This window comes from Anoplolepis gracilipes, chromosome 13, assembly GCF_047496725.1.
Source record: "Anoplolepis gracilipes chromosome 13, ASM4749672v1, whole genome shotgun sequence".
Taxonomy (NCBI): Eukaryota; Metazoa; Arthropoda; class Insecta; order Hymenoptera; family Formicidae; genus Anoplolepis; species Anoplolepis gracilipes.
This window is the reverse complement of record NC_132982.1, coordinates 2413262-2701619: the sequence shown is the minus strand read 5'-3', so window position 1 is coordinate 2701619 and position 288358 is coordinate 2413262. Positions and strand designations below refer to the sequence as shown.

At 34.9% G+C, this 288358-nt stretch overlaps 13 protein-coding genes and 1 pseudogene across 36 annotated transcripts; 8 read left to right on the top strand and 6 right to left on the bottom strand.

Moving 5' to 3' along the window:
* The first annotated feature begins 6834 nt into the window (after window positions 1–6834).
* LOC140672596 (runt-related transcription factor 1) lies at window positions 6835–10655 on the top strand. Its single transcript, XM_072904879.1, has 4 exons — window positions 6835–7534; window positions 7627–7740; window positions 9042–9155; window positions 9540–10655. Exons 1-4 carry the CDS (start codon window positions 7213–7215, stop codon window positions 10007–10009), a joined length of 1020 nt encoding a protein of 339 aa, XP_072760980.1. The 5' UTR covers window positions 6835–7212; the 3' UTR covers window positions 10010–10655.
* A 52222-nt stretch (window positions 10656–62877) lies between these two features.
* LOC140672837 (uncharacterized) lies at window positions 62878–101103 on the top strand. Its single transcript, XM_072905282.1, has 6 exons — window positions 62878–63930; window positions 64124–64354; window positions 68945–69058; window positions 77103–77414; window positions 99405–99575; window positions 100097–101103. Exons 1-6 carry the CDS (start codon window positions 63675–63677, stop codon window positions 100570–100572), a joined length of 1560 nt encoding a protein of 519 aa, XP_072761383.1. The 5' UTR covers window positions 62878–63674; the 3' UTR covers window positions 100573–101103.
* Window positions 101104–103080: 1977 nt separating this feature from the next.
* LOC140672835 (brefeldin A-inhibited guanine nucleotide-exchange protein 3) lies at window positions 103081–121490 on the bottom strand. 5 transcript variants are annotated; one of them, XM_072905277.1, is made up of 22 exons: window positions 121352–121490; window positions 120806–120939; window positions 120169–120303; window positions 119783–120020; window positions 119434–119563; window positions 119074–119358; window positions 118718–118951; window positions 118379–118606; window positions 117439–117815; window positions 117147–117331; window positions 116918–117080; window positions 116476–116784; window positions 116172–116394; window positions 115717–115890; window positions 115207–115615; window positions 114479–114691; window positions 113533–114415; window positions 113321–113453; window positions 111868–112096; window positions 108000–108229; window positions 105159–106734; window positions 103081–104258 (listed from the first exon to the last, which is right to left on the bottom strand). In XM_072905277.1, exons 1-22 carry the CDS (start codon window positions 121434–121436, stop codon window positions 104115–104117), a joined length of 6717 nt encoding a protein of 2238 aa, XP_072761378.1. In that variant the 5' UTR covers window positions 121437–121490; the 3' UTR covers window positions 103081–104114. The 5 variants fall into 5 exon arrangements, with proteins under 5 accessions (XP_072761378.1, XP_072761379.1, XP_072761380.1 ...); XM_072905278.1 differs by having other exon boundaries at window positions 117147–117319; XM_072905279.1 differs by having other exon boundaries at window positions 119074–119343.
* Window positions 121491–122073: 583 nt separating this feature from the next.
* On the top strand, window positions 122074–126121 carry LOC140672256 (C-mannosyltransferase dpy-19). 3 transcript variants are annotated; one of them, XM_072904223.1, is made up of 9 exons: window positions 122074–122208; window positions 122312–122424; window positions 123012–123149; window positions 123399–123467; window positions 123542–123901; window positions 124010–124829; window positions 124906–125068; window positions 125203–125331; window positions 125401–126121. In XM_072904223.1, exons 1-9 carry the CDS (start codon window positions 122118–122120, stop codon window positions 125618–125620), a joined length of 2103 nt encoding a protein of 700 aa, XP_072760324.1. In that variant the 5' UTR covers window positions 122074–122117; the 3' UTR covers window positions 125621–126121. The 3 variants fall into 3 exon arrangements, with proteins under 3 accessions (XP_072760324.1, XP_072760326.1, XP_072760325.1); XM_072904225.1 differs by having other exon boundaries at window positions 122118–122432; window positions 123546–123901; XM_072904224.1 differs by having other exon boundaries at window positions 122118–122432.
* A 654-nt stretch (window positions 126122–126775) lies between these two features.
* On the top strand, window positions 126776–154542 carry LOC140672255 (uncharacterized). The gene is made up of 8 exons (XM_072904222.1): window positions 126776–127370; window positions 138635–138859; window positions 140724–141304; window positions 148539–148719; window positions 149751–149885; window positions 150257–150737; window positions 151398–151665; window positions 152191–154542. Exons 2-8 carry the CDS (start codon window positions 138637–138639, stop codon window positions 152560–152562), a joined length of 2241 nt encoding a protein of 746 aa, XP_072760323.1. The 5' UTR covers window positions 126776–127370; window positions 138635–138636; the 3' UTR covers window positions 152563–154542.
* Window positions 154543–154644: 102 nt separating this feature from the next.
* LOC140672257 (uncharacterized) lies at window positions 154645–159584 on the bottom strand. The gene is made up of 2 exons (XM_072904226.1): window positions 158791–159584; window positions 154645–157798 (listed from the first exon to the last, which is right to left on the bottom strand). The coding sequence occupies exon 2, from the start codon at window positions 157796–157798 to the stop codon at window positions 157562–157564; it is 237 nt and encodes a 78-aa protein (XP_072760327.1). The 5' UTR covers window positions 158791–159584; the 3' UTR covers window positions 154645–157561.
* A 6506-nt stretch (window positions 159585–166090) lies between these two features.
* LOC140672280 (uncharacterized) lies at window positions 166091–186452 on the bottom strand. The gene is made up of 3 exons (XM_072904282.1): window positions 185777–186452; window positions 176067–176160; window positions 166091–170230 (listed from the first exon to the last, which is right to left on the bottom strand). The coding sequence occupies exons 1-3, from the start codon at window positions 185816–185818 to the stop codon at window positions 169479–169481; spliced, it is 888 nt and encodes a 295-aa protein (XP_072760383.1). The 5' UTR covers window positions 185819–186452; the 3' UTR covers window positions 166091–169478.
* Window positions 186453–189079: 2627 nt separating this feature from the next.
* On the bottom strand, window positions 189080–200345 carry LOC140672200 (apyrase). 3 transcript variants are annotated; one of them, XM_072904115.1, is made up of 12 exons: window positions 200218–200345; window positions 193355–193498; window positions 191900–192125; window positions 191567–191683; window positions 191424–191504; window positions 191073–191274; window positions 190665–190770; window positions 190351–190445; window positions 190136–190290; window positions 189878–190057; window positions 189525–189619; window positions 189080–189376 (listed from the first exon to the last, which is right to left on the bottom strand). In XM_072904115.1, the coding sequence occupies exons 2-12, from the start codon at window positions 193489–193491 to the stop codon at window positions 189145–189147; spliced, it is 1626 nt and encodes a 541-aa protein (XP_072760216.1). In that variant the 5' UTR covers window positions 193492–193498; window positions 200218–200345; the 3' UTR covers window positions 189080–189144. The 3 variants fall into 3 exon arrangements, with proteins under 3 accessions (XP_072760216.1, XP_072760215.1, XP_072760214.1); XM_072904114.1 differs by having other exon boundaries at window positions 200222–200345; XM_072904113.1 differs by lacking the exon at window positions 200218–200345 and adding an exon at window positions 197398–197491.
* On the top strand, window positions 197168–208808 carry LOC140672199 (protein 5NUC). 7 transcript variants are annotated; one of them, XM_072904111.1, is made up of 9 exons: window positions 197168–197386; window positions 201973–202304; window positions 203048–203279; window positions 204717–205316; window positions 206923–207087; window positions 207165–207269; window positions 207344–207514; window positions 208249–208438; window positions 208541–208808. In XM_072904111.1, the coding sequence occupies exons 2-9, from the start codon at window positions 202168–202170 to the stop codon at window positions 208717–208719; spliced, it is 1779 nt and encodes a 592-aa protein (XP_072760212.1). In that variant the 5' UTR covers window positions 197168–197386; window positions 201973–202167; the 3' UTR covers window positions 208720–208808. The 7 variants fall into 7 exon arrangements, with proteins under 7 accessions (XP_072760212.1, XP_072760213.1, XP_072760206.1 ...); XM_072904112.1 differs by lacking the exon at window positions 197168–197386 and adding an exon at window positions 197435–197568; XM_072904105.1 differs by lacking the exon at window positions 197168–197386 and adding an exon at window positions 199567–199957.
* A 351-nt stretch (window positions 208809–209159) lies between these two features.
* Window positions 209160–212858, bottom strand: LOC140672197 (SET and MYND domain-containing protein 4). Of its 4 annotated transcripts, XM_072904104.1 has the most exons (7): window positions 212135–212468; window positions 211513–211760; window positions 210625–211362; window positions 210267–210547; window positions 209946–210104; window positions 209719–209862; window positions 209160–209628 (listed from the first exon to the last, which is right to left on the bottom strand). In XM_072904104.1, the coding sequence occupies exons 2-7, from the start codon at window positions 211712–211714 to the stop codon at window positions 209365–209367; spliced, it is 1788 nt and encodes a 595-aa protein (XP_072760205.1). In that variant the 5' UTR covers window positions 211715–211760; window positions 212135–212468; the 3' UTR covers window positions 209160–209364. The 4 variants fall into 4 exon arrangements, with proteins under 4 accessions (XP_072760205.1, XP_072760204.1, XP_072760203.1 ...); XM_072904103.1 differs by lacking the exon at window positions 212135–212468 and adding an exon at window positions 212731–212858 and having other exon boundaries at window positions 210625–211760; XM_072904102.1 differs by having other exon boundaries at window positions 210625–211760; window positions 212252–212466.
* A 24-nt stretch (window positions 212859–212882) lies between these two features.
* Window positions 212883–218764, top strand: Aux (cyclin-G-associated kinase). 2 transcript variants are annotated; one of them, XM_072904099.1, is made up of 7 exons: window positions 212883–213014; window positions 213679–213740; window positions 213823–214408; window positions 215168–215976; window positions 216036–216761; window positions 216878–218017; window positions 218220–218764. In XM_072904099.1, exons 1-7 carry the CDS (start codon window positions 212888–212890, stop codon window positions 218325–218327), a joined length of 3558 nt encoding a protein of 1185 aa, XP_072760200.1. In that variant the 5' UTR covers window positions 212883–212887; the 3' UTR covers window positions 218328–218764. The 2 variants fall into 2 exon arrangements, with proteins under 2 accessions (XP_072760200.1, XP_072760201.1); XM_072904100.1 differs by lacking the exon at window positions 212883–213014 and adding an exon at window positions 213028–213191.
* Window positions 218765–219245: 481 nt separating this feature from the next.
* LOC140672220 (uncharacterized) lies at window positions 219246–234480 on the top strand. Of its 3 annotated transcripts, none has more exons than XM_072904162.1 (8): window positions 219246–220026; window positions 220614–220848; window positions 221761–222800; window positions 222883–223750; window positions 224007–224356; window positions 225963–226335; window positions 227131–227201; window positions 227323–234480. In XM_072904162.1, the coding sequence occupies exons 2-8, from the start codon at window positions 220708–220710 to the stop codon at window positions 228329–228331; spliced, it is 3852 nt and encodes a 1283-aa protein (XP_072760263.1). In that variant the 5' UTR covers window positions 219246–220026; window positions 220614–220707; the 3' UTR covers window positions 228332–234480. The 3 variants fall into 3 exon arrangements, with proteins under 3 accessions (XP_072760263.1, XP_072760261.1, XP_072760262.1); XM_072904160.1 differs by having other exon boundaries at window positions 219248–220026; window positions 220614–221160; XM_072904161.1 differs by having other exon boundaries at window positions 219248–220260; window positions 220614–221160.
* A 570-nt stretch (window positions 234481–235050) lies between these two features.
* Mahj (LisH and WD40 domain-containing protein mahjong) lies at window positions 235051–243693 on the bottom strand. 4 transcript variants are annotated; one of them, XM_072904156.1, is made up of 16 exons: window positions 243484–243693; window positions 242324–242591; window positions 240642–242012; window positions 240239–240448; window positions 239741–239907; window positions 239366–239606; window positions 239164–239286; window positions 238758–239057; window positions 238394–238591; window positions 237944–238185; window positions 237619–237864; window positions 237295–237484; window positions 236908–237201; window positions 236379–236790; window positions 236033–236272; window positions 235051–235270 (listed from the first exon to the last, which is right to left on the bottom strand). In XM_072904156.1, the coding sequence occupies exons 2-16, from the start codon at window positions 242582–242584 to the stop codon at window positions 235056–235058; spliced, it is 4710 nt and encodes a 1569-aa protein (XP_072760257.1). In that variant the 5' UTR covers window positions 242585–242591; window positions 243484–243693; the 3' UTR covers window positions 235051–235055. The 4 variants fall into 4 exon arrangements, with proteins under 4 accessions (XP_072760257.1, XP_072760260.1, XP_072760259.1 ...); XM_072904159.1 differs by having other exon boundaries at window positions 235051–235252; window positions 243484–243692; XM_072904158.1 differs by having other exon boundaries at window positions 235051–235267; window positions 243484–243690.
* A 15048-nt stretch (window positions 243694–258741) lies between these two features.
* On the top strand, window positions 258742–269922 carry LOC140672320 (uncharacterized; annotated as a pseudogene).
* The last annotated feature ends 18436 nt before the right edge of the window (window positions 269923–288358 follow it).

Sequence of the window (288358 nt, the reverse complement as noted above, 5' to 3'; positions counted from 1 at the left end):
TGTTTGCGTTTTTTTTCGGACGGAGAGCGGAGAAACTTCCATCAGAGCCCGGGCGCACACAGTCCGGTAAATCTACGGAAAAAAAAAAAAAAAAAAAATGAAAAAAAAAATGCGTAACACTGTAGGGAAACGTGAAATTTCGAAAATTTCGACGACCTAGAACGTAATACAAAGTGTCGCGAGAAAAAAAGAAGAAAGAAAGCCCGCGAATCTATTAACCAGATCTACCCCCTGCAATGTCACGCGAGCTCGCGAGTTTTTTCCCCTGATTCTGCGAAATAAAGAGCGACAGAGAACGAGAGAAAGCGTGTGCGTGCGTGCGCGCGCGCGCGCGTGTGTGTGTGTGTGTGTGTGGTCCTGTAAGATCATACCATAACTCCTCTTTGTCGAGAGGAGGACTCTCGCGAAAGAGAGCCACACACCTCCGTACTAAAACAAAAGGGCGTCGCGTAGTGACGGCGTAGAGGGGGCGTAGGCGGGGGAAGGGGGGAGGGGGGACGAGAATGAGTGCAGGGGCAGAAAATGATCGGGGCTAACGAAAACGGAAACAAAAGCGATACGCAGTATGGCGACGCTTCCGGCTCGCTCACCGCACACAATGCACTGTCTCGTGTTAACTTGTGTGTCCCTCCCCCCCCCCCTCATCCCCTCGCCCCGGCCTTTCTCACGTTTATGTATCTCTCACCTATCCTCTCTCGGAGTTACGGGTCCATCTCCTCTCCAACCGCGCGAAAAAACTCCGACGTGCGACTCTCTCTTCAACGTGTTAATATAAATTGCCGTTCAAAATCAAAGAACCATACGTCAGATTTTTGAGGAGAACGAGGGTGGATCAAACGTCAAAAATTCATAAATCTAATACATTTCGAGACTCGTGACATTTGATATCGCGCCAAGTATTTTCAGTCTTTTAGAATATATAAAATTAATAATTAATTTGTAAGTTCAAATTGGTCTTATATATATACCTATATATAATTTAATCTGAAAAACATTTGTATCGCAAAAATTTTATAGTACAAACTGTACAAAAAATTTATAAAAATTAAAATTTTAGGCAAATTGTTATTTCAACAGATGTGATAAATTAATTATTAATTTTATACAAAGGCTAAAATTTATTTCCTGCTTGAGAAGCGAGTTTTATCACTTTATTTATATATATAAAAAAAAAAAAATAGACTCGACATTAGACATACGTAATTAAATACTTTTATTTGTAATTAAATTGGTCAAAGATAATTGACGCTAATAATCTCGGTGTTAACGAGCCTCTGTTAGCATTGAACATTTCTCGTTAATGCGAGTTCTCTTTATAGCCTCTTTGACAACCCAGCAGGCACTAGACAATATTAAAACCAGGCCGACGGCGGCTCTTTTGCTGGGCACTGGCAAGGAAACGGAAACGGCTAACGTGCCGAGATGTTTTAAGAAATTAGTCGTCATTGTTGCGTGCGAGTCGCAAAAACGATATTGTCTTATGACTTTGTTCCCCGATCCTGTCGGCGAACGAGTAGCGCTATTATAATTTACTCGTCACAGTCGGTTCTCCATTTGCGCAACAATACCGAGTTAACGCTCAAAGCTTTCGTCTTTTCGCGACCCGTCAGGCGCTATTAGTTGCGGAAATATGCCAGCTGTATGTGTCGAAATGTGTAATAATAAATAAAAAAATGTAATAAAACAAATTAAAACACCATAACAATAAATAACGAAATGATATAAATAATAATAATAATAAGTTAAATAATATATAATAATATGTAATAATAAATAAAAATGCAATAAAATAAATTAAAATTACGAGAAAGAATTTAAATATTGATACGAATTTAGCTTATAATTGCACAACGCGGATGAAATAAAACCGAAAGTTGTGTAATCGTCATTTTTCAAAATTGAATGTAAAAAGTTTTACAAAGCAAAATTCATTGACAGTGCTTTCTGTCGCGTGCGTTTCTGTATTTTCCCAAGTAATTTTCAAACGTGAAAAAACGACCATGAATAATTCTTGTAAGTGTCAAAGACTAAATGGGTTTAATCCGACATTTGTTCCTGAACTATAAAGAAAAACGCCGCGAGTTTTATGACTTGTTCAAGGACAATTTTGTATACGATAACATGAAAAGTGAAAGTGGTAGAATGATGGCAAATACAGAAAGGCTTTCACCCGAAACTCTTTTACGTTATTACCGAACGATCGTTATGAGAACCATTGAAAGGACATACAACCGGTTATATAGTTTAACCCTGTAAAAGTTTATGGCATCCGCCACAAAGCTACTATGACAGCGGCCGAGTAGATATGTAGGTATAAAAGCGGAAAAAGAATGAGCAATTTGGTATCCCGGAACAATCGTGTAAAGCGCATAAAGCAAACATTTTCGCACACGTACAAAAACTCAACGCGCATAAAACACACTGTTCATTTATTATCTCTCGCAAAATATATCCATTTTAATGGACTACAAATTAGCGCGTCTGCATTATACGCGTTATCTCCGATATACGCGCGCGCGCACACACACACGCACACACACATTTAAACCGTTATCACACCTAAAGCAGATATTTATTAAAGTCAAGTTACAAAAGTAGAACAACGTGACATTGGAACTTTGTACTGGAAATTGAAGTCGGTATTATAGTATAATTTTCTGATATAAGAAAAAAGTACGTCTTGCGCCTACGTTATTGTAAATAGATACAAAAATCCTTTTAGCAGAATAACTACCGGAATATTTTCTACATCTTAATGTTTGTCAAACTTGTAATGTTGAAAAGATTATATAAAATTATCTTAAATTACTTTCCAAGAATTTATACACGCGCATAAATAATATATAAATTCTTAAAAAATTTTATCACACAAAAATTGAATAATATATTATATAACAAAAAATATATTCAACATACGTGTTATTTTTTGTAATGAAAAAGAAAACCGAATAAATTTGAAGGTAAAAAAAAAATACATACAATACACATGAATTGCATATTATTAATATATAGATAACATAGAAGACAAATTAATTGTGGTTTAAAAATTTGTTGGAAAGGTAAATTGTAATTTGAAAGATTTTAGAAATGTAATGTTTTTGAAAATAATCTTTGTTCAGGCAGACAAAAGTAGAACAACGTGACATTGAAACTTTGTACTGGAAATTGAAGTCGGTATTATAGTATAATTTTCTGATATAAGAAAAAAGTACGTCTTGCGCCTACGTTATTGTAAATAGATACAAAAATCCTTTTAGCAGAATAACTACCGGAATATTTTCTACATCTTAATGTTTGTCAAACTTGTAATGTTGAAAAGATTATATAAAATTATCTTAAATTACTTTCCAAGAATTTATACACGCGCATAAATAATATATAAATTCTTAAAAAATTTTATCACACAAAAATTGAATAATATATTATATAACAAAAAATATATTCAACATATGTGTTATTTTTTGTAATGAAAAAGAGAACCGAATAAATTTGAAGGTAAAAAAAAAATACATACAATACACATGAATTGCATATTATTAATATATAGATAACATAGAAGACAAATTAATTGTGGTTTAAAAATTTGTTGGAAAGGTAAATTGTAATTTGAAAGATTTTAGAAATGTAATGTTTTTGAAAATAATCTTTGTTCAGGCAGACAAAAGTAGAACAACGTGACATATTGAAACTTTGTACTGGAAATTGAAGTCGGTATTATAGTATAATTTTCTGATATAAGAAAAAAAGTACGTTTTGCGCCTACGTTATTGTAAATAGATACAAAAATCCTTTTAGCAGAATAACTACCGGAATATTTTCTACATCTTAATGTTTGTCAAACTTGTAATGTTGAAAAGATTATATAAAATTATCTTAAATTACTTTCCAAGAATTTATACACGCGCATAAATAATATATAAATTCTTAAAAAATTTTATCACACAAAAATTGAATAATATATTATATAACAAAAAATATATTCAACATACGTGTTATTTTTTGTAATGAAAAAGAGAACCGAATAAATTTGAAGGTAAAAAAAAAATACATACAATACACATGAATTGCATATTATTAATATATAGATAACATAGAAGACAAATTAATTGTGGTTTAAAAATTTGTTGGAAAGGTAAATTGTAATTTGAAAGATTTTAGAAATGTAATGTTTTTGAAAATAATCTTTGTTCAGGTAGACAAAATAAATTATCAATTTTATTTTTAAATTATATTTAAAAAAATATCGCGTTACAACAGTTCAAGAAAATTAACTAAAAATTTAATTTGACACATTCGATATGTGATACTGATGAGTACATAATTTTGTACTGGTGAGGAAGAAAGACGATAAATTTTCTTTTTTTTTTATTTTTTAACAGACTGTTTACAGTATACAATAATCAGAATAATAAGGTTTAGCGAGGAATAATTTTCACTTGGCTTTAAAACAATCCTGCGTTTGACTATGGATTAATTCTCGAAGAATGTGATATTTGGACAGGAATTGCTAAATCCGTCCATGGAAAGTAATTTGATTTTACGTATAAACGTGATAGTATATTCAATCTATTTGTACAAAAGATCTTTTTGTCACATTATCTCTAATTATACGCACATCTCTTTTTCTTTGTCACATTATCTTCAACATTTATTCTTTTATTTATCTTTTATATATATATATATATATATATATATATATATATATATATATATCGGCAAAGAATCGTAGGCATTAATTTCAAATTTTGTAATACGTAGAATTAAAATTCAAAGATTGACGCAAATATAAAAATATGTACAAAATGTATAGGTATATTGTACACAAATATATATTACAACATGATAAAATAAGAATACACGTTTAGAGAATAACCCTTGATATCCAAACATAGGATATATACAAACTTGTTTTCTATACACTCATCTCTCTTTGACAATCGCAATGTAGAAATTATAAATAAGCACATAAATATGAATAGATTTTAATGACGGAAAGATTTATTGCACTTTATTGTTAATAAATGATCGTTAAAAAATCAATTTATAAAAATCTTGAAAATACTGCAAATCGAAATGAAAAACTTCGAAATAAACCATTAAATTAGACACACAAGATGCGGAGTTATAAGGGAGTCTAATATTTAGGCAGACATTCCGGTCAAGATTCCTTGTAGCATCGAGTGAGCCTTTTAACATCCGTAAAATGGATGGCACAAGAGATAGCCACAGCAGATTTATGGACAGGACCCCCAGTCGCTCTTTTCACCGACTTTTGCATAAAGACGATGCCCTAGTTTTACTCAGTCTTCATTCAACTCTTCTCATGTGGATTTGAAAAAGAGGGTAAATGTAATATTTTGTTAATTTTAAAGGCTAAATCTCCTCAGATTTTTTAGGTCAACACGTATTTACTACAAAATTTATGATGCAAGTGACAACTAGGGCTTTGCTTTCTAACAAAATTATTTTCTTTGCATTGTGAATCTTATGCGAATCTTTGACGAAGAGTAGGATGTCAATTAAATTTATCGTGCATATGCAGAAATCAATTCAGCCAAAGTTTGTTTCATCAGTCACGATCAGTCATTTGATATTTAGTCGTTTGTCAATTATTTATATTTATAGTAATATTAAAAACGTGAAAATCTGGGCAAATCTCGATCAAAGCGATATATAGCAAAATATATAAAATATAACATGAGGTAATTTTGTTAATTTCGATCTATATTACAGACGCGTGAATTTAAAATCGTCTCTAAAAACATTTTTTTGCAAAATAACTTTATATATCACCTTTATTTTCTCTATGCTAAAATCTCTAAATCTTTATTTTAAGAAACATTATTTATAATATAAAATGAAATGAAATGAAATAATGAGATAAATCGATTTGCAGAATTTAGCCGCTAATAATTTTTTACGAGATGGTTGAAAATCTCGATTGAGATATGAAGATAGAAATATATTAATTTTTAGTTTCGCATCTAAGTAATATATTCTTGTATAAAGAATATCCAAATCAGTCAATTAAATGTTTTTTATTATTTTCTCAATTTTCGCATTGAATATAAACCAAATAAAAATTTGCAAACCTACATTCACGAAGAGGATGTGATGATTTGTTTCTGAGACTTGCACAAACAAAATATAAACGCACTTTTCGGTGTTTTTAAATTAATATACATAATCTTGAAATATGACATGTCAGGAACGTAGAATTGCCTATAGTGTGAAAATTACAGAAAATACACCACGCACAGCTCTGTCGGTTCACCACTCGGCAAGACGCATTAGCCTTGGAGGTCAAGAAACGCGTGCAGCTGTCGGAGTCGGGTCGTGGAGATCGCTCGCAAGTGGTGGGGTGATTCGAACACGTGCGCGTGAGAATTTACGTCGTCACGTAAGCGTGGCGTAGGTGGCTCGGTAGGTGGAAAGGTAGCGACGAGGAGAGCAGAGAACGCGAGAAGGCAGAGACCGAAGAAGGGAGATAGGTGAAACGGAGTAAAAGGCGAGACGACGGAGACGCAAGGCAAGCGAGCAGGAGCGAGAGAATGGATAGAGAGGTAGAGAGGAAGGGAGAAAGAGAGAGGCCGAGTGGATATGTTAAGGAAGAGCGGAGGCGCCAAGCCACCCTTGGCAGGCCAGGCAGCAGGCAGGCAGCCCCTTTCGCAAAGCACCCCCTAAGCCTGGTTAGGGGCGAAGGCGGCGAGCCGCGGAGGCCACAACACGACCGCCGTCCTCATTGGTCGACGCGCTTGTCCTGGGTGGGGCTCCGGAAAAATTGGAGGGGAGAAAAATCCCCCCTAAATAGCTGCGGCTACGGCCACGAAAAACTAGAATCCGCTCAGCCGGCATCGAGTGCGCGTCAGTCCGATTTATTTTACAAGTCCGTGGTACATGAAGGTACAATCGGAACACCAACTCGAATCTGGAGCACGAAACAACTTTCTTCGCTCAGAGACAAAGACAGAAAAATAGAGAGAGAGAGAGAGAGAGAGAGAGAGAGAAAGTGGAGGGGACACGAAGAGATAGCTCGTGTTTACTATTTATTGTGCTTGGTTTTTTTTTTTCCGTGACAGCAGTGAATTATGAAAAGACCAGTGAGATCGAGCGTGTTAGTCGCATCAGTGTTTGCGCGTACAAGTTCAAATCTGTGAAAGTATAATTCAAACTCTTTCCTCTCCTGGACTTTCCGCTAAAATTGGCGAAAGAATGCATTTGCCGGATGGTCCGTTGGCGATGGAAACCTACAAGGCAATCTACGAGGCCCTCAGAAGCTGTCACGGGGATTTGGTGCAGACAGGAAGTCCCACCATCTTGTGCTCCACGCTACCGTGCCACTGGAGATCAAACAAGTCTCTTCCGGTAGCGTTCAAGGTCATAGCACTCGACGAAGTCAGCGACGGCACCCTGGTCACCATCAGGGCGGGCAACGACGAGAACTGTTTCGGCGAACTGAGAAATTGCACGGCCGTGATGAAGAATCAAGTCGCCAAGTTCAACGATCTTAGATTCGTCGGTCGCAGCGGAAGAGGTGAGAGAGTCCGAGAGCTCGCACAGTCACGTGCAAGTTTCCCCACTTATCCGCTTAAACTTTAAGGGATCAGATTTCGTTTTCGTTTACAGGAAAATCATTTTCACTGACAATTCAAATTAGCTCGATGCCCCACCAAATAGCTACCTATTCCAAAGCCATCAAGGTCACAGTAGACGGGCCACGCGAACCAAGATCTAAAGCGAGTAAGTCGATGCACACATAACATATACATATATATTATTCCATCTTGTCACAACTACCTCGGTCTACCGATATACCTACGAGACAAAAACAAAATCTTATATACACAACAGCGCGACGTACAAATATCTCCGACTTTATATTCCAAGGAGATCAATCAATTTTCAAATCTCAATCTCTCCTTCGTCCTTATAAGAATAAATATCGCGAGACCCAATACGTTACATCCAATACATTCGTTAATCGCGAAACGAGGAGGGCTAGAAGAAGAAACGGACGGACGGTCGGAGTGGGGGGGGGGGGGGCGGGAGGGGTCAGGTCAGGCGTGTTTTCGGGTCGGGAGCCGAAAAGTCGTCGGAAGCTCCGTGACCACGGTGCGGAATCCGCAAACGGGGGCCTCGCGGGCGTTTAATAATCCGGCGTATATCTGGCGGACCTCAAACCGCGAGGTGGTGGCGGTCGGTTGGCGTTGGAACGGTTGCTGCCCGAGCCCTCTCGGTCGCCCGTCGAGCGTCGGCCGCTCTCGCACGTGTATACGAATGAGCGCGCGCGCGCGCACATGCACATGGACACCGCGCATATGCATATATATGCGCGTGTATAAGACACACGAGGGAGAAAAGAGGACGGCAAGAGACGAGACGAGACGAGACGAGACTCTCCTTGGCATCGTGTCAGATCCTACCACGTCGGCGTCGCATTTCTTTAAGCGTCTACATTCGCGTTTATTTTCCCCGAAACCGGCCGCGTCGGTTGGGCGCATTAAAAGTCCGAATTGTTTATTAGCACCGGCACTGGGGAAAAGACGGGGCCAGAGACGGAGACGGAGACGGAGACGGAGACGGGGTGGTAGAGGAGAGGACAGACGTCTGCGAAAGAGAAGCCGCGTTTGTTTATCGCACCGCATATGGCGGTAGCATGTGCCGCCACACGTCGTAATAATGGATTTTATGCCACGCTCGTATAAACAGAAGATGCACCCTAGCCGCCCCCGATCCTCCGGATCGCGCCGTTAATCTTTGCTTTTATAGGCCTCGAGTTCCTTCTTTCTGGTGTTTGTCGGTTCGTTTAGTCCGCGTCAACCGAGACCTCTCTATCTCCGAAGGCGGCGAAGAGATCGTGTAACCGTTTCACAAGTCGGTCTTTGAGTTTTATTTTCTTTTTCTTTTTTTTTTTTTCGCAAATTTATATAACGTATATATTAGCCACCCCCGACCTGCAACTGTCTAGATAGAATTTATTTATATCGAAAATAATGCAATCAATTCTCAATTAATTCATCTCTTTTTGATTCATTTTACAGATTGTCAATATATCCCCGGATTTCCCGGACTGAACGGCTTACTCAATCCCTGGCTGGACACGGCGTATCTCGGACATCCCTGGCATTTGCCGCATCCCGCGGCTCTAATTAAAGGTAAAGTCGCGCGATTAAAAGGGGGAAAGAAAAAAAAATAATAATAATTAAACGCGGGAAAAATGTATCGCGAGTCGCGAGAAGAAAAGAAGTCTCTCAAAAGCGAGAGAGAGCCCGCGCGCGCTTACGGGAGAATATCCACGTGCGTTATCGATTTCGTCGAGTCCGCGACGCCTGCCGATGATTCATACCCCGTGAGCTGGACCGAGGGGTGAGTCTGAGTTCTCTTTTCCCACAGCGAACCCCTCTACTAACGCTGCCCCTCGCCCCGCGCTCTCCGCGTCGTTGAAACAACAATGCGACTTACACTACGTTCGCCCCCGCGAATGGTCGGTCGAGATTAACCGATTCAATCTTCCTTTCTCTCTCTCTCTCCCCATCCAGGAGCGATGCCGATGCCACCACCCGCGGACCTATTTAATCCGGTCTTCCCGCCGGTCTTCTCGTCCTACACGTTCGATCACACAAAGTATACCGAATACGCGGCGCTGACAGCTTGCACGACGACGATGACAACCGCCTCGACGACAGCAGCAACGGCCGGCATCCTGTCAAGTAGCCCGACGCCATCCAGATCAACGCCACCCAGCGGCAACACGTCCTGCAACGGCTCTCCGACCGACGAGATCCGCAGTGCCTTCGTGCCCCTTCGAATCAACAACCTGCCGCCGAGCACGTCGTCCTCGACGACGTCGCCGTCGGACAAGAGCGCGAGGAAGCCAACCGAAGGCGTGAAGAACCCGCTGAAGGCGCCCACTGCTCTCATCTCCCAAAGGCTATCGCAATCGGAGAGGAGTCCATCGCCGACGAAACCGTCTACGAAGCCAGTCTGGAGGCCGTACTCGAAGCCGTAGGCCGATCCGAGCGGGAGGATTCAAGTGCGACCATGACAATTGAAAAAGTCCTGAAAGGCTAGTGAGAGATAATTTCGTCGCCTCTGATGTAACAACATCAGAGTTTATAACGCGGAAAAAAAAAAGAAATTGACAAAATGTCTTTGTGTATCTCGTTTTTCCGAGTGTTCGCTCGTTGGTCTTCTTCGGTTTTACGAAGATGGAAGGAACCTAGGGGGAAAAAGGAGTCATTTCGTCGATTTAAACCTAAAGACTATTGTTCGTAATTTATAAATATGCGTTATTTAAAAATAATTTTATTGAAATTGAATTTATCAAATTCACGATGAATTCTATAAATTGGAACAAATGTACACATACACATGTGAAAAACGGATTGTATATATATCGTGTATATAGTTCGTGGACAATAAAGTAGTTATAAAGAAAAGATTTATCTACATTCGCGTGTTCATGAAAGTGCATAAGTATAAATGAGTGAGAATGAGTGACGAAAGAGAGACAGAGAGACCAAAAGACAGAGATATCGATATTATTTATATTATAAGAAAGATATTTATCAGAAAAAAAGATTTAATGTAAACACAGAGATGGTATAAAATAGATATGCAAAACGCAAGAGGAATAAAGTCCACATCTACACGTGAAATTACCTAAACAGTCTGTCATTTCTCACCTCAATCTCACCTCTCTGTTTTCAGCACCTTTTTAAACCTAAATTTAACCATCCATCACTATTATGTATCATAAAAATGATCGATATCGTCGAGCGCGCGCGCGCGCCAGATCTATTCTCAAAAGTGTCAAAAAAGTGTCGTCGAATAGTCCAAGCGTTCGCAGCGGAAAGGAAGAATATGAAAGAGAACGAAACGTACTCCGTGCTAGGCTGCAAGGGGGATCCACCATATATATATATATATATTTTTTTTTTCAGTCGCGATTTAAATCTGAATGGCCGCGCGATCGCTCCGTCTCTTTCCTACGTGCGTACAGGATCCCATACGGCGAACACAAGGGTGGAGAATGGTTTATATCGAGGGGAGTGCGTGAGATCTGTATTAGTACCTATAGAGAAGCTCGGGACATCAGCGGTTCTCAAACATTGTCGAGAAATAAATCCAAGACGCGAAGTCAGTGGTTCTTCCACCGCAAGATGGCAATTTTTTTTTTTTCTTTTTTTACAGATACACTTAATCATATACGTTTAAATTGAGGAAGAAACGCGAGATCGCGCGGCTTTGCTTGATTCAACGAGACGTCGCGTGTTGTGAAACGTCCGTCGGGATTGTATCCCTGCCATCACGCTGAAACATGACCTGGGGTAAGGGATAGGTTTTTTTCTGAATTGTTCCGGTCGTGTTTGTCAACTGGCGCACCGAGAGCACGAGTGCAGTTAATCTCGGTGACGTCGAATAACTCAATTTTCGCATTCCGGTTGCAGGTGCAACGTATATGCGCGCGCGCGCGCGCTGTCACCGATATATGTATATACGTGTATACATGTATAAATATATATATATATATATATATATATATATATATATATATTCTCCGGGATCGAGAAAACGCCCCGCGGCAAAAATTCGATACGCGACACGTAACGTGTTGGCGCGATGTAAAATCTTGATCAGATTGCCTTGATTAAAAATCGCGATCGAATCGCTCGCGCGCGTCCTGAAACGTTTGAAACCGGTCAGCGACCGACCGGTCGCACGCTTTGCACGGGCCGGCTTAATAGGATTAGCCCCAGCGAGAAAATGAGAACCGCGTTGACACCCTGGTGCAGCCCCGGTGGTGGGGCCGCGTTCGTTGACGAGTAGACAACGGAACCAAGCAACCATGAAGGGTCACCGCACGAACCGAGGCGAGGCGAGACGAGCCGATCCAAGCCAATCCGACATTAGCGCGAGCCCGACTGGCGCTAACTAATGTTTGCCCAAAGAATCGTCGTGTATAATTGAGTCAGCCCGCCGATGCGATGGCACGGGATGGAAAAATCAACGGCGGCCGGACGTGCGGATATCCGGCACTGGAATAATCGACTTTCGGTCTATACGCATCTCCGCGATTTCAGAGAACCAATCGCTCTCTTATTATACATATATATATATATATATATATATATATATATATATATATATATATACTTCTGACATTTCACGTGCCACGATGTCAAACGACTCACCTCCTCTATTCTCTCGCGATTAAGTTTACAGTTTTCGAGATAATATACATTATATGCGTAGGCTCGCTGCGTAATTGTGTAAAATATCTTCATTTCTTGCAAACACGGAGACGGACAAAAAGGCAACATGACAACCTCAGGTTAAGCAATCAAAGTATAATGCGACGCGGAAGGAGCGGTTGATTCGTGCGCGCGCGAGCGCGCTTCGCTGACACGTTGACAGAGAGGAGGAGGACGTCGATCCTCTTCGCTAGTCTAGAATCGTGAGGACCATGGTTGGAGGGTCCTAGAGTTTAGGCAATCAGCGTTGATGAGGGGGTCAGGTCGAGGGGCAAAGGGCTCGGACAATTAGTAACTTCCCCGCTCGTCGTCCTCTCCTGCGTGTCCGCTCTCTCGTCCCGGTTCACCTGTCCAACAACGCGCGCCGACCGCAGGCGTTACGCATGCGAAAGAGGAGGCCGTCGTGGATGTGCGGAGTCGGGACGCCGCGTTTACGTTACGCGTGAATCGCGTTGTACGCAGAGGATTACGAGCGCTCGTAAAGGTCTCTCTCTCTCTCTCTCTCTCTCTCTCTCTCTCTCTCTCTCTCTCTCTACGTGATTGCGGAGGCAGTGTCAAGCAGCGATCGCTCACTTCGCGTAAATTCACGCCGAGAATAAATGACTAGCCCCCCCCCCCTCGCCGCCACCCCTTCCACCCCGCGAAAAAGGCAAGATGATTCACTCTTGGCTACAGAAATGAAAAATACGCATTTATACTGTATAGGTTTGTATTATTAACTCTTTGAGTCACAGCGGGTCACCCAGAGACTCTTTTTTCGTAGTTTTTTTTTATTGTTTTAACTACTTTTTTTATCAACAAATACCGGATTTTTTGTTTCTACAGAGTCTCTAGAACATCAATAAGTGTAAAAAAAATATGAACAGTCATTAATTGTTAATTGCAAAAATACCATATATAAACAAACAGTCAAAATTAGTTACTTTTTTACGAAAAAAATGCATTTTCTGCTAATCTATTATGACAATAAATAAGGCAATTTTTTTATAATCTTAGTACATTCTAAAGTATTTTTCAGAATTTTTTTAGAATTTTCCACCGTGTTATTTTTGTTAAATCCTCCTTTTTTGATACAAAATATATTAAAAAACAATATTTTCTGTTCTAAATTGAAAGTAACAATTGTATTCTTTTTTAAATTTTTTCTCTGAAAGTTTTTTTAGATCGCAAAATCTGAATCTAAAGGAAAAAAAATTAATATAGAGATCCAATTTGGCGGAAGTAAAATTTCGTCTGTCTTGAATTTTGAAAATCTGACGACGGATTCGTAATCAGCGACCCCAAAAACCTTTATATACCAAATTTTATAAAATACTGTCAATTAGAAAAATTCGTGACTCAAAGGGTTAATACTACTGAAATAATGAAATTTTTGAAAAATCTATTAATATTTTTTTTTTCAACGTAAAGTCAAAGATAGTTTAAGACTTTAAAGAGTCAAAAAGATTGATTCAAATTTTATTGAAAAATTTACACAATTGACAAAAGTTATAATACTTTAAGTAGGATGAGTTTTTAAATGCCTGCAAAGCTTAAACACCTTTTTCTGACAAAAAAAATGTTTTCAAAATTAACGTGACGGACATTTTTAAAAGTAACGAATCGAATAACTTGAATGTTTTTTTAAATAAAAGAGAACTTTTTTTTAGAATATTATTAAACCTAAACAAAATTTAACAAATTGATAATTAATAATTTTTCTGTGCGCGCGAGACCTTGAGCAGATAAATAAATTTCAGCAAAATACAATATAATGTTATAATATATATTTTAAAATGACACTATTTCATCATTTTCAATTTTTCCTAATAAAATTGAGTTCAATATCCCATAAATATCCCACGGAATGAAACCAGATCGAGTTTACTCATTTCAAGCAATTACACGAGGATCAGCATGTCACACCGTCAAACTATGCATTTTCAAACACGCTACGCGCAGGGGCTCATATTAACCAGAAAAAAAGCGAAATGTTCAAGATTTAAAAATATTGACGTACTATTTAAACATCAGTAAACAGATATGTAAAACGTCAAAAAGATCAATTTTTCATACTCTTTAAAACAATTTCTAAAAATTATTAATTTTTCATACTACTAGAATAGACTCCTAAGTCTGTCAATTTTTTTTTTTTTTTTTGTACACAGTGGTTGGTTTTCTACTTTGGTATAATAAAACCAAAGAAATCAACAAAAGAAGCGCCCGCAGCGCGCCACTCAAAGGCTCTTAATCGTCCCTGCGACTCCTTCGCAAGCTAATCTATAAAAGAATCGTCCCCCACAGACGGAGAGGTACACTAATTGTTCTTACGATGAAACGTGTCGAGGATTACACGGCGGCGTCTCGCAGGAATCCGAAAGGAGACGAGAGGGAGGACCGCGGAAATAATAAGCCTCTTTTCGAGAGGCGACGGCAACCAAGACGATTCCCATTCCCTCCCTCAGCGAGACAACGCATTTAAACGTCTTTTACTCGCGACTGTTCGGGGAGAGGGACAGAGGGCAAAGACGGCCGCGACCTTAGAAGAAAAAAAAAAAAAAAAAAAAAAAAACACGCTTAACAAGCTGTTTTACATCGCAATGCCTCGACCTCGTTATCGGTTATCGACCCGACCCATTCGCGGCCGCCGTCGCGGGATTAAAGAGCGTAACCCGACTGTCAGAGCAGTCACGTGTACGCCGCGTCACCGTACAGCGCGTTCACGCGCGTTTGTTTCCCCTCCCCCCCCTCCCCTCCTCTCCGAAGCTCGGTCGTTTTTGACCCCGTGTCGATTGGCGGGCACACAAGAGTCGTTGAAAAGGCGAAATCGTTTTCGGCGGAAACCGCCGATTTTTCAGGCCGCGTTCCACACGCAAGCTAAATCGACGGCCGCGCCGTCGGATCGATCTTTTCCGCATTTGTTTCCGAGAGGAAACTTGTTTTTCGCTCGTGAAACGAGGGGGGGGAGCGGAGGGGGGGCGGAAGGAGAAAGGGGGTCGACCCGACCTCGCTCTTTTGTTCCTTTGCGTGTTGGTAATTTTTATTTTATTTTATTTTATTTTTTTTTGTTCGCTCGCTTCGACCACCTACGCGCGTTTCTTTTTTATTCCGCTACCTTTTTTTTCATTAACAATACTTTCTCGAAAGTATACGGTACAGAGGGAAAAAAAACCTTAGATCGAACTTACAGACGCGCCATCAAAGACAACACAACTTTGTCGAACAGTACATTTCTCAAACGATTTTGCATAGAAAGCATATATCATTGTCAGTATTTAACATGTTTACACAGTATTATACTTGGCAGGCCACAAATTGTACCGTTATGGTCATAAAACACTCAACTAAAATAGCTTTGTTGGCAAGAGAAATAGGGTAAGGTGAAAGATTATTTACAGAGAAGAAAAAAAAAATGTAATGAATGGTCGAAACTTTAAAGTCGTAATATTTTATGAGAACAATTCGATTTTCCCTCAAATGAAAAATCTTTATTTCAGAATGAAATTTATAGCCTTTGGATTGTTTGAAAAAAATATATATGATTTAAAAAAATTCGGAAAAACACACGTGTGAGCCAAAAATCAATCGTTTTTCGCGCGCAAACCGACGTTGATAAAAATACAATTCGAACGATAGAAAATTAATTAAAATAAAAGTTTCAAGATCAAGACACGTCGATCCTTTTAAATTTTCTTCCGCAACAAGCGCACGTGATTTTCTCCGATTTACAATTTGTCGTGACCTTTTTGTGCAAGTTATGCGACTCGAATATGAATCTCACGATTTAACCACGTTGACCCGAAAATCCCGGTTTGCCGATCAAGCTCCTAGCTAAGTTCGAAGCGTTTGGGCCGGACCCCCGGTTTCTTTTTGCGAGACTCCACCCAGCTTCCATCCAACGACAGAACGGAACTCATCAGTCCGGGAGGAAGTGGACACGTCGGAACAATTTCCTTACACGGTCCTCGCACCACCCGACACCACCCCCTCTTGAACCGGCAGCCTCGTTTCTACCTCGTCATCGCAGCCGCTACTGAAATTCTGACCCCTCAGCGATTGACCAATTTGCCAAATCGATTCACGTCGAAATGAACCTACGTAATATCTCCAGTTGGCTACTCCCTCTATCTCTCTCTCTCTCTTTCTCACACGCGCTCCTTTACATAACCCAGAAGCTTCGTTGCAATGTGAAAATCATCGAGGGTCAAATGCATTGTGACGTTTGAATGCAAAACTGCATCTCGAAGTTTCTAACAGTTGCATAAAATCGTGTAGCTGAGAAATCAGTATTCAATATGAAAATATTTAAAAAATTACCCAATAATTTTCTCGCACATTTTGGTTAAAGAAAAATCGATTTTCAAGGATTTATTAATATATATCTAATTTGTCAAAATATTTTTGATAGACATAAACAGAGTTGAAGATAATAAACTTTTACGAAAAGTAATTATTGATATCTTTTTTTGCGAAAAACTTATCAAAATTGTTGGACATATGTGTATTGGTAAAGATATATTTACGGTCTTATATTGGCTATCAAGGGAAAGAGAATGAAGGATGCACAAGAGGGTTAGATTGGGGTCTAGACGTACATGGCAAAAGCACCCCGGCATTTTTAATGCCGGAGCAAGTAGGTACTTAGTACCTATCCTCTCGGAAGCAGAGGGAAAGAGAGAGAACCTCGTGTACCCACCCTCCAGATATTACCCTTTGGAATAGCTGCAAAAATTATGGACAGCCGATAGGCCAGCAGCCGCTGCAGGGGTGCGTCTCATCCATTTAGGTCCATCACACATGACTGGATAGGGTGAGACTTATCCCGCAGAGGTTCTCACATAGATTACAAGCTTCTCGCCCTCCTCGGTGACACTGGCTGCAGGATAACAGGAAATGCTATTCGTTCTCAGTTTTAAACTCGCTTGTTCGCAACTCTTCTCTTATAAAAGACGATTTCAACAAGGCATCATTGAATAATCTCAATGCTTTCAATCATTTGCTTTCAATTATTTTAATCAAACTGTTTGAACAAATATAAATTCGATATTGACGTGAACCAAGTGCCAGATCTTTTATAAGCAGCATCTGTGTTGTATAATCCTTTGTAAAAAAAAAAGAATCTTGAAAATATTGTGGAGCGAAATCCTGCTTGCGAACATCGTTCATATTTCAAAGGCGACACCGCGGCACACTTTTTCGAGAAGCAAGCGTGTCGTTACTGATCCTAAAGATTGCTTGGACGTATAGTGCAGACTACGGGGAGGGATGAGCTCGCCCTTCCAGAGCAGATTTATCGATTATTCTTGGTCCAGTGGTCCCCTTTCATCGAAAGCGGCGTGCCTTATTCGGTAGCGTACGTGTATAGTGCGTGAGGTTTACGAAGGCAAACATTCTAAACATTTGCGACGTTATTGTAAAACAATAGGGAGTTTGCATGATTTTGAAAAACAATTGCATTTTATAATTTATATATAGTTTTAAATGTAATTATTTTTTTCGTAATTTTTTAATGCAAATTAAGCGAGAAAATCAATAATAAAAATTACATTATTTGGAATTGTCAAATACGATTCGGAAACGACCGAGTCCTCCCGAATGCGATGTGACGTCACAGTGCAATATCTGCATTCGGGGAGACGCTAATAGCGCTAAATAGCGTGAAATAGCGCCTCCTCAAACCTAACCAATATATACAGTGACAACACACTATTTTTATTTATTAAAATATCCAGTTGTTGTGAAAATGGGCAAAAGTAACACGTACAAAATCTGTTTTGTACCTCTATGTAAAAGTACAACAATTAAAACACCCAATAAAACAAATTGTTTTTCTTTGTACTTCGAGATCAAGAATGACCGAATATCGCAATACAGAATACAGAAAACAAACGTTTGAAAACTATTGCCCTGTGACGTCACGCACTTCAACCAATCAAAATCGTTTTCTTACAATTTAAATTTTATTAAATTTTAATTTAATTTTTTAATACTTTTCTATTGATTGAAATTAAAAATTTTCTTATAAATAAATTTATAATAATATATATTTATTACATATATAAAAAAATGTATTTTTTTTTTAATGCAAACTCCCTATTAAAGCTGATCTGTCAACTTTAACATCCAAGTAGTAAACAAGTATAATTAATCGTAATTAATTTCGTAATTAATTACCTGATAAATATAATAAATCTAATGCCCGTTATATATTCGACAAATCTATTTAATTAAAAATTGTACAGTTAAAATAAGAAGGATAAAATTGCTTCTTCATTTTTCTTAATTTTTCTTTAATTCCTTTCTTCACCTTTTTCCCCCGCATCTACCATTGATGTCGTCAACTGTACACGCAACACGCGGCTACCCATGTACATAACACCGCATTCTAACGCGTGTGCACGCACACACGCTCGCGCACACTCGCTGCACTCTCACCCTTCGTACAGCGTATTACGGTCGTCGGGGGTAAACCACCCTGGCCTCTAGGAGCCAAGAGCGGGAGCCCGCAGGGGTACGCCGCGACAACCCCCGTAGCAACCCCTCAAAATCAACCAAACTCCCCTCCCCCTTTCGCCTTTCAACTGCACCTCCGTCTTATACTCCCTTTCGAAACCTCCTGATCCATTCTATAGACGTTAATATCTCGTGGGTATCCAGTCGTGTCGGATTTCTTACTCGAAAGTATCTTAGATATCGATATTGCACGCGACATCTGATAATCGCTGATAGAGAAAATAATGGTATATAAAAAGATATTTTTTACTTTAATTAATATAAACTATACTGTATAATTATTATAGTTTGAAAAACGAAATTAATATGATAATAAAGTCCTTTTTCGTTCAAATTAATATGCGAAATAATATGTAAACTAATAATATGTGAATTAAATATGTGACATTGTTAAAATAAAAACTTTGAAAATAAATATTACCAAATTTTATATATTATATTTTAATTTAACGAGAAAAATGTAACACAATTAAACATTATTTTTACTAACAAATCTGATTTATTATATTCAATATTATATTATACAAAAAAATTAATTTATTTTTCGATTCCTAATCTACTATATATTATAAATTTTATTTTGGGTAAAAAACTTAAATTAGAAAACATTCTCAATAACTGACGAATGATAAAAAGATTTTCTATTTATTTTAACATTTTTAATAGAAAAGATCAATTTTTACTGATTTGTCCGAGAAATAATAATAAAACAGTTTTTATCCACCGACATGGACTTTATCCAAAAGAAAGGTGAAATTTTGCCAACCATGAAAATAAGAAATCTTATTATTTTGTATATAATTTTATTACAATAACATTTTTTATAAATTATAAAATAATGCATGTGTGTTTTACACAAAACAATTTTTATGAAAAATATAAAAATTTATAATGTTATTATGAATAACAAATTGTTTATGTCTTAATATGCATTAAAATAGATGTATATCGAAAACAAATTTTAAAGAAAAACGTAAACAATTGTTGACATTGTAAATAGAATCCCTGCTATTGATGAGACACGCATGCAACAATGAAACCAGTGACAATATACGCGTTCTGCTTGTGTGCATGTTGCGTTACCCAGGGTTCTTTGTACCGAGGCTACCACTAGAAATAGGGTGGCTGAATATATTGGGGAGAGCTAACACCATTATCTAATACTCCTCAACGGCCATATGTGGTGTCCCAGCATCGTGCCATTCTCCAAAAATTTTGCCACGGTTGTCTCAAAACTGCAAAGTTTTCCTTTTGTAAAAAGTTGAAATCTTTTTTGACGTAAAAAACTTTATTATAATAATAATCTACTTGAACATTGTTTCTTATATAAAACAAACCAAACCGATTAATAACAAGTGTCACAAATATACCGCCGTCGCATCGTATTTATCTAGGCAAAATTCCATATTTTTTTATAAAATCCATGTCAATAAAAATTGACATTTTCCGGAAAAAACCGGCAAAAACCTTTTCTATTTTTCTATTAAAAATATTAAAATAAATAAAACAATTTTCTTATATCGATATTTTCGTCAATCGAAAGAATGTTTTCTAATTTAAGTTTTATCCGGAATAAAATCTTTAATAGATTAAAAATGGACGTAGCAAATAAATTAGTTTTTTGTTAGATGTTGAAAGATAGATGCGCAAACCAGAGTTAATTAATTTTATATAAATTTGAAATAAAAAAGTGAAAATTAAAGAAAGATCATGTATCAAATTTGAAATACCATAATATAATTGATGTCGGTTTTTAGGCATGAGTTTAAACTAGATTTATATGGCACGCGAACCTATTAGTTAGGCTAATAAAAGTCTACTTCGTGTTACACGGTATGCATATCATTATTCTTTCTATTCAACCTTTATAGATTTTTTTTTCAAATTTGCTCTAGACAATTTTTCAAATGTGCAATACAATAGACTTTGAATATATATAACCATAACTAAACTTTAGTTAAATTTGAAATCGTTTGTTCGTTTGTCTTTCTATCAACAAATGACCGAAAAAAATCTTTTGTACTAAAAATCGTTCTGCAACAGAAATGTCGGCCACGTGCGTCGAATTTTATAGATTGGAGAGAGGTCTCCGGTCCTAAATATCTAGAACAATCAACCGACATTTACGCAAGAACACAAAATTATGACATTGTAATGTTGTAGTAATCTTATAAAATACATTTTAAATAATTTTATGTACATCCTCGGAAAAAAGTAAGTGTCAAATAAAAATTTAGGTAGGTACTCATGAACGCGTCCATTGTTTCATATGTATAATTTATAATCTTTTTAAAAGAATTTGAAAATCTTAAAGTTCAACAATATTATAGTAATTTTAATACCATAATTGTCATTTCAAGAATGCAATAATTATTTTGATTCTAAGAAAATTATAATTTTCCATTTGTATTATTTTATATCCAACGTTTTTCTCTCTCCATTCAAGAAAATTATTCTTAAATAAGAAGAATATATTTTTTCTTGGTTGAACTATTTTTTAAGAATGTCTTTATTCAGGTAAATTTTCTTTGCTTAACGCGATGTAATCTCACTTGAAGATTTCCATTTTGAAACTAAAGATATTTTTCAAATAACAATATTCTTTTTTTTCTGTGCGCGCAGAAAAAATAGTCGCACCTAATTTTTTTGTTAAAATATTTATAATGAAGAATCAAAAATTTTTTAAATGCAATGTATTTTGTTAGTACATTATATCTAATCTTTATTATATAGAAAATAATGAAATATACATAATACTTACAAAAATTAGACATATGTATGTATTCAATGAAAATAAATGAAAGAAAAAAAAACACAATTGTTTAATAATTAATATAAGTTTCTTTTTACTATATCTAAAAATATAAAGTTTAAATTTGAAGTTAAAAATACAAAGTTTAAAATTATTTTAATTTGTTTTTAAGATACAGTAAAACACATTTATTATTAATTATTAAGCGATAATTATGCTTTTCCTTTCTTACGTATTTTCATTGAATATATCTATCCAATTTTTGTGGATATTATATTGTATTTTTCATTATTTTCATTATTTTATTTTGTATTTTTATTATTTAATATAATAAAGATTAGATATACAATATATTAGTAAAATACGTTGCGTTTTTTGTGCAATTCACTATTTCAGATATTTCAACAAAAAATTACGTACGATTTACTTTCTGCGCGAGATTGATTTTGCATATGTTATTGCAAAATTTAGAAAATATATTCAGGCGAATATATTTTGCCTGAAAATTTTTATATTAATTCGCACAAACATAAAACGTCACGAAACAATCGACAACAGATTGCAGACAAGGTACTTTATTAGTAACTCAGGCGGATGTCTTACAAGATCCCTTTAATCTAGCCACCGCCAGTGCGGAAATCCCAAATCGCATTTCTCTCTTTCTGCAAGATTGAGGCAACCCTCGGGCGACGCTATCGAGACGGGAGCAAGAGGGTGGTCGAAAAGAATCGTGATCCGCGTCGCTCCCCTCGCTTATGGGCTCCCTACATCGACGAGTAAAAAAAAGGGAACGAAAGAAGAAAAAAAGAAAAGAGGTAAATGCATAGATCCTCTGTTCATCAAAAACGAGAACTTTAGGTCAGTAGGTCTCTACTGTGGGATAACATTGTGACGAATGAGGAGAATATTTATATGTTTGAACGGTCATTTGTAAACCTCCATTGCAATCCGTGCTTCCCGTAAACATTGTCACACTCGAAAGAAAGAGAGAGAGAGAGAGAGAGAGAAAGGAAGAGAGGTTTCTTTGACTGTCATAAAGGAGGGTAGCAAACAACGCGAGATCAGAGACTGAAGGACAGAAGCACGCAAAAGACAAGAGTGGCTGCTCTGGTTTTTCTTGAAAATAATGACTTCTTTTTTCGAAGCACTTAATGACATTTTTCTTGAAAAAAACTTAATGACTTGCATCCGTTTCACGCATACCGTGACGAATCCTTCTCTCTTCTCTTCTCGAATTCGATGTGTTTCAAGTTTGCGCGAGCAAATTTATTAGGAGTCGTACGCTCGGCGCCGTTAGGAAGCTTCCTGTAAACTTTTACGGTACAAGCGAACCGTTTATTTCTACTCGGAAAATTATACGGCGCGTGGCTCTGTGTCAATAGTGGGGAAACAAACGAAAGAGAGAAATTTTTTTGTGCCAACACGAATAAGATAATTTACAAAAGAATATCGTTAAATCACAGAACCAGTGGGTCGTCTCACGTGAAAGTTTCAATGCTCGAATGACCTTGACCATAATACGGTGATATAACGCTTTATAACGCTGCTGGAAGTGCGAAAGACTTTATTTCTCTCAGATAGGGAACTTTTATTCGCATTTTTTCTCGAAAGCATTTCTTTCAGTGAATGGGAAACAGAGGAGGGCATTTTTGCACTCTACTTCTGCGTGTAAAAATTTTAAAATTCAACGAAATTTTACAAGGATGATTTTGACTTGCGAGAGAATCGCAGGCATTCGAGCAAATTCTGCCATCTTGTAGGATGATTATTCGATCTGTCACCACGAATGTGCTCGCATTTTTAGACGCATACAATTTCCATCCATCGGCGCGATTCGAACGATCTCCCACATAATTGAATCAGGTAAAAGTAGGTGAGATCAGGTAATTGAGACATCTCTATCCCCGAGCGAGAGATGTCGTCGAAGATGCTAAGGTACAATCATCTGAAATCTTATACGATCTTCCCGCGGACAATACGATTCAACGATATAATACCGAGTATCCTGGCGCGGCCCGAAAGGACGTCTCTTCCGGGACATTCATCGACGAGTAAAATGTAGGATCATCTCACGGGGATGCGTGGGTGCCGTTAACCGAAAGATTCATGGCTCATATTTCCAGGAGCAGAAGAAAAATCAGTCCGGAGAATTGCATTAATAAGTAATTTTTTAAAGATCCAAACCTAATTACTTTTATAATTAAAAAAAAGCAAACATTAAGCACTTAATAGAAAAAAATGTATTAATATAGCTAAATAAATTGATTAATAAATATCTACAGTTTTAGCAGAGTGAAAAAGCAGACTGTACGTACACACATATATATATAAAATATAGCTGAAAAAGTGAATTAGTGAAAAAAAACACCGACTTGATTGACAGTTTATCTCGCATATTTTCAGAAGCAGCAGAAAAATCAATCAAGAAAATTGCATTAATAAATATATTTTTGAAGATTCAGACAAAATTACTTTTATAAGTTTCTAAAAAAAGCAAACGTACGAAAATTATTTAATAATAAATAAAAGCATTAATATGACAAAATAAATTAATTAATAATTTCAGGAGCAGAAGAAAATTTGTTTAGTCAAGAAAATTGCATTAATAAATATATTTTTTGAAGATCCAGACAAAATTATTTTTATAATTTTTTAAATACGCATTATTACGACAAAATAAGTTGATTAATAATTCCAAGAAATAAATTAATCAAAAATTGCATTAATAAGTATATTTTTTTAAGATCTAGACAAAATTACTTTTAAAATTTTTTTAAATAAGCAAACGTATAAAAGCATTGTTTAGTACAAAATATGCATTAATATGACAAAATAAATTGATTAATAAATTCCAGGAGCAGAAGAAAAATTAGCCAAGAAAATTGCATTAATAAATATATTTTTGAAGATGCAGAAAAAATTTTATAATTTTTTTAAAAAAGCAAACGTATGAAAATAATAAGCATTATTTAGTAGAAAATACATATTAATATGACAAAATAAATTTAATAATAATTTCAAGAGAAAAATTAGTCAAGAAAATTGCAACTAATAAGCATATTTTTTGAAGATTCAGAGAAAATTACTTTTATAATTAAAAAAAAAGCAAATGAATAAAAATAATAAGCATTATTTAGCAAAAAATACGTATTAATATGACAAAATAAATTGATTAATAATTCCAAGAGAAAAATTAGTCAAGAAAATTGTATTAATAAATATATATTTGACAATTTAAATAAAATTATGTTTATTATTACTTGATAACTTTTATAATATTTTTAAAAAGCAAACAAAAATAATAAACGTATTTAGTAAAAATATGTATTACTATGATAAAATAAATTGATTAATAATTCCAAGAGAAAAATTACTCAAGAAAAATTGCATTAATAAATATATTTCTTGAAGATTCAAACAAAATTACCTTTATAATTTTCTTGTCAAAACAAATATATGAAAATAATAAGCATTATTTAGCAAAAATATGCATTAATACGATAAAATAAATTAATAAATATCTAGAGTTTTGACAGATTCGTAGAAAAATCTCACCGACTTGAAATATAATAGTTTATCGAGTCCAACACACGCGCACACGTACGTGCAGAAATACATTCGGCAGTCGGGGAAGCTACGTTCGTGGGCCGAATGTTCTCAGTTTCATCGAGAGACGCGTCTCCCCCCAACCTTGGCTAGACATGAATGAAATCGGTCCGGGCATGAAAACCGCGCGGATGAATGGAAAAACGGCGGCTGAAGGCGTTTTCACGGCGATGTTTGGTGACTCGACGGTAAATCACTGAAAATCTGCTTTATGCTCGCGGGCGCAAACAGCGGCGGCACCGCCTCCCCGCATATCGGGGGCTTCATCGACAATGGCAATCCGAGCGAGCGCGTAACTTCGAGGCGGATCGCATAATAAACACGTTTCTCGTCAGCACTCTCGATGCGCAACGTCCTGGAAAACGCGAGTCGCCTGTAAATAAAGAACGTATTCTGGCACTCGACAAAACGCGAGATAAATGGACACTGCCCGGCACACGGATCGCCCCCACCCCCCTCCGGGGGAGGACATCCCCGCGCATCCTCCCTCCGCCCCTGTCGTTGCTCGCTCCCCCGGAGGGACTGCACCTCTCTCTCTCTCTCTCTCTCTCTCTCTCACGATGCAAACTAAGCGATTCCGCGTACTTTCATTCTAAGAGTATAAAACATTCAACACTAGATACTCGCTGCCTTTGGCTATAACATTTTTTTCACGATTTCTCGTATTTTTTTCGAGTAAACCTCTGCTAAAGGAAATCAAATTGATAAAAAAATTTACTTGTAGAGAAAATTTATCGTAATTATGACTATGATATTAACAATACATATTTTATACAGTGTGTTTATAGTTTAAGTATATATGTATATTGATTGTAAGTTTTTTCCAAAATAATAGAATTATGAAAAAATGTCTGAAATAAAAATCATTTTGTTTAAGATTTATAATGACAAATAAAAATTTTTAATTTTTTTAAAAATATTTTTTTCACGATTTCTCGTATTTTTTTTCGAGTAAACCTCTGCTAAAGAAAATCAAATTGATAAAAAAATTTACTTGTAGAGAAAATTTATCGTAATTATGAGTATGATATTAACAATACATATTTTATACAGTGTGTTTATAGTTTAAGTATATATGTATATTGATTATAAGTTTTTTTCAAAATAATAGAATTGTGAAAAAAATGTCTGGAATAAAAGTCATTTTGTTTAAGATTTATAATGACAAATAAAAATTTTTAATTCTTTAAAAAATATTTGACAGTTTTATTTTTTTTTTTTATGAAATATATCTATTTTATTATAGATTTATAAGATATTTTACGACAAATTCTTGATACTAAGCAAAATGTGATTTTCAATTGTCGTTCATAAGATATTGTCGTTTGTGAGTTATTAAAAAAAACTCAGTATATACACTTATAAAAACACACTGTACATATATTCAAGATAATATATATAAAAAGGAATATTTATAAAACAATATTCACAAAATATATTTAAAAAAAAATGTTTCAAATTATAATGATTGTATTCATTACAATTTGAAACGTGATGAATTTTTAGATCCAGCAAGATTGATGAACATCTACGGACGTAATTATTTATTCTAGGAACTGCCTGGGAAGACGAACGCCAACGAAATTGGAAGAAGGTTACGCCTTTATTCGTGTTACAAAATGCAAGAAACTATTTTAATAGCTTTACCTATGCACAGCTTCCAAAATATTATATGCTCCAAAAGTGGATCGAGACATTTCTGTCAGAGGGAAAGAAAAAAACCTGAACAAATTATTCCAAGATTTGCTCAATGAGTGCGTCCAGCCGGAGGTTGACCTGACGACTATTGTTAGATAAATTATGGTATTAGCAGGGATCAATATATAGGAAATGAATAGAAACTTACCCACTTTTCACGCAAAAATCAAAACGTGTAAACGAGAAAAATTATTGTCGAAAAGAAAAGGAAAAAGGATAATAACAAATGCAAGTAAATAAATATAAATTAATTTTACTAATATTAATTTTACTACAATATATATTTTACTAATGTGTATAGTTTAGCAATTTCGAGGTATATTTTTCTAATACCATCACAACAAAAGCTATTTTCGTGTTGACTTTACTCGCTACTAGAATGCCATACCAGAGCCGCAGGGTGATGGACTATTCTGGTTCACATATTTTTAGACGAAATTGTAATCCACGTTCGTCATCGACGCCGGCTTCTATCAGCGACAGACATAAACAACGATACTTGCACATTACACGAGATATTAACAAAATTGAATAATAATAAATTTATGAAGTAAATCCTAGAAAATACTATTTTATATTGTATTTTTGATTTCTTATATACCAAAGTACCAACTGTGTTCTAACCTAACAAAACAATATATTTACTTAATATAAAAGTTGCAATTTATATACATAAAATAAAATAGGTTTTCCCCTCTCAGAATTGCATGAAAGAATATTTGTGAACTTTTAGAAATGAGCTTAGAAGCCTAGAAAAAAGTATTCCTTTAAAAACAAATGTTGTGCTGCACAACAAAGAAATATTTTTTCCTATTTGTTCACAAATATTCTTTCATGCAATTCTGAGAGGGCAAAACCTATTTTATTTTATGTATTGTATATAAATTGCAACTTTTATATTAAGTAAATATATTGTTTTATCCCCTTAAGCAATATCTAAATATTGAGAATGCAACAAATCGATTAACATAATATCATCTCTTTATGTAATCTAACATGTCTTTCTCACCCCCCAGAAACCGCGAAACAAAAGTCAAAAAGGTTCTCATGTCAGGTTGCCTCTCAGTAAACCTCAAAAATCGTGCCACGAAACCTCTTGGTTGCCAAACGGCGAACCAAAACGCTTAAAAATACAAATTCAGCGAACAAAGAAAGATGCGTTATCGTCTCCACGGGGGGGTTCCGGTACCATCAGTCCTGGCAATCGTTCCACTGTCACGCGCGAGAGAAAGACATTGCGACACACGCGCGCGCGCGCACACACATACAGAAGAAAAGGCACTATCCATTGCGAAGAGAAAAACATTCTCGAGGAACGTCGCCTCATTATGGATACTGACCCCCCGCTGCACTGGCCTCGAAAGTTACGAAGGCGTCGTTCTGGAATCTGTCTCACCCCCTCCCCCGTTCCTTCTTCTAAACGCTTAAATATGAGTCATTCTATTTTTTTTTCTTCATCGTAATAGTCCTATAGATAAAAGTCAAGCACGAATGAAAGTAAATCCGCAAACATTTTGTCTATCAAATAATTTAGTACACCAAATAAAAAGTCGTACAATTTTTTCAATTTATGTAAAAAAAAAATATTAATACCAGACGTGATCTTACGCCTGGGTTTTCTTCCAATTATTAGTGTGTCAACGAGATATGCGACTATGAAAAGATTATTAAATATGTTATGTACTGTAATACACGTTACTGCAGTTTAAACGCAATTTAGCCATAATCTTTCGCAACAACCTTTGCGTTCTGGTGCATTCTAGACCATCGGTCATCCGCAATAGAGAGATTCCACGATGTGGTATGTAGGTTGGGTTTTGCGGGTGTTTATGGAACCAACAGCACGCCCATTCTGATCCCTCTTACCTATCGGCCAAAACCTCAATTGTATTCTCTTAGGATTTTGACTCTTATTTCGATCGTCTGCATCTGACGGAAGTGCAGCTGTCGTTGCAGTACGACAGGATTGAATCTCAGAAAGAAACACTATAAAATTTATGTTAAGTTATATTAGCGCTGAATATGACTGCAAGGTATGTCACGATCTTTGACATCAATTTTTTCCGAAAAAAATATTGTTGCTTGCAAAAATGACTATAAATTAAGTTAAATTATGAAAAATGCAAACCATATTAATTTTTCTCAGTGTAGAAAGATTATTTCAAAATAAAAGATAAATCTATATCTCTCTTTTTCTTTTTTTTTTAATTTTGATATCCCACTCTGGCACTTGTGCATCTTTTCTTTCTGATTGTAGTCGTCCGCAAATTTCGTCCATCTATCTCTGTCCGTGCGACACAATGAGAGCGAAAAAGGACCGGACGGAAAAGAAGATTACATAACCCGTGAACCGGGAGTTTTCGTAAATTTCGTAGCTAACAGAACGGATTCGTTCCGGCAGTAATGCGCTTACGACGACACGTCCGGCACACCCTTGCGAACGGCACAGAGTCGCTCAACGTGCTAAGATGATCCCTAAAGAGTCGGTTTTATGCACCACAGACCACCCCGGAGGAGAGCTGAACTCTACCACGCGCTCGCTCACCCACGTTCCGACCATGATGATAATTTAACCTCCATTCGTTGCACGTATTATCTAACTCGTCGAGTTACCTAACCCCGCAAGTTATTCCGGTGACTAGACTGTCTTCACGGACTCCTTCGCGTAAAATCAACTTAATCTTCTACCGTGATAAACAATTACAACTTTGTTGAAAATTTGTTGTTACATCCGTTGAATAATTACATTGTTTCTATTTCATTCGCGACTGTAATTCTAAAGTTGGCCGGAAAAATTCCGATTTTTACTGTCCCAGACTTTGTCCAACAGAATAAATTGGCGAAAACCATAAAAATAACTAATATATGTAACACTAAAATACTTATATTTATGTATGCAAAAAGATATTTTTGCTTTAATTAATAAATCGAACTAATCGTTATAGTTTAAACCAAAAAAAAAAAAAACGTCTTTTTTAATTCAAATTAATATGGGAAATTTTTAAAACAAAAACTTTAAGGATATTAAAGTTACTAAATTGTATACATTAATTTTTAATAAGAACAATGTAATTGCGACAGAATTATAAATTTTTTAAATCTACATCTGATTTATTGAGATCTTGTGCAAAAAACTAATTTATTTACCACGATTTCTTATCTATTATAGATTTTATTTCAGATAGAATTCAAATCAGAAAACACTCTCTAAATTGATAAATATCGATAAAAAGATTTTTTTTTATTTTAACATTTTGAATTAAAAATCCAATTTTTTTTAAATACCAATCTTCACCACTGGCATAGATTTTTCTCCAAAAATATAGAATTTTGCCAACCCTGCTGTTACTCTTTTTATTTAATTTCTCGTTTACAGTCAGCACGGATACAAGCTCGATGCAAAGTAAAAATATAAGGCAGGGCTCTCTCTCTTTCTCTCATTCTCGATCGAAAGATCCACCAGAGAATGAAGCCCGAGCCATAACCCCGTCGCGTATAACCACGGATTGCCGGGGTTCTTTATGGGCAATCTATGGTGATGGAGATGATAGGCAACGAGATATACGTAAACCTGATTCTGGAGGATCTTCCGCGACCCTACTGGAGTACGTATAGCTGGAGAGGCGCTAGGAAGAACCGCCTCGATTCCCCAATAGTTTAACTTACGGCCGGATTTACTGGCGGAGATAGGCGAACTCCCGCGCATTGGCTGATAGACCCGCGACACCTACGCTCTCACGAATCCTCAGCGATCCTCAAACTTTTCCGAATATACTTTTCCGCGCGCCACTCCAGTTACCTTCAAAATATTTGTATGCATTTCAATTATAAATAATTGTCATGAATTTAAAACGTGTTGCTTTATTTAATTAATTAGATGTGCTGTTGAATTAAACGTCTTACAAGTACGTCTCTCTCTCTCTCTCTCTCTCTCTCTCGTTCTACCTTGATATCGGTCTAATTCAGGTGCAGAGAAAAAAATTTAATACCAAGCAATAATTAAAAAAAATTGAGCTATTAATTACGCGGATGCCTTTTAAAGTATTGAATAAAAGATCTCTCGACTATGATCTCGGTAAGCGCGCGGAAAATGTCACCGGACATCATATCCGAGGCCAGTTTCTCCGGTATCGGAAAAAACGTGGACAGGAAGCTTCTCGAAGCGACGTGGAAGCACCCCTGCTTCCGTGGCAGCCAGCGGCAAAAGAGAGCGGCGAGCAAAGCGTTCAAGAGAGCGTGCGCGAGTGAAAGGGAAAAAGAACAGGCACACAGAGAGAAAGAGGGAGGCCGGAAGGGAAGCGCGGAGAGAGAGACAGGTCGCGGGAGGATGGGAGCAAAGAGCGGAGGGATGAAGCTTGGTCTCATCTTGCCTCCACAAAGCGGCGCCGCATCAGATAGCATTTGTTTTAAATATATGGATCGGGGGGTATGGGGCCCAGGGCGCGATGGCTCCGGGTAGGGGGATGCCACGGAGAAAAAGAGAAAGGGAGAAGCGGATACAATACCCCATATCCTACGCAGGGATACCACCACCCTCCGCCCGTCGCGAACGTACGATGAGAGAGAGAGAGAGAGAGAGAGAGAGAGAGAGAGAGAGAGAGAGAGAGAGAGAGAGAGATAGAAAGAGAGAGAGAGGGAGAGACAAAGGGAGGAAGAATGGATGAAGCAGAGGGCAAAAGCAAGACGGGAAGAGAAAGCTTCACGGTATACGACACACAACTCGTTTCCTCCGGTATTCCCCAGTTTCGGGAGCCAATACTCCAACTCCAACCCTCACCTCCCCGGCCCCTTCAAATCTACCGAACGAGTCTGCTCTCCGTCTCTCTCTCTCTCTCTCTCTCTCTCTCTCTCTCTCTCTCCTCTATCCTCCCTGCGGCCAGATATCGGCTTCCCAATAACCTAACCGACTGCTCCGCGCACCGGCTACCAGAGCGTGGTATCCGTGTCCTGGTTTCCTTCCAAAACCTCTCTGAATATCCTGCGATCCTTACTCTGGTTGAAAGGAGAGAAGGGGAGAGGAACGATCAGATTTGTCGAGATTTGCTCGCGTTTAAACCTGTATGAATGCTAATATCTAGCTAATGTAATAAAAAGAGAGAAAGCAAGATTACAGAAAAATGGTCAGTAAATTGAAGAATGATCGGTAAAGAAATACAATCGAGAAAATCCAGCTGAAATGACACTTGTCATTGATATATTGCTGTATGTGGGCCTGTCTCGCGTGCGAATGTGGGAAACAAATTGCGAATCATTTTTCTTCTTTCTCGGGACCATTTCTAACTTTCCTCGGAAACTTAACAATTCCGAAATGGTTTCGAAAACTACTTATGGGCTCACAATGGGGCCAACAATGCTGTTTCAAGGCGATGTCCGGCCTCCCGCGCGCACGCCACGGGCTTCCGGCCGTGGTCATAAATGAATCATGACCAGCACGAGTGACCGCGGAACTTCTCGAAAAAAAAAAAAAAAAAAAAAAAAAAAACCGAGACTCGTCCGCGTGTCTTAAACGAAGAAACCTCGAAAGGATGTAATCGACGCAGTCGACGACTAAAGGAACCAGGAACCTCGCGTTTGTAGGAATGTTTTGTCATCACAATAGGTTCCTCAGAAAGAAAGAAGAAAGAAAAAAACATGTGTAAAAAAAACCTATACAGATTTCTATTGCCATAGAAAAGGGCAGGAAGGGGTAGGTGTATTGTTTACATCAAGTTAGGACATCTTAATAATAATTTGTACATCGTGACAATTAATTTGATCGACGCAAACAGCTGATGTACATACGTGACATTCAATTCTTAATTAGTTATCGTACAGGGATTGCATTTCTTTCTTTCTTTTTTTTTTTTTCTTCCTTCACAGTATTTCGAGAAAATCGCGTACGCGGAATGTCCGCGACGCACAACTGCATCACCAATACGAGACAAACGAGAACGTTCGGTCCGACCTGGCATTCCTTCGTTCCGATCGGATCACGGTAGCCGAAGCACCCCGAGTGCACGCGCGAGCGAGAGATGCGAGAAACGCGCCACCGCCGGAAGGGTGGGCGGAAGGGACGAAAGAGGCGGCCAGGCACTTTGTCCAGGGTTCAGAGGTCACTCGGATTTCACACGTGGATTAACTCTCCGGCGAGTGGAGTGCGCTTAACTTCCTTCCTTCCTCTTCGTCCTCCGGGCTCTCTCCCTCTCGTTCCTTCCTCGTTCGCGCGCTTTCATCCAACCGTCCACCGCCCCCTCCCCCTCCTGCCCAACCCCCTTCCTCTCTTCGCGAAAAGCCTTGCTCTGCGCGAATTCCGAGATCCACCACCCTGTGCAGCCGCTAATGAACGCCCGCGCAAGCTGCGACAACCACCATCCCCCTCCCCCACTCTTCTCTCTCTCACTCACCCCTTCGGCAATATATAGTAACACGGGAGTAGTGCATGACAACGAGAGAACACCTGGCCGATAAAGTCGAGGGATGACGCTCTCCTCTCTTTCTCTCTCTCTCTCTCTCTTCCTCTCGTGGTGGGGGATCGGTCGGGGTGTGATATTCGCGCGCGGTGATCGTATTAAATCTCCTTCGAGCCGTGCTTTTCACCTTGCCCACTCACGCCCGCTCCGGCTGCGTCGTCCATCGGGGTCTCGTAATTTAACCTGACTTCAAATAAAACCATCGGGGCCGGGGTATTCGCAACCAACCTCTCCCCCTCCCTCCCTCCCACCCTCTCGGACACATCCGCTCCAATTTAGAAGTAGTCGGAGGAACGATGATCGCGCGGGTCTTTCACGAAATATCGAAGTTACACCACCACTAATCTGATGAAAATTTTTCGCAATGTCAGTATAAACTCATTTTGCGACCGGGGCATTTGAAGACTTTGTGTGATGCGATACTTGACATAATTTATTAGCTTGAGAATATTTGCACTCGGTTCCACTAATATTAATCGATTTTAATAATTTGCCGGAATAATTTTTTCACAAATAAAAAAAAATTCTTTTTAAAGGATTCTTTCATAAATAACGTTAAACTCGAGATATACATTGTGAAATAAATGTTATGCGAAGTGCAAAATGATAGCTTTAATACGTATTTAAAAAAGAAATTAAAGATGATTCAGAAATAAATAAAATAAAAAAGTTTAGTTTCTAACCAAGTTGAATTATAAATGTCTGTCTGGTGAACTCGAAAGTGTCCAAAGAGAATGCATTAAAAGGCTGCAATAAAGTTATTCTTAATGGGTACAAAACATGCTACTTAGTAATTTATATAACAGTACAATCGGAAAAAAAAAGAAACTTCTTGAAAACTTGTATAATATACACATAAAAAGTTTTTTAGTAATGATATAAATTTATATTTATAAAATAAATATAATTTTATTTTTCTATTAGTAATAATTAGTGACAATTTTTATTAAAATAATTGAATAACTGAAAAGTTCCAATAAAATAAATCATTGCGATAAAATAGTCGTTCGTTACATGAATTCCATCCAGGATTGGAAATTTCACTTTTTTCTGGATAAAATCCATGCCAGCGATAAAAACTGATATTTTCCGAAAAAACAAACTGGCAAAAACTGGTCTTTTCTATTAGAAATGTTAAAATAGGAAACATTTTTATCGATATTCATTAATTAAGAAAGTGTTTTTTTTTTTAATTTAAGTTTTATCCAAAATAAAATCTATAATAGATTAGAACAAGCAAGTAAATTACTTTTTTGTAACAAGAATTATTGAATGATAAGTCCATTCTGATAAACATTTTTCTCATTAAACATTAAAAATTAATATAAAATTTCGTAACATTTATATCTCCCAAGTTTTAATTAAAATTTCTCATATTAATTTGAATTTGAAAAGACTTTATTATTAGATTGCGTGTGTGATTTCATTTAACTGTAGTGATTAGTATGATTTATTAATTAAAGCAAAAATATCTTTTTGCATAAAGTTAAGTATGTAAATATATTTTAGTGTCGCATATTAGTTATTTTTATATTTCTTGCCAATTTATTCCATTGGATAAAGTCCGGGACAGCAAAAGCCGGAATTTACCATGGTTTTTTCCAGTCACTTTTTCGGCCAACCCTGATTTTATCGCAATAACGCCATGCTGACGTTGCATAATTTTATGATCATTCTGCAAAATCCAAAAATTAGAGAAAGCGTGCGGAAAAAGCTCGCAATAATGGCCCTAGAATTATTATTTCGCAATTAAAAAGTGCTTGACTTAAAAGATCCTTGCGCCTAATTTTTTTTTTCAAAAACCAATCTCCATAAATTAAATTTCTTTTGCGAATTGAAACCAGTTAGATATCCGCCTGCGATAACAACAAAGCCGACAAAGTCCACTAAGAAATATTGAATAACTATTTGAATGTTTTTTTCTAAACCCCGATTTCAAAGACAATATTTTCGAAAGCTGCAATTTTTAGTTTCAACCAGAGACACTTTCCAGCGAGCCTCGTGAAAAATTATTTCTCGACGCAGAGTATCGCGTTCGAAAAACTCGCTACGCAAAAGCACTTCGAACCGAACCGAAAGCATAGGTCTGATCGGAAAATAGATTCGCGAGAAGTGCAGCAAACGATTCTGCTTGCAGTGGGCGAAAATCGCGATTCTCTCTCTATTTCTCGATGTCGAGTAAAATTTACGGTCGTCTTGAAAAAAAAAAAAAAAAAAAAAACAAAAACAAAAAGACCGCCTCTCTCGCGAAGAAAGACTTTCGGCGGAGACGCGATACCGTTAATTTTTTTTCGCTTCTCGACCTCTTTTTCCAAGAGCTGTTTTTCCATAAAATTTTACCGTTTGCGCTGGTACACCGAAATATTATTTTTTGCATGGCAACGCGTCGGCAACGTAAAAATGGCGAAGTACATTTTACGAGCGGCAACTTGTTCTCTCTCTCTCTCTCTCTCTCGCGCGCGCGCAGCCGAGATCCTTTTTATGAATTTATGCGAAGTTACTTTCTCTCGAGACTTTTTTACTATGCGGCAATCCGTGTCCTCGGTTTTATACTTTAAGGGTTATATTGCAGCGATACTAGCACGCCCCAATATCGGTCACCCCATACGATATTTACTGTCTCGTCCTTTTTATTATGTTTTTTTTTTTCGCTTTCTCCGGCGAAAGATTAACTTTATTGCAAGGATAGTGGTGCGTGTAAAAAGTAGGCTTAACCCTTTCCTTCCAATTTTCCGTTATTCAAAAGATGCAAAGGATTCAAAATATGCGAGGCGAGCTTTAACCCTTTCTGAAAATTTTATGATTTTTTTATGATTTTTTTTTTTTCAAAGAAATGACCGAGAAAGGTATCATTTTCTCTATTATATATGGGTCATATAACGGACAAAAACATCTTTTACTGTTTCCCATCCTAACTTTTGTAAGGATTAAACACAAAAGTGTAAATTTCTGCGTCACTCGTTTACGCGCGTACATTGCGATCTGATTAGAAATAAAATTAAGATATTACGATTCGAAACCTCTGCATTGTATTAATCAGACATCAATTAAAAAGAAAGCATTCGTCGATTAACCTGGGGAAAAAAGGGTGCACTTAGGAGAGATAATATCTTTGAAATGAAACACCCAAATAAAATATAAAACAATTGTTTAGTCAGGTAAAAAGGTCCGAATTTTTTATGGACTCCTTTTTTCTTTCAAAACCATTTCTTCGCATAAAAATAGTTGGAAGAAAACGATAACCTAATTTCAGTCAACACTGTGTCGAACATATTATGGTGACCTTTTTTACGGATGGACGGTGTGAACAGCAACAACAGTATCAAAAAACGATATAGTAAAAAGAAAAAAAAAAAAAGTCGGACCCCGTTTTCCATAATTCTCTAGTAAAACTTTCGTCTTGGACTATTTTTTTAACAACGGTACCATATCGTATATATATATTTTTATAGGATGCTTCGTTTTTTTTCCCGCCTCTCTATTTCGACCGCGCGGCACACAGGCTTTTTACGCGTTTATGCCTTCGGCGAGCACACCGTGTTAATTTTTAACTAAAACAGTGCAGGTTTTTAGGCCTGACCTTGCTGTGAATCTGTGAAACATTTTTTTCTAACGGCACGCAATAAAGAAATAAACCAGAGCGAGAGGCAGCACTTTGTGAGACGAGGTTTCATTTCTGTAACATTATTTTTCACAGCGAGAAATAAAAAAAAATCGAAACGCAAAGTAATTTTAGCGGTAACTGATTTAGGAATAAATTATTTCAATTTATCTGTTCGGGGCAAGAGAGCTTTCCTAGGGTACTTAATGGCCATTGTCCTCGCAAAGCACTTCATAAAATATTCCGAAAAAAAGAAAAAGAAAAGAAATCAGGAAAAGATATTCGAAACACCCTGAGAGTGGAAAATGTATTACTTTTCTCGTGTCATGATTTATCTTATCGAGTCTCAGATATATCGCATCGTCTAGATTGAAAGAGGGACTTTAAATGGAGAAATAATCTGCTCTAATACGCATTTTAAGATGCACGACGTGATGCATGTTGCTGCATCGCACCAGCAGCTGTCGGTAGTCGACGTTAACCTCCAGGCCCCCCAGCGTATCGCCGGCCAAAGTCAAACATGCCACATCAGCTCTAACGATCCCACTTAAAGCGGAGATATCATACGTAACGCGTGAATAGACCTAACGATGCGAAAGGGGCCGAAGATGCAGATCGTGTGTATTGCATAAACATGCGATTACGTCAAATTTTTATTTACCTACATCATTGTTAATGTTATTAGAAAAATTTATTCTTTCTAAACCTTAAAGAATAAAGTTTGCTTACACATGTGTAAGTACGTGTGTAATAACAATATTGCTGTAAAAGTATTTTATATATGTAATACAGAATTGGGGCTGGAATAGTTCTGTGAGTGAAAAAAGCCATGGTAAATTTTGGTTTCTACTGTTCCGGATTTTATCCAACAGAATAAGTTTGCAAAAACTATAAAAATAATAATGTAACGCTAAAATTCATTTATATTATTGTGTGTAAAAAGATATTTTCGTTTTAATTAATAAATCATACTACAAGCACTATAATAAAAAAAAAAAAAATGTAATAATAATAATAAAGTCTTTTTAATTAAAATTAATAGATGATTTTTTAAGACAAAAATTTTGGATATCAATAATTGAAAAACTATAAAACCAATAATAAAAATCATAAAAATAATCAAAATAATAATGTAACGCTAAAATTCATTTATATTATTGTGTGTAAAAAGATATTTTCGTTTTAATTAATAAATCATACTACAAGCACTATAATCAAAAAAAAATAAAATGTAATAATAATAATAAAGTCTTTTTAATTTAAATTAATAGATGATTTTTTAAGACAAAAATTTTGGATATAAATAATTGAATATAAATAATTTATTAAATTTTGTCTTAATTTATAGTTTAATAAGAAAAATGTAACAGTAATGGAATTAAAAATTTAAACCAATAGAATAAATTAGCAAAAACTATAAAAAATAATACGTTAAAATTCATTTATATAATTGTAAAAAGATATTTTTATTGTAATTGATAAATCATACTATAATCACTATAATTGAAAAAAATAAAATCAATAAAAATCTTTTTAATTAAAATTAATACATGATTCTCTTTAAGACAAAAATTTTGAATATAAATAATTGCATATAAATAATTTGATTATTAAATTTTATCTTAATTTTTAATTTAATAAGAATAAGAATGTAATAGTAACACAATTAAAAATTTAAATTTAATATACATCTTGGTTCGCATTTATCTTTTAACTTTCTCACATCTTCTAACAAAAAAACTAATTTATTTGCTACGCTTTCTAATCTATTACGGATTTTGTTTTGGATAAAGCTTAAATTAGAAAACACTTTTTCGATTAATGGCTATCCATAAAAAAGTTTTTTTTTTTTTTTACATTTTTAACTAGTAAAGATCAGCTTTTTCCAGGAAATGCTGATTTCTCATCATTGGCATGAATTTTATCCAAAAAAAAAAAAAAAAAATGTGGATATTTGCCAACCCCGATATAATGAGAAAAAAATATATAAATTTCTACAGCTGACTCTCCCGTTTCATCCATAGAATGCAGGCTTTTTAAAGAATACACGGATTTCAATTCACTATCATAAATGTTAAATGAAATTAAAAGAACACACATCGAGTAGCCGGACGCGAATTTTTCGCATCGGCATTTTCGGCTTCCGTTTTGCGAAAAATCTCGCACCTAATGCACACGCTTTAGAATACACCACGCAACGCGCGTTAACTTCTTTCCCAACCTCCTCTCTCTCTCTCTCCCTCTCTCTCTCTCTCTCTCTCTCTCTCTCTCTCTCTCGCTCTCTCATCATAGGTCTACCGCCATCCAAATTCAAACATCCCTCCTCTCTCCCCGCTCGCGCTTCCATACACACGTACAATCTTGAAGCGCGCGCGTTGTCACGAGTGTATGGGGTGTGCGTGAAAGGGCTCGTGGCTGCACAAAGAGTGTGGCCAGGCCGGTGCAGGGTGTGTTGGTGACTTAATTCGGTGTGAATATATGCAAGCCCCGCGCCGAACCAATCTCTACCCCCTACCCTCTCTATCAGTCGGGCTCGGAGCACATACACGTGAAGCACCGACCGACCGGTCGGCTAATTTCAATACCTCCCTGCCGACCCTCCCCCTCCCGATCACCGCCGTCACCCACACACCCACCGCTAGATAGGATCCGTGTACGTGGCCACGTGTGTGCGCGTTTGCACGCGACGATACGCGCGTGTGTGTGTCGCGAGCGCGACAGAGCCTGCGTGCGTGTCGGAGTGGATTGTTTCGCTCGTGACGTGCGTGTGCGCGTACAACTACATGAGTGTATTTGACGCCGAAGGATATATATGTAAAAGGGCATAAGAGAGGAGGTAAAAAAAAAGGGACGCATTTCTGCGCAACAAGAAGCACGCTGTATCCTCCTTTGATTAATACGTCTTGCTTTAATGCTCGGTTTCATTACTTCACGTTGACGAGATTTTCTTCTCGCTTTCGTACCCCGCTGATCATATCGCAAGTGATTTAATTGTCTGGCCACTTTTTCACACACCTTCTCGGATTTGTAAATAATTATTCGTTCCTAACAAAAAAAAAAAAAAAAAAAAAAAAACAAATTTAAAATGTTATATATTTTTGGAGAATCTCGAGATTAATGACACATTTTTTCGGAAAGATTATATAATACAAGAGCAAAAGATAATTTTTGAAAAAATGATTCAAAAAATTCATTTATTTCAGACATGTAAAGATGCATCTTTTTTTTCAAATAATTGTGAATACGATGACCTTGGAAAAAAGAAGTCATGAGAAAATAATACGCTAAAATCTTGTATATGGCTCATCAATATATTGTTACAACGTCAATTTTATTTATTTCGATACGCGATAACGAAATAATATAATAATATATACAAATATAATTAAATATATATAATAAATATATATATATATATATATATATATATATATATATATATATACACCTTATAATAAAATAAATATAATACCGTATAATTTAATTTTCCCAAAACGTGACACGTGTACTCTTGAGAATCTTTCGGTTACAATTGAAAAGGTATTTTTACGAGACCGCCTTATTTAAAAAGACCGCAATTTCTCCCGTTTTCATCGTCCTCTCTAAAAGAGAGGATCAAAAGGAACCGCCGGCCGCGATCGGCGACCCCTCGGTTCCGCAGGAACTGCCCGAGCAATCACGCGCAATCACGGCTCGTATTATAAAACTGTCCCCGAGGGAGACTTCCCGTCCTCGACACTGTACGACTAGGGGGGGAGGTCCAAGAGTGAAAAAACGCGGGGAGGGGGGGAGAAGGTTAGATCGAGTCCTCCGTTGGTGATTTCGCCATCTCGGAAGGGGCGGCGAGGCGGCAGGGAGGAGGGAAGGGGTGGGGGGGGGGTTGTTGCCTCCAGAATGTGCCCGGCATCGCGTATACGCGAACTATACCTATGTACGATATGGCGGAGACACGTTGTCCGAGACAATGGCACCCCATACGAGAGAGAACGAGGCAAAGGGGGTTCCATGGCGAAGGGAAGAGAAACTGGGAACGTAAACTGGACGGTACGTATCTTTACGGGCCATAAAGGCTGGCCCTCGTTTACGGAGGGACTCGTACCGCACTCGTGGCCACTAAGGCGCCGCACCACGAACCCTCTCCTTGTGTCGCCTTTAACCCCCTCTCCGCACCATTCTTTGTGTCTCTCTCTCTCTCTCTCTCTCTCTCTGGCAGTATATCTTTCTCGCTCGTTTCGGCGAGCTCTATCTTCCACGCCGATCGCCTTACGCGACCCTCTCCTATTTTCCACTTAACCCTTGATTCATCTATAGCGTTCTGAATACGCTGAAGAAATAATGTAGACTCCTTAAATAGAAGATCAATTTAAAAAAATTGAATGTCTTTTAAGATAATGCAGAAAAAGATTCCTTTACATTTTTTCATCATTCAATTTGATCCAATTAATCGCGTGCGAAAAATTGGAATAAATTTTATAAGGATATTAACCCTTTAAGTCACAGCGGGTCACCCAGAGACTCACCTTTTTTAGTTTTGTATTATTTTAACTACTTTTTTATCAACAAATACCGGATGTTTTATTTCTACAGAGTTTCTAGAACATCAATAAATGTAAAAAAAATATAAACAGTCATTAATTGTTAATTGCAAAAATACTATATATAAACAAACAGTCAAAATTAATACTTTTTTACGAAAAAATGCATTTTCTACTAATCTATTATGACAATAAATATGGCAATTTTTTTATAATCTCTTAGTACACTCTAAAGTATTTTTCAGAATTTTTTTAGAATTTTCCACCGTGTTGTTTTTGTTAAATCCCCCTTTTTTATAAAACATATATAAAAAACAATATTTTCTGTTCTAAATTGAAAGTAACAGTTGTATTCTTTTTTAAATTTTTTCTCTGAAGGTTTTTTTAGATCGCAGAATCTGAATCTAAAGGAAAAAAAAACTTAATATAGGGATCCAATTTGGCAGAAGTAAAATTTCGTCTGTCATATTGGATCTGCCATCTTGAATTTTGAAAATCTGACAAAGGATTAGTAATCAGCGACCCCAAAAACCCTAATATACCAAATTTTAAAAAATACTAACAATTTGAAAAATTTGTGACTCAAAGGGTTAAATCTTAATACAATAATACATATTTAAATTAAAATGATGCCTTTAAATCAGAGTTGGCCGGAAAAGTTCAGTGAGTGAAAAAACTTTGGGTAAATTACGGATTTTATTGTTTGAATTTTACTTTATTCAATAAAAATAATTAATATCTAATACTAAAATATATTTATTAATAAAGCAAAAAAAATATTTTTAACAATTATAGTTAAAAAAAAATAAAATCTATTTAATAATAAAGTCTTCTTTAATTCAAATTAATATGTGAAGTTTCAAAACAAAGCTGTGGAGATTAAAATTTTATATTAATTTTTAGTTTTTAATGAGAAAAATGTAATAGTAACAAAATTAAAAATTTTTATCTACTAGACTTAAATCTGGTTCGCATTTTCCTTTCAATATCTTTTGACGTAAATTAATTGATTCGTTACGTTGAAAATTAATTATAGATATTATTTTAAATAAAGCTTAAATTAGAAAACAATTGAATATCGATATAAACAAATTTCCTATTTATTTTAACATTTTTAATAAAAACTAGTTTTTGCGTTTTTTTCCGGAAAAAACCACTGACATGGATTTTATCCAAAAAATGTGGAATTTTGTCAACCCTTCAAATATTAAGAATATCTTCAAATCTTTTAATCGTTACCATTTCTCATTAAAAAAAAAAAATAATTTGCTAAAGTAATCGTTGAAATAAAAATTGATTTACTGAACGAGAAGAGTTATGAATTGAAACGTGAGTGGGGAAGGGGCCTTGTGGCCGTATCGTAATGAAAATATCTCGTCGTGGTATACAGGGTGTCTCCCGTGTCGCATGGGCCCTATTCTCGCCCGTGGCGGACCGCGGGGGTTGAACATAAATGATGTCACAATCTCAAGTATATTGTATCGCCGGCAGAATCGTTTCGAAACCCCACGTGGAATCGGCAAAGCTTCCAAAAAAAAAAAAAAAGGAACCATAGCTCTAAATAGCTCTGACGCATAATTGGGTCTCTGACCTATTGAAAGTGTGTTTCTCGTGAGGTTGCACCCCGTAACATGCCTCGAATGCTCGCGCGATCAATGGAACCGAACAAAGATGTATGTCGCAACATATTGCGCGCGAAAAATGTTCCATTTTTCTTCGACATCGAATATAAGTTGAGATTTTAATTACAGTTTGTGTCAAGTTGTGTAAAAATTTAATGCAAGATAAAAACAAGTTAATAAACAATTAACATTTATAAAGTTATTTCTTTTTTTATTAAACGCTGTAAATATTTAAATATGAGAGCAATCGTTTGTAATTAATAATCGTTGTGTTCCCTTCCCTTCAAAGTATACGCACAAAAGTCAGAGCAAAAAATTGACATTTTGTAAAATTAGCATTATCTATTTTTCAAAAGTTTTAACATAATTAATAGAATTCTGACTCTTCCTTAAAGAGTTATACAGTTATAAAATTATAAATAGAGTCCTTTGTCAATTAAATGTACAAAAATGGATGTATAAAGTTCTATTTGTGAAACATCAATGAGAGTAAAAATAACAGAAACGTGCATTCAAAAATGTAAAAGGTTAAAGGAAACCAAGACAATAATTTAATAAATAAAAATAAATTAAATGACGAGAAGGATCGAGTAAAAAAACAAATTGATACCGAATCACTTTCATGCTTCTATATTTGACGAAGCAGAGAGAGAGAAAAAAGAGCCATCCATGTCAAATTATATGCATAATTAAAACTACAAATGCGGATAAAAAACTGCTGGATAAGACAGTGGCGAAATTTTTGCTGTGATGATTATTTCCTCTGGTATAGAAGAGAAAACTTAAAAAAAGAAAAACGTTGGCAAGAAATGGGTGTGCTAGAAATAATAATAATAGTAACTCTATCAAAGTAATGTAATAAATATGTATATTAACAAAGACAACAAAAAAAAAAAATCAATGCTATTGAAAAAAATTCTAGAATATTGGGACTAATAAATGAATATGAAACTTAGAGAAGCAAAAATCTGAAATAAGTCAAACATGTTATAAAAATGGATAATGATATCAATAATAAAAACTCCAAAAGAATTACACATTTTTGAAATAATGTTTATATTTAGGATTCTAGAAAATTCATGAATATGTTCAGAATTATATAAGAACTGTTTTCGAATAAGCAGATTTAGAATAAACAGAAATTTTTTAAAATTGATCAAGGTCTCATTATCAAACAAATAAATATATTTCTCAAGCAATAAAAATGTTTTGAATCTTTATAATTTATAGTATTTGCATTCTCCATCATAAATGTATATAGAAATATTTTCGGCAATAATGATTTTTCAAAATAATGTAATATTTTTTTTTTTAATATGAGACATTATTTTTTTTTAAATTTAATAATTATTATTCGTCCCTTTTTCTCATGTCAATGCTTTAGATATTGAATAAAACATTTATCATAGACTATAATGAATTACACGAAACGTGTTTAGAGAATAATGTCTCGCGATAAACACTGGTTCGACAAACGCCGATTAAGAATGACCGAGATACGTGACTACGTAATCTAGTGGATAGTTAGAGAGTGTTAAATCAATCAGATCAAAGAAATTACTTCTTTTGTCCCGATTGGTAAATCGAATGTTTTACTTCACTTCGAATAGACTTTCAAATGCAATTTAAAAGAACCTATTATACATTTGAAACATATTTTAACACAAGGAAATGTTTTCATATTTTAAATATATCGAATTAAATACATGAAATTTTTTAAAAATGATACTGCGCTTATGAAAGGCATTTACATGATAGAGACATTGGTCAATTTTAAAGAGTACTATTTTAAAACAATTTTTTTCCTATAATGTTGAGCACATTCGTGCATTTTATAAAGAACTCAATAATTAAAAATTGTTTGAATAAATTGTTTCATCCGAAAAAGACACTTTATATAATAACAAAATATTAATTAATTTTTACGATTTATTAATATTTATTTATTTTAAAATTCTAACAAAATAATCTAAAATGGAAACTTGTAATGTTTCCGTAAATAAAGTATTTTTTTTTTCGAAAATTGAACAATGCGCTTTCAAAATTTTGAACTGCTTAAGAATTCTAATTTTTAGTCTTTTGATTCGAATTGATAAAACCAAAATTAAAAAAATTCTGACGACTTTTTTTTTATTTCTAATATTAAAATTTTTCGATCAACAATTGTTTTCTAAGTTTTAGATGACGCTACAATAATTCTATCATTCTGTAAAAAAATAATAAAAGTTAAATTTGTACTGATTGAAATAAAAAAGTTATAATTAATTTTCCTATTACGAGAACACGAAATTGACATTTCATTTTCGGATCATTATTTTTTACATTCAATTGATAGAATTCTTTCTAAAAACATATCAAGAACATTAAAATAATTTGGGGAAAATTTTATTAATTATTTCTATTAATTTCTATCAATTATTTTTATTAATTATTCTAATTATATCAAAATTGTAAAAATATGTGAATTTTACAGACCAACTCCGAGTGAACTCGTACAACGATATAATTCTGAATGACTTCAAAGACGACCCCGTGGAGTGCCAAAATATTGAGGGGCCTTATATTATAACATCTTCACATAGCTCGAGAGAAGGAACGCCGAGAAGGAGGGCGATAAATAGTAGGCTAACCTCATTTTTCATACGGCCCATAAAAATCGTCGTCCATGTATGGCCGGTCCTGAATAGGGCCCCCAAACCTTTCAGCGAGCCCCGAAGAAGAGAAAGATGTCGGTGAGGCACTGCCATTGGCAAGCGCGGAAGCGTGACATTATATTTATGTTGTCACCCCGCGTGTCAACGGCGCGCTACCGGCGCACATTCGTGAGAGCGAGAAGGGAGAAGAAAGAGCCGCGATATCTTCGAGGGGCCCGTTCGGGGCCCTGTCTGCAAACATCGTCATTGGCGCATCCCTCGATCGCTACTCATACCGCAAGAGAACGACAATACGGAATTCTATCGATACCTATGTATACAGAAGCTAGTCATGGTAAAACCATCGAATCGAATCGCGAAGAAAGCAATGGGGGGCTCTCTTCGGCTGCGTTCGTTTTGGGCGCTCGCACGCTGTAAGCGTCATTTTATCTCTGTTACTCGTTATATGTCAAAAAGGGCAGCCTTCTTCTTGAATCTTCTCTCTCTGATAAATTTGACGCGCGACGACAGAAGTCAGAGTCGGCCATAAATAAATTGATATAACTTCATCTCAATAATTTGGATCGTGTAAAAAAATTGTAGGAAATTAAAATAATTTTAATCATATAATAAAGAAAACAATTACAATTATTTAAATTAAAAATAATTTTGTAATAGGATATTTTTTACATGCGTTAGATATCTCGATCTCAAAGAGATCGTAAGCCAATATTATAATTATTTTTCGAGAAGGACGGATAATTAGGCTGTCGAGATAAATAGCAGACTCCCTTTCGACTAAAGTCGAGAGAGACGATAAAACGGAGAGATCGCAGGGGACTTTTCCGGTTCGCGTTACACGCGCGTGCCTCTGTTGTTGCAACTGTCACGGCTCCGAAACAGTTGGCCCCCACGGATACTCTCGAGAACGTCTGCGAATCGTCAACGTAAGATCTCGCGCCGACAACATCCGGCCTTTTAAGCGATATATGTCGCCGGCCACTTAAGGTAACCTACACGATCTGTCAACGGTTCCACGCAATTTATTTCAATAAGGAAAAAAATCATTTGCGGTAGTCGAAAAGAATTTTCCCCCGTAAACAAATTTATTAAAATTATTTTTAAATTATTACATTTAACAAAATTTTCATATTAATTTAATCTCATTCTTTACTCATCATTTTTCTAATAATCTCAAATTCTAACAATCTTGTTTTATAAAATATTTTTACTTTCAGATTAATTGAGATCGTTAAAAAAATGATAACCAAAGAATAAGATTAAATTAATAAGAAAATTTGTCAATTAAATGTGCGCGAAGGATTTAAAAAAAATGCTGTTATTACAATAATTCAAAAATAATTGTAACAAATCTGTTAAAAGGATGAATTTTATTCCTCAAAAAATATATCAAAAGAAGGCACTGTAAACAGAACACAGATTCTGGAACACTCTGTATACTCAATCTACCTGACATTAGACACGAGACACGTGATACGTATATCGAATAAAATCTGACGCGAGTCTCTCAGTTCGGATGTGAACATTGACATTATCCGATAACCGAAATGTACGAAAAAGAGCGTGACGAATTACTCGAAGCTGGCCGAAAAGCCCCCGGAGAACAATCAATATCCGTCGTTTGTAACTGGCATAAGTCGTACGTGCTCGCGAACGTTATATAGGCGGGTAACACACGCGTGCCAGTTTCTATCGGGAGTGACGGTAACAGCTGTTGCACGTTCATTTCGGTGCTTTCTCCGCGGAAAACTCCGCGGGAAAGGAAAAGAGAGAAAAGGATATTGGCGGCGGTGATCGCCGCGTAAACACAACCTAAAAGCAGTAGATCACCCGATTCCTCCTCCGTAACGTTTCTGAACACGCATACGGGATAACTATACGCTACCTTGAAACGCCGCTCCCGATCGATTTATGCTTGTCAGACACACGGTAAAGGAGCAAACGAGCCGGGACAGCCTCGAAGAATACACCGATCGCGCGAATGGACTTTTCATCCTGGCTTGCGTGTCTTGAGGGAATCAAAATTCGAAGGAATTTAACGCGGCCTTATTTTCTCTTCCTGATATATAAATATATATTTTATTTCAAAATAAAATCGTCTTTGCATCTATAAGAGCACATGCAAATTTTTTCTGTGAATGTATATCAAATTACTAAACAGATTTATTAAAATCATTTTCAAATTACTACAGTATTTTTTCCAAATTTTTTTGTACACATTTAATCGAAAAATTTTCATATTAATTTAATCTTATTCTTTAGTTATCATTTTTTTAACATTCTTAATTAATTTCATTGTCTTATAGAATATTTTTGTTTTATAATAAATATAAAATGTTGTTATATTTATATAAATTTACATTGAGTCATGAAAGGTAATTTTAATTATATAGGTATTTTATTTCAAAATAAAATCGTCTTTGCGTGATTGTATGCATGTATGTAGCATCTATAAGAGCATATCCAAATTTTTTCTGTAAGTGTATATCAAATTACTAAATAGATTTATTATAATCATTTTCAAATTATTACAGTATTTTTTCAAATTTTTTTGTACACATTTAATCAAAAAATTTTCATATTAATTTAATCCTATTCTTTTCTAGGATCAACTTTCTAACACTCTTAATTAATTTGATCGTCCTATAAAATATTTTTATTTTATAATAAATATAAAATGTTGTTATATTTATATAAATTTACATTACTGTGAGTCATATAAGGTAATTTTAAATTACCAATTATCGGAATTTAAAATAATGTATCAAGCAAATTACACTATACCCAAATTTAAAGTGACACAAAATTTACATAATTAATAATAATATGCCAGATAAACATAAAAAGCGTCTCAAAATTGTTTGTAATTTACATTTAAAAAAAATATATATAAGGTTGACATATATAATTTTTTAATAAAAACTAAAAGTAAAAAAATGTGGTGTGAACGAATATTATTTATACATTTTCTCCTTCCCCTCTTCTCTTTTTGACCAAAAAATAAACTTTAAAATCTTATTATATTTTATTTTATTCAATTACTATTTTTTATAACAAAAGCCGCGTATAAGTGATTAATAATATACAAAATTTAGTCCTTAAGAAACTAAAGCCCGACCTCTTTCATCTTTTTTTACTTTTTACTTTTTACAATTGAACATTATTAGAACCTGTAAGATAAAATATTTTGATCGTATTAGCTGAATTGAATTATACCAATAACGAAATATTTTAAAAATAGTACCAAGAAATCAAACTAGCAAATTATCAAAATAATAAAGCGAAAAGCTAAATTAAAACGAGAAATGGATTCTTGTAAGAGGATACGTTCGCAGATTACAACTTGGCAAAAAAAAGTGTACCCCATGCAGAACATATGCACTCGATGTGGCCGCTACAACGTTCTCCCTCTTTCAGTATCCTAAATCGCCGGATCTCGCTGCATTATCCCCTTCCTATCATCCCCCCGCTAGGCGTAAGCCACATTATACGACACCCGAGAAAATTCGAGCACATCCTGTGCACCGAATGCACCCCGGTCGACAACACAATGGGCCGGGTTTTGCGCCATTATGTTGCTGGGGGATCGCATTACTGACCGATACGATCTGCCGCGCTTTCAGCGCGAGCTCTGAGATTTTATCGCGTATACGCGCATGAATGGACCGATCTCTTTTTCCTCTTCGGCGACCGCGCGCGCGCGCGCAACCCTCGCGAAACTGCCGAATTCTCGCGACCCCACAATTACGCAGGGTAATTACGCAGTTGCGTGAATTTTTTCGCGTTACGGGTATATAAACTGACGACAAGAGTATGTGAAAGTACCGGGGAAGGCCTGAAATAATCGTTCGCTATATAATCGAAAGATTAAACACATTATTATTCTTTTACAATCATTATTTTCCCACGATTAAACAGGAAAATGATTTTTTGGATAAAATCCATGGCAGTAATAAAAATTGATATTTCCTATTAAAATAAAAAAAAAAAAAAAACTTTTTGTCGATATATTCGTCGATTAAGAGTGTTTTCTAATTTAAACTTTATCCAAAATAAAATTCGTAGTAGATTAAGAATCGACGTAACAAATAAATTAGTTTTTTATTAGACGTTGAAAGCTAAACGCGAAACAGGTCTATATTGTGGTACAAAATTTTAATTCTGTTACCATTACATTTTTCTATCAAACTAAAATTTAATATAAAATTTAGTAACATTTATATGTCTAAATTTTTTAAATTAAGAATCGACATAGCAAATAAATTAGTTTTTTATTACACGTTGAAAGTTAAACGCGAAGCAGGTCTATATTGTGGTAAAAATTTTTAATTTTCTGTTACCATTACATTTTTCTATTAAACTAAAAATTATTATAAAATTTAGTAATATTTATATTTTTAAATTTTTCGTTCAAAAAATTTCATATATTAATTTGAATTAAGGAAGACTATTATATTAATTTCATTCTTCTAACTTATATAATAACTAATATAATTTATTAATTAAAGCAAAAATATCTTCTTGCATAAAGTTACATAAATATATTATTTTTTAGTGTTACATATTAGTTATCTTTACAATTTTTGCCAGTTTATTTTCCATTAGATAAAATCCAGGACAGAGAATAAAAACTGCAATTTGCCATGATTTTTCCGATTCATTGGACTGTTTTCCGGCCAACTGTATTTTGGCGGGCTTTCACGAATAGAAGCATCCGGGAATGATACGCAAGTCTTGTGGTAAAAGAGCGATACGTAGCTAGACATCCGCTGTATTTGTCGTCATAAAAACTACATTTACGATACGATCTCGCGTTCTCTCGACAGAGAGCGGCGGATAGATTTTATCGCGCGCCGTGAATGAATGGTCCATTTTTTTACGCCCTTATCTCTCGTTCGCTTTCGCGCGATCTGCCGCAATCGCTTTTCTCCGATCGTTCGTTTTCAGGCAAATTCCTCGATGTTTACTGTAAAAATCGCGCGAGCCAAAATTAATTTATGCGAGCTACGCGCAATCGAAGGTCCGTCTTCGAAGCGTCGCGACGGACGCGCCGCAAAAACGCGCGGCGTCGAGGCAGAGTTTCATTAGGACAAACGCGGTGAAATATCTCCGCCCTGTTAGACAGTAAATTTGCGCGAATTAGAATTTCAAGCGTCGCAGGATCGACGGCGCGAAACCCTCTCGTGCCTTTCACGTGCGAAGAGAAAAAGGACGTCGACGAGGATGGCGAGCGGAGGTGGCGGCGGGATGCAAAAAAAAAAAAAAAAAAAAAAAGAAAAAGGAAGAAAAAAAACGCGGATGTAGCGCAGATATTATTTTTTAACTGGATGATATATGACCGAGCGACGATTTACAGAATTGCAGCGCCGACTGACGATTGCTTCGTTTTTACGGTTGTTGACAAAAAAAAACACAGATTCCGAAAGAGGATGTTTTTGCAACGTTCCTTTGTTCCTACCGCTCATCTTGTTACATCTTTCTTTACGTATTGACGTCTGCAAAAAAAAATCCCTTTTTATGTATTGTTTGTCAAGACTGAATTTTTATGGCTGAGGTTTGATTTTTTTTTTTGGTGTGAGAAAAAAGGAAATATCGAAGAAAAGGAAGAAAAAAAACTTTTAAGAGCCGCCGCGGTGGGAACAATGGCTTCTTGGTACGAAGAAAAAAATTCTACGTTTAATTTACACCGCGCGTGCGCGCACACACTTGTCTTTTTTTTTTTTTTTTTTAACTTAAAAATCTCATAAAAATTATAAGCAAAATTCTCGGTCGAAGCCTCGAACAAAGTAGGATTTTTCCTTTGCGGGATTTTTATGAGAATTGTAAATTCCCTGCGGCTCACCACCGGCCGAAGAGACGAGAAAAAAATAACGAAAAAAACTTTCGAGCGAGACGCAAGGGAGGGGGGGCGCAATCAGGCTCTTAATAACGGACACGTGCTTTTCGATCGAAAAACTCCCGAAAAAAACTCGCTGACAAGCGCTCCCCTGAAAAGATTCCCGCAAAAAGGCACATAACGAGCAATGATGTCGCGAACTGCGTATTTTTCTCCTATGGACTGGGTTAAGACCAATTATCGGCGGTTAACACGAATTTCAGTCCGCAAATCCGACAAAAAAGTAGGAAAAGAGTAAGAAAAAAGATTTTTTATGCACGCAGAATGAGGCTCGAACGTGTAAATACCCAAAACAAAATCAGAATGTATACCTTAAAAAATGGATATAAAAAATATCACAACCGATTTTTTGCAAAACATGCAAAGTCCCGATAAAAATATACTGGGAATGCGAAAAAAAGAGATTAATTGTATCCGATGTGATGAAAAAATAGCGGCAAATATGAGATTAGAGTCCAAAATGAAACGAAGTGAAGTTCAAATTCTATTAACGTCAAAGACTTTGAAGATACTAGCAAAGTGAAAACAGAAATGTTTGTAAAACCAACTCAACTCTAACTCATAGCAAAAAGAAAAAGTGTTTACATTTAAACACAAATGTAATCATGTACGACAGCATCCAATATTTCACAAAAGCAAACGAAAGTAAATCGTAACTCAAGATAATCATCGATCTTAATAAACAAGTCACACTAATTCAGAACTAATTATACCTGTCGTGCTAAGAATATTGATGGTGCCCATATTGGTTTTGTAATGTTTAACTGGCTGTACAAGTGTCATAAATATGAAAAGAAGCAATTCGATTAATTTCACCGACATTTGTTAAGAGAGTCTTACCTGTAAAAATTATAAATAGTGAGAATATTAATCTAACTTGAAGGGAGATCGACGCCCAAGGTGAAATGATATCACAATAACAAATCAAAGAAGGTAAAGAAAATAGAGATTGTGTGTGATTTCAGAAATCTGTTTTATCAACTACCTTTCTATCTACTGCAAATAAGAAAAAAAAATTATCGAGCCGATAAAAAGAATTTCTCGATGTATAACAATTAAATAATAACAGTTTTCTTTCTGAAATTTCTAGGATAGTATATATTTATCTTGTTAGTTATATTTAATTATATCAATACTGAAGTTTAAAATAATATCGAAGAACCTAATTATTATTACCTAAATTTGAAATAATACTACCGAAAAAATTAAAAATGTATATATATGTGCGCGTGTGTGAATGAATGCTATCGATTAAACATTCTCTCTTTCAGAGTAATTAATTAAATTTTATTCTTTAAATTTATATTTTTTACTGTAAAAGCCTTATAGGCTTAAAATAAGAAATAATATGCAAAAGTTGCAGAAACAAAAGCTTGATCTGTCTTTGTTTACTTTTTGCAATTAAATACATTATAATAAATTTGTTGATATATTTCATATTCTCCGCTTATTTATTATCAATCCTGATGCAATTTAAAATTCATAGAGAATAACAATTTTTTGTTAAATTCAAAAAAATTTCAAATTTGTTGTACAAAATACATAATGAATAATTTATATTATATTCCCTCATATTCTGAACAAACTTAGTAGTTATCTACATTTCCTACTCATCGGCCACCAGCCGATAAAATAGCAGTTATCTACGTTATCTGTTTATCGAGCCATCAGTTGCTAAAGTAGAAAAATTTGTCGATACATTATATTCTCGTTTATCCAATGTCGATTACAATGTAATTCAAGGGTAAAGAAAAATAATGTTATTAACAAAATTATTATTCTTTACGAATTTTATAAAATGAGGGAAAGTGTCAATACTGGAGGAAAGCTGATAAAAGAATATACAAAGGATGAAAAAGAAAATATAATGTTCTGAAATTATGTGATGTGATTAAAGACAAAATGTCAAAATTTTACTCATCACCGGCCGCTGCGATTACTAATGATCTATTTAATAAGTCTGAGCAAAAAGATCCTCCATCCCTTCAGCTTTCGCTCAAAAATACGCCTCACCGTGTAATCCATTTGAGAAAAAAATCACTACAAAATTCCGCGATAATATTCACTTCCGAATTTCACTTTGATTTCGAACGTCACGGCGCGGCGTAATAACAATGGCCACGCATGCGCACTCGGCGTGTACAGCTTTATTAGATCGGAATTTCAGGAGAACGAGCGATATAAATTATCACCAAGGACAATGATATACAGGGTGTCCTGTAATCGATCGAAAAACCTGCCAATGGCAGATTCTTGAGATCATTTGGAGTCGATTTTTCCTCAGCGAAAATATCGACGTCATCAGTTTTTGCAAGTTCCCAATTTTTATCATTATGTAATTAGGCTTTAAATTAAAATTCCATTACAGTAAAGTCTGAAATTAACTGAATGTAGTTTTGGTAATTTTTTAACTCCAAAAAGTTTAGGTCCTTAGCAGAATGCTTGACTTACAATCTTCAGACATGTTTTATGGTTTAAGTCTTTGTCTTGAAGTAATACTGTCACAATACTGTCATCTTATGTCTCGAGTTTTAAACTGTATACAAAGACAGTAAGAAAAGAGGGTATATGTGTAAAAAACACATGAAAATAATCATCTATTATTACTACTAATCGTAAAATGATTATTCTCATGTATTTTTTACACATACCTTTTATTTTCTTTAAATGTATGATTGTAATGAGGCTTAGCCTCTCCTGTAAAAATTTGCGCCTCCCCTAAGAACTAAAGGTGTAATTTTATCTCAGGAGTGTCTGTATGTTCTTGTGTCCGTTTGACTTTGAATAAAATATTTAAAAAATTTACAAATTATTGCAGAACATACATAGTGTACATATATGCAGAATATATATATATATATATATATATATATATATATATATATATATGTATAATTAATAAAAAAATATAGCGTGTGTTATATTATTACAATAAAATATAGGAACATTTAATTTGAGAGAAAATATCAGTTGTGAAAAGATTCCTCCAAAATAAGCAAAGGGAAAAAATCCGAATACGATAATCTTTGATGAACTGTTTCATCAAAAAAAATTGCTTTCAAAGACACGTATAATTTACTAGCCACTACTAAAGCTTTTGGTTGCAACACAGCTATATGTGAATCTACTTTCTCTGTTTTGACGAGAATAAATCATTCACAAAGACTTTCAATGCATCATCAACGAATGGTCAATTTAATATTGCTTGCATTTGAAAAAAGCCGTACGAAATGTCTCAATATAAATACACATTTAAAGAAATTTAATAAGCTAAAAAACCGACGATTGCAGCTGTTTAAACTGTTAATTTGCCTAACATTATAACAAAATCTTGTGCATTGTAAGTTATGCATTATTGATATTAAATGTTTAATATATAATAGCAACTTTTTATTGCTATTATATTTATGTTTATTGCTGTAAATTTATTTATGTTTAAAAGTTAATTATGTTTATTATTTTATTATTAAATTTATAGCAAATGTCTTGTAATTTAAAAAAAAACTGCAATTAAAAATTACTAAATAGTAGAATCTCCCTAAATTACTGTCTACTGTTTGTCTCTAGCTAAGGCTCTGCTTCGTATACAATTTAAAACTCGAGACATAAAAGTATAGCACAGTATTGTGCGTTACTTCAACACAAAGACTTAAACCATAAAACATGTCTTAAAATTGTAAGTCAGCCATTCTGCTAAGGCCCTTAGTTTGCGAAAAGCGCCTTTTGTTCAATTGCTTATAACTCGGGAATTATTGGTGCCTCGACATTTTCGCTAAGGAAAAAATCGTCTCCAAATGATCTCAAGAATCTACGATTAGCAGATTTTTCACCAATTACAGGACACTCTGTATATCATCGATCCCACTTTCGATCCCTCCCGATCACTTTTGACACGTGTATTCGTGCACGAGACACACAAAAATCCCGCGGATAACTCGCGACGCGAAATAATATGAACTACCCTGCGCAGTAGCCTGCGCAGTAGACGCATCTCCACGATACCCAAGTAGCACATGTTCGTTTTATAAACGTTTTGTAAACGTATCCAATATTTTTTAACCGTCAAGCACCAATAAGAAACGTTTCAACAGAAATATTTTTAAAATCATGGTTTAAGAAACGTATTTTTTACGTTTCTATAAATAGAACAAAAATTAATTTTTTAATTCAAAATTATATATATACATTATTAAGACTGTACTTATTAAGACGATCCCCAGATAGCACAGAAAATTAAAAGGTGACAAAAAGATGTCTCTTTTAAGTTATCTTTCTGACAAGACTAAAAGATGTCTAAAAGAATATCTTTCTACCTACAAAAAAAGTCATTTTTTAAAAGATGTCTGCTAAAAGTCATAATTAATTTTATTCGACGAAAAGATGTCTTTTTGATCATCTTTTCGACAAGATAAAAAAGATCTAAAATATTAAAGTTATGTATTTTGAGAAACATCTTGCGAAAAGATAATTTACTAATCATTTTTAAGAAAAATTAATGAAATCTTAAAAAATTCCTCTTAAAGAGATCTTCTGAAAAATATCTTACAAAAAAATAACTTATTATTATCGTTTTCAACAAAAATTAATGAATCAGTCTGCAAAAAGTTCTCTTAAAGAACTCTTCTTCTCAATAATGCTAATATATATATATACATTTAAAAAATTAAAACGAAGTATATAACCTCATCATTTAGCATACATATTTTATTTCTTTTGAAATTAATAAATTTTATACATTTATAATAAAAAAGAGTTATGTATATATATATATATTATTGAGTATATTTTTTTCAAATAAAATATTTGCTCACTGAGGTATCATCTGAATTTCTGTTCAATCATTCCCGCGCTAAAAAACACGCAGAAATTTGTATGAAATGATAAAATGACCCATCTATCAGCACTACTAACGATAATGGCGATTACAATGATATAAATTAATCCGTTCTTTTGGCACTCACAATATGTTTACACACACATGTAAACGGGTAAGTTTGCACTCTCTTCGCAACGCAAGAGTTATTAACTTTTTATTAAACGTAACATTAACGCGATTATTAATGCACGAATTAGAAGATGATTTTGTATCGACCTTCGAACTTTCTCTCTCTTTTCGATTTCTGTTTTCCTTAATCTTTATTTCTTACTCACTTCCACATTTTTCGTTTAATACCAATCATTGCAAAATCAGACATATACGTATACGTGTCAATGTCACGTTAATCGAAATTTGACACTCGAACTATTCACGGATGGCATTAATTTGACAGCTGTTTAATTAATAATAATATATATATATATTAATAATAATAATATATATATATTTATAATAATAATATATTATTATTATTATTATTATTATTATTAATTGTAATAATATTATATTAATGAAGAAGCAATTTAAGAGCATCGAAAGAACAAAAACATCAATGGAATGGATCAGCTGATCGCTATGATTAATGCGGTGACTGCTGTGGTCATCATTATATTATGGTACGATAGTCTCATCATATGTGTGAATTAAAATTTTAAATCGTATCAGTAGTGCAAACGTATAACAGTTTCGTCTGGTGAGCCTCGTGCAATAGTTATATTGTGTCAAAAGTTATTAATAAAATTAGCGAAAAATTAAGTCACCGATAATAAATATCACTTACAGATAAGCGTGTAAAATATCAAAAAGAGTGCCGAAAAAATTATCGGGTATCATATTGTGAGTAAATATCTCAGTATATCGTATCGATAGAAGTGTGATTGATGACGGGATACGAGTCGCGACTTATCGCGGTCTTTCCGGAAATTCTTAATCCCTTTCGCGTATCATTTCCGGCTTCCACGAACTTAATATACGCAGATAAAGACAAAAGAGTATATAGTATATCGTAACGAGATCGATTTTTCAAAATAATAATTAAATTTATTACACGCCCTTTTATTAAATCTGATTTCGCTGTTGTTAATTCCAATTTATAAATTGCAATATTTTTATAGGCTAGTTTTCATTTAAACGCTTCCACTTAATACTTGGGTTTTATATGCTGCAGCGCCCAAGCTAAACAAGCGACCAGGCTTGTACTTTAAAGCTCGAGCGACCAAATAGGATGAAATTCTGAGCGCGAGAGAGAGCAAATCTCACGTCTGTGTATTATCGTCCTTTTGATGTCCATCTCAAAGCCGGACCTTGTCAAGCTTACATTCCTCACTGTTGTAAGCACAGGGAGGTAGAAGCTGTAAATTTCGACAACTAAACAGACACACCGTGGATTGTTATCATTTTTCAAAGTACATCATTATATATATATTTTTTTTTAATATTTATATTACGAAATTATAAGATCTTTCTTTTCTATAAAATTATGCCAAAAAATTACCATGCAAACAGTTTGCAAAAGACAAATTTTGTTTTGAGTAAAACATGTGAAATTTTTGCAAAAAAAAAAAAATATTAGCAAAGGAAAATTATTTTTATGTATATATATAATTAAAAGTAATAAATAAAAAATAATATCTAAAATTGTATTTGTATTATAAAATATCTGATTTACTTTATTCGCATCTTTCGAGAAGCTTTAAATTATATAATAATAAAGTGTATCAAAGTATTAAATACATTTGATAACATTTATCATTCATTTATTAATCTTGTACAAATAATAAGTTATATGTTTTTGATAATTCCTGCACAAGTTTTTGAAAAATATTCAAAACAATAATTAAAGTAATTAATGACATAATAGATAGTCTCAAATGCCGCTTGCCAAAATTACGTGAAACTCAAGTGCCATCCCTGTATCGTTGGAATCTGGAGTGTACTGGACAATACAGGGAGACAGTCGCAGCGGGGCTTTATTAAGCTTATTAACGGAACATACAAGGGTGGACGTATCTACGTTGGTGGTCGGGGAAAGTATAGCTGCCGAAAGGGACGTGAGGATGGAAGGTAATGGTGGCTAGAGAGTTCTGTATTTCAACTCGTTTAATCGCGGTGCATTCGGGACCTCTATTTGTCGTATCTAATATCATCATGTGTCTCTCTTTCCATTTTTACCGCCTCTGCCAGTTATCCTTCAAACGAGGCGGTAGAATTAAATGAAAGAGAAGCATTTCCGCGGACAATTTTAATTAAGCATTTAATGTTTTACTATGAAATCGCATTTCTTTATGTTATTGATCTTGTCAAACGCGATTTTCCCTTCCGATTAATTTCCCCTTATAATTGAAGAATTAATTATTGTATTTTTAAAAGCTTGTACAATATTATATATGTCACGCGACAACGTTGTATTTTGATATGAAAATTATTACAAAGAAATAATATGTATTTTTTCTAACGATCGATATTGAATGTATTAAGTTCAAGTTGTTTTTTCAATTTCCCGCATCATTTTAGATATTTTTTTTTTTTACTTTTTGTCCCGTCCTTGTTTTATCGCGTGTTCTCCACAAAAGAATTATTAACTGCACGCTTCGTAGCTAAATTAACGAAAGACGAAATATATCGACGGAAACGGAAATGGGGGGAAATTACTCCAATACAATCACGAATAGACCACATTCTTATTTTCTTTTTGTCCTCAATAATAATACTCTCGCTAATAGCATACATATATGTATATTTATTATTTTATATATTATTGTATTATTATTATTATTATATATATATTATTCTTAAGTCTTTACGATATTATATTTTTATTAACGTAATGTCTTGATGGCATTATGATATTTAAAATTATTTTAATATGACTTGTACAACTGCACTCACAAACTTCTATTTCCAATTCTTTCTGTACTTCTGTTTAAACAGATTTTCAAAGCCTTTATGTTTGTAATAAAGTTGACCGTTGTTAATATACATATGCACGTAAGAACCAAGGGAGATGAGAGCTCAAGTACGTAAGGGCCGTGGTGGATTTGCTCGTAAGCTGACGGAACAGGAGCGATCCTCGTCTAATCGCATCCCTAGTCCTGATTTAGGACGGGATTTTAATTACGAAGGGTCAGTAAGTGCGGCTGTCCACTTGGCACAAGTATTCCTCCCTTATTTATAGTTCATTAGCTCGGCTTTCGCGTAGAAAGCAAATTAACTTACGTCTAGCGACGCTCTGCCTTTGTCCAGAGAAAACGAAAACTTCTCTTTTATCATTAAAAAAGTCTTACAGCGAAAAACGTGGTACAAAATTGTATGATTGTACGATTATTAGTATTATGATAATTTATAGCTATCAATATTACATTAAAAATTTAAACGAATAGTTTTTTTTATAAAGTAACAAAAATTGTGTGACGAAAGATTTAATTATCGATGAAATTCTTTCATTTTGACAATCGAAATTTGAATCTTTCCACGAGAACAATTTCTTTTATTTAGCAAAAAGAGAGAATTTCGTATGATTATTAAACGATATATATAAAAATATCTATCTAATATACTTTGTGTAAATTGATACTTTTTTTTTTTTTAAGAAAGATACGGCGGTCTTATGAGCTTTTCCGGTGGCGCTGGAAGTGGCTCAGAGCGATACCGTCGCGTTGATAAAAAAAAGTGTCAAAATATCCGTCTATTCAGTTTGGTCGTCCGCTGCGTTATAATTATCTCGTAGTGCCTAATGCAATGGTCAGACGTAATCTAGGCGCAGTTGATTAATGTCTTTCTTGATATGTTTCTGTGATATTTTTGTTGGACCAAATGTCGGCGAAACTGACGTAAAGGATCAATTATGGGGGAAAAAATAATTCAAGATTATATTAAATAGTACAGAGGCGGTTTTTCATAATATATTCTATGCCGAAAATGTCAAAAGTATTTGTAAATACACATATACATATATATGATTAAAATCGACGCCTTATCGTGGAATTATGCCTGATGAGAAAAAAGTTTAAGAGACTCTTAATGTCTTAATTCCTGGTCCCGTATACTTGTTGGTACTTGTGTAACATACAAATAATGCGGTCATAGCGGTTGCGGTTTCGCGATTGATCGTAGTGCCGATTTTTGCGGCGATTCCGAATGTTTTCGCGATGCGGATAGGAACGAACGATCAGTAAATTCACCCCCATGCAAGGAGCACTCCCAAGAAGTTAATCACCTATATCTCTTGCGAACGCGGCAAACCGCATTTACCTTCTCGATTACGCTTCAGTAAACCACAGTGCAATAAACAGTAGCATCATGTGACCGCGATCCAGAATTTTTGGCAGAGCTTGGAGTACGAGACTGTCCTAAGCAGATGGTTGTGTAAAAATTACAACGTTTTCTAGATTTTTTTCTCTTGTCCGTCTATCAACTGTAACACACATGATAGATAAATTTATCAACAATCTGCGATCGCTATTTATAGTCCGTTCTTATATTTAGAATCATCTTAAGTATGGTTTGAGGTGTCTTAAGATTCCATTTAGCCAATGAAATGGCTGTATAATATTTTCAAACTTATTTCAGATTTTCTGTAAAATCTGACAATCTTAAATACAAAAACAGACTATGAAGAGAATATGAAGGAAAACAAAGCTTGTATGAATATTTTATACAATTTTCGCCATTTTGTTTAGACAGCTGTACTATAATGTAATCCACAGAAGCCAAATTTCGATAGGAGAGAAAGAACAAGAGATCCCATTAGGAGGATCCTTCAAAGATCATTATAATGTTTAATTTATACAACCATGACCAATCTTTTTTTCTTTTTTTTTTGTTAAAGCGTACCATTCACTTGGCCCAGCGTGTGTGCTCCGACAAGAAGCATCGAGATCCAAGCTTCCACGGGGAAAGGAAAAGGGGTCGAGAAGGGAAGGAAGAAGAGATGGAAAGCGCGAGTAGAGGTGCGAAGGAACAAAATCGCATGGGTGGGGCGAGCGATGCATGATGCGGGAGAGTCGGACCCCTCCATCTGCTTCCCCAACGAGAAGCTCCGCCTCCAGAAAGCCGGGTGACGTCACACGGACACTTGTTACGCCTTGCCGTTGCTTGTGAGCATGGGATGCTGTGCCGCTGAGATTTTGCGGAAACCAAAGGAAACATGCCAGTTGACACATGCCAAAGCATTTATATATTACCGAACATATATTCGCCGCAAAATTTTTCTTCATTCATTAACTATACTCTTATAGTCTTAATGCGAGTCTTCTTAATTAGTTCCCAACACTCTTAGTTCAAAAATAGGATTTTAATATTCTCTCTCTCTCTCTCTCTCTCTCTCTCTCTATATATATATATATATATATATATATTTCTCTATATATATATATATATATTTATTGTTTAATACAATGTTAATTAAAAAATCCTATATTTAATAACATAAATATTATTAAATAGTAATATAAATATTATATTATATTAAATACTGATAAAAGTAGTAATCTAATAAATATTGTTAAACTATATAATTTATATAATATTATTACAAATTTAATGTTATTATTAATATTATTAAAAAATGTGTACACTATTTAATATATTATAGTATTAATATATATAGTATTGTAATATAAATACTATTAAATTATTTTCACAATACTATTAATACTATAAAGTGCACTGCCAATAAAAATACTATTATTATCATTAAATAGTATTTTTTAATAGATACCGTACGAGTATAGAAAAGATAATTACATTTGCAAATGTTGCTAAATTACATTGTGGATACGTGTGTAACGGGAGATTTATTATTAGACTATATCGCAATCGCATGACGCGTTTTCTACCCCCCCACATCGCGCATTTCCACTCGACAAAGAAAGGAGGGGAAGAATCGCCCGAAGGCTGGACCATCATATCGCGGCTATCAGGAGGCTGGGTTGTTGTGGAAAATCACGTGATAAAACGCCAAGAATTTCGTCGGTATTTTCTTATCGTTGCGAGAGGTGGTCTGAATGGCGCCGTTTTTTTTTCAACCAACTAATTTTCAACCGATGCACCTTGAGACCGGTGTTTCAAAACTAGCCGCTCTCGAATAAATTAATACGCCAGTCATTATATATAGGAAAATCTGAATGTTCACATACTGACGCATGGGAAATCCCACGAATGAATTTTATTCTTATGCATATCACGTCTTTCCCGCAGTGTAACGGGGTCGACCAGACCCGGGGAAAGAATGCCGTCGTCGACGACGTCGACGACGACGGCCAGATGCACCATCACACCACCTTCGGTTCACGCGGGCTCGAAAAGTGGAACGGGGGGGAGGAGGCGGCGGCGTGGTGAGCGCGTGGTGGGGGAGAGAGCGGCGGAGAGAGAGAGCGCGCGTAGCCCGTTTCTGCCGTCGAGGGGCGTCAGTTCGGCGGCGTGAGCGGAGGCGGGGGTCCAGAATCATCGGGGCTTAGGCCGGGTCCCGGGACCGCTTACGCGCGGAACACGCGGTCCGCGCGCGGCATTACGTCGCGCACCGCCGACCGCGACTGACGTTTGATGCGGGAGTCGATCTCCTCGCCCGCCTCCACCGTTGATCGTCGACCGCGCGTTGATTGTCATGACGCGGCCTTTCGTCGAAGGAAACGTCAGTGGGTGTTATGTAGGAAAAGTGCGCCGTTTGGCCGAGTGTAACGCCGCGTGACACGTTGCACGGATTCGTGGAATCGAGACCGGGTTCTTCGGACTGTCGTTCCGTTGGCGACAACCTGTCGGAATCGCTCATAATATGATATAGACAGTGACGATTTTCAGTGTCTCGGGCAAGAGAGGTAAGGACTGTCAACCACCGATCGTCGTTGAATAAACTACTGATAGACAATGACAGATGTACTTTAAATCGCCGGACTCTCTACGGTCACGCGTCGCGTAAGAAAGTGCAACGGTACATTGCTGAGAAAACAGCTGGCGCGTCGGATCATGAGACAAAAGCGGAACCGGTGATTCCGCCGGTATCGAGACTCCCGTCCGTAACTATGACAATCTCGGGATCGACGATGAGAATCGATACAATAGTCGAAAAAGAGGAACGACTGATTAGTTACGTACGGCGTGTAACGCGCCGAGGATACTGTTGGTAGCGAGACAGGAAGTCGCAAAGTCGCCTTTGTGGGCGAATAATCGGTAAGTGAAATCACGACGTCCCGGCCGGGAAGTACGAGCTTAGGCGACGTAGGGCGGCTACTGGCCGATGGGATGCATCTACCGGTGGGTTCCGTGGGCTGCGGGGAGAATTACGGCACCGTTGGATCCCACGAAGGCGCCGGCCCGTGCGGTCCCTCCCTGGCGCCGCTGCAAGGTGTAAACAGCAGGTACCACCAGGTAGACGACGCCGACGTCGGAGGTGGAGGCGGCGAGATGAGCGAGAGTGCCGCCGTCGGCGAACTATGGTGGACCGAAAGGCTCGTCGGCGAAGCGCAGGCCGAGCATCCTGGAGAACTGGTCAGGACAGGTTGGTATATTTTCATCAGAAAAGGAAAAGGAAGATTTATTAAAAAAAAAAAAAATATATATATATATACATATACATATATATTAATAATCTTTTCATAATTAAATCGAGCAGATGTCGGATCACTCTTTTATTAAAATTGTTAGCACTTGAATTTGAACGATTATTTGAAACTTGTACAACTTTGTTTCAGGCTCGCCGTACTTTTTGTGCAGTCAATTGCCAACGCATTGGCGGTCCAACAAGACGCTGCCAGTGGCGTTCAAAGTAGTTGCTCTTGGCGAAGTTGGCGACGGGACTCTGGTGACAGTCCGTGCGGGTAACGACGAGAACTGTTGTGCGGAACTACGAAACTCCACCGCACTGATGAAGAACCAAGTCGCCAAGTTCAACGACCTTAGGTTCGTCGGTAGAAGCGGTAGAGGTGAGCTTTCCTTTTTTCCCTTTATTTCTTACTCCTTGAATTTTCGAAAGGAAAAGATGCTTTACGCGAAGAAAAGAAGAAAGAGGGTATATTTATGAAAGAGAAGGGCAGTTAAAGTTTTAATTATATTCTCCGACAACGCAATTGCGTATCTTTTGATCCTATCAAAGTTCAGAGAGAGAATCTTTGTAGCAGCTGTTGTGTATCAGGACGAACGAAAGCGCGTGCCGCGATTTCCAGCCCTCTAAAATCACGGTTATTGTAATCATCATCATCATCATCATCATCATCGTGCCACCCTCATCCATCCCCGTTCGCGAGAGTTGCCGCTCTCTCCTGCCACCCCCTCTCTCCCCAGAGTCATTACTCGATGTCTGCCACAAGCCCCAACCGAGCATTCGAAACAACTGGCCGTTAATCAGAAATCATCCGACGGATATGGACGGATATGAACGGAGAGGATGACTTGCCAAAATCAACCAACGCTTTCGATCAATGCTCTTGACTTGTTTAATTTTCGACCCTAATTTTCCGTCAACCCCTGCGGCTCTTTCGCGCGTGTATCTATTGACAAAAATATCTCTCGCGAAACAACACATTGAGAGAGATTAAACCGCAATGACGAATAATGCTAACGCGAAATATTCTGATAATTAATTAACATAATAGAAATTAAATATACATATTATGTTGATAAGGAAGGGTAACAAAAAAGGAGGCTCGAATCTTTATTCTTCTTAATATGAAATCTTGATCTATTTGCAATTCCTTCGATCTGTTTGCGTCCTCGAAACATCGATCTCCCGGCCAATAATAATTATTCACGGATCAGTAGGCGGCTTTGTCAAAGCCTACAAATGCATTTTGCACCCCCATGATCCGGAGGGCGCGTTTATGAATTAACGGGTCCGGACTGCTCGTGCACGGCGGGATGTTCGTCCCGTAGCGCCGTCATCTATGTTTCATTTGATTTCATCATGAAGTGCAGGGTCAACGATTTTCATTCTCCTGACGCACAGGTGCATCAGGTCCCCGAAGTCAATTAGCGAAAGAGACACTTCCCTCGCACCCAAAATCCTTCGGTCCCTTTGTCCATTTTTCGGCCTCTCGCTCCCGCGTTGTTGCATATTTTTTTCCTTTTTCTCTCTTTTTTTTCTCGTGTTTTTGTCGTTTCAATCTCTCCCCGATAATCCATAATACTCAATTTCGGCGATTGACCAAACCGCCCTCGGTGTGTTGATGCCGGCCACCACCATCGGGTGGAACCGGCCGGCCCTCCTCCGCTATATCATCGAGGTTTTGTTTCCGCGACTTATTAATTTGATTGAATTGCATCGCATCGGCCGATTGCGAAACTGATTCAAGAAATTGCAGCAGAGGATTTTAAAACGGGCGAGGCCACGAAAAATTCCGAGGCCGCTACCTCCTCGATTAATAAAAAGAGCGATCAGCGCGGGCTCGTGATGTATATCGACGCGGCGAGAGATTATTTTTCGCCGACTTTCGCGAAAAGCTTTCATATTTCCCTCCCGTGATTTTTCTCACCTTCACAATTTTCTCCGCCTGCGACGTGCGCATATTTTGATTGAAATTGCTTTTTACACGTGTTGTCTTGCGTTGTTCGCGCAAAGATTACGACTCCGATCACACAACACCTCGCGGTTTATTACCTCTAATCAGCCGGCTATTAAAGTCACTTTACGCTAAGAAGGAAATAACCGCAAAACCGGTAAACGCGAGCGTTTTTCTTTTTATACAAACCTACTATTATTATTTCATCGCTCGGCACATTGACCATTGTTTCTGAAAAGAATCCCAGATCTCAAGATTCCTTTTCCAACATCAGCAATTATCGCCTGAATGGAAAAGAAACGCAATATAGTAGCGCCGAATGAAAGAGGGTCGGGAGGGTGAAACGACGCCGACGACGACGGCAACGACCGTTTCCATCATCATCGCCGGGGTCGGCCCGTGCCTAATAATTAGTAATATACCGCAGTCTATATCGACACGGCTGAAATTACCACCGATAGTAATTATTTGACAATCGCAGAGACATCCTGTTGGGAGACTCGGGGACCTCCGCTCCGTCCCTACCACCATCGCGCGTCCGCTCGCCTCTGTACCCTCCCCCTCCCCCGCCCCTCCTTAGCCTTTCCACCCCGTGTACGTTGCCGCTGCTCGCTTAGCCCTACGCGGCCCCCCCCCCCCTTCGCTCCTCATCGCCACGAGTATTAACGGACGGTTTCGAGTGGTTTCAGGCGGTTGTGTGTGGGCGGTTTGGGCTGGCGCGCTCATCTCATCGTCGGTGTTGCCAACGCATCGACACACACACACACGTATCATGGGGAGAGAGAGAGAGAGAGAGAGAGAGAGAGAGAGAGAGAGAGAGAGAGAGAGAGAGAGAGAGAGCGAGAGAGAGAAAGAGAGAGAGAGAGAGAGAGAGAGACACGGGAGAATCGTGAGTAGTCGAGTTGTGATGCTGCACGTTATATAGGTGCCACATACGCGTGGCCCGGTTTTGTCTGTCCGTCCGTCCGTCCGTCCGTCCGTTCGTCCGTCTGTTCGTCCGCCCGTCCGTCCGCCCGTCCGTCCGACCGACCGACCGTCCATCGTTCGCGAATGCACAAGCCGGGTCCTGTCTCTGCAGATGACCGTTCCCATCATCGAGTATTAACCGCAGGTCCGGGTGCCGGAGAGGGGGGAGTCGGCTGTGCGGCATTATTAGCCCCAAATGCGATGGACTCTGCCATCAGGGGGTGGTACGGCGGGAAGGGGGGCGAAGGGAGGGGGGGGAGGGAAGAATAGCGCGCGACCCTTCCGCCGATCGGGGCCGCCACCTTCTCCCGATCCCTTTCCTACTTTGGCGAAGCCCACCCCTCTAGGTTTTTCCGCTCGCGGACACATCATCGTCTTATATAAATATTTGAAAAAAAAATACCTTCATACGTCTTTATCCCTTCGATTAAGGTTCAATCTCGCCAATTATTTCTTTCGGAAAGTTAAATTGTTTTTTTTCTTCATTCAAACTTACAGCTTATTATACTATACCTGTCATATTCGCGCGCGCGCGACATCTGACCACGAATTTGGAGAGGAGTCGCGACCTTTGGAATCTTCTTTTTCCTCGCAAAACGCCGAAACGACGCGACCGATGCGCGCGACAGATGAACGTGATGATGATGATGATGTTGATGATGACGATGGCAATGACGGCCGCGAAAGGAATATCCTGGGAAATGGGGTGCGACGGGGGTAGCGGCAACGGCGACGACGGCTCTATCACGGGGTGAAGAGCGGAGAGCGGCCGCGATATAACTGGGATATAACGCCATGTAGCTCTGCAGTCAGTTGCAGTCTCCCCGAGGGGGTGGCCGGCGCGGGCGGGTGGCGGGAGGGGGGAGGATCGGGGTCGGCGGTGTTTGATGCCGGTTATCATGTTGACAGACACAGCGAGCGAGGTGGAACTGAATGCACCAAGGGGAGACAATTACAAATCGTTGACATTTACGCCAACACAAACGATTGCATGTCCACCGCGGCGCGTGTTAGGTGTATCGTCTCTTTTGGGGGCGTAAACAGGCAGGTCTTGCTCCGAGTGTTTCGTTTCGCTTCGTCATGTCGGACAAGCTGACACCCGAGTGAGAGTTTCGGTCCCCGCGAAATCCCCCTCCCCCCCGCTCTGGTGGGGGATGATGGCACGTCGTACGAATCGTTTCCCAGTCAAGTTATCGCCTATACGGTCTGACGGCCGGTCTCTGGTCTCTACGGTCTCCGGAGTTGAAACCGGACTTCTCTCTGTTTCCAATCACGAAGAACGTAAATAACGGGAGAAAGAGGGGGGAGAGAGAGAGAGAGAGAGACTAAAGGTTCGGTGGTAAATTCTTGGCCGCGCGATAGAAGAGCCCCCTCTCTCTCGGCCCGAGAGGGGGACAATTGGTCGAAAGAGACAACTCTTGGCCTACGCTTCTCTCAAGCGGAAGAGAGCCGCGAAAGAGCGGCGAATTACCGAATGCATATTAGCGCGCGATGGGCCGTTTAAGAGCGCGTAGTCAATCTCTCCGACGGACGTTTATGGAGAGGGAATTAATATACCGGACCTTCAACTTGCAGACCTTCGCCGATGATATATGTACACGACCGCTCCACCCCCGAGCATCCACTCCTCTTCTATTATCTTTTAACGTGCTTAAGAATACCGAGGCTCCGTTAGGATCTAATAGACACGGCCGTAATTGCTTAAGTCGCAAATTATAAATCGAACACCCCTCTTAAGTTGTACTTAATCAAAGAATATAAATATATATATATATATATATATATATATATACATTAAATCTTTGTAATTTAATGGGTGGTTTCTCTGGTGACAAGCAAGTCAAGGATAGAAAGAATATTTTTTAATGGATCGCGTCATTTTGCGCGAAAAAAAAAGGAATTATTTCAAAAATGTAAAAATGCGTCTCTACATTTTATCGGAAAAAAAAAAGAAAAAAAAATGAATATATCTTGCATAAAAGATTTACATATTTGCGCACATTTAATTCGCGCGGTTCGCATGTGTTTATAATTCATTGTTCTCTGTCGCAGGAAAGAGTTTCAGCATCACCATTACCGTGTCGACAACGCCGCCCCAAGTGGCGACCTACACGAGGGCGATTAAAGTAACCGTCGATGGACCGCGGGAGCCGCGATCGAAAACGAGTAAGTGAATCATGCGACACTTTCGATCTATGCGAGATCTATCCCCCGAAACGCCCGATTTCCCGCGCCCCCCCCCCCTCGCTCTCCCCTCGCTCCCCCCCGTTCCGGGGAATTCCCTCCGAAAATGTACCGATAATTCAACGAAAGTCCCCGTGTAAGCGGTAATGGGCAGTCATTACCGAGCAGATGGTGCGCGATGATGCAGTGGTCAATGTGCGTATCGCGCGGCTCGGATGCGTGTTTCGGGTCGGGCTATTCGCGCGCTCACACGCACGTACACACGCACACGCGCGCGCGTGCGGTGCGGGGGAGACAATGCTTTTACGAGGCGCGCGTTCCGAATACGGTAACTCACTTACCATATAATTCGCCGCGAAAACCCCCGGAAAAAAATTGCTAAAACATTCTGTTGGCGAACTCATTATCGGTCGGCCAAAATTGATAGGATCACGCGAAACGCAGCTAAAGTCGATCGAACGGTGGCTCCGTCCCTTCCCCCCCCCCTCCGCTATTGTAACTCGGTGACTGCGTGCCCCCTCACCCCCTTCCGCCCGCCCCCCGCCCCTCGCGTCGGACCGAAAGGAGATAGCGCCCGACTATTCGGCCCGACACCTATTTTCGGATGCATTCGCGGCGAGCGAAAAAACAAAAAAAAAAAAAAAAAAAAAAAAATAGTCGTTATTTCAATATCAGATTAATAGCCGTTGCGGAGTTAACCGCGAAAACGGCAGTTTTTTGCGGGCGTTTCGCATTTGTTGTATAAAGTATTGATGGGGAGCAGTGTATACACCCGCCGGTCCCGCTATTTTTTTTCACGATAGCCAAGCGTGATTGATTTTACTGATGTTTTTTCCTGCTTGACGATTCGCGTGGCCCCGCGTGTCCAGGCCGTGGGGCGGGAAGGGGGAGGGGGGGGGGGCGCGCGCGCGGGACCAGGTGCAAAAACGCGTGAATCTCGTCAATTTTCCAGCTGGCATAAAGTGCACTTAACGGCGGGGTTAAAGTTTCAAGTCGCATTTTCACATCGGCCGCTATATCTTTGCGGCTTTTTTTTTTTTTTTTTTTTTTTAATATTCTCCTCCGATAAAGATGCTCGATTTCGATTCGAGCAATTTTATCGATTAGCTCATATCGCAAATTGATAATTTTGCGAAAATAATCTCTCTTATATATGCAGTTTTCGAAAAATTAATGTTTGACAATTGAAAGGCTCCAAATTCATTCGCTTATTTTTAAGAAAATATCATGTAATAATTATAATCTCTCTGATAAAATGAATGTTAATGAACGATATTTATATGAATTGACGGAATACACAGCAACTCAGAAAAATGAATATCGTACAAGATAGATTACCTAGACTTATAATCCGTAATCGACAAGAGACCGAGGCCTGTCATTTAAGACGTCGCGTCGGTTAGAATAGGCAACCGGACGTCATCCGGTCGCCGACCTACTGGCCCTTTCCCGAATCGAAAGAGACGACACGAAGACACGCGAACGCACGCGTGTCACGTGGCACGGCACGGATCGCGGAATAGAAACACGCATGGACGACATATTGCATACACGGGTTTTCGGGCTCTCGCCGATGGCGTGTCTCATCATTGGCCGACACGGCATCCGGGGAGACAATCTATGCAGCACAACCGGCACGGCTTTCGTTCGAGCAAAACAACCGGCAGCGCTTTCATTGTCCTGCCAACAATGCGCGACGCCCCGTAGACACCTGCCGGCTCTCATTATTGCGTGCATAATCGCGAGCTTTTTGTTATCGGAAATCATCCCTCCGCGCTCCACCGTATGTATACATATATATATATATGTGTGTGTGTGTGTACATGCCATGGCCCGTAATCGGGCAATTTCCGTAATTTGCTATATCGTCGACCCGCGCGCGAAAAGGGTTTAGGATAGCGAGCCTTTCCGTTTTCTCGAAGGAGGGCAACCAATCCAGTATATGAATTTTATACAAGGTGTCCACTCCCTGGAGAAATATGGAATTTTCAGGGATTTCTTTTGACGTGGAAAAATTAGGGAAAAATCTCTCTTTGATATCTTTGCTCTTTTATTGCAAGCAGTTTGACAATCCACCTAAGCTAAGTGAATTATGTGTTTAAAATATATTATATACGTCTATTTTTCTGTTTATATATATTCAGAGTGTCTTAACGAAATATTGAAAATATATCTACATGTGTTTTAGTGTAATTTTTAATGATAAAAATATGAAAATTCATATGAGGGAAGGGAACAACAACAAAACATTTATTTTATAAAATTGTACTAAAAACAACTTTAAAATATTCTCTTTATACAAGGTGTCTACTTTCTGGAGGAATGTGAAATTTTCGGGGATTTTTTTATATCTGGAAAAATGAGGGAATTTTATTTCTCAAAGGATTTAAAAACAAAATCTTTCTTTGATATCTTTGCTCTTTTATCGTAAACAGTTTATTGGCAACCACCAATAAGCTAAATAAATTATGTCTCTAAAATATATTACATGTATATATCTATCTTCCTGTTTATATATTCAGAGTGTCTTAACAAAATATTAAAAATATCCGGTACATGTTCTTTGTAATGTTTAATGATAAAAAGATGAAAATTTATATGAGAGAAGAGAAGAATAAAAAAACTTATTTTAGAAAGTTGCAGGTACTAAAAAAATCTTCAAAATATTCTCTTTATACAAGATATCTATTTCCTGAAGGAATATCAAATTTTCGGGGATTTTTTTTGTATCTGTCAAGGAATTCTTGTAGAATTTTATTGGAATTTACGAAATTAAAAAAAAATCTCTCTTTGATATCTTTGCTCTTGTAGCTAAATTGTGTGAATTATGTATTTAAAATATATGATATATATCCATCTTTCTATTTATATATTCAGAGTATCTTTACCAAATATTAGAAATATACAGTATAATATGTTCTTTATTGCAATTTTTAATAATAAAAATGAAAATTCAAATGAGATAAGTCAACAACAACAAAAAATTTATTTTATAAAATTGTACTAAAAACAACTTTAAAATTTTCTCTTTATACAAGGTGTCTACTTCCTGAAGGAATGTGAAATTTTCGGGGATTTTTTTATATCTGGAAAAATGAAGGAATTTTTGTGAAATTTTATTTCTCAAAGGATTTAAAAACAAAATCTTTCTTTGATATCTTTGCTCTTTTATCGTAAACAGTTTATTGGCAACCACCAATAAGCTAAATAAATTATGTCTTTAAAATATATTATATGTATATATCTATCTTCCTGTTTATATATTCAGAGTGCCTTAACAAAATATTAAAGATATCCGGTACATGTTCTTTGTAATGTTTAATGATAAAAAGATGAAAATTTATATGAGAGAAGAATAAAAAAACTTATTTTAGAAAGTTGTACTAAAAAATCTTCAAAATATTTTTTTTATACAAGGTGTGTATTTCCTGAAGAAACATGAAATTTTCGGGGATTTTTTTATATCTGGAAAAATGAGGGAATTCTTGTGGAATTTTATTGGAATTTACGAAATTTGAAAAATCTCTCTTTGATATCTTTGTTCTTGTAGCTAAATTGTGTAAAATATGTATTTAAAATATATGATATACATATATCCATCTTTCTATTTATATATTCAGAGTATCTTTACCAAATATTAGAAATATACTGTATAATATGTTCTTTATTGCAATTTTTAATAATAAAAATGAAAATTCATATAAGATACGAGAAAAATAAAAGAAACTTTTAGAGTTGCACGAAAAAATCTTGAAAATATTCTCTTTACCCGGAATTTTGCCTAAAAACATAGGATTTGAGAGTAGAGACCCTGGAAAAATAAAAATGTAATAAAATTTCGGGATTTTTCTCATAATATAACGCTCGTTAAATCATTTCGAGGAAGAAAGCCGAAACGCAAGGTGACAACTTTGACCTTTTCCGTTAGACGGATCGGTCACGACAAAGCAGTGTGCCTGAGTAATTTGCCGGGTTGCCAATAACGGAAATGCCAGCAGAGATTCGCGTAACGCAGAATGAATCGAGCGCGCGGTAACGGATAAACGGAGAAAGAGAGACGCGCGCTCTCGTGAAACAAAGTGGCCGGCTCGCCCGTCACCGTGGCCCCAAAATCATCGAAATGCAAGCGAGCGGAACGATATCGATGGATGGGTGCTGTCAGTCAAAGGTCGAAATTGAATTTGCTTCGTTCCGTAATTGCTCCGTATTTGGAATGTCATCTATTAGTAGTATAGTCATGTCATAGATATATTCGCGAAATCATTTTCCATTTTAATACGAGCAAAATACGAAGCGTGTCGTCCCGTTGTTTCTCGCCAGCGATAGATTAATTTTTTTTCCCTCCCGCCCCCCCCCCCCGTATTTTTTCGCTTAATGATAAACGACGGCGTGACACGATTTCTCTCCGAATTTTCTTCCGAGCCGTAGATGTCAACCGCGAGTGTGTGTTTTTCCGTTCGTCTCTCTCGGCAAAATCGAGCTCTCTCTCTCTCTCTCTCTCTCGTCCGTCGCAATTCGACATCGCATCTCTCTTAAATGCAGTTTTCGAGAAAACCGATAGCGACGAAAGGAACCATACGAAGCAATTTCGACGGTCGGTGGCCGTGTGTCAATCAAAATGTTAAAATTGAACCAGGCTACTTCGCTGGATTGGATTCCCGACTCTTGATCCCGACACCGGTCAGAGGAAGGCTCTATCGGCGACCGAAAAGTCCGATTAAAGAACCACCTCCTGATAAAGCGACGTCCGAGAAGTCGCAGATCTCGCCGGAGCTTCCGGCTTCCGAGGATACGCTCGTCAGAATGGCATATAATACTCGCTGGTAAAAAAAAAAAAAAAAAAAAAAATTACTCGCGGTTATCGCCGCGACGATCTGAAATCGCAAGCGGATGTGCAAAAGGGAGGGGAGAGCAGAATGGGTACTGCGAAATTACGTTAACTTCGAGGAATGGAAGAGGAAAGGAAAAGAAAAAAAAAAAAAAAAAAAGGAGCAGATGAGAAACAAAATGTACGAAACGCCGAGCTGGCGTCAAGGAGGACGTAAGACGGGAGCGGGGGGAGGGGCCCCCGCTATTAGAGAGGAGGAAAAAGCCGCGCTGTTTCCGTTCTCTCGGGGGCCGCCACATTTTGATTAGATAAGCCCGCTACTCGTGCCGCAGAGAGAGATTGGAATTATTGCTCTCTGCATCTCGCCTTCTCTCTCTCTCTCTCTCTCTCTCTCTCTCTCTGTACTTTACAGAAGCCAGAAAGGCAATTGATGAAAGTATTTTATATCTCACTGCATTCCTCTTTATCGTAATTAAATGTAAAACATTTCACGTGTCGACATTTGTGAGATTTTTTCGAAAGATAATTTGACAGGAAGGATTTTCGCGTTTGACGTTTCAGAAAAAAAAAAAAAAAAAAAAAAGAAAAACGAAGCCACTTCTGCGTAATATTTGGGGCATTATCGGGTACGTGAGAAGTCGTGGGATTCGCGCGAGCCCCTTTTACACGGGCCCCTTCGGTTGTAGCGTATCTCTCCCGGCGCGGGCCGATCGGTGGTAGTCGGTAGCAGGGAATAATCTTGTAGGCATCGGTCAGAGCACTGGAGCTGACCATCTGGGCTCGCCGACAATTTCGTGCAGTTTGCGGTCGAACTTTATTTGTCGTTCGCCCTCGTGGCCGGAGGTGTCTCTCCTTCTTTCTTCATCCCGTTCTTTCTCTCTCTCTCTCTCTCTCTCTCTCTCTCTCTTTCTCTCTGGCCGTCCTTCTCCCCTCGCTCTCCGTCTTTCTTCCTTTTCTTTTCCTTCTACTCTCCGGAGGAATAACAATTTGCGCCTAGACTCTCATTCTTTAGGCTTCTCCTCGATGTCAGCATCCGTCGAAAGAGAGAAAGAGAGAGAGGGGAAAGGGGGGAGGGCAAATGTGCCACTTTTGCTGCCTACCGGTAATAGATGGAATCCAGAATTCCTGTTGTGTCGTTCTTTCACTCGAGATGCCAGTATGTAAATATCGAAAGTATACGGAATATAATTGCGAGAATCGGCTTTCCACGAAACCTTTCGAGAGAATGCGAGATTTGACGTGATTGTTAAATTAATTTTTATTCAAACGTCAGATTGTCTTACGAATGTATGTCACCTACGCGATGTCCCATGATTATGTACGTAAGCGTCCGAGTAAGCCCGGGCACATGCCAAATCATGTGTGCATGCGTGTAACAATATATATATATATATATATATATATATATATATATATATATATATACACACACATATATAGTGTGTATCAGGATCCGACATAATAGGGAATCGGAGTACCCACGTTATGTGTACGCCACGATACTTGGCTCGAGATTCTGTCTATCCATCAGGGCTCCGGATATGCGAGGAATGCTATTGAAGTCTATCAAGGGAAGAGAGGTCGAGTTTCTTCATTATCTCGCTCTATTGGTCTAATGACGTAGACGCGCGCGGTAGTCAATCTCCCTGATTTGGAGAATCCACGTGTCAAAGCTCAAAAGCCACATGAAAATTGAACAAAAAGTCCGTTTAAGAAAGTCCGAGATGTGTTTTTCAGAATTTATAGCTATTTCATGGAATAATTTGAATGGAAGAAAACTAGATTAGAATTTTAGTCGAGATAATAAGTAGGTAAATTTAAACAGAGTTGGTCAGGGAAGTGCAGTGAGGAAAAATATATTATAAATTCCGACAATGTAATAAATTATAAATTTAAAATGACTATGTTATTTCATAGTAGTTATTATTATCTAAAATAATATGTTTAACACTAAAATATATTTATATAATTTTACGCAAAAAGATATTTTTGTTTTAATTAATAAATCGTACTAATCATTTAGTTAAAAAAATGAAATTATCTAGATATAATAAAATTTTTTTAAATTCAAATTTAATTCTAATATATAATAAATTTATTTTTTAATTCAAATTGTAATCTCGCCTTCGATTTACATGGTTACATTAATCGTTATTTATTTGATTGGTCGGGTGAGAGAAACCGAAACAATATATATATATATATCGTCTCAATTTAAATCAGTTTATTAGAATTTAATTCAACGCCCGAATAAATCGACAAACGCACAAGTGTCTTAATGACCCACATAACACGGGTCTGTTGTTCATGTTGATTTTGACAGCTACTCACGAATCAACACCACATTATTTGTCTTGATTTGGACTGTTTTGCTGTGTCTTGAAAATATCGAAAAACTACGAAGAATGATAACCTTCGTCTTTATAATAGAACGCTTTGTTTGTTAGAAGCTGAAATATAAATAAGTGAAAATTAACGCACTTTCTCCAACACTAATATATGAAATTTTTAAAACAGACAGTTTAAAGATATATAAGTGTTACTAAATATTAATTTTTATAAGTTTAATACGAAAAATAACAGAATTAAAAATTTTTATTTTTTTAAATAACGGGATTTAAAATTTTTACGATTCGTGTTTTACTTTTCAATATTTTCTAATAAAAGAGATTAATAAAAAAAACCTTACTTGTTATGTTAACTCCTAATCTTTTATGGATTTTATCTTGGCCAAAGCTTCAATTTGCAAGTACTCTCTCAGTTGACAACAGTTTAAAGATATAAGTGTTACTAAATGTTAATTTTTAGTTTAATAAGAAAAATAACAGAATTAAAAACTTTTATTTTTTTAAATAACGGGATTTAAAATTTTTACGATTCGTGTTTTACTTTTCAATATTTTCTAATAAAAGAGATTAATAAAAAAAACCTTACTTGTATGTTAACTCCTAATCTTTTATGGATTTTATCTTGGCCAAAGCTTCAATTTGCAAGTACTCTCTCTTTTGACAAATATCGATAAAAAAATTTGCTATTTATTTTAACATTTTCAATAGAAAAGATCAACCTTTCCGGAAAATCAATCTTTATTGGCACGGATTTTATCCAAAAAAATGTGGGATTTTGTCAATTCTGAATTTAAGCAACTGGAGATAGTGCAATTTACGTGGTGTTATGCAGAATTTTTCTCTTCTTCAGGGCAACAGCATCAGCAATTCCGTGCGCTCGGCCTAGGACAAAGACCTTTCCTCGACGCGCCAACCTCGTTCAGGTCTCACCTGCGAGAACTCGAATCTTTCGGGAGGAATAAGCATCACCATCATCACAGTGGCAGTCACTTACACGACCAGCAGACCGGCAACAATGTCACCGCGAATTCGGTTAGCGGTGCCTGCACCAACCCCAACAACACCGACCCGACCGCATCACCGGCTTCCAGTACACACCTCGGGGCTACCGGCGGCTCTTCTGCTCATCAGGATTGCTACAAACGCAGTCCTCAACACGGCGGTGAGTTCTGATTCTACGTTGTTGATCATTTTTAGTGGACATGGTCATAATCGTACCATGTTAATAGTTGTACAGTAAAATTGATTCAGTTCAAGCTGAGAAAAAAATTCCAAATTAATTGACAGCGAGTTTTTAAAATACTTTTAATTATCTGTTGATCAGATGTGTAAACTAAAAAAAAATAATAATAATAATTCATGTATATTTTTTATAAAGATGTTTTTACGCACTCGTTGGTACCGTAGCAAAGATTTACGTGGTCGATTACCAAGTGCCAAGTAGAAACAACATCTACCGATCTATTTGCTTCTTTGGTTCGCGATGAGATATTCATGAAATCGCGGCTATCATCATCTCGTACTCTCCTCGAGCTCAGCATCCTTGTGGGAGAACGACTCGAAACTGCTAACCCCACCCAACCCTTCATCGCGAAAGGGTAAAGGGGGAGGGATCGCGGAGGGGGGACTCCGGGAAGGGAGGGAGAGAAGGAGAGGAGAACTCTGCCGTTTCGCGAGGTAATAGTTTCATACCTCGTTCCGGCTCTGCACCCTCTAATTCAACGTAATAACGACATTCAACCTGCCGTTTCCATCTCCCCTCTCGCCGAGCCCTCTCGATGCACCGTAACGCAAGGAAAAAGTGTCCTCCTCCTCGTCGGAGAAACGTCATCGGTCGCGAACCAGAGGCTCGGCCGTCGTCGCCGTAAATTTTCCTCCGGGAAAACTTTTTTTTCCCCCCCGCGATAAGAAGAAAAAAAAATGAAGAGGCGTCATCCGTTTCTCGAAGTATCGCCTCAGCTGGCCGTTAAATTTATCGTTCGACTAAACGGTAAAAATTCGTCCAGCTGACAAAAACACGTGCCGTCGGAGTAAAGAGAGAGAGAGAGAGAGAGAGAGAAAGAGAGAGAGAAAGAGCTTGGATATTTCGAACTATCGAGATAATTTAGGATGCAAAAAGGCGGGGAAGGTCGAGGCGAGGCACTTTATTTCTGCGCGGCTCGTCTCGCATCAGCGGTCTCGACCTGATCAAAGTTAAGTAGACGCGCCCCCTGACTGGCGAGACCTCTTTGAAGCTACGTTGCGGTTTCTCTTTGCCCTAATCTCCTCCTCCGCAGCCACCCCCCTGCCCCCATCCCCACCCCCACCCCCACCCCCACCTCTCCCCTCTCGCCTCTCCTCGCCCATCGCGCGATCAGGTCCTCGCGCGTCACCTTCCGGACCGAGACTTCTCGTTTCTCGTCACCCGAGACACCTCCGGGGATCGACGTGCATCGTAATTAGCTTGTTTATCCGCGCTTTTGCGGAGCTTTTGCTCTCCCCGCGAAAGAAGCCGACTTGTTAGTATAGTCGCTTTCGAAAAAAAGACCCGACAAACCGGAGCCGGATATCAGAATGGATTATTTCGCTCCTCCACCACCTTCGCATGTGAATGGATCCGCAATCTCGGCGGATATTCCATTTACCGCTCATTCATTCGACACTTTTTTTCGACTCCTTCGCGTCTCTAATGAGCAGTTCCGATGAGCGTCGGACTCTCTTCTCCAGCCGTATAGTGCAAAATGACCGAGTGCGTTGGTGGATGCAATTTTCTTCTTCCCGTCGGACTCGAAGGAGAAGAGATAGATAGATAGAGAGAGAGAGAGAGAGAGGGAGAGGGAGAAAAAGAGTTATCCTTCTTCTCTCTACCTTCGGATAATTCTTTTCACCCAATTCAGATCTCTCTCTGATGGCCCCGACGGTACTCCCGACATGCCCGTGCACTCACGTACGACTCACGTGCACGTCTGCGTAATACCAGGGATCGATCGGTTGCCTCTCGATCGATCTGAAGCTGGATCCATGTTGTTTTTGCCCTTCGCTCGCGCGACTCTTCCTTTTATCTTCTGTTCGCTTCGCTTGCGACGTTACTGAGTCGAACTTATCCACCTCCTTCTCATCTATCTCCGCCTTCTCTTCACCTTCTACTGCCCGTGACTTTGTATTCCCGTGATTGCTTTCTAAATCTCGCGTACGTGCCGGAAAGTGCTACAAGAAAAAGTGAAATCGTGAAAAATCCTCTTATTTTATATAATATATGAATAAAAATTATTAAAAGCAAAACAATGTAAAAGTGATAGACTTTACGCTTCGTTAGCTTGGAAAAATAAGAAATAGAATAAAGAAAGTTTTTCTGCAATTTTTCACGAATATTATAAATGAAGTCCATAACTGTTTGCACGTATCGTAATCTCGTATATATATATATATATATATATATATATATATATATATATATATATATATATATACCTTTACGAGGTAACATAACATTTCCTCGCGCACGTTGTCTTTACCGAAAGGCTAAACGCTACGTCGATCGGGAGGGGGCCCCCCGGGTGAAGAAAAAAGGGAAGCGCGCGAGCATTATTTCTGTCTCCTATAATATAACCGTGTCCGTTTCTCTCGTCTTCCTTGCCCCGCCGAGTCTCATTTCGAGTCGTGATCGGGGTAATGAGGCCCCGCGCGCAGTGGCAGCGGACCGAGAGTAGGTACCCGAAGAGGTGATGCGAGAGAGAGAGAGAGAGAAAGAGAGAGAGAGAGAGAGAGAGAGAGAGAGAAGAGAGGAGATCTCAGATGGTATCAACGTGAAAGGAACGGAGAGAAGAGTGCAGGTCTGCCTGGCCGGCCTGGCATCAGGAAGAGGAGGAGACAGGTGAGGGCGGGGGCGAGGTAAAACGAACGGAGAAGCCACGATGCTGCTGGCGTGGTAGGGGTAAGGACGCTGATTATGGGGTGTCAAACAATCATGCTGATTGTATATTCTGCGCTGACTCCTTCTGTCTGCCTTTACGTCTACTCGTATAGGCTGGAACCAAGTGGCGGGCTCTCGTTTCCTCATCTTCGCGTCCTTCTTCTTCATTCTTGTCGTCGTCGTCGTCATCGTTGTAGCCATTCTTCTCCTCCGACGAGACTATCCAAAGAGAAAGAGTGTGAGAGAGAGAGAGAGAGAGAGAGAGAGAGAGAGAGAGAGAGAGAGAGAGAAAAAGAGATTATCCAGTGCGCCTTCTAACAGGTTCACTGTCGGAGAAAGAGACGAAAACTGCGTTTCTAAAGGCACGTCATGGTGGTTTACGAGGAGGAAGTTATTTATCCGGCTAAGATAAACGAACGGTCGGGCTGAAAAATCCGCCGGACGGGAAGAATGGATGAGAAACTCACCGGTTGACCTTTCATCTTGAAGAATTCAGAAATGACGAGTAGAAAGGAAAAAAAAAAAGACACGAGACGCTGAGGGAAAATGCGGGGAAAAAGTGCACCGATAAGAGAGACAGTTCGCGATCGCGACTCGCGTAAACGCATTTTTCGGCCGCGTAAACGCATCTGGCGATTTTTACCGCGCGCGGATACCAGTTACCGGATGGTTAAGGTTAAGAAGCGTGTAATTCGCTCCACGAGTTGCGATGAGCTTCGTCCACGGAGGTGCGCGCAAAGAATCCAGAAGCAGCTTGTCGCGAGTTAGCAAGAAGGGAATCATCTCTCTCTCTCTCTCTCTCTCTCTCTTTCTCTCGTCATCTTCCCCCTTTGAGGGCATATTACTCGCCGGCGAGAAAGAGACAAAGAGGCCGGCGCATCTCGACTCTTTACCTATTTACCAGGAGAAGATGTGCTCGTACTTTAGCTAGATGGTACACCCAAAAAGACGACGAGTTGGGAGAGCAGAAGGACTACTTGGGGACCCCGATCTCGCGATTCCCACGTGCCTCGGCAGGTTACCAAGAATGCGGCTACCTTTCTGGCTGCTGCCAGAAGGATTTTTTCCACCTACTGATTGTCCTACCGTGGATCCCTCTCGGCATATCCCTCACCTCCTGCGCGGCCTGCACTTTACCCGTCGGTACTTAGAATGCTGCCGACGCGGTTTAATGGAGGCCTAGTGCGTGCTTGTACGAGATTATTACGCCTCCTTGCCGCTACTACTCGCTGCAGCTGGCACTCTTACTTAAACGTTCTTTCGATGTTCTTGAGAACAGCAACGATTTTATCCGTGTACGCATTATGTAGCGAGTCCAATTCCTCCTCGATGTCTCATTTTAACCGACATTCGACTGCCGTCAATTCGGTGGACACACAGTCGCGATTTTTTATCTCACCGAAAATAATTTGCTTTCTTTTTTTTTTGCATTTATATCGCTGAATTTTATATATATTAGAAAAATTTATATTTTTGTTATTCTTTTTCTCTTTTACACAAAGACTTTAATTTTGTAAAGATATTGTGTCTTCCGGAACACGCGCGATAGGAAGCAGAAGTTTACGTCCAGTTGTGTCGTTGGAAAGTTCCCCGCGAGAAACAGGCGGATAAGGGTTGTGCTTTTCTTAAACAGAGGAAAGGGTAGGAAGTTGCGAGGCAATTAGCAAAGTGTCACACACACTCCTATCGCGACACACTCACCCTCGCAACATGGCGACCCCTATCATGCTCTATCACGAGGTTATTAACGTACGCGTTAAATCGTCTATGTAGCAGATGATGTGAAAGGATCTATGACGCATTAAGAAGCGGCGGGTTTATTATTTTCTTGCTCTTCTCTCTCGAGATGTATTTTCGATATAATTTATGCATTTTACGTCACAAAACGCGAGACGCGGAGCCATCGGACATTTGCGTGAGAGAAGACGACATTCGTGTGGAGAAAAAAAGCGGATCGTCGCAGCTTGAGAAACGAACGGCGACGTAAACTTTTCTTCTTTGCAATTCGTACTTCCCGCAAGGAAGGCGAAGTTCGAAGCGTGGCCAACGAGTCTTCGATGCCTGCTAAAATGACAAACGCGACCGCAGAACTTAATTAAACTCGTAAATCCGTCGGCACCGTCGTCGACTTCCACGACCGTTGTTGCGTCTCCTAGTACTTATTTACATCGGAGTACACGCTATAAACGGCGTCGCGGCCAATCAGAAACGTCGAATGCATCATGCATACTATGCACGAGGCGCGTCCATGACAGATACCTGCACTTCCATTTTGCATTAAAAAAATTTAATGCTAATAGGGCTGCATAATGATCTGATAATGACATGGTTAAAAGCGAACTGCGCAGTTGAAAAAGATTTTTTTATATACATATATATGTAAGGCTTCTTATACAAATTGAAACTGATTTTTCTTTTGCAAAATATTTGACATTTGTATAATTTGAGAAAAATCTCAACTTAAAATTCTATTAAGAGTCCACTCCAGCAGTATGAAAAATTGATAACTTTTAGGAATTTTTTTAAAAGAAATTTAGAAATCTATCTTTTTGACGTTTAACATATGTTTTATTGACGTTTAAGCAATACATGCTTCTCGTGTAAGTGAAATAAATAAATTCGGTTTGGTTTTATTCTACAGAATATTTATACTTATATTTATACATTTCCTAGATTATACGAGATCAAATTGCAACTGATTTTTCTTTTGCAAAATATTTGACATCTGTATAATTTGAGAAAAATCTCAACTTAAAATTCTATTAAGAGTCCACTCCAGCAGTATGAAAAATTGATAACTTTTAGGAATTTTTTTAAAAGAAATTTAGAAATCTATCTTTTTGACGTTTAACATATGTTTTATTGACGTTTAAGCAATACATGCTTCTCGTGTAAGTGAAATAAATAAATTCGGTTTGGTTTTATTCTACAGAATATTTATACTTATATTTATACATTTCCTAGATTATACGAGATCAAATTGCAACTGATTTTTCTTATGCAAAATATTTGACATCTGTATAATTTGAGAAAAATCTCAACTTAAAATTCTATTAAGAGTCCACTCCAGCAGTATGAAAAATTGATAACTTTTAGGAATTTTTTTAAAAGAAATTTAGAAATCTATCTTTTTGACGTTTAACATATGTTTTATTGACGTTTAAGCAATACATGCTTCTCGTGTAAGTGAAATAAATAAATTCGGTTTGATTTTATTCTACAGAATATTTATATTTATATTTATTGTATATTTTATAATTTTTAAGAATTTTTTTGAAAAAATTTAGAAATTTATCTTTTTGACGTTTAATTTACGTTTTATTGACGCGTAAGCAATAAATGCTGCTCCTCGTGTAATTGAAATGAATAAACTCAGTTTGGTTTTATTATGCAGAATATTTATGAGATACTAAATCTAATTTAATTTTATTAGAGAAAATTAGAAAACAACAAAGTAGTGTTATTTTAAAATTATATTTCAATTTTGTTGAAATTTATTTATTTCTTGAAAATCAGAAAAATATTAATTATTAATTTTTTTTAATTCTATTTAGGTTCAGTATCTTCAAAAAAGTGTTCTTACGAAACAACTTGAAGTTATTTAGACCATTAGGTTTTTTAAGATTCCATTTTTCTCACACCAATTTTGAAAACAATTTTCAATATTTCATTTCTATAACTTTGCCAATTTTGCGAATTTTTTAATAAAATTGGAAGACACATTCAGACATTATACTTTCAGAAAGTATAAAAAAAATTTATTTTTTTGACCTTCTAAAATAAACTGGACTTTTAAAGCGAAATTGACTTGACATTTGAACAACGGAACACATAGTCTCGTTATCTGTTTTTTTTTTTTGTCAAAAAATTTAAGTAAGAGATATATTTCTCCTCTCGTAATCTAAAGTGTTCGCGCTGATGGTCGAAGATTCCGGGCGTTCTCGAATCTACGGAGAAATCCTATCTGAGACGTCTTCCGCAAGACGGAATTTCAGAAATTCTCCTCCCCCACCCCCTCTGCGGCAGTGACCGATGCGGAACTTTATCGCCTGCCCGGTTTATCGCGTATCCTGGTGGTACAACATCCTTCGTGTCCGTCCAATCAGGCGCACACTCGGCGGACGGCTTAAGGAAACCCGTGGCGACCGCTTAGCCCAGACCGCGATAATAAACAGGGCAGCCGTGCCGTTCCGTTTCCACGTATTCTTCGTGTTACACACACGACGGAGAACCAGAGGAGCGCGAAAGTCTAAGCCGCAGATAAGCGGAAACAGATGGGCGACTCCTTTCCTCGCCGCCTTTAAGTCGGATCCTCGTTATTTCCCGACGGCAGAGATAAGCCAACGAGCGTGTCCGATTATGAGAGACCCCCCCCTCTCCTCTCTCCTAATTAATTCTACTAGTTTGGTTATTCATCTTTGATCCGGCGGCCGCGTGACGTAACACATTCTCGCCCACCTGTGGTGAAAGGTCGAACGCGAAGAGGTGGTCCTTTCTCGTTAATCCTAAAATATTCATATTTTTATGTTTTTAGTTTTTTTTGTCACACTGTTAAATTTTTCGAAAATTTTCGCGTCGATTTTGTAGGCTCCCTTTGTGATTAATTTTATCTTGAAGAATTACATTTTTACTTGAAAGGCGTATTTTTTTCTTTTTTTTTTTTTCAAGTATGAGAAACGTACCATCGACGGTGTAAAAATTTGCATAAGAGATTTCTGTAAAACGTTTTGTCCTGTAGAAAGGGCGAGCTCGAGATCGAATCACAAACCCTTTGCTTCGACGCACTCAGCTTTTTCCCACGCGACGATCGAATGCGAGTTCCAGGCCACTGGAGATGGACTGTTTCCTCTACCCATGCTCTTCTCTCGTCGTCGCCTTTCCTGTCAATTTAACTGTGATATTTGAATCCAAAGATTTCTCAATTAACGCCGATTTGTCATTAAAGTGAGCTCCTAAGCGGCATGTTTTAATTTTTTTATTATGATATCCTTTTATTATAATAATTTTTACTTTTTTAAAAAATTTTCAGTAAAAAGATATAATTACAATTATATTGGGATTAAATAATTACATATGAATTATTAGAATGATTTCTCAATAATGTTGTTCAAATTTCTATAGATAAAATAGAAAAATGTACATATCATATTTTTTATTAGCGTGGATTGTGCAAGGATGAGCGTTTGATGCCGAAAATCAAGACGTCCCTCAATCAAGGATACTGCTTCAAATCGATTTGAACTGATCGAGAAACGATCTCGGGCAAATCGATCCAAGGTTGATTTGCCGACTGAAATCGTAGAAAGAATCATGTACGAGCAAAGCGAGAAAGCGATTCGCGAATTGGAAATTATTTCACCGAAACATTCATACGCGTAACAGAAACAAAAATATTTTGAAATCACTCACTTTTTCATCACTCTAGCATCACTTTATTAATTTTTACTTTCTCAAAAATTTTCAAAATATCTGTAAAAAAAATTACAATTATATTGGGATTGAATAATTATATACGTGCACTATCGGAATCATCCGTCAGTCGATAAATATTTTGAGCTTCTCTTATATTTTATAACAATAAAAAATATTTTTCCAAAGTTTTATACCCTACGCAAAAAAATTAAAGGGCCACTTTTTTCCATATAAAAAAAGGTCAATTTTCAAATAGTTTTAACTTCCTTAAAAATAAACAGAATAAGATCAATAAAAAAGCGTTTTAAAGCTTGAAGGTTCTAGTTTTAGAATCTTTAAATGAATTTCAATTCTTTCTATTTGTTACAAAATTACATTGTAAGAAAGCGACGTCTGGTGACGGAACAAATTTTTCAAAAGTTTGTCCAAGAATACTGAATTAAATATTAATATAACAAAAAATTAAAATAAAAATATAAATATAATTTAAAAATTCCTAGCACGATTTCATTAATTGGATGTTAAAGAGCAGAGATTTAGTTTTAATTTCTAAAGCTCAAATGTTCCATGATTTTTTATCGCCAAGATTTTCATTATTAAAGCAAAATCGAGCTATTGACTTTGAACGCTCATAACTAGTAAAAAAAATGATTGTACAATAATCATTAAAAAAGTAATTTAAAGAGAAAAGTTAGCACTTTAAAATGCTCCTGTCGTTTTTTCAATCATTATTCATTTTTAAAGCGTAATTGTTACCTAAAAATCAAGTAAAAATTGCACTTTTATCTTTTTTTATTTTAATCAATGAAAGTTAACAAAAAAACGCTAAAATTTTCATGAACTCTACAACATTTACAAGTAAAAAGCATTTCAGTTACTCGTACAAAAGGCCGAAGTGTTACATTTTTTTCTGTACATTTTAAAAATTTAAATTAATGATTATTGTACGATGATTTTTTTCACTAGTTATAAGCGTTCAAAATCAATAGCTCGATTTTGCTTTAATGATGAATATCTCGACAAAAAAAAATCATAAAACATTCATTAAAAAAAGAAATTAAAGCCAAAACTCTGCTCTTTAACATCCAATTAATAAAATCGTGCTAAGATTTTTTTTTAATTTGATATTGTTGGTTAAACTTTTGAAAAATTTATTCAATCGACGGCTGTCGCTTTCTTACAATGTAATTTTGTAACGAGTAGAACGAATTGAAATTCACTTAAAGATTCTAAAACTAGCAACTTTAAGCTTTGAAATGCTTTTTTGTTGATCTTATTCCGATTATTTGTAAGGAAGTTAAACTACTTGAAAATTAGCCTTTTTTTATATGGAAAGTGGCACTTAAATTTTTTTGCGTAATGTATAAAACTTGGGAAAAATATTTTTTATTATTATAAAATATAAGAGAAGCTCAAAATATTTATCGACTGACGCATGATTTTGATAGTGCACGTATATGATTATTCAATCTCAATATAATTGTAATTTTTTTACAGAAACTTTGAAAATTTTTGAAAAAGTAAAAATTAATAAAGGAATGCCAGAGTGATGAAATTGAACTTCATTTAAAGATTCTAAAACTAGAAACCTCAAGCTTTTTTGTTGATCTTATTCCGATTATTTTTAAGGAAGTTAAACTACTTGAAAATTAGCCTTTTTTATATGGAAAGTGGCTCTTAAATTTTTTTGCGTAATGTATAAAACTTTGGAAAAATATTTTTTATTATTATAAAATATAAGAGAAGCTTAAAATATTTATCGACTGACGCATGATTTTGATAGTGCACGTATATGATTATTCAATCTCAATATAATTGTAATTTTTTTACAGAAACTTTGAAAATTTTTGAGAAAGTAAAAATTAATAAAGGAATGCCAGAGTGATGAAATTGAACTTCATTTAAAGATTCTAAAACTAGAAACTTCAAGCTTTTTTGTTGATCTTATTCCGATTATTTTTAAGGAAGTTAAACTACTTGAAAATTAGCCTTTTTTATATAGAAAGTAGCCCTTAAAATTTTTTGCGTAATGTATAAAACTTTGGAAAAATATTTTTTATTATTATAAAATATAAGAGAAGCTCAAAATATTTATCGACTGACGCATGATTTTGATAGTGCACGTATATAATTATTCAATCTCATTGTCAGTATAATTGTAATTTTTTTACAAAAACTGAAAATTTTTGAGAAATTAAAAATTAATAAATGGATCCCAGAGTGATAAAATTGAAATTCATTTAAAGATTTTAAAACTAGAAACTTAAACTACTTGAAAATTAGCCTTTTTATATGGAAAGTTGCCCTTTAATTTTTTTGCGCAGCTATATGTATAAAGAATGTGATTTTTCGGTTTCTCCTTATTTATGATAATAAAAGAACTTTCTAACGTCATTCGCGATTCACGCCGCGTTTCGTCCGCGCGCAGTTTACGTCCACCAGGTCGTAAATAATCCCGACCTTTGCCGGCGGATTTAAAGTTTCCGCCACGTTCCTCGTAATCGCTGCCATTCGCAGAAAATATTCGCTTACGAATTAGCATACTTTTACTCACAAACGCCGCTACTACAGGAAACTTATTTCTTCACCGATTCAGCGGCAGAATTTCTGAATTTCGTGAATCACATTGAAGATACATAATATATTAAAATACGTACGGACAGCTCAGCGCATTGAGTCATCCTCGAATGTGTGTTAACCCGTGATCCTCTCCTTTACCTCCTCGCGCTTTAATATACTCGTCACGGATGCCGCACACGGCGTGTAAATTCGGCGTTCAATCTCGATGATCAGTACGCAGATTCCACGCATGCCAGAATGGTGTCGATCCGTTCTTCCATCATTTCGCGTCGACGCCGGAAATTCCACGAATCCCAATGTCGTCACACTCGATCCCATCGATTTATCTCCAGCCCGATATGTACATAACTCGGTGAAGGATCTCTCTCTCTCTCTCTCTCTTTCTCTTGTAACTGAAAAATATATGCGATATACATCCGTCGCTGTCGTGTATCGTCGGCAAATTTCATGAGACGAGGTATCTACCTGTATAATTGAAAAGAAACACGCTCTCTTTTCTTTTTATTTTTGCGGGGAACAAGGAGCACGCTAAAACGCGGGTGAACGGAAGTACCGAGGCGAGGTAGACGAATTAGGATCGGGAGGAAGCCCGATGCTGTCGGCCTTTTTTTTCCCTATACGAAATTCTTGTACTCGTAACATCTCGCCGGTACACTGACTCGATCGTGTCGACGGAAGAAAGGAGAGGAAAGCGAGAGGGAGCGGGAGAAAGAGAGAGAGAGAGAGAGAGAGAGAAAGAATAGAGAGGATGCGCGACGAAAGAAGAAGACGGTACATCTCGCGGAGAAGGCAAGACAAGAGAGGGTGGAAGAGGAGGAGGGTAGTAGTTACGTGATCCACGCTCGAGAAGGCACGGATGCTTCCTTTCGATCGTTCCATTTTGCCTCACAATGCCTCCTCACCTGTCGCTCTTTATTTTTTAATATCCGCGAAACATGCCGGTGAAAAATCCTCCCGGTATCCGTCGGGCTTTAATTGTTTTAGTATCGTTTACACAGGGTGTCTATTATTTGGGAAACTCTGGAAAAATTATGAAATTTTTTGAAACGCTCTTTCTCGTCATTTTGCTCCTACATTGTAAGCAATCTGCTGATAAGCCAAGTGTGTATTGAAAAAAATAAATACGTATTTCTCTCTATTTATATATCTAATATTTTAGCAAAATATACAGGACATATGTTTTATTGTAATTTTTAGGGATTAAAAAATGAAAGTATTATATAAGTGAAAAATGTTTATTTAAAAATCTAGCACTCTCTTGAAATTCAAACGGTTATGTAACACATGCAATAAATAATTTTATTTTAGAGAAAGTTGTATAAAAAATCGTTTTAAAATATTCTGTTATCTGAAATTTTTAGTAAAAATATCTCGGACATCAGGGGGAATTTTTAAGGAATTTTTTTACAAGATTCGAATGAAGACCCTGTTAACCCTTTGAGTCACAGCGGGTCACCCAGAGACCCATCTTTTTTTCGTAGTTGTTTATTGTTTTAACTACTTTTTTATCAACAAATATCAGATTTTTTGTTTATACAGAGTCTCTAGAACATCAATAAGCGTAAAAAAAATATGAACAGTCATTAATTGTTAATTGCAAAAATACCATATATAAACAAACAGTCAAAATTAGTACTTTTTTACGAAAAAATGCATTTTCTGCTAATCTATTATGACAATAAATACGGCAATTTTTTTATAATCTTAGTACACTTTAAAGTATTTTTCAGAATTTTTTTAGAATTTTCCACCCTGTTGTTTTTGTTAAATTCTCCTTTTTTTGATAAAAAACAATATTTTCTGTTCTAAATTAAAAGTAACAGTCGTATTCTTTTTTAAATTTTTCCTCTCAAGGTTTTTTAGATCGCAGAATCTGAATCTAAAGAAAAAAAAATTTAATTTCCAAAATTTAATATAGGGATTCAATATGGCGGAAGTAAAATTTCGTCTGCCATATTGGATCCGCCATCTTGAATTTTGAAAACCTGACAACGGATTACATTCGTAATCAGCGACCCCAAAAACCCTTATATACCAAATTTTATAAAATACTGACAATTAGAAAAATTCGTGACTCAAAGGATTAATGACGCGTAAGCTTGAGAGAGCGAGAGAAAAGATGTGTAATTTTTATTATTTATTTTGTAAAAGTAGAGAATATACGCCTAGATTTTGCTTAACAGACTCGGTACTCAGACTTGCCGTACGAGAATGCCATTAGATGACTCGAAAACGGATTCGTACGTGCGTGATGGCTCGCGAAAAAAGCGGTTACGGTCCGTCAGGGAAAAAGTGTCGATGCCGATAAACAATAACGGCACCAACGATCACAATCGCCAACGGTCCATCCGAAAGGCCGACCCGATCCGGCGCACTCGACTGGCAAGAATTCTTCCCCAGACCCTCTTCCATCTCGCGTCTTCTTTTCTACCTTGGATTAATTGATAGCCAATCAACGGCGCGACTTGAGCGTAGTCAATTGATTAACAAACTGCTACCGCTACACTCCACCATAGACTTATCATCGGCAAGCAAACGATATTTTCCCAAATTCTGCGTCGATATATATGACAAATCAATCGCAATAATTCATCAATAATATCGTGTTTTTATTTTTTTATATAAATATCATGTTTCTATTTTTTGTATGAATATCATATTTTTTGTATAAAAATATCACATGTTTTTATTTTTTATATAAATATCATTTTTTTTCATTTTATTGTATAAATATTAAATTTTACAGAGATGTAAAAGTAATGTTATATATTGAAAGAATAGTATGGATACTAGAAAAGTCTGAAAACAGAAAGGAAAATCTGTGTCTAGAAGCAAGGCAAGGCCACCTACACGATAGTTCCGTCGGCCTAGATCCTAATGAAAGGCCTTTCGTGACCCTACCGTACTTCGATACAAGGAATTTGAGTTGACTGGTTTAAACGAAGTCGAGCTCTGCAAGATTGTAGTCTCGAGAGGAACCCTATTCCTGGAAGTAGCAGTGTCATTTAATGAAAGGCTCTTCGATTTATATCCGGTTCTTCTGCCTTTTTTCCTGCATCGTCTATTTTTTTGCCTGCTTCAATCATTTAACAATCAAACTATTTATTTGTAAACTTGATTATAGTTTACGGTGTTTACCAGATACTTCTCCTTTCGCTGTATTTTAGAAAGCGACATATCCCCTACAGCGAAATGTTGCTAAAATATTGCATAAATATTTCAATATTGCGACATATTACAAATATTGCAGTGATATTGAAATATAAAAATATTATAAATTTAATATTTTATTGGAGATATTGCAACATATTACTACTATTGTAATGCAATCACATATCTTTCGCCAGTTCGTTCGTTTCCCATGCAGCACAGAAAGCTTGTATACACATTGCAACAATCTTTCACCGCAATATTGCAATATTGCAAATTCACTGCAAAATGTTGCTGCACCATTGCTGTGAGATTGCAGCAACGTTAGAATGTCTGCCTTTAAGAAAATTGCGACAAAATATTATAGCAATATTGCAATGTTATGAATTTACAATAATGTATTGTTACTGCAATCATAAAAATAATGTTGCAGATACGAATATTTTTGTTTCTGATAGATAAATATATCAGAAGCATAAAATACGAAAAAGTTGAACTTAAACAAATATTTGTAATAATTTTTTGTTATCTAAAAAATATTGTAAATTTACATACAATTATATTTGTATATAATTTTATATAGATATATATGTATATATATATATATATATATATATATATAATTTATTATATGTAAATTTATAATATAATACTTAAATAAATATTATTGCATTTATTTTAAGTTCAAATTTATGGTACTTTATGTTTCCCATACCTTTTACCCTAAAAAATATATTTATAGAATTTAGATTTTGAAATTTTTCCGAAATATTTATGTTATGTTGCAACAACTGTGCTGGTATTTTGTGGATTTATATTTTTGCAATGTCTTTATAATGTTTTATTGTAGTATTGCAACGTTGCTGCGATATAATTGCAATGATCTGTGCTGTATGGATCACCGCTATGTAATGTATGCTTCATCTAAAACCTGCAAACACAACTAGCAATTAAATATATTTTCTATCAGCTTATTAAAATTTCTGATACGATCCTAAAATAGGAAACTCAGATATTGAACTAATTGTTTAAAAATTGAACAAATAAATATTATGTAAATAACAATTATTTTGCAACATTTGTAAATATTGTATTCACGTTGCAGAAATATATATGCAATACGATTTGAAATATATCAGCATCATTATAGAAATATTGCACGATATAGTTTGGGAGCGGACATATTTATATTGTGGTAAGTATTCAAGAATATTGCATGCAATATTCCAATCTTGCAAAACAGTATTTCCGCAATATTCCATCAATATATCTTGCTGTAGGGGTTTTGATAAACACTTTAAGGAAACACTAATCAAACATTATATTAATTACAATTAATTCCTATAGTCCTTATATGTCTTTATAATACGACCTTGATATGTTATCATTCAAATTGAAAAATATACGGAGTGACAAATGATCGCCATCGTAGCGTCTCAAAGGAATGAAAACGATCTCAAAATTACGTGAAGAAAGGGCAATGAATACACACATATATATATATTTGCGAGACATACTGTTACCTCAATTATCCTTTCCGTCGCTTTTCAAAGACACAATAAGTAAGCGTCTTTTCAAGAGTCGAAAAGACGTAACTGAAAGTCGCTTCCTTTCAGCGCCCACTTTTGAGGCGTTCCTGTGAAAACGTTTAACGTACAAAATTACGAGTAAAACTCCGGAAACTCGTTCATGAAATCTCACACTTTAACAATAGAGGACAACATGTTCGTGCGAATAAGAGGGTCATTTATATATTTATCCACAAATATACGAATTGACAAAATTATGTATTAACAACGGATGATCAATGATTATTAATAAATTATACATTAATAATTATTATATTTTAACAAAAGTTTACAAATTTGATAAATATTAACAATAAAATGCAAATACAATTTTTATGTTATGACGTGTACAGAAACATCTGCCAGTCGTAATTTTTCTTATCGATTGATTTAATGATCCTTTTTATTCATACACATCTTTCGTTAACCGCGATTGGGGCCTTTGTATCGTCTTGACGAGAGCAATTATTACGATACTCCGGTCTCGATGTAAGACCTCAGCATTTCCGGGCGCATCATCGGGGCTCGCCATTCATGCTACGTTCTTCATTCACCCTGAAAATTGCGCGCGAACGTGCAAGGAGAAGGAGGAAGACATACGAGAGAAAAAGAGAGCGCTAATCCTGCTGGTCTGAGAGAGAGAGAGAGAGAGAGAAAGATCATATCAAGAGAAAACACAAACACTATCGGAAGAAGATAGAAGAGCGGAGAGAAAGAGAGAGAGCAGAGAGAGTCAAATTTGTCGGCTTTTTTTTGTTATTTCAGCACCTAAATCCGGGGCCCTATTGTAAATCCCGGCCGGGAGCAAATTACGGCACGATGCGTGCGTGCGTGCGTGCATATGCGTGCGTGTGAAAGATACAGAGACTCTGCGGCTGGCTTACGTTACGCTAAACAGATTTCCTCCTCCTGCAAATTCTCCAACTCGCCCGCGAATTGAATGGAAGCACCCATGGGATGCGGCGAGATAAAGGAACGCGCGCAGGGAATGAATGGCAACGTGAATGAAGAGCAGCGGGCTTGCGGGGAGAAGACGAGGGGTGAGAGGCGGAAGGGAGGGAGAGGCTGGAGAGGCGCGAGAGTGCAAACCGAGCGAACGAAATTATTACCGGCGATGGTCATTGAAGTCGAGCAGAGCGGCATTGTCGATCTCGGTTTTGCCGGATTGAACGCCTCTCCGGGTTACTGACTCCCGCAGGAGAGAGGAGAGTATCGATGTAAGGGAGCGACGCGCGTAATCGAATTACCGCGAGATGGGAAAGAATCTCTTCGCACTTTTTTTTTACCGATTCGATTTAATTAAGAGCCCAGTTTATTCTAGCAATATAAAAAATTAATGACTTTTGGGAAATTTTTCTTTAAAGAATATGGGAAATTCATATCTTTGACGTTTAACATATGTTTTTATTGATGACGCAATACGTCAGTATTTTTAAATCTTGAATATTTAATTTTTTTTGTTTAATAAGAACCTCTGCGCATAGCTTAAAAATGCATGTAATTATCTGAAATGAAGAAATTTGGTCTAGTTTTATTTCATAAAATATTTTTCAGATAAATAATTTCACTAAAAAAATTGAAAAATAGCAAAATAGTCACACACATTTTAAAATTAGGTATTTCAATTTTTCTAACAGTATAAAAAATTAATGACTTTTGCGAAATTTTTTTTTGAAGAATGTTAAAAATTGATCTCTTTGACGTTTAACATATGTTTTTATTGATGACGCAATATGTCAGTATTTTTAAATCTTGAATATTTAATTTTTTTTGTTTAATAAGAACCTCTGCGCATAAAATGCATGTAATTATCTGAAATGAAGAAATTCGATCTAGTTTTATTTCATAAAATATTTTTCAGATAAATAATTTCACTAAAAAAATTGAAAAATAGCAAAATAGTCACACACATTTTAAAATTAGATATTTCAATTTTTCTAACAGTATAAAAAATTAATGACTTTTGCGAAATTTTTTTTTGAAGAATGTTAAAAATTGATCTCTTTGACGTTTAACATATGTTTTTATTGATGATACAATACATCAGTATTTTTAATTCTTGAACACACATTTTAAAATTAGATATTTCAACTTTACAGAAATTTTTTCATTTCTTGAAGATCGAAAAATATTAAATTTTATTTTTTTAAATGCTATAATTAGGTTCAATATTGAAAAAAAATTTTTTTTTAATTTTAAAAAAATTAAAATGTTATTCAATTAGTTTTCAAAATATCTGTCACACCAAGTGTTGAAAAACTAATTAAGTTTATTTCAAGATCCGCGCACTATCCTCTCTTCATCTTATAATTCTTTCGCTAATTATTAAATAAAACATTGACATACATATTCCTCATACTTTCAGAAAATTAAAAAAAATTGTTTTTTTTATCCTCTAAAATTTAGGCTTAAATCGTTAAGCAAAATTTGCATTATAATTTTATTGCGAAATATTTAGATATTTATTTTATAGAAAAACTACACCAGAAGATATAGTATTAAAATAACTGTATTTTAAGTGTGTCATCTTAAAATATTTGAAAATGTATTATAAATTTTTCACAATGTTGGACCTCCGCTCTTTGCATATTTTCTTTCGACGAGAGTTGCCAAGAGATCGAAGCGACGGCGGACAGAGCGGGATCTCTGCCGAGATTGTCGACGTCCCCGAAGAAGAAACACTATCCTCGAGACAGGATACTTGGTATAAGAAGAAATCGTATGGATGGTAAACGATACGCGCGAGTTTCCTGCGAGTAAGACTTCTCTCGCGTTCTCGTTCGATGCGAAGGCCGGTTTAAGAGGCCGGCCTGATGTATATTGTCCGATATATCGATCGCGTATATATATATATATATAGACCCTGGCAATATCGATTTACATTACACGAACAACGAGTATCTATCTCGGTGGGAACCCCCATGAGAAGCCCCACTTCGGAACTTCTTGAGTTCTTCTTCTTAACGGCTGTGATCTCTCGGCTCGCTCGGGATTTTACAAAGGGACTCTCTCGCTGAAGGACGAGGTCGACGAGGTGGAACTGACTCTCTCTTTCTCGAGTGACTTTGAGGAAAAATTTCATCCGGTTACAGGATAACATTCATATCCAAAGAAGGAGGAAAAAATAACTTTATTATTGAGGGAGACGGGGGGACTAATAATTCCAATTAGCTCCGACCATTTAATTAGAATGCAATATCTATCCTGAGGAAAGGAGAGATTTTCATATGGTTTCATGTTACGCTGACGGAAAAATGTACAACTTGTTCACGAGTATCAAGGTCGATCGTCAATCACGATTAGAACCCACTTTCCTTTCTCAGAGCGCAAGAGAAGAGATCTCTGAGCGATTTTAAGCCATTATATCGGTAGCGAGAAGATGAGGTCGATCGAACCGCCAAATAGCAGTAGCACCTTGGAAAGAAGAGACTCTTCCGTCTCTTTTCCTCGTAAAGGGAGGGGCGAGGGGGAGCGGGGGTGGCGGCTAGATGGGAGGGAAACCGAGAAACGACGAAATGACGGCGGTCGATGGACGGTTCGTTAAGTAGATGGCTGGTCGGAGGACTAAGCACCAAAACCACCTCACTGTGGTTTCACACCCGCGGGAGTGTGTGTGCGAGAGAGAGAGAGAGAGAGAGAGAGAGAGAGAGAGAGAAAAAGATGAGGCTGCAGTAAACAGCTCGGAGTTTCTTTGGTCAGGACTCGTGCTTTCTTTCGGTCAGGATCGACAACGATCAGGAGATACAACTCTGCGATCCTTAAAGAGCAAGAAGAAGAAGAAGTAGTCCGTCTCCTGACAATCGGCGACGACGCGTGACGATCAGCTGTTCGACGCCAAATGTCAAACTGATGAAATAGAGAAGCGTGACGTCGATCGTTATCCAGATTATTAAATAAATAATAATCGAGAGACCATTTTCAGCTTGTTTGTGAAATCACTTTTCTCGCAACACGAATATGATTAATTATAGTATCGTCACCGGAGTAGTTAAGGGGATACCGAAGTACCGACCGAGTTCTAACCTAACAAAACAATATATTTACTTAATATAAAAGTTGCAATTTATATACATAAAATAAAATAGGTTCTCCCCTCTCAGAATTGCATGGAAGAATATTTGTGAACTTTTAAAAATGACCTTAGAAGCCTAGATAAAACAAATTTCGTTACAGAAAATGTTGTTGCCGTAAAAAACATTTTCTGTAACGAAATTTGTTTTATCTAGGCTTCTAAGGTCATTTTTAAAAGTTCACAAATATTCTTCCATGCAATTCTGACCCCAAAGAACTTATTTTATTTTATGTATATAAATTGCAACTTTTATATTAAGCAAATATATTATTGTTTTGTTAGGTTAGAACTCGGTCGGTAATCCAGCATCCTCTTAATTAGAATCTACGATTAATTGTCTGAAAAAAAAAAAAACAATTCGGAACGTATGGTCGCCGTGCTAATGAAACATCTCTAAGGAAAAGAAGAGGAGGAAGAAGACAGAGAAAGCTATCTTGAATGGAATCGAACGTCTCTCCTTTTCTCGCTCTTAGAGCGAGAACCGGATCGGGGGAAACGGACTATTATCCAACAGATGGTCCTGTGCCGACACCGATGATCCGACTAGAGTGCTGTGTTGTGCCTTTGTTTTGTTACCGTTGTTCCGGTAATTGCGGCAAATACGCTGCCATTTTCGGTAATCAGTCCCTCGGGCTCCTCCTTCGCCGCGGCGCGGCGGTCCCCTTTGAGAATTCCGAAACGACCTCGACCTTCCGCTCTCGGTAGGCGTAACGACAGTTTTGTCCCATCTAGCCTCGTGGTAGATCGAGCCCAGCCAATTCGAACAATATCTGAAATTATATTACTCGTCGCGTGCGTGTCAACGACTGTCCATCTAAAAGCTAGAATAATGATTAATTTATAAATTGACATAGTATCATAACGCAACAGCTGATAGTGTCATTAAATAGGAAGAGACTTATGTGACTTTATACGTGTAGAGAAGATTGTAAATGAATTGGCGAGAGGAGGATATTTTACATATAAATAGTTTTCATAATATAAAGGTAGAGGTATTTCCCCACTGCTTGCACGCAAAAGAGGTAATTCCGATGAGTTTCGTGTTAATTTTCTCCGAAGCTATGTGCGAACGAAATATTTAGCATAACTGCGAGGTATAATTATCATTAAACACGTGTTGTGTTAATAGAGGTTCTATCAACAGTCACGCAGAGCACACAAGCAGTTTCGAAATCTCTTTCAGAGATATAATATATCTCTTTGCGAAAAGACAGCTGAGATGAGTTGGCAATTTTTCACGGCATAAACCTGAACTGTAAAGTTTCCCAAGAAATTTTTTATTAATTCTTCTTTCGAAATCTCTTATTTTTTTCTTCCCCGGAAACTTGAAGGTTGTCAGATTTTATGTAAGAAAGCTCTCTGCGAGAAAAAAAAACACACACACACACACACACACACACAAATAATAAATCGATGAAGAAATTTCTATCGCTTGAGAAGCGTTTCGAAAATTCCGATAATTTATTATGCAATTTCTAATGTGAGAGATACGCAGAATAAAATAATATTACTAATACTTCTTGCAAATAGAATCGACCGATGCGAGGAATCGTAATTCGAGTTTATTTCCCAGAAGTGAGATTTCTCGAAAAAGAAAGAGAAAAGACGGTAATTATGAAATATTTGATACAATAAAATGATTTTTGTCTCGATTAAAGTACGCAAAAAATATATGTATATATCATATACTTGACGTATGCAACAAAGAAATCATTTGTATAAGATGCAAGAAGAGAAAGAAACGAAAGTCACGGACTATTCGATCTCAATCGCGAACGATTGAGATTTTATTTTTATCATCTCGAGATACTTACGCAATCGTACATCGTTTTATTTGTTAACGATCTTAATCTCGTCGCGACGCGTGCATCTCATAAGATACACACACACACACACACGCACACACATACGTACGCTACGTTTAGTCTTAGAACGCTTGAAACTTCCGTCGCGACTTCTTCGATTCGTGACTCATGTCAATTAATCGGCCGGTTGTTACTCACTCGAAACTCCGTTAGCGACTCATAGGATTTGCTGCGCATTTTAAGAAGCGTTTCACGGCACATGTCTCGGCAATTTAGTTTTTTATAGATTAATTTTTAAATATTGAATTTTATTAAAAATTAAAAAAAATATATATGTGTATACATATATTGAATTTGTTAAATATTAAAATTATTAAAAAATTAAGAAAAGATATTGAATAATGAATTTATAAATATTAAATTTGTATTAAAAATTTCAATGTTTAATTCAATATTTGATAAATTTATTATTCAATATCTTTTCTTAATTTATTTATTTTAATAAATTCATTGTTGAATATACTTTCTTAATTTTTAATATACATGTGGATGATGTTAAATTAGGATTTGACGAAAATAGAAAGTATTGTCTCGTAAAAAATACTTATGTCGCGCGTTTTATCTGTACGGTTAGTCGACTCTGAGGAAAAATAATTAATTTCTTCTGTCACAGATACAGGTGTAAGTACCACGGAATGGACTTATCCATCCACTGCGCCGTCTTATCCGGCTCCTCCAGTCAGCAGCAGCGGGTCCTATTCTCCTTTACCAGGCGGTGCGTTTTCGTATCCAGGAGAATCATTGTCGCATCATCCGACGACGGAGCCAGTACCGTTGCCAACCGGTATGATCGATTAATATGCAATACAAAAAAATTGAACTAATTACACTGCTGATAATACCGATAATGCAATTCACCGAACGCGGTGTTAATTAAGAAACACCTACGACGATTTAATTATATTCTGACGCATAACTCGTTCCAGGAAAAACTCTGTGACATGCAATTTCTGCCCGTAACGTGCAATCTCAAAGGTGTTTCATTTGTATCTATTTTAGAAACTATATTACAGTCGATTCTCTCCAGATATGGAAACTCGTAAAGTCATCCTGCTAATAATTTATGAAGGTAGAAATCACACTAAAGCTCGAAATGGATAAAACACGTTTTACAGGTCGCGTGTTATGACAGCTAAAAATATTGGCAAACAGCTGTCACGAGAAAACGGAAATGTTATTAATAGTTGGCAATCGTTACATTTGTTTATTAGAAAATTTTTTTTTTTATTGGGACCTTGCAATTAAATTAGCTTGTCAAATGAAGAGTTTGGGAAATCGAAGAGCAATTTTATTTTTCGCTTACAGTGCTTTCCTCGGAGAATCAACAGGATACCTACACGCCCAACTGCGTGTCCATGTACTCGGGACACGGCACTTCGCCGACCACCTCCCTGCCGCTGGTCCCGACCAGGCCTAGCGACCCTGACATCTTCGCCGGCGGTGGTACCGGCAACGCGGGCAGTCCGGGTTACCACTACGGTTCCTGGACACCTGGCCCGGCGACTCCGGTCCCGGTGGCCTCCCACAATTACAATCCCAATTACCAAGGTTACTACAACAACCCGAGTCAGAATTACATCACAGGTCCGGCACCCATGGTCCTTTATCCTCAGCTCTACAGCACCGTCAATCAGAATCAGATTCACTTACACCTGCACGGCGACCTGAGCGACGAACAGGTCACCATAGCTGGTGGCAACCTCACCATCAGCAGCATCCGAGAGATCGGCGTGCTCGGAGAGGAGAGCGAACAGAGGAACGACGTATGGAGACCATATTAAGAGAAGAAGAGGTATCTACCGATATGATTATGTAAAATCATCAGCGACCTTATCGTGCGTGAAGTTTTAATACACGAGTTTCTGATCATTGTGGCAATGTAATCTCTGGTTAGTGCAGTGACGGCATATAAATATATTGACAGCAGAATATACTTTTTGAGAGGAAAACGTGCGTGAGACAGCCAACTCTTGGAACATTGGCAGCCATCCGTGCGAGTTAACTGTGTGAATTCAGTTCGCGTGAGCGATGCCCGGTGTTTCGTAACAGTGATCACGTATGAAAGTGAAAATTATTGACTCATTCACGCGTCGAATATGTGAGAGACTTAAAGTAGAGAGAGAGACTTTGGTTTAAAAAAAGAAATGCACACTTTATGAAAGCTCAACGAGCAGATCGGGATAGATCTCATTGGTTGAACTGTGGAACTAATCAGTGACGTTTGATTCTTGACGTTAGTCGAACGCTGTAACGTTGTAAATACACAAATATTTTCAGAAATGAAATAAAGTCTTGCCCGACAGGTTCCTAAATCCTTTCACTTAACGTTTTATGAAAAGAACTTTCTCACGTGTCGATATGAAAATAACTAGAAATTATTCCCCCCTCCCCCCGCCCCGCTCCCTCCCCACGTTTATTCGTACGTAAATAAATTTTTCAAACATTTTTGTAGGAATTAATTTGAGGAATAGTGTGGCTAGAATAATACATACATTCTGATTGTCTTTCCGAGTAGAAAAACCTTTCGTTCGCATCATAAGGACGAATGTGGGAAGGGAGAGCAACGTCGTCGTTTCTCCCATCGCGGGGGAACGGATAACCCTTTTTACGAGCGCAGCGAGCTCTATTTAATATTTAAAGCACGCTGGAAATGACGAACGGATGGATAGTTGCGGTCTGTCTGGTCGCGACATCGTCGGTTCGTCGTTCCTGCCTCCCTTTATTAGCGAGTCACCCTGCGCTGCTTCGTGTCAGCAAAATCTTTAAACCTGTTTCGCCTAAATTAACCCCATTGCTTTCTGCGAAATTATTTACTTTACGGAAAAAAATAAAGCAGCTAAATTAATTTAATTAAATTCACAATTCAAACAAAGCAAAAAAATTGATTTTAATTTTAATTTATTTTCTAAAATTATTCACATGTTAATGAAAAGTGAAAGGATTGGATAAACTATATTTTCGCATAATTTTAATATTTATTTCTCAATTTATCTCGTAATGAATCAATCTTTTAGTTTATTAAACTTGGATAATATGCAGGAATTTTAAATTAGAAATCCCGAGACGTAAAAATGTACTGTCCATTCGACACAGGAAATAATGGAAAATAATAGAAGATTGTCTCTCCTAAACGTACGTTGATGTTAAATTATTACGTGGCTAAGAACTTAATAAGCGTCTTCTCGACGATTTTGCCGTTTGACAATATATATACGACGACGAAGTAATCTTCGTAACTGGAATCAAAGGTATAATAACAAGTTGAACGTCCATTTCTCAGTAAGTAACTCTCTTTCTCTCTTTTTCTTTCTTTTCTCTAGTAATCGTATTATTTGTTTCTGTAAATTACTATGAAAAAAGGAGTACCAGAAGCAAGAAAAAATATTATCGTATTCTAATTAGAAATAATCATAGAACCTGCAACTTTTTACATATTTCATGTAAAAACGTTCACTGAAAAATCAAAATATCGTTTGAAGAATTCGCATGAATGAAGCGTGTATTGTACATTTTCTTCTCTTCTTCCGCGAAAGTAGATTAAACGGGCAATGACGTCACGATCGGAATCACAGCTGATAATGACAGCGGACAAAGCCGGACGAAAAGTTTCTCCTACTTGGACGACTTCGCACTTGGAAGAGAGATCTCTTTCCACTTCTCTCTCTCTCTCTCTCTCTCTCTTGCTGCGATGTTTACAGCCCCGACGCGTCCTGCGAATGGGACGCAACGAATAAAACCACGGAATAAGCCGAGGCGGTCGTCGCTCGTAAGCTTCTCTCTTTACGAGGATGACTCGACTCGCAGTCGACCGCAGACGAGAGTGTCTCCCGCCCTTTTCTGCGCCCGTTAAGACGAACTGAAATACGTTTCGTCTCGCAGGAAATGGTCGACATCTTTGGTACCAGCCGAGCATGGCCGATGGAAATAAATCGCGCGATACCCGCGACCTGGATAAAAAAAAAGAAATAGTCTCTTCAAACATCCTAGAGAATGTGCGAAATGTTATTTTTGCGAAAGAAAATCACGCATTCTTAATAACTAAATTATTATGTATTATATCGAATTATCTTCAAATACGCAACGATAATTTAAAATTATTTAGGTCTCAGATATTGAATTTTATTTATTTAACGTTCGTACACATCTTTGTGAGGTACATTTTACTTGCAAACTGTCTTACACGTACCTCGTGGACGCGCTTTAGCTGTATATTGATTCATAATTGATTTCTCTCTTTTCTACTTCTCGCACATTTAGATTTATTCTCGGGAAGGGGAAAAAACAGGGGATATGGTACATATAGGCACACGTTTTATTATCAATTATTAATCCCTCCATTTTTTAAACCATCTGATGCTCAACAACATTTACAACGTTTATGGATATACCGTACATAGAGAAACATCGGGGATAATATTTCATATAATATATACATCACACAACGTTCAATTATATTATTTCTACGTGTCAATTGCACAAAAGGAGAAATACAAATTAATCAACAAATAATATCCCAACCTTCACGGAACACAGGGTGAAAATTATTATACATTACGCTATAATCTTAATTAGATTTACGCCAGCAACGTGTCTCTCAATTACCTTGTATACAATAAAATATAGTCGCTTTCTAATATAATTCATTGCCAACGTCTCGAGATCTTTTTTATTCTATTCTTTTATGAAAAAATGAAAATAGTCGCGAGTATCTACACCGAAGCTGAAATGTAAAAAAAAAAAAAAAAAAAAAAAAAAAAACACATGACGGTACGTTTCACTCCTGGTAGATATCGTTTTGGCAAGTTGGAACAGAGGAGTGCCAATACCATCGGCTATTCGGCCGCGTTCTCAAGCTCTACGTGTTGGAAGCAAAAATCCGGGCGCTACACCCGGCACTACGACCGAACCGCAAACTACAGTTAAGCGCAAAGAGCATAAAATGAGAATCGAGGGATGTGCGTGCGGAATGGATCGTAAATAAAATCCTTGTCTCCGACGTGTCGACGCGGGAGAGAGAGATGGAGATCCGCGTGCGGAAACGGGAACGCGTTTTTTCAAACCCGAGATTCACAATTCATCGATCGATCTTCTATGATCTCCTTTCAATTTAATAAGACGATTGATTCCCTACTTTTTCCCTTTGCGTCTCTCTTTCTTGGACTCTGCAAGCAATAGCTGCTTCATCACAGTAACATAACAATGAGGAATATGAAAAGAATAAATTATTATATCACGTTGACATATCAAATTGTTTCTTCCCTTCGGCTTCTTCAAGAGCCGTACAACCTAAGGCTGCGAGCGCGCATATAAGACGCGAACGCTATTAATTATTTGTCAATCCATAAAGCACGGCGATACGATGGAAGAGAGCCGAGAGACGCTGCTTCAGACTTTGATCTATGGCGTGTCTGGTCAGTGTTCGCACGCCGCCTACGAAAACCGGAAGTAACGGTGCCAATCGTTCATCCTGCAAAACAAGTGTCCAAGACACGCGTCTGGTGAGAGAAATATATAGAATGATAAAATATATAGAATGTGAAAATAATAATGTAAATGATTTACAGACTTGTACAATTACTCGTAAATTCTTATTTAACCCTTTGAGTCATAGCCGGTCACCCAGAGACCCATCTTTTTTTCGTAGTTTTTTTTATTATTTTAACTACTTTTTTATCAACAAATACCGGATTTTTTGTTTCTACAGAGTCTCTAGAACATCAACAAGTGTAAAAAAAATATGAACAGTCATTAATTGTTAATTGTAAAAATACCATATATAAACAAACAGTCAAAATTAATACTTGTTTACGAAAAAATGCATTTTCTACTAATCTATTATGACAATAAATACGGCAATTTTTTTATAATCTTAGTACACTTTAAAGTATTTTTCAGAATTTTTTTAGAACTTTCCACCGTGTTGTTTTTGTTAAATTCTCCTTTTTTTGATAAAAATATATAAAAAACAATATTTTCTGTTCTAAATTAAAAGTAACAGTCGTATTCTTTTTTAAATTTTTTCTCTCAAAGTTTTTTTAGATCGCAGAATCTAAATCTAAAGGAAAAAAAATTTTAATTTCCAAAATTTAATATAGGGATCCAATATGGCGGAAGTAAAATTTCGTCTGCCATATTGGATCCGTCATTTTGAATTTTGAAAGTCTGACAACGGATTCGTAAGCGATCTCAAAAACCCTTATATATCAAATTTTATAAAATACTGACAATTAGAAAAATTCGTGACTCAAAGGGTTAAGAGATGAAAGTATTAATAAGTATGCACTTTGGACAAGAGAGCTTATCTATAATTTAACGATTAATATTGGAATCTCTTACAATATCAATGTGAAAAAGTTGTATAACTCACTGGCAAAGCTAAGGCCCATTCCAACGCGGTGCTCAAAGTATCCGCCCATGCTTTCCTGTGGGCTTCGCTGTCTTTATTAACGTTTCTCCGCTGGAACTCCATCTCCTGATTGGCGACCGGTTGGCTCTCGGCTACAGTGGTGTCCTTATCGCCTTCGTCCCGCAAAAAGGGATTCGTCCTAAAGCCACGCTTACTACGTTCGTAATCGCGCAGCAGCTCGTCTATATTGTCAAGGATCTGCGAAGATTTGCTATTACTTTTGTCCTCTTCTTCGGTACCTGTTTCTGGCTCGTGAGGCTCATAGGATGTCGTCCAGGTGGGACGTGACGTTTCACGAAGTTCCATTACCGATCTCGGCCGGAGATTCGCGGATTCTACGACCAGCGACGACTTATCCACGTCCTCGAGGTCCGCCGTAGTAATGAATGTTAAGGATTTCCGCCTAGATAACGGACACACGTCGCTACCGCGTCTTTCTGAATAATATGATTTCTGGTATAAAAAGGTCTCGTCGGAGAACGAGTTGCGATCGAGCATTTTCACGTTCGCCATGGTTCTCATGGAAGACGCGTCGGTCGATTCTGTTCCCCAGAACGACTCTAAATTACAGCGAAGATTATCACTTTCGTACATCATATTGGGAGGCGCTGGTGTCACGGCGTCGTACTTGGCGTCGATATAATCCTCGCTGGAGGTACCGCCGGAGCGATCGAGGTAGACGACCTTCTCCGTGACCGAGCCGAGCCTGGACATTGGTCTCGAGTCGTCGGTCTCCGGCTCGGATTGCGGACCAGAATCGGTCGAGTACTCTGCGGCCAAGTCCGACAACCTGAACGGTCTCGGGTCGTTCTCACATTCAGCTCCAAGCTCTTCCAAGCCACTCTCGTCGTCCAAATTCGGATTATACACGTCGGCATCGTCCGGATCATCCTGGTCATCTTCTTGATCGTTTGGTTGGACGTCGGGATTCTCTTCCTCTAGCGAGCCGACGGCCGCTGGCGTATTGGTAATAAGTCGATCGTCGATAGGCTCCTTTCTGGTGATCTCGGGATGATCATCGGGCTGAGCCACCAATAGGAATATCTTTCTCTCCGCGAAACTATCGACCTTGGTGTATTTACCGTCCTCGTCGAGAACCACCTCAACGTAAGTCTCGCACAGCTCGTCAAAGATCGTACGTAGTTGTCGAAGATACTTGGTGAGTTTCCGATGCTTTATATCGTAGACGCACTCCCTATCGTTTAGCCCGGTGCCTAGAATGGTCTTGACCAGTTCCAGAGTCGCGTTTAGTTCCTCTATCTCACGTAAGCACAGCTCGAATAACGTGACGATCTTGATGGTCCAGGCAGCGGCCGCCTGACGATATAGATTCGCCGGCTGCTCGAGATTCGCCACCTTCTGCACCAGAAACTTGAGGCCGGGTCGACAATCAAATTTCAACGCAGCGACGTAAGAGAGATCCAAGATGGAAAGAAAGATCTCCACGTGATACGAATTCAGGTGAGACAGGTAACCGCGTTTGACGTTTGGATTAGGCGAGCTGCACGGCGTCGAATGCGGAATCACGTGGGACAAGCTACGAAAACATGTCCTTCATGATTGTTATTCATGTTATTCTACACATATTTCTTTACCAAATTTTAAACTAATTAAATTAAGGATGTTTAGCACCTACAATCGGAGTAAAAAGTAGTCGACGAATTTGACGAATATATACTTTTCTCATATATTTTAGTATATGATTATTATAAAGATTGCATAAAATCTTATTATTTATTTATAGCTAGAGTGTAGAAATGTATTTTTCAACTTCTGTTGCTTTTTTTCGGAGAATTTTCGTGTTTCTTAAATTATAACGAGAAACTTTTATCATTGACGGTACCTCGATTTCAACATTACAGCACAAAATTTGAATTATAAAAATAAAAGAATTTACTCGTACAGAGTAATTTAAAATGTCAGAATAAAAATTATAATAGTGAATAATGACAAAATATAGAAGATTTATAACTATTTCTTTGATAAATTTAATAATTTGTCATTTCTCCGAGAAGAAAGAAATGTGACAACATGGTAATTTTTGATAAGTTGCTCAAATTGCAAATTGACATATGAGGCCTAGTCGCTTCTCGCTTACATGTTTGTATATAGAAGCTTCTTCACATGAAAAGATAGATTATTTAAAATGTCAAAAGAAGGCTCAGCTGAATGTTATGTTGCCACGTTTTCACAATAAATAATATGTCATCTCGGATAATAGGACAAAATTGAGAAAATTATATTCAATATCTTTTGAACTAGTCAGTACTTGACCAAAATTATGTGATCAAATATTTCCTCTATATTAAACTATACTTTTGCAAATTTTGAATAAATTCCTATTATTATTTCTATCTATTATAGCTCTTAGATCAACACGATCACAGGTTTTTTATAAGATAGAAAATCTGTAATCGTAACAATTTAAGGGCTAAAAAGGACAGAAATAATTATATTTATACTTATTTATATAAATAATTATATTTATAATTATATTAATACTTTTACTTATAATTAACTCTACAAAATAATTATATTTATAATAATATCGACGAGTAAATTCATTGCAAATTAAAATCCTTACTGTTGATTGCTTCAGTGAATCAACTCTAGGTTTTTTTATAAGTTTCTGAACATGTATCAGAACAATATGTGCAAATTTTATTAAATTCCTATATTTTTAAAAATAGGTACTAAACATCCTTAATCCGTCGATCAACTTTGATATAAATTTTATACACTACATTATATTATTCATTAATTTTTATTGCTAAAGAGACGTTGAAATAATGATGTGCAAACCTTGAAATTGAGGTGCCGGCACCCTGTAGGAGGACACTCGCGATGCAATGAAGCAGCATCTGGTGTACCAAAAGTCCGACGACTAACGCGCGCAACTGAACTCTAATGATGTAGAGATCGGGATTGAGAGTAGTGCCTACGGCAGGAGGATACAAAAGGAACACGTACGATCTTTCGTCAGGCGACCGCGTGGCATCCTCGACGCGTGTCTGTTCCTCCAGAAGGAACACCTGAGGACACAATCGTGAATTGTCAAGTCCAAACTTGTGTTTCAAGCAGCATGTTGAATGTATGTAGTATGATGTGTGTAGCTTCTGTCAAAATTTTCGTAAACTCGATGAAAATTTTCTATATCTTGCAGATCTCTATTTTTAGAAGCAATTGTTGAATCTCCGTAATATTCTGATTGCAAGTAAGATTATATCTGTCATTATCAGTTCTTCCGATGACACAGTCAGAGCTTGTGTGCGCGCAAAAATAAATATCTCGAGCAATCAATTGTCATATATGACTTAGATATCGCGACGATCGTTACATAACTGATCGTGAAGATAATCTTAATTACAATAGTATAATAACAGTATGCACTTAATCTAACGCGACTGTCCGTAAATTTTTCAAGTCGCAATATAATGTGTGCACACTACGAAAGCTGCAGCTTCTATAATATGGTGTCGTTATATATCGTTACGTACACTTTATCGTGACAGTGAAATTCTAGCCATGGACCCAAGCCATGGATTTTAATGGTGATTCGCAAGACCGTGCCAAGAAGTAAAATTGAAATGACATTTCAATCAGCGCGACGAGGTCCTTCTCTGTACAAATAACAAGCTAAAACGATCAAAAAGAAAAGATATTTCAGAGTCGAAGTAATTCAACGATTATTCTTAGAGCTAACAAATTTTAACAACAAAATGAAAAAAAAACTTTCTTTTAAGACAATAAAAGATTTGACGAAAAAAAAAAGATAATATTACACTATCTGTATCTATAAAATTATTATTTTCAAAAATTGAAGTTCTATGTACAATTTGTGTATTTTTTTTTTTTTTTTTTGAAAAGAACCTCGTCAAAGCGTCTTTGCCTAACCCGTGCCTTCTACCAGCGTGTGCAAAAAAAAAAAAAGAAAAAATATGGCGATCCGAATCGAACGGCGCTTCCTCGTCGACAGGCGTATTCCTTTATCGTTCAAGGTGGAGGGTGGCAAGTGAACAGTCAATCAAGCTGATGATAGAAGCTCTATATTTGAAAACAATTATTTGGCGGTACAAAAATACATAAACATTTTGGAAACCTGTCACGTCGCCGATATTAGCCACATTGAACAAGCACTTGGAATACATCGAAAGCGATCGGCCGATCATGATGCTTGCGCCGTATGTGTGTCAGCGTACATACAAGATACGTGCGTCTGTGTGTGTGTATATATATATATATATATATATGTGTGTGTGTGTGTGTATGTGAATGTGTATAGAGTGTCTTGAAATTTCTGGATGTTCTCTTAATAATAATTTTCTTGACCAATTGAAACTCAATTTTTGAAAAAATATAGTTTTAATTTTTTTTGTCATACATATATCTTTTTATTATAACTAAACCTCAAATTAAAATTCTACATAAAACCACACTCTACCTGAAATATATATTAACTGAAGAATATAATCTTTCAAGAACAAAATATATAGTTTGCGAAAAGCATTCCCAGGTAGCACATGTTCGTTTTATAAACGTTTTCTAAACGTATCCAATATTTTTTAACCGTCAAGCACCAATAAGAAGCGTTTTAACAGAAACATTTTTAAAATCATGGTTTAAGAAACGTATTTTTTACGTTTCTATAAATAGAACAAAAATTAATTTTTTAATTCAAAATTATATATATATACACATTATTAAGACTGTACTTATTAAGACGATCTCCAGATAGCACAGAAAATTAAAAGGTGACGAAAAATGTCTTTTTTAAGTTATCTTTCTGACAAGGCTAAAAGATGTCTAAAAGAATATCTTTCTACCTACAAAAAAAAAGTAATTTTTTAAAAGATGTCTTCTAAAAGTCATAATTAAATTTAATCGACGAAAAGATGTCTTTTTCATCATCTTTTCGACAAGACAAAAAAGATCTATTTTATAATATACGTGTTCCTTTGTTTGCTGCTATGTTACGTGTTCAGACTTAAATAACTCGTATTCAAGTTTTCATAACATGTATATAAAGCCTAAAAGAACAGGTACTAAAAGTATAATTTAAATTATATCTTTTTTGTCAGTTTGACTTCTGACGTAATCTCGACAAGAGATTCAGAACATGATGAAAATAGATGGATTATATCCATATATGCATTATTTTATTGAATCTGTGAATAAATAAATTTTTCACAAATAAAGGAAAAAAACCGTATTTTGACAGTTTCTTAAACGTTTTTTTTTTTTGTTAGAAAATGACGTTTCCCTTAATGTTTTTTAAGTGGACATTTTAACCAATCAAAAACGTTTTCAAAAGCCGGTTCTAAAACGTTTCGCAGAAACATTTGTGAAAAGTTTTTGAAACGAATATGTGCTACTTGGGTTCTTTCTCAATCGCTTGTCATTTGAAAGCTCTATTAATGTCTCAATATTTTCGCTAGGAAAAAAATCTCCAAATTGGCCAGTGACTCTGCTATCAAAAGAACATTCGTTAATTTTCTTGAGATATCCTGTATATACAGACAAAGTATACATATATTTGGTATGCAAAAATATTCTTTAGGCTGGGAGCGACATTAAAAATCGCGATCACGATGCAAGCATTTTGAAGCCTTGCCTGTCGACGACGACATATGCCTGACGATTCTGTGAATCACACTCGGCGTGGATATATCGAGGACACAGTCTATCCACGTTACTCGCTTTTTCTGCCGGAATGGTGTGAATATCTCACGATGCGATATAGTAGAGTTCGTTTCTTTTTTCTTGTCTGACTGTCTTAAAATCCATGACGTGAGTTACCGTGGACGGCTAGAGCCATTGGGGGCCTGTGTTCGTCGTAGTGTTAGTGTAATCGAGGGGTGTCGTGTGCTGCCTACAACCGACGGGGTAGGAGGTAGTGTGCTGGTCGATCAATGTCGTCTCAATGGTCATCGTATCCTGGAAAGGCGTCGTCGGCAGTGACGCCGCGCTCTGCCTCTTGATGGCAGTCAATACTTCACGCAGCTGGCTCACCTGAGAGCAAGTCAGGTCAGGAGGGCACCACGTGTGTCCCTATATTTCTATCTTTCTTTCCTTTCACACACATACACACTTTCTCTCTCTCCTCTCTCTTTCTCTCTCTCTCTCTCTCTCATTTTTTTTTCGCACACTCAAGCACTTGTTACTTCATTGCTACGAACAACGCGCTTGGAAGTTTATCAAATGACAAGGAGATGTCTATGCGAAGAAAAGTCATCTATCAAACGGATATATAGCAGCTGATAACAATTAAATTAAAGTGATGATTGTGAATTTGGAACGAAAGAAAAACGAGACTTTCGCATCTCATACTCAACGTCCGGCTTTGATTTAAATGCTCGTTTAAGTGAAGATTAAGACAATATGTTGTCTCTCGGTTTGTGAAAATCAAGTAGACGCACTTTTTAGCACGAGATGCGAACGAGAAATAATCTTGACATTGTGACGTGTGAACGATAAAGAACGTAGAAGGAGGCTTTCTCTAATCGGGGGGCAGAATCTATGTTCGCTCAGACTAAGATTCCGTCTATCGAGATATCTAGAAGGAGCACATCGATCAAGCACATCGAACAACAATTGGGAACTAAACGCGGAATCGCTGTGTCGATTCTCCGCTTCACCTCGCGAAATTAAATTAATCTCTCGGATTACTTACCTGGCTGGCGAGCCGTCGCAGCCGTTCCGTTTCTTCCGGTGTCGCGTCTCGTCGCGCCGCGACCTTCACTTGGGCGACGTCCCCGTAAAAGGATTCCGATCTCGGCGAGAAAGCCATGGTCAACTGGTGCAGCTCCTGCAACGAGTTGGAGCAGGCGCGGTAACAGGCGACACCGCAGACCTCCCATTGTTCCGAGGTGAGGAGTGGCCCGCTGCTCACTAGGACGTGCCTGTCAAATGCCATTCGTGTGACTTCTGAATGAGATAATATAAAAAGGGATTTTTCTTTCTGTATATGCGTCTATATCATCTATCGCTACCATCCGTTCATTGACAAATTGATAACCAATATAATTTCTCGTATAAGCATTTCGTCTCTCGAGCAATCACTCTTTTTATTATCACGCCGATCAAGCGAGAATCATCCGATCTAGAGCTGGATCACGTTGTCGAAACGGGTTGTCCACCTATACCGGACGACTCTAGGATTTCAGATCAGGATACCGTATTCGCGCATTCGCGTACCTCCTTCATTTTTTTCAATATCGATGCAACACGTGTACATCGATACCTCGCGATTGACATCGATTCGCGGGATCATGTTACCGGTACTCGGACCCGGTTGGTTGTATAACATTAATACGAAGAAAATGCGTCGATGATTCTCTAGATGGACAAACGCGCGCGGGGCGGGCGGGGGGGCGGGGGAAGGGGGATAACTCGTTGGCATGACGCCCTCTCGAAAGTGTCGAGTGTCGGTGGCTACTTTATCCCATCGGACAGCCTGTCAAGCTTCGTTATCGTCTTACACACACTCTCCGTAACAACGATATACCCAACTTAACCGTCCGTCGCTCTACACATTCCATCAAACTTGATTAATTCGTCACTGAAATCTGGAAATGGACGTGATATTGAACAAGACGATAGAGTGATTCGCGCGGATAACATTGTCTAAGAAAAAACGCTTCATCCTCCAAGTCGGTTATACTGATGTAGGTTTCCTATAATCCACTTCTACTTAATTTCTACGAAAAAAAGCCTCATAGCGGCACATGGTTCCTCAGCGGACTCGAACCCGCGTTCCGTCGGTTCGTAGTCGACGACGCAACGTTCGCAGCCACACTCGTCCCCTGCAGGTTTCCTAATCAAGTTTCCCAATTGCGAAATCACCGGCAACAACATGTCGTTTCAATCAGCCGTTAAAGTACCACCACATTTGGTGCCCATTACGTCGCATTCCGGTTCTCTCCTTCTTTATTGCAAGCTTGTTTTGTCATTAATGCCATCGATTTTCCATGCATAAAGTCGCGTGCTAAACCGCGTAAATATTAACGAAGGTCGCGAGAATCGCAGTAAAACGGCTAACGAGTGGACAGGCAAATTACTCGGACTTGTTTCGGAATGGCTTCTTGTGTCTCGCGAGCTGGAAACGTCCTCCGCTTTTGACTTACCTGATGCAAGCGCAACCGAGACGAGCTATGCTCTCCGTAGACTGCACCACGCATTCCGCCATCACTAATAAAAGTTGTTTCAACATCAACGTTGTGGCCGGCAAATAGGTATCGTTCCTGACGACTTCTGGCCCTGAAGAGTTGGTCACACGAACAGATTAACGTTTTGCTAATCTATGGCATATTTTTTTCGCCTTATCTTATGTATTTACCTTGCAGATGCGTCAAGTAATCAACCACCAGATCGGTCGTGAGACCGCAGCACTGTTTAAAGTTGGGCGCAAAATTATCCCAACCACGGAAGATCTTGGACGTTTTCCTCAGCCAATTTTGCACCATAGGCAGCAGCAGATGATTAACGCAGTAGAGTCCGAAAGCCGGCCCGGGTACATTCAAGATGTCGCGCAAGAGATGAAACAGGGTCTCCAAAGTATGTGGTTGATAACGTCTCGGACAAATCATGGTTGCGCTCGCCAGACCTTCGATAAGAATGTACCAGACGCGAAGAATACCGCTGGGCTTATCCATGCTCTGTAGCGTCGTCATGGAATGAGCGTTCTTGTCGATCAGAGGGGTCAGCACATCGTATGATCTTTCCGGGATGATATCTTGCATCGACTCGATGTGCTTGTCGAATCTGGTCAGCTCGAGATTCGGAATAATCGGGTCCACGTATTGCGGTAACGTCGACACTTGAATTCTCTGGGCAGAATGGAAGATCGGACAGGCCGGCATCCGATACATGGACGACAGAATGTCGCTGCAGCTCAGCAGATACTTGAGACTCTCCACGCAAAGTCTCATCCTTCTCGATTCCGCGCCGTCGATGTTCTCCGTCTCCTCGGATTGGGCCTCATTGTCGCCGATTCCCCGCACGTGTTTCAGCAAGCAGAGGATGCAGTCCAGCGCGGCGTTGGCGAAGACCAACGTGTTGTCCGTCGAGAGGAACACCCTGAAGACTTCCAACAAGGGGGCTGACTCGACGGAATCCGAATTGCCGACCGATGCCACTCGGAGGGCGCCAAAAAGCGGCCGCCAGCCCGAGCGAATCTCCGTACGATTCGTTTCGACGAACTCACAGATGCAGCTAACGATCTGGGGAAAAAAATAGCGGTTTGTAAGCTAAACCACTTTACGCGACCGTAAGCGGCTACGCACCTGATCCTGCACATCGCTGTCACAAAGCTCGAGACATAACAGATTTTCAAAAGGCTTGAAGAGCGCCTCGTTGAAGTGAAAGTGCGGAAGTTCAATCTGCTCGTTCAACAGAGCCGCCATGGAATCGTGAATACATTGAACGGCTTTCTTCGAGATGCCACGGTCCTCGTGGCAAGCTGCTTCCATAAAGTGTGGCCCCAGAATACTCCATACCTTTGATAACAGATAATCTTTATATTATTCTTTGATATTTATCTTAATTTGGTTTATTCCGGACTCCCCTAAGAGTTTGTCGTGTGATTCAAACCTCTTACAATCTCCTTTCCTCCTTTACACCTCCTATACCCTTTCCTACAACACCTTCTCCTGTCGGAGTTGGCTATTCCTCTAGCATAAACTGTAGAGTTGCGTCTTATTTGCAGTCAATGGGACCTACTGTTTAATGCCGGTTCCGAACGGCCTAGATAGAGGAAGTTTTTGTGGCAAGATACTTTTCGGTGGGTTGCTATTGCCATCCGAGAGGTGGCGATTAAATAAAATCGAAGAAAATTCGAAATTTCTGGTCGGATTTGAACCCGAGATCTTGGGCACAGAGAGCAGACGCACAACTCACTGAGCCAGAATCGCACTGATATTTATATTTGTATTAATTGATCTTTATATTAATAATCTTTACGTTGTAAAAATTACATTATTCATGAATACTATGAAAGAAAATGAACTCTTACCCCCATTATATGAATCAAGGGTCTGCCGCTTTTCACGCACTTGAGCATAACTTCTCCCAAACGAGCTAGAAGCAACACGTTCATCTCGTTTTCCCTCGGTTTATTCCGTCTCCACCAAAATCTCTTATTATCCTTGCATCCGTCAGTGGTTTTAAAGAGTTGTGCTTTACTGGCTTTACAGAGAGCTGTAAGGAACGAGCAGAGTGCCCTGAGATTTAGTTTAAGCGCCGCGTCCTCGAAGAGTCTGTCAACTTGTTGTGACAATACGCAAATAATCTTGGCGGCGTAATCAGCTGGTAAAATGCCATTGAACTGGCTGTCGGCGTTCGATTCTTGGATGATCTCCGGGATCGTGTCTGAGCTGGGATTTTGCGTGTAAGGGCTCGAAAGGAAACTGTAAACGTCCACACTGCGAAAGAAATAATGAGGCGAATTAAAAATACAGAAAATGTCTTAGAGTACAAATGTCGAATGATTAAAATTTTATAAAACAGAAAGATAAATTATTACCAAGATTCCTCATCATCAACGATGTTGAAATTTAGTCGCAGCCTATCTTGACTATTCTTAGCATCTCCATTCGCAGTATCCTTCTTTTCCTTCTTCTGATGAGCTTTGGGCAGTGACGGATTTTGATTCCTTCCAAAGAAGTCATGTTCGAGCTTGCTCACGTACAGGCAACACCTTTTGTCAAACGTATGATTTTTTTTTTTAGAGATGAAAACACAAAAGAACAATATGAGGAGTTAGTCTTCAAAATAGCTAGGCAATAAGTACTTACAACAATTAAAGAAAATTGTAAAATAACTTAACAATAGATGACTATCTGGAAAACACCATAAAGAAATGTCGACACTTCAAGAGGCTCAAAAGTAGTAAAGATGGAACACTGTTCTATTTATTTTAAGAAAAAGAAAATGATTTTTTTTTAACGAAAGAGCACAGTGTCTTCTAGCGTCACTTACGTGAAAACGTGCGGCCAACAATCGCTACCGTGGCTACCGAGTTCCAGGCCTCGCCCTAAGAGCACGTCCATACTGAGCGCGTGAGACGTGTGAATATTGGTCGCTCTGTTCTGTAATTTAAGTCGGAGAACATCCTTTTTGCGAGTGATTCTTGAAATGGATTGTTCCGTGCAAGCAGCTTTGGCGAGAAGGGCAAAAATGGAGCCGCAACGATTCTGCAAACCTAAACGAAACAAAAATAGACATATAAATAATACTCTGAATGAAGATATCATGAAAAAGGAAGAAGTGAATACACAAGTACCGAGTACGTTGCTCAATGTGGCAGCCTTGTGAAGGCCCTCGAGCGCCAAAACGACCGTGTCCCTGACCCCTCTTCTGCCACCGTCTCTGTTGAGGATGCTTTTATTGGTTTCCTCCTTGGGGGGATTCAGTCCCGTCGTAAGAACCGTCATCATGCTACCCCAGCAACAAGTCAGCACTCTCCGGGAGAGTTTCGCGCCGGCCTCCGCTTCCGGAGTCGGCTCGCTTCGAGAAAGTTGGGCCCGTTCCAGTCTTATGTAATCGGAGAGCAACTGCCCGCCTCGGTGACTACCGGGTATACCGTCCACGTCTGTAAATTGTATAAAAAATAGAAATCTTATCAATTTAATTTAGTAAGACTACAGTTTCTTTAGATTTCACGAGAAAAACAATTTTTTAGTAATATCTATTTTTTATTAAAAAATATTATATAATTTGCATACCCGTGAGAACATTGACTAACGCATTATTTTCCGTAGAGCTGGGGTTATAACCGCATTTCTCGAGTAAATTGCACGCGAGCACTTGTTGATACAGTTCGGAAAGCCACGTGGCCGAGAGATAAACTAGCACACCTGACCCATGCACCTCTTCCACAAATTGCTCCTTAAAAGCAAAATTCGAAGAAGGGGATAAATTCAACAGAAGAGAGTAGATAATTATTAGACGTACCTCGCTGACTGGTATTTGTCGAGCCTCCTCATGATAGTAATTTATTCGAATCAATTTCAGATTGAGAAGCAACGCCGCATATGTCGCCAAATAAATTCCATCGGCGTTCATGATTGTGATTAACGCACATGAATCTGTACTGACATCACTTTGTTCCTGCATTTTCTGCTGAGCTACAAATACTCCTAAAATATCATTAAAAAAAAAACAAACAATATTTTACATTTATAAAAATGTTATTTTTTTATCAAATAATTTTTAAACTTTATTCTTTTGGAATATAACAGCTTACCTTGACAGTACTCAGAAGCAAAATTCTGCAAGGCCTCATCCACCTCGATGTTACTCCTCAATGTAAGTACCATCGGTATGAGATCGGATCTGAGTGTTTTTACGAATCGCCTGGCATTGTGCCTCTCAACGTCCACGTTGCATTCGTCAGCTACCTGTCGGCCCACGTGAAGACACTTGGGTAATTTTTTTAATCGCAGCTTCTCGCACTCGTTCTCCGTCGCGCAATCATTATCGTCGAGGCTATTCTCGTCCTGTACCTCGTCCGACTCGTTTTGCGGACCTTCCGTATCGGTTGAATCGCCATCCTCCGATGGTCCATGTCCAGATGAGTCGGAATCCGAACCCATACCTTTCTTCATTAATTCCAATTGTTCCCTGAAAAATTGATTAACATGAAATCTCATTTTTTACAAAACAATTGTTTATAAATATCAAATTTTCAATATTTTATATTTATATTCAAATTGAAATTGATAACTTATCTCTTTAAGGATGTTTAGTATCTATTTTTAAAAATATAGGAATTTAATAAAATTTGCACAGATTGTTCTGGTACATGTTCAGAGACTTATAAAAAAACCTGGAGTTGATTCACTGAAGCAATCAAAAGTTATAAGGATTTTAATTTGCAATGAATTTACTCGTCGATATTATTATAAATATAATTATTTTGTGGATCTAATTATAAGTAAAAGTATTTATGTAATTATAAATATAATTATTTATATAAATAAATATAAATATAATTATTTCTGTCCTTTTTAGCCCTTAAATTGATACGATTACAGATTTTCTATCTTATAAAAAACCTGTGATGATATATGAGAAAAGTATATATTCGTCAATTTCGACTACTTTTTACTCCGATTGTGGGTGCTAAACATCCTTAATTATGTTTGAAAATAATTAACATTTATTCTTGAGACATTTACGCTCACCTATAAGTTTTTGGCAATCGTGCCATGCTCTGATAGGTCAAAGGTCCGCGATAATCGCATGATTCCAAATCCTCGTACAAACTATTGATCGTGCACGTGTAATTGTGATTAATAGCCTTGCCCTCGCAAAGTTCCTGAAGCGCCGACAACATGGCTACGACGCAGGAGACACTCGCATGCAATATAGTCAGTCCACCCGTTGTTGATTCCTCGATAGAGTCCATAGCCCTGAGAGAAATTTATGTTTATGTATATATAGTGCACAAAACTTCCATCAAATTATTTAATTGTTCAAATTAGAAATTTTATTAGACACCAAAAGTTTGCAACAACACTTACAGTCTCATCAGTGCCATATCACTTTGTATGTGGCTCGATCGGTCTTCTTCCACCAGTAATGGTCCAGCGAAATCCACCATGCGACTAGGACTACGTAGCAGTTCCTTCAACGCTTTCAACGGTTCTAGACGTTGTTGTGGTGGTGGATAGAGCAGCATTCTGTGAAACACTGATTCCAAAACTGGTCGCAACGGGCCAACGCATCCTACTAATCTTACCAATTCCGTACCGATGCTGAAGAAAAAAAAATAGCAAATGTCAATTATTTCTAATATATATGTCACGTACATATTTAAATTCTTATAAAAAATATATATTAAATATTTTTAAATTCTGTTATTATGGCTCTCTCTTACCTGTAAACAGTCTTGGCCTGATGACTGTCAAAGCTCAACGACGTGGCCAAGTATCCGGAACCTCTGCCAATCTCATTCTCCTTCCCCTCCCTGGAGGTGAAGGTCTTATCCACTCGAGGCGTGCCCAGGAAGGCTATCAAGGCGGGACAGAACTTTTGCCACAGGAAGGTCGTGAAATGCGCGTTGGTGTGAATCTTTTGCGGTAGCGACGATATGAGCGTGTGCAAGCATTCCAGTAGGAAGACCACAGTGTTGCCATTCCTGCCGTTGCTGAAACAGGATTTCCTAAACATTACTTATGGGATATTATATAAGTCACGGCTTTTCTCTCGTCACTGATTTCTCAAGGTATGTTCTTACTTCTGAGCCTCGTCCAGCTTGCTGCAGATGTACTGCAAAATCGGCAGCGCCTCGTTAAAGCACGAGACGCCTCGCTCGCGGACATTCTTGTTCCGCTTGGCATTCTCGTCCATTTCCTGACATTCTTCGTCTGTGGATAAATGGGGAGAATTTTTATTTGTAGCATAATAAACACCGGAATATCACGGCCGGCGATGCATTCGCTATTGTCAACAGTATATATATATATATATATATATATACACAGCCAATTATTGGAACGCTTCACCGACGGCATTCTTTGACTCGTATTTTCCGCCTACACGCTATCTTGCAATTTATCGATCAAACATCCTTTTGCGAACTATACCTTTAATCACTGCGCAAAACCGATACGCATCGTCGGCAGTATCTAACTTTGTTCTCAGTCTCGATTTTTTACCTAAAAACAGACAAAACGACCGCAATGTTTGACTGGTCGCCGCCTGGGCTGCTGTACGTACAGCTTGATTTCCATTTTCGAAAGCTTCACAGCAAGTAGTCAATATGGCGATAATCAGACGCCCGTTCATGGTCCAATAAGGGGAGCAGGCAACTTGCAGTAAAACCTGAAAGGAAAAAACGACGAGATATCAGCCGGCCTTGAGCGATAATTTTAAAGCAAACATTGTGAAAAGATATTTTATTTTTATTATTATTTCTTTGACATTTGGCTTTTGCTTTCAAAGCACTCGCTCTGAAATGTTTTTTACTCACTTTGAGCATATCCGTCTGCGTGTCATCGGACTGCGAGACGATGGAGCTCATGGCATGCAACATTTGCGCAGGCAACCATAACGAATCGTCTTCCGGCTCATAAGGCGATTGGAATCTGTCATCTCTCAACATTTTCTACGAATTTTATTCGGTTTGATTACATTAACTTTTAATTCGATTAATCGTCAACAAGAAAATTATCAATATATAATTTATGAGTCAGATTCAACTGAATATATTATTAATTAATTAAAATTATTAAAATAGATAAATAATTTATCTATTTTTTAATCAAGGTATTTAATTTCTTTTCTTAGAGAATCTATATAAAAATCATGAAAGTAACGTGTCTGAACAAAAGCTAATTAAAAATTCTGTCATAGTGACGCGCTTAAACTGTCGCAGCTGCTCGTCGCTATCTCTCACTTTATCGCACAGTTCCGGAACATAATACATTTCTCCCTATGCGGTTACATCAATGCCAACCACCAACACACGTAGGAGGAAGAATAGAGGAGAAGATAAGACTTCAAGCGCGATATTTTACACTTATATTTTTTGACATTTATAAAGCAAAGTATTTCTTGACGTAAAAAAAAATTACTTTACAAGGGAAAATTTTGATCATTTCGCTTACGTGTAATCCCGCAAGACCGAAGGCAATAAACTTGCTCCTGTTGCTCTCCAGTGCTAGCTGAAACGTATGTAAGCATTTTGTGCGCAGTTCGTGAGGAGGATCTCGTAGCAGGCCTTGCTGCTTCTCCAGAAAATCTGCCAGAGAACAGGATTTAACTTTTCATCACAAGAAATAAATCAGAATATCTTTCAAAAAAAAAACATTTATTTTCTCGCTGACTAATATCTGTGACTAATCTCATTAGGACGTATATGTCATACGGTAAACTATCAATTTATGTTAACCGAAAATCAACGCAATTTAAAATATAAAACTTTAGCTGGCAAAAATTTTTAGAAATAATCAAATTAAATGAGAGACATATGCTATTATAAATTTATGGATGCGATTAAATTTGTCGCAGGGGTTGCGACTTACTCGACGTTTTTGTCAAGTGAAAGAAAAACTTCCGCAGCGAGAAGGGTAGGTTTTTTCGCGGAAAAATATTTGACAAAAAATTATGAATAAAAACGTCATGCGAAAAAAAGTGGCGTGATAAGCTCTCACCGTGCGCTTCCTGCGCCGATTTGCGTAAATTTTGTAACTTCGCATTATTCGACTCCCTGACGATCTGCAGCAGGAGATCCTCCATGACACGACGGGCCACCACCGCTACCACGAGACTGATCGATAACGGGAGTGTCGATGTCGATGCACGCTTCGCTTTACGTGCGCATTTCCAGGAGCGTAAAACGAGTCGCCCTTCTTTTCAGAAGCTCGCGTGCTCATTAATAATAATCGCACAAACGAGGATAATGATAATTATATCGAAAGATCTAATGGAGGATCTCTCTATAGTATAGGAGAAGAAGAATATATATTTTTGACTCGTTAACGGGTTTCAGGGTAGACTTAATTTGTAATTAATTCGAACATACACACACTTTTACAGATGGCAAATTTTACGCACATATTAGAACAATATTAATAAGAAAACATTTTTTCACGAAATTTTTATGCATCTAAAAAAGAGTAGATTCGAAATTTCGCGCCTCTCTGTGACTCATGTGACAGCGACCACGTGACCCGTTACGTCCTAGGGTGTGTTCGGAAATTCTATCCGTAAGAGGGAATAGCTTTGTTTTGATTGGTCGTACTTCAGCTTATGCGTAGAATTTTCGAGCACATCCCTACACGTGCTATGAGTCTAACATCATCTGCACCTTCCATACTTTTTCTCTTCTTCTCTCCAGTAGCTTACTTCGCACACCTATTTCATTTTAAGTGCAGAAAGTGTGACGTGAAGCAGTTATTATGAAGAAGGGACCTAAAGATGGCGACGAAAGGTGACAGGAAGCGTAGAGCGGCCGAGAAACCGGCCCACGAGAGCACCGTTTTTTATCACTGGGCCGTAAATCTTTTGGGTAATAACACTCGCTTTATCGTGCGTAAAGAGATCGGGCAGCCGGCGTGATCCGCGAGCGGAAGCATCGTTTAATGGTGAAACAACCTTTGCTCCAACAACAGGTCTCGGTTTCGGTTATTTGCATCGGTGGCATGTATCCACGCTCTTTGAAAATGACCGACACTTCTCTCACCTTTCGGAGATCGAGCGAGAAATGTCCTTCAGGACCGAGATGGTACGATAGTAGGTGATATTTTATGCAATATCGTAGAAAGATATATATATATATATATATATATATATAATTGGAAAATTTTTTTATCGATCAAACTTTTGTCTTCTGTCAAATTGAGCTGTCAAATTGCTGATGCTACTCGAAACAAGAAAAGTAATTAAATTATTTTGGCAATATCAATAAAAAGAGATTAAATTATATGAAAATATTAATTATGTAAAATACTTCTAATTTAATTATAAATAAAAGTTGAATTTTTTAATTATCACATTGCAGAGAATATAAAATTCATTATTTAGGAAAAAAATATGTATTCAGGAAAGTGTATCACTAAATCGATATATTATTGTTAGAGAGAAAAATACTTTTTAATATCACATACATATTTTAATATATTTTAATATAATATAATATATATATTTTTATTAATTTTATATATGATTACATTATGCTCAGATAATGCAACTAATTATATTTTTAAAACTTGTGTATTTTAAAACTGCTTTCACATAGTTATACGTATGTAAAAAATATAGTACCAACAATGACAGATTTAAGCATTTTAATATTTGTATCTTTTTTTGTAGGGAATGTATTACTCCTATTACAAGACTATCGCTGAGTCAAAAGACTTTTTTGATGGAATGGACAAGCTCAGTCACGACAATCTATCAGAATATGGCAATGTTATTGATGCTAGCAGAAAATATAGTCTTTTACCCGAAGTAATTATAAGTTTAACTTCAATTATTTGTGATTTAAATACAAAGTATTTTAGGATCCATAAGACAAACTTTGGAATTTTTTTATTATATTTATTATATTTTGTATAGTTTCCTAAGGACATATCACGAGTTACTTGAGAAAAATGAATTCTTTTGGTGAAACCTATCACTCTCTAAAGTTTGTCTCATTGATTTTAAAACAAGATTTTTATGTAAGAGAAATGTCACAACTTTTTATTTACTTTACAGATTGTAGCAGGCTTCCTGTATCATATTGCAAAGAGTCTTGGTGTTATATCCCAGGAACAATGTTGGCAGGTAAGACTTTTCTAAAATCCCTTTAAGAAGCGAATAAAATTTGTAGAATAATCACAAAATTCAATCGTATTTAGATAGAAAGAGGAGACGGGTTGACGCCCGTAACCAGCTGTGAAGGCCTGGGCGTACCTGTGTACTTCTATTTAGAGATAGTTTGGTCTTCCACAATTTTCACAGCGGCGATACTTTTTTACTATGCAACATACTTGAGTAATTCCATTTACGGAGGACTTCTAACGATTCTCTTCTTCTTCTTTAATCACAACGAATGCACCCGCGTTCAATGGACACCGCCGTTGCGAGAAACCTTTGCGTATCCTATGTTACTCTTTCAAATGTACAGTGTTACAATGGCTGTCAGAAAATACACAAAACACGACGCGGACAAAGAGCCAGCTTCCTTGAGAAACAGGACTAGACAAGGATTATTTATGGTAACATATACAAAAGAGATAATCATTTATTATATATATATATATATATATATAAAATTATTTATAAGATTATTTCTTTACTACAGTCAAGTCAATCTGTCTTTTCAGGATATATTTGGCTCGATAATTTGCAGCTTGTGCACCTGGCAGTTTTCACATTTTGTTTTTACCACCCAAATTGTGGCAATTCTTATACTAAAGTGGCTGAGAATCGTCCCGTACGATTTTTACAAAAACTTTTGTACGGCTCATGCTTTAGCTATCGCAGCAGCAACCAAAATAACAAACGGGACTCTTATAATTTACTCGTTCTACACATGCATCATAATCAGCAGCAACGTGGCCAGTTTTCTGGTGAAGTTATCTCGCTTCCAGAACGTCAAACGAGAAATTATTCTCGAGATCGCAATAATGATTATACTCACAAAGTGGATAAAGTCTTACGTTTTATATTCTCAAGATGACGCTCACGTATTCAATATATTAAAGTCTAAATTAACCAACTACAGAGACTTTCACACTATGCTCTATACATGCTCGCCGGAATTCGATTTTTTGCAATACAAAACTTACGATGCGATCATCAGGACTCTATTGCTGCCAACAGCGATACTCGTTGGAATGCTCGCGCTTTATTATTGGTATAGGAATTTTAAAACGAGCGACTATCCGCTTTGCATAGAGGCTGATGTGGCGTATAACGGTCTGCAAACCGGCGCTTTTATCATCATGGCCGTTTTTATCATGAGACTGAAACTATTCATGACGCCGCATCTTTGTATAGTGGCCGGCGCGGTGTGTAGCAAACGATATCTGGAAAAAGTCGGTTTGAAAGGCGAGCTCATACGACTCGCCATTTTTATTCTTCTCTTGGGCGGTATGTCATACCACGGCGTTGACAGATTTCAACAGGAACGCGGATTTATAGGTAATCATCTTGTCAAACTAAATCGATTTTTATGCGTAAGATGTTACACAATTGCATCTTTTTATTTTATACACAGGCGAATACAGCAATATTGAGCAGGAAGAGCTATTTGAGTGGATAAAAAGTAATACGCCAAAGAATGCCGTATTCGCGGGAAAGATGTCATTGATGGCGAACCTAATGCTGTCTACTAAAAGACCAATCGTTAATAATCCTTATTACGAAAGTAAAGAAATGAGGTGAGGCATAGAAATTAAAATCACACATGTGTGCTTAAAATTTATATTGATTTAGTTTATTAATAATATTTATATTTATTTAAATTTATTATTAATAAAAATTAATAAAAATTTATATTTATACGTTATTATAGAGATAGAACTCTGAAGGTTTACGAGATTTTCAGTCGGAAAGACGCCACTTCTGTATATACTTCTCTAAGGAACATGAAAGTCAGTTACATTGTATTAGAGGAACCTCTGTGCCTTGGATTTGCAAACTTGTGAGTAAATATATGAGAAAAACTATATATCATGCAACAACAATGTTGAATCTTAATATTTTTTTTTAGACCACGAGGATGTCAAATGATCGATTTATGGGACATGGTTGACAATGGAACGGCGAAAGCCGCGAACAGGCCGCCTCTGTGTCCTCTTCTGTTCAAAGGAAACGCGTATCCGTTCAGGAGGGCGTTCGTCAACAGTAACTACGTCGTGCTGCAATTGGACTACTCGCATTATGTGGAATTTAAACCAAAGACTTCCGTACCATTGCATTATCAAATCTAGATTTCGCAATTTCTATACGTTTCCAAATAAGTAAAGAGCTCTCGATAAATATGGGATACCTCATGAGACTATGAAAGCCTATTTTTCTTAAAACAAGACACTATTATCTGTATAAAAAAAAATATATATATATTTTTATATATATGATATAGAGAGATTCGCGCGTGTATAAATTAAATGTTGACACTGGAACTTTCAAATGCCTATCGAGTCTGAGGTTTGATTACGTGTGTAATTTGAAGAGGCATTGAAATATTTTAAGAGACGTACAATGTGTTCCTAGTATTATGGAATAGACCATTTTTTATTTGATTCAAAAACGATTTATTGATCTTTTAAGATGCAGGTTGAGAGCATCGCAAAATATATACACACACGCAAATGTTATTTGTTAAATTTCACAATAATGAAAACGAGGTAGTAACGATATGTACAAAAGAATATGATGCTTCATTTCACACGACGTGATGCACGTACTTGTGATAATTTTCCTATACTTAATTATTATATAAAAAATATATTATCGTGCATTTATATCATCTGCGCGCGCCATTTTTAATTCCGAATGTATAAGTATTATATTTCAATCGCGCTTTGTGTTCATTTATTCTGCTATAAAAATTAATTACAAGATATATCTGTGCCAACATCAACTACTATATATATATATTTATATTCAAATATTAATCACTACACAAATAAGTTTTTTATCTATTAATTAATAATATTTCACGACACGCACATTGGACAATAATTCTCCGCTATCTTCCACTAAAATCACCCATTATTATTCAATCGCGTATTTAATGACCACATAAACGTTATTGTAATTTTAATAAAGAAATTATAAAAATATGTATATGCGAAAGAGATTGTACATAAAAAAAAAAAAAAACGAGATTGTATTTTTATTTGTATATTTTTATTTGCAAGCCCGAAGCTTTGAAATCTCGATAGGAGATAATTTGCATTTTTTGGACGCCTTTCCCCGCGCACGAATAATCCAAGGAAGAGATCTCGAACGAGATGCAAAACCGGAAGAAAAACCAAACGGCAAAGATACAGCTCCGTTATAACGCACGTAGCATAGCACCTTCACTCTGTGGTTGTAACAGATAGTATAGTCGAGAAGCCAGTCTTTTGGTATACTACGTTGTACCGCTGACCCAAATGGATCCTGGCCGCCAGTCAGTCCCGCTCCGGGCTTCCTCGCGGCAGTATTGGCCGCGTTCTCCGTTCACGTTCGAGCTCGTCATCTGTCAATATTCCTTTTTTTTTTTTCTTTACACGAGACGGGAACGCACGAGTGTTTAAAAACCTTTCATAAATATTGTAGCAATATTTTATTCTCTCGTTACTTTTTTCTCTCTTCCGATTTGAAGTATACTTGGTGATTATATTTCGAAAGGTCAGTGTTATCAATTTAATTCCGCGGTTTTGAAATTGAATTTAAATCTGGGACCAGAGAAACAAATTCTTTCTCGTGACCGATGTGCCGTGCGTGACTAAAACGGTGCTCTTGTTTGTGAAGACACTTTGGGTTTACGGTCGCTACAGCTGCCGCTCGTCAAAGTCGATCTGAAAATACGTCGCGGATGAAAACGGAGGAGTGGCGTTTCGTACATGATGTAAGAGGACCGGATACCGAAGCGAGAGGACACCGGGAGGACCAAGACACCCTCATTTCATCAGGCTCATTTTAGCGATGCGACATTCCATGCTGGTCCCGTATAATCGTTGACAATCGACAGTGAGTAAACAGAAAACAAAGTAACCCAGATAGCACATTATATTTATAAATATTCATAAATTCATATATTTTCAATATTTATTTTTTGGGGAAATATTATATATTTTATAGACATATATTGTATAAATTATATACATTTTATATATTTTGTATATATTATGTAAATTAATATAAATACATATTTTATATATATTATAAGAGAAAAAATCATAAAACCTATATATTTGATATATTAATTATTAAAATAATATTGATTAAATATTTTATGTAATGCGGCAAAAATAAAAAAATAAATATTTATAATAATATTTTGTAAATATTTACTGGAATATTTTTGATAAATATGATCTGTTTAATTGAAAAGATTACAAAAATATTTATTCTTATATATTTTATAAATATTGCGTGCTGTCTGGGAAGCAATGAGTATAACATACGAGATGCAAATATAAAATTAGATATAATCTTGTGCGAATGCAAATTTTATGGACTGTTCCCAGGGTATCTCTGAGATTTCGAATTTTCATATTTCCAGCCGAATCACACTTTGACGTCTGACAGTGAGAAAAAAAAAACGCGCACGCGATTTATACATCTCTATGCCTTTAATCTCTTTTTTTTTCTAATTTCCGACTCTCGGGCACGGCGCAACGTCAAGGACGTGTCTTCCTCGCGTCCTTGCGTCGTATTATGGACGGCGCATTAATTCGCTCAATGAGCATAACAATGTAAATGCAGCCCTCAATCAGATACACGCCGTCCAAGATCGCTCAAGTACCGCAATTTCACGGTAATATCCGCTCCACCTCCGCGGGAGAATATATTATTATATATCCACAATCGCGTATGTATATATTGCACGTGAGCCGTGTGTGTGTGTGTGTGTGTGTGTGTGTGTGTGTGTGTGTGTGTGTGTGTGTGTGTGTGTGTGTGTATTATTTCTACGCGATCGCGGTAGACGTGTAATTTCGCGAGCGCGTAATCTCGAGTGTGTGGAAATTTGCATCGGAATCCATCGCGCGGACTGACTTGTTCTTGTTGCACAACACGTGCGATCTCTTGTCAGTTTTTAATCGCACGTGTCATTATATAGGCGTGCGTCGATAGCGAACATAATTATTAGAATAGGAGTTATCATTTGCATCATTCCCTTCTTTCTCACATCGTAAATCGAGCGATCGAGGAATCTTTACGATCCGCGTAAAACCCGTTCTTCTCTGGCCTCAAAATCGCGCGAAAGACGACTCGACCGACTCTAGGAATTTGGCACGCGCAGAGTGTTAGAAACACTTGTTTCGCCACCAAAGGAAAAGAAACAGAGGGATGACAGTTTAACAAATAGTGTAAAAACGAAATTGATCGTTGCAGATTTTTCCAACATTTGCCGAGTTTGAAATCGATTTTTCTTCAGGAAAAGTATAACAGTGTCGACATTTTTCTAATTTATATTTTACAAGAAATATATTTAATCTTCCGTCGCAAAAGATATAGTTTAGGTATAGTTATATAGTGGGTTTAAGTATACACTCAGTTATTTTTTTAAATAAAAGAGAATTTGTTTAAATAATAATAATAGAGTTATTTTGTTTTTACATCGTATTTAAAAATAAAGTGATAATATTATGATTGACTACTGAAAATCTCACTTTATTATACATTATCGAGTTTGTCATAAATACCTTAGAAAATTGTAAAATAGACGTATTTATTCCATTTTAAAAAATAAAACTGTCGGACAATATTTAAAAAAATTTTTATTTTTATTTAAATTATTATATCAATCTTAATAAACAAAATAAATTTTATATTCGAAAAAATTTTTTTATAATACTCTAATATTAAAAAAAAAAAAATAAGTAACAGTGAGTACACTCACTTGAATCAGACACACTGTATACTTGTGTGTTTAAAAAAAGAACTTTATCACATCTCGCAGCGAATGTACGCGCCTAATCGTGGCGAGCGGAACGACAGTTGGACGATGTCTGTTACTTTCTCAAAGCACGCTCGTATTCGTAACCTACTTGGAACGGCGATGCAGTAACCGGGTGCAAACGGCACGGTGTCCGTGCCAAGACTCGAATTAGAAAGATCTAATTCGCCTCGGTCACAGAACTTTATTTTCTACGACAAATATCTTTAGAGAGACTTTTTGAAGAAATTCATAAAATTTCTTTTGAATCTCTGCGAGATATCAAACATTGATCTGAATGTGACCAATAAATTTCAAATATTTCCTGCGATGAAGATTTTCGAGCTTTCAAAACAAAGGTTAAGAAGCCGTAGAAGAAAAAGTTCCACGTCAAGAATTCCGTAATCTCCGAAATCAGGAATTTGACAGAAGGGTTTCCTCCTGTCAATGGCCTACCATGCTCGGATGCCGGGTGGTCCCGGCACAACCGAAATGTAGTCTCAAGGTGGAGGTCGTCAGCATTCTTTCACATTCCTGGAGAGAGTGGGGGACGAAAAAAAAAAGAGAGAGAGAGAGAAACAAAGAGATCAAGCGAGAGAGGAACGAGCCAGAGAAAGGAGGAGGCGCGGATAGTAGGCGGAGGTTCATTATCATTGTGTAAAAGTTTCACATGACCGAGTTAGAGCCTAGAATCGACCGAGGACAATAGTTGTGACACGATGGATCATTTTCACGTGGGCGCCCCCTCCCCCTCTAACACGTCGCGTCTCTCGGTACCAGCTCGTCGTCGCGCTAATTGAACGAAGGTCATAATCATGATGAGCGTAATTCCGTCTGTATTCGCGTTGTGAGTACAACCCGTTGTAACGCGGTGATCGTCATCGCCATTCCTGCGCGTTCCCGCTGTTGCGGGCATTCAAGTCACGACGGCGCTCATTCGTTTGCGAGCTTCAAATATCTTGATGGATATCCTTTGATGAATATAAATCAACTTTTCGCAATTTTAAACTGTTTAAAAAATGCATACACTGTAAGAAATAACTGTCTGAAAAAACCCCACACGATTTTTACGCAAGAGTGGTCAAATTGCTTCATTTTGAAATATGTCGTAATTTTTCATCCTGGACAAATGTCACAACAAATGTCAACCGCATAAAATCAAAGAGTAAAAAGATATAGAGGCTCTAAAGTCGTGGAATCTGAGTGTCTACCATATTTCTTTCAGATAACTTGGTGCCTTCTTTTACGCGTAATGAGTACACAGATCCACGTCTATTCGTAACTGTTGAGTGCCTACAAAAATGTGTCTGAATTCTTAAAACTCGAAAATTTCTAAAATTCTAGAACACTTAAAATTATTAGTTTTTTACAGTAGATTTTCGGAGGAAATTACACTTTAAAGAATATACAAGCTGATTAATTATAAACGTCATAGAAGATAATTGAGCCGACGAGTTAAATTAGAGTACAGGATAGCGAATAAAGATACGCGATATAAATACTTGGAAGATACATATTATTGTTTATACACAATACTTTAATCAAGCTACTTGAGACATGCATCAGTGATATCTATTAAACGGAAAGCTATCTCTTATTTGTCTACATGTTTCGACTACTTAACTTAGTTTCTAAACTTGCTGGACTCTCGTCGGATTTCATTCCCAACTTATCGACATCGATATAAGTAGCTAGTTCATTCGTAACACGGTGTCCCACATCTACTGCAGATGCTAGATGATACCTTTTCTTTTAGAATATTTCAAGCACATTTCTTATTGATATGTTTATATATTATTCAAATAATACTTAATAGTCTAATAAATTCTAAGGAAAACTCACATCGTAACAATGTAAAAAAAAAATAAAAATAATAAAAATCTATAAAATTATAAATAAATAACAGAATTCCGATATTAACATTTAATTGTAACATCAGGATGTCTACTGTCTAGAAAAACATGAAAACCAGGAATTTTTAAAGATTTTTTATATTAGAAAAATTAGAGAATTTTCACAGAATTTTATCGAAATTTAGGGAATTTTTTGAAAATTGTATATGATATTATTTTTTATATTTTTTGTTTTTATATTGTAAATAATTCACCAATTGGCCAAATTGTGTATTATATTCGTTTAAAATATATATATCTCTAAATATACATAAAATATATATATCTCTATTTATATATTCAATGTTTTAACAAAATATGGAACATAAATAGTATATATTTTTTATTGTAATTTTTAGTAATAAAAAAATAAAAATGTTATACATGAAAAATTTTACAAAAACTGTTCAGTTTTTTTTAGTTTATTTTCAAATCTAACACTTGAAACTTAAGTAGTATAACTAATAATTTTCCTTTGTATAAGTAAAAAATGAAAAATAAAAATGTACAATAGAAAAACTTATTTAAAAAAATGCATCAAAAAATCTAAAAAAATTATTTTATTCTGGAATTTTGAATAAACAAACAAGGGAAGCGTCAGAAAATTTTTTTCACAAGGTTTGAGTAGATACCCTGATTGTATAAAGTCAAGATAAAAAATTATAGAAATAATTTTGAAATACATAAAATAAATAATACTAATATAATATAATTATATAAAACAAAATAACTAAAAATATTTTACATAAATATATAAATTTACATACAACATAATTTTATAATTCATGTATCTACATATATAATTATTACATACATATAAATTTATCCAATGATTTTAAATATATAATTTTATATATAAATATATAAAAGAAGTATTTAAAAATATAAATATATAATTATGTAAATATATAAGAATGGAGAATCTGAACATATCGAGTTCGCGAAATTGAATGTGTGGAGAAAATGCAGATCAATAGTTGTACGCCGTTTTGAACCGCGCTTGTAACAGCAGTATCCTGGACCACGCAGGATTCTGCGCCGGGACCATTCTTCTCTGCGGCGATGTTATCGGCAAAACTGGTCTGGTTCCACCGAAACAAGGTCGGGCACCGGTCCAAACAGGACGAGCAGCATCCCCCTTGACGATTCAGGTTCACCTCCACCAGCCGTTTTTCTGGTCTCCGATCACTAACACCTCTCGACATTCCATTCTAATCGAAGACACGCCTCCCGCTGAAAAGTTAGAGACCTTGTCGATCTCTAATGCGTGGAATGCATCCCGATACACGCACCTTAATGCGCATATCCACCTTTAACCCCGAGCCGAGCAAAACACTTTATGCGAAACTATAAAGCAAACTTACTCCGGTCGTTTTGCGTTTAACGTCTATCGCGTAGAACAAAAGCACATGGAAAATTTGAAAACATTTTTAACATTTTATATATAAAATAAATTTTTGACATCTTATATATATTATATGTATAACTGTCACGAGTATAACGCTTATAAAAATATGCAAATTATATGAAAAATTATACTCAGGTGTGTACAAAAATCTTGAATTTCGACAGTTATTATTATTTTATAATTATATTTATGTTTATATGTATTGCATATTCTTATATGTTTATATTTGACATAATTATATATTTATATATTTTTAAATGTTTTTTATATATTTTTATATTTATATATAAAATTATATTGTACATAAATTTATATATTTTTAATTATTTTATTTTATGTAATTATTTCTATAACTTTTTATCTTTGTTGCATGCTGTATTTTCTATGATGAATTTTTCTATATAATTTCACTTTTTACATAATAATGTAAATTTAAATGAGACGTATGCTCTTTATGTATCATCCGGAATTGAATCGTCGTCCGCTTTTGTTCGAGCTGCTGAACAAAAGATCGGGCTTTCTACTAATGCACCGGACATGTTTGGCATCGTTCGCGGAGGCATTTCAACCCGCCGAGGAGTAACGGTCGATGGAGATGGATAAATCGCGTAAACTTGGTGTTTCTAATTTTACATTTGTATGTTTAAAGAGCAAGGCCTGATCGGTTTTGACTTTTATAGCGACGTCTCGTAAAACACACACACACACGAGAGAGATTCACCAACGCCTCCTCCTCTTCCCTCGCCCGCGGACTTTTCTCTCCCGGAATAACCCAGATCCGGAAACAAACTGACGACTGGTCGATTACACGAATCATCGCGAATATAATGGCGATGCGGAATCGTCGGACTAGTTTCCTAGGGACATTGTTATTATACTCGCGGCAAAATTAACCCGGTTTCTTTTGCTCGCGTAACGAGGGTTTAGCATAAATAATAAAAAATGATTTCGCTGCGACGATAATGTTGAATAATGATATACGCGAGTGTCTTGGAATCTTAACGAGATATATTATTTAATCGAAAAGTAGAATCATAATAAAATTATAAGTTATTAAAGTCGCTAGTATTTAATTCTAAACAACGGGTTAATTAAAAACGACCTGACTAGCCAAAATTATTCAATTTATTTACACGACGTTTCGACCATATGGTTGTGGTCCTTTTCAAGTGTTAACGTAAATTAAGAAAGAGAAGAAAGAATCCAATGGGACATGTTTAAAGGTAGAACTTAATGATGTAATAATTAAATATGTCACTTAGTTAAAAACAATGGTTATTAATTTTGAGATGAACACAAACAAGGAGACACGTCATGTCAGCATGAGTTTTTAAACGAAACTCGAAAAAGCAGTTTCATTTAAACTCGAAAAAGCAGTTTCGTTTAAAAACTCATGCTGACATGACGTGTCTCCTTGTTTGTGTTCATCTCAAAATTAATAACCATTGTTTTTAACTAAGTGACATATTTAATTATTACATCATTAAGTTCTACCTTTAAACATGTCCCATTGGATTCTTTCTTCTCTTTCTTAATTTACGTTTACACTTGAAAAGGACCACAACCATATGGTCGAAACGTCGTGTAAATAAATTGAATAATTTTGGCTAGTCAGGTCGTTTTTAATTAACCCGTTGTTTAGAATCATAATTTTCCGCAATAAAATCTCCAGAGACACTTTAATACTTGTTTTTAACTGTTTACAAGCGACTGGGAAAATTACATTTTTTCTTTAATCAAGCCTTAATTAAGAAAGATTAAATTAATAAATTCTATATAATTACTATATTTTTTTCCAAAAAAGGAGAACAATTTTAATATTATCTAATATTTTCTTGCTTTTTATATTAAGTCTTCAATCAATCTATAGTCGATTTTTATAGAGACACTTTAATATTTGTTTTTAATTTACAAGAGTCTGGAAAAAATTACATTTTTCTTTAATCAAGCATAAATCAATAATTTCTATCTAATCACGTTTTTTTTCAAAAAAAAGAGAAAAATTTTAATATTTTCTTGCTTTCTATATAAAGTCTTCAATCAATCTATAGTCGGTTTTTACATTATAATTACACTTTTTTTTAAGAAAAAAAGAGATTTTTAGAAAAAAATTTATAAACAAAATCTGTAGTTCTACAATAATTTTTGAAAAATTAGAACGGAAACATGCATATCATATTTAAACGAGATCAACGAAGCGAATTGCATAATAATTATTACTGTCTGCGGATTTTAAACCTACTTGCTGCGGTTAAAATTTGAATACTGGAATATATTTTTCACATCCTTGACATTCTAGATTATTTTTATCTAGCGCGTTTAGCATTATATTGCTGATTATTCAATTTGTGCCAGAGAAAACACACAGGATTATGGGACGAAGAGTAAAAAAATTTACGCGCCGACCGAGAATGGAATGCGTAGATTTTGTGCGGACGTGAAAGTGCGAGCGCCGTTAGAAAGAAAGAAAAGAAGGCACGCGACCCGCAGGCATCCGGAAATGTATAGGTATACGCATATAGGAAGATAAAGAGATACATATTTATTATATTTACCATTCCTCTCGAACACATAAAATTCGATATGTTTTCGATAAGCGTCTGCGTGAAAGTACAATAACTCGCCGCGAAGGTTCTTTTTTTTTCAGGAAACTGCTATATGTTTCTCTTATTTTCTTTTATGGATGTAAAATTACAGTAAACAATTTTTATCTCGATAATCAAGTAAAATACGGCCATAAACAATAAAATCAACTTCCATCATAACATTTATAAATATTACTTATTTTTTTATTATTTATTGCTTATTATTTATTGATTATATTATCTATTGATTATTATTTACATTACCTAGTATTTATTACTTATTTATATCATGTACAATTGCAATATAATTAATTTTTTTATCGCGATATTATATTAAATGAAACGCGCAATTTTATTTGTGTGCGAAAAAAAAAACCATACGGCCATTTAACGCCACGTATCGTTACGCGATCAAAGATGCGTCTTCCTCTTCCTGCATCCGCATCTAACGCGAAACTCTGGTAAGGGTCCGATGTCGATGAGGGGGACCATTTCCTTCGCGATTCAGACGGAAGGGAAATTCGTTGTACGCAGGCACGAATTGACTCGAACGATAAATTAGACCGCGACGTCGACGCTGCACGGAATAGAAAGTTGCCCCGATGTTGTACAATATGAGAAGCATCGGGTAAAGAGAGAGAAAGAGAGAGATAGAGATGGATAACGCGCCCAAATCTTACACAAAAATAAAATAGAGAAAAAAATCCATCTTTTATTTTTGGGATTTAAAAAATAATCAAGCTAGAGATGTAAATAGAAAAAAATTAAATGTTTTTTTTAATTTCACAAAATACGTTTTTTTAGTGAAAAAAACAGCAAACCTCGTTTTTTTCAAAATTTGTTTTTTTTTATATATATTTTTAACATCTTTCCTATCATTCCATTCATTTGTAATTCATGAATGTAAACATTTTATAAACTAATTATTTTATTTTTTATTTTACCTTTTTGAAAACAATTTTAATGGATTAATGAGATTTTTATTTAAAATAATGCCAAACACGACATGATTCAAATAATTTTTATTTAGATGCATAATCAAAATTTTTATTATGTATCGAACTGAAAATTATTTAAATTATAATTGATATCATTTTAATAACAAAAATCTCATTAATCTATTAAAATTATTTATTAAAGAAGGTAAAATAAAAATATTAGTATATATAAAATATTAATATAGCTTATAAAATGTTTACATTATATAATATATTACAATTTCCCACATAAAAGTCTCATTTATTTATTAAAATTACCTTTGAGAAAAGATAAATTAAAAACATAGGAACTTTAGTTTTTTTATATTAACAAAAACTATAAAGAAAAATAATATATAAAAAAATAATGAAAAAAACTTTTTTTTCTTTTAATAAACTTAAGTATTTTCTTCAATATTTCTTTTCTATTAAAAAAAAAGTTTTACGTCTCAGATCATTTACAGATTTTTTTGTAAAAATCTTGGTCTCTTGAGAGTGTAATATTGTAACATAAAAATTAATGTAGGTTATTAATTGATGACTTGATCTACACAAAAAATACTAAAGAATATTTAATTTATAAAACATTTTAAATAAATATTGAATTTATAAGAAATTTTAAATAAATATTAAAAATTTTAAACAAATATAAATAGTAAATTTATATAAAAATTTTCTTTTTTTCGAAAGAAAACATGATTGTGTAGAAAATTAGTAATCAGTTCAGCAATTCTCTGTTGACTACTACTTACTGGCATTTTTGTGTAATCTCTTCAAGATCTCAGTTCTGCTTAAAGTAAACTCCAATAGCGAAAAAGAGAGAGCCGTAAAGGAATGAGGATGGGGAAAGGAGATATGTCGTGTGAAAACGTCATATTCCCCACCGTCCTCCTGTGATTACATTTGTACATATCGTGCCTGTGTTTCCTTCTTCGCGGTTAATGACTTAACTGCCACTGCCGTTGATTAACAATAATTTGCTTGTCTCTTGACGCGCGGATATATTTAATTCGACACGGCGCGTTAATTGCCACAACGTCGGGCTTTCATCGAGATTAGGATATAGACATCGCACACCACTCTCACTGGGAACACGTCCTGTCTCATTCCGATGGTGGAGGACAATTCTTTGCATGGAATCTCTCCCGCAGAATTGTCCTCATCGGTCACAATACATATCTGAACATGCTGGCTTATAAGGAGAAGAAAGTCTCCCAACTTGAACATGAAAAATATTAGCAATACAGTATTTTGATGAAAATGAGGCATTCTATTTTTTTTTGTTAGTCAAATTTACTCTAAATCAATTCATAAGAAGAATTCATACAACTAAGCTCCCATACAGCACAGAAAGATTGTATACACGTTGCAACATTGAATCTTTCACCGCAACATTGCAATATTGAAAATTTATTGCGAAATGTTGCTGCGGGATTGCAATTAAAATGTCCGCCTTTATGAAGATTGCACCGAAATATTATTGCAATATTGCGATGTTATAAATTTTCAATAATGTATTTTTATTGCAACTTTGTTGAATGATGTTGCGTATAAGAATATTTTTGTTCCTGATAAATATATAGATAAATATCAGAAGCATAAAATACGAAAAAGTTGAACTTAAATAAATATTTGTAATAATTTTTTATTTGAAAAATATTATAAATTTACATATAATTATATATATATATATATAATTTTATATACATATATATGTATATATATATAAATATATATATAATTTATTATATGTAAATTTATAATATACTAAATATTATTACATTTATTTTAAGTTCAAATTTTTATATTTTATGTTTCCCATACGTTTTCCCCTAAAAAATGTAATTATAGAATTTTGATTTTGAAATTTTTCCAAAATATTTATATTATGTTGCAACAACTGTGCTGTATTTTGTGAATTTATATCTCTGCAATGTTTCTGCAATGTTTCATTTGCAATATTGCAACATTGCTGTAATGTAATTACAATAATCTGTGCTGTATAGGCTATTTATCATTTTTATTATTTACAATCTAGACATGATATTTATGATAAATATTCATAAATATTTGTACTATTTATTTTTTTTAAATATGTAAATATTTTATATACATAAAAAAAATCATAAAAACTATATTCAGCATGTAATTAGAATAGAATAAATATTTTATATAATACTTACGGCAAGTAAAAAATTAAATATTTGTAATAATATTTCGTAAATATTTCTCAAAGCTAAATAGCTGAGATATTTATAATAAATCTTTACGATTGTTTAATTGAATATTATAAAAATGTTTATGAAATATTTTGGTAATATTTGTAAAATTTCAAACAATTATTATAAATATTTCATATATTTTTATAAATCGAAAGTGGGCTGTCTGAGCAATAAATGTTTTAATGACTATCACGAAATTGTGCAAGACATAATTACTACGTAATTAATCACTGATTGAATAACTGTGGCTTTTGTTCTTCCCCCGCAGAGATGCGAAGCGAAGTGGGCGAATGGCTAGCCACGTGCGTAGGTTCACCGATATGCATTCTGCTGTTGTCATGGTCCCTATTGATCTACCAGAATCAATCATCATCCGCGAAAAGAAGAATCGACGTGCTGACAGTTGCGATTCTTTCGCAAAGTCTCGCGCATCAATTAGGATTGCTGTTATACGCGATTCTTACCTTAATTCGTCCAGCGAATCACTTTGGAGGTAACTATAATTATATTTTATTTTACCAAGAGACCTATTCAAAAATTTTGTAAAAAAATTCCCTGAAAATTCTCAGATTATTTGTGCAAAATTCCAGGTAAAAAATTTTGGATGCAATTTTCTAAAATAAGTTTTTTTTTTATTGTATGCATTTTCTAATGTTTTTCATTCATACGAAGAAAAAAGTACAGAGCTCTTAAATTTCAAGTGCGACATTTAAAATTAAATAATAATTTTTATAAGACAAATATTTTTTAGTTGCATAAAATTTTCATTTTTTTTTTATCAATAAAATTACAAAAATATGTACATATATGTATATAAAGATACCCCTGCAGCACAAAATATTGCTAAAATATTGCATGAATATTTTAATATTGTGACATGTTACAAATATTGAAGCAATATTGTGCAAATAGTATATTTTATTGGAGATATAGTGCAAAATATTACTGCTATATTACAATGCAATCATATCTTTTTCACTAGTTCGTTCGTTTATTACTATGCGTTATTTATTCTGTATTCAAGCTTTTTTCATCAGAATATCCAAAATGTGCAAACACAACTAGTAACATTAAATATATTTTTCTATCAGCTTATCTTCTGATACAATCCCAACACAGGAAATTCAAATATTGAATTAATTGTTTAAACATTGGACAAATAAGTATTATGCAAATAAGAAATGTTCTGCAATATCTTGTAAATATTGTATTTGCGTTACAGAAATATATATGTAATGCGATTTGACATATATCAGCATCATTATACAAAATATTGCAAAATATAGTTTGGGAGCGGACATATCTATATTGTGGCAAGTTTTCAGGAATATTGCATGCAATATTCCAATTTTTCAAGACAAGGTTCCCGCAATATTCCATTAATATATCATGCTGTAGGGATATATATATGTACCCATACAGCACAGAAAGATTGTATACACATTGCAACAATCTTTCACCGCAATATTGCAATATTGCAAATTTACTGCAAAATGTTGCTGCACCATTACTGTGGGATTGCAGCAACATTAAAATGTCCACCTTTAGGAAGATTGCAACGAAATATTATAGCAATATTGCAATGTCAAGAATTTTCAATAATACATTGTTACTGCAATCGTCGACTAATGTTGCATATAAGACTTTTTGTTTCTGATACATAATCCTACATGATAAAATATCAGAAGCATATGGACACATAAAATACAAAAAAGTTGAACTTAAATGTGCGTAATAATTTTTTTATCTAAAAAATATATTATAAATTTACATAAAATTATATATCTATATAATTTATATACATGTATAATTTATTATATGTATAAATTTATAATATAATATTTCTTAGATAAATATTATTGCAAACATTTATTTAAGTTCAACATTTTCATATTTTATATGTTTCTTATACGTTTTACTCTAAAAAATATAATTATAAAATTTTGACTTGTTCTGATATTTTATAGATTTATATCTCTGTAATGTTTTTGTAATGTTTTATTGCAATTTGCAATATTGCAACGTTGCTGCAATGTAATTGCAATGATCTGTGCTGTATGGGTATACTTATATAATATATTTTAAACACATATTTAATTCACTTAGCTGGCCGATTATTTATAATAGAGAGTAAAATCAATAAAAAAAATTTTCTTAAATTTTAAAAAATCCCAGTATCAATAAAACTCCATGAGAATTCTTTGATTTTTCCAAGTAAGAAAAAAATGAGATTTCCAGGTTTTTCATGTTTTTCCAGGGAGTACAAACCCTGTTTATTAATCTCACAAAATAACATCATGACTGTGTGGCACTAAAATTAATTCAATTAAACAACATTCTTCGTCTTATTGTCGCAGAACTATGCTCGACGTTGGTATGGGTGCTGAACTCGTCGAGCATCCTCCAGGAGCTGACCCTGACGTCGATCGCCGTGTTCGCGGCGATCAGCAGCCGCGAACACGACGCCATCAATCTCACCAAGAATCATCTCAAATATCACCTCGTCAGCCTGAGCGTCATCAGCGCCTGCATCGGCGTCACCGGCGTCCTCAACTTCGAGCCGGAAGTCTGCGTCTTCCTGGCCCACGAGATTTCCCATAAATACGGGATCTTCGTCAACTCGCTAAGGAGTCTGCTAGCACTCGCGTCCTTCGTCGCCGTCCTGGTCGCGCTCTTCAGGAACGTTTGCCGGTCGCCGACCTCCGAACTGCTCAAGTCTGTTTCGGACCTGTCCGAGGCGAGTTCGAAGAACTCTTCGGGCGCGTTCGACTGTCATCCTCAGCACTGGGATCCCTCGAGCGGCTCGTGCACCAGCGGCTCGACCAACAGCAGGGCATGCTTGAGAAAAAAGAAGATGCAGGTGGACGAGGCGAGCGGCAGGTCCACCGTCTACAGCATACTCTTCGTCTGCTACGTCTTCGAGCACCTACCCATCTTGGTAATTATTTTGTCAATTGTCTCGATTTATTACTACTATTTTTTTTTTCTTTATTTTCTCTGCGAATTCTTTCAATGAATTCGATAGCGCATCGTTATGTCACATCAGTAGCGCGTAAAATTAGTTTCTGCGCTACTGAATCAGCGATAAATTAAAATGATTGCACGCTATTAACACAATACGCTCATATTTGTGCACGCTATTAATCGACTCTACTCTTTTTAAGAAAAGTGAAAAATTTTATTATTATATAAAGTGCTCCAGCTTTTTTGTTTTTTCTTTTTTTTTACAATAAACCTTTTTAACAAACCCTTAAATAATATAACTTATAAAATTTCGAGATTATATCAGTGCATATTATATATATGTATCGCATAAAGGAAAACTTTATTATAAATTTGTCAGAATTAAACTTGAGACATCCTATATATAAACAGCAAATATCTTGTTTTTCCTGTGAATGTTAAGGATGTATTGGACATATGTCAAAAAATGGAAATTATTCAAGTTTAAAGTTACTGATTTTAATGGAAAATGTATTTTTTACCACTTATTGACAAACTTGACAAGGAAAAAATATTGCTAGCAAAATAAAAATTTTCACATGTATTAACAAAACTCTAATAAACATTTATGCAAAACTTGATTTAAATGCACTTACTCGTTTAAAAATTATTTCTTCAAAATTGTAGCAAAATATGATTATTGCTGTTTATTATTTTATGTACATGTTACATAATATATGTACGTTTTTTATTTTTTCGTTTCTTGCAATTGATTTCAGAAAGCAGTTAGCATCAAACATTTTTGATACTGTATACTAAATAACTTTAATTTAAGAATGAAATTTAAATAAATTTAATTTATTTTTTAATTTTTACATTAATTTTATTTTTTGACACTTTAATTCTTTTTATTATCCAGATCTATTTATTTGACTTTCCAAAACAGTAAAAAATGTTTTTTTTTTAATTTTGACAGCTTTTTGCTTTCATTGTATAATTTAATGCTACGAAGCGAGAAACATGTTTGCGGAAAATCGATTCGATCATTAGCATAATTACATTACGATCCAAGTCGAAGGTCTGATCTGAGAAATTGGTTTCTAGTTTACATGAAAAATCTCATAAATCGTTCAACACTGTCAAGACCGGTTCGCGCGATTGGTTTTAATTATTATTATTACTTTCAAATCGCGGGCCCCAATAAATCGGCGACGACGACGGTAATAGTCGACTCGGCGGTTGAGACTTGTCGAAGGGGTCTGAAAAAACGCGAGATTTATTAAACGTTCCGCAATCGTGACTAGACCGAACTCTGTTTTTTCGACCTCAAATTTTTCTTTTTTGCACGAGCGTCTCGGTCTAAAGAAGATATTTCGCAACATTCTTGAAATTATGTGCGTCAAACCAGCCGTAACAATGTTACATAGTTAAAAGTGACCGAGATACCCAATTTGTTGTGCCGTCCTCAATTATACTTCTCAATGTGACAAAAAAAAAAACAAGATATTCTGTAAGCTATTTTCAGACGGGTTCGTCACATCAGTTTTTAATATTTTAATATTAAGTTTTAGAATTAAATTAATCACCGTTATATACGCCCGAAGCATAATTTCGAGAAATGCATTTTTCTTTATAAACACATGGATCGATAGAAACAGTATTAAAACATTATATCTTAAAATAAAAATAAAAACATTATTATTAATTAAAATGGAAATAAAATATTTTAAAATAATTTAATTAAGTAATACATTTTGATTTAATTAAAAGTAAATATTAAAAATAAAATAAAATAAAATAAAATATTGAAAGAAATTAAAATAAAATAGAAATATCTTACATCTTATATTTTATATAAAAGTATCTCTTTCTAAAAGCTTTGCGATTATCTTTCTTCTCACTTTCTATGGGACGAATTGTTCCCGAAAGTTTCATCGAATTCGACGCCGTACTCGAGCGAATATTGTCCGGGGTCGCCTCGTCACAGCAATTACATTAATACAATTACATCATAGCCGAGAAGATTCTCGTGCTCGAGTGAGCGCGAACCGGATGCGAGTTCATTGGAGCACTATCCGGAAGCGAGAAAAGAGGCCCTTCGCTCTCGTAAATTCCGTTGCTCGAGAAAGTAAGCTTCTCGTTCTTTCGATTCGGAGTTGAATAAAAAAAAGGGTTGATTCGCGACATAAAATAAAATTCGAAAGCGCGATTTGAATTCGGACGATGACCTTAATTCGGCGCGCCGAATTAAGAATCGGCCATTCCACAAAAGTCGGGGAGAGAAACTCCCATGACCTCTCTCATTAATATTAATGATCACGGCTATTACACGCACGATGCATACTGTTTACATCGTGCGCAGAAACAATCAATTAGATTACTATCGAGTGGACGTACGCGATTTCACGTAAAGAAAAATTACGATAAATATTAAGAGTCTGTAGAGAGTAAAAAATAAATTTTTTTAATATTTTGAATATAATGTGTGAAAAATATGCCTTCAAATTTTATTGAAAAGTTCGCAGAATTAAATTAGACCTTGAAATGGACTTTTGCAAGAGATTAATAAAGCGAGTATAACTTCGATTTTTAAACAAAAGGAAAGATTTTAAGAGATATTACACCTAAATAAGATTTAAAAATTAATAATTAATATTTTTGATCTTTAAGAAATTAATCTTTAAGAAATAAATGACTTTCAGTAAAATTGAAATATCTAATTTTAAAATGAAATAACTTTGTTATTTTTCATTTTTTCTAATTAGATTTTATATTCCACAAATATTATAAAACTAGACCGATTTTTTTTTATTTCAAATTGTATTAATGTATATCCATATTAATGTATCCATGATTTAAAAATACTAACACACTGTTTAATGATGTAGTACCTATTTTTAAAAATATAGGAATTTAATAAAATTTGCACAAATTGTTTTGATACTTGTTCAGAAACTTATAAAAAAATCTGGAGTTGATTCACTGAAGCAATCAAAAGTTATAAGGATTTTAATTTGCAATGAATTTACTCGTCGATATTATTATAAATATAATTATTTTGTGGATCTAATTATAAGTAAAAGTATTTATGTAATTATAAATATAATTATTTATATAAATAAATATAAATATAATTATTTCTGTCCTTTTTAGCTCTTAAATTGATACGATTACAGATTTTCTATCTTATAAAAAACCTGTGATTGTGTTGATTTAAGAGCTAAAATAGATAAAAATAATAATAGGAATTTATTCAAAATTTGCAAAAGTATAGTTTAAATATAGAGGAAATATTTGATCACATAATTTTGGTCAAGTACTGACTAATTCAAAAGATATTGAATATAATTTTCTCAATTTCGTCCTATTATCCGAGATGACATATTATTTATTGTGAAAACGTGGCAACATAGCATTCAGCTGAACCTTCTTTTGACATTTTAAATAACCTATCTTTTCATCTGAAGAAACCTCTATACAAACGTGGAAGCGAGAAGCGACTAGGCCATATGTCAATTTGCAATTTGACCAACTTATGAAAAATTACCATGTTGTCACATTTCTTTCTTCTCGGAGAAATGACAAATTATTAAATTTATCAAAGAAATAGTTAAAAATCTTCTATATTTTGTCATTATTCACTATCATAATTTTTATTCTGACATTTTAAATTATTCTGTACGAGTAAATTCTTTTATTTTTATAATTCAAATTTTATGATGTAATGTTGAAATCGAGGTACCGTCAATAATAAAAGTTTCTCATTATAATTTAAGAAACACGAAAATTCTCCGAAAAAAAGCAACAAAAGTTTGAAAATACATTTCTATACTCTAGCTATGAATAAATAATAAGATTTTATACAATCTTTATAATAATCATATACTAAAATATATGAGAAAAGTATATATTCGTCAATTTCGACTACTTTTTGCTCCGATTGTAGGTGCTAAACATAAATCTGATCAATAAAATCATATGTCAATTTCTAATATTTTTCAGAAAATCCGTTAATTTTTCTATTAAAATAGACTGAGCTCTTAAGATCGAAACAGGCTCGATGCATTATTTGTTCCAATTCGTCAATAGAATAAATATCTCATATTAAGTATTTTATGAGTCATCGCGTTATGCAATAAAACGATTCGCCACACAAGCTCGCGCTCGCGTAGCTCGGCTCGTCGAGAAATAATCATCAGAGAGCACCGTTCGTCGAAATAAACACCGTTCTCCGTGCGTGCAAACAGCGTGACGGCCGTTACACTCGTTTGTGCTTTCGTCTAACAATTAAATTAAAATCGCCGATATACACAGATTTTAATTGCAGGATCGTGCAAAAAAATATATTTTGACGAGCGCGAGATTAAGATCGCCGAGATTGATGAAGTTTCTTTCGACATCTTTTTTACAGATAAAATATCACATTTTAAATATATCGATCTCATCTACCGTTCGATCCGGAATTCGCGGTCGTTGAGAAATCTCCGAGCCTTGATTTCTCGCATATTAGGTAATTATATTATCGAGACTCCAAATCGATCCAAATCGGCGCCGATCGCACTTTTAAGCAGACGCGAGCAGGAGCGTGTCCGATTTTACGCTCGCGTTTTCTCGCAGCAATTAAAGTAAAACGCTTGTTCGCGATTTCAGCGCGAGTTAGCACGACTGGGATCAGCGCTGGAGAAACTCGTGGATCGGTAAAACGGAAAACAAAAATTGTTAAAATGGAGTGAGAGAACCGTATGTGAAAAAAAAAGATAGGACGTTCATTCAAAGCAATATTTTTCAGATGAAAATAAATTGACTTTATGCAAAATGAAATTATATTAAAAAATTAAAATATATAACCAAATTATATATATTTAATAAGAAGATAAATAAAAAAGATTTAATAAAGTACATCAATTCGATTATGCGATCATATAAAATGGATAATTTTTAATTTTTTTACACCACTTCCTGATTAAGGTGTAACAATATATAAATAATAATTATGTGACAAATAAGTTTTAATGTATTAGAAAAAGTGATATATATTTAATAAGAAGATAATTAATAAAAAAGTACTATTGCATCAATTCGATTATGCGATCATATAAAATGCATAATTTTTAATTTTTTTACATCACCCTCTCCTGATACTTTAAGATATAACAATATGTATATATATATTACACCCATTGTATAATATATAATAAGTATGAGTAAGACATAAGTTTTTTTGCGAAAAAAAAAAATTTCACCCGCATACATATTGATAAGAATCAAAGGAGTTAATGTTTTAAAAAAAAGTGAAATATAACAGAAAATTTATGGTTGTGGCAACCAAAGCGCGCCAACCGAAGCAAAATATGTTCGAGAGAGAGAGAGAGAGAGAGAAAGAGAGAGAGAGAGAGAGAGAGAGAGAGAGAGAGAGAGAGAGAGAGAGAGAGAGACGTGAGTGCGTGTGTACTTTACACATATACGTACGATATACGTGCGTATTATCTAGAGAGTGCCGCTCTATTCTTTGATTAAGGTATATACAAGTAGTTTCGATTTCATATCACGAATCAGACTGGCCGTTATTCACGTAACCAGACACATACAACTGCACGTTACACCATTCGACGAGAAAAAAATCTACTGTGAGGCAAAAGCGCGACAAGAAGGCCTGAAACGAAAACCTTGCTATTTGATAATTAATCTATAATTTGATTATCTCGATTTAAAAATTTGCCCGAAATAGCTTTGGTAAAAACGCGTGTAATTATTTACGCGAATAGATTACCTTGAAAGCGAAACGCTTTCCAATCTTGTAGACAAATAGACTAATCTCCTTGCGTGCAATCACTTGTACGTTTCAAAAATTTATAAGTGTAATATAATTTATAAATAAAATTTATGTATTAAAATATACTACGTTATATATTATAAAATTGAAAAGCGTGTATAAATTTAAAGGGGCCCAATTTATACTCTAGCAGTAAAATTGATAATTTTTAGAAGAATTTTTTGAAGAATAGATAATTTTAGAAATTTTTTTTGTAGATTATTAGAAATTGATCTTTCTGACGTTTTACATATGTTTTTATTGATGCTTAAACAATACATCAGTATTTTTAAACCTTGGACATTTCGCTTTTTTTGTTCAGTACACATAACATGTTTGAAAATGCATACTTCGACCATGTAACATGCTACTTGTCATGTAATTGTCTAAAATAAATAAGCTTCGAATCTTTATTCTGTAGAATATTTATGAGATATTGAATCTAATTTTGTTAGAAAAAAAATTGAAAAATATCAAAGTAGTTTTTATTTAATATCAGATACAAAGAGATCTAGATTAATATTAGATTTAAAATTATACATATATTTCAATTTTGCTAAAATTTATTCATTTCTTGAAGGTCAGAAAAATATTAATTATTAATTTTTTAAATTCTATTTATGTTTAGTATCCTCAAGAAAGTGTTCTTTTTCATTAAAAAAAAAAAATTAATGTGTGTACAGTTAAAATTGCGTATCGCGCACGTACTTTTGAAAGCGCGACCGCGTGGGTGTTTTCACCGCGTGAATTCGCGATTAAAATCGAAAGTTTATTTCTTTTGTTTATTTCCCCCCCCCCTCAGCTTTTGCTAAGGGGAGAAAAAAAATAAAAGGGAGCTTGTGAAGAGGAGTCCGACACGACCTATCTTGCAATTTTCTTTTCCACGCGCGCATCAAATAATTAGTCGCGTGTAATTGACCTAATTTGTACATTTGACGTATACGCGATTAGGATTCTTCCGTGGCGAAAGCTGGACCTGATTTCTGAATAGACTGTATCTTCTCTTGACACGATTTCTGTTGGTGAAATTTATTAGCGCGAGAAAAAGCCCGCCGATCTGAAATACTCAGGCGTTGCATTACGTTGCATTAAACGGCTCGCAACAAATATTATATATTGCCCGGAACCGTTTTCTATTATATATATTTATATATATGTATATTATACACTTAATCGTATTATAATGGTAACATTCGATTAATGATTATCGCGCTCGATGAACGTTATTAAACGTTTCGAACGTAATCGATGATCAAAGGGTATTACACTACGCTCTATAATGTTTATATATAATATACGTATTATTACGTTATATTATAAAATTGATGAGTGTATATCAATTTGATCCAGAGAATTATCTCCATATGAAATTAATTGAAGGGATATGAGAAATTAATTAGACGATACGATTTCCTAGATTATCTCCATCAGACCGAGTCTACTGAGGAACTTTTGCACGCCCCAGAATCTGGCCACGTGGCTACCATTGATGAAGGACACCTTGCTTCCGGTTTTTCTGGCTCTCTTCGACAAGATGTTCTGCCGATACGTGGCCAAGGTGTACACAAAGCAGGATCATGTAAGAAGACTATCGCATGGTACGTTTTAGGTAGTACACTATTATATTTATGATAAATGTTTATGAATATTTTATACATATTTTATATACATTAAGAGAAAAAATCATGAAAACTATACTCGACAGATTATTAAAATATAAATTAAATATTTTATATAATATTTTACAATATTATATAAATATTATTATATTATATTTTATAATTTATATAATATATATTATATATTCTAATTTTAAATAATGTTTTATAATATTTACGTATTAATATTTAAATTATTTTATTAAATTTTAAATTATGTTAATATTTATTTATATTATTTATATAAATATTTTATATAATATTTAGATAAGTAAAAAATATAATAATTATAATAATATATTTTGTACATATTTCTCAAATATTTGTAGGGATTTTTATTAAATTATTATCATCTGTTCACACTCTAAGATTACAAAAATATTTATGAAATATGTTGATAAATATTTTTAAATATTCCAAAACCTGTTGTAAATATTGCCTGCTGTCTGGTTTGTTTCTTTCTTTTTTTTTCTCTATCGCGGAAGCAGAGGTCTCGCGCAAACTCTGTCGCGTTTCGTAACACGCAGGAGGACACTACGATTTCCATTGTTTCGTTTAAGTAAAAACACACTGGCCTGCTTATAGGAAAGTAAGACGCCCACCGTGTATTAATACTCGTGGTTCCTGCCCGGCAATTTTTCTCGTTAACCACGCGCGTTCGAGCGATTCGCTCAGTCGTATATTTTCGTTTTGCTTACAGCGATTTACACGATTTCACGTGTAATCCACAATTTTTCTTTATCGGATCAACATGAGTTTGCAACGTTTCTCGCAACACTTTCTGATTTTCCAGTCTAAATTAATGCGATATTGAAAAGTAAAATCTAGCGAAACAATTTCAAGCTGTTTTTGAGGAAATCATATATATATATATATATATATATATATATATATATATATATATTTTTTTTTTTTTGTCATTTATTAAAATTTTGCCATGTAACGAAATTTCCCTGGAACTTCTATTCCAGGCGGCGTAGACGGTAAATTTCGACATTTTGAGCAGGACACCGAGTATAAGCTACAATTGAACCTGAATCACGGGCTGAAGTTCCCCCTGACCAACGGAAGCCTCTACGGACGGTTGCACAGCCATCAGAACAGAGGTGAGCGAACGTCAGCGGATGTCAGCGGGATTTAACGACGCTTAAAACGGTTCGATCGACCGATAGTTTTCCCTCCTCGTTTATATTGTTAATTGCGATGTTTCGCGCTGCTTCGTTAAATTCGCTGAGAGCGCCTCGACATGTTAGAAAGTCCGAAGCAAAACCATCTCTCACGCTCGTAACAGCGTGTCTAATCCACCACCATGTCGAGTATATCGGACATTATCGGATCATTACTGTAAACGTGAAAATATTTCGATATATTCCCGAAAGCGGCGCTTTCACGAGGATCGTAACAGTTTCCTTATTTCCATTCATTTTGACAAGTCAGGTAAGTCTCTCGATGAAAAGATTCGGTTTGATTTTCTCAGGGAAAACCGGCACGATCAACATGGGAATTCAGCAGCACTATCCCAGGACCCAACCCGTCAACGAGGATGGCAACTACGCGTCCCTGCCAGCAGAACTGTCATCCTTCACGAGCTCAACCTTCGAGCCGCGTCAGGATAAGATTCCCGAGTCGAAGAGAAACCCGACGGAGCAGCAGCAACAGCATAACAGACGACCGAGACCAAACGAAAACCTGCACGAGATCACCGGTAATCGCAGGAAGATTGGCAGCACCGACGTTTTCGGGCAGAACATGGAGAACCTGGTGCAGCTGGAAGACCCTCCCATGAGCAACTGGAAGCACCAGATCACCAAAGACGAGCTTCGCGAGGAGTCGTTCAGACGGCACGCGAAGAGCGTCCTAGGCCTGGAGAGTCTGATCGGGTTGGAAAATGGAAACCTGCAGCAACAGCATTATCCTAGAAACCTTCTGCGCAGAAATCAAAGCTTCGACCACGCCAGGTATCCTAATTCCTAACTTTCGAACTGATCGGCTGTGCTCTCTGGCAGAGCGTGTACCTACCTTTTCGTGTTTACCTTCACTTTTACCGGTACCATTAAACCGTCATCACGGTGTACGATGTATGCAGGAGCACAGAGAGTGGAAAGTGAGAAGCGAAGTTTCTTATAAATTATTCAAAATGTTTCCCGCGCTTCGACGTGTATCATACATACAGCGTGTCCTACATTTGAGTCAAGCGGCCTTTCTTTCATCAATTCTAATGAACGAAAAGATATATTCGTTGATATAAAATTTCAATTGATATTTACAACACACATTAATTAATATCTTATAATTTCTAATATATTTTAGAAATTTATTAGCTACATAAATATGTATAAAGTTAACCTTATTCAACATTACTTGACTCCATCTATTAATAAAACTGACAATGACTTTCTTGCCAACTCAATAATTAAAAAAAATTGCATCCCACAAATTGATGACTTTTAGGAATTTTTTTTTTTTAAGAAGATTGGAAATTGATCTTTTTGATGTGTTCAGCTTTTTTGCAATATGAGTATCTAGCATGTTTAATTTCAAATACTAAAACTAGATTGTTTTTACTCTTTAAAGTAGAGTTTAAATTATTAATTTAAAATCTTATGACACCTTTTTAGATATCGACCTATGCTCGACACGAGGACCTACAATTTAAAAAAGGACGCGAGTGAGAGTCTTCAACAGAATTTTCATCAGAATCTCCTCCAGAGACGAGATAGTCAGGGACTTTGCGACGGATACGACAGCTCCGACGACGAAAGTTGTGATCTGGAGAACGGTGACTTTGACACCATGAGCTCCTGCAGAAGCAGGAGTAGAAGCTGTTGCTCCGTCACCACCGTCGCCAACGATGATTTCGAATATTTTCAACGTAAGGGAACCAAGGTAATTTAGCAGTTTTGAATTAAGTATTATTTTTTATTCGACTTGTCTGTTTTTATATCGTCTTAAGGGGATACCGAAGTACCGACCGAGTTCTAACCTAACAAAACAATATATTTACTTAATATAAAAGTTGCAATTTATATACATAAAATAAAATAGGTTCTCCCCTCTCAGAATTACATAAAAGAATATTTGTAAACTTTTAGAAATGAGCTTAGAAGCTTAGAAAAAAAGTATTCCTTTAAAAACAAATGTTGTGTTGCACTCGGTCGGTACTTCGGTATTCCCTTAATTTCTATAAGAGAAAAACAAAGATTCGCCAATAACGAGGCTCGAAATAACCAGTTGGTTCTATAATGTTAAATGCGAGAGGATACAAAGTGAGCCGGAGGCACTTTCACGACGCGAGAAAATCGACGAGATGGAGAAAAATGCTCATCGCTGACATAAAGGCGTTTCGCGACGATAAAGGCGCGCGTTACTTACGTAATCTCGCAAGAATCGTGAGAACGTCCTGGTTTGCAGGTGGAGCTACTGCCCTCGAAGCGCGCCGGCGGGGAGGTAAAGGTCAACATGCGATCTTTCACGCCGCGTATCATCGAGACGGAGGATCGGGAGGAGGGCAAGAAGCGCGGCAGCAACGTCAAACTAACCGACACGAAACCCAGCATACAGTCCTATCATCTGAAGACTAAGAGGATCGGGCCCGGCTACTCGATGAACGACCTGGACAAATTGACCGCCGCCAAGAAGCTGCCGAATTTGTCGATGGAGAGCCTGAAGAGCATCCTGAAGAACTCGGGCGTGAGCTACCTCGACAACGGGGACATATGCAAGCACGACATCGGCGGATCGGCCCCTGACTTCAAGAAGATCTTCGTCACCGAATTCATATGAGATCTATAGTAATAGATATCTTTAGAAAGACTGTATCATTTGTGTCTTTGTGATATAGCACAGCGGCATATTTATCGAAATTTCCTTCGCTGAGATCAGTGAGTGTTATCATCCTTAGGCCGGTTCTACAATAGCTGTCGTGAGAGTTGACCAATCACAGTTGACTTTAGAGAAGACTAATCGATTGGTCTTTAGTCTTCTCTAAAGTCAACTGGGATTGGTTAACCCTTCCGGCATCCGACTTATAGCTATTGTAGACCCGGCCTTATCCAGAGTAGAGAGTACTCTCATTGTGCGTGTGTGTACGTGCGATTTGAAAGGTGTCATAATATAGTAGAATTCTAAAGGATTGAATGAAAAGACTTAGATTTATACAATAATTTTGCACTAACCCTTTGCGTCATGATGAGTCGCCTACCTTTTTTTCTCAGTTTTTCATTTTTTCAATTACTTTTTTAACAATAAATATCAAGTTTTTTGTTACAAAATCCCTTGAACATCGATAAAAAAATATGAACAGTCATTAATTGCAAAAATATCATGTATAAACAAATAGTCAAAATTAATACTTCTTCATGGAGAAATTGCATTTTCCTAATCTATTATGAAAATCAAAAGGCAATTTTTTATGATATTATTTCTTAGTATAATCTAAAGTATTTTTCAGAGTTTTTCGCTATGTTTTTATTATTAATTCTTTTTTTTAGAAAAAATATATAAAATACAATATTTTCTGTTCTAAATTCAAACTAATAATTGCATTTTCTAAGAACTTTTTCTCTGAGAGTTTTTTTGGATCGCAGAATTCGAATCTAAAGGAAAAATTGCAAATTTTGAAAATTCAATATGGTGGATCCAATAACGGAAGTAAAATTTCAAAAATTTCTATAAAATTTTATTGTTTTGAATCTCATTTGAAAATTATTTGTATCACTGAATTCGAATCTGAGGTAAAAAAAATTACAGATTTCAAAATTCAAGATAGCGGACATTTTTTTGTATTTTGATTTACCATCTTGGAATTTTTGAGATTGAAAATTTTGATTTAAGATTAGGATTCAGCAACCAAAAAAATCCTGAGAAAATAAATTTGCAAACATTTTTTGAATGTAAGAAAAAATATATGCCTGAAAGGGTTAATGCAATAAAGTGAATAATTGATATAAACATCAAGAACCAGCCTACTTTAAAAAGTCAAAAAGTCAATTTTTTTTACATTTTTTTTTTAAAATGACGTCTAAAATTTTATTGAAAAATTTACAAAAAAATTGATAGTTTGTGAGAATATAAATAGAATAAGCTTCAAGTCTGCAAAATTTTTGAAACATTTTTTAAAGTTGCTAACAGATATTTTGAAAATTAATGGACCGAAACTTCAATTTCTTTTTAAATGAAAGAGAACACTTTTCTGAAGATTCGAAATCTAAATATATAGAATTTTACAATTTATTAACATTTAATATTTTCTTGACTTTTAAGAAATGAAGAAATTTTATTAAAATTGAAATATCTAATTTTAAAATGACACTTACTTTATTATTTTTAATTTTTTTTAATAAAATTAAACTAAATATAAAAAAATATTGTACAGAATAAAAATATACTGCTTATGTAAATTCTACGGATTTAAAAACATTAATCAAAACATATTTATGTAAAATGTCAAAAAGATAATATTCTTTAAAATTTAATATTCTTAAAAAAAATTTCTAAAATTATTAATTTTTCATACTGCTAGAATAGACTGAGCTCTTAATATAATAGAAAAAATGATTGATTAGATATAATGAAATAGCCAGCGCAAGTTTTCAGGAATTGTGTTCCTCTTGTTTTTGTATCTTGTTTGTAATATCAAATTGAAATTTTATACATGTATTTTTAAACGCGTCGCATTTCCTGCCTCGTGACGTCGCGACTTATTCATTCCAAGCTATCGATGATGATTTACGGACGAATGTATGTAAATGTAATTACCGTAGACGTTCGCACGCACACAGCGTCACGTGCTGACATTTTTGTATAAAGGCTGCTGTAAAATACGTAGTGGATTTGTTTGTTTCGAATGAAGTCGATTATATGAAACGTTACTTGTACATATTTTGTATATTTGTATCGTAATATTTAATGTAGCGATTATATGTGTATACAATTATATTTCCGCGTCGCGGAAAAACGGCGATCGGATTGTATAAATTAATTGCAAATATATTTTACTTCTGGGTTTATGCGTAAATAAGAAAAGTGTCAGTTCTTTTCATTTCATTTGACGTGGCAAGGCTTAAAAAAGAATTTAAAAAAAAAAACTTTATACCTCAAGTTTCTTGTCTCACCTTCGAAATCTAATTTTTGAAACATTTTTTAACGTTGATAACAGATATTTTGAAAATTAATGGGCCGAAACTTCAATTTCTTTTTAAATGAAAGAGAACACTTTTCTGAAGATTCGAAACCTAAATATATAGAATTTTACAATTTATTAACATTTAATATTTTCTTGACTTTTAAGAAATGAAGAAATTTTATTAAAATTGAAATATCTAATTTTAAAATGACACTTACTTTATTATTTTTAATTTTTTTTAATAAAATTAAACTAAATATAAAAAAATATTGTACAGAATAAAAATATACTGCTTATATAAATTCTACGGATTTAAAAACATTAATCAAAATATATTTATGTAATATCTTCTTCAAAAAAACATCAAGCTTATCGATAACAGGATACACCGTTGAAAAAAATTCGGGATATATAATTTTTATTCTGTTATGCTATTAAGTTTATTCAATCCATTTGTATTCGTAAACTTTAAAATACTGCACACATTTTTTCTACATTTCGTTCAATTACGTCTTAATCTCTCGCCTTAATTAACGACAACGTAATCATTTTAGGTTTACATAATTAATTAACTTTGGTCTCTCTCTCTCTCTCTTTCTCTCTTGCATATCTCGTTTTTTTTATCACACATGACGAGTGTTACTGGCAAGAACGAGCATAGCCAAGCATGAGCTCATATAGTAGATTACAGGCACGCCCACCGTCATCTGTCACGTGATAGAGACGCCGTTGCCATAATTGCCTAATTAAACTATCTATCCTATCTGCGATTTATTATGCACACATTGACTAGTAATACACAGTTTGGCATTGTTGATCGTATCTCTATCTAAAGATTGCGTTAACCAGTGGCGTAGAGACGCAGTGGGTTCGCTCACATTCGCAAATTTTTTTTTCTGGAAAGTAAACAATCGCAAAGATCTCTAATGATTTATAAAAAGTGATTTTAAAAGATTCACATCACGTTGTCTTCTTTGCTATATTTATGTATATGCATGTATATACATATAGTATCCAGACAGCACAAAATACTTATAAAATATTTACAAAATATTTATAATAATTATTTAAATATTTTATAATATTTACCTGCATATTTTATAAATATTTTTAAGAATTTAGATTGAATAGATTATAAATATTTACCATAAATATTCTAGCAAATATTTGAGAAGTATTTACAAAATAATTACTAATAAATATTTATTTTTTACATATCATAAATATTGTATAAAATATTTCATCTATATTTTAAAAATACGTCGAATAAAGATTTTTATAAAATATGTATAAAATATTTATATAATATTTCAAAAAAATATATTTTCATAAATATTTATAAATATTTATCATAAATATTGTGTGCTGTCTGAGTAATTTATTCTACTCGAAAATATATCAAATCAGAATAATTTGTTTGATTTTTGTTGACATAAATTAAATTTGGATAGACATTAATATACATGTTTTACGAAGACTTGGCTTCGTTTGTCTTCTCCAAGGACACCCATATATGTAATGATATTTGTTTGTCATGTAAACATTCGCCTGCCAGAGCCAGTAAATTCTCCTCGTACTAAAAATCTAAAAATAGTGTGTTCGTGACATCGAACTATGATACACACAGCCACGTTTTACCCGCGTTAAACTACATCCTACTCATCAACAAAATAACGATTTTCATTATGTCAAAAAATAAGAATATGTATAGTCCACGTACGGATAAAAATTTAATTAAGGATCCAATATATTTTACAGTAAAAAAATTGATAGTTTCTTTATACATTTTCTGAAGAGTATAATGGAGAATGTTTTTCAAATTTTATTATTTAATAAAATTTGATAAAAACTGATAAAGTTATTAAACTTTGTATAAAATAACGTACAGACCTTGAAATAATGCAAATCTTTAACCGCGTTTTTCTCAAAACATTGTTTTCAAAAGTGACGAATATTTTAAAAACTAATAAAATTACGAATAATTTTTTGATTTTTTTTAAATAAAAAAACAACACTTTTTTATGAATACTAAATCTATATAGAATGTTAAAAATTAATTAATATTTTTCTTCAAGAAATACATAAATTTCAACAAAATATCTAATTTTAAAATGACACTAGTTTGTTATTTTCTAATTTTTTAAATAAAATTAAGTTAAAATATCCTACATGATAAAACTGGACTGAGTTTTTTCATTTCAAACAATTGGCTAAATGTCCATAATTTAAAAATACTGACGCACTGTTTAAACATCAATAAAAAGTATAATGGCAAAAATAATCAATTTCTAATATTCTTTAAAAAATTCTCAAAAATCATCAATTTTTTATACTGCTAAAGTAAATCGAGCCCTTAATATTAATAATCTTTGAGCGACAGTTGATTGCATAAATAATCGCAATCTTGTAATTTAAAGCAATTATTAATCTCCTTCATAGAGATCCATAAAATAATTTCTTGTAATCCATAATTACATTTTGTCCTATAAAGGATCAATGTAAATATTATCTACGTATGAGAAGACCCAAAGGGTCTTGCTACGTTTCTTCTCGATCTTTGTGACCACGCGAGTTTTCTACGTCACTGCGACACGATACTGGCACATTGGTTGTCAATCGATGACAGGATTGCACGAGGGATTCGATTGATCCCGCCGATCAATGACTGGCGTAGACGAGATCGCTGCCGCGGAAGATCGCCTCGATCAGGGACTTTCGGTTGAATTCGCCGTCTCGGGATTCCACCGCGGCCACCAGCCGCTGATATCGCTTCCAGGCGGTGACCGATGCCACTTCCTTTTCCGGCTGGTCCTTGATCTTGTCGTACATATCGCTGCCGCTGTCGCTGACCGCAGCCTCGGAAGTCTGGCACACCGCCTCTGTATCCGGTATCATCTGCAAAGTCCGAGTGATCGAGTGATTCGATTTTATTACCCCGATATTGGGATGACTCTCCGTGATCGCGAGCAATTACGCGTGCGTTTTGTTACAATTTCGAGAAATCCCAGGGGAGTTGCTTGATTTTTTAAATTCATTTTTTTAACAAAAAAATATTAAATAATTAATTTTTGATAATTTAAAATTTATTTTAAAAAATTAATTAGAACAAAAATGACTGTTGAGCAAAAAAAAAAAACATAAAACTTATTAGCAAAGAATTATTTTACTTTGCCGTCTTCAATAGCATGTGTCTTAATTATATCACGATTGGGTTGCAATCGTGCGGAAGTAAATCCCAGAGGGGGTTTATATACCGAGTATGACCGATGTTTGCAGGACGTGTTGTAGACACATGTAACGCTACCCTAAACCTTGTGTCTGAAATCAATACTCGAACGGCATTACACTGTTACTAAGGATGCCCATCCCCATCGCCAGATTTTGCGTCACCCCTGCGTCACTTTAATCAACGCGGAGTTCAACGATCCAACACGACCCAATCCAACGCGACATCGCAAATTCGGTCATTTCCCATTTTATTGTACTTATTATTATCTATTTAATTGTGTTATCAACTGCTTATTAGCTTACAAGGATTAATTACACAATCCATTACAATAGCAATAATTACACGGATATAATTGATAATGTGACATATTTGTGTAATATTTATTTTTCTAAAATAAATAAATATGATTAATAAATACTAATCAACTAAAAAAATAATGATTTATCGATAAAGGTAAAATCCAATAAAATTGCTTGTAAAATTCGTAATAACTTTTACGCGAGTAAGATTGCATTTCACTAGAGAACTGTGAATCTAATTCTACATCTTGAGAAGGAGGAAAAAATCTATTATCCATCTTCAAACAACTGTTATCCAATTACCGTTCCGTTAATTGATTAACGGACGGTAAAACATTCCTTTCGTAATCATATCTCACCTTTGCTCGCTTCGGTTTCGTCAGGTCGAAGAAGTCGCCGCGCCTTGTCCGGGACCTCTTTGCAAAATTCCTTCGAAATGTCAGGCCGGATTTGGCCAGCGAGACTGGTCGGCGCAATCCGGGCCAGCGCGTGGTCCAACAGTAACTGAGGAAGCCCGACCAACGCGTCGACCATCAGCTGGATCCCCGCGATGACTTTTCCCCTCTCTGGTCTTTCGTGCCCAGAACCTACATGTGGCTAACCTCCGTTTGGAAAGGGGGTGGGGGGACGGCGGAGGGTGTATGTGTATGTGTGACAACCGAGGGGTATCCACCTCTTTCATTCTCTCGCCTCTTTTGTTCGTGCGACCACAGACGATTCGCGGGGGTCCGTTTTCGACTTCCGGTTTTGTTGGTCTGAATTTTGTTCAAGATTCCGATAGTGAGCTCATCGTCGTTGGAACTGCTTTCGATCGATGCAATTTACGAGCCGTTTATACGCATTTATAGTATTATTATAGCCGTGTCGTACAGTCATGTTTCAGCGAAGAGATATATAATCAAGCTCAATTGTGTAACCGTTTATTTCAACATAACGTCACGAACGGTCTCTCTGAATTGCAAATATGTTGCTGGAGAAATTAATTCTCTTTTCTTTATTACTTATGATTGTTGTAATTTTGATTTTCTACGCTCGTAACGTATAGATGAGTTGCATCAGTCGATCTCAATATCGATAATAAAAATTTCAATATTATTTTTATATTAATATAACACTTTATTTTTATATAAAAAAAGAGAATAACTTTTTTTATATCATTCTATTTTCTCAAAGTTTATATAATATGTTGTAGATGATACAATTCAGAATTAACGTACAACTTCAAAGAATATTCCTAATTTTTTTTATATCGCGCACACAAAAATAGAGGAAAAATTGCATCAAGATTGCAGAGAACGCCCATAATATAATACTATATAAATAGATAAACCTTATTGCATAGTCGGGTGAGATACTTTTATTCTCCATCGAGTGGAATTAATTTCTCTTGATCGCTCACTAGGATACGGGCGATTTCAAAGACAAACAGGGGACAACGCTTCAATATTCCTCATGTATACGAGGGAGGGAGGGGGAGGGGGATGCTTCTTATGAACGAGTTGTGACAATAATACGCGCGGGCGGGCAAAGTAATATGCCTTAAGTGACGCGTTCGAGGCGTCTGCATTTCCAATTCTCGTCGAAGACGAAAAACTCCGGTACATCGTCCGTTGTAGGCAACACTGGGGGAATCGAGTAAATTGGCTAAATTGGCCCGTCCGTGAACCGACCAACGGCGACTGACAGATGCAGATGCGCGATAGATCCCGCATTGCGTAACCCGCAGGAACGAAACCAAGGGTCTTAGATTTCTTGCGCTTAGATCAATTATTTATATCATGTTTACATGGACTTTCTTTCGTGCAAACATGTAAACTGTTATAAATTGAATTGTTTACTATTATACGTAATTGTTTATATGGACTTTTTTATGTAAACATGTAAATTATTATAAATTAAATGTCAGACTGCAAGAAAAAATAATAGTAATGTTATAAAAAATTTTATAATTATACTTGTTTTTATTTTTTTTTATACCATTATTATTTTTTTTTCTTGCAGTATGACATTTAATTTATTATATTATTTATTATATTATTATAATATTAACCCTTTGAGTCACAGCGGGTCACCCAGAGACCTTTTTTTATTGTTTTAACTACTTTTTTATCAAGAAATACCGGATTTTTTGTTTCTACAGAGTCTCTAGAACATCAATAAGTGTAAAAAAAATATGAACAGTCATTAATTGTTAATTGCAAAAATACCATATATAAACAAACAGTCAAAATTAGTACTTTTTTACGAAAAAATGCATTTTCTACTAATCTATTATGACAATAAATACGGCAATTTTTTTATAATCTTAGTACACTCTAAAGTATTTTTCAGAATTTTTTTAGAATTTTCCACCCTGTTGTTTTTGTTAAATCCTCCTTTTTTTGATAAAAAATATATAAAAACCAATATTTTCTGTTCTAAATTGAAAGTAATAGTCGTATTCTTTTTTAAATTTTTTTTCTGAAGGTTTTTTTAGATCGCAGAATCTGAATCTAAAGGAAAAAAAATTTAATTTCCAAAATTTAATATAGGGATCCAATATGGCGGAAGTAAAATTTCGTCTGTCATATTGGATCCGCCATCTTGAATTTTGAAAATCTGACAACGGATTCGTAATCAGCGACCCCAAAAACTTTTATATACCAAATTTTATAAAATACTGACAATTAGAAAAATTCGTGACTCAAAGGGTTAATGAATATAATATAATATTTATATATAATATTAATATTTTTTTTATCAGTAAGAAGTCAGTTAGTTTAATCTTTTGTTAATTTTTCATGGCACCATAAAATAATAAAATTGTATCGTTAGATTATGTTCAATATACATGAAACATCTTCAGTAAGCCATATTTCATAGATTACTTATTATTGACATAGATAACATGTTAAACATACATTGTTAATGCGTAGGTGTAGATTATTATAATGTACAGATAAATGTCCAATCTTCAAGTCACCTTCTCTTCTTCAAATTTTCGAAAATTTAAAAATTTTTAAATATAAAAACTTATACTGCGATACATTTAAATATGTCAATATCTGTTGGCAAGAATAATAATTAATTAATTATATATACATATATACATATATATATAATTAATTTTGCGATATATATTTATATAATATTTGTATCTTAATAATCCAAGGATTTGAAATACAGGAAAACGAAATCAATTGCACACATTTCAGCCAACGTTACAATTTAATGAGAGATGCACGCGATAAAATTTATTAATAGAACAACTCGGAGAGTTTGGCCAGTGCAAAAAATTGTCTCAATAGCTAAAGCAACGGAAAAGGGTTTATGCGCCACAGCTGGTTGCAGTATGTCGTGAATCGAGAAAACAAAAGATATTAAAAAAAAGTTTCTTGAGTATATAATAAACGACCGTTGTTTTGCGCATCCATCTGCTAGCGAAGGAAAGAGAGTGAGAGAGAGCGATATCGAGACTAATGCAATCCATGAGAATATATTTCAAATTTTATAAATAAAAACTATCTGATAAGACTGTGTGAAATGGTGATAAAAGCTCGAAAATTCAAAAATACAGCACAAAAAGATTGTATATACATTGCAACATTCTTTCACCGCAATATTTCAATATTGCAAATTCACTGCGAAATGTTGCTGCACCATCGCTGTGGGATCGCAGCAACATTAAAACGTCCGCCTTTAGGAAAATTGTAACGAAATATTGTAATAATATTGCTATGTTATGAATTTGCAATAATATATTGTTACTTCCCATACAGCACAGAAAGATTGTGTACACATTGCAACAATCTTTCACCGCAATATTGCAATATTGCAAATTCACCGCGAAATGTTGCTGCATTATTGCTGTGGGATTGCAGCAACATTAAAATGTCCGCCTTTAGGAAGATTGCAACGAAATATTATAGCAATATTGAAATGTTATAAATTTGCAATAATGTATTGTTACTGCAATCGTCGACTAATAAGACTTTACATATAAGACTTTTTGTTTCTGATACATAATTATACATGATAAAATATTAGAAGCATATGGACACATAAAATACGAAAAAGTTGAACTTAAACAAACGTTTGTAATAATTTTTTATCTAAAAATTATTATATTATAAATTTACATACAATTATATATGTAATTTATTATATGTAAATTTATAATGTAATACTTGTTGAATAAATATTGCAAACATTTATTTTAAGTCCAACTTTTTCGTATTTTATGTTTCCCATACGGTTATTTACCCTAAAAAATATAATTATAGAATTTTGATTTTGACATTTTTCTATCATATTTACATTATGTTACAACAACTGTATTTTGTGGATTTATATCTCTGCAATGTCTTTGTAATGTTTCATTGCAGCTTGCAATATTGAAACGTTGCTGCAATGTAATTGCAATAATCTGTGCTGCCTTCTCTTTGAGTTTCAAAAAAAAAAAAAAAAAAAAGATTTATATAAAAACTCGAATCTCCCTTTGCCCGATGATTAAATCGAACGTCGAATTGATACCTCGGCGTGGAAAATTGATCCTCCGAAATCCCCGCCAGATGCGGGGACCTAATAGCCAATCGGCACGCATTGTCTCGCGCCGAGGGCGCGTGCACCCGTAAACGCGACATCGCTTTTACAGCTGCCGGAAGTATACATCTGCTAACGCGGAATCTATTAAACGTGTGGAGGAGATCGAGCCACATCGGAGGGGGAGAGGTTAGGTTTACTTCATAATTTTACACAATCGCGAAAGAAGAAGAGATTCGTGCTAATGAGCCGCGTCTTTCTCTCTGGTCTGTCGAGACAAATAATCGGAATGGTTGATTAAAATTGGAAAGAAACGTAGGGACCTTTTTGCACGTGGCGGGGGCCCACCTTTATTTTCGAAAAGTAGCGGCAGCTGTCCGGAAGAAACGATCGCGGCTCGTGCTGAACACCTTTCGTCTCGAGGAGCCTCGTCCTGATCAAGATTCGTCGTTAGATGTAAAAATTCGTGGAGATTAATCACTATAGTCTCGAGAAAAACCAAAAAATTATTATAAAAACTTGAAACAAATCAAATATTGTATTAACATCAATGATTCATGTAAAAAAAAAACTGACGTAAGAATTGATGTGTATTGCTTTCAGGCTATTAATTGCTCGAAAAAATGTTTTATTATCATTATTATATACTTATTATATATTATATATATTAATATTATAATATATATGTATATTTATTATATATTTATTATTATGTACATATATTATTCATTATTATATATACATATTATAACGTACACAGATTTCAATTGGATTAGATTCATACTGCTATGCAATTCTAGATAAACAGGATAATGATTTTGTTGACAAATGATTAATATTCAATTTAGACATGATTTAGATCTTAAGGTGTGTAAATTATTTATAAAGGAAGAACGACACCCATCTGCCCTTCTTGGAATTATCTCTGTCATTTACAGCTGAAATATATAATCTTGTTACGAGCGTTATTAAAACAGCAATCAAGTTTCACGGACCGAAAAATCGCAACAATAAGTGCGTGCGTGCGTGCGTGCGTACGACATGCGTGTGGCACATTTTAAAAATGCCGTTATCTTTTGCATTTGCATGCATAATTCATCTCTCAACCTGTCGCTATAAACGAGACTTCCAGATGCGTGTTTTTGATAAAGAAGACATCTTATAGACTGATAATAAAAATAATAAATAATTCTCGCGCTTTTACGCTTTCACGCGATTATTCACGCTTTATCAAATTCAGTTGCCGCTAGCAAGATAGTACGGCCAAAAAGACGAAGAGAAGAAGGAAATGATTATTAATAGCCTGGAAAAAGATTATGTTATCTTTATCTCTGAATATGTAGTACAGGCAAGCGCGTTATAAAATTAAAAATAAATAAATTATAATTATTAAAATATTAAAATGATAATTATAATTATTTAGATATTATTACAATTATAATTATTAAAATATTGAAATATAATAAAATGTCTATCTTGTAAAAAATTTCCTAAAAATTCCTTGCTCTTTTAGATAAAAAAAATATTGTAAAGATTTTTTGGCGCAACTTTCCAAAATAAATTTTCAAAATTATTAAAGAAAAAATTTTTTAAAAATTCCCTGAATCTCAATAAAATTCCACGAAAACTCTTTGATTTTTCCGGGTACAAACAAAATTGAAAATGTCAGGTCTTCGTTTCTCTAGAAAATAGATATTCTGTATAATTGACAGAGTTTTTGACCTTTTATTCACACTCAACAATTACGTAGAGTCATAATTTAATCTAAAAAAAAAAAAAAATAAATAAATAAAACAATTTTAACATGAACGCAGTTTCATCAAACTTTGATACATCAATTTTTTTTTCGTGAAAAAATTCACTTCTCACATTTATCGCCTCTCAACATTATGTTTCAGGGTATCGACACATTGATCAATGTGATTTGCAAAATACAACGTCGACCCAGGTCCGGGCGTAATGTCCTCTCTCAACCCTTTTTTCATATTCTCACCCCCGCAGCTGACGAGCTGACGGGATACCACCTGACGGTTACCACCCGGGACAGCTGTTCTCTCCCCTTCGCGGGGCCCGCGTGCACCATCCTCCCTCCTCCGTTGTCCCTCGCGCTGGCCCATGTGCGTCCAAAAAACCGAGACGATTTCATGTGGTGAAAAAAAGGTCAAAAAACAGCAGGCTTCGTCCTGCCGAACAGCAGAATGTTCAGGATGATGAAGACGAAAGGGGAGTCGCAATCGTTGACGATGTACGATGATCGATTAATTTTATCATCAGTTTTTTCCGCAACCTTACATCTAATATTTACTTATTACAATTGAAAACAAGCGTTTATAAAATTGTCAACAAACAGGATGACGTTTTATATATCTAGTTAGATAATTAAATTATTCAACAACAGACATATTCTACGACAGAGGACGTTCATATATTTTGCTTTGGGGATCAACCCCCTTCAAAAGTACCAAGTCTCTCTCCCTTGACTCTGGCGATCGCGGGCGGCCATCAGAAGGAGGTCGGCGAACGGATCGATTTCGAGGCTCGCGAGACGGTAGGAAAGAAAGCACATAGATTCCCTCTTGGTAACAGCAGTCGGCTCTGCTTGCCCCCGGCTTATTTTTCGCTGGACGCGAACGTCGAAGACAACAAAAGTACCTCGACGGAGCAGATGCATGGCATGTGCTACGAACCGACACCAGATGCCCCATTGGCGTAGAGAGATCTCCCTCCGGACGACCCCGATAAAGGTGTAGGTACGGCTCGCGCGATTCCTTTCAAGTTAGTCGCGTGCCATATCCACGGGTACATATGGGGCCCTTTCTCCAGGCCCCAACGCCCTTTTGCGAGCCGTTGCTATGAGAATGTCGTACGGCCGTCCAATTTTTTAACACTTTACCACATAATCGTCTTTAAAGTTCTCTTGCTCTCTATTACATATACATAGTACCTATTAATGTTCTCAAATATGTATTATAAAACACGTGCCATATATGTCATGTGTGTCACATGTGTCAAATATGTCACATGTGTCATATATGATATTTGCGACAAAATAAGAGCAGAAATTAGCAGCTTCTTTCTATCCAATAGTAAGAAAAATATAGAGTCAAATATATATGTATATAGATTTATCACAGCTCGTTGATTGCGTTATTCAAAACTTTCCATTTTATTGTAAAAGTGTTACATTTATATTTCATCACGTGAACGCAAAATGTGCATATGTACGTCCGTATAACAGCATTTTGAAATGATTCAGAAGAGCTTTTAAATGTTTCATGATTTGTGCCCTTAATTATAATCAAGATCCGATAAAGAAAATAATTAAATTCGTTAAATTTACTTAAAGATACGAGCCTCCAGTACATCAAGTACGCTCGGAACGAACATGTTTCGGACATGTTTATAGGACTTGGGAAGACGAGACGACGGGCTTAATTAATTTAGCGGTCGTTTATTTACTGGTCAGTGTTATCTACAATGATTTATTGTAAAAGTAACAATAGTCGTGTATAAGTTAAAACGATATCATACATATTTACAGATTATCGCTCGATACGATCAATCGCGTGAGAGGAACGTCGACTATTTCTCGTAAAAGAAAAGAATAATCGTGACAAGAAAAAGGACTCTTAAAAAATTCTCCGCTTCATGGTCATACATATCTCGAGCCATTCCGTGCGATCGATTACGATATAAAGTCTCTACGACAAGTGACGCATGATCGAGGTCGATCGTTGATCCTGAGTCACTCGGAAAGATCAGTAATATTTATCTCGTTTCATTTGTCCTAGTTTTTGCTCTTTTCTCATTTCTTTTCTTAATGCCAGTGCAACATTAACAAATTGATCGATTCCGTGATCTGATCGTTCGATCCTTCATACAGCACGAAATATTGCTAAAATATTGCAGGAATATTTAAATATTGCGACATATTACAAATATTGCAGCAATATTGTGTAAATATTATAAATTTAATATTTTATTGGAGATATTGCGAAATATTATTGTTATATTATAATGCAATATTTCGTTAGTTCATTTGCTTACCACTATGTGACGCACTATGCGTTATCTATTTCGTATTCAAGTTTTTTTCATGAGAGTATCTAAAGCAAAAAACACAATTAATAACATTAAATATATTTTTCTATCAGTTTAATTTCCGATACTATCTTAACACAGACAGTTCAGATATTGAACTAATTGTATAAAAATCGCGAACAAATAAGTACCCATACAGCACAGATCATTGCAATTACATTGCAGCAACGTTGCAATATTGCAATAAAACATTACAAAAACATTACAGAGATATAAATCTATAAAATATCAGCACAGTCGTTGCAACATATATTTCGGAAAAATTTCAAAATCAAAATTTTATAATTATATTCTTTTAGGATAAAACGTATAGGTAATTTATAAAATATGAAAAAGTTGAACTTAAATGTTTGCAATAATACTTATCTAAAAAATATTATATTATAAATTTACATACATTAAATTATATATATACATATATATATATAATTTTATGTAAATTTATAATATATTTTTTAGATAAAAAAATTATTACGCACATTTAAGTTCAACTTTTTTGTATTTCATGTGTCCATATGCTTCTAATATTTTATCATGTGTGATTATGTATCAGAAACAAAAAGTCTTATATGCAACATTAGTCGAAAATTGCAGTAACAATGCATTATTGAAAATTCTTGACATTGCAATTTTGCTATAATATTTCGTTGCAACCTTCCTAAAGGCGGACATTTTAACGTTGCTGCAATCCCAATGCAGCAACGTTTGCAGTAAATTTGCAATATTGCAATATTGCGGTGAAAGATTGTTGCAATTTGTATACAATCTTTCTGTGCTGCATGGATATTATGCAGAAATATTTTGCAATTTCTTTTAAATATTGTATTCATTGCAGAAATATATTAGCATTATTACAAAAATATTGCACAATATAGTTTGGGAGCGGAGATATCTATATTGTGATAAGCTTTCAGGAATATTGCATGCAATATTCCAATCTTGCAAAACAACATTTCCGCAATATCCCATCAATATATCGTACTGTACGGCCAAATAACGATCAAAATATGGAAATTCGTGCAATTTCACATGAGCCTTCGCATTTAATTCGCACAGAAATTTCGTTCTATTTTATATATATTATTGGGTTAATTTAATTGATCGAAGAAGAAACATTATCAAGGATGGCTCAACGTGAAATTTCGCAAACCTCCACGCTCTAGTAATGATTCGCTGATCTACGACCGAATAAGTTCCTATCTAATTTCTGAGCTCTCGTCGTCTCTCGCTTAAAATTCGGATTATATATATGTACAACATGTTTTCAGGGTTAAAATGTTTTTCTCTCTTTTCTATTGTCGACATTGCAATCAATATTTTCGTATACGATCAGTCTAACAATTGTTTTGCGTATAATTACTGACTAATAAAAAATTTCGTTTCCCTGAATTATTAAAAAAAAATTACTTGCACAGATATAATTTATAATAAGATTGTAGAAAGTTTCTGTTATTTTTATAAATTTTTTTATCTAAAAATTAATTTGCATAATTGAAAATATTTTATTACAATATTCAGAAATCATTGACGCTTATCTCATATCTTTCGCATATCGAGTTTAAATATTTTCCTCTGTTTTTGTGTTATCCTGCCCCGTATCCCATCGTATTTCTCGATCTCTCGCTCTTTTTACTTAGAGTAGACTAACCTAGGAATTTGTTCTAAAGAATAGTCCTGGTTCTGATTCACCAGACGTTTTCCTACAGTTTACAATGATTCTAATTGCTAGAAATTTTTTCTCTTAATGGCGCCCGAAGCCATTTCCCGATGTTCCCGGAGAGTATCACGAGCAATTAACTGCTTGTTTGAAAAAGAAGGAGAGATATCTCTCTTAATTCTTGATTAAGACATTCATTTTCGAACTTGTTCTTAATGAAAAACAAACGCGCTCATATCGATCCAGCGTATGAACGCGTTCACTCAAAACTATAAAAATAAGATCAATGTCCGGTTACATTGACATTAAATTCAGAGCTTCCTTCAAGATGTATAATATATTTAATAATCAGTGCAATGTTTCGACAAGAGTAATGAATATATTGAGCGATATCCATTCGATTGTACCTCAGCAGAGTAAGAAAATAACAAAATTGAGAGGAAAATAAAGAAAGAGAGAGAGAGAGAGAGAGAGAGAGAGAGAAAGAGATAATAACAATATCGAATTATTTAATTATGATATTAAATAAAAATCGTGACTCGAAAAAAACCTACAATTCTTCTTCTTCTTCAAAGAAGAAAGTAAGAAAGCAAAGAGACTCGCACAAACGATCAACGCAGCACACCGTCTTTGTGTACTCGCGCTCTTTATTTAAATAACAAGATTAATTTCTCCCTCAGATTTCTCGCTCTCGAAAGTTCTCTCCAACGAGACGCGCTGCAAGAGAAATAACTTTAATCGCTCACCGCCTTAATCCTGAAACCTCCATCAATCCAGAACCAGATTCATGTCTTGCGACTTGGCCTCCGTATACCCGGTGTAATGAGCGAACGCCCTCTCCCTTTGCAGATCCAGGTGATTCTTCATGGCAACGACCGTGGGATGATGAGGCGGTAGCCCTTCGTCCTCGACGAGATATCGTAGGGTCTCGGTGGCACAAGCGTCCCAACCGGCCGCCCAGGAGCCGGGGTCCTGCTCCTGTTGGATACCAAAAGACCTCGTCGCCTGCGTAGCTCCCGGATCGTCCGTCCACCGATGACAGTCCAGGCTGGTAGAATCGACGAAGGCTCGACTGTGTGATCCCTGACGATCTTGACGGAGGTTTCCGAAGTTTCTGAACTTTGTAAGGTTTGCGTTTTGCTCGTCGAGATTGTCGAGAAAACGATCGCGATCGAAATCGATGTCGGACGTTTTCGGATGGTCCACGTTTTGATGATGGTCCTGAAGGCAACCGCGGCCGAGATAACTCGTGTTCTGCAGTATCATTTCCACGCTCCCGTGAGTCGGATCTGAATGAGCAGCCCTATTGTTGGAGACCGAGGACTGTTTCTGAGAATACTTGAGTTCCTGGGCCAACGAGGCGGCGAGCTGATGAAGTAGCTTGGTATTTTCCGTCTGTTCGTCATCATCTTCGAGCTCGTCGATGTCCACTTCGACGCCCTCGTCTTCTGATGACGACAGGAGATCCTCGTCGTCGTCTTCGTCCATTCCTAACAATGTCAGTAACCGCTCGGCAGCATCTACACAAATTGCAAACGACCTAGTTATCTCTTAATGCGAGAAAATTAAAATCAAGATGAAAACTTTTTCGATGACGAAAAGTCTGCAAAAATCAAATAGATAAGAGAATTGATGGAATAAATTTCAAGATACAATTTGCAGATCTCTAAAGTTATGCAAAGTTATTAAAAGATTAAACTGTAATATATTTATCAAGAAACAAAAAAATTAAAATCAAAAGATTACATTAAGAGTCCAATTTAATCTCTAATAATGAAAAATTGATAATTTTTAAGAATTTTTTTTTTAAGAATATTAGAATTTAATCGTTGTGGTGTTTTATAGATGTTTTTATTGGTGTTTAAAGTATTAGTATGTCAATATTTTAAATTTTAAATCATAAATAGTTAATTTTTTTACAAGCTTCTGCGCGCAGTCAACAATGCATAATTCGATAGTGTGTCTCTTGTGTAACTATCTGAAGTAAAAAAAATTGTTCTAGTTTTAATGTATAAGATATTTATGAAATATTGAACCGAATTTTATTAGAAAAAATTGAAAAATAACAAAATAATGTCACACATTTTAAAAGTAAATATTTTAATTTTGCTATAATTTATTAACTTCTTGAAGGTCAGAAAAATATTAATTATTTTAAATTCCATTTAGGTTTAACATCCCCAAAAAAGTGTTTTCCTTTATTTAAAAAAATTGAAATTATTCAGTCTAATAATTTTCAAGATATCCGTCACCAACTTTGAAAACATTATTTTGAGAAACAGTTTTAAAATTTTACAGGCTTATTTAAGATCCGTGGGCTTTTCAATTTTTAAAATCTTACTGCATCAATTTTGCAACTTTTTCAATAAAATTTGAAAGACATATTCTTCAGAATTTGCAATATTGCAAATTCACTGCGAAATGTTGCTGCACCATTGCTGTGGGATTGCAGCAACGTTGAAATGTCCGCCTTTAGAAAAATTACAACAAAATATTATAGCAATATGACAATGTTATGAATTTGCAATAATGCATTGTTACTCCAATCAATTGTCGAATAATGTTGCATATAAGAATATTTTTGTTTCTGATAGATAAATATCAGAAACATATGAACACATAAAATACAAAAAAGTTGAACTTAAATGTTTGTATTACAAACAAAAATTATTATTTTTTTTATCTAAAAAAATATATTATAAATTTACATAAAATATATATATATATATATATATATATATATATATATATATATAATTTAATGTATGTAAATTTATAATATAATATTTCTTAGATAAGTATTATTGCAAACATTTAAGTTCAACTTTTTCATATTTTATATATTACCTATACGTTTTACCCTAAAAGAATATAATTATAGAATTTTGATTTTGAAATTTTTCCGAAATATTTATGTTTGTTGCAAAAACTGTGCTGCTATTTTGTAGTTTTATATCCCTGCAATGTTTTTGTAATGTTTCATTGCAATTTGTAATATTGTAACATTGTTGCAATATAATTTCAATATTAAAAAAAATCGATTCTTTTGACTCTCTAAAGTAAACTTAAAGAATACCTTTTAGAGCAGATAGTGAAGGCAGTCTATAGTTAATGATAAGAAGATTCATCTCTGGCGCATGAAAGAGAGAGAGAGAGAGAGAGAGAAATGCTACGGGGATGGCGGAATCGAGATTCTCTTTCAAAGGAGACCAAGATGTCGCGGATTCATCGCGCTTGACGTTGACTCGACAATGACAATGACTGGAAGAAGCGCCGTATTATTATTATTGTAACAACCGGACCGCGCGAGATCGATTCGCGAGGTCGACGGCCCGGTTTTGCGGTCCTGTGGGAATCCTGCCCCATAAACGTCCCACGGAGAACTACCTGTCGTCCGAAATCCACACCCCGCGCAATATCCGCCGCCCTTGCGAATCGTCCAAATTTCGCACGAGTCTCTCTCTCTCTCTCTCCTTTTTCTCATCTCCCTCGTTTGGACGATGTGTACGTGTGTGTGTGTGTGTGTGTGTGTGTGTGTGTGTGTGTGTGTGTGTGTGTGTGTGTGTGTGTGTGTTATAATAATGCGATGCGCCGCATCGACATCGTATATATGTGTCTAACACGCCGTTCACACACCGTCTCGAGAATGGAAAGGTCGTCCGGCGAGGGTAAGTTGAAGATACCTGTTCCTGGGAACGGGAGCGATTTCGATCGGAAGGTGGCGATCGATTAAATTGTACCTTTGGGTTCCAATAAAAAAAAATATAATATATTAAAGAGGCAATTAAATTATAATTACAAAGATCGTTTATTCAAAGTAATTAAAAATAAGGAGAGGAAAAAATGCAAAACAATTATATTTTAGGGGGTAATCAAGCCTTAAAATATTTAACGCGATATGATTTAATAAATTTAAATATAAATACCATGTTGCTGAAAAAATTAAATATTCATGACTTGAACTAATAACGTACTATTTAAACATGTATAAAACGATTAAATTTTATAAAAATTATCAATTTTTCATACTATTAGTAGATGTAACCTTTTGATTATAATTTCTGTGTTTCCTATTAAAATTAAATTCAAAAATAATATTTATTAAATATAAATTGATTTAATAAATTTAAATATAAATAATAAATAAATATAAATGCTCTTTTATAGACAATTAAAATTTTGAGACAATTAAAAAGATTGTGCAAATATTTTATTTTAAAAATAATAATTCAGTTTTAATGCTCAACAACAAACTTAACATGTAAAAATCAAGTGTGTTACTTTTAACAATAGGACGATTAAAATCAGGAGAATGTACGTGCTTATATACGTCAGATTATTCCCATATTTTTTTCTCAACACTGCGAATGTGTTCTATCAACGTTTTTCAAACAGTCAAGCGTATACAGTTGCGTACAGTACTCGTTCTTTTTTCTCGATGAAAAGTCTGGACCAGTCGCGAGAGCGAGTTCGTTGATTCTTCTTTTTTTCAGTCATCTTTCTCCCTCTCTCCCTCTCTCCCTCTCTCTCTCTCTCCCTCCTCAAAAGACGCCAATGCGACTCTCTTTGCCGGACGTTCCCACAGGGATACCCGCATTTAAATGCCTCGTTCTCCTATAGTCTACGGGACATGTAGCGAGGTTAGACTGGATTAGGTTAGGTTAGGCGACGATTTAAAGGGACTGAAAGGCGCCTAACGAACGAACCGTTTGTTTCTAGTCAAAAAAATTACGTGTGGCCCATAGGAAATAGTAAACCACTATGTTATTGTGCCATGGATATCATGCACCAATTATTCCAACAACTTTGAATATTACGTGTTGTATAAGAAAAGAATAGGTATACATATTCTATTCAATGATTTACATAAAATATAAAACGTATATACAAAACAACAAGTTTGGTTTCTTTTTTCAAAAATTTTTTTATATACATATATATATCTTTTTAAACATTTTTATCATCGTTAAAGAGTACATAAAGATGTACTCTTATAAGCGACTTTCTCTATCAATCACGAATGTAAGTATATCTTATAAACTAAAAAAAATAACCCTTTTACTCTTTGATAACAAATTGAATGCAATAACGAGATTTTTACGATTAAAATGATACCAAACACAACATTTAATTTAGATAATTTTCAGTTAGATGCATACTAAAAATTTTGTTACGCAATTGAAAATTATTTCAATCATGTCGTGTTTTGCCACATAATTTGCTGCAAAAATCTCATTGATTAATACTTTCGGAAAAGTTAAAAACAAAAAAGTTTTAGTTTTTCTCTTACATTAACAAAAAATAAAATATATAGTAAATTTTAATATCATAATTATTTCATTAACTATTTTAATATAATAAATGTTATTATACTAACAATAAATATAAAGAAAAATATTATATTAAAGAAAAATAATAAAAAAAAACTTTTTTTTAATAAAACACATTTTTTAACGTTTTTTATTAGAAAACAAAAGTTTTACTTACAGCCATAAAAAATTATTATTCTCGGTCGTCAATAATGACGCAATATATCGGCGTTAAAACTATGTGGTGGATCGACTCTTATCGCGGCCGATCAATTGATGTCTCATCGTGACGATCGTAAATATATTTACGAGCGACATTACGATTTATATTGTTCAACGATATCGCTTGAAATTGCTCCGTCGAGAGAGAGGGCCATAATTCTCGTCGGTGAATAGAAATTCCTGTAGCTGCGCGTATACAGAAAGCCACGACATTAGCATAGAAAATTCATATATTTCAGAAGAAGATCGGCGCGAGAGACGCAAAGTTATTCCACCGAGCAGTAGCCGACTTATATTCCGTGATTAATGACATCGACCTAATAAATTTTAATGCTTCACTCGTGTTTCGCGAGTAAATACGGATACAAAGTTGCACGGTTGTATACGCTATCATACCGAAGCGATATCTACGTCATTTGTGTCTTATTAAAAGTTTTTAATCGAGGCGAGAGAGACTCAAAAGATTGCATTCCCGTCGCGCTTTCTGACGAATCATTTTATCGCTATGAAAATCTCCCAACTCGGCGAGTTAATTGGATTGGCTCTCATACAAATAGAAGCAAATTTCTCTCTACAAAAAAAAAAAAAAAAAAAAAGAAAGAGAGAAGTAAAATTTTAATAAAAATCACTATATATTATAAAAATATGCAACAAGATTTTATGTAAGAACAAATTTAATTAATAAACTTTTAGCTATTAAACAACTAATTGTGCAATTTTTCCACAGAATTACGACACTTTTCTAACAAGGAAAAATTAAAAAAAATTTATAATTATAAAAAATAAAAATTAATATGGCTGTTCTCACGCTCGAAAAGACCGCTGAGGGAAAATGACAGCATCCAATGTTGTCATAAGAAACACCGGTGAGATGGTTTTTTCTTTCTTTTTTTTTTCTTATAATGGGGCGTGAGCAAAGATTTTCTGGGACACAAGAAGAGCATGTATGCTCCCTTACGGTGTCGTAAAATATTTCTACTTTGTATTCGAGACCAGAGGAGCAAAATTTCCCGCATTCATGGGTGATTTCAATTCGTTCCGTATTACGATGGAATTTCGCAAAGAGGACAGTGACACATAACAGAGATATACATGTGCTTTATTACATAACTGAACAACAATGTAATTAGGAACGACAAGGGAAGAGCTGATGCAATGCGTAAACGTAATTATCTTGTTCGCATTTTATGCGTGCTTCGCCTATTAAAGCCTGTATTATTATTTCATTCCCCAGCACAAATCACACACAGTCGGAAAATAAGAAGAGAACGCAAATGTTTCTGAGATTTTTAATTCTTTAATTAAAATAAAAATAAAATAGTTTTATATATTTGAATTATGGTTAATGACTTTCTCGCTTGTTTTATATTTCTAATTTGAATTTATAATAATTTTTAATTCCCATTGTGTTTTTCTCTTCTAAGAATCCCATATATTGGAGATTAAAATTTGGATTTAATAATATAATATTATAATATAATTAATAAATACACACGCGCGCTGTCAATCATGATAGCTCATTAACTGACTTTTCTGTGCTTCAAGCCTTTAGATTATTATTTTGAAATTGCAAAAAAGTTTTTACCTTAATTTAATAATTTATTTTAAATAACAATAATAATTTTTAAATAATTTACTTAATAATTTATTTTAAATAACAATAATAATTTTTAAATAATTTAATTAATACTTTAAATAATTTATTTAAATTTAATAATATAATAATTAACAATTATATGCAATGATTGTTAAAAATATAATGTATTAAATTATTGATGTACGCATTTAAATGATTCGTATTTTTAAAAAATGATAAATGAATTACCTCGTATTGTAGGCGAATTATCCGTAATGTCGGTAGCCAGATCGACGAAATCCTCCAATCCTCCACCATCTCCTCCGCAATCCATCATCGTGTCCTGCGCAAAAGGATATAGACAAAAAGAGAAATCTATTTCATATAAAGCGTATTACAAAAGGCAAGTTCAAAAATTGATAAAACAAATGGATGAAAAATCTATACGTTTATCATCGCTTTGATTTGATTGCAATCGTATTGTCTGAAGCGAAATTGTCGGTGGAAAAAGAAATTATCTATAAATTATTTCCAGAGTCATTGATCACTGAAACGTGCCTCTCTATTCGCGATTCCTCTATCTACATCACAATTAAATTGCGAACGCACTTGGAATTTAATTAAATTGCTCAAACAAAATTATCTTGCAGGATAAAATGTATTATATTAATTGTAAAATAAATAATCGTGATAGAAAAATACAACGCGATGATAAGTATAATAATTAATCGTAAAACGCGGTCAGAATTTTGTTAACAAAATGCTTTCAAATTTCGACGTAATCGTCAATTTCGCGAGACTTGTGATGTGCTATTCAACGGTGTCGCAAATTATTGCAAACCGGTAACTACGGCGTTATTAATGCCGTCATTTATATAACTTTCGTGTAATATTGCACGCATTAACGATATAGTTTGCCTCTAAACCATCAATTTGCCGCGAAACTTAATAATTCGCCAGGAAACGCTATTAGTCCGTTCGATCGAGAAAGGCTTTCCCCGAAATAATTATTGTTCGCGATCGCATGTAAGAATTGCGACGATTTCTCTCATCATCGATAATCGAGCCCTTTGATCTCAAACAACTACACGTTAAATTTCAAAATACGTAAAAATAAAAAAAACCTTTTTTCTTTTTTCTTTGAAAAAATTTATTTAAATAAATTATTTGTTGTTTATAAAAATAGACATATATATATATATATATATATATATATATATATATATATACACACTATGCAAAAAAATTAAAGGGACACTTTCTTTCATACAAAAAAAGGTCAATTTTCAAGTAGGTTCAATTTCCTTAAAAATAAATAGAATAAGATCAATAAAAAAGTGTTTCAAAGCTTGAAGGTTCTAGTTTTAGAATCTTTAAATGAATTTCAATTTTTTCTATTTGTTACAAAATTACATTGTAAGAAAGCGACGTTCGGCGATGGAACAAATTTTTCAAAACTTTGTCCAAGAATGCTGAATTAAATATTAATACATATAACAAAAAAATATAATAAAAATATAAATATAATAAAAAAAAATCTTAGCACGATTTCATTGATTGGATGTTAAAGAGCAGAGTTTTAGCTTTAATTTCTAAAGCTCAAATGTTCTATAATTTTTTTATCGCCGAGATATTCATTTTTAAAACAAAATCGAGCTATTGACTTTGAACGCTTATAACTAGTGAAAAAATAATCGTACAATAATCATTAAAAAAGCAATTTAAAGAGAAAAGTTAGCACTTTAAAATGCTCCTATCGTTTTTTTAATCATTATTCATTTTAAATCGTAATTGTTACTTAAAATCAAATAAAAATTGCACTTTTATCTTGTTTTTTTTTTAAACCAATGAAAGTTAACGAAAAAACGCTAAATTTTCATGCAACAACATTTACAAGTAAAAAGCATTCCAGTTACTCGTACAAAAGGCCAAAGTGTTACATTTTTTCTGTACATTTAAAAAATTTAAATTAATAATTATTGCACGATCATTTTTTCATTATTTATAAGCATCCAAAGTCAATAGCTCGATTTTGCATTAATAATGAACATCTCGGCAAAAAAACAATTATAAAACATTTGTTAAAAAAAGAAATTAAAGTTGAAACTTTGCTCTTTAGCACTCAATTAATAAAATCGTGCTAGGATTTTTTGTTAATTCGATATTCTTGGACAAACTTTTGAAAAATTTGTCCCATTGCCGAGCGTCGTTTGTAATGTAATTTTGTAACAAATAGAAAGAATTGAAATTCATTTAAAGATTCTAAAACTAGAACCTTCAAGCTTTGAAACGCTTTTTTATCGATCTTATTCCGATTATTTTTAAGGAAGTTGCAACTATTTGAAAATTAGCCTTTTTTTATGTGGAAGAAAGTGGTCCTTCAATTTTTTTTCCTAGTGTATATAAATAACGTATTATTATCTATCGAAGATTTATTATATATTTATATATTTATTATCATTTTTTACTACTTATACCTCTATCTCTCATAAATATTCTCTCTCATAAATAAGCAGCAGTTATACAACACACAGTTATAATCTGTGTTGCATCAAGCTTTCAACTATTAACCAGGATTCTTCAACGCGCTCGTATAATTCTACACATGGTACATTCCCAGCAATAACCATAAACGGATTAGCAGTAAAAAAAATTGCCAACACTTTCACTCGGCACTTTTACGCGGCAGGTAAGCATAATAGAAATTCTCTTATAGCGACAATATATATGTGTCTCTTTTTAACGATTCGGCCAGCCAAGAAAGACAGGGGGGTTTACGATCGACCTTGACTCTTTATAAAATATCCAAAATTTATCTTCCCGAGTTGACGAGATACAAACAGACAATTGCGTACCCAGTAACCCAGTGGCCAAGACAATAAACGGAACAAATAATTGTATTGTATCGCAGAAATTTGGAAGGAAGCGTGTCGATTTGTATTACAGGAAGCACAAAAATCGATTCCTGTGCAAAGCTCAAGGTTACTCACAAGTGGTGTCTTTTTGGAAGGGAAGGAAGAAAATTGAAAAGGGTTTTTCTCTGAAGGCACACCAACTCTTGCCAACACGCCGGCCAATTTCCTCAGGGACGGGTGAAAGCGAGAACGCGTGCACTCGTGAAAGTTTGCGGAATGGAAATTAAAACGATTGCGTCGATCATTCGACAGAAATTAAAAAAAAAAAAAAAAAAACATACGAACGATCAAAATAATTTCTAAACCGAGTTTTATGAAATAGTAAAGTAGGATATATGCGATTGCGATTAAATATTCATCGCGTAATTAATATTCTCGACCTAAATACATACGGACGCGATGTTGCACGATGTTTCCGCGATAATAGGATGAAATTATAGCCCTGGCTCGCAACAATGTATTTAACACACACACACACACATACTGGTTCTTGTGTGTAAATTAATATGCATTACGGGAGATTCCATGCCCGAGTCATTCTGACGTCGATTACGATGCGAAAATAGCGTACTAAAAATATCGAAAAGCACTTCGACCGACTTCGTCGCGTGCTAATTATCGTCATTACGGAAAATAACTTTAATGATGAAAATTACGGCCATAACTCGATACGTTCGAATCGATACATTCGCGGCTTTTCGCCGCTAATTACATCGATATGGAAATACATTGAGAGAGAGAACGAGCTCGGATATTCGAGTCATCTCTGTCTTCGCTTCGAATCCAAGGAATAACATGCACGTCCGATCGCGATATAATCGATATATGCAAACGAGAGGTGAGAGACAAGATTTTGTATTGTGTGTATAAATTTTAAGGCTTTCGCCGGATCGTCGAGAGGATAATCGAACGAGGGGAAGGCTAAAATATGGCGAGCGCGAAAGCTCCGATAACGTCTTTTGTCGTTTGATAGTCATTCTTAAGTCTCTTCGATTAAATCGACACGCGCGATAAACGCATGCAAATTCGAATTCGTTGCGTCGAATTGCCTTATCGTATTTATTCCGCATAAAATCCAAATGCCAGAATACATTCTAATCGTGAAATCGAGGAGCATAAATAAATCTGGGAATCCATTTTTCTCTTTCTCTCTCTTTTTTTTTTTTTTTTTTTTTTTTTTTACAGTTTCCAAGTCTCACAGGGAGGTGAATGGAACCAAGCTGTGATGCAGATTATTGCCGGTAATGGAATCGTGTTTGGCCGATGTATGCAAATTTTGGACGGTTGGCAGAAAAATTTATTTACCCTTTTTTTTTTCTCGTGACAAGGAACACGAATGTGTGTGGTTTTTAATGCTTTTGAGCTTGCGCAATTGATACGCGGAAACGAAAATACGCGCAACAAACTACGGACGTCGCCCCTTCGTGACGGCCATTCGGATATTCGGGCCATCGATCGCGAGTAAAACGCGAGTGTTTAGTTAACGGGTCGCAGACACGCCCGGTTATCTCCGGCCAACTAGAGAGAATAATCCACTACAGTGATTCGTCGCGATTGTATTACGGAAAAAAAATATTTCATATGCACCGTTAGGTTGTAAAATTTGAGAAATATATGAATTCAAAAACGTTATCTTACATCTCTCTAGCACTCAGAATTTAAATTTTATATTAATTTATACATATATACAAATTAATTAATTATACAATTTTTCTACGTTCTTTTTTTTATTAAAATCTTTCGTAATATGTAGTTATTTAATTCTTAACTAATAAAAATAAATCATAAATAAGTTAATAAATAATAAATAAATAGGTAATAATAAATAGGTAATAATAATAATAAATAATAAATAAATAAAAATAAATAAATAAATAATAACATAATAAATAAATAAGTATTAATAAAAATGATTTAATATTGTATTTTTAATTATTATCGAAAAATATTGAAAACATATTGAAAATGAATCCATCTATTTTGAACCAATGAAAACCGCGATTCGGATGATCGATTCGTGCCGTAGCAGATGTCAATCAGCATTCGAACGAAATAATAAACATAAACGCGATTCAATTAGGCAAATTGATAGATGGAGATTTTACTAGTTTCAACGTCGCTGTTTCATGTAAAAGTAATTTTGTCCCTCGAAAATGCCAGCCAATCAAAATCACGAAACAACAATAATTCTTACACTTTGTCTCGAGCAGATTACCAATTCGCTTAATTAATTCGCAAACCGAGTCGCGATTCCATCACGTCACAAAAATCCGAAATTAATTTTTCGAAATGAATATCGATAATTGTGAAAATTAAGCGTTTGAAAGAAAAACGAAATTAATTAAATCTCACAAAGTCAGTTGAAAGTCGCGAAGACGGAAAATGATTGAGAATCACGGAATCTTGGAGATCGGACCGACTTTGAATAGAGTGACAGATGTTCTCGGGGACGGTCCGTTTTTGATTTTGTTCGGATATATTCGGAGGCCTTCTCGTCCTTAGACGACGAGAGTATTTCTCTTCAGTCTTTATCGAGACACGGGGGATATAAATAGAACGAGAAGGCAGAGTAACTACAGCACGTACGCTAGTAAAGGGACACGTTTGACCACTTCGGTGCACAGTCATCTCCACGTTGGTTGCCAGGCGAACGGATGTAAGAGGTGCCGAGGAGACGAATTCCGAATTCAAAGAGCGCCGCGCGACTTGAAATGGGTGGTCCTAAAAGAGTACACGGAATTTCGAAGAAAACTCGACAGAGTCGAGTATGTATCTCGAGATTTAAGCGGAGACTGAATGAATGAATGAATCGCTTATATTTTGTAAACGACACACGAGTCGCATTCGAGTTGAGTTTGTGAGTCCTCCAGTATATCTTGGTATTACATTTAAATACAAAATTATATTTTACGATATCAATTACACTATAGATAGTGTGTTTCTATTTGTGTCGAGAGAAAAATATCTTCGTAAAATTATTATTTTTATTTTTAATGCTTGATGGCAAAAGATTTCGAAAAATTTGATTATGCAGTTTTAAACTATAGGGTCAAACATCGATGGGTTTTTCCCCCCTTTTCTCTTCCCTTTCTTGAAGAGAAAATAGCAAAATGAAGGAAATATCAAAATGAAGAAAATGCCAAAATGAAGAAATGTCAAAATGAAGAAATGTCAAAATGAAGAAATGTCAAAATGAAGAAATGTCAAAATGAAGAAATGTCAAAATGAAGAAATGTCAAAATGAAGAGATATCAAAATGAGGAAAATGTCATATTTTTCGAAAACATGACCCCTCCTCCCTTCAATTTTTGAAAAATTTAATTATGCAATTTTAAAGTACATTAACCCTTTGAGTCACGAATTTTTCTAATTGTTAGTATTTTATAAAATTTGGTATATAAGGGTTTTTGGGGTCGCTCATTTTGAATCCGTTGTCAGATTTTCAAAATTCAAGATGGCGGATCCAATGGTAGACGAAATTTTACTTCCGCCACATTGGATCCCTATATTAAATTTTGGAAATAAAATTTTTTTTCCTTTAAATTCAGATTCTGCGATCTAAAAAAACCTTCAGAAAAAAAATTTAAAAAAGAATACGACTGTTATTTTTAATTTAGAACAGAAAATATTGTTTTTTAAATATTTTTTATCAAAAAAAGGAGGATTTAACAAAAACCACACGGTGGAAAATTCTAAAAAAATTCTGAAAAATACTTTAGAGTGTACTAAGATTATAAAAAAATTGCCGTATTTATTGTCATAATAGATTAGTAGAAAATGCATTTTTTCGTAAAAAAAAGTACTAATTTTGACTGTTTGTTTATATATGGTATTTTTGCAATTAACAATTAATGACTGTTCATATTTTTTTACACTTATTGATGTTCTAGAGACTCTGTAGAAACAAAAAATCCGGTATTTGTTGATAAAAAAGTAGTTGAAACAATAAAAAACTACGAAAAAAAAGGTGGGTCTCTGGGTAACCCGCTGTTACTCAAAGGGTTAAATATCATAAAACTTTTATTCAAAACTTTGTTTATATCTCTTATCGTTTCGACGTTTGATTGTTCAAAAGTATAAAAACCGATTTTTCTCAAAAGTGTTTCACCTCCTTTCACGGCCGAAAAAGCACGTATAAAATATACGTGTCTTCTATTTTGACTTAAACTACAACATATTCAAAGCGCATTAAAATCGGAGGAGGCACTTCCATACATTTCCTTGTAAGACACTCTGTGTATACAAATGAATAGCAAAATATATAATGCAAACTATTTTTTTATCTTTGTAAGAGCGCAAGATCTGATTTATTTTGTTATTCTCATTTTCAAGAAAACCGAAAGGAATTCTAAATTAAATTCGAACGTGTTTCAACTCGAGAGATAGCGCGAAAGAAGAAAGAAAAATCGTAAAGTGAAGAACTTGGAAGAGAGATGATCAAAGTTTCGGTGAATTATTGAGGCAAACTCGAGAGACTTATTCCGCTCGTTGCAATAAATACAAATATCGAAACTGCGAAAAAAGAAAGAGGAGGACGAGGAGCATCGAGCGACCAACCTCTACATTTTATGCAAGATTGCATTTCTCGAAAGATATTTCTTTCCCTGGAAAGTTCCGAGGAAGCGCATGAACATCGGGAATGCAGTTAACTGCAGAAAAGGGCGCAATGGGATTCAATTTGAAATTCTAATTCACCCCCAGCCGTCGTTCCGATAGAATTTTAAACGAGAAAACTCTCGTGCGGCGAGAGATGACTCGCAACGCGCGAAGATCGAAGTCGAGAGATAAATAACTAAGTAGACGTCGAGGAAACGAGAGAAAAGAGGACTTAGAATTCAAAAAGCAGATCTAAGATTCGTAAACAGGAAATTACAGTTATCACGCGATGATAAAAGGGCGTAAAGAGAGGAGAAGAGAAAGAGAGAGAGAGAGAGAGAGAGAGAGAGAGAGAGAGAGAGAGAGGGAGGGAAAAGAAAACATTGTAATAAAGATGACAATTTTGTCAGGCAACGATCGATGTAATTCCATAGTGTCGGGTGAAAAGAGGGTAATAACGGACGCTTAAATCGATATACGCGCCCCTTTTTACTGTTAATAACACTCGGCCGAGGTCGGAAAACACCGAGCGGATAAGAGAAAAAGGGTTGCCTCTATAATCCACCCCCGCGTCGCATAAATCGCGCACATCGCGTGGATAAAATCAGAATTATTATCGCCGAGGGTAGATACGCGAGCTCTTCGCTCTATAAAAGAGATTTAAGGGCACAGTTTGCTTTAGGGAATCAAAAAAATTGTCCTTCTTTTGTACATTTTTTTCAAAGTGCGAAAAATATCTCTTTCAAATTTTACTGAGAAGTTGCGAAATTGACAGAGCTAACTTTAAACGCGTTTTTCTCAAGATACTATTTTCAATGTTGGTGTTGACGGATATCTTGAAACCTAATGGACCGGAGAACTTCTTTTTGACCTGAACCTTAATAGAATCTAAAAAATTAATAATTAACGATTAATTTTTTACTTGTTTTAATAATTAATGATTTTCTCGTATTCAAAAAATAAATAAATTTCAGCAAAATTGAAATAGTTAATTTTAAAATAACCTTGCCCTATTATTTTTCATTTTTTTTTATTAAAGTTAAATTCAATATCTCATAAATATTCTACGGAATAAAACTAGATCGAATTTATTCATTTTAGATAATTACACGAGCAGCATATCAATTATACATTTTTGAATTAAATGAAAAAAAAAGACTAAATATCCAAGATTCAAAAATATTGACATACTATTTAACCATCAATTTTTAATTTTTATTCTTTAAAAAGCATTCCGAAAAATTATCAATTTTTTATATTGTTAAAGTAGGCCCTTATAAATCATCGTAGAAGGAGAATGAGAGAAAAGTTTGCAGATTTGTCTTCCTGTAAGTATACAAAACTTTTTTTATGTAATAATATCGCTTTTTAATATATGAAAAGTCAATAGAAATGACAAGCGGTTATTATCCGAATCCATTGATTTTCGCGAAACAAAAAAAAAAAGAAAAGAAGAATTTGTTTCGCGCAATCGCACCGAAAACGAACGAGTGTGCAAGGTAGGAAAGGAATAAAAAAAGGCCAATTTGCAATCGATTTCGGGCAGGTGCAAAGAGGGTTTTGGCAGGGATGCGATCGTAAATATAGGTGATTATCGGTCAAATTTTTCCGAGAATATCCAACAGAGAGAATTATTATAGAAGAGATATATACGAATCTCAAACTCTCTCTTTCCACGAAAAATTGATGATTAAGATGTCAGTAACACAAATAACATACAAGTGCTATTTATGTGCTTATCGAGTGAGTAATCAGTGAAAACAATCTGTATCAACATCGCAGTAATTCAGAGCGATTAAGTTGGTACGGAGCGAAAATGTTACGAGATTTTTCTATTTGTCCATCAGGTCCTCCTTATCATCCTTATCATTTGCGGCGTTGTTTTATTGTTACATTATCATTATTGCATATTTATTGTTTTTCTTTATTAATGATAAGAGTAACTATGCAGAATATTTACACAAATTAAGTAACGAATATACTCACAATTTTAATATCTTAAAAGCTATTTATATTGCGTATCTCAAACTCACAAAATATTCCCTTACATCTCCTTTAATCGTTTTTTAAAAATAACTTTTGCTTGCAAAAATAAGGAGAATTATTATTTCTGTGGCATCTCTCTTCAATCTATATCAAATCTTAATTTAAAATTCTATTAAAGTCCACATGTAAAATTTATTTCCAATTATTTGTCCAAGAGCTATAATTATTTCAACGTATATTTCTCGAGAAGAAGAGACGATTTGACTAAAGAATGTGTATAATAAATAAAAGAGACATTCGCTACTCCATGAGCATCGCTGACAACACTTTTTCATGATTTAAAAATGCGTTGCGGCAACACCTCACGTTCTGGCAGTTTAAAGCTCGAGTTCGTTTTCCAACTCAAGCTGAAAGATCGCGCGAATCGAGAATGTGGGCCGATTGATATCGATGATTACGTACCTCCGACAGGGCGTCCTCCATCATATCGCTTGTGTCCCTCATGACTCCCGATGGAAACTAGCACCGACAACAATCACTCAACGCCCACGTTCTTCCTATCTCTCTTCTTCGCGAGAGACTCTTCCGTCTCTTTCCTTCTCTCTCTCTCTCTCTCTCTCTTTATCTTCCTCTCGCACTCTTCTTCTCTCTTCTTCACTCTTCTTCTCTCTTTACTCGCTTCGTTGTCAGCTATGCGACAACGAGAAGGCACGATGACAAGTGCTCGCGGGCCGCTCGCTCCAGCACCGAAGAGGAATTCCGTGACGTCACGAGCAATACATCTCTGCCATCGCCAGCGGGCGGGCGATTTCGCGAATGTCGAGACTTCTACTGCTGCTACTACGGCTGCTTTTGACGGATCGATCGTATCGCCTCTCCTGGGGACTGCTCGCGCCTCCTCTTTACCTCGTCGCAGAATTCTCGGCGAAATTATATACGGATGGACGCGAGATATATAATATTTCGCGCGATCCCACCGCGATATCGTGCGCGATATATTCGCGCGACGCTTCTTCCTTCGAGAGGTGTTTCGGCACCTCCTGGAGCGTTCACCACGCGCTACCGGCTCCGCGATCCATCGTAGTGCGCGACTTCGGAGACACTAAACGGACGCGCGCGCGCGCTGGCAGGTAACGCCGAGTGCTGGCAGGTCGAGACCCTCCTGCCAGAAGGCAGATCTGCCACCATGACAGCCGTCGTCGGCGCGCGCTCGTCTTTCTCCGTCTCTGTCCCTCTCTCACTCTCTCTCTTTCTCTCTCTCTCTCTCTCTCTCTCTCTCTCTCTCTCTCTCTCTTTCTCTTCCTTGTCTTTCTTACTCTCGGCCGATGCGCAGGGTCGAACATCGATGGGTTTTTTCTCCTCTCTTTTTTGAAGAGAAAATGTCAAAATGAAGAAATATCAAACTGAAGATATGTCAAAATGAAAAAAAAAACAAAATAAAGAAAATGTCAAAATGTCAAAATGAAGAAACCTCAAAATGTCAAAATGAAGAAATGTCAAAATGTCAAAATTTCATTCTATATATAATAATCGATTTATTTCGCAAAATGTCAAAATGAAGATATGTAAAAATGAAAAAGAAATATCAAAATAAAGAAAATGTCAAAATGAAGAAACTTCAAAATGTCAAAATGTCAAAATTTCAATCTACATATAATAATCGATTTATTTCGCGACTGTATACAAATAAATTACACGAGTACGATGAAACGAGTCGAAAAACCTTGGCGAAGTTAATTTCGTCGACTAGAGGAGATTGGTGCTCTGTCACTACGTGACGGCACTGGTGATATCTCAGCGTTCTCCGTTCAACTTCCATTCACGCACTCCGTTCATCTCCGTTCATGCTTTGTCCCTCCTTCTCCTTCTGTTCCCTCCACCAAAACTGAGTCTCGCTGATCGCGCGACTTGACAGCGCAGCTGCCTCCGCCTCCTGGACTTGCTCGCCAGACGTCGCGCCGTCGCGGCCTCCTCATTGTCGTCGCGACGCTATCGCGCTTGTAAGACATCCGGCAAATCGCACATCGTGTACATACATGCATTACGTTCTTGTTATGGCAAAAAAATTACGATACATACAACGTATTATATGTATATATAAAGTAGGGCATTTAAAGTGTTACAAAATGTATAAACAAACTTTAACGTCATAAAAACGTCAAAGATGTTTTAGACCAAATTTATAGGATTTTGAAGGAAAAAAGAATTAATAATTGTGAATTTTAATCTAACAAGATTATTTTTGAAGATCATGTAAAAGGATCAATTTATTTCTTTTTCAAATAAAACCATCTAATTTTGTTATATAAATTGATTATTCGCAATATTTGATGTAAAAAATTATAAGGCTAGACTAACCAAAAATTGATTAGTTTACAAGATGTTATTCGATATAATATTTTACATAAGCTATTTCATAAAATAAATAAATAAGTAAAAGTTTATTTTCAATTATTTCAAAATTTTTATGTATAAAATAATAAGAAAAATTAATTAGTATAAAGAAAATACAGTTTCATTATTTTTTAAAAAAAAGTATGAATTTTCAATGAGCAGTTATAATATATACATACACATATATATATATATTTACATGTGCTTATTGCAAATTTATACTTTTCTTAAAAAATAATTAAACTATTTTAAATATATATATATATATATATATATATATATATATATATACATATATAGGATATATACTCGTATATATATGTACATATACGTGGTACCAAACGTTCCTGCCAGATTTTCTGATCTGATAAGAAACTTAATTCTGAACAAAAAATTTTCTATAAATGGATATGGATTAAAAAAAATGCTTCTTTAAAATATTACCTTAAAAAATAAATTTCTGAAGAGAAATTAACATGATAATTATATGCTACATACATATATATATATATATATATTCATATATATATATATATATATATATATATATATATATATATATACATTGCACAGTAAAGGATAAAATATTGGAAGAACGTGATGAATAGTAGGGATATAATTAAATATATAAATTGGTGAAGATGCATATGTCCGAGTTTATTTTAATCGGTCTGTTGCAGAGTGCTTTTTTTCTTTCTTTCGCCGCTAAAAAGCAGCGTTTCTTGCCGGTGCTACAAAGCGATTCGCGCGTTCTGGTCGAGGGGAGGAACACGAACAGCTGCTATTTCACCTGTTCGATACATTATTTAAATGCTTCATCTGCCCCGATCTCCCGAGATACCGCAAGATAAGCAACCGACGTTTCCTGCTTTCTTACAACTATCACGCGAGCTGCACCAAGTTTTTTATGTGTACGAGATTTGTTTGTTAAACTTTTTAAAAATTGTTCAACAAGAATTTTAAGAGAGACTCCTTATATCAAGAAAATATATATAATAGTGCAATGCGCACATGCTTTTATTATATTTTATTTCAAAGTGTATAAAAATAATTTTTTTTTAATTCTTTGGTAAATAATTAAAATTTTTTTTCGATCTATTATTAAATATTAATATACAATCTATTTATTACAATTTTTATATATTATTATATATTTTACAATCTATTTATTACAATTTTTATATATTATTATATATTTTACAATCTATTTATTACAATTTTTATATATTATTATATATTTTACAATCTATTATTAATACTCAATATATTTATAGATATAATGTATATAATCTATTAAATATATCTTAGTGTATAAAATATTAATTTTATGAAATTTTATTTCTGTAATCAAAGTCTTTTCTAAACGTAATATTTTGTTAATAAATGCAATCTCTTCAAATGCAACTTTACTATCGCGAAATATAATCTGCCGAGTTTTAAGACTGTACAAAAGTTATACGCCTCTCGGTTCCCGTCAATATAGGGCTCATTTTCTTCACGTAATTTATAAGATAATCTACATCGCGCTCGCCGATTTCGTGATTACGACTATTATTCTTGAAAATAGGATAGCCGTCTCCGCCGGATATCAAGAAACTTGGCACAACCAATCTGTACCATTGATCGTACACCAAATCCTCGAATACCGGATATTCGCAAGCCTGACACCTGTCAGTACGTAAAACAAAGTTAAAATCGCTATTAATTTTCAAAATAAAATCGATATATAATGTAAAATGTAAGAATATCAGATTCAACTTATGCTTCAACTTTCTTTGCAAAATCAATGAAATATTCTGTCAATAAGAAATTTTACCTGATTTTAACGTCGACCACAGTTCGTTTTTTATCGACCTCTTTGTAAGTAATTTTTAACCCGGACCAAATTAAGAGACCTCCGGTTTCCAGGATCTACGAGAAAAAGTATAAAATTTAATTCACTCTGGTCATTATTCAATCTTCACATCCCCAAAAATAGGCCACCGTTAATGCACGTTTACATTTACGTGTTTGTACGACGTTACTGTTATTTTACGCGACGCAAAATTGCAGTTTTTTTCTTTCTACAATTGATCTTAAATGAAATACTTAGATTACATCTCGATAAATTTATCAATATTTTTATCAGACACCGAAAATTATATTTTAGCAAGAAATTTAATTTATGACCTTTTTAATGGATTCTCCAGTTAGTTCCAGAATGTCCCAAGTGTTTTCGAAGGGCTGGACTATCATCAAATCACCGTAAGTAATTTCAGACTCCTCGATAGAAGTGCGAATTGCTCCTGGATTCAAGCAGGCCACCGCTGCATACGTCCAATGAGTTTCATTCTTGACATTATCGACATACTGAAATTTGTATACGCAATTTATATAATTTAATTAAAGTGTAATAATTTTGATTTGAAAAATATATTTTATACGCACCGCGTTTACCATGGCATCAGTCAGAAGGTTTCCCATGTTGCATTCCTCAGAATAACAGCTGTGATTGAGCAAGACTCTCGTCCTGCCAATCTTTCTCGATCCTTCCTTGTCCACTTCCTTCTTCCATGGCTTCAGAGCTTCCAGGATTTCTGGATCTAGAAAAATACATGTATATGTAATTATTTTAGATATTATTTCAAGTATCAATGGTTTACCTTGTTCGATAGACTGGTCCAAAAGAAGTGGGTTTCCATCCCAGTCAATGACCTCGCCTTGTTCATTGAACCATACTGTCAGATTACCCAAGTATCTTTAAAAAGAAAATGGATAAAATAAAAATGAATGAAATTATCGCGCGTATATGAGATGTGGAATGTTAAACACAAGTTTTTCTCCTCTCTTTGATAGTATATATTAAAAGTAAATCTATTCGTTAAATAAATTAATCAAGATTGACCTCGCGACATCAGATTGAAATTGACCTTTTTCAACGGTACTCTTGACATATTCTCATGGATGAATGGCGTACTTTGTATAAGCAGCTGCCTGTACGATGAGAACCGTTCTGTCTGTCTCATTTTGCGTCACGACTACAGGATATTCGTCCTCCGGTGTATCGACAAAAGGCGGCTCTCCTGATGTGTTATATAACAATTAATACTACGCATTTAAGACTGTTATATCGATAAAAAATTTTCCTTATCTTTATATCGCAAGTGAAAAAATAGGAAAAAATTTTCAAAGTAAAAAATATTAATTATAATAAGAATAAAAAATGATAGGAAAATATATAATAAAAATTATAATAGGAAAAAAAAATTAATTAAAATAACGTTATTTGTTTTTATATAATAAATACTTATAGTTCTTGCGAATATTTTTACATTTTCAATAAAAAGTTTATTTCGAGTGTTTTTTTAAAACTTTGTTTTCTCACCTGTATAAAGGAACGTGTGCGAGTGACCGCCGACGATTACGTCGATCAAGGGACATTTCGCAGCCATAATTCTGTCTATATTCAATCCGCAGTGGCTTAATACTATAATAATGTCCACTCCCTTTGCTTTCAATCGCTGGGCTTCGTCGTTGACCGCCTTTACCTCGTCCAAAAACTTTAATTTCCCCGTAGACGCAATTATCTGAAAGAATGGAATACTTTGAGAAAATTGATGTTCTGTATATACATCATAAATATTAAATTATAGCTTATTAATTAAAAATATTAAATTTAATAAAATAATATACTTTTTAATGACTTTTACAGAAACAAATATATTCGATTACCCACATTCGTAGTCGACAGGATGACGCCAATGACGCCGATCTTGGTACCATTTCTCTCGATGATCGTGCTATTTCGGTATAAATTCTAAAACGTCATAAGTATATTAATCGATGTCTTTTGCAAATTAATGAATGGATATTACAAACCTGTATAGTTGGCTCCTCACTGTCATCAATATTCGTTACCACGACCGGCGCTTTGACATTTTTGAGGAAAGGAACAACGCCTTCGATTTTATTGTCAAACTCATGGTTGCCGATCGTCTAAAGGATAAAAAATGGATTACTCAATTTAATCATCGTTAAAAATATATTTTTTTCCTTCTTCTTTGAATTAGTTGATTATAAATTTGACTTTAGATGGCTTAACTATTTCTTTATCACTATTTTCCTTTATGTCAGCATTATGAATTTCTGTTCTAGAACAAATTTACAAGGAAACACGTAATTAAACGCGCGCGGATGTAATAAATCATATACCATGGCGTCGTGCGGTAACATATTCATGAATAAAGCGGTGACGTTCCAGCGATGGACATTGTACCAGAGAGTTCCCTGAAAATGATCGCCGGCATTCAAAAAAATCGCATTCGGACGTTCCTTAACCAGTTGATTGACTGCCGTGTAAACTCTGGCAATACCTCCCACGCAGTCCTGCTCGTGACCCTCGCGGCAGGTCCCAGAAGTCGGGCCCGTTTGCTCAAACCTATGTCGATATAATTTCTGCTGTTTTCTTTAAAGTGTCACGCTTTGACGCCCCGACAAATAACAAAACGATCAAAAGATCCGCAAAAGTCGACGGAAGGGGACCAAGGCTACGGTGACATTATTACAATTGCTTTATCCTTGACTGTCGACAAATTCGTCTCGAGTCGAATATATTATAATAGTTTTCAAAGCGGCACTGATCGACATCATAATGACATAACGTTAAAAGTTTCTTCTAACAAAAACAAAATACTTGTTTCTTAATGTCATGCAGACAGCACACGACATTTATGATAAATATTTATACATTTGCTATATTTATTGTTTTAAATATTATATAAATATTTTATACAGATTTTATATCGGGTATTTCCTACCAAACTGTACCAATATGTTTTGTAAGTAGAAATAAGAAAAAATATTATATAAGTAGCTTACAAATGCTCTATTGAAAAGTTATAACAAAATTATAACAAAAATAAAATTAAATATATGAGAATATATTTTCATTATTATATTAATACGGTGTGGTATGAAAATGGATCGACTCGTCACGAATTAATAGAAAGAATTAATAATGCATTTACAGAGATGAAATAAAATCAACACGAAATTTATACAGTGATAAAATTCAATTTTTCCAGCGATGTTAATCTTGTGATGGAAAAGAATTTTTGACATTTTAAAATGAAATAATAAACACAATAGTAGGGTAAACGCAAATTGTGTAAACATTAATAATTAGTAAAAATAAGTTGTTACCTATTCTCATTTAACATAAATCATACAGTTTGACAGAAAAAAACATTTTATACACATTAAGAAAAAAATTATAAAAAATGTATTTGACATCTTGTCAAAGTATAAATGAAATACTTTACATAATATTTATGGTAAATAAAAAAAATAAATATTTGTAGTAATATTTTGTAAATATTTCTCAAACCATTGTTGGGATATTTATAATAAATTATTACAATCTGTTTAAATAAGATTATAAAATTTTTATGCTCGGTTCAATCTAAAATTACAAAAATATTTTTAAATATTAATAAAATATTCAAATAATTATCAGTATTTTATATATATTTTATATTGTATGCTGTCAATCAGTCTGGCAATTAATTAATTTAGCAACTCTACTCAACTATAAATTTATATAAAGAACAAATTAATCTGAACGACACACATTATTAGAGATAAAAAATTATAAAGAGGATCATTCACCTGGCGTGAAAATCATTCAAATGAATTATCGACAGTTCGAAGAGGTCTGTTCTACCGGGATAAAAGAGTCCACGCCCGGTGAATCCGCAACAGACTTGGAACAACAGCAACAACGGGAGCAATGGCAGCGCGTACATTCTGCACCTGTCGGAAAAGATATCATCAAGTCGGTGATTGCGGGTTTTGCCACGAATGTATGATCGGACACAGATGAGATTGAAACGAGGCAACGAGTAGATGTACCATAATTTTTTATGCCTCCTTGTAGCGTATTTTAAAGACAGCTTTCGAAAAGAAGAGACCATGTGGTATTTTTTTCTAAATACGTCTTAAAAATAGACTGTAGTTACTAAAATCTTTTTCGAGCTACATCATATCACGAACAGTCTCATTCAATTCTTTGTCTCAACATGAAAATGATAATTGCACTGTTTTTGAAGAACTCTGCATATACATATGTAATTATTGAGAAGCTGGATAATATGAGCAATTATGCAACGCACAAGAGTCAAACATAATTTTACATAATCAGGCAAGATGACTGATGCAGTGATATATTAGTTTTTAAAACGACAAATAATAACCATAATAAAAGAGATTTATTTATAATTTAATATTTAAGTATATGTGTGTAATTATTATATAATGATTTTAATAAATTTATACAAGGGAGAAACGACAGAAAGAAACTAAAGTTACGTAAGTTTTTTTTTTGTTTACAAAAAGTTATATAATTGTCATATATAATATATATATATATATATATATATATATATATATATATAATTATATAACTTTCTGTAAAAAATATATATTTTCATAAATATTTATAAAATATTCAACTAATTATTATAAATATTTTATATATATTTTATAAATATTGTATGCTGTTTAGCAATCAATTAATTTATTCAACTCCAATATATATAATTTTTCTAAAAACGAATATCTGCTTCCTTTCATTTTTTTACATTATTAATGAACGTCTCAAAAAGTTGTTTTCACGAATAAAAAATATTGACGTAGATAATATGATAGTCAATAAAGTGACTTGAATGTTGAAGATAAAAAGAAATTTCATATTTTAACATTCCATTAGTTAAAAATATTTCGGAACGATTTTGACATTGCGTCAAGGACTTGTAGGAATGTAAGATTGTCTTAAACCGGAATAAATAATTTACGCAGATTTATTAAAGTAGCAGAAGACAATTTACATAAAGATTTACGTAATAACATGATATATAAAACTAATTGCATGAAACTGCGATGCTTCTTATATGGGACAAACAGGATGTTTATTAAAAACGAGAATTAAAGATTTATACTTCAGTCATTGCTAATCATAGATCTTTAAATCATGTTTTTAATTTTTGATAACGTCGAAATTTTCGATGAGAAACCGTTTTTGGGAAAAAGATTAGTATCTGAGACTATTCATATAAAACACCAAAAAAACCTTAAATCTCCAGAGCGATACTTTTAAATTAAATAAATTATGTTTAACAATTATTGACAACCTATCGAAAATTTAATATGTTATTGTTTTTTTTATATGTAATTTTTTTATATCTTTTCATTATTATGATATCTATTGTTTTCGTGGTTATATATTTCGATTACATTGAATGTTTCGAATTATTCGTTAATTTCTATCACTTGTATATCCTTTGTTCGTCTTGTCTCTGCTGTTCTTCCCGGTCCGAGTAAGTTGCTCTGGCTCATTATTCTAAATTTATTCTCACTTTAGTTTTCGATGGTTGCAATATGTGCTTTTGGCTATTAGTGTATCTCTTCTTGCGTTTTGCACCGCTTAGAAGGCTTCTTACATTGGACATTCGTGGAGATCAGCTGGGATAGATCACACTTTCATAACGAGGCAAATGTATGTATATTAATTGTATTGTCAGTTCTTTTATTATCTTTACCGTTATTTTTATTTTTATTTCTTTTGATTGTTTTATATTTTAAGTCATTGAAGAAGATTCAAAAAAAAACCTTTAGAATATAGAATAAATAATTAATTAAATTATTGTTTGAAAATTATTTCACGCCCTATACCCGCGTTAACTCTTGATTGACCTAATTTTGTTTTAATTATATTATTTAATAATATATATAAAATATTGTATATATATATATATATATTTTTTGGAATTGAATAAATTAAGAAATTAAAAATATAAAATATAAAAATAGACACACACACACACACCACGCAAAAAAATTAAAGAGCCACTTTCTTCCATATAAAAAAAGGCCAATTTTCAAGTAGTTGCAATTTCCTTAAAAATAATCGGAATAAGATCGATAAAAAAGCGTTTCAAAGCTTGAAGTTTCTAGTTTTAGAATCTTTAAATGAATTTCAATTCTTTCTATTTATTACAAAATTACATTGTAAGAAAGCGACGTCCGTCGATTGAACAAATTATTCACAAGTTTGTCTAAGAATACCAAATTAACAAAAAATTCTAGCACGATTTTATTAATTGAGTGCGCTAAAGAGCAAAGTTTCAACTTTAATTTCTTTTTTTAACAAATGTTTTATAATTGTTTTTTTGCCGAGATGTTCATTATTAATGCAAAATCGAGCTATTGACTTTGGATGCTTATAAATAGTGAAAAAACGATCGTACAATAATTATTAATTTAAATTTTTTAAATGTACAGAAAAAAAATGTAACACTTTGGCCTTTTGTACGAGTAACTGGAATGCTTTTTACTTGTAAATGTTGTTGCATGAAAATTTAGCGTTTTTTCGTTAACTTTCATTGGTTTAAAAAAAAACAAGATAAAAGTGCAATTTTTATTTGATTTTAAGTAACAATTATGATTTAAAATGAATAATGATTGAAAAAACGATAGGAGCATTTTAAAGTGCTAACTTTTCTCTTTAAATTGCTTTTTTAATGATTATTGTACGATTATTTTTTTACTAGTTATAAGCGTTCAAAATCAATAGCTCGATTTTGTTTTAAAAATGAATATCTCGGCGATAAAAAAATTATAGAACATTTGAGCTTTAGAAATTAAAGCTAAAACTCTGCTCTTTAACATCCAATCAATGAAATCGTGCTAAGATTTTTTTTTATTATATTTATATTTTTATTATATTTTTTTGTTATATGTATTAATATTTAATTCTTGGACAAACTTTTGAAAAATTTGTTCCATCGCCGAACGTCGCTTTCTTACAATGTAATTTTGTAACAAATAGAAAGAATTGAAATTCATTTAAAGATTCTAAAACTAGAATCTTCAAGCTTTGAAACATTTTTTTTATTGATCTTATTTTATTTATTTTTAAGGAAATTGAAACTACTTGAAAATTGACTTTTTTTGTATGAAAGAAAGTGCCCCTTTAATTTTTTTGCATAGTGTATATATATATATATATATGTCTATTTTTATAAACAACAAATAATTTATTTAAATAAATTTTTTCATTTCAACAAATTTATATATGTATATAATATTTAATTCTAATTATATCGATATTTCATTACACTTCCTTTTTCTAGATTAAATATCGCTATCTAGTAACATGTCTATCGGAGATTCCGCAAGCTTCTTCCTGATGTCTCATCGACTGAGAAGGAGAAGCTCGCTCATTTGAATACTCGCGCGATAATTACTGTGTGATAAAAAAAAATTCTCTTGCATCCAACTACGTTGTTCCTTCCACTCCCACTAATTATAAGGCGAGCAGATACGTGAAACGAGTTAGTTTGTTAGGGAGAGGCCAAACGATAAAAAATAATCACGCTGCGTAGAAAAGGTGAAATCGCGGCCAAGTATCTAATATAAAAATTAAGAACAAAATTAATAAAACGCAAATGGCGTAACAGTGATAAATATTAATTGCAAAACGTCTCGCGTATAAAACAAATAATCTTGAAAAGGCCGCTCTTATACAAAGAAATAAAACTATACGATACACAAATAAAATTCTGGAAGTTACGAAATGAAATAGATAACGATAAATGTAAATACGCCTGAACAAATTATAACTGACGAAACGTGCAAAAAAACGTAAATATTACCTTTATTTTATCTTTTAGTAAGCCGGTAACTCGCGTGTCGAATATTCACGGAGGACTGTGTTTCTCCGTCGACCGCGTGTGTCTTTGTTCTTTTCTCGAAACAACGTTGATTATCAGATCTCCCACCTCACCCACGAGTGATTACAAAATATTTCAAAGTGAATCTTGACGGTGAATTATTGCGTCTTCTTTGATTATTATTTGAACATTACTATTTCTTTATTTTTGAATAAAATATTATTTAATATTATTTACACTAAAATTTATATATTCGATCAGCTGATATCATCGCACATAAGCACATTTTGCAAAAGTAAACGATACATTTGCACAATAAAACTTATGTTTCTGCTATTGTAAAAAATGTAAAAGGCTATCGCTATTATTGTCAGCTCTTGAATATTTATCATAGTATATATTCACGACATATGATAATTGTGAGCATATATTATGATAAATATAATGCTTTGAAATTATATTGTAGCTGTTAAATGTTTTATAATACCAACATACAAATGATAAAATTTTATTTCATTATCAACGGATTCGCGGAATAAAATAAAATTAAATCTAAATTAAAATTCAAATTTAATTAATTAAACTGAATTTAAATATAAATTAATTATGATAAAGATCATAAAAATTTAATTTAATTAATAATTCGATAAATAATGACCTTTTTGCAAAGGAAAAAAAAATTGTGAATAATATTAATTTCGTAATTCATAACAATTAGAAATCAGAAAATGTAGAACAAAGAAGATAAAAATCTAGAGAATGATAAAAAAAAATACAAAAATTATTCCGTTCAATAAACCGGTCTGTGAACGCATTGCCACTAGTTTATTTATCTATACAAATTTATGCAAGATCGGAAAACTCGTACACTGATAACGAAACGAAAATTCTCTTCGCAAGAAAAAAAAATATGCACAATAAATTCCTTATGTCGAATTAATTGTTACGCGCCATGGAGCTACTTCCAGATCGTTGTCGATAGTAAAATATCACGCGTTAAGTATCTCTCATAAAGATATCGCATATCCGTGTGTGCGTTCCACATGATAGGTACGTTCTGACTTGACGTACGGAATTAGAATCGCTCTCTGCGTTACGGCGATCGTTATGCGCGACAAAAACAGCTTTAAGGTCTCTGCCAGTAAATAAATTGCTTCGTGTCACGTCAATTTATGATGCGCGATCATTTTTATTTCTTACAAACATCAGGACACGTAACATAATCTCGGACGGGAAAACGAATAGCGAGAGGAAGAATAGGATGCCAAGGAAATTATCTAGCTACTTGGCCGACACTCTGGCTTTCTGGCAGAAAGATAAAGAGTTCTATATTCGTTTTATATTAGGTTTTAACTGCGCTGGGGTGTGTCAATAAAAGACTGATACTATTTAAGCTCTCTCGATTACGACACCAAGATTGTGGAAGATATTAAACCCGTCTCTGGTCACAAGCGAGCAGATAAAATTTTCAAGAATCGATACTCAGAAGTAAAGTTGTTAGCAACATAACATTGAATCTCTAGCAAAAATAGAAGTGACGGTTCAAATCTGAAAACACGTGTCAAGCCTAATGAAAATAATTAAATAGTATTTAATATTAGTAGTTCAAGCAATTTGAAAAATAAGAATATAATTTTTATTTATATAACATAAAATATAAAATGTAGATAAGAATAAGAGTTTCCCCTTCCTTCTATTTTGATAGACTAACATCTCAAGAGGATTATTTGTGCATTCAAAAAATAAAAATCATCTCCTTTTTGAAAATTAATCAAACCGATAAATCAATAAATAATTAAGCTGCGATAAGAAATGTGATAAAATAAAGATATAATAACAGTAATTAATTTTTAAAGTGTAAAAGATTTATTTTACACAAAATATACTTAAGTTGACTTAAGTTTCTTTCATATTTGCGACATTTAATTAGAATTAATTAGAATATTAATAAATAAATAAAAATGCATCGTTATCTCTATTAAATCACTCGTGCTTTGATATCAAAATACCAATTAAAATCATCATTATATTCATATAAAACAAAAAAAATCAAATTTCTCGATCCGATTTATAATTTTTTAAGCTATCAGCATCTTGCCGGAGAGTGGATGCTGCGGACAGGATTCCAGCAGAGAGATCGTGGAAAAGTCCGGTAGGGTCCGCACGCAACGACACCGATTGCATTCAGTTGGCGCCGGTCGTTCGTCAAAATCGTTTCGTTCTCTCTCGCTGCTCTCTCAAAATCATCGTCGCGTCCTCGATAATACAAACAGTACACTTTTATGGGACGTGATTATAATATACTGGTATTTACGTAATAAAGTGACAGTTATCAAGGCGCGTTTTGATCCCTTAGTGCTTGTTTTTGGGAAGAAAATAAAATAAAATAATAATAATTATAACAAAATTTATAATAAAGAAAGTACGAGAGTGTAAGAGTATTATTTAAGAAATTATAATTAATAAAGGTCAATCCACGTGTCTCGAAATTCAACTTGAGATTTTCACTCACTTTCGCGAAAGTCGCGTTGCGTCGCACGTGGTACGTATATAAATGCGCGTATGAATGTTGCTTGGCACGTATAATTATTTGCACGATCACCTGTCAATCTTCATTCTCTACGCGCGTGTTACTCAACCTGTCATTGATCCCAGTCGAGTTAAATATATTACACATAGATACATTAAAGTATTGCATATATTATTATCAGGATTGGGAAGGTCACTTTTGTAGAAGTATCTGGTTACAGTTACAACTCTTTTTCACTAAAGAAAAAGTGATCAGTTACAGTTACAAGTTACCCACTCTACTTGCGTTCGATAATTCTCATTGTCAGTTCGGACCAGCTGGGACTGGAAATTTAGTTTATATTACGTATATTACGTATATTATTCCCAGTCCTCGTTGGAAGATTTTGAACACTGTGAGTCTGAAAAATAAGAGAATTCATTATTTATCGAATTTTTAATTTTAATTTAATTTGATTTATTATTATTGTTATTATTTTTATTTTAATTAATTTATATTTAAATTTAATTCAATTAATTTTAATTTTATTTTAATTTTGTGATTCCGTTACAGTTATAATTATCCAAAAGTAAAAGTGGTTATTTTTTTGTTACTTTCTTACAATAATTGTGCACTACTACTTTAAACATAAGAATATTACATTTCAATCTTTACTAACTTACTTTCCTTACACGGGGTGTTTTATTTTAAATAAACGTATAAAGAGTTCTCTCTTAAATAAAAATTAAATTGTCGAAAGACTGTAGAGAGCAAGGACGTAAATCAAAACAAACCATACTACAAATAAGAGTTACAAGAGTACAGAATTCGATAAGCCAAGGTATATAAAAGAAAAAAGACTTATAACATGTTAAATACGGTAAATAAACAAATATTAAAATTGAATAAGCGAACGTTTCGGGCTCCAGCTTTGAGCCTTGTTCAGCGCAAACTATGTGTAAACTATGTCGAATTAAATATAAAGATAGAATGAACGCATATATAAATGTACAGAATTTTTATAAAAATCATAAACGGAACTCGACCGTATGCAATTTATAACTTCGCATAAAAAAATAATTTACGGATGTCAATCAAATAAAACTCCACGGTTGATAAGTCAAGAAGAATTATTTCTTGAATTTTTAAAAAAGAAGCTTATAAGCTTCTTAGTGGAGTTTTAATTGATTGACATCCGTGTAAAGTAACTATATTAAATTAGTTATTAGCCAAATTAAATTAGTTATTGCCATAAAAATTTAACTAACAAATTTCAGTTACAAATGGAAAGAAAGGAACGAAATTAAGTTACCGACAAAAGAAACTATAACTTCGTTACAAGAAGTTACTTCTTAATCCTGATTATTATGTACAGTACCGGCCAAAAATATCTCACCTTTAGTATTTTTGAATATAATTTTATTCAAAGTGCATGGATATTTATAATATCATAATATATATTTTGATAGTAAATACAACTTACTAAATAAAATATTTTTCATAAAATAATATAAAAATTTAATTTTAATAATATAAAAAATTAATTTTATAAGTAAGTAAATTAAATTAAATTTATGCTCAAAAATCCTAAAGGTGATATATTTTTGGCCGGTACTGTACATATAAAGTAATTAGAAAAATATTTAAATTAGAAAATATTGTAATTAGAAAAATATTTTGTTATGTTGAAAGAAAAACTCTCATTACCATCACCTCTCTCGTTACATTAAACAGATATCAATTTAAATTGATTATTGCTTAAGAAGCAAAAACGTGACAGTCCTTCAAACGCGATTTTGCGAACTCTTGAAATTCTTGATAAATTTTATTGCAAATTTCGCAATAAATAATAGTAACCGCCAGATGGATGTGTTAGGTCTTCGTATTCTGTAAATACGAACAATACAAATAAAAGTTTATATAATTTTGCCGTTTAAAATACTAATACATAATTGCTTTCATTTTATGTTTTTGCGATCATCAGAAAAAAAAAAATAAAAAATTTTATTATACTGTAAATTAAAAATCAAATAAAAATGTTCTTCCAGAGAAACGTTTCACATCGCGAAATGTGGTGTAATAATTTGACTAATATTTGAAAAAACTCGAGGTGAGAATATAATTGGTCACATGCTGCAAAAACGTGTTTTATCAGTGTCACAAATAAGGAGATAAGCGAGACGCAGAAAAGAGATTACAAAGAAGCGCAATTAAAATAAGACGCAGAATAGTGACAGTCAAAGATGTCGATTGCTTTGCTTATAAACTATTGCGCTATCACGTTGCTGATACTCGCAAATCAAACTTTTGGAAATCCCACTTCACGAAAGGATGAAGAATTCACCATCAGAATCATTCACACGAATGACATGCATGCGAGGTAGATATAATTCTTTCCTCTTGTTAGAAAAAAAAATATTATTTAATATTCATCTTTTTTAATAAATTATTTTCCTATTTTTTTCTCAATTATATTCGCTTATTTAATTTTCTGTTAATTTCTTATTAAATTAATATAAAAAAATAGAAAATAAATATTTTTATTAATCTTTAATTAATTTCTTATTAATTTTAATATAAAATAAATAAGAAATAAATATTCCTATTTATTTCCTATCAAATCTGATAATTTAATCAAACACATCTGGTTGTGTGTTACAATAAATTAATTTAGTTATTTAAACAAATTAAATTATTTACGTATGTGATACGTAATTAATACGTATGTGATGAGTCTTTCAAAACCGATCAATTCCATTTTTTGATAAATTTCTTAATTTCAATATTAAATCACATGATACACGTGTAGAATTATTAGCGAAGTTGATCAGTTTGACTTCTAATTTGCCCTTCATGTATTTCATCCACATAATTTTATGTAATTTTACGTCACGCTACCAATTACCGCCACTACGCTAATTACGAATGTTAAGGCAGTTAATTACATTCCCGCGCCCAGATGTTAATTAAATATGTGCGCGTGTGTCTTTATTTACACGCGAACGTAATTTGACGAGACAATTTCTGTATTATTATCTATATTCTTCCAAAGATCTCTATAATTTATGTAATTAAATCGTAGTCACTATGTACACCGTCTGAAATTACGACGAATATTTTTAGATTTGAGGAGACCTCGCAAATGTCGACGACGTGCACCCCTCAGGACTCCGCTGCCGGAAAGTGTTACGGAGGTTTTGCCAGAATCGCGACTTTGGTCCGCCAAGCGAAATCGGAATCGCCATCGACGATCTTCCTAAATGCTGGCGACACTTACCAAGGAACCGCCTGGTATAATGTGTACAAGTGGAAGGCGGTGTCTTGGTTTATGAATCTTTTACATCCGGATGCTATAGTAAGCATTAAGTATATCAAGTGCTTTTAATTTTTGGAAAAAAAAATTAATTTAATTATTAATTAATTTTCTCAGTAATTTATTAACCCTCTTGCAGCTCTATTTAATGACAGAAATTTTATCAAAATGGTTAAATTTTTTCTGCGAAGAAAAATATTTACTTTCAGGTTATATAATAGGTTTTGATGGTGCTAATTTCAAATTTGTGATCAAAATTACAAAAATTTAAAATGGCGGATTTAAAAGTAATAAATGTTAAAATACGTGTTTATTTGCGTGAAACTCAGTTTCTGTAGGTTTCTATAAATTTTTGAGAATATTTTGATAGAAATATGTTTTCACTATAAACTATAATAATTATAATTTATTTTAATTTGTAATTACTTGTTAAATTATTTTATTTATCGGTACGCCATTTTGAATTTTGCAGCAACAAATTTTGCCACAAATTTAAAATTAGATGCTCAAAAACTTCCAAAATATCATTCTTAGTTAATGTATGTAACTAATAACTGCTTTTTTACATTTTTTTGTACCTTTCAAAAATTCATATTTTTTCACAATTTTTAGATGAGCACAACTTTGCAAATAGTAATTTTTATCATTAGTATAACTAATTACTGAAAAGTACAATTCTTTAGCTTTAATTTGCACCTTGATTTATGTTCCTACGATGTCTGGTTCTTAAGTTATGAAAGAAAATGTTACCCCGAGTCAGACTCGGGTTAAACCGCAGGAGGGTTAATTATTAATCTTACACAATTCATTTTATATATTATATAGATGAGTCATATGCATCTAAATATATGCAAATAATTTTCTCTAGGAAATGTAAATGTAAATAAAAAAAATTAAATTTTTTTTTTATAAAATATGAGTTGTTTTTGAAAAAACAAACCTTGTTTATTTCAAAATTTTGTTTTTTTCACATACTTATGTATTTTTAAAGAGTACCAAAGTCCGTTATAGTTGCTTCCACTAGCCATTTTTAAAATACATTTGTATGTAAATATTTTATAAACTGAAACCTAATTCTTTTATTTCTTATTTTACTTTTTTGAAAACAATTTTAATGAATTAATGAGATTATTAACTTTTTAATTAATTTTTGGCGTTTAATATGATATAGAAACACAAGATGTTTGGGATAATTTGCAGTTAGATGCATAATAAAAATTTTTGTTGGCTGCAAGTCTCGTTAATAAATTAAAATTACTTTAAAAAAAGTAAATTAAAACATAAAAACTTTAGGTTTTACAGAAAAGTAATATTATATTATAAACAATAAAAAACTAAATTTGTTTTGTTTTTTAATTAAAAAAATAAATTTCTTACATCTCTATTTACAAGAAATATGAATAAAAAATTATGTGCAAATTATAATATTAAAATACAGATTTGTATATTATTGTATACATTACGATTGAATTTTGACAGTCTTTGGGCAATCACGAATTCGACGACGGCGTCAAAGGTCTGATACCCTTTATACAAAACGCCTCGTATCCTATCTTGTCGGCGAATCTGGATCTTTCCGAGCAGCCGGATCTGGCTGCTACCAGTCTGAAAAATAGCACGATACTCGAAGTCAACGACCACAAAATCGGCGTGATCGGTTACCTGACGCCGGAGACGAAAATCCTGTCGACTACGGAGAATGTGATCTTTAAAGACGAGGTAGAGTCCATCCGGGGTGAAGCCAAGAAACTGAAGGAGCAGGGTGTCGACATTCTCATCGCTCTAGGTCATTCGGGCTATGAGACCGACAAGAAGATCGCCCAGGAAGTCGAGGATATCGACCTGGTGATCGGCGGTCACACCAACACCTTCCTGTATCGCGGCAAACCTCCGGATCTTGAGGTACCGGAGGGTTTTTATCCCACGGAAGTGACGCAAAAGAATGGCAGAAAAGTCTATGTTGTCCAGGCATACGCCTACACCAAGTACCTAGGTAATTTTTCCGTTACCTTTGACGCTAGAGGAGAAGTAGTATATATCGAGGGAAACCCGATTCTTGTGGACGCCAAAGTAGAGCAGGTAAATATTATTGAAAAAAAATATATAAGAAAAGATTGCAAAAAAGACGAGATAAAAAAAATTACAAAGTATTTGGTCCGAACTCTTAACGTCGTACAAAAAATTAATAATCTTGAATTTTAATCGAGGTCATTTTTCAAAGTGTTTTATAGTTTATGTAAATAAATATTATATAGTACAATTAAAAATATTATATTAAATGAAAGTATAAAATATTTCGAAAACTATTCAACTTTTGGCCATCCTATAACTTTTTACGCCAAATATTGTGAGAAATCGATTTGTAGAAAAAAAGATAAAGTAATTTTATTTAAAAAAATTAAGTTTTACATGACCTTGAAACTTACAATTAAACTCAAATATCTCTGTTTTTTTCTCCTTTCGAACCAAACAATTTTCATCTAAAACATATTTTTTATTATAACGCGTACTTTCAGAGATGACAACTGATGACAACTTGTATAATACACTCCTCAAAAAAATTAACGGGACAACCATTTTTTCGCGAAAAAATTGTCAAACTTTGAAGTGAACTTGTAACTTTGCGAGAAATTATTCTATTGAAACGAACAAAAAAGCAAATTAAAGTTTAAGATGTCTATTTTGAGATCCTCTTGGGCCCATGACAATAAATTTATTAATTTTGAAGTTATGTGACTTTGAAGCGGAATAAAGGCAAATGAGGAAATCAAAATCTCAACTTTAACGCATTGCACCGAGTGAGGTAATTTTTTCTGGCTTATCAAACCAATTCCAAGTGAAAGGCTGTTCCTTTAACTTTCATTTTGTTTTTTATTTTTCGTCGTATGATTTTTTCTTGCCAAGTTACTCCATTTTAAACAAAAAAACTCTTTTTAAACATTAATAGGCCATATTAGGCGAACAGATTATTGTACAAGAATGAAAAAAAAAGCATTTTGAAGCCCAAGGTATCAGCTTTCAAGTAGTAAGACTAAATTTCGCATATGATTTCTTTTTGCATGCCGTTTTCCACTTTGAATTTAGTTCCAAAATTTCAATACGTCGACAAATTGAGGTGGCTGCACATAATCTCAAAATCATTCGTTCAGTTGCCTCAGCTTAAGAATAAAAGTTGAAAATGTACTCTTTCAACTCCAATTTAGTTTTTTAAGGACACAAGAGAGATTAGGACCCCGTGGTCCGTCACTACATTATTTATCGACTTCAAATTCTCTCTCCAGTGTTTTCATCGTCCCAACCCAGGCAAAGAACTGCCTTCTTTCATAAAGTTGAGATTTTTATATTTCCTTATTTGTTTTATTCCTCTTCAAAGTCACATAAATCTTCAAAATTAATAAATATATTGTCATGGGCCCGAGAGGATCCCAAAGTAGACATCTTAAACTTTAATTTGCTTTTTTGTTCGTTTCAATAGGATAATTTCTTGCAATGTTACATCACTTCAAAGTTTGACAATTTTTCATGAAAAAATAGTTGTCCCGTTAATTTTTTTGAGGAGTGTATTTTAAATCTTCCTCCACTCTGTACAAAAAGCATATGTAATGATTACATATAAGAAATATGAAAAAAATATGCTAATGTATAATATACGCTTTAAAATATTTGATGATTATTGTTCTCGCAGGCAAAGGATGTTCTAAAATTGATAACTGATAAAAGAGGACCCATTGACAATATGGAAAAGAAGGTGATTGGAAAGACACGAGTGCTGATCGACGGAGACAGCAAGAATTGCAGACGACAAGAATGCAACATGGGAAATTTAATCTGCGACGCCATGCTTGATTATGTAAGATTTTTAATTAGTTTAATGATGTCTCTTTTGTTCTTTCTTTCTAATAACAAGTCTGTTTTCTTTGCTCGCAGTACGCTGGGGAATATTTGGACAAGACCGGATGGACGGATGCTGCCATCGCGATCCTAAACAGCGGTAGCATCAGATCGTCCATCACCAGAGCAAGAAATGATCAGGTAATTTAATTAATTACACATCTCTCTTTCACAAGCTTTTCATTTTCAATCACAAACATTCGAAACATTTACAGGTCACTCGGAAAGACATTATAAGCGTTTTGCCTTTCGGGAATGTCATTGTCAAGGCTTCCGTGACAGGGAAACTGATTCTTTCGATGTTAGAATGGAGCGTCCATAAGATCAACGATTCAACATCTACCGGCAACCTATTCGGTACTTTTCTACAATTTTCGGGATTGCAGGTGAAGTTATTTTAAAAATAAACAATTCTATTTGTGTCTAAAAAAAGTCGCAAACATTATATTTGAATGATTGAAACTTGAATGTATTAGGTTCTCTAGCACGATATATTGATGGAATATTGCAGAAATATTGTTTTGCAAGATTGGAGTATTGCTTGCAATATTCCTGACAGCTTACCACAATATAGATATATGTCCGCTCCCAAATTAATATATTGTGTAATATTTTTATAATGCTAATGTATTTCAAATCGTATTGCATATATATTTCTGCAACGTAGATACAAAATATTTACAAGATATTGCAGAATATTTCTTATTTGCATAATATTTGTGTCCAATTTTCTAAACAATTAGTTTAAACAATTCTCTGTGTTAGGATTGTCGTAAATTAAGCTGATAGAAAAATATGTTTAATGTTGCTGTTGTGTTTGCAGGTTTTAGATACTCTTATAAAAGAAACTTGAAATACGAAATAGATAACGTATAGTACGTCACAAAGCGAACAAACTAGCGAAAGATATGCCATTGCATTACAATATAGCAGTAATTTTTTGTAATATCTCTAACAAAATATTAAATTTATAATATATATTTGCACAATATTGCTGCAATATTTGTAATATGTTATACGCAATATTGAAATATTCATGCAATATTTTATCAATATTTCGTGCTGTAGGGGAACTTATTTCAATTGTCAGGGATCAACTTGCGTTATTATATTTATACAGGTGACCTACGACACGAGTCGACCACCGAAATCGAGGGTGGTTTCCGTTCAAGTGCAATGCGCCAATTGTCGAATACCGACATACAGCAAACTCCAAGAAAATGTCACTTACAATATCCTCTTAAACAATTTCCTCGCAAATGGCGGGGATGGCTTTCACATGTTGGAGGGCGTTGAAACAACTTCGCTGAGTATGTTTATATGTATATCATATAACGTTCATTTTGTGATATTTCATCCCTGTCACATCATATCTATCAAAGACTTATCACGATTGAATTTCACTTCAACAGGTATCACTATGGCGGACGTATTGGAACAATATTTCGAGAAACACAGTCCGTTATATCCAGGCGTGGAGTGGAGAATCACTTATGTGAATGATATCAATGACGACAATCTTGGAACAACGTACCGACCGATTGGGATGACAATTCTTTTACCAATAGTTACTTGGCTATTGATGACATAATGGAAATGTTATCAATTTAATTATTAAATGTCAACTTGCTTGTGACTAAATGATTTTAATTAAACATATCTCGAATTTTTAAATACTAATATTATCTTTCACAGGTCTTTTCCATCCCCCCTCTCTCCCCCTCCCCTCTCTTTGGTTCTTTCTATTTCGATATTATTTAAAATTTATTTATTATTTATTAAGTTATTAATTAAAGTAAAAATACTCTTGTAGGAATTACATATTAATTCTCGTAAAAATTACATACAAAACAATATGAAGAAATAAAAAGCATAAATATAATATACAGTATCACATTTTATATTTCAGTATAATTTTATATTTTTAACATTTTAAAAATATTGTTTAAAACATTTGTTAAAATCTTATTTAATAAATATTGTTATATCACTCTATAAAAATATTTTTAATAAATCTTTTTCAAACAACATTTTCTTGTCAGAGTAACTTCATCAAAAAAAAAAGGAAGTTTATTAATCACTTGCTGTTAGATTTGTTAAATATTTTTAAAAAATGTTAATTACTCTGTCTCTCTCTCTTTTTCTTTAAGAAAGCTTCAGTGTGCTTTTTGCGCATTAATCACATATCAAACAGTAACAATAACGTTATTTATCAGACAAAAAATATAAATGAAATTTATTTTTGATGTGTCCATATTTGTGGTATTTCAAATCTATTCCCGTTCAAGTTGTATACGCGTTTTAACGTCTCGATGACATTATTCATTTCCTTGCAAGGCATCGGTGCGTAATTATGTAATACTTTTACCATGTTCAACAAATCTTCAATGATGTGAGGTTTGTCTTGTACATTGCTTTCTGTTGCTAGGTCAACATACATATTAAATTTCCGTAACGCCTTTTTTATCTTAGCCTTGTCCTCTGCTTTCTTCACTAAAGTCTGCAGTTTAGAAGAAAAAAATATTATGATATTATTAAAGGTCAATTGTGCGTTTGATTTATTAATTATATTAAATTCATTATGATTTACCTTAAATGATAGCAATTCGGTATACAGAGGCCAGTTTTCCTGGCAAGGGACACAATAACAAGTGAAAAAATACTGTTTGAATAGCTTTTGTTGTCTCATTACTCTCGGCATAAGAGCAAAATATTGCCCATAATTATCAAAGATCTGTAGTAAAATATAACGTTGTTAAATAAAATATAACATATATGTATATGGTAAACAATGTTTCTAACAAGCAAGTTTGATACCTGCTCGCCCTTTCGAATGGGATACATGGCGTACATCACTATGTGCTTAGATCTCGGATGCCTCAATACATTTCCATCACAGCTGTGATTAATTAAGCTAAAAAATGGCATTGCGGCTATACCGCGTTCCACATGTTCCATACCTTGCTCTTCACCGAACTGTATGATTTAATTAATAAACTGACAGGAAAAAATTGTAAAAAAAAAAGCGAATGATAAAAAATCATTATCGCACACATCTACAAGAGTAGATAAAAAGGAGTAGAAACAAGCGCACACACAATTGATGTATATTATTATAATACTTAGTCAATGTCGTACACTGTGCATATTACTGGGAATTATCTGTTGGTGTCTTAAAATAAGACTTCCAAAAAACGTAACGTCATCGTTTTTCGCCAAGAGTCTTAAATCCTCGGGTAATTTAGCATCAAAAATCACAGTACGTGTCGCTAAGAAGTACAAAATAAAGCAAGTATCCAAAGACCTCCTAAACAGATCGGCAACAGGTCTTTTCTCGGTATTTGTCACAAGACTGTACACACTGATGTACTTGTCACTGTGTAATTTCCCATCGTCAGAGAAACCCTTTGTCCGTGGATCTGAAATCAGTAGTGTTGTAGTATATAATGCTGTTATATTAAGAACAAAAAGATAAAGGTATAACAATTTTAAATACCATCGCACTTGTCAAGTTTTTCCAGCATGGTTCTTAATTCCTTCATACCACCAGCTTCTCTTAAAGCAAGCACAGCGAGCCTTACACTGAGTAGATCAAGATTGTAATATTCATATTCAATCAAAGCAGGAAAGACAGCACATTCAATATCGTGACATTTTTTCCATTCGGCATATCTACACTCCTCTGAACAATACATAGCGTAAGTACAATAGTTGCAGGGTATATTTGCCCAGCATACCTTCAAGCAATTTGAACAGTGGGTCTGCATGTTATGTTGCGTTAATAACAATGTGTAGGGTTTCTCCACAGCAATTACTTCCCCAGGACAGATATTACGAGTTGCGATAACATGCCTGCCATAGTGTGTACTATATTTTACAGCCACTGCATCCGATGCACATGGAACTTCATCGTTATAGGATGCAATAGTAGGGAGGGGAGGTTCATTTTCTGGCTTCTTCACTTCTGTACGTGTCAAATTATCTTTAACAGATTGTTCTGTCTGTACAGTCTTATGTAAAATATCAAGCTTTGATTGTAACTTCTTTTGATTCTCATTATTCAAAGACATTTTATCTAGCCAATGTTGCGCTTCCTTCAGAATCTCCTCCACAGAACTGCTTCTCAAAATTATTAAACATTCTGTTTTACGCACATAAAGCTTTGCTCTTAGGTCATCGGGATAATTTAGGGCCAGCGTTCTGTCAATATCCTGAATACATTCTGAGTGTAAACCTAATTGAAATAATACTGCTGATCTGTTGGCATAGGCAAGAGCAAGTTGCTCAGATGGATAAGGGGCGAAAGCTATACTCTTTGTATATAATTTCAGAGCATTAATGCACGTCATATTATTGAGAACTCCTTTGATAAACACTTTATTACCTTGCTCCCGCAGTTTTTCTGATTCTTTGGCATTTTTTGGTGCACAAGTTGTACTAGGAACTAGATCGTACTCAGGCATAACGTTGAGAGTAAATATTACACGCTCCTGATCAGTCTTGAGTTTCTTATACCTATCTGTGAGTTCTTGATGCTTGTTTTCTGCGACTATTCTTGCATTAAGTATCTCCATTATTTTGTCCATTTTGTTTTCTTAAAAATATATCGCTCTAATACTTGTATAGTAGAATCTAGAAAGAGAAAAACACAAGTAAGTTTCAACAATATGATTATATGATAAAAAGTATTGGTAAATTATTACTGTTTAAAAGATTTTAAAATATTTGTCAATTAAAATACTAATTTATCTCAACAGGGTTAGTAAACCATCTTTGAGTACAAAACTCTTTTGAAATAATAATTAGATGTTGATTAAATAGAAAAATGACGATCAATGTGTATAACATATTTTTGACTGTTTATATACTCGAGCTGCCATATATGTATGACCAAGTCTATAATAATAGAGTCGTAAAAGTCGTAAAAAATTAATCATACACAGTTAAATTTACAGAAGAATCAGATTGATTAATTGAATCAAATTGATTAATTTTTTACGACTTACCTCTATTGTAGACCAAGCCTATCACGCAATTGTTATGCACGAACTTGAAGCGAAACAGGATACAAAAATCTGTATATAAGCAACTGTCAAAAGTTTATGTCAAAAGAAAGTATATACCGTGTTTATAGAACTTGCCAATTTTTCACGGATATTTTTATGATTCTTAAATCTAGAAAAATTCAAATATTATGTATTTTCAAAAATTCTCTTTCCTCACGTAAAAAAATCCACTTAGCACATTACACATGTTTCATTCGACCAATCAAAGCAAAAGAAACTAAGATCTCCTTGTCCTAATCAAATGAAATTTAGAGGAATCAGTGTCGCAACATTAATAGATGTCTGATTGACCAATCAGGGTAAAGATTTCTTTATTCTGATTGATCAATCCTATAAGGATCTATTTGATTATTCAATAAATAAATAAATAAATATATAGATAAATAAATGAATAAATAGATAAATAAAAAGATAAATAAATATATAATTAAATAAATAAATCGAGAAAATAAATAAATAAATAAATAAATAACTCAATAAATCATTAACTTTCAACCCGTATTATTTTATCAACTTGGAATGTGCATGAAACGCACCAAAGATCTCTTATCGAAGATGACCAGAGGAAGATTGAATGCGCGCGCCGATAGTATCATCGCGCCAATATGGCCGAATAATATCGGCTGTCTGCAACGCGACAGTGAAAGCGGGTTGTCTGGGAGCCCCTCGCGCTGGAGGTAGGTCCAGAAAAATATGTCGGACTATCTAAGGTCCGCTCTCGGGTACCTGAACGGCGGCAACGGCGGCGGCAACGAGTACGTCGGCCAGACTTTGGACATCAACAATGTGAGACTGCGGGTGACGCGACTGATCGCCGAGGGTGAGTCTATCTCCGGCTGTCAAATCTCGGTACCTCCTACCTCCACGCGATAAGGTTGATTACGCGAAACTGCTTACGTTTTGCCCGCGTAAACTTGATGACTGATTGTCTAGAGAAGGAAAAAAAAGAAGAAAAAGAACAGATCTCGCGTGACATCTGTCATGTGTCAAACGTCAGGTGTGTTTTGACACGCGGTCCGAGCAAAGTGTTGAATTTATTTTGACATTAGTACCCATTTTTTATATTTATCTTTCTCCTCTTTCGTCATACGTATTAGCCTTCTATTAGATCTTATATCATCGATTTATATATACTTGTAGATATTAATATACATTGTTAAATTATTAGTGTTAATGTGAATTTATTACTCTAAATAAGAAAATTAGGCTGTTGGATATATATTGTGTATAAAGGATCTTCTTGAATTATCAGGTATTTATCTTCCTGAGTTTAGCATCTATGACAATTATGATATTTACAGAAATATTTGGCTGAATTTATTTTCTAGAATAAATAAGCATTATTTAATTATATATATTGTTGCATAATATATGTACAGCATTTATCTATGCACATGATAGCAACATAAGAAATGTATAGTTATAATCGTATTATGTATCATTATTAATATTTAGATAATTTGTGGCAAACATCGTATCAACAGGTGGATGGGCTCTGGTGTTTGCAGTAGAAGACATTGCAACAGGAAAAGAATATGCGCTCAAGGTAAAAGAATATATGCTCTTAAGATACTCCAGATCCTTTTCTTCACCTGCAAAATGTATTATAAAAATTGTCCTGATTACAGAGACTTATCGCTGTCGATGAGGATACGAACAAAGCTGTCATACAGGAAATAGAAACGCTGAAGAGACTGTCGGGTCACCCGAATATAATACAGTTCTTGTATGCTCAACGGCTGGAACGGGAGGATCGTAAGGGTTACGAGTATCTCGTCGTCACCGAACTATGTCCAGGTGGTACTATAGCGGATATACTTAGGAGCGTGTCTGTGAATACGCTGACTCTCGCCCAGGTGTGCCAGATAGCTTATCAGGCAACACGAGCGGTGCATCACATGCATAACCAGCAACCGGAACCCTTCGTACATCGTGACATTAAGCTGGAGAACTTTCTACTCGGGAGAGACGGCCTTGTGAAACTCTGCGACTTTGGTAGCGCAACGACTCAACAAATATTGCCGAATCCATCATGGAATGCTCAAAAACGCGCCGCATTAGAGGATCAAATGGCCAAGTGTACGACCCCCATGTATCGCGCCCCGGAAATGATGGATACATGGAACAATGACCCTATAGGGCCTCCGGTGGACTGCTGGGCTTTAGGATGTATATTATATTCCTTGATTACATTGCGGCATCCGTTCCCTGAAGGTAAGATGTGATACAAATGTAATTTATAAATTGTAACATAATGTATGAATATGAAAAAAGGGACAAGTCACTAAAAACAGAACACATTCAATATTTCCTTTTGAGTTTTAAAAAAAAATATATATTTTTTTTCTTTTTGTAAATATATATATTTTTATTTTTCAATATATATTTTTTTCTCACATATATATATATATATATATATATATATATATATATATATATATTGTATATAGAAATATGCAAAATATAATTTCAATAATTTTTAACACAAAGCGAATACAATGAATGTAATTTTTTTTTAATGAATATAATCTTTTTAAGTTATTTTTTTCTAATATAAAATTTGTTAAAGGAAATTATTTTATTTCTTGCATGCGTATTGTAGTTGAGATTAGGATTAGTATTATCATTTAGCTTAATGATAGCTCGATGATGAATTGCAAATATAAACAAGCTAATCTTTAAAAGATAAAATAACTTAATTTATATTAAAACATATTAGAAACATTTACAGAATTATATTTCAACATTTCATATTTATAAGTTTAAGAAAGATATTTAAATCTTTTTTTCTGACTTAACTTAATCCTATAAAATGTATAAACATTTATCATTATTGTTAATTTATAATTACACTAATATAAAAAATATTTTTTAAAAGAAATGAGAAGAAACTATTGCAAACTTGAATAAATAATTCAATATTATTAGAATAATAAACAAACAGTCTTTTTCCAAAATTTTCTTATCCTGCAGGTAACAAATTAGCAATCGTGAATGGCAAGTATCCACCGTTACCGCCTAATCCGCGGTACGCGTGTCTACACGACCTGGTGAAGGGATGTCTGCAAGTCTCGCCGATACAAAGGTCAACGACGGCGCAACTCTTGGAACGTCTGGCAGCGATTGCCGAGTCCAATAACTTCGACCTTAGAGAACCACCGCGAATCGAAGTCGTCAGGCCGTCGCCACCCCCGCGTCCAGCCCCACCACCGCCCCCGCCGTCGTCGTCATCGAATATGCCGACGCCACCCCCTCGTCCCAACCAGCCGGCAACGATGCCGCCGCCGAGACCGGCGCCCGTGCAGCACACAGCGGTGTCGAAAATCCCGGCGACTCAAGCTACAACGGGCCTATTCAATTCGCTGAGAGGCGGCGCCGGTAGCATCCTGCGTAACCTGAAGGACACCTCCAGCAAGGTGATGCACACCGTTCAGCAAAGCATGGCCAGAACGGAGTTGGACGCGAGTTACGTGACGTCACGTGTACTCGTTATGCCGTATCCGGCCGATGGGATCGAGTCCGCCTATCGCGCCAATCACGTGGAGGATGTGAGGGCCTTTCTTCAGGCCAGGCATCCACCGCCCGCCAAGATTCAGCTGTACAATCTGTCCCGCGGCCGGCCAAACGTCACGAGGCTACCCGGCAGGCACATCGATTGCTCGTTCGCCTATGCTACTCCAGAATCGAACGCGCCTATGCTGTTCGCTCTGTACCAGATCTGTCAGGATATCTATCAGTATCTGAACGCCGACTTCAATCACATGGTGGTGCTGTATTGTACTGTGAGTACAATCGCGATTACCGAAGCGCAAAACAGAGTTTACAATTGATCTTTCTTTAGGATGGATACCGAGCGAGCGCCACAGTAGCGTGCACTCTACTGATTCACTGCAGGGCCCTGACCACGGCCGAGGAAGCCATCGCTTTATTCACGACGCGACGTTGCCAGCCGCCACATTTGCAGCCTTCAGAATTACGCAGTATTAATTACATGAGTCTATTGAGCAGTGGCCGGCTACCGCACACCAAGCCCTTGGTTTTCCGTTCCGTCGTTATACAACCGGTACCGTTGTTTACCAGGGCGAGAGATGGTTGCCGGCCTTACATAGAGATCTACAGCAATGGCGCTCTGGTTTTCACGACCAAGAAGGCCGTTTACGAAGAGATGAAGCTGTTTGGAATAATGGAGGGCAAAGTCTGCTTGATTCTGGGGGACGCTGCCGTGCGCGGTGACGTCACTATAATGATACATCACGCCAGGCAACAGCTGGGCCGAGTAATCGGCATCAAGATCGCCTCGTTGCACTTCCACACTGGTTATGTACCCATCACCGAGAACGCCTTGACATTTGAGAAGCGCGACTTGGACGATGCACCTGAGATCGGTGGCAAGTTCCGTATTGTGTTGAACGTCATGATAGGTGAGGAGAATTCGAAGCTATCGAGAGTACCGGCGCCATGGGAGGCGGAAACTTGCGCCAACCTCGTCCCGGATCCACTGTTCGGTTCGACACTAGAGATGGAGGAAACTCTAGAGAACTTCAGGACCACTCCTCATCTGGAAGAGGTAGAACACTATGTTTATTTTAAGATCAGATATATAATTATTATATTTATAATATAAACTCTTTTTAATGCCAAGTGCGGGGTAAAAATTATGATAATTACATTGTGTTTTTGCAGACTCACAAGGCACCGCCAAACGAAACCGATAGGGTTCCGCATGAAGCGACACCTCAACAACAACCGGAAAAACCGAGAGAGGAGGAAACGAGCACAAACGAAGAGAATAACTTTCAGGAAGCCGATCTGCTGAATCTCGGCATGCCGGACAATATTAACAGTACCTCAAATACTCCCGTCACCACGGCGGCAAATCCAGGTTTAGATATCTTCTCTAGTTCTAGTCAAAACGAAAGTGATCTCTTAGGCGGTTTCGGCGTGTCGGCGCCGCAGACCGAGGCCGCCAACCCGCCCCTGATTAACAATAGCGCCTCGGCTGATTTATTGTTCGGACACGACAATTCCGCGACGAGGAACAATACTACCGCCAACAGCAACAATCTCAACATGAACGATCTATTATTCGGACAGAGTCAGACAATGTCGAGTAATGTCAAACAGGTCAACGACATGCTATTTGATCCGCTGGGTGGAAATTCCGCGAGCAATCTTCTCGGTGGCCTCGCGGCAAATTCTACCGCCAAGAGCCCAAACACTGAGGAGAACCTGCCCCGAAATGCCAGCGTACCCAACTTCGCCGCTCAAGTCAATAAAGATCCGTTTGCCAATTTAGCCGGCTCCTTGGGAGCGGGTCTCGCGGGAAGTTGGAACGGTACACCGAGGAACTCTAGTACCCCGCAATCGGCAAGTCCGGCGCCCGCGAGTACCCCGATTCACTCCAGCCCGAACACTATGCACAGATCTAACAACGCAGATAATAACGCGAACAGCGGCGGTGCTACGGACACTGGGTTTGGTGGTAAAGCAAAGGAGAAAACAAGCGGCGACGCGTTCGAGGATCTTCTCGGCAGTCAGGGATACAATTTCTTCAGTTCGCGCAAGGCCGAGAAGGACAGCCCGAAGACAATAAATCAGATGCGAAAGGTAGAGGCGGCTAAGACGATGGATCCTGATAGGTTGAAGATAGCCGAGTGGACAGAGGGCAAGAAGGGGAATCTACGAGCTTTGCTCTGTACCCTGCACACCGTTCTGTGGCCGGAGGCTGACAGATGGCAGCGTTGCGAGATGCATCAGTTGGTCACGGCCGCGGATGTCAAGAAGGCGTACAGAAAAGCCTGTCTGGCTGTGCATCCGGATAAGGTACTCGAATTATGTTGAACATCATGCTTTTCTTTCTTTATCGCACAAATGTGTCTCGTCGTCTTTTCTTTTAAATCACAAAACTATTAATATTTTAATTTACATTTTAATTTGCTATTTAAACAAACCACAAAAACGTAGTTTTTAATTTAAGAGAGAAGAAATTTATTGTCTGAATCAATGTCTTTTCTCTCTGTTACAGCAAGCCGGGACGGCGAACGAGAATATAGCAAAGTTGATTTTTATGGAGCTGAACAACGCGTGGAGTACGTTCGAGAATGACGCGTCGCAGCAAAATCTATTTAGCTAATTTTGATGACTGTTATCTGTTATCGAGAGAACCTGTTTCTGTAATTAATTTAGTTCCTAGCGGAAGGGGAGCTAAGAGCGGGCGGGGATCTTATCCGTGAGATGAGATAACTGCGATAATTGCATTCCGATTATGTTATTTAGCTGTAGAAAGAGAGAGAGAGAGAGAGAGAGAGAGAGAGAGAGAGAGAGAGAGAGAGAGAGAGAGAGAGAGAGAGAGAGAGAGAGAGAGAGAGAGAGAGAGTAACGAAAGAAAGAGGCGACGAGGGCTGAATCAGTGAAGCAGTTGCTCGAGATACGTCTCCTTATTGTTTCAACGCCTTGTGAACCTAGTTAAAACTCAATTATGACAGTATGGCGTATAATATATGTATATAACGCAAATGTACATTAATTAAAAAGATGATCCCAAATATACGAAGCTATTTTCCGGCCGAAAGTAAGCTTTGTACGCTTTTATTTACACACTCGTACATCACAATATTTATCATGAAAAAGTCTAAGGTTTAATAAAAATAGTATCGTAGACATTATAAAATATAATTTTTCGATAATTTAAGGGATAGAAGAGATGAAGAAATAGCTTTTAGCATATATAATTGATATCATCGATAAGAACATGAAATATAAACGCAGGAAGGAGAGTAAAAATAACGTAAATCAGTATCTCTTCAAAACTTTAACTTAAATTTAAATTGTTTCTTTTTTAATATATAGGGTGGTCTGCAAAATTTAGTCTTGATTTTAACAAAGATATTTTTTGATGAATTTAAAGTAAAACTTTTGTTAAGAATAAAATTTTGACGAAGACCCGTTATATATTATTATTATTATTATTGTACAACTTTTGAATATAATTGAATATGTTAATTAAATTTCCAACTAAGTTCAACTTGCAAAAATTATTTTTATTTGCTTATAATTTCTGACATAAAAAGAATCGTTTAGAAGTTTAAAATCTCATTAAAATGTCAAAGATTTATTTTCTTTCACATATTACCGATCGACCTTCCTAAGTCTTGATTTACATTAGTTTTACATTTTCAAATAATTCTTATATGCATTATCATCAATCTCGAAAGCTATTATTGTTTTTTATTTATTTCAGTCAAGAAAAGAAAAAAATCGAATCCAAGAGCGCGCAGATGAAATCAGGTCACGGGGCTTCCGGGACACCCCGTGTGTATTAGGAGCCTCAAGAAATCCGTTCTTTTTTAATTCATAGAATGCTGCGAGAGACATTTATAACGGGCGTCAGCAAAATTCGCGAGTGTTGGTGGCATTGTCAGAGAGCCGCCGATACACACACACACACACATATTCATGAAGAGAGACAGGCGCAATACAAACGAGAATGCCACGAGCGCGCTCCCATGGACCACAAGGTACTACAGGGGTGAAATTTAAAGGGAGGGGCTGCTCGCGAAAATGGCCGTTACGCACGGGGTAGATTGTCCGGGGGTGGGCAAGTGACCCGGGGGGGGGGGTGGTGGCTCTTCGTGTCGCTCCTTCGTGTCCTCCGCGAACGAACCGCGACGACCAATTGACCGACTGCCTCGCGACGATCGACACGGTTTTATATCACATTCCCGTTTACGATCGACAACAGCTATTATGCGGCGACGGCCAAAAAGCGATCCCTGCTCGGCTCTTCTTAAACCCCCACCGGACGCGCGACCTTCCATCCCTTCCGTCAAGAGGTAAGGTCGTCTCTGTTTTGTGCACCCTATTTTACGAATTATGCCACCAGAATCTCTCTCGCCCCAAAGTGCGTGTGTATGTCTGTCTCTATGTGTGTATGTGTGTGTGTATGTGCGTGTGCGTGTGTATAAGGTGTGTCTGTTTATTTTTTTTTTTTTTTGTACTTGGAGAGAGTTATTCTGACACTTGCGAAAAATCAAGTGGAAGTGGAGTAACCACCGTCCCTGACATAGGTGAAATAGATTTCTCTGTGTAAACGTAATATTTTACTCAATCGTGTATGATATTACTTTTTAAAGGAAGAAGGAAATTATTAAAATATATATATATATACTATATAATAATTTTATATTAATAGCTTTTATAAAAAGTTATTATATGTTGACTTTCAAGTTTTTTTCATAAAACATTGAGATATTTGACAGCGTATAACGTGTGAGAAAAATGTAATTAAAAATAATCTAAAATAAAAATATTTTACACCGAGAGATACTAATAAATATTTAGTAATGCAAATTTATCTTTCACACATCACCTACCAATGGTATATATATACATACATAGACACACACACTATTACTTTCAGATTAGGCCCGCTCTTTGACAATGTACGTCAAAAAAGCTAAAAAATAGCTAGGAAAAAAGAGGAAGGGGAGAATAAACAAGGAAAACCGAGGAAGATGCTTGGCTCCTATTCGGGAGTGGTGATCCTCCTCCTGTTAGGGGCTTCTGTGTCAGTGTCCGGCACCGCGGATGTTGCGAAATCTCTAAGAGCGGCGAAGGCCAGGCTTAGATCGTCTTACGCATCCTGGCGGATAGTGGTATGTTTAACTCAGCCCCAGACCCCTTTCAAGACAGACGTACAGAGAGCATGGGAGGAAGCGAGACTGGAATCCTTTCACGCGGACATGGACGTGTCGTATATAGAGGCAAGGATGGCACCCATGACAGATTCCCTGTCGTATCCCTTGTCACTGTTAAACAAATTTTGTACAGACATCGAAGGCGGAAAGACAGTATTAAGCCTTATTATAGGGGGAGGATCGGCAGCCAAATTTCTCGTCACGGCTGCTGCAGCCTTGAACCTTCCAGCTTTATGGTTGCCGTTCACCCATCGAGATTTTCTTCGCCAGGTACACGTTTATGAAATTTAGAATTGCACAGTTGAAGCTATGCTAAAAAAACGAAATATATGTGTACAGGGTGTTCCCAATTACGTGCGAAAAAAATTGAAGAGATGATTTCTTGAAGAAATGTTCAACCAATATCCCAAATAGCCTAGTTTTTGAGGTACAGGGTGTTATAAGATTTTAAAAAGCAGGACCTCAACTTTAGCTTCCTCGATTTTCAGAATTAAATCCTTTGGATTTGTTTTATGTGTTTATTCTTAGTTTATACTTTAGATAGATTTAAAGGAGTCATGAGAAACAATCCGTAATATATTTGAACGTACTCTCAATCAATGAAGGAGAACAGATTTACGTATCATAAAGGTATCAGACAGGTGAATCTAATGATTCCTATAATTTTGTTTAATTTTGTTTTGATCAAAATATATTTTTTGAAATCTCATTTTTGTGACCTTGAACACCTTGTAACTTACTGTTAGTTTAGGAACATCCTGTATTTTCCCTTTATCTGTTATCACTAAATTCCGTTTTATAGAATGAACCAATGATACCAAAATGTCTCGCAATACACACGGATAAAGGATATTATTCTTGTTTATTTAGGGAAATCTTGGCCGATTTGAGAATCGCATAGGTTCGAGCCCGAGAGAGATCGGAGCAGCAGCTGCCGCCCTGATGCATCGAGCCAATTGGCATGCGTTCACCCTCCTGGTCGACACCACCCTGTTGCCCGTGACCCATCTATTACAAACGAACCAGCCGACGAAGCTGACGCCTCGCGCGATCATACATCTGCCGACCAACGACAGGACTTTGAGATTGAGACTGAGACGGGTGGCCGAGGAGAATGGCAGTGGCGGAGTCGTGGTGATGGCGTGCGATTTGAACAATGCCCGCAAAATCCTAGGAGCAGCTGGCAAATTCGAGATGCTCTCGGGCAGATTCCTGTGGCTGTGGCTGGACCTCAAGGCGGAGCTACGTCCGAACGAGCCCAACGTCATCAGTTCGATGATTCACGGTACGCGCGTCGTCGCCGCCGCCGCAGCCGCGACGAACAACGAGAATTCGCCGCTGCTGGAGCGAACGATAAATCTAGTGCCGACGAAGGACGAGCGACCGCCGCCGTTGATGAGTTCGTTGCCGAGTCTAGCGAATGATATACACCGGCTGCAGGAGTATAGGTGGCGAGACGAGAAGATTGTGACTAAGCGGGAGGACAGAGTCTTCAATTTCGACGAGGAGGAAGAGGGGAGATCGCTTGCGAGCGACAGGGAACTCAATTCCAAGAACTTTATGCCGGTCGGAATGCTCGCGCTCAGACCGTCCGGCATCAAGATCATGGGCGGCGACACCATACTCTCGAGAATGCTGAGGGAAACCTCGCAGGCGTTGGATGAGACTTTTCACGAGACGAAGCAGCGATTGGGCCGTATGCGTGAACCACAGCTCAGGGAACACTTCGTCCCGGAATGCTTTCCGGATCGTAACGCCAGATTCATGACGAGCGACGCGAGGGAGAACGTTTCCGCGATACTGACGGGCAAACTGAGGAGATCCATGAGACAGATCTCTAAGGACAAGGCGGAGTTTCAACTGCTGAACTTGCAGGCCGTCAGGTTTCCTGGGAATAAGACTCAATTAAGGTTTAACTCGCAGGCCGTAAATATTTCCATCATTTCGCGTACTCGAAGGCTGAAGATAATTAATCACCCCAATATTTAACAGGTGGACCAAAGTTGGCACTGTCAAGGGCGGTAAAGAGGTCCGTCTCGATACCATAATCTGGCCAGGTGGTGGTATCGTGCCGGCGTACCTCGAGCAGGGCGGCGAGAAGATTGGGATGCCAATTTATCGCATTGTCACCGCCGTGGCGTCACCCTTCACGATGGTCACGAGTCTGCAGGAGGGTTTCTGCTTGCGCGGTCTCATCTGCCAGCAGGGTGACACCGTCATGTGCTGCTACGGGCTGAGCATGGATCTGCTGACGGTGGTCGCGCGCGAGTTAGGCTTCCGCTTCAATCTCTACCTGGCCGAGGACGGACTGTTCGGCAAACGGAACGGCCGTAGCGGAACCTGGAACGGCGTGATGGGCGAACTGGTGTCCGGCCGGGCTCAGATGGCGTTCGCGCCCCTAAGCGTATCCGCTCATCGCGCTGTAGTGGTGGACTTTACCACCCCGTACTACTTCAGCGGCGTGAGTTTTCTCACGGCGCCGAAACTCCGTTCCGAGATACCGCTGTTCGCGTTCCTGTTTCCGTTTAGCACGGAGCTGTGGATCGCCGTGTTCACCTCCCTCAATTTCACCGCTATTGCCGTCGCTCTTTATGAGTGGTTCAGCCCGTTCGGCCTGAATCCCTGGGGCAGGCAGCGCAGCAAGAACTTCTCCATCGCCTCCGCGCTCTGGGTGATGTGGGGCCTCCTGTGCGGCCATCTCGTGGCCTTTAAAGCACCGAAATCCTGGCCTAACAAGTTCCTCATCAATATTTGGGGCGGCTTCTCCGTTATCTTCGTGGCATCCTACACGGCCAACATTGCCGCCCTTATCGCCGGTCTGTTTTTTCACTCTGCAGTGAGCAATTATCACGATAAAAGCGTAAGTGTCTCGGTTCTTTTTTATTATCGGTAAATTTGTGCTGACTCTTCAAAGCTACTGTATAAAAAAGAATATAAAAGATCTTTTTTTTTTTTTTTATTTCAATTGTATTCTCACTACTAATTAATTATTGTTTATGTTATGTGTCGAATTTATTATTATTTATAAAATATTATAAATTAAATAAATTTGTACTTGTTTATCTATATTTCCAGCTTTCAATCGTAGATCTCTGAAACCTGTGTATATTTTACAGTTGTTATCACAGAGAGTTGCTGCGCCAAGAGCATCCGCAGCCGAGTATTATGTGCAAAGAGCAAATCCGCAATTATGGTCTCACATGTCTCGATACTCCCTGTCGGACGTCGCCGAGGGGGTGGAAAGATTGAGAAACGGCACCCTGGACATCCTCATCGCGGACACGCCGATCTTGGATTACTATCGCGCAACCGATGACGGTTGTCGCTTGCAGAAGATTGGCGACACCATCAACGAAGACACTTACGCGATCGCCCTTACTAAGGGACATCCCTTGAAAGAGAGCATATCTAAAGTCATAGCGAATTATACGAGCAACGGCTTGCTCGACATGCTGCAGGAGAAATGGTGAGTGACGCGCAAAAAAATAAGCGCAAAAATTGAATAATCGATATCGGTTCGCGGACAAGCTTCCTTTTTGTTTGCGCGATAACGGGAGCGTAATAATTGCGTTGGACTAAAATACATTAAGTGGTAAATAAAGTCTGTGTTGCGCAGAAAATATGAGTAGCGTGCAAACATTCTTTTCTATCTAAGTCTCATCAATTTTCTTTTGCTACTGTAAATCTCTAAAAACACATTTCTCACACATATATGTAAGATCAACCATTCCATTCGGAGATTTTTACACGCGCGCGCGCACACATACACACACACACACATATATATAATATATGTAAGGTGTCTCATTTTATTTTTAACAGTCAAATATCTCGATATCACATAGTTTTAGAAAAAGAATGTTTCAGACAAAAGTTGTATGATTTTAAGAATATAAGAAGGGAACATAAGATGGTAGTAATGATTTAACCTTGAATGTTTCAAGGTCACGTAATGATTAGCTTCCATTTCTTAAGTGAAATCCCTTTTCATTACATATTCTTATAACTCACTTCGAGAATTTTTCAAAACACTGCTATAATGAAGTTTCTTTTTTTGTTAGGTATTTTTGGAATTATAAGGCTTGAAAATTTCAGTATTTTGATATACATGTAAAATATAAAATATTGTGTAAATGTAAAACATGCAGTTTTCGATAATCTTACCTTAATACTTTTATGCACAGAGTGAATGAAATGAATCAATTTGGTGTAAAGAAAACACATAGTTGTTTAAAAAAATAGTTATAAAAAAAGTATGTAGTTATTGTCGTTGCAAATTCATATTTTTTAAACACTATTTTTTTATATCAAAATGCTGAAACTTTTATATCAAAATACTGATGCTTTATTTTCAAAATACAAAATGTCAAAGTTGAGAAAAAAATGAAAATTTCGAAAATTTTATTCAATTTTGATATGCGTATATGTTTGAATAAAATATCTCTCTCTCTCTCTCTCTCTCTCTATATATATATATATATATATAAAATCTAAATTTTTATTTTTTCCTCAACTTTGACATTCTATATTTTGAAAACAAAGCACTTTAGGATATACAATCATAGGATATTTTCTTCATAAAATAAGCCAAGGAATATCCCTTCAAATTTTTTGCACTTAGGAAACACCTTATACATATATGTATCCTTTTCCTCAGTTCGTCGTCTCTGACAGAGGCGTGATGACTTCTCTTTTTCATATCATGATTGCGTACGCGGATAGTACACGTATATGTATGTGTATACATGTATATGGGACCTACATTTTTAACGCCTGTTCCGAACAGCTAATTTTTGTAGAGAAGTGCTCATGGCAAGTTTACTCTCGGTGGGTTGCCAGCCTCCTTCCGAGAGGAGAGCGAGCGTATATAATTTTTCTGCTCTTATCGAGGATCGAACCCGGGACCTTTGGCTTAGTAGACCGATACGCTGTCTACTGTGCCACGCTTCGCCTCAAATATATGTATACATTATTTACTTATATGAATCGGGGATCATCAACATAGCACTAAAGAAGCTATTACAATCTAAAGGCTAGCGAGGCGGATACCTTATAAAACGAGCTCGTTTCAGGTATGGTGGTCTGCCATGCCTCGGAGGTCGACAAGGTATGGACGCGGGCCTAGATACTGAGTCTGGCGGTCAACCCAGGCCACTCGGAGTGGCGTCCGTTGCCGGGGTATTTTGCCTGCTTGGGATGGGTGTGGTAGTCGGTACCATCATACTGGCGGGCGAGCATCTGTTCTACAAGTACACGTTACCGCGATTGCGAGACAGACCGGAGGATTCCATTTGGCGCAGCCGTAACGTCATGTTCTTCTCGCAGAAGCTGTACAGGTTCATCAATTGCGTGGAACTAGTCTCGCCGCATCACGCTGCTCGGGAATTAGTGCATACGGTACGACAGGGCCAAATCGCGTCGCTCTTCCAGAAAAGCGTCAAACGAGTGCGTATCGTCAAATTTTTTTTTCAAGTAGCATATGATCTGACGCCAATTCGTGAATATAAATCTTGAAAAGCAGCGTTTATACAAGATTCTGAATTTATACAATTATTCTGAAATAATTGAAAAACACTTGGTCTAGTTTAGCTTATGAAAAATTGCTGATTTTTAGGAATTTTTTTTAAAGAATATTATTTTTCTTGACGTCTTATTACATATATTTCTATTGATGTTTAAATAATAGATTAGTATTTTTAAATCTTGGATATATATTTCATTAGAAAAAAAATTTAAAATTAATAGTAGTGTTATTTTAAAATTAGATATTTCAATTTTGTTGATTTTTTTCATTTTTTTAAGGGCAGAAAAATATGAAATATTAATTTTTTAATTCTAATTAGTTTAGTATCCTCAAATGTGTTCTTCTTCAAAAGTATTCTCTCAAAAAAATTGAAATTAGATCCAGTTTTCAAGATATCTGTCACGTCAACTTTGAAAACAATATTTTGAGTAAAACATGTTTAAAGTTTTACAGGTCCATTTAAAGACTCATGCATTATTTTATTCAAAGTATTATAATTCCGTCATTTTTACGAATTTTTTTAATAAAATTGAAAGATATCTTCTTTAGACTTTCGAAAAATATAAAAAAAAGGAATTTCCCTCTACTCGGCTCTAAAAATACAATTGGTTTTTTTTTAATTTTAGACAAAAGATTGTCAAAGATTTATGCTTACGAACTTACTGATAGTACGTTTATTTTAGTCTTTAAATATTTATAATGTTTCCATGTTCCAGAAGGAACATGAGCAACGTCGCAGACGTAAAAGCAAAGCGCAATTCTTCGAAATGATTCAAGAAATCCGAAGGTAAGGGAATCATCAGATATTCCTTTTCACAATATCGTACTCTCATAATCAATCTTACAAAAAAATAGGAGAGAATATTAGGAATTAGTGCACCGAGTATTCAATTATTCTAATTTTCCAGAGTTCAACAGGAGGAGAAAATCGAGACGGTACCTGAGGAACCTACGGACACCGCGAAGAAGGACGAGAAACTGGGGAAGGGTAGAGAGAGGAGTCGTAGTAAGAGTCCCCTGATGCCTCGTAGTCCGAAACGCTCGGAGAAGAGCAGGAGCTCGACTAACCTTTCGGCGTCCCGTCTTGGATTATCTCCGGTGAGTCTCGACGCGCCGATGAAGCCGCGCGAGTTCACCCTCAGCAGCACCAATCTGCGGGCGAGAAGCCCGCTGGAGACAGTCGGACGTAGATTGAGCCACGGCGATGGCGGTTCGCCGCCACCGCGTCTCGGTTCCAATCTCGGCGGCAGTGCCACCTTACGTCCGTTTGCGCCTACTAGGAGCGACTCGACCGGAGGCGGCACGCCAACTGTCAGACGTGACTCCGCTGCAGCTGGAGGCGGTGGAGGAGGTGCGCCGACCCCGAGGTACTCTCGTAGCCCTGCCAAGCGGGGTCAGTCCTTCCCGGTGTTTGCCACCCTGAGACCGCCGCACTCGGCCGGCTATCAGACGTCCAAGAGCCCGTTATTGTCGCCCAACAGCGAACTCACGTCCGCCATCGGAAGAAAATTGTCGCGCGAATGGGGATCCGGGACTCTCAGTCTTACCAGGTCATCGGAGGCTATAGGCGGTGGCGGTAGCGGTAGCGGTAGCGCTGGCGGTGGTGGTGGCGGTGGCAGAAGCGGCGGTGGTTCAACCTACACTCTGAATCAAGAGATGACGCTCTCGCTGAGTCGTTCCACGGATGAAGAAAAGGTCCAGGGAGAAACGGTGCCCCTCAAGAAGCCCATACGGCGTGCCAGGAGCCATGAGAATCGCGACAGCGGTAAACTGATGGTAGACCTGCCGTCGCCTAGATTGACCCAACCGGTGGTGGGTGGCCGGTCGGTGAGCGAGCGAACCAAAAAGCAACTAGAGTCTGAGCTAAAGGCGATTCTAAGTGCTAGAGCCCATCATCGCGACCTGCATCCTCCTTGATAGGAGACTGCCCCTAATTAGAAAGAGGGTTCTCGAAAGAACATTCGGCTTTGGATGATCGCTCTGAGCCTCTGAGGGGCTTTGATTTAAGCAATATCAGATTTATAGGTCAATTTGTAGAAGAAATCCGATACAGTTTCAAAGAAATTAAGAACTCACACGGCGGAGAGCAAGCGGGAGAAACTTCTTCTGCGTAAAAGGGATAGAAAGGATGGACGGGGAGGGGGGAGGAGGAGAGGAAAAATCTCTTTGATTGTTCATACGTTGTTACGTACATTAATAATATAGGATAACGTCGATAAACAAAAGTGCTATAAACTTTAGTAGTGATGTCTTAAATAGTTAGCGAGATTCACACGAGTACACTAAGATATTTTCTTGTTGGCATTTTAACTCTACATTAACCGGGCAGCCTAGGTGAGTCTCTCTCTCTCTCTCGATTGTTACGGTACCAGATATTGTGTACGCTACAGCGTTTCTCAACTCTGATTTTTTTCTGGCGATTATTAGCGCGTATAGTTCTCTGTATTCTGAAAAAAATCCAAGTTTCTTGAAGCTGTTAAGGCATTTACTAAATCAGGGACCTGTTCAAGTTTCTCTCAATGATAACAATCGTTTGGCCGCACGGATACAACGAACACACACGTGATGATTTCTGGATAGAATCTTAGTATCTTTGTTTTCACATTTCTTCCCATTCCGTCTAATAAAGTGCTTTTGCTCGCGAACAGAAACTCGAACAGACCTGTACTATCCCTTTTGAGAGAGTGTAAATATCTCGAGATATAGACTATATTGTTCCTTCGTCTCGTCGTAACGCGAATACTGTAAATATAAAAAAATATATACATATATATATATATGTATATATTTTTTTATATTTACAGTAGTATATATAGGAATTTTTCGCATAGACAGGAAATACGTAAAATAATGATCTCGTGTTGAGAAACGCTGCTTTAACGAACTTCGTCGAATTGGACTGCATACTGCCATATTTAATAATTCCTGTGACTGCGGAAGGAGAGACTCGCTCGATGGACTCTCGGCGTAGAATGACCACTAATCGCGATGGATAAAATATGCATTAATTAATCTTACAATTATCATCGCGCCTGTCAAAAGGGAAAGGATACTATAAAAAAAAGGTGAATGGAATTCTAATCCGAGTCTAATATATTCGTGACACACACGGGTTATTCAATACGGGAGAGGAGGTGTCATTAGGAGATCCTCCTAATTTAAAATAAGAGAAAAAATTTCGTAGCCACAGTTACGTGTGCGTGCGCGGTCGCGGATTCTTCGCGTGACTTACGATTATTTCCTAAAGCAGTGCCAAAGATCAATATTATACGCGATATAATTCAAATCTCTCTCCATCCTTTGCTTTATCTTACACGAAAAAAAGTGTATAATAATAATAGAACACGATTTTTAGCAAGGTAAGCGCCAGAGACAAGGAAAAAAAAAGACCGCGATATATTATACTGATAATCTCTAATAATCATTTGTTTTTTGCTGCGACTCGGTAAACTTCCGACGATTTTACTAGACTGATAGATGAAAATTTAATTCAGGAATTGTAAATGAAACATTATTGGAATTGAATAATTGTTACTGATCGATGTGCATGTCCCATGTGTTTTTGTCTATCGAATCACTTTGATGAAAGAGGGCGAACTCTCTCACACGTGTCTAGTCTCATTATTATTATTATTCGACTTACAATTAGATGGTAGAGTGTGGATGTGTATGGGACTAAATTTTAATTAATTACTTTTTAAAAAAAAAAAAGAAAAAAGGAGGATTTATGAGCGAGGCCTTAGAGGAGTTAGTCGTATCCGCCCAAAAATATACTTTACTTAACTAGTACTGTACTAATACTGTACTCGAATATTTCACTACATTACATTATATAATAGAGTATATATATATACACATATATATATATATATATATATATACATAGACATTTAGTTTCACATAGTTTCCTTAGTAGAAAATGCTATTGTATTCAGAGAACTTACAGACTAAAAAAATCCCTCGAGTTAGTAGAGTAGATATATATCTCCGTGTGTGTGTATGAAGGTGTATGTGTGACTATTCAACGGGAATGAGAAGCGAGCATGACCGCCAAGACTAGAGCAGTCTATACACTTGGACACTCCGGTAGCTAGAAGAATGTCATTGTCTTTGTTAGTGATCGTGATTAGATAGTTTCGAGAGAGAGTTTCGATTATGAAAAAAGAGCGCCAAAAGCTACGATCGATGAAAGTGAAATGATTCCTGAATGATTGCACTAGTCGTTCCATCCGTAAAGTTTTCCATAAACGCACCTCAACTAACTTAAGGTAACAGCTCCTTTCTCTCTTTCTCTCTCTTTATCTTCTGAAATTTATCTCTTTTGATTGTACACATCAAGAGTACTGACACTGGTTTAAATTATATTGTCGCTTTAAAAGCTCTGAAAAGTAAGAAGGATTTTTTTTAGGGAAACTCTTTATAGCGTTTAATCTGTGTGTATTGCAATTAATTCAGGAAGTGATCAAAATACAAACATAGGGGGCCAGTCTAGAGTCACCCGCGCCTAAAGAAATCAAAGATAGACTTATTGAAATTAATTTATAAGCTGTAATTCTTTGTAACATGTGGGTTCTGCCGGCGATTTGGTTCAGTAGGGCTCTCTCTCTCTCTCTCTCTCTCTCTCTCTCTCTCTCTCTCTCTCTCTCTCTCTCTCTCTCTCTCTCTCTCTCTCTCTCTTTCTGTTTTCATTACGTGTTTCGTTTTTGTAAACGTCTCGGGAAAGCCTGGCATCCTTCAAGGATCCTCCTGTACATATGTGTCTTCTACTAGATACCTGAAGGAACACTATTGCACTGAATTAAAGGTCGAGCCCCCTACTTCTTTGTGCGCCAACAAGAGCCTGATTAGTTACACACGTTATACACGCACGGAAAGATAAGAGCAAACTGCACTTATTGTCTTTTGTTTGAGAAAGTTCTAAATTTCCGAAACGGTCTCAATAGTTGCAATTTTATAATTGCCATATGATATTATAGATTGAACACAATTCAAGAAGAGCAAACTTTAGATTTATATATATAATTTAGAGTAGTATCACTTGTTTCCTGTTATTGGATTATTCCTTGTGAAAAATAATGTACAGAAAGTTTGAAGAATTATTTTCAAGGTATATACACGGGGTGAGGAAAAAGTATGGAAACTCTGAAAAATCTCGAAAAATATAAGTTTTATAGAAAAATATTTTAGGTAAAAATTACATTGTTTCGAGAGGGACATAAGATGGTGTCATTGATTTGACCTTGAATAGTCGCTTGAAGATCACCTTTAATTTCTTAAATGGAACATCCTATTTTTAATTGCATATTGTTGTAGCTTATCTCGAAAGCTCTCTAAAATACTATAATAAAACTTCTTTTGCTTAAGAATTTCCTGAGATACATATTTTAAAGTTTGTTATGATACTTTTTAATATAAAATATGAAATAAATGAAAAAAATAAATAGATCATGCCTTAGATGGCCGGACCCTCGATTTTGCCTTAGATTTTTTTTCCGTACAACTTGCATTTTTTAAGATTTATCAGGATTTCTATGCTTCTTCGTCACCCTGTATATATAGGGTGTCCCATTTTAATTCCTTCAGTGAAATATCTCGAAAAATACGGAAAATTCGAAAAAATATTTCAGACAATTTATATGGTTTCTAGGGGGGCATAAGACGGTGCTATTAGTTTGACCTTGAAGAGTCACATGAAGGTCACGTGAAGGTCATTTTGAATTTTTTAAATGGAACACCCTATATATTTTTGCATATTCTTGTAGCTTATCTTAAGAGCTTTCCAAAACACTGTGATAAAATGTTTTTTCATTAAACACTTTTCGAGTTATAAGGCTTCAAAGTTGCAATATTTTGACATAAAATACAAGATATCTCGTAAAATATTCATTTTTCGATTATCTTACCTTAATACTTTTATGCACAGAATAACGAGACAAATCAATTGGCGTAATTAAAACACATAATTATGTTAAAGTAAAAATGTGTAACTGCTAGTTGCAAATTCAGATTTTTTCTTAAAGATAACTATGTGTTTTCTTTACACCAATTGATTCATCTCATTATTCTGTGGATAAAAGTATTAAAGTAAGATAATCGAGGAATGAATATATTTTAGGAGATATCTTGTATTTTATGTCAAAATATTGCAACTTTGAAGCCTTATAACTCGAAAAGTATTTAATGAAAAAACATTTTATCATAGTATTTTGGAAAGCTCTCGAAGTCAGCTACAAGAATATGTGACAAAAAATAGGGGGTGCTATTTAAAAAAATTGAGGTGACCTTCACGTGACCGTCAAATGACTCTTCAAGGTCAGACCAATAGTACCATCTTATGGCCCCCTCGAAACCATACAACTTTTGCCTGAAACATTTTTCTCTCCCAGGCTTGGTTTTCGGAGATATTCGACTGGAGGAATTAAAATGGGACACCTTGTATACACACACACACACACACACACACACATATATATATATATATATATATATATATATATATATGTATATAGTTTAAGAAAATATGTAAATATTTTTTTCAATAATTTATGAAATATTTTTCGAGTTTTTGATCTCTTAAGAAGACGCTTACCTCATTGCATTATCTCATTGCAATGCACGCATGTGTGCATATTATTATTATTATAAATATGATATCTAGAATTGCCGGCCTATATACACAATGCACAAGCAAGATTTCCTATTTTTTTACGAATCACGCATTTTTTTCTGCGAGACTCATCTTGAATTTTCAAGTGCACTCTCGCTCTTCTCTTTCCATCACAGTTCTCCCGACGCATTGTGCTTGATGACGATGCGAGGAAGGAACACAAATACAATTCGAATGTATATATATCTGTGCAAAAAGAATTGCGAATTAGAGTATCATCAAGAGAGTAATACAGACGTAATAGAGGAGAGGACAAAAAAAGGAAACGCGTGAGAATGAGAAGCAAAATATGACATATATACACCAATTAGTGAAAAATTCATTGTTTCGAGAAAAGTTGAATTAAATAATCAAATCGCACACAGTTTACACCTCATTGATTAACGGCATCGTATTAATTCATTCACTAACCGGCAATAAAATTATTCTACAAAGCACTGCCATAATTTGAACTGTTGTTACGTTGATTTCAAAGTCCTGCCAAATAATACCACTATTTGATATTGTCTAATAAACCGGTTTTTATCCTGCTAAGTGATGAATTAATATGCAAATGCCTTTCTGTACTGTTATCAAATATTTTTCTACAGAATGTATCAATTTATACTTAACATATGTGTTTTTTTTTGCAAAAATTATTTCTATATCCATGAAAATTCTTCATTATTTCTTCGTTAAAAATATACAGCATTAATTATATAGTTTTAAAAATTATTCTTTTCATTTTTAATGCAATCCTCAATTCTTCTAATTTTAGAGAGTTGCATATATTTTTTTTTTCTCGTTGTGATTGAAACGCCGTCAGTATTAAAGATCTCTCGGTTTTCATTCCAACATGTGATATTCTTAATTTGTCACTTGCTAAGCAGGCATCGGCTATAACATATAATGTAACGCATTAGAATTTTATGGAATAATTAAACGTAAGAAATTATAATATATAGAACATGGCTTCTCCATTTAATGTATAATTGCAAATGAGTTACCGCGTGGCGTGTATCTCATTGTTTTTTCACACCGCATACTTACTTGCAAAGTGACAGCTTAATCAGTCACGCTGGACAGGCTGCGAGTGAATTTCGTTTCTCTCACATGTAAGAATCTCGTAAATACGTAAATTGAATATTCTGCGCATAAATATTCATCGACTCATCAATCAATCAATCAATCAATGATAGCGGTCGACGTCGTGTAAAGCGTTATAGAAAAAAAGGATCATTAATAAAAAGGAAAAAAAAAAACCGACGATCCCCTCCAATCGCGGTGACTTGTTGGCGTACGACATTAGGATAGGTTCCTCGTAACCTACCTACCTCGTCTCTCTTGTTACGCCTACTGCTACACTGTTATTGTTGATGAAAAACTCCATATTAATAAGAAATAAATATATTATCTCAAAGTTCTCTATAGTACTCTTCGTCTCCAAAACCCGTCAAAAAAATTAAAGAATACCGTAATTTTATTGTAATTTTTTTTATTTTATTTAGTTTTTAATTAATTTAATTTGTAATTTTTATAATTCATCGCGTGATATCCTAAACATTTTTTTCAAGTGTTTTATCTCTATAAATACACGCATAAGATGGACAGCATTCGTGTATGCGTCGTATTACTGTTTTGGATCATTATAGACGTATATTTAAGATTTGATTGAAAAGAATATATAACAGGTTTTTATTCAATAATCAAACCAAAAGCTGGTAATAATCATTTACAATCAATTACATCTGTAATTTTAAAAGTATAGACACATATTTATATCCTCCGTGTAAAACGAACAGAAGTATTCAAATTACAGCATTAAATCAATTGAATATTTATACATTTAAAGAGTGTGCAAATAATGATATACACTGTAATCAAATTTTTTTTTATAATACTTATTTTATATATGTATTGTGTGCACGCGCGCATGTATGTTGTGTATGTGTGTGTAAGTGTGTGTGTGTTACACAGGGGATTATCAATGATTATTCACGAAAAAAATATCTCCAAATCGTCCATGTCAGATAAAGAAAAATCATCGGAGAGGTCATGAATGTCGACACTAGGATCGTAATCCGCACTATCATCGCCAGAATCGTCTCCATCTCCATCATCTTCATCGTCGCCATCGTTATTTTCCCTGTCATTCTGATCATTATCATTACCGTTGTCTTCTGCACCAGCATCTGCATTATCACCATCTGCTTTATTAAAATATGTAAATAAATTCTAGTCTCCAGTTTAAATGTTACATATACATGGTGGAAAGAGGCATTTAAAGTGTTTTCTCCATAATTTAACGTCGTTCCAAAAAATATTTCAGACAAAATTTATAGTTTTGAAGAAGAAAAAAAGTTGATAATCCTGAATTTTAATCAGTCATTTTTCAAAGTCATGTGAAGGTCAAATCAACTTATTTTTCTTAAGTGAAACCATCCTAAGTATTTTACCACAAATCGATTCCTCTCATTATTTTGTGCATGAAAGTAGTGAGATAAAATAATTAAAAATGAATATTTAAAAGGTATTTCATAGTTTATGTAAAATTATAAAATGCAAATTAAAGTCTAAGTCTAAAATATCTTATAAACTATATCCCATCTTATAACGCTTTTTACGCCGAACAGTACAAAGAACTAATTTATATAAAAAATTAAAGTCATCTTATAAATTAAAATAAAATAAAAAAAAAATTAAATTGACTCTTACATTTGGTATTTTCATGCAAAGTCAAACTAATATCCCTATCTTTTTCCCTACCTTTAAATAAAATAATTTTTATTCTAATAATACCTCTAAAGTATTTTTACTATAATATATGATTTCAGAGATCACAGCTTGTAACACTTTAAGTATATCCCTTCCACCTTATATATATACATATAGTTTAATTTAAAAATTCGATAATAATATAATGCTTATAAAACACCATTAATTTTAGCAAATAATAAAATATCAATTTTTACCGTCTGCATTATTATCATCAGATGCAGAATTGGAACCATCATCATCACTGGCATCAAGATCCTCCTCTTCATCATCCTCATCAGCTTCATCCTCATCGTCTCTTTGTCTTCCAACATCATATAATCTAACACATGATTCCTGTATACTCGAGAACTCTCCTATATTCTCCACTATGGCAATCTGGTCATTAAATTTGTTGCACGCAAGGCCATAAATTCCTCTCTTTACATCGCAAGTTGCTGTAAATTGTATTTATAGAGAGAATAAATTATTTATAGAATAAAATATAAAATTTTACTATTTATAAATTGTAATAATGTAAAGAGATTTTTCTCTTTCTCTTACCAATATTACTATAATCTAAAGCATCTAGAGTTTTAAAAGAAGTCACATAATGAGAATCATTCTCAGCCTCTTGCGTATCTAATGCAACTGCGTATATAATATTGTTGACTGGCGAGAAAATAACTTCCATCTCATCAAGAGTAGAAATTGTCTTAAGTAAGTGAAACGTTCTCAAATCCCATACTTCGGTATTAGACACAACTTCGTTTCCATTCGGATGAAAAACTCCGTTTAATGTTTGATTCAATTTATCAAATTTATGGATTTCCTTGCCCGAATTAACATCCCACAATATGCCATCACTAAGAACCAATTCATCATTCATACTAAAAGTTGCACGATTCTTAGTGTATTGATTTGAAATTGATGGTGTCAAAGTTGTTAATAATTTTCCAGTTCCTATATCATATATCTATAACAGAAAGAAAGATACGTAAAATGCATAAAATCTTATAAGGATTTTTTTTTCAAAATATAATACAACTGTTAAATTTGATATAAAATGCAATTAATATGCAATTAAAGTTACCGTCGCGCTTTCTCCTTGCGTGCCAATTATTCTGTCTTGTAACTTTCCGAATTCAACATAGTCTTCGTTTTCTAAAGGTAGTTTCATTTCGAAAAACGCCCCTATGTCCCAGAGCGCCGACATAGGACTTCTCCAAGCGGTTGATGTCAACAAAAGATTACCACGTTTATTACATTCTATATGATATACATATGACTCGTGACATTGATAAGTTGCCTCCTCCATGCCTGTATGAATATTGAACATTTTGATGTCTCCAGCATGGGTGCCCAAAATGAGATATTTTGTACAAGGCTGTGCATTCAAAGGTACAATTAAAAAAAGATGTACATAAAGTAGCAGAATCTGATTTTTAGATCTGGTTTAGAATAACAAGTTCAAATTTACCGAGAAAGTGCAACAAGTGAATATTCCTCCTACGTCAGTAGGCCGAAAAGTTTTTACAGGACAGAAGCGGCTGTAAATGCATCTTCTATCTAATGTTTTACTATCATTTCCAAATGGTCGCCTCATTAATCTCATTGTTATATTCGTAGGTGAAGAATTTTTTGTACACGGGTCTGGGCACTTATGTGGCCTACAATAATATACATTAATTATTTTATTTATAATCTTAACAATCAAAATAATCACATTTTATAAATTAATTATAAATATGCAACTTTTCTTATATATATAAATTGATATATTTGAATATATTTTACTACTTACTCAAAAAGATTAAATTGTGGACATGTTACCATAGGATTTTTACAAAGAGCATGTTGATTAGTTAAATATTCCGTAATAATAGAATCAAGAGTAACAGATACATTGGAAGTAGCTACACCAGGCCCTCCACCGCCTCCAGGATCTCTGGATATCTGTTTTTGTAAAGATCTACAACTAATTGGTTGAGTCATAGATTGATAACTAGTTGGGATGACTAGAAGTTGTCTATCGGACGATATTGATTTCCTACAATAGATAATATTAGAAAAATTAAAAAAACAGCTAATATAAAAAAATATATATATTGAAAAAAAGTATAACTTACTTCTGATTAATTTGTAGTTTAATTGGTTGATTCACATTGTTCGAAATAACATTTTGATTTAGGCAGTCTGTAAGTTTTAATCGAATGTTATTATTCACAGATGGTGAACCAGTGCATGTACCTGTATGGGATATAAATCGAGATGATGATGTGGGAGTAGCATTACTTCTGGGTTCTCTTTGTGTACATCTGCTTGTATTGTACAAGTTAACAGGAGCACCAGGAGAAAAGCTATTTCTTGGCTAAGACATAAAAAAATAAATATAACAATGACATAATAAAAAAAATACATATATATTTTAATATATTCGTGTAATATATTATGTATTTTATATAAAAAATAAAATTCGAATTATCTTATAATTATAAAAAAAAGTGTAATGCATATTTATTATGCATTTCATATTGTGAAAACAAATCTTATTAATTTCAAAACTTTAAACTACTCACAGTTACATTTGTAGGATTTCGGTATGTAAATGGTTGATATGTTATCGCAGATCTCATAATTGCTGACGATTCCAAATTTGCTTCTCTATGTAATGTGTTAGCCGTTTCAATCAAACCTTTTGAAATGAGATGCTGATATATTAATTGATTAAGTTGTTGTTCATTATATTGTATTCTTGTTTGTGCTACAACATTCGCCTGTAAAAATAATACATTTTCTTCGTTTAGAAATATATTCAAAATTATAAGAAAAATATCCTTCCATTTTTTTCTTGTTCAAATTGTCTATAGAATTCATTTAAAAGATAAAAAATGTACTACTTTGAAATATCTTATATGTATATGTAAATGAAACATAGCTTACCCTATGTAAACTAACTAAGGAAATTTCATATTCTGCACCTGTTGGTTTTGCTTTACCAGAAACTCTTTCCATTAACTCGAGAGCATATTTCTGAAAAGTGACATGTTCCTGTCGTTTCTCTTGCAAAATAGGATCTTTCATAAGCGACTGAATTTGTCCATTTGTGAACATTGGTAGCTTGCTAATAATCTGCCTAACTTTCTCGCTACGTGCTAATCCAGCTAACGCACGACACGCTAACGCACGTATACTATCGGCATCGGTGATGGGTGTTTTCACCATCATTAATTGCAATAATACCTATATCATAAAAATTTTATTCTTTTTTAATTTTAATTTAAATCATTTTTACGTAAATTACGCGATTAAAATAATTTATAAAACATATTCAGTCGCACAAACATACCATTATTCCATTGTTTGACCTAACACTCTCCCATACTTTCTGTATTAATTCCTCACTGTTGTGCATGTTCGCTTTTTTCTTAGCAGACCCAGTTATGGAATATCTGGCCACATTTCCTCCGACCTTGAAATAGTTATTAAATGTTAGCGTTTTATTAGTATAAAAATATAAAAAAATAAAAATGTTGAGGGAAAAAACGTACTCTGTTTATGGGAGCACACACACAATTAATTACGGCTCTAAGCGCTGCTCTTTGTACATCAGCATCCGCAATAATTTCACATTCAGCCGCAGCTAGCAAAAGATTAATCGCCATTGTCATTGACATGTCTGGCATATCGACTCTTTCGCACAGCAGCAACATAACTTTAGGTACAACGGAACAAATTGCAATTACGTCCAAACATGAACGAACTGTCTCCGCACTGGAAGTGGCATGTACTCTAAAAATATCAATTATTTAGAAATTTTAATTATAATTACGCACGCTGATTACAACGTAAAAGAGATTCTATAAATTATAAAAATAATTTGACATTTTTTTTCTTAATGTACATGTGTTGTATATATATCTTACCGTCCGCTGTAATTCCATTCACGAGCAAAAGCTATGATTTGTAAGAGCAATGTGATACCACCCAAACGATGAAGTTCTTCCACCGGTGGCCACACTGCTCTGACTGACATTAATTCTTGAAGGAGCTCCACTTTTGCCTGAACTTCTTCGCTGCTAAGTTTACATGCCTAGAATAGACATTTCAAGAATGGTAAATGTTTAATTTAATGTAAAATATTTACAAATGGCTTCTAAAAAAAGTTTTAGTTATTTTAGCATTTATTGTTTATTAAAAAGTTATGAAATAATAATTTACTAATCGAGTTTCAAACATAGATTGATATAGAAAAATTTGACGCAATATATTATATGAATATTATTACTCATATGTGTACTTAATACACAGATTTTTATACAAGGTGTTCAAAACTGTCAAGAATTAAAAAGCAAATATATATGAGAGATATTGATAAATTATTGCAATTAAAATTAAATGCATAATTACATAAAATATTTTACCTTATAAGGTGGTAACGAAGGCTGCCATGTATCACGTTCAGCTCTAACATTTTCTGCCCGTTGTAATTGTTCGGCTTTCATATGTAAATGTGCTTCCATGTATCTTTTCAAAGCAACAGCCACATGTCGTACAATCTGCCTCGATGCACATTCTTCATCATCATTTATAGTTGATTCTTCTTCAATGTTTAAAATCGGTAATGTAGATATCTGTAAAATAAAAATATATTTTCGTTTTTGTCATAATACAACAGAAAAAATAATTTTCAAGTCTATATTTATATATTTTATCTCTTTTGGAATAAAATTTGACAGTTCTCTTTTAAATAAAAAAGAAAATAATGCAGAGTTCATTTTACAGTAATTATAAACACTAGTTAATAATATGTAATATTTTTCTTACCACATTAAATAATTTTCTCAAGCCATCCTGTGCATCAAACTCTTCCAAAATGACTTTGAATGGAAAAGAAAAACCAAAGAACATAGTCGCATGACATCGTCCGGAGTCGTGACTGCGTTCCAGTAACCACAAGGCATAAGTTACAAGATCGGATATTATGTGTTTTGGCAATAGACACACTCGTTCCATAGCGTCTTCGCAGTACGCGAGATAATACAGACATATAGACACACCTGTTGCTGCGACGCTCGGTCTCGGCACGTCTAACAGCCGTTGTAAACCGCCGACGTTGAGAAACTCAATCGAGAACTTCTTATGACACAGCAGGGACGCGAGATATTTGAGGGCCTCGAAAGCGAGCCTGCTGTCTTTGGTCTCTCGCACGTTGATATATTTCAATATCAAGTCCAGAGCGCTATGCTCGAACACGTGACCGAGGAATTCCTGATACTCCCCCATGGGTGTCAAGTAGCGTAGGATCAACATCTGTCGGGTCGCCAGAGTAGGCGGATACATCTGTACGTTACCGATCACGTACGATTCCATCTCGGCCCAGGACGAATTCGAGTTTCCCTCCAGCAACGTGCTGGAGTTCTGACACAGATTGGACATTTTTTGCAGATTGCATCTGGCGGATGCCGGTACGTTCGCGATCCTCGAAGAGAATTGTAAGCCGCTCTGCTTGGATGGCGTCACCGCCGAGTTAACAGAATTGTTCGCGGTTTTTGGAACGGACAGAGGCGGGGACATGATCTCGGGATACAAATCGCTATTTTTCACAGGCGTCTCGCAACCGGAGTTGCTTCTCTTCTTCTTCGCGGCTGGCATATCATCGGAATTGTGCGTGGAGTCGTCCTCGTCGGAGGAAGGCTCCTGCTTCCTTACAATTCCGTTTCTCCTCCATTTCTCTCGGGCTTTGTGTTTCCCAGGGATGGCTTTGTCCTCGAGATCGACAATACAGTTCCTATCCTGTCCGAAATGAGCGAACGGTCTGGCATTCTTCTGACGATCCTCGTGCGCTTTCTGCTGACGATCCTCGTGCGCTTTCTGCTGCAACTTGTGCAACCGTTGCAACATTAACGGTACCATCTTGGCGTTTTGATCCCTAAATCCTGTAGCAATGTCTTGCACTTCCATGGCAGCCGCCAAAAGACCGGTCGAGTAGCTCTGTAATGGTTCGACACTTTTCTCTGACCAAGAGAATAATCTGTGTATAAGGCCCTCCATGTCTGGTTGAAATACCGCTGATGTTTCTAATCCTGGAAGTATGTCTAGCATCAAACGGCAGGCAGCGATATTTAATTTTCTGACATCTCTTCCAGTTATTCCTGCACGAGACCAGTATGTGTCCCTCAAATAGTCATTTATTAACTGTAAATAAATATGTTATTAAAACAATCATATAATAAAAAAGTATTAAAATTTTAAAGTGCTTGTGGTGGGGATAATAAAAATATTACTAATTACAAATTTCGTGTCCAAATTATATAATTAATAGGATTGTTTATATTATATAAAAAATTGTTCGTATAAAAATGTATTGTATATTTTTTTATTTTACGTTATAGATTTTATTCAGATTAAAAAATCAGATAAATTATACAAGACTCGACAAAATATTTCAACAAACTATTTTGAAAATACTCTATAAATGTTGGTTTGTGTATATAAAAGAGCAATACCTTTGTCATAAAGTTATCCTTCCTGAATAAAACTTTTAATATATGCCCAAAATTACACTCTGGATCAGTGCGTGAAGGATGCCTTTCATCAAACGGATCTGGATCCATTTTCATATAATTCTCTGTTTCAAGTTCTATTATATCTGCTAATCTCTGAAGAACTGGAATAGGGTCGTACATTGGTGAATTATGCTCTTCTTCCCATTGTCGAAGAATTTGTACAACGTCAGTTACTTCTGCAAGTGATTCTGCATTTGCCATTATTTATCTGTAAATAACAATAAGTATTTTAAATTCTATTTTAAAGAGTTTTGTTGCAATAATCTCATATAACAAACTTTTTGTATTAAAAATTTTATAATATATAAAATTAACATATATAAACACTATATTAATATATAAATTAATGCATAAATAAAGCTTCAATAGATACATAAATATATAAAAATCTGGTGAAAACATAATCAATCCAATGGAAAAATCTATATCTCATAACAAAAATCATGTGTATGTGGATGTGTGTAAATCAATTGTTGCATAATAAACGCATTTCTCGAAGAAGAAAACAATAAAAATTTCTACTAACAAAAAAAGTATTTTAATTAAAATTTTAATTAAAATTTCAATATGTAAATTTCAACAAAAGCAACACGCAATTACATTTCGGTTAAAATATGAGAGCAAATTGTTAAAAAAAAAACATGGATTTTTATTGATAATGACTTTTAAGCATGTTAAAGTCATGTCAAAGGGAAACATTTTACTAATAAGCACAAAAAGGATTCTTGTCATCGATATAAATCATTATACGCACGAATTATACGCGATGATCTAACCTCAAAGTAGCGACGACAGTAAACAAAAAGCCCATGGATGTGGATAGAAAAATGATCGAAGAGACTCCGAAAGCGAGAAAGTAAGATGTACGTTCGAGGTAGGTAGGTAAAATCGCGCGACAAAAATTGAGCTGTCAAACCGGCCGGCTGTCAAGCCGCCAGGATCCGCGTGCGCGTAAAATTGTACGATAATGATCTGAGGCGCGTGTCTTACACAGAGGTTAGGATTGATGTGTGATTTCGACTCGCAAAAAAAAAAAAAAAAAAAACAATAACTTTCCTAACATTTTTACGAATGATATCATTTGATTCGGACACACATACCCAAGTAATTTCGAGACTTTTAGAAATATATGCACGATTTCTCCGTTTTCTTTTCGGCCACACCAACTCGTGAAATAATATACGGACGACGGATCATGGATCCAGTGGGATCCAGAGTTCCAAGTTCCAGAGTGTTCCAGAGTACAGACGGATCTTTTATGTATGATATGTATATCTATATCTATATATATATATATCTATATCTATATATATATATATATATATATATATATAGAGTGCATTTAGTAGTAGGGTGCGTTCGAGAACTACGCTCGCTCATTCAAAGTATTATCATAGTATAACTAGTATGGGCACTCCGAGCTTTTTTGGAATTTGCGTCGATCCGTTCTGCGCATCCGCCATGTTTTTGGGAGAAACCAATCAGACAATTGTTGTCTATGTGGTAGTGTGAAATCTGTGAGAGTGCATCACAGAGGTAACACTATAATATATTTGTGAATATAAAACTATAAATTATTTTTATTTCTTTTATTTTTTACATAAATTTGTAACTTTTTCTTAATTTTTGAAAAATTTATAAAATTTTTATACCTTTCTTTTACGGCATAAATGTAACGCAGATTCCTTACTAGCATAGTATAACTAGTAGGGGCACTTTTTGTCGGCACTTTGATCTTTTTGTCTTTGATCACGTGGTATTTCGTCATGTTTTTGGACTAATATTCATATCAATCGTTCAAAGAATCTGCGTTACATTTATACCGTGAAAGAATGTATACAAATTTTATAAATTTTAAAAAATTAAGAAAAAGTTACAAAATTATGTAAAAAATAAAAGAAATAAAAATAATTTATAGTTTTATATTCACAAATATATAATATTGTTACCTCTGTGATGCACTCTCACAGATTTCACACTACCACATATACAATAATTGTCTGATTGGTTCCTCCCAAAAACATGGCGGATACGCAGAACCGATCGACGCAAACCCCGAAAAAGCTCGGAATGCCCCTACTAGTTATACTATGATACTAGTTATACTATGGTATTATTCTATCTTTGTCACTTATTGAAAATTGAACAGGGGCAGATATGTGTGCATACGAGTGATGTTTTCGAACGCAGTAGAAAGCGTTCATTGAGCACTAATGTTGAATTCACACTCCGATGATACGATATACGACATTCGATATCCAATAACAGAGCTATCTAAAATATCTCTAGCTCAAATTCCTAAAAAACAAGCTCTATCATTGGATATCGGACAATACACGTCGGATATCGGACGCAGTGTGAATCCAGCATTAGGCTGCGTTCAGGGAACTCACTAGGTTTGTTTTTTATCATAGACATATTATATATAGAAGAGGCAAGTCCTATGTTTGCCCGTAAGTGGATGCGATAGAGAAATAGAACGAGAAATAGAAAATGTCACTTGTTTTTAATAATTTTAAAAGATCAGAAAAGGCTAAATGACTAATTTTGTGTTTTAATGCCAATGCTTTTAAATTGCTTTTAAAAGATGAACCTGAAGTTGAAGAAGTATATTTTTCATTTACTAAATGCTCACTCTGTACATCGCTTACATCATTTATAAAATATAACTCATTCTCTAATATCTCTCTGTCCAAATTTTCTTCAATAATATTATTATTATCAGATTTTAATGATGGCATAGTTTTAGTCATAGACCTTATAAATATGGATTAGCGATTGCTATAGTTTCTGCAGTAAAATAGCGTCCGAGGGAGGCTAGAAAGAGGAACATACTTTTTAGTACTTCTCTCTCTACAATGTCCGGAAATGTATATTGCGCATGTTAGTTAAACATATGGCGCGTTAATATAAAACCAGAATTGATATTTTATTGTTGCGAAGAATGGAATAAGTATCTTTTTGAAAATATAAAATACAGATTAAAAAAACAGGCAAAATAAAACTTTGTAAACTTATAAAAGGAGTTTTAAAATAAATAAATTATACATACTTTATATCAGCATTTTAATCTCATATATTAATGAAGATATTAAAAAAAATTAAATAAAAATTATAATTGTTAATTTTATTTAATATTTCGAGTGTTAATATCTCGAATTAAAATATAACTATTTTTATATTTTTCTTTTTTATGCTTTATTTTATATATATATTCTGAAATTTTATAACTTGAATAATCTTAATCACGCTTCAACAAAACATTGGCTGCGTTCAGCAGAGAAAGCAAATCAGTGAGCGCTTAGTGATTTTTTATTGTGATTGGTTTCTGACTTAGATTCAACAAAGATCTAAATGCAAGAACCAATCACAATAAAGAATCACTAAGCGCTCACTGATTTCTTTTCTCTGCTGAACGCAGCCAATGAGACTGTGCAAATGCGTTTAATGTATAATGTATGTCGCAAACATGCGAGAAGAATAAGGCCGAGTCTACAATAGCTGTAATAAGCCTTAAGTCGTAAGAAATGAACCAATCATATTCATTATTCTTCTCTAAAGTCAATTGTAATTGGTTAATTTCTTACTCATAAGTTTTGTACATACTTTTCGGGGTTATGTATTTTGCCGGAGTTAGCGGTCTAGTTATATATAGAAGTCTGTGATTAAAAAGCACAGACTTCTATATAATACTAGACTGCTAACTCCCTAGATTTTGCTTATATCAGAGAGAAGAATGAGAGGGGTCATGCTCCCGTTTTTTAGGGAACGCTTTTTCCCCGCCGTACAGTGGCGCTAACTGGATCCACAATTGAGTTTTCGGAACTACGTGGCTGATCCACTTTCCAGTGCCACGATAAAACGACCGATTGGTTCGAGTCCGTGCTAGATCCACAAATTGTGGTTCGTGTCCGTGCTAGATCCATAACTGTGGATCTCTAAAGTACGAAACATATAATAGATTTATTAATATGTTTTATTAGATATTATTAGTTGCGTGATCTTTTTCCACTTTAGCATATATTATGAAGTAATATATACGTATATATAGAATTAAAATGCATATTTTATTTCACATAAAATTTAATGTTCTAATAATTTCAATAAAAAAGTATTTTAATAAAATATATATGTGTATATTACTTCAATAAATATTACCAAAACGAAAAACAAGATTATACGCAATAATGTTTCGTACTTTATTATTAAGTGATGTATATGTGTACTAATAAACTGACACAATATATATATATATATATATATATATATATATAGATATAGATATATATAAAATTTTATAATAGGAAATAAAATGAAATAACTTTTATTTAATATTTTGTTAAAAGTAATTATTGGATTAGCAAGACATTTGCGCTTAAAATGACACTGATATACATATAAGACATAAGCACAACATAAATGAGATAATTTTGAATTAGATTAACCATACATATTAATTAAACATAATCCGATTTATGTCATGTTTGGTGTCCTTTTAATCGTAAAAATCTCATTAATTCATTAAAATTATTTACAAGTCGATAAAATGCGAAATAAAACTTTTAATTTTCATTTTATTGCATGTTTACATTTTATAGATAAGCGAGCTCTTTAAAGACCTTCGATGCGGGAGCTCGAGGAAAGCGAGAGAGAGAGAACGAGTAAGGAGCAAGCGAGACGGCCAACATCAAAGAGAGTTCCGAAGCCTCGCTCGCGAGCCTTCCTTTATCTCCGGTCTTTCGTATCGTATTTTATCTTAGCATAGAAAATAAAATTTTAACATTTCGCATTTTATCGGCCGAAAAATAATTATAATGGATTAATGAGATTTTTGCGATTAAAATGACATCAAACACGATATAAATCGGATAATTTTTAATTACATAAATTATGAAAATATATTAATTATTTATCAATTTATGTACGTATATTATGTACGTATATTACGTGTTTTTTAAGTTTAACGATCTTTCTCAAACAATGGAAATAAGAAGAAGAGATTGTCAGACGTTAATTATAAAATAATCATTAAGTAAAGATCATGTTAAAATGAGAGTATGAGTCATATTGAATAAAGTTGAGTATTCTGTGTTAAAATTGCAAATTACATTTGAAAGTTATGAGTCATTAAATGTCAAGAGTTAAGATGTAGTACGTGAGTCCATTATATTCGTCATAAAAGTGCATCGGTCATAATAGTACAAATTGTTATACGTTAAAACAACTTACATTTTTTGAGAAATCTCGTCAGAAGTGATGTCAATACAATTAGCTCGTTTTCAAAAAACAGTGTCCTGTCGGAGTTACGGTTGACATATAAATGATAGAAAACATCAACAGTTTGAGATATTTATCTACTTCTGTGTATGACTTTCAAAGTTTTGGTAGATTTTTAATGACATCGTTATATATTTCCGGTAGGCATTCTGTATCCGTTTGTAAGTTAATGCTATTGCGTTGTTTTTTTATATGAAGCATTTCAGAGATTATTCTTTTATTATAAATCGTTTCTTTGTTGAGGATCTTAACGTTATCCCATTTAAATTCATGATTGTGGTTGAGTCTGTGCTCGGTAATGACAGACTGATTATTGATGTTGCAATTAATATTTCTTTTATGTTCTTTGATTCTTGTTGATAACTTCCTACTCGTCTGTCCGACATAAAAAGCATCATCACAGTCACCACAATCAATTTTATAAATGACGTTAGTACTGGAATTTGTAGGGATAATATCTTTATGTGTTTTGACATTGGAATTGAGTTTGTTAATGCTGAAATATGCTAATTTAGTGTTAGTATCTTTTAAGATGTTGTTAAACTTATCAATCATATCGGGTAAATATGGTAATGTAAAAAATGATGCCTGTTCTTTATCGTTATTTGAGTCTCTAGTATTGTTTTTAAAATTATTAGTTAGATGGAAATATCCTCAGGAAATTCTATGGATGATTTATTATTTATATTGTTTGGATAATTATTTCGATCAAATCAGGATGTTCTACGGAGATCTTATGCTATGTGGGATTATTCAAAACCGACAAGCGCACTGAACCGATGCGATTATTCGTTTATTTATTATATTTTTCGCCTGCAAGATTTTATTTTAGCGCGAGGTTTTATGGCATTCCAAAATTTCACAAGCGAAAAATATAATAAATAAATAGATAAAAGTAAACTACACAGACAATATTGCGAAAATACAATACGTGAACTGATCTGTTCCGATTATAATTCGATTGACGAATGCGAGAATAACGGCATACTTACAGAATAATCAACTTATGTATACATATATGTACTTATGTATATATATATGTATACATAAGTTGATTATTAATGTATACATATGTATGTATACATTTATATACAGTGTCCCATAAAAAAATAGCCGTTCCTTTTTATCACTAAAAAAATAGATTTTAAAAATAACATACATCAAATAGTTCAAACTGAACTTTATTGTGAGCATAGTAATTATTTACGAAAACTATCTGTGACAAACAAAGATGTGTGCATAATTTTTTTATAATAAAATATGAATATTTCGATATAATCAAAAGTTGTAGTAGCTGTTTGGAATGAATATAATAATGTATGATTTCATGTAAATATTTTGTATGTCATATAAGTTTTATCGGGTTAATGAAGTATTACAAGCAATGTCTATACCTTTTCACTTTTAGTCCTGGGACATGCCCAACTTCTGACTCGTTCATTAGAGATTGACATCATGTTGCCACTTGATTAGGAAACTATAACACGCGAGTCAGCAGTTGGTTATATCGCAGGCCCGAAAGCGAAAAAATATTGATATCGCCCATGATATTTCAAACCAAAAATAAAATTCACATAAAACGTAAAATATTTATATAAAATCAAAACACTGTATTCATTTCAAACATCGCTACGACTTTTATTATATCAAAATATAAATATATATTTACATTATTATTATACATAAATCTTTGTCAACAAGATACCTTTTACAAGATAATCACTATGCACACAATAGAGTTTTGTTTAAACCCTATTTTTTATAATATATTTATGTAAGTTTATTTCTTTTAATTTAGAAAAGGAGGTAACTATTTTTGATGAGACACATTGTGTACATATATGTGTGCGTGCATGCGTGCGTGTGTGCTTTGCTATTTATACACTTTTTAGTATTAAAGCTTTCTCACCGCGACAAGGTAGGTAAATTGAGAATGATTTTTTGTGTATTTTTTTTATTTTTTAAAGGGAAGGCAAGTCTTTCTATGCGGACGCCCATGTCGAAAGGAATTTGCAATATTTGCATGTAACTTTGTAAATTAGACTTTATGCACAATTTATGAAATCGATATAATTTCGCTAATAATACAAAGAATATGCAATTTTTTGAACGATATGTATCGTTATATATGTATATAAAATTTATAAGTATTATATTATATTCATGATACATTTTATGCCTCAAAAGCGAGATTTATAGAATATACGATATATTTGAAATATTGAAATATAATATATCGAGAATAGAATGGCTCCTCCATAGCCCATTCTCGTAAGAACACAACTATAATATATGTATTTTTTTGTCTCTCTGACTAATGTATAAAGGAGTCATTTACATTGAGGCGTCTTTTTTTAACGATATTCACTGGAATTTTTATATTTTATTGGAATTTTTACAAATTTGGAAAAGGCGATAATTCATTTTCTATTATAATGTTAAGATACATAACATTTGTCAAGTGTCATCATAAAAGAGCTCATTAAACCGTCGTTGAATAAAGTTAATTGCGTCTAATGGTTGGTCGGACAGATATCTATAATCCTCGTTCAACGTGAAAAATATAAAATCAGATTTGTGCTATGTCAGGTATAGAATCGCAGGAACAATTGCGGAAATTACGCCACATGTTCTGGATCAAATGCAAGTCCGTGATCAAATGTATAAATTAAAATGCTGAAATTTCTGTTATGACATATGTGATGTCGTTGGTGAAATACATATCGAAATTTACTGAATAGATAATAAAACTGTTTGAGTTATTTATTATTACTAAAAAAATTCATACTAATTTCAAAATAAAAAAGATTGAAAAATTATATTAAAATTATACTTACTATCTTGATTTCCATATAATGGCAATACTTTCTTCTTCCGTGTCCATGGTGGTTACCGTCAGACCGCAGCGTATGCCAAGCCTTTTGGCTATGCAATAACCAATAATAACTCGTACATAGCAAAAATTTTCAAAACAAGTTATCTATATCAACATATAAATTATGTTAATAAAATTCTATTGAACATGTTTTTTTGTTTTATAAGATATAAAAACATAGTTATACTCGCATAGCGCATAACAAACTTATTAATAATTATAATTTAACATAATCTAAAACTTACGTCATGTATATAGTCCTTTTTTAGATTTAATGTTGCCAATAGTTGCTCTAATTTATCATCATTTAATTCATAACATACAAATTCTTCAAGTATACACATAATTTGTTCTACTTCTGTCTCATCCCAGACATTGTTGTTGATATCATTGTTTCTCCAATCAAAAGATGTCGAAAATATTGAATGTGCAGGATATTTTGTTTTAACGCGAGATAACACTTCTTCCGTAATATTATCTAAATACGTTTTTATAGCAAAAATAGATACATGTAGTTCAAAATATTGTACTACAATAGTAAGTAACCGTTCTAAAAGCTGTTTTTCTTGTGGCATATTTATAAATTTATATCGCTCGTACTTTAAGCGATATTGTTTTAGACATCGAATAATTATGCCAAAGTTAGATACACTTGTTATATCGCAACTGGGTTCCCTAAAATATATTTACACATTCAGAATGTACAATTGCATTAACATTTATAATACTAATATTTAATTTATTGAATTCTACCGTGACGATTGTGTAGACACGATTCTATTTAGCTCCTCTATAACAAAATAATAAATCTGAGATTTTGAATTCTTGGCTATGAAATGCAGAAGACGTTCCAATTTTTTTTTCTTATCAGGCGATAAGTTATTCTTTGCCATTACAGATACATAATTCTGCAGTTTTTTTACATAAATTAGACTTATTTTTATTTGTTGTTTAACATCTGACTTATCAAACATTTCCTCCCATTTCTCCATATTATACTTTTCTTTTACAGAAGGACATCTAAAATGTAGATAAAAAATGTTCAAATATTATACAAAGCAACGCCATATTATCAGCAATAAATGGTGAACAATGTACTTAAAGTACATAAGAATAGGATAGGATAGGATAGAGTGGATTCCCCCCTCCGATGACGCACCACCTTGCCGTGGTGGGGGGGCTCACCCTGAAGGTGATCCCGGTGTGGTTGTCGGGTCCTAGGACTCACAACCCCCGCGTGAGTCAGAAGGGTGCTAAGAGTGCGTCAAAACATGGATGGGAAAAACGCGGAGAAAGAACTCCGTGGTTTCGGATGCCACGGGCCGGCGGAGGGGGGGAGATAAAGGGGCTGTGGGGGAGCAAGAAGAGGCATGACATAGTCATGTCCCCCTCTCCCCCACGGGGCCGTAAACACGGGGGGTCTTAAACCCCCCTCGCCCCATTTGGGTCGCCAGACCACGCGACCAAATGGAGAGAAACGGGAAAATCATTCCCGTCCCTCTCGGGAGTCAAGGAGGGAACACTCACCCCTCATTGCACCTTGACCCTAGGGAAGGCGGTGGCGCTGCGAGGTGGTCCCGCAGCGCTGCCGATGGTGCGCCACTAGTCAGTGGCGCATCATGGTAGGAAATCCCCGCCGAACATCTGGGGGGATTGGCGCGAGTGGGCCCTGGTAGAATGCTTGCGCGACTCCATGGCCCACTCACAATCAAGCTGCCGGGTAGGACTGTCGTCAGGTTTTTAGTGGGTATGTGTGTGTGTGTGTGTGTGTGTGTGTGTGTGTGTGTGTGTGTGTGTGTGTGTGAGTGTGTGTGAGTGTGTGTGAGTGTGTGTGCGTGTGTATGCGTGTGTGTGCGTGTGTATGCGTGTGTGTGCGTGTGTGTGCGTGTGCGTGCCTGCGTGCGTGCGTGCGTGTGTGCGCGTGCGTGCGTGCGTGCGTGCGTGCGTGCGTGCGTGTGTGTGTGTGTGTGTGTGTGTGTGTGTGTGTGTGTGTGTGTCTGTGTATATTATAAAAATATTGAAAATATATATCAATGAGAAAATATATAATAAGAAAAGCATATTCATTGTAATAAATAACTGAAACTGTTGTTGTTTACAACTTTTTAATAAACAATGACCAACAGCTAAAATCTAACAACAAAGACCAACAGCTAATTTAACCTTTTGAATGTTATTCAGTCCACGCCAATTACGTTGACCTTGATATTGTAGGGGAAAAAGAAAAATTAATCGAACGTTATATTTTAAATCTGTATTTTTATTCATATTTTGTATTTGTGTTGCGTGTTTTGTCGTCTCTTCTTGCGCATATTGTCGTCTGACGAGAGGTCGAGGAGACTTTTGAACTGTTAACGATTTTCAGAAGACGAGAAACCGACGACGTGAACGACCGATCTTTTGTGTCTTCGCAATCTTCCGCCTATTCCGCTTAATTAATATTTGTACGGAAACTTTACGGTCATACGAATTATATACTATTATATATATATATATATAATTACTCAAACATTGGAGTCATTTTATTTAACTTTTTTTTACCCGTATTCTGCATTTTCCTACAAATATATAATTATAATATATATTTATTTATTTTATATAAATAAATAAATAAATAAAAATAATAATAAATTTAATAAAGAAATATAGTATAAAATAAATATAAATACATATATATAAATATATAATAATAAATAGACATTTAGAAAATCTAAATATAATTGTAAACGTGGTTATATTTTGAATAAAATATGTTTCTGTAGATATGAATTATTTTCTTTTTTGATATTCACATAATTATGATATTAATTATTTATATTATACATTATTTGATTGTTATTTTAGTTCATTAAAGCTTATTGAAGCGTTTATTTAAGCGTACTCAATGAGCGTACTTTATTTTCACCATGCATAAGACGAGAAAAACGACAGAAAACCCCGATTCATGTTATCTTTGTCTAGATAGCAATAGTGCGCATTCCAGTTAGTATATATGTAGTTCAAGGGTCTATGACAAAAATCAACTGAGTGTAAAATTAACGTTAATATAAGAAAATTATAAATAAAAAGATATACCTCTGATAAAATTTTTTTTTCCAAAACTTATTGGTTAGTTTGATACTGCGTAATCTCTTACACGTGGAGACACAATGAAACACATCTTCAATACTGACGTTTCTTTTTTCAAAAATCATTTCTATCACTTCGTCGGACAAGAGTTTTATAGCCATTGAAATAAAATTTATCACAATAAACAAAAAAGCAACGTAGTTTTTATTGGTTTTTAATTCTAATTTCGTTTATATAACTTATATATTTGAGTTGACAAAAGTTATTTTAACTTCTCAAGTGTCCTCGAATTCTTGCAATGCGAGATGCAACTAGAAACGTCCCGCGTCCCGATTGCGTACAGTGAGTTCGATCGGACACACCACACAATTAATCAATGCCTAAGGTAACTAGCACAGTTGACCAATCACAGGATCTCATTTTCATCTGGCCAATAAGCATTGTGTCCAATCGATACTCACCCTGTTTCTATTTTAGCCCTTGTTCAATGTCAGGTAACAGGCAATAGAACAGGAAATAAGACAAACAAGAAAGAGAAAAATGATCTTTTTTTCTTACCTGTGTTATTCCTTCCAAGAGATTTTATGTGGTTCTACAATTGTTCCAGACTATAGATGCATTCCTTTTGTGTCAAAAATACTTCTAAGGATTTGCTTTAAAAATTTGAATTAGAAGAAAAGACAAAGATTTCTCTATTCTGAATGTACCAAACAATAGTTACAGATATGTATATCCTACACATTTTTAGAAAAACTTTTTAGGTAAAACTTTTAGAACGCTGGTTTTTAACTATTTCTTTAGAATTATGACTTTAATGCTTTGTTTCAATATTATTTAAATTGATAGCTGTTTCGTTCAGTATCCTTTTATCTATTTGAAAATCTGATTGGTACGTTATTACGTCTAGATAGACTCCTCGATTCTTTTCTTTCATGAAATATTTACGAATTATTAACAATTATCTGACGGTGAAAGACGAATCTTTCCGAAACTAATCATGTCGTGGAAATATCTTACTTATTTATTATTTCTATTCAAAATTAATTTAATCTTTTAAAATATGTCACATAATAAATTCAAACTTTAATAAATCTCGAAGTGATTGTTGCCTCTTTTTCGCGATGCTGATTGATTGTTGGTTATTGTTGTTTGCAGCTGTCAAACTATCAATTTTGATAGTTTGTTTGACAGATATTTGAAGAAGAGGAGAATAATATAGGAAGGTATGAGAAATTGAGAGAGAGAGAGAGAGAGAGAGAGAGAGAGAGAGAGAGAGAGAGAGAGAAAGAGAGAGAGGGGGGGGGGGGTATATATGTATTGTGACGTGGCCGTCCCACGTTGGGCGCTAAATTTTCTGCGACGATTTTTCCCAGCGAATGGAATTGGGAAGGCGAACAGGAGAGTGGTTTTGCCGATGAATTGCCGTCTAGAAAAGGGAACGAAAGGGGATGCGCCGGGCAGGGAACGAGAGTGACGGGGTTCCGGGCGCAACGTGGCGGGCAGGAGAAACTGCGCGACATATAAACCCTGGGCGCCAGGCGCGATCTTTCACACGCCAAGCTACAAAAACTCGCGAAAATCGATAATCGCTACTCAAAAATTCTCCGTCCGTCACCGCTGGCTAGTTCGCCTAACGGTAGAGGGGAGGGTCGGCTATGAAGGGTACAATTTCCGAAGAGGGCACTAAGCTGCGAGAAGGGGGAACCTCTTTCTCAAGAAAAACACGAAAGTTAGTGTGGATAAAAAAAAGAAGTAACAAGTTTATTGTATCGAACGACTCGGAAAGTCGCGGGTCGAATAATAGTACAACAATGATAACAATTCGAAATGAACGGTCTAAAATAATCGATCGACGGTAACAATCTTCTTGGCACTAATAACGTAACACACCCCCGTGAGGGGTACGCGACGACGGTCCGTACCGTCACGCTAATAAAATGTCGACAAGGCAACAACGTAAAATCCGACAATCACTTACAATATCGTTACGAACGACGGAAAGACGCAATCGTGGTGAGAAAATAACAAATGAAAAGTCGTTGCGGTTACAAGTCCGCGAAAGTTAAGAGAACGTTATCGCAAGCTCTCGAGATGACGTGGCCAGGTTTTTGAGGCGAGTACGCCGTCGACAGCTCGCGCCTCCGACAGCTGATCGCCCTGGCTTAGACGAATCGCTCGATAAAACGCACAGTGAGACTGGTGGTCGAGAATCGAGGCCCTTTTTTTGCGTACGTGAATCGCGTGATTCGCTCACGAGAATTCCAAGATACTCACCCTACGTTAGTCGGGGGAGAGAGCTGGTCCTTTCCCGGGTCACGCTAGGCTCCCGCATGCGTCAGCAACGCCGCTCCTCCACAAGGGTGGCGGTCACACTTTTACACCTGTCGACACGAACACTGGGATCCCACGGTTTTTCGCGGGCACTCGACAGCACTCTCGAGGGGAATCCTGCGATTCCGCCCGGCGACAATTCACGATGACCGAAAGATACCGACAACGGACTAGATTTGCGACGCAACAGGTCGGTTCGCGAAGAGGCGAACGAGAACACCGGATAAGCCAACGCCTTACGATCCTTTCGAGCCCCTTGGCTGCGGTCGCTCTCCAACTTCGAAACGCCAAAAAAAAGAACCAAACGAAATTACCGATTTCTAGCGACAACGCGCCTGAATCAGAGGGATCGACGTCGCAGATCGTGTCGGTGGTGACGTATTTCGCGCGACAATATATCGAAAATACCCTGGATAGCCTCACCGGTGAATCCGCTCCTCGCCGAAGTCACCCAAAATCGTCGCCTGAGTCGTGGCCGCACCGAGCGCTCGCGATAACTATTCGTGCCTCGTTTCTCACTGCGTGATCGCACCTCAATAAATCTCGATCGAATCTCTCGCTAAGCCCCAGGAATCTCTATTCCCGCCGCCCTATCGTTCTTATTACTACCGGTGAGCAAAATAGTCGCCCCGCGTACGGACGTATCACGCGCCCGTGTTCCCGGGTTTTGGGCGGTTGGGTCGCATCGTTAGGGTTCTTGTTGCGTGCTTTGTTATCGGTGGGCCCTGCCGTGCCGGGTTCTCCGGGCTCCGCGAGGATGGCCGATCCTTGTTGTCGTCGGACTCGGTGTTTACGGCATTCCTGCGCTATTGTCTCCTTTAAAGCGCTCCTCGTCATAATCCCTCGTTGTCACCGTGATTTATGGCATCGAGAATACAACAATTACTAACCAAAAACATTCCGCATACCATAGCGTAATTTTTATAATAAAACCTAACGTCTTGCATGTAAACATTAGATATTCTGTCTATGCGTGCAAGGTTGGACAAGGTCGAGAAATTTTTGTTATGTTTTGTCTGAAGTTAGGCACACGACTAACATTATTATAAAAATTACGCTATGGTATGCGGAATGTTTTTGGTTAAAACAAATACACTAAATGTTTAGTACGCAGGTGATTCTCGCATTCTGTTGTGCCTCCGGGAGGGGGCACAGGATTTTTTCGGGATCGTTCAGGGAAGGCCGGGGATACGGCGGGCAGTGGCCTCTTTTTATTTTAATTTCTCTCTTTTTCAATATCGTGTATTCGCTTTTTTATTATCCTTTTTATTTGTAAACAATAAATAACATTTTAATTAAGTCTATGGTACGATATTTAGTCACTGCTCCCAGCGAACGTTATGTCACTCGCGTTTATTATCGGTTAAAGTGAGAAAGCGGTATCTCTCGTATGCTCTGTCGCACAGGTAGTCTGATACGCGTCGACTTATCTCCGGCGCGCGTATATATCTTAGTTATTCGTGTATGACTCTGTTGAATCTGGTCAACAGCTGTCCGTGACGATTATTACTCGTTAGGTTCTAATCAACGACTGCCCGTCGCTTCATCGCGGCAGGTGCTGAGCTTCCCTTCGAACTGCATGGTTTTTCGGAGGGGGTCCCTTAGCAACATGACCAAATATGGTTATGTTGCTGAATTCGCGTTTTAGTGCAGGCGAGGAAGTTCAAAGTCGAATTTCCTCGCTTGTACTTTTAGCAATTCGGTGACACCTTTCCGGTTTCGTGTTCGCGCTCGGTCTCGGGCGCGCGTGGCTCGCTGCGTCAGCGGCTCGCGCGATTATCGCTTCGCTTGCGATGCATTCCTGCATCAATATAATTATATGTATATATATATGTATATATTCATTAAGTCTGTAGCCTTTTCTGGGGCTATAACAATTCTTACAAGTGAGACAAAATTTTCGCCGCATAAATTTTCGCACGCAAATGCCACGTACGCATTTGTCTACAACTAGAGTTCACAGATAATTGCACTCTTGGAAGAAGACTTTCGCATGCGTTATGTAACGCAACATATCGGAGTATTTGTTTTGGTAGTGAGCAGAGCGTAGTCACGATACAAGAAATTACGCGAGACGTCAAGGCATGGTCGTCATCGAATAACTACGGAGAGACAAGATCGAGAAATTATTCGCCATGTGTTACAAAGAAGAATGATAACAGCAAGACGTGTTTCCGAGGAAATTAATTTACATGTTTCTGATCAAACGATTCATAATTGTTTAAGAGAAGCTGGGCTCCGATCTCGTTCTTGTGCGCGAGTGCCGAGATTAACAGTCGCACATCGTCAGGTTCGCCTACAATTTGCGCGCGATCATATTTTATGAAGTGAGAGACAATGGAGAAACGTATATTTTTCCGACGAGTCGCGTTTTTGCCTTTACGGTAGTGACTCTCATATACGTAATTGGCGTCGTCGAAATGAATGATACGATCGGCGTTGCGTTATGCCAGTGCGGGCACATAACGGCGGTTCCGTTATGGTATGGTGGTGTGTATCAATGAGAAGATGGACGGACTTGATAATATTGCCACCTCCATCAATAACAAGTGTGCGATATGTAAATGAAATCCTGCACGTTTTGCCTCTCCGTTGTTTACATCGCAATTTCATATTTATACAAGACAACGCTCGTCCTCATACGGCGAACATAACTCGCCGTTTTCTTGAAGAACACAATATTACATTGCTGGACCATTCTGCTAATAGCCCGGACTTAAATCCAATCGAGCACATATGGGACGAAATGGAACGACGATTAAGACGTCGCGATCAATAGCCGCAAAATTTAAATGATTTAGCGGACATGTTAACACAAACTTGGAACGAAATTCCGCAGAATTTGATAGAGAGGTGTATAAATATGCGAGAGCGTCTACAAGCGGTAATTGAGCAAAGAGGAGGAAATACACAATACTAAATGCACACAAAAACACACAGCAGAGAGGGTTTGGAGTCGTTAAATACTGCGGAAGTGACGAACTGCGGGGTCCTCTTATCTCTGCTGTGAACATATACACATACGCACACACACACGCACGCACGCACGCACGCACGCACGCACGCACGCACGCACGCACGCACGCACGCACGCACGCACGCACGCACGCACGCACGCACGCACGCACGCACGCACGCACGCACGCACGCACGCACGCACGCACGCACGCACGCACGCACGCACGCACGCACGCACGCACGCACGCACGCACGCACGCACGCACGCACGCACGCACGCACGCACGCACGCACGCACGCACGCACGCACGCACGCACGCACGCACGCACGCACGCACGCACGCACGCACGCACGCACGCACGCACGCACGCACGCACGCACGCACGCACGCACGCACGCACGCACGCACGCACGCACGCACGCACGCACGCACGCACGCACGCACGCACGCACGCACGCACGCACGCACGCACGCACGCACGCACGCACGCACGCACGCACGCACGCACGCACGCACGCACGCACGCACGCACGCACGCACGCACGCACGCACACACACACACACACACACACACACACACCAGAGAGGGTTGGAGTCGTTAAATATTGCGGAAGTAACGAACTGCGAGGTCCTTATCTCTGCTGTGACAGACACACATACACACACACACACGCACGCACGCACACACACACACACATGATGTGCAAAATCCGACCGCCAACCTCCACGTGGTGCACATTGGGTAATGCTAATGCCGGCGGTAAATGTCATTTTTCAATAAAATTTAAGGTTGATTTTAAAGTCATGTAACTCAGCCAAAAAAATCGTAGAAAAATTTTTAAAAAAGCATTTTGTAGGTAAAATGTTATATTTTATGGAAATTGACTTGAATTTTTCGAGAAAAATTTTTTTATAAAACTGCAGAATGTCAAAAATAAGTAATTTTATGAAAAAAACAGTGTTTTTTTTTCTTAGGATACACTGAAAATATAAAAAAAATTATCTAAAACTATCGATTTGAAACTTCAAGCTTTAAAATTCTTTTCTTTAAACTTGCGTACAATGATTTTTCGCCGAGTATCATCAATTTTTTTGAAAAACGCAAGTTTAGCTTCATGTAACTCGGCTAATAAAATCGTAAGAAAATTTTTAAAAAAGGATTTTGTAGGTAAAACATTGTGTTTTATGGAAATTGACTTGAGATTGTCGAGAGAATTTTTCTTATCTAGCTACAGAGCGTCAAAAATACGTAATTTTAAGAAAAAAAACTGCGCGCTTTTTTAAGGAGTAGCACTGAGAAGATAAAATTTTTTTTTAAATTATCGATTGCATGTTAAAGTTGAAACTTCAAGCTTTAAAATGTTTTTTTTTAAACTTGCGTACAATGATTTTTCACTGAGTTACAATAATTTGAAAATAGTCTATTTTTTGACGTATAGAAAGTGTTCCCTATTTTCTTTTGAATAGTGTATAATATATATAAATATATTAAATATATTAAATACGTAATATAATAATTATATTATATATATAAAGATTTTTATATTTCATTTTAAGAACTCAAAATGCTATAATAAAGTATTTTTTCATTAAGTACTTTCAAAGAAACTTGAAACTTTTTGTATTAATATTTAGTATCTTTTTTGTTTTTATTTTGAGCCTTTTTGGCTGCACTCGGCTTTTATTTGATTGTTTTCTTTTTATTTGATGTATATATGTATATATATTTTTATTGAATGTGTATATATTTTAAAAGATTTAAATTAAAATCAACTTGAAGATGGCACGCGCGAAGCGCGCGCTTGATCTAGTCCTTAATGAAAATTCATGAAACGCGTGAAGTGCGTTTTTGAATCGAAATTTCTCGTTTTTATTGTTGCCAGTTTTTCGTGCGTTTCATTGGCTGTCGATGATGCGACGAGTTGATTGAATGTTATCGAGTTTGGTGACAGTTTATGAACGGGGTTATAAGGGGAGTCAAAAAATCGATTTTTCAAAAGTTATTTTAACCGATAGTAGCACTCCTGAAGAATATTCCTTTAAAGTTTTAAACTGAAATTTTATGGCAGGAGCGCGCGGCGCGTTTCGCTTTCTTCCCTTCTAAAAAACTTCCTATACAGTGTCCTATTTAAAGTGTCCATCCCAAATATCTCTTATTTTTGATTTTAGAGAAAAATGGTTCAGACATGTGCTGTATGGTTTCGAGAGGGCCATAAGATGGTATCATTGGTTTGACCTTGAAGAACATTTGAAGGTGACGTAAAGGTCACCTCAATATTTTAAATGGAACACCCTATATATTATTGCATATTCTTGTAGCTTATCTCGAAAGCTTTCCAAAACACTATAATCAAATGTTTTTTCATTAAATACTTTTCGAGTTATAAGGCTTCAAAGTTGCAATATTTTGACTTAAAATACAAGATATCTTGTAAAATATTGATTTTTTGATTATCTTACCTTAATACTTTTATGCACAGAATAATGAGACAAATCAATTGACGTAATTAAAACACATAATTATGTTAAAGTAAAAATTTGTAATTGCTAGTTGTAAATTCAGATTTTTTTCTTAAAGTTAACTATGTGTTTCTTTTACATGTGTTGTATAAAAAAAGAAAAACATTAAAAAAATAAAATAATATAATATTGTGTAATAAATTATAAAAATATAATTTATAAAAATATAATTTATAAAAATATAATTTATATGTAATATTATTTTATTATTAAATTTTTATTTATAAATAAATAATAATATGTATTAATATTAATTTGAATATCTTTCGAAGTAATATTGTTCTTTTACAACACATGTGAAAAATAATTATGACAATAAAGTATTGTTTTTTGCATTTAAAAAACAAATTTTATTTTATTATTAATATGGATTATATATTAAACACTTACATAAAAATAAGAAAATATAATTAATTTGTTTAGAGTGTAAAAAAAGAAGAAAAAAGAACGTTTCATTGAAAATTAAAAGAAGTGAAAGTATTGACGACACTTAGAGAGAAAGATAGAAAAAAAACATTTTATTTAAAGTTTAAACAAACAAATAACAAGTAAAAGTAAAAGAGAAAAAAAAGAAAAAGAAGAAAGAAAAAAGAAATAAAGGAGGAAAAATATTAGGTAATAAATAAAATATATAACTGTTTGTTGCAAAAATTACAAATAAATAATTAAATTTAAAAATATACAAATAAGACTATATACTCTTTTGCTATATGTATATATAAACAAGGGTGAATGATAATAATTGCCCCAATAGTTAAGAATGGATTTTCTGGCCAATTTGGAGACGATTTTTCCTTAGCGAAAATGTTGAGAAGTCAATAATTTTTAAGTTATAAGCAATTGAAGAAAACGGGGTTTTCACAAATTAAACTTTGTGAATTTAAAAGACTAAATACAGCAAAATAATTAGAAACGAACAAACTAGCTAAAAATTCCTTTATTTAATATCACGACGTTTCGACCACCCGATTGTGGTCGAAACACCCTTTTCAAGTGTCACTAAAAGCCAAAGGTTACAAATAAATACTAAATTGTGTCACTAAAAGCCAAAGGTTACAAATAAATAATAAATTAATAACAAATTCAGCGCAGACAATAAAATGTAATAACGTCGATAAAAGACAAAACCAATTAATACGTATATTCAAATAAAATGAAGGATGCAATAAAACGTCATAAAGGTGAAAACAATTAAACATTTCGCTCGTTGATGTGAGATATTAGTAAGATAAAACAACACAGTAAAGAGACACGTCTTGTCTAGAAGAATCTTAAAACTAAACTGACAATTTTTAAAAACATTTCAAACGACCTTTATAATCTTGTCGTAAATATTATTTAGATTTTCAGAGTGTCTCTTTGCAGGTTAATTGTGGTGTTAAATTTCTTGATAAAAAACATTTCCGCTATTTCTCTCTTGTTACGTCCTGTCGGCTCCACGTTTTTCCTCCCACGAAATGAACAATAATCGCCCGACTAATCATAAAAAGGATCGCGCGACGAAAAATATTTTAAAACATTGAAAACGATGTCAAAAGAAACGACCGGAAAGGATCGATGGTGAGATCCTCTAAATGAATAAATCGACAAACACAGCTGCATAATCTTAAGAAAGAAACAAATAATGCCGCTACGCACTGTCGGTTCCACGTTTTTCCTCCCACAAAAATGAAGCAATAATCGCCCGACTAATCATAAAAGGGATCGTGCGACGAAAAATATGTTTTAAACATTGAAATCGATGTTCAAAGAAATGACCGAAAAGGATCGATAGCGAGATCCCCTAAATAAATAATGGATAGAAACAGCTGGATAATCCCAGGAGATAATCAAATGAAGAATCTCCAAATTTCCTAAGAGGCCGTACAGAGCCCACCAATCAGCAACAATCAAAAATAAGGAGGAGAAGGATCTCACCGAACGACAGCTTTAAACGTCAAAATCTCAAAAATACTCCCGCCCAAATTGTTAACACGCCCTCAAAATTTAAAATCAGTTGACAGTACAACATTAGATTCATTCGGCACAGATTTTTCGGTCGTTCGCTGACTCAAGCAATTCGTCTACACTACGGGAGTTCCGTTTACGTTTTAAAACCTATTAGAGTCAGTACTCAACAAGACCACCCGCCGAGTAAGACCACAACTGGAGCCACAACTACACTAGCAGTTAAAACGCAACCAATCTGTCCAAATAGTAAGTTTAATTTCCTTCTCTTTTGTTTTTTTTCTCTCATCGTCTTCTTTCTCCTTTATTCAACCCTGTTTTTTTACTAAGTATGCTTAAAATCGCGCCGACCCGCCGATTCTCGCGAGCCAACCGAGACCATAGATCGGACGACACGACCGTGTGCGAAATCGCGCTGTAACACATATTACATTTTCGTAAATCTTTATTATTTTTTTTTTCTTATTATAAACCATTGTAACAAATACCAACCAGAGTAAAATCTTTAGAATCGCACTCCTTCCCCCTCTCTTCTGGTTGATGACCTCCGTACTTATGTAACACCAGCGATCCACACAAACACACACACTTATACAAATAATTTTAAGGCGGATTTGATAATATCAATAAAGTTATATGTATAATGGTAGGGATCAATTGAATAAATGTTAATTTAAAAATTAAATGATCGGTAAACTTATTTTACTCCCTCACTCTCTCCACGCGAAAGATCACATAAGGTCCCGTCCCGCGTAAAAGAGATTCGATTCTCTTACCAAAAAGGGATCACCGAGAGAGAGCGTTCGCATAACAGAGTAATAACGACACCCGTCGTTTACCTGTTTGCCAACTTGCAGCTCGCTCGACCGTCACTCGTCGATAAGACTTTTGACATCGGAACAGTTCCTGTTACATCCTTTCTACGGGCCTGGACGTAACAGATCAAATCTTTATTTATTTTCCTATAAGTAGATTTATCATTCAATAACGATTCCTTTTTTAACAAATAATCAGTCTTATTCATCACAACAATGGACTGCCCTTTGTCAGCTTTAGTGACTAAAATATCTTTGTTGTCAAATAGAAACTTTTTTGAAAGTGAAAAAGCCCCAAGAATATGTTTGTCGACATAATTCATATGCTTTATCGAAATCAAAAATCTCTGAAGTGTGTTAGCAACAGAAATTCTAGTTGTTTCTAAAAGATCAGTGGGAATCTTATCTGAATAAGACTCAAAATTCTTGACAACATCTAATACATAATTAACACGATCATTATTGTGTGACGAATTTATAGGTAACGCAAAATTGTCACCTAAGCTTAGAAGCATAGAGACAGTATCAGGAATTGTCTTATTACTAATGTTTAAAAACCATTTAGATTTGTCAATATTTGAGAAAGGATCTTCTTTGAAATTATATTTTAGTTTTAAATTGTTGATCTTTTTTATTAAATTATTTTTTGTTTTAAGGTCAAACAATACGATTCTCTGTTTATTATATTAAAAAAAGACAACAGATTATGTGATAAACATTCAAAAAGTCCTTTCTCAATATTACTAATTTTTTTAACAAGATACTTTAAATTAATGTTTAAGTCTTCAATCTCAAAATTTAACAATGTATATTGATTTGCAGTTATAAATTTATAAAATTTATGATTAATATTAATACTATGAAAATTGATGTTAATTTTAAGGTTCTTAATGTATGTAAGAATTAGATCCAGTCTTCTACAGCGAAGTAAGAAGGTCAATTCTTGTTTTGAAGTAAAATCTTCTTTTTGCACATAATCCATGACTTTAATAAAAACTATGGTCATCAAAACAATCCGACACAACCCAGATAGCCAAGCGTGATTGATCATTAAAAACAAACTAATGCAATGCATGAGTTGTTATATGTTTGTTGTACGTTTGCTGACATCGAATTAAAACGCGCTATTGAATTCAGCAACATGAGAGCATATTACAAACAATTAATTTACGAAATTTTTAAAGCAAACGATCTGAGATACTGAAACGTTATATTGTCAGCAATATGGTAATATCTGATGATTTGCCATTTCGTCTACAGCTGACTACAGCATTATGATAGCAACAATACATGTACAATATACCCAGACAACGTGCATGTCTTAAAGACGTATTAAAGACGTCTTTCTTATGACGCCTTTAAAACTTGACCAAAAGACGTCTTTCTGACTTCTGCACTTATTATTATTAATTTGTATTCATTTGTACCTATTGTCTTTTTAGTGACACTTGAAAAGGACCACAACCAGATGGTCGAAACGTCGTGTTATTAAATAAAGAATTTTTACCCTGATAGCCAAATGTTCCGATTTTGCAACCATGTTGCTGATAACCGTTGCAGCAACTAATTTTGAAAAACTAGGGACAAGGTGCGACAGCATTATGCTTGTCGGGTTGAGCTTACGTGATTTCTAATTCTCAGAACAGCAAGCTGATAGTAATATGGTAACATCAATTGCTGTCAGCAAACAAGAGACTTGACAGCAACTTGATGACAACCTATATTCATCCGTGATTAACCGCATTGATAATGTGGCGATAATTTTTCAGGGGATCAATCATGTATTTTTTGTTTTAGTAAGACAGAAACAAAAAAGTTAAAAATTCTTATTAATCATTCAAGGATAAGAAATTTTAACTTTTCGTTTCTACCCGGACATTATATCGTCTTAAAGACGTCTAAAAGACATCCTAAAATTGCTAAGACATCTTAAAAGATTATCAGAAAGACGTATTTATGACGTCTTTAAGGCAAATAATCTTAACTTATTCGGACAATCTACCTGAAATGTTACAATTTTATTTATTTGAATAGAAACTATCCGAAATGAAATTGATCGAAATGGTTGTTGCAATAATCTTATTAGTCGTGCTTTTATATACTTTTAGTATTCAATTTTAAATACGAGATAGATACCTCATGCAGCGCTGCATAGCGGTAAAAAAATGAACTTTTTTTTGTCCGAAAAGATATCTTTTAGTCATCTTTTTGCTTTGTCGGGAAAACAAGTATAAAAAGATGATGAAAAGATATCTTTTTTAAGTTGTCTTTTCAATAAAGCAAAAAAATATATTATAATAATCTTTAGATGTATTACAGACATCTTTCAGATGGTGTCTTAAATTAAATGTTTTTTTAGACATCTTTAAGACATCTTAAAAATGACGCCTTAAATTTCAATGTCTTTAAGACGTCAGAAAGACGTCTTTTGGTCAAGTCTTAAAGGCGTCATAAAAAAAACGTTTTTAATACGTCTTTAAGACATGCATGTTGTCTGGGAATATTATACATGTATTGTTGCTATCATAATGCTGTAGTCAGCTGTAGATGAAATGGCAAATCATCAGATGTTACCATATTGCTGACAATATAACGTTTCAGTATCGTAGATCGTTTGCTTTAAAAATTTCGTAAATTAATTGTTTGTAATATGCTCTCATGTTGCTGAATTCAATAGCGCGTTTTAATTCGATGTCAGCAAACGTACAACAAACATATAACAACTCATGCATTGCATTAGTTTGTTTTTAATGATCAATCACGCTTGGCTATCTGGGTAGCTAGTTTGGTCGTTTTAATTATACTGGCTTTTAATATTAATTAACAATAATAATAATTTTGAAATATTTATATATATAGTAAAAAATAAGAGTAAAAAAATAAAAAAATAAAATAAAGTTATAGAAAAAGAGGAAGAGAGAGAGAGAAATGATTTAATTACATTTACAATATAAAATAACATACATAATTATTTATTATTTATTACATTCTTATTATTAAATATTTAAATTACTATACTTTATACACATACACATATACGTCAGATAAAATTAAGGATTAAGGATGTTTAGCACTTACAATCGGAGCAAAAAGTAGTTGAAATTGACGAATATATACTTTTCTCATATATCTTAATATATGTATATTATTATAAAGACTGCATATAATCTTATTATTTATTCATAGCTAGAGTGTAGAAATGTATTTTCGAACTTCTGTTGCTTTTTTTTGAAGAATTTTCGTGTTTCTTAAATTATATTGAGAAATTTTTATCATTGACGGTACCTCGATTTCAACATTACAGCACAAAATTTGAATTATAAAATAAAAGAATTTACTCGTACAGAGTAATTTAAAATGTCAGAATAAAAATTATAATAATGAATAATGACAAAATATAGAAGATTTTTAACTATTTCTTTGATAAATTTAATAATTTGTCATTTCTGCGAGAAGAAAGAAATGTGGCAACATGGTAATTTTTCATAAGTTGGTAATTTGCAAAATGACATATGAGGCCTACTCGCTTCTCGCTTACACGTTTGTATAAGATAGGTTATTTAAAATATCAAAAGAAGGCTCTTATCGATGGAAAAGAAACATAGTAACAAAAAAAGTATATGAAAAAAGACTTCTTGTATAAAAAATTGGAAGAGCACGCAGAAAAGTTCTAAACTCAAATAATGAAGAAAAAGTCGAGGACAGGCAAAGACTGAAAATGAAGAGAACGATGGTCCACGCATTATTGATTTAAAATTTTTGGGCCGACAAATATGGTGTATATCATATAAAGAAGCCTTGTTTTTAGAATACATGGAAAAAGAAGTACGTCGAGGACTGGGTTTACAATTATTGATACGATGTCACAAATGTCTACTTTTAAATGAAGTAGTGACAAGTACAATGCAGCCTTCTGATGACAAACGCAGTATCTGTTTCGGTAAAAATTCATATAAGGGCACTCCTTTCAGAAGTCAACATATGTTGTCAAGGTCACTGTCCTGAGTAACGCTTAAAAGGTTTTAGCCGTCGCTCGTTGTTTACTAAAAAGTTATAAAAATTTTTTTAAATTGACGTTTTTTGCAATTATTTTATCAAATATTGAAAATTAAAAAAAATGTTTCAAATAAAAGTTGTAGGTCTCTTCAAAATACACATTTTATATCGTATCCATTTTTATTGTACGAATGATAGTTTTCGAGAAAAACAACGATAAAAACTCTGAACCTTATACAATATTAATTATAACATAATATATAATATAGTCCCACTGCATCCGCGCATACACTTTCTACACATATACTTTCCTACTCACACAACAAATGGGTTGGGTTAGGTTATTTTTTTTGGAAGTGGAGCTCCCCGCAGCGGGGTGGAACCCACTATGCTCGTGCATAGACTTTCTATGCGTGAAAAGTGTATGCGTGGATACAGTGGGTTCCACCCATATATGTAATACTACTATATTGTTAACACCCATAAAGAAAAAGAGAAAAAAGATACGCTGAAAAGAGACAAGTATAGCAGGAATTTCTGCCGTGCTGCGCATGCGTGACGTCTATAAAGGCGTGGCTTATTATACGCGGCTTGTTCGAGAAATATGAATAGGTACATACATATATATATATATATATATATATATCAGCACATGCGCACATCGTACAATATTCCTTGCTAGAGCGAGACACGAAGTATTGTCCGCACCGTAATGTTGGCTACAGTTTCTCGACTTCCGTTAGCAATATAGTAGTATTACACATATGGTTCCGCCCGCCTGCGGGGGGCTCCACTTCCAAAAAAAATAACCTAACCCATTTGTTGTGTGGGTAGGAAAGTGTATGTGCGGATACAGTGGGACTATATTATATGATATTATAATTAATATTGTATGAGGTTTATAGTTTTTATCGTTGTTTTTCTCGAAAACTATCACTTGTATAATAAAAATAGATAGGATATAAAACGTATATTTTGAAGAGACTTACAACTTTTATTTGAAACATTTTTTTAAATTTCCAGTATTTGATAAAATAATTGGAAAAACGTCAATTTTTAACAATTTTTGTATGTAATTTTTTAGTAAACAACGAGCGACGGCTAAAACCTTTTAAGCGTTACTGAGGGTGATGACCTTGACAACATATGTCAAGGTCATTGACTTCTGAAAGGGGTGACCTTATGTGAATATTTACCTCCGTTTCGCTATAAATTATAAAGCAGTACTAGGTATGATTAAATTTCTATATATAATATTTAATCATATTACATATACTGAATATGATGGAGCAAAACAGATATTCAACGTTCAATATTTCGTAAATCAATTGAGCGAATATGGAAATTTTTGCGCTATTAAAAAGTTTAAAGAATGAATTTTTAAATGCCACAAATTATTTTAAATTTCCTTTTTTAATTTTGCGATCTAAGAATATCTATTTTGTACCTTTCCTTCTATACTTTGTATTAATATAAACTGTTGTATGAATTTATATGTAAAATAATTTATTAATGTAGGTAATATGAAATTTATAGGCACCTTGCATGCTGGATTAGGATGGTCACATCTTCAGAAAATATTAACATGTATGAATATTCCATGCTTCCAGTTTCGAATATTCAAAAAATATGAGCAAGAAATTGGATATGCAGCAGAAGATGTAGCTAAAAAAAGCTGCAATGATGCAGCCTTATTAGAAAAAAAAATTGACAATAGAACAAGCAGAGAGTATCGAGGAGCAATTGTAATTAAACTCAATTTTTTCAGAAAATTTCTTAGGTATTCCATGAATATGTAGAGACTAAAAAAAAGATCGCTTTTTTCTTGTGAAGGAAACTACTATAATATTATTATATATTTGTTCTATAAATCTCCTTAATAATAAAAAAAAAACATTTCCAGAATTATATATACACATATATATTATATACATCATTATATGTATAATTTTGACATTTAAAAAGAGCCAAAATTTGAATTTTATGTAATTTTATATACAATATCACAAAATTTACATATTTTAACATTATTTATATCTTTTATTCAAGCTATATATTTCTAAAATTGCTTATTGAATTTAATTGAAAGAATTTCGCGATATGAATTTTATTAAATTTGGATCTTATAATATTCATTATTTATAATCACATGAAATAGATATAATTCTAACTTCTACGCATCATAGAATATATAGAGTTTAAATACATATAATATAGATTATTTTTATTTACAATATATACAATTGGATTATATGTAATATTATATTATATTGTATATAATATTATATTGGATATATATAATATAATAGATTCATTTTCCATTACGAATAAACAATTGACATTATTTCATATTTCTTATTTTATTTAGGCCTACAAATTTCCAATCCAATTTCATTCTTCATCGTCGACCAATAAATGAATCTCCTACTGATCAACTTCCAACATCCTCTCCTGATCTTCAAATTTTTTTAGAACCTGAAAAGTCTAATGAGTAAGCAAATTATACTGTGTCATGGAATGATGTAGTTCGAATTGTGGTCTCATATGACATGGGATGGAGTACCAGAGGTACGGGTCGACAATATGATAGCAACAACGGTTTAGGAGCTATTATAGGTTGTTTGAGTGGACTGGTTTTAGACTATTCTACATGCAACCGTAAATGTAAAAAATGCGGCAAGGATGGTCCAACACCGGAGCATATTTGTCGAAGAAATTTTTATGGATCGGCAAAGGCAATGGAAGCTCATGTTGCTAAGAAAATTGTAGTGGAAAGTGATATCCTCCGAAATGTAAACATTGAAGTTGAGGTATTGGTAGGAGACTCAATTTATCGCTAGGAAAACACCACATTCAGCACGCATTAAGAAAAGAGAGAATTTTGCTGAAGAGACACAAATTGATCAAAACACCTGAATACAAAAAAAGACGTACTCAATTGAAAAAACTTCGCACTGTTGTACGTTATAGAAAAGAGAATGTAGAAGGAGTTATTTATGAGACTAGTGCTCTTTTACCGAACCTGCTGTTCCAGTCAATAACGAATATGATTCCAGTCTTGAAGATCTTTGTGAAATTCCTATCATTCTTGTTGATTTAGAAACTTTTGGATTTCAAGCTGATTGCGATATTTTACAAATTGCCGCGAAATGTAACAAAACTGTTTTTTTAACTTACATCAATCCCACTCAACAAATTTCACCGAAGGCCTCTGAAACTCATGGTTTAGTCAATTGTTACGGCAATCTTATGCATAATGGAGTAAAAGTATTATCAGTTCCTATTAGAATAGCATTAGGAGATTTTCATACTTGGTTACAATCGTTTGAAAAAAAAATGTTGTATAGCAGCGCATAATCTTAATTTTGATGGCCTTAGATTATTCAGAGCAGTCACTAAAAACAATTTAATAAGTGATTTTTCAATGATAATTCATGGCTTTATAGACACGTTGTCAATTATAAGGAAAATATTAGGTACAAAAAGAAAGGACTCATGTACGTTCAGTGGACTAGCCGATGCATTAAATATTCCAAAAATTGGAGCACACAATGCAATAAATGATTGTGCGATTCTTCATAAAATATTGAAAAAATTGAAAATAAACAGTAATATTTTATTGAAAAATGTAACTTTGTTCTCAAACCAGACTAATCATTGGAAACTAGCAATTAAAACCAAAGAAAATTTGCAAACCTTGTTGCCGATGCAAAATATTATTAGTTCATCGATTCGGCAAAAATTAGCAGCGGTCGAAATTACTTTGGATATTTTAAAAAGCAAATATGAAGCTGCAGGTGCAGAAATCTTGAAGAAATTCATTGAAGAAAAAATAAAATATAAAGAATTACAACAAATACAAAAAACTAGTATTCAGAAAATAATTGACTGGTTTTGATGATTCATTCTTTTTCATAGACTGATAATTTGCAATATTTTTTTTTCTTATTTTATTTCAAAAAAAGTTTGTGTTTCGTTCTCAAATTTTATTTTTTCATGTTTTTTATGTTTAAGTTGTATACTTCGTATACCATAACATAAATATAATAGCTAGTTGTGTTTCTTTTATAAATATAATCTTTTTAAATGTGTAATTTGTGAAATTTATTATGTCAATAAATTATGTATGTATAATTTAATTTTAATAAATTATTTGATGTTACTATTGAATTAACAAATTCAAGTCTTGGTAAATTTTCTTTTTCGAATATTATTTCTAAAGAATTTAAAAGTATCCTGAAAAAATAAAACAATAAAAAATATACATAAAAATTTAATTTTAATTAAATTAGCAATTCTACATCTTATAGAATTATTAATTTCTTATAGTTCGAGTTGAAGTTTGCTTCTGTTATTTTTTTTCTCTCTTATTCTTCTCAGCTGAATGCTACATTTTCACAATAAATAATGTGGGATATGGGAGACAGAAAGATGTTATAAAATAAGAAAAGGATTTATTGAGGATATAGAGTATAATATAATGGTGTACGCACAGAATGACGGTTGAATACAGACTGCCCTGAGAGACTGCACTGATTCATCGTCCTCTCCCAATATCTTAATCTGTTATAAACAATGCTAGATACTCACACCGTATGATCTAGTCGCTAATGACGCAACAGTGAACCGATACTTTTCTGTTATAAACACTGCTAGATACTCGTGTCATATGATCTAGCCGCTATCGCCTGCAACGTCGCACGCGCGCACATAAAACTTATCTTCTAATAACAGTGCTCTGAGGAATGCAGTATGTTAAATAATGCGTTTTTAATCCTACAATAATATGTCATCTTGGATAATAGAACAAAATTGAGAAAATTATATTCAATATCTTTTGAACTAGTCAGTACTTGACCAAAATTATGTGATCAAATATTTCCTCTATATTTAAACTATACTTTTACAAATTTTGAATAAATTCCTATTATTATTTCTATATATTTTAGTTCTTAAATCAACACGATCACAGGTTTTTTATAAGATAGAAAATCCGTAATTGTATCAATTTAAGGGCTAAAAAGAACAGAAATAATTATATTTATACTTATTTATATAAATAATAATATTTATAATTATATTAACACTTTTACTTATAATTAGATCCACAAAATAATTATATTTATAATAATATTGACGGGTAAATTCATTGCAAATTAAAATCCTTATAACTTTTGATTGCTTCAGTGAATCAACTCCAGGTTTTTCTATAAGTCTCTGAACATGTATCAGAACAATCTGTGCAATTTTTATTAAATTTCTGTATTTTTAAAAATAGGTACTAAACATCCTTAAAACCTGACTGCGACCATTAAAAAAATTACGACTTTTCATGTCTCAAAATTAAGTATTTAGTTTTAATTTATTAATATGGTATATTTTTTTATCATTCTCTAAGATTTTAACTTCAGTTCCCTGACGGTTTCATTTTTTAAATTGATTTATTTAAAAGTTATGATTTTTTTTCCATAACAGTGCATTTAAGTTTTCTACTTCATATATTTGTAATAATAATATACTTAAATTATTTTTCAAATTTACCATTTCAGTTTTTATTTAGAAAGATGAAAAAAGGTATATGAATTTTTTCAGATTTTTTACAACGTTTTTACTCATTCATAAACGCGTCAGACATAATATACCCACGTGTACACTCTAAAAATAGCTATATACGGTAAGGGTTAAATTTGTTGATACGGAGCGACCCGCTACAAAACCATACTGCTCATTAATAGTAAAATTTTTTAGCAAAGATGAAAGTTTGACAATGTTTTCAAAGAGTTTTGGTTAATATTTTGCTTACAAATGGGCTTATAATTAGCTACAAGAGATCTATCACCATTTTTAAAAATTGAAATTACAATAATTTCCATTCATTTGGAAATATATCACAATGCAGAGAGTTGTTAAAAATATTCCAGAGTATCCTAGCCAAGATGTACTTGCATGATCTGAAAAATTTCGGAGAAATGCTATCAGTACCGGGGCTTATGTTAAGATTTAAAGTATCTAATGCTCTGAAAAAAATTTCATCTAGAGAAATATCAATATTTGAAATGTTCAGGCCATGCTTGCACACCATGCCAGGAACCTGCGCATGGTTATTTGTATAAACGGATTCAAAATAAAATACGCCTCAATAATGGCTGCACTAATTGAAATTTTAATCGCAAGCTTGAGTTCGTTTTATATTACAAAAATATCTTTATTTTTGCACTAAGTATATACACCGAAAAAATTGTATTCTCTATTTTAGAAAAATTCCTTCTAAAGCTTTCCTCCAATAAAATATTCTAAAAAATTCAGAATATTCCCCTCTAATGATCTTTTGTTAAGAATAGTATATGAAATAAAGAAAATATTCTTAAATTGTATCATACAAACCCTATTTGCGCTCACACCACTAGAGGGCATAACGGTATATTTCTTGTAGATAGAAAAACCTCTCGTAAGATATAAGAACCCCAACCCAAGAGAGCTCAGTATCGGGGCTCTTAGCCCTGAAAATGCAAACTGCAACGTTTGCGAAACGTCATTGCGTGCATTACGCTGTTTAATCACGCGACATCCTTCCGGAAGTCCCCAGTTTAGATTCTAATTCTAATGGCCACAAAAGCCTCAAACTAGAAGTGTATTCTTACATATTAAGAATATCTAATACTTTTCTACTTTTTAGAGGATTTCTGTCTTTAGTTAAGAAAATCCTCTTGGCGCCTATTTTAGAGGAAGATATTCTAAAAATAAGTGGTATATTCTTAAAATGAGAATATGATTTTTTCGGTGTATATTCTAAATATGTTTAAGGAAGTCCCACGTCATTAGCCAAAATTATCCCAATGTATTTGTGTAGAAAAGTGTACGATTAAGATATAAAATTTGTCATAGCCCTAAAAGCTATGGAAAAATAAATAAATATATATATATATATATATATATATATATATATAATACGACAGAATATTTCTAATTGTAAGGTGTAAGAAAAGAATCTGACGCGAGAAACATGACCGTGAAAACAGCTGATTCAACGAGCTACGCGCACGATCGAGGCCGTGTAAAAGTGCGCAACTCAGGAGGTATTACTAAACTCATACAAAAGTGAAAGGCATTCGACTTTAGATCTTTTTGATTCCATCAAGATACCTCAAGAATTTGGCAATTTGACCAAATTTGGTCATGTTGCCAGGCGATCCCCTCCGACCAATTGTCACTCAGAGGTAATAAAAACATCCACCGCTATTATGCGCGAGTTAGTCGCCAATAACTAATCCGGGCAGTCGTTTACCAAATTACTTTAATTATAATTATATCAGGCAGCCATCAATACCTAATTAGAGGAGTCGCGAGTAATAAGCGAGTGATGGACGCTCATAAATAAAGTGAGCCACAGTGTAACGTTGAAGTATATTTTTATTCTTAAAATCGTATGTGGATTACATAAATATAAGTCGATTAAGAATAGACAACGTATTCATTTGAAAAGTTTCCATCCTATTTATTTTGTGATCGATTAATTTTTGCGAAAAATACCAAAAGACGTCAATTTTGTTTTTGAGAGGGACGTATAAATACGATAAATGCAACAGTATTACTTCATCGCCTTCGCAGGGGTAGCTACCGCTTCAAAAATCTTAAATGATAATAGGGGTCAAGTGACATATCATTTTAAAGGTCTTTTGATTCTCTTTACAACCGCGTTTGTTTTTTTTTTTTTATTTGAATCAATATCTTTCGAGAAATCATACTAGAAAGTTTCAGGTATAAGAACAAAAATTTTAGATGCAAAGATACAATTTAAAGTGAATTTATTTACTTTACATTTTATTTTAATGTTTAAAATGTTCGCCGTTATTAGCTAAACAATAATAAAGACGATTGTCAAACTCTAAGCAAACATTTTTAAAGGTATCTGTTGGAATGGCTCAACATTCCTGTACAATTCTTCGACGCAAATCATTCATATTGTCTACTGGTGTTTTATAAATAACAGATTTTAAGTGTCCCCACAGAAAGAAGTCCAGAGGAGTTAAATCCAGAGATCTTCTATTCGCCACTCGATAATTCCTCTTCTATCGATCCATGTCTGTGAGAATCTGTCATTTCACCACTCTCGAACTGGTAACACATAATGTAAAGAAGCACCATCATGTTGTAAAAGTTCTTGATTTAATAAAAAATTATCATCTTTATTTAACAATAAATTATTAAAAATAAATAAATAAATAAATAAATCTTCATCTCTCTGGTTTTCAAGACTTACAGTTATAAGTGGATCAATAACATCATCTAACGAATTCAAATAAAAATTGCCATTTAAATTCTCTTAAAAAAAAGAGGTCCTATTATAGTATTTCCTAAAATGCCTGCCCAAATATTTATTTTTTGTGGCCATTGAGTATGTTTCTCTAACAAGATGTGAATTTTCATCACTCCAATAACAAAAGTTACGACGATTTACTGTATTATTTTTAAAAAATTTACTCTAAATTGTATCATTGCATCTAAATTTTTTTTTATACCTGAAACTTTCTAGTACGATTTCTCGAAAAATATTCACTTAAATTAAAAAAAAACCAAACGCGGTTATAAAGAGAATTTTTTATTGTTCGCTGAATTGAAAAGACTTTTAAAATGATACGTCACTCAACCCTTATTGCCATTTAAGATTTTTGAAGGGGTAGCTACCCCTGTGAAGGCGATGAAATAATACCGTTTATCGTACTTATACGTCCCTCTCGAAAATAAAATTGTCTTTCAATTTTTAAAAATTAATCGGTCACAAAATAAACAGGGTAGAAACTTTTCAAATGATCACGCTGTATATATAAATAAATATATGAATGTAATAGAGTGCATTATTTTATCCCGGACGAGACCGCGCGCTCCCCTTGTTCTCGTCGGCTCCGGATATCGAACACGTTCCGTGTCTCCGGAGCCGAGGCACAACATTTTGGTGGCAACGGTGGAATAGTGCCACGGTTGAAAAGAACCGCGGACCTCGTCCTCAGAGAAAGCCCTGCAACAAAACAAAAGCAGCATAAATAGGCAGGACATACAACACACAGCTACGAACATTCAACCACCTACGAGATAATGAGAGCTTTGCTAAAATCGGAGCAAGGACGCACACAGCACGACTTACGACAACTAGCACGGACACACCGCTGCCTAACCAGCTGCCAAGCGAAGGACGCAGTCAACAAAAACAGCGAGCGAGACAGTGAACAAAAATACGATACTACTATTGTAAGTTCGAAAAAATTTAATATTAAAAAATAAAAATCCGCGTGAATGTTGAAAGAAAGCAAGGTCCCGAGACTGATAGTGAATAAGTCATGGTTACTTAGCGAACAAGCGAATCTAGCTATTAGATATAACGCGTTAGGTCCCGCGAGAGTAGTCGTAGGAGCACTTCAAGCATACCTGATAGCGTCCATAGAAATCTCGTAACGCAATACTCGAGCGATAGTGATACCGAGTTACTCGAGAACGTTGTGGATAAACGCGAATTTACGTTTACAAGTTTTGACGCGAGTCTACTCATACAGCATAGAAAGGCCAAAAGACATTTTAAAGAAATCTAAAAAAACAATGAGACGTCTTTAAGGATGTTTAACACCTACAATCGGAGCAAAAAGTAGTCGAAATTGACGAATATATACTTTTCTCATATAATATAATATATTGTTGTACCGCTGCTGGAGAGCGACACGGGTTCGGGATTTGCCGAAAAGAACGGACCAGAGGAGTTCAATGACGTGGGGTAGAATGACGTAGTCTGGTTTAACAGATATGCGTTCTTTAATTCTATAATTCTTACAAGATCCTTTTCTTTCTCCACGCTCGGTTGTCGGATGCTTGATTCCTCACTATCAATGCACTTAGATTGCGTAATTCGTGACTGGCTGGTACAACTCTCGATAAGTCTAATTCACTGTCGCGACTGCCGTCTGCAGTAGCGATTATTCTTAATTCGGTTTTACGACTGCCCGCTGCAGTTATGGTTATTCTTGATTTATTTGACGACTGCCCGCGCGTCTGAGCGCGGGTGGGTTTTTTATATTGTTGAGTGACTGTGCTAAAATTCGGTCGGGTTGCTCAATACGCGCGGAGTGCAAGCGCAGCGGGTCCAAAGGTCGGACTTCCTCGCTTGCACCCTTTCGTAATCTTCGCCGCGGTGTTTCGGCTTCTCGTATCGGGTTCCGCGCCCGGATCACTCTGTCAGCGGTACGCGTGGTCAACGCTCTAATCGCGGTATGCGAATATCGTTTATTCTGCGTTCTTTATTCCGCTTTTATTTTGCAATCGCTTTCATTAATTATTTTTTTTATTACTGGTTAGAGTTGATTAATTATTTAATATTAATTGGTTATAGTCTATTGGGCTATAACAATATGATTATTATAAAGATTGCATAAAATCTTATTATTTATTCATGGCTAGAGTGTAGAAATGTATTTTCGAACTTCTGTTGCCTTTTTTCGAAGAATTTTCGTGTTTCTTAAATTATAACGAGAAACTTTTATCATTGACGGTACCTCGCTTTCAACATTACAGCACAAAATTTGAATTATAAAAATAAAAGAATTTACTCGTACAGAGTGATTTAAAATGTCAGAATAAAAATTATAATAGTGAAGAATGACAAAATATAGAAGATTTTTAACATTTCTTTGATAAATTTAATAATTTGTCATTTCTCCGAGAAGAAAGAAATGTGGCAACATGGTAATTTTTCATAAGTTGTTCAAATTACAAATTGACATATGAGGCCTAGTTGCTTCTCGCTTACACATTTGTATATAGAGGCTTCTTCAGATGAAAAGATAGGTTATTTAAAACGTCAAAAAAAGGCTCAGCTGAATGCTATGTCATCTCGGATAATAGGACGAAATTGAGAAAATTATATTCAATATCTTTTGAACTAGTCAATACTTGACCAAAATTATGTGATCAAATATTTTCTCTATATTTAAACTATACTTTTGCAAATTTTGAATAAATTCCTATTATTATTTCTATCTATTTTAGCTTTTAAATCAACACAATCACAGGTTTTTTATAAGATAGAAAATCCGTAATCGTATCAATTTAAGGGCTAAAAAGGACAGAAATAATTATATTTTTACTTATTTATATAAATAATTATATTAATACTTTTAAAATTATAAGTTATTAAAGTCGCTAGTATTTGATTATAAACAACGGGTTAATTAAAAACGACCTGACTAGCCAAAATTATTCAATTTATTTACACGACGTTTCGACCATATGGTTGTGGTCCTTTTCAAGTGTAACTATAAAGAAAATAAATAAATAACGGATCAAACATTGATATATAGATACAATTTTTACCAGATTTTAGCCAAACAATACAACATAAAGGCGTCATAAAACTAGTCTACTCACACGTAAATTAATTTTTTCATCTCTTTCTTAATTTACGTGTGAGTAGACTAGTTTTATGACGCCTTTATGTTGTATTGTTTGGCTAAAATCTGGTAAAAATTGTATCTATATATCAATGTTTGATCCGTTATTTATTTATTTTCTTTATAGTTACACTTGAAAAGGACCACAACCATATGGTCGAAACGTCGTGTAAATAAATTGAATAATTTTGGCTAGTCAGGTCGTTTTTAATTAACCCGTTGTTTAATACTTTTACTTATAATTAGCTCCACAAAATAATTATATTTATAATAATATCGACGGGTAAATTCATTGCAAATTAAAATCCTTATAACTTTTGATTGCTTCAGTGAATCAACTCCAGGATTTTTTATAAGTCTCTGAACATGTATCAGAACAATCTGTGCAAATTTTATTAAATTCCTATATTTTTAAAAATAGGTACTAAACATCCTTAAATCATGTTTAAGTCATCTTTTAGGGATATGTGCTGCTTGGGTAGTTGCCGATAATACGACTGATCCCACTGACGACATTCAAAACGCGACTAGACGAACGAGACCGTATATTACTCGAACATCTAGTCAAGTATCATTTCGACGGGAATTCTTTTTAATCTCTTACGAGAGTGAAGTGTTCGATTCCGAAGAAATTTACCAGCATCGAACAAAATAGCGAAACGCAAACTCCTTGAGCATCTACCTCCGCAAACGTGACTAACGACGCGGTAGACGCCGAGATCTCGCGATTATGACAAATAATTGAACAAACAATTAAACATAAAGAAATTTGATCTCTTTTTTTAGCGTAAAATCGATGTATATATTCTCTGACGTTAACTAGAGCATTGATAAAACAACATAAATAAGATAAAAAACATAAGTAAGAAATACGTTGTAATAAATGTCTTATCATACATGATTATTGACATACAAGATCTCTATTTAATGATAATTTTTATAATTTATTGCTTACAATATAACAATCTTAATCTGATTTTCTACTTCAAATATAATAACAATCTTAATCTGACTTTTTTACTTTCTAGCCACACTAATATGCAGGGTGTCCGGTAATTGATGAAAAACCTGTTATGGCAGATTCTTGAAATCATTTGGAGTTTTTCGATTTTTCCTCAGCGGAAATATCAAGAGACGTCATCATTTTTTGCAAGTTTCCAATTTTTATCATTCTATATCTTTGTAATTAAGCCTTAAATTAAAAGTCTATTACAGTAAACTATATCTAAAATTAAATAAAGAATGTAGTTTTGATAATTTTTTAACTTCAAAAAGTTTAGTTTGCGAAAAGCAACTTTTTTAAATCGCTTATAACTTGGAAATTATTGATGCCTCGACATTTTCGCTGAGGAAAAATCATCTCTAAATGATTTAAGGAACCATTAGCAGGTTTTTCATCAATTATCGGACACCCTGTATATAATATTATATTTATATAATATAATATTTAATGAAAATTATGTAAATTTTGTATATTTTAATATAATATAATATAATTTATATTAATTCTTAGACATTATTCTAGCAGTTACAACAACGTCTGGATAAAGTTTGCCAGCATTTCGTTTGGTACATTTTATTTTATTATGTTTCTTCGTATGCAAGTCCAATTGTACTCGTCCCGAAAAAAGACGGTAATTTAAGATTATGTGTCAATTACCGAGAACTAAATAAGATTACAGTAAGAGATAATAATTTTCCTACGCCTATGATCGATGATCAATTAGGTCGACTAAAAGGAAAAAAATCTATAGTAATAGTAGTTTAGATTTACAAAAGGATTTCACTATTGTTACGTCCAGACTCGAAAAAGGATGAGTCAGTAAAAGGACGCAACTTACTTGTGTCGAAACGCGAAATTATTTTGTATATATGTACATAAAAAAATAATATTCATCAAGCCCAAACCACAGGATTTGTTTGTTTATTCATAATTTTATACTCTTTGAGCAATTCTTTATTTTGGTGTTCTACAATAAATAATAGAAAGAGAAGAGAATATTAAGATTTTAATAAATCGTTATTTTATTTGAAAGAAAAGTAAAGAGAGGAATATTGAAATTGTGAGTTCTTTATGTTTATTCGGTAACCGAACATATAAAATGCTAATGACTTAAATGCACGGATTAATAAGATGAATTTGAAAGGAGCTACTCTCAAATGTATTTAGTAACCTGGCGTGTAAATGCTGGTACACATAAATACAAGGATTATTCTATGGAGGAGAAGGGTACAAAAAAAATAAAAGAATTAAGAGAGACGGAGAGATGCGATAATTAATCACAGAAATGGATGTATGTGATAGCTTAGTGATTTTTAGAGATAAAAGATTCCGTGGAAATTTAAGAATTATTTAGACTTAAACGAGACAATAGGATAAAAGAAACAAATAAACATTTATTTAATTGAATTCACTATTTGTTGACAAATGCAGACGTATGTAAAACGATAATGGCTGGGGTCAGCGAATACTGATTTCCAATTATCCGTGAAGAAGTTGATGATAGACATCCATCAGATAATTTTAACAAGTCACATTCACACTACACAATTAAGTTTGAACTGACAATGAGATATAAATTATAGAATAACAAATAGAAGGCTAAAACCTTTTAAGCGTTACTCAATGTGATGACCTTGACAACATATGTCAAGATCAAGGACGTCGGAGCATCCTCCCCTAAACAGGATATTTACCCAAATAGATATTGCGAAAAAGAATCCCCGAGGCTATATTTAAGGCTCCTGAGTAGTCACCGCGGCCATATTGAAATCGTGACGTCACAAGCGAGAAATAGCGAGAAATGACATCCTAATTTATGTTGCGACTGACATGTAAATAAAAACATATTTCAATGAAATAATACTACCAATCTTTTCAGCACACTTGTAAAAATGGACGGCTGGTAATCCTTTCTCCTGACAATTGATAAATAACTATAAATTGAGTCCGAAATGAACCCTTGAAATGCGGAAAAACACGCGATTTGACAGCTGTCGAAAGGAGAGGAAAATGTTACTTTACACAGTTTATTCCTTATACAGCTTGGCGTCCATTTTAACAAGTTTCATAAATACGTTGCACATCACAACACTAGCAAAAAGTAAATAATTACGACGTAGGTCGCAACATAAATTGGGCTGTCATTTCTCGCTTCTGCCATATTTCCCAAAAGAGAGAAAGAGACAGAACTATATGTCGCCACCGTTGACATCAAAGTTCCGCGGCGAGTACTCAGGAACCTTAAAGTCAAATGAAAAAACAAGATGGTCAGTGCGGTATGACAATTACGATAGTGAATATTTGACTAGTGAAAACTGACTGACTGTTAAAAATGGACTGACTGTCTAAAGCGAACTAAGTGTGTAAAACGAACTGACTGTTGCATGATTTTTCTCGCATAACGCAGAGTTCTACTACCTCCTCTCCATAGGATAATTTGACGAATAAGAGTTTTAATTAACGCCCTCATATACTTGGAGGGGTTGTCTTTTCGGTTTTGTCTCAAAGGCTTATGCCTATTGGTACAGATTTTTATCAGAGAATTTTGGTCTAAACCAATGGAGAGTTTGGTACAGTCGGAAGTGGTTTTCGCTTGTTACTCTATTCCAGGGTTGGGAAGTTAATTTTTTTTTAACTAAGTTAAGTTGAAAGTTAATTGGCAATAAATTAAATAAGTTAACATTGAAAGTTAAAAACAAAAACTAACTTAGTTAAAAGTTAAGTTAAAAAGTTAAAAATTAAAGTTAAATATTAACGTTAATTATATAAAACTATATTTTTGCATAATTAATCTTTTAATTGATATTTTAATTTAGGCTATAATAAAAAGCTATATAAAAAAGTAGAAAATATATTTTTCTTTCTTATAAATTATAAAAGACTATCTTTTTATCATTTTTTATTTTTCTTTATATATTATTAATTGGTAAATTACATTATTAATTAACATTATTAAAATATGTATAAAATACAAAAGAAAAGATATAAAATACAAGAAAAAGGCAGAAAATTTATTAAATAAATATTTTTATTAAAATATAATATTAATTATAAATACTTATAAATTATTGGTTAATTTTAAGTGGAGTTCTTCTAAAGTCCTTAATTTATTTCTTTCCCAAGCACTCTAATAATTCTTTATCTAATAACAAATCGACATATAAACAAATAAAATAGCTTTAATATATATATATATTTTATACATTACGATCATCAATTTTCATATAACTTTGATATTAATAAATTATTTATTAACTGATATAAAAAAAAAGTTAATAAGTTAAGTTAAAATTAACTAGTGTAAAGTTTAAAGTTTATGGCATTTAAAATTAAGTAAGTTAAGTTAAAAGTTATTAACTTTTTAACTTATTAACTTAATTTTTAACTATTTAACTAGTTACTACCCAACCCTGCTCTATTCTATAGAATTTAGTATAGGCAACTGTCCCCTAAGGGTGGTCTGTTAAGCGAGCACTTATATCAAATGTTTTCAGTTTTCGTCATCGTCTCCAATTTATGACTCTAGTTTTAAACAACGATATCAGTTTGACAGTGACTGTTTTATTTAAAAATTCTCAAGTAAGCTAGAGAGCCCTTTGAGTGTTTATGCACGGTTCAGTTCTAGCATTTGTTATCTTATGGTTTAAAATTCCCGTCTCGCCTATCAGATATTGGTTAATAATTAATATTTCATGAAAGAAAAGAATTGTGGAGTCCACCGGACGTAACATTATATTAAAATGAATCCTCAATAAAATACACTGCTTTCGTTACGCCGGTGGTTAAATATTTAAAAATGCCATTTAGACTCACGAATGCCCCACGAATTTTTCAAAGATCCACAATATATTTAGTATATATGGATGATTATTTTATTGCTACCGAAGAAATAGAAAAACATTTTGATATTTTACGTGAAGTGCTCGAAATTGCGCAAAAAGATGAACTCAAATTCCGTTTGAATAAATATTCTTTTTTGTATAATCAGATTACGTATCTCGGTTATTCCATTGATAAGAACCGTATCCAACCCAGCGAGACAAATGTCAAATCTGTCATGAATTATCCTGTTTCGCGCAATGTAAAAGAGGTCCAGTAATTCATAGGGCTTACCGTAATAATCAGGGTTGGGAAGTAACGCGTTACTTTTAACGTCATTATCGTTACAGTTATTTCTTTTCGGTAACTGTAACGGTAACGGCGTTACCAATTTTGTTTGTAACGGAAAATGTAACTTCATTACATTCTTCGATAACGAGTAACGAAATTAACAATTACTTTTATCGTTACTTTCTAGACAGTACATGTCTATAAAAAAATGCTTAAAAGACAACTTAAAGATGTCTTATTATCTTTTAAATATCTTTAAAATGTCTTTTGACCTTCCTGTGCAGTCTGGGATTTTTTTCAAATATACTTGAATATACTATATTTTTTTCGAATATAAAATTTTCAAATGAAGAAACAAATATTTTTCGTTTCATAAATATGCGCTCATTTTATATGGTACATGTAACATATAAAATACTATAGATACGTGTGCACATATGCATGAAATGAAACTTAAAGATTGATAAGAGTATTAAAACGTAGTTTCACATAGAAACGGCTGGCATTTTTTTCTAGTATCTTTATACTTTGTAAAAAACATTTAAGTAGACAGATAATTCAATGATTAGTCAAGAATTCGATGATATGAAAATTATTGTACCGTGTTAGAATTTTAAAATAAAAAAATTGAAGAAACGCGAAGGAAGCGATTTTAACCATATTTACAAATCTATTGAAAGTGAACTAACAATAAGAAAATTATTTTATTTACATTTACAGAATCTAAACGTGTTTGAGAAAGCTTGTTTACACTTTTTACAAAAGTTTTTCTTATTTAAAATAATTTATTATTATCAAAATTATTACACACTTTATATCAATAGCGATATCATCACTATCAAAAAATTATATCATTTTGATTACTTTAATGTAAAATAATGTTCAAAAATTTTTAGTGTTTAGTGTAAAAATTTGACCTTGTATTAAAAAAATGTTTATGTAAAGTTTATTTTGTATAAAAAAAAGTAACGGAAATTGTAACGATTCGTTACTTTTTGAGTAACGGTAACGGTAACAAGTTACTTTTTAAAATTAGTAACGAGTTACTTTTTAGAAAAAAGAACAGTAACGGTAACGAGTTACTTTTATAAAGTAACTTTCCCAACTCTGGTAATAATTATACTCAATACGTAATGAAAACTAAAATTTTGTTTTGTTCCGCTATTTAACACTGTATTACACGTTTACACAATTATGACCGGGACGGTCAATCGTCAGGATGGACGAACTGTAAGGATCAAAGATATCGATCCCTTGTTAGCGAGACCCTCGAAGAGTTTTTATCGCGTAGAGCGATTCGCTGCTCACCTTAAATCAATTGTCAAAGCCGCGCCACAAGCTGAGTTCGAGCACAACGCTCTGTTGAAATATAATATTTATAAGCGATGCAAACGGACAGTCAGTCAGTCTTGTCCTAGCATTCATGATGTAAGATTGTCATTAAATAAAGAATATTTATTTTCTACAATACAATATATGCAGACTTCAGAAAGGCGTTTGATAGCGTAAGTTACGCTTTTTTATTAAAAAAATTAAAAGCGATGGACATCGATGGTGCATTGTTACATTGGTTATCGAGCTTTATTTCTAACACATACCAAATAGTTAAATACAAGAGTGCCAAAAATGTTCTAAAAGTATCCAAGTTCTTATTATATGCTGATGGCTTAAAAGTTTTTTTATCGTAATGCGCGCAATGTTTGCAGCAAGATCTTTATAATCTGGAATCATGGTCTAAGGCTAACTTTTTACAATTCAACCTGTCCAAATGCCACGTCATAGATTTTTCTAAAAAAAGATCTACTCATTTATATAATTATACAATTGATGGAACTATCCTAGCGAACGTAAACTTCATACGTGATCTTGGAATTATTTTTAGCTCAGACTTATCCTTTGATAAGCATATTCAGCTAATAGTCAAGCAAGTTTATAAAAATTTGGGATTTATATTTCAGTCGTACAAAAACATTAATAATGTAACCACTCTAAAATTATTATATTGTGGTATAAAGTAGAGATAAAGATGTTATTAATTAAATGAGGGATTTATTCAATATATAGAATGTAGTATAATGATACGCACAGAATGACGGCTTAATAGACTGTACTGATTCATCGTATTCTCTCAATATCTTATTGTTAAAATTAAAATTGTATTAATATAATTTTGTACTAAATTTTATGAACACATTTCATATACACTATACATAAAATTAAAAAAAGAGAAACGTAACATAGATTGTCGTCTTGTATGTGCGTGTGCGTGTGCGTGTGCGTGTGCGTGTGCGTGTGCGTGTGCGTGTGTGGGCGCTCGCGCTCGCTCGCTCCTTTTCCTTCTACGACTGTCAATCTGTGCGCTTTAGATATATTAACAGATATGCTATATATATATATATATATATATATATATACAGGGTGGGCCATTTTAATGGTCCAGTCGAATATCTTGAAAACCAAGCCCGGGAGAGAAAAATCTTTCAGACAAAAGTTTGGTTTTGTAGGAGCCATAAGAGGGTACTATTGGTTTGACCTTGAAGAGTTATTTGAAGGTCACATGAACGTCATGTTCAATTTTTTAAATGGGACATTCTATATATTATTGCATACTCTTGTAGCTTGTCTCGAGAGCTTTCCAAAACACTATAATCAAATGTTTTTTCAAGAAGTGCTTTTCGAATTATAAGGCTTCAAAGTTGCAATATTTTAACATAAAATACAAGATATCTCGTAAAATATTCATTTTTCGATTATCTTACCCTAATACTTTTATACACAAAATAATAAGACAATCAATTGGTGTAAAGAAAACACATAGTTATCTTTAAGAAAAAATCTGAATTTGCAACTAGCAGTTACACATTTTTACTTTAACATAATGTGTTTTAATTACGCCAATTGATTTGTCTCATTATTCGGTGCATAAAAGTATTAGGATAAGATAATCGAGAAATAAATATTTTACGAGGTATCTTGTATTTTATGTCAAAATACTGCAACTTTGAAGTCTTAATAACTCGAAAAGTATTTAATGAAAAAATATTTTATTATGGTGTTTTGAAAAGCTCTCGAGATAATCTACAAGAATATGTAATGAAAAAAGGACAGGTTACATTTACGAAATTAAAGATGATCTTTACGTGACCTACAAACGACTATCCAAGGTCAAACCAATGATACCATCTTATGTTCCCCTCGAAACCATACAACTTTTGTCTGAAACATTTTTGTCTTAAACTTATTGATTTTGAGATATTACAGCGCATAGATTAAAATGGCCTACTCTGTATACACGGTGTCCATGATCACCCGTACCACCTTTTTATTTTGGATACAGAGGAAAAGTATATTTTTATCATAAAGAATTTTAAGATTCAGATCATCTTTATTTTATGAATTTTTTTTGAACTTGACGTTGCGCCGCTCCCGCAGACGCTTGATACTTAATATGCTAATTACACGGTTAAATGTTTTTTTTTTGTTTATAATAGCGAGCTTTAGTTTGAATGTAACGAGGTAACACATATATAAGCTCGTAATTTTCTTAGCTCTCTGACGCAGTAACCGGTCGATTCGAGACTTTACAACTGCGCTAATTTCTGTTCATTCCTGATAATATCTATTATGACCTGTAAGAAAA

Bases quoted from the DNA above. Each gene is read 5' to 3' on its own strand.
- LOC140672280 (XM_072904282.1), bottom strand. From the start codon at position 185,818: ATGAGGGACACAAGCGATATGATGGAGGACGCCCTGTCGGAG. The intron at 176,161-185,776 runs GTACGTAATCAT...CCTTTTGCGCAG, and splicing joins TGGAGGACGCCCTGTCGGAG to GACACGATGATGGATTGCGG. The intron at 170,231-176,066 runs GTAATTCATTTA...CAATTTGTGTAG, and splicing joins TAATTCGCCTACAATACGAG to ATGCTGCCGAGCGGTTACTG.
- LOC140672256 (XM_072904223.1), top strand. From the start codon at position 122,118: ATGGCGACGAAAGGTGACAGGAAGCGTAGAGCGGCCGAGAAACCGGCC. The intron at 123,150-123,398 runs GTAATTATAAGT...TTTACTTTACAG, and splicing joins AATATAGTCTTTTACCCGAA to ATTGTAGCAGGCTTCCTGTA. The intron at 123,468-123,541 runs GTAAGACTTTTC...AATCGTATTTAG, and splicing joins CCCAGGAACAATGTTGGCAG to ATAGAAAGAGGAGACGGGTT.
- LOC140672220 (XM_072904160.1), top strand. From the start codon at position 220,708: ATGCTTGGCTCCTATTCGGGAGTGGTGATCCTCCTCCTGTTAGGGGCT. The intron at 222,801-222,882 runs GTTTAACTCGCA...AATATTTAACAG, and splicing joins GGGAATAAGACTCAATTAAG to GTGGACCAAAGTTGGCACTG. The intron at 226,336-227,130 runs GTGCGTATCGTC...TCCATGTTCCAG, and splicing joins TCCAGAAAAGCGTCAAACGA to AAGGAACATGAGCAACGTCG.
- Mahj (XM_072904156.1), bottom strand. From the start codon at position 242,584: ATGGCAAATGCAGAATCACTTGCAGAAGTAACTGACGTTGTACAAATT. The intron at 239,607-239,740 runs GTAAGATATATA...TGATATTTTTAG, and splicing joins GAATGGAATTACAGCGGACG to AGTACATGCCACTTCCAGTG. The intron at 239,058-239,163 runs GTATGTTTGTGC...TTTATGATATAG, and splicing joins GGTCAAACAATGGAATAATG to GTATTATTGCAATTAATGAT.
- LOC140672835 (XM_072905277.1), bottom strand. From the start codon at position 121,436: ATGGAGGATCTCCTGCTGCAGATCGTCAGGGAGTCGAATAATGCGAAG. The intron at 116,395-116,475 runs GTACTTGTGTAT...TGTTTCGTTTAG, and splicing joins CACATTGAGCAACGTACTCG to GTTTGCAGAATCGTTGCGGC. The intron at 115,891-116,171 runs GTAAGTGACGCT...GTTTGACAAAAG, and splicing joins TGTTGGCCGCACGTTTTCAC to GTGTTGCCTGTACGTGAGCA.
- LOC140672837 (XM_072905282.1), top strand. From the start codon at position 63,675: ATGCATCTACCGGTGGGTTCCGTGGGCTGCGGGGAGAATTACGGCACC. The intron at 63,931-64,123 runs GTTGGTATATTT...ACTTTGTTTCAG, and splicing joins TGGAGAACTGGTCAGGACAG to GCTCGCCGTACTTTTTGTGC. The intron at 99,576-100,096 runs GTATGATCGATT...TTTCGCTTACAG, and splicing joins GCCAGTACCGTTGCCAACCG to TGCTTTCCTCGGAGAATCAA.
- LOC140672255 (XM_072904222.1), top strand. From the start codon at position 138,637: ATGCGAAGCGAAGTGGGCGAATGGCTAGCCACGTGCGTAGGTTCACCG. The intron at 148,720-149,750 runs GTACGTTTTAGG...CTTCTATTCCAG, and splicing joins TGTAAGAAGACTATCGCATG to GCGGCGTAGACGGTAAATTT. The intron at 151,666-152,190 runs GTAATTTAGCAG...CCTGGTTTGCAG, and splicing joins TTCAACGTAAGGGAACCAAG to GTGGAGCTACTGCCCTCGAA.
- LOC140672257 (XM_072904226.1), bottom strand. From the start codon at position 157,798: ATGATACCGGATACAGAGGCGGTGTGCCAGACTTCCGAGGCTGCGGTC.
- Aux (XM_072904099.1), top strand. From the start codon at position 212,888: ATGTCGGACTATCTAAGGTCCGCTCTCGGGTACCTGAACGGCGGCAAC. The intron at 214,409-215,167 runs GTAAGATGTGAT...CTTATCCTGCAG, and splicing joins GCGGCATCCGTTCCCTGAAG to GTAACAAATTAGCAATCGTG. The intron at 218,018-218,219 runs GTACTCGAATTA...TCTCTGTTACAG, and splicing joins TGGCTGTGCATCCGGATAAG to CAAGCCGGGACGGCGAACGA.
- LOC140672199 (XM_072904111.1), top strand. From the start codon at position 202,168: ATGTCGATTGCTTTGCTTATAAACTATTGCGCTATCACGTTGCTGATA. The intron at 202,305-203,047 runs GTAGATATAATT...GAATATTTTTAG, and splicing joins ACGAATGACATGCATGCGAG to ATTTGAGGAGACCTCGCAAA. The intron at 207,515-208,248 runs GTGAAGTTATTT...ATATTTATACAG, and splicing joins TACAATTTTCGGGATTGCAG to GTGACCTACGACACGAGTCG.
- LOC140672197 (XM_072904103.1), bottom strand. From the start codon at position 211,714: ATGGACAAAATAATGGAGATACTTAATGCAAGAATAGTCGCAGAAAAC. The intron at 210,105-210,266 runs GTACGACATTGA...TAAATCATACAG, and splicing joins TTCCCAGTAATATGCACAGT to TTCGGTGAAGAGCAAGGTAT. The intron at 209,863-209,945 runs GTATCAAACTTG...ATTTTACTACAG, and splicing joins CCATTCGAAAGGGCGAGCAG to ATCTTTGATAATTATGGGCA.
- LOC140672200 (XM_072904115.1), bottom strand. From the start codon at position 193,491: ATGTACGCGCTGCCATTGCTCCCGTTGTTGCTGTTGTTCCAAGTCTGT. The intron at 191,505-191,566 runs GTTTGTAATATC...ATGACGTTTTAG, and splicing joins GTGAGGAGCCAACTATACAG to AATTTATACCGAAATAGCAC. The intron at 191,275-191,423 runs GTGGGTAATCGA...CCATTCTTTCAG, and splicing joins TCATCCTGTCGACTACGAAT to ATAATTGCGTCTACGGGGAA.
- LOC140672596 (XM_072904879.1), top strand. From the start codon at position 7,213: ATGCATTTGCCGGATGGTCCGTTGGCGATGGAAACCTACAAGGCAATC. The intron at 7,535-7,626 runs GTGAGAGAGTCC...TTTCGTTTACAG, and splicing joins CGTCGGTCGCAGCGGAAGAG to GAAAATCATTTTCACTGACA. The intron at 9,156-9,539 runs GTAAAGTCGCGC...CTCCCCATCCAG, and splicing joins TCCCGCGGCTCTAATTAAAG to GAGCGATGCCGATGCCACCA.